We start from the raw sequence: 207525 nt of genomic DNA on the forward strand, positions 1-207525 counted from the left end.
TGTGGGATGGAATATTTAAAAGCACAAATTAAATTTCTTATCAGGTGTCCACAAACTTAATTGTTCCTAATTTGTAGTTTATTTATAGTAATAAAAAAATCAATCATTCAATGAATAGTAAAAATGTACAGGACTGCTACACCTCCAAAACACTTCCTCATTCACAAAAGTACAAACAAGCAGATTTACAATGCTGTATCAGTGCATGCATTTTTACAAATCAAAGTCCAAGTATAAATTAATTAACAACATCAATCAGAAGGAACATCAACAGCAGTTCTTTGAGTTAAATTTTAGTTGATGGCAGGCCAAGAACAGAACTCAAGACAAACTACATTCATTTGTCTGGACTTGGGAGATTTTCATTTCTCATTTATGACAGACCCTTGAGTATTTGTCTTCAGCAACACCAATAAAAAGTTAATCTCTCCTATTTCTCCTTGGGATCTTATCTTCAGGACACTGTTGTAGGGCTTGTCATGTTGAAGGATCAATATGTTATCTGCAAACAAGGATTAGGCTGATTTCATCTGTCTTTGTCTTTGCATAATACAAGTACTGCAATGAAATGCAGCATCTACCAGAAGTGCAAATAGTAGCACTGGGCAAATATTAAGTTAAAATAAATGTTCATATACATACAGTATCTCAAAAGAGTGAGTAAACTCCTCACATTTCAGCAACCATTTTAGTATATCTTTTTAATGGACAATATTATAAAAATAATAGTCAACGTGCAGCTTGTATAGCAGTATAGATTTACAGTCCTCTGAAAATAACTAATTATTGTCAAAATAGCTGGCAACAAAAGTCAGTACACCCTAAGTATTAACAGCTGTACGTCATGCAACCATGCAGAGCTACATGTCCTATTCATTATGTTCATTTTCTGTTCTGCTTGAAAGGACCATACCAAATTGTATATCTTGTATTTAAACAGTTAGAATTCAGTGCTTTGACTACAATTCTCTCAAACTGGCTATTGGATGTTTAACATGGTACATCATGGCTAAGAACTCTCTGAGGATTTGAGAATTCGAATTGTTGCCTCCACAAAGATGGCCAAGGCTATAAGAAGATAAGTAACACCCTGAAGCTGAAGGTGATGGAGTGGCCAAGTATGTATCCAGACCTGAAACCTATTGAGCACCTGTGGGGTCCATCCTCAAGCGGAAGGTGGAGTAGCGCCATGTGTCTAACATCCAGCAGCTCCGGGATGTCAATATGGAGGAGTGGAAGAGGATCCCAGCAACAACCTGTGCTACTCTTGTGATTTTCATGGCCAGAGGATTAAAGCAGTGGTAGATAACAATAGTGCTCACACAAAATATTGACATCGACAGTTTTGACATGTTCACTTAGGGTGTACTCACTTTTGTTGCCAGCTATTTTGAAAATAATGGCTGTATGTTCAGGACAGCAAATCTGTACTGCACAAGCTACACAATGACTACTCTAAAATATATGCAATTTCTATTTCTGTATAATTGTCTTGAGAAGATACTACACTATTCTGGGGAGATGTTCCAGTAGATTTTGGAGTGTGCTTGTGGAGATTTATGCTCTAGGGTTAGAAGGCCTGCAGGGCAGTCAGTGTTCTAATTCATCCCAAAGGTGTTTAATAGAGTTGAACCCAGAGCTCTAAAGCAGGCCACTCAAGATCTTTCACTCCAATTCATGTAAAGCATGACTTCATGGAACTCGCTTTGTGCACAAGGTCATTGTCATACTGGAACAGGTTTGGTGAAGGAAAAATGTAATGCTACCACATCCAAAGACGTCCTTTGCAATTATGCGCCTCCAACTTTGTAGTAACCATTTGTAGGAAGAAGCACATATAGCTGGAAAAGTCAGGTGTCCCAGTACTTTAACTCCAAATAGTGGCATACAGTTTAAATGTTTAAACTTTATGTAAGCTATACTTTACACACAAACAGTGTGATTAACTTGATAGAACTTAAATACTGTTTTGTATTTGATGTATATTGATATTTGTTGGTACTGTCTCCAAGATTCATTATTTTATTGTTTTACATTTAGAAAGCAGATATAAATAAGGCATTAGCTGACCCAGAGCAATAATTCTGCCATATATCACCCAATATGGACGCTACTACAGAAAATAAACAATTCATTTGGGATTCAGCTGATATTTTATGCCAGTTTTCACTAGTACTGTTTCGGGTGTACAAGTATTGTGAAGGAGGAATTTTACTGTATGGTGTTTCCTGTACATATGATGACAAACTCCTGAATCTTAAAAATTTTATCTCAGAATTTGATAATAATTTTTAAGCCAAAACTAATGAGACCTTGTTGCATGTCGGGGGGGAAAACAAAAGATTGACAAGGATACAACCTGTTCCCATGGAAACCTGTGCTATTTCTGGCCTTTTGCTCCAAGTGCCATGAAAGATTTTCATACCCCCCATTTGTTCAGAGAAGGTCAAGAAAAGCTGTCTGGGTTTCTTTTGCATAAGCTGGAGACTTACCTGCAGGTGTGGAAGTAAACTGGGCTATGAAGAAGGAAACAACCTCTGGATTTTTATTAGCTAAACTGACAGCAAAAGCTGGGTTAGATATGAAAGGAAAAAATGAAAGACGGAGTGGTGTGATCCTAATGCTATGTGGAGTTTCCACAAACTATGAGGCTTGCGCATGCATTTCTATAGGAGAAGCATCATAGCGCAGTGATTAGGATGTTGGCCTTTTGATTGAAATGTTGTGAGTTTAAATACCAACAAAGCCAAGCTGCCTCTGCTGGGATGTTGACCAAGGCCCTCAACTTTATGTATGGGATAATTGTGAGTTGCTCTGGGTGTCTGCCAAATGCTGTAAATGTAAATTTGTTTATTTCTCAATAGCTGCATGGCCGGGAGTCTTTTATTCCACTACCACTACAGTGTTAATTTTTTATATTAAGAAAAGAACACCTTATAATTTTGTTTATAATTGTATTTAAAGTTGTTAAATATCTAATACAAGCTACTTCTTGTTATTACTTACACAATTACATGTTATTACTTACACTATAACATCAGAAAAGCATTCTAAATGGTAATGATTGCTTTTGGCTTCTTTATGCCAAAGCTTTGATTTATTCTTGATTCTGATCGATAAGTATATCAGGATAATATTCTGTTAAGAAACAAACCACAACTGAACGTGTCAGGGTATTGGGGAGCAAAGATTCAAATGCACCGTTTCCATAGGAATGTTATTGCTCCAACATGGTCTGTAGGACAAGAAGCTGACAAAGGTCATTGTGATGATCTGGGAAACACACAGCTGGGAAGGGCAGTCATTCATTGAGGAAGTAAATTTGACACAAGCAACCTATCTAATTACGGTTGCAGATCAGATATAAGTCCAGTTGACAATCCTGATTAAGGTTTTCTTTTTCATGAGGACAATGCTTCATTCCATAATCCACACCTTATTCAGGAATAATAATGAGTTTACTGTGTTGCCCTGGCCTTGAAATTCCCCACATCCAAATCTGATCAAGCATGTGTGGAATGTGCTGGAACAAAATGTGTGATGCGCTCCATCGCAGCAGCTTCACTTCGCAACTTATATGATTCTAGGGATCTGCTGCAGACAGATATCACAAGGCACCTTTAGAGCTGTTTTGAGGGTAGTGTAGACCAACAGCAAACAACTAACAATTATTCATAATAAACAGAACACCATACTTCTGGGGAAAAAATGCAAACGGGAAAATGACAGTAGCATGGATACATATGGGCTACCAAATGCCCTACATTTATTGGCTGATAGATTTGACAGATTCTTTATTTACATACCTTCATTATCACACTCCAAAATATACATTATACACTAAACACTCACCCAACAAGCATCTCAGAAACAGAGTCAGATGAGTCAGCTCTGATCAGCACTTCTACACCTTTATTTTTTAATAATCCCCAACACTTCCTCTCTCCAGTCTCCACGCCACTGCCTGCAGTCTGGCCATGACCACATCTCTTAATTACCGGCATTGCCTTAAATGCCCCCAAATGAATGAGTGCTCTCGTCGTTACTGGTGCGCTGTTAAAAAATTACCTTTTTAATCCAAATGTAATCCAGCCAGATTCATTGGCAGCAACTTCGAGAGCACTCAAACCCTGCGCCATAATAAACAAATAGAAGAGAGAGCAGTGCTTATACGGGGTGATGACTGGATCCTTATGCTACAACGAATTGCAATTTGGCCTCTGTAGGTAAAAGGCGGCAGGTGTAATAAATGCACTTAAAGAGCTGATTTGTACTACCAGATGCTTCCAATAAACTCATAAAGAGAGTCACATTTTGTATTAAAACAACAACACAGTTTTAAACAGAAAAGAGAGGTCTTTCTTTTAAAAGATACAGTAGCATGTGACTCGACAACTCAATTCTGATCCCAAAGAAAAACTATGACGTCACATCTGCCGAGCTGTGCTTACACATGTCTGTTTCAGAAGAAACCTTTTTGGTTGTTTCCTCGTTCTCTAGTCGTTCTCAGGAATGGAGTAAATGTGACAGGTCAATGTTTGATTGAAAGATGGCGGAAAACTCTTTAGAGAGCAGATCGTGCAAGGCCATGCCATCGTGGGCGTATACCCAGCGCTCTCCTGTCCAATTGTAGCGTTTCGGCCCGCTGCAGAAACAAAAAGACATGTAGGTCATTACTAGAAGGCAGGATTATGCAAGTGTAGAGTTTTGCTGAATAATGTTAGCTGAAAGGTCACAATATATTCATATAATTCATATTAAAACCAGCACTGGCTTCAAATACTGGATAAGAGAGGTTTTGCAACCTTCAAGTAACATCATACTGTACCCGCGATGTTTTAAACTAATTAGTCAACTCTAATATTCGCCCATATTCAGACCTTTAATAACAGCTTCATAGGAAAAATGAGATCAGTTAATTCCTACTTCTCCTTAATATTCTGAAGCTGCAACAGCAAGAAATAATTGACCTGCTTTTAACAAGAAATAAAACGATTAGAATGATGCTGTTATAGGAAATTAATCATTGACAATCTAAAGCACAACTAATATAGTATGTGGGAGTAAAACCAAATAACTTAAACAAACTGTAAAGTAACTTATCATTGTAATTATTATAGGGGAAGAAATTGTAGCTTTACATCAGTGTGAGAAAGTGCTGAGATTTGAGACTGCTTTTTTTTAAGTAATTTTTGAAGTAATCTTCAAAAACCTTCAGCAGAATAATACTAGTACATTTGTTGTATTGACATGTTTTAGTGTGAACAATGTCATTTAAGTACTACAGAGTAACAACTAGTTTCAGTATGGCCAAGATGCCACTCTTGGGCCCTTGATCTAATGCTCTCTGTGCTCCAGTGGCACTGGATCATGGTTTACCCTGAGCTCTGACCCTAGCTTCCTAACATTGCTGGGATATGTGAAGAAATAATTGCAGTGCTGTAGTCTACATGACAAGTACAAATTATATATACAGTGGAACCCACTTATCTCGACAACCCTATTAAGTCAACGTTTTTGAAGTGGAACCGCCAAATTCTCGCTTTGTCTAAGCATTTTTTATCGGTTATGTCTTGATGTTTTTTATGTCGCCGAACCCTGATATCTCGAGCACAAGGGGGGAAAAATTTGCCATTTAACGTCAGTTATCTCGATCTGCACTGTGCAGCCGCAGAAGAACTCGCAAGAGTGGCGGAAAAATCGAGCCTTACAGATGCTCCAGGTGTTGTATTGTATACTGGTGAATCTCTGCTGTTAGTTACTGCACATATGCCTTTTGTTGTTAAATGTTAAAAGGTGAAAGTACAAGCGCGGCGCTGAACAGCACACGGGAGAACGTGGGATGAGCAGCAAAAGCATAGAATGAACACCGGCAGGATCGGGGGGGAATTCCGCGATGCGCTTTGGGAAGAAAAGCGCAGCCGTTGAGAGAGTGCTGGTGGGAAGACACGTACCGGGATACACATGAGCGATAACAACAATGTGAACCAACATATACCAACAATAACGGACAGTGAGAGTGTGGAAGTTTAAATAGGAGCTGGTGATGATGCTAAACGAGCACCATATGTGCGCAATTGATGCCGGGAGCTTCAGAGAAAGCGGCCGAGAAAGCACCTGCCGAAGGGGGCGTGGCAGGTGGATTCCTGACATATAAACATGTACTGTATGTATTTTTATAACATGCCTTCATCAAACAAATCGCGGCAACGCTGTTGTGTAAAAAAAACCTTCAAAAACACGTGCATGCACATTCTCCTTTATTAACGCACATCATGTACATAAATAAATTTCAAGCACGTTAATATACTGCCGCCATTTTGATTTTCGTTTATCTCGATCATCGGTTACCTCGATGCTTTTTGGCGACCCCCTAGGACATCAACATAACCGGGTTCCACTGTGTGTATGTGTGTGTGTGTGTGTGCGTGTGTGCGTATATATATATATATATATATAAAATTATTTTTTTATTTTTTTTTATACTAAAACTGTTTTTTTTTTTTTACTTTCTTAAGTAAAGAAACATTTTCATACTTCTTTTCTGAAGCACAGGCTGAGATGAGACTTGCCTTGTTGGAGAGGAGAGCCAAATCTGTCGGTTGGGGGTTTGTTTATTGATTACATAAGTGCCATGGTCACCTCCTACTTTCACGGTCAGGACGCCACTCTGTGGAGAGCAGAAAGATGAAGATAAGAGTTCCTTCAGAAAACATCAGAGAAAAGCTTCATGTTCTCATGCTAACACTGAGTCAAATGTGCTGATGAGAGCATTTGTATATTCCTGCACTATTTTGATTTATTATTCCACTAGCTCAGAGTTTTTCTTATGATCCAGGGTTTTTTTTTTGGAACGCTTCCCAGAAAGGTTTACAGGGCATCTGGTGGAGCCTAGAAGTGTGCACCAGAACTGTGGTATAGTATTTAGCTACTAGTTAATTTATATTTGTGGAAATCATGCAAACTAAATAAATTAGAATATACTGCAGGTGTAAACAGGTCTAATACAGACACTGATAGTTGAGACCAACGATAAACTGAAGTGATGTAGCTGAGGTTGAGAAACTGTGTGCCATTTTAGAACATTTACCTTTGGGACACATCAAGATTGATCATAATAAAGAACTATTCCCAATCCCATTTTTGGGTTTAAATTCCAGATATAGATATCCAGAGGATTAAACAGAGAATGATGTGTTATACCCCTAATTTGAACTAGGAAGAAAACTTTTCCTCTCACAGTTGTGCTCTTTTAGTCCATTTCCCTTTATATCACTAGAGAGCATCTATTACATTTACTATAATTAACATCACTGCGCATGTGCCTTCAGGCCACTTATAAAAACCTTGATCTGTTTTAGCTCAAGCCATGTTAAGGATCCTTGATGAACACATTTCCATTACCCACCTGTAGAGAGACTTGATTAAAAGAGTTTTCTTCAGGAATAAGGAGGAAGATTTATTTAACTACTCGCATACTTGAGGTAAAAATTCAGTCATTACTGAATATCAGGAATGACTGATCACAGATTAAATTATTTTCACTTCCAGCCAGGAAAAAAAAACAGGGGAATGTATGTATAAGAGGTGCTTATGCTTTAACATTCTCCTGCTGCTATTTGGACCAAAAAACAGAAAAAGCAAGTTGGTGAAAAGAGCGCATGCTTCAGCATGGGTTCAGACAGCAGCTGTCTGGTTACATGATTTAATAACAGAGTATTATTTAATCATCCTACTACAGGCAACACGACGAAAGGCAACAGAGGATCTTCAGCCTTTCAAATAGCACTAAACGTTTACATGCTATACTGAGAACAGCAGTGCGTGTCGGCTATGACACTTGCATATGAGTGCAGAATCTCGGTCCTTCATGGGGGGCCTGACAGGTCATTCCCTCTTCGGCATTTATCTGGAGGATAAGGAGGTAAGACAGAGGGTGTGAACAACCAATCAAGCTGTCAGCACGCCTCCAACACATCACACTTTCACGAGCCGCTGAAATAAACCAAGGTGCAAGCGTGTGTTCGGAGCACACCGATTTCACATAGCATGTTTGGCTTGCTTCATAGTCTCCCTATGGATCCACTGAGTAGAATAAATCTTACTCTACCCCTGACATGCAAGCCGTTCCACAAGGTTCAGTAGATGGGCCGCTTTACTTGATCAATTCTGGTCAAATTTAGCAATTACAAATTAAATCAGAACAGAGTAAACTGTTTGCTTTCGATTGCTATTGCTTTCTTCTGTTAAGATGTTCCACTAGATTTTGGCATGTACTTGTGGAGATAATTGATCATTCAGTAATAAGGTTGTTAGTAAAGTAAGGTAATTAAAGATTACTCTTTAAAAAAAGAAAAAAGTGCACTGTGTTTTCTTTATGTTTTTGTTTAGAATGATCCCAAACTTCTTTGGGATGAATCCTATGGAAGCCGTAATTCTGACTTTCTTCCTCGTAATTCAGACTTTTTTTTTTTTTTCTTCATAAACATCCGATATTTCTGGTGCATCCACCGGTAACCGTGTTGTCCGCCTGAAGTTTGAAGCTGTAGTATGAACGAGGCCTCCTCTGCTTCTTCTGCCTTGTTCTGTCTCCTCCAGCTCTGATTGTTAGACAGGGATCAGAGGATCAGTTTGATACCAGGCGATTTCCTTCATTGTAGCCTTTTTCAACTCTGAATTGAGAGGGGGAAAAAAAACTAAGAATTGCGAGAAACAAAATTAGGCAATTTATTTGATGGGGCGAAAACGGCATCTATATGAATCATCATCTCACACCTCGCTGTTTTCTCGTTTCTCCATTTTTTTTATTCTGCAGCATCTCCTGTCCAGAGCGCTTCAGAGTTTACTGGATAGTGTGTGAGTAATAATGGTCAATAGAAAACGCAGTCCTCCATGTGTAGTTAAATGGACACCACGAAGATACATTTTTGTAATCGAATTAATCGAGGAAACGTTAAAGCCCTGCTATTGTGTGCCTCCAAATGTGTGGTAACAATTTGGAGAAGAACCCTGGCTAAAAAAGTGAGGTGTTCCAATACTTCTGTCGATATAGTGTCAAGAGAAAAGCTATAATAGCTGTCAGTAAGGTGACAGAGCTGACAAACTCTATATGGCTGCTCGTGTGCATGAAGTGACATTGGATACGTCCTGATATCACATTAACACAAAGCTGAGAGGATGGCAAGTCCACTACGCTTATAAGGCATAAAAGCACGTTTATCAGAGATCTGTTTGGGTTTTAAACAGTGTCAGGTGCAGTCTGAAGTCAGGGACATGATCGTTGTTAATTTCTACTGTGACCTTTTAAACTTTTTGTGAGATGAGCGCCAAAAAGGAGAATCAAAAGGCTTGTGGTTGCTACTAGATGCATGAAGCAGGTTTAAAAATCATCCTAACCAGCAGCAGAAAATAACATCTGTACTGTGGACTGCATGGAGGTTGCTTTTACTAGAAAGCCTGATATGCTGCATTGCTGACATGCTGTCCCTTCATAAATCCTGCAAGAGACATGCATTAACAAGAAACATCCTGTTTGTGATTAACTATTTCTTAAAAGGGTCACTTGCACGAACACACACACACGAACACACACGAACACACACGAACACACACGAACACACACGAACACACACGAACACACACGAACACACACGAACACACACGAACACACACGAACACACACGAACACACACGAACACACACACACACAAATACCCCACTCCACTTCCATAAGAAAATATGGAAAAACACTATCATGAAACTTTTAAAGCCTTGTTCTAAAATCCAGTTTCTTTTAAAACAATGAAAAATAAGAGCAAATTACTCATTTTCTTTCTTGGTTTTTAATTCAATTAATTTTCCTTCAATTTTATTATTGCAAAATAAAACAATTCTTTTCCTAGTGGACTTCACCCAATTCAAATCATGCACAGCCGAACACATGCATGAGCACTGATTAATGGGTACCAAAAAAATAGCAAACAAACAAACAAAAAAACCCACATCTATCAGCACAGATCAGGTAGTGTCTTGCCTGATGTGTTTCCCATCTAAAATCCTATCCCAGTTTACTGTAAACCAGCTTTAGGTTTTTAACAGAAGGACCACAATCACCAGCATAAGGACACTCTTCATCTCAAAGTATTTACTGGAAGATACGTCCTAATCCTAATGCCAGACCAATTTGGCAATCCTGATCAATCTGCTATTTCATTATTAGTCTATTAGCCAAATCTATTTCCCTACATTAGATGTCAATCGAAGAAATAAGTCAAGATGTGAATAAAAACACACAAAAAAAATAAAAATAAGTACCACCACACTTTTTTTTTGTATCTGGACCATACTTGGTACTGCCCCATTTACCACCTGCATCATCATCATCATATCTCTTCTCAGTGACCTTTTTTTTGTGGGTCAGAATGCACTGAAATTCGACCTGGTTTTACAGTCCACCTGCTGAACAGCTCTGACTGACCTGGATAAAAGAATCGATAGCGAGTAGAGAGAAACATTGCTCTGTACAATCAAAACCATCATGAACATGAAAAACGGCACTATGCAAATGTGTGTTCGGTGTTGTGATCATCTTGAATAAATTCAGACACAGGCAACCAGGTCTCTGCATCACAATATTCACACAATGCCACCAAAACACCAGTTTTAATAATGCAGCATAGCATTCATGGACTACCTGAAGAGTAATGTGTGTCAAAATTTCACATTTTGTCAATATTGTGCAGCTTCACTACGTTAAAAATTGTACAGTATGTAATTCAAATGATATAGATTATGAATGAACAGAACCTATTCCTATCCAGTCTATTCCAAATTAATCATTTTAAAAATAATGGCAATAAAATTCACATCAAAATGCATTATGACTGGCAGAGGCAGCCTGAGAATTGCCTGTATTTAGAAATCTAGAAGCGTCACTGCCCTTTAGCAAGCCCCAAAGGAAGTACACATTAAAGCTGTATTTCCCGTCATCTATGAAAAGTAAAATCAAGATAAGAAGAAAAAACCAAACAAACTAACAAAAAAAAAAAAAACAACACAGTCTGGAGCATTACACTGATCCTGGGTCATTAAACTTAGATTTGTAAAGCAACAGCGGCGCCATGTGGACATATACATAAACTGCACCTATCAGTCCACAGTAAAAGAGTTTCTTATTTATAAAAATATTTATTCATTATTGTTTACTCACAGAAAACACCACATCATAGTCAGGCGCAGTGAAGCTCTCATCAGTGAGATCCTCGAAATATTCTGCCATTGCATCCAGCGTCTCATCAGCCAGCTTTTCGTAGATGGATTCTGGCAGCTCCCTACTGAGCAACAGAGCAGGAGGGGAAAGAAAAGAAAATAATAAATAAACATGAAACATGACGTGGTCCATTTAATATATAGCAAATTACTGAGCTGCTGTATTTCCATTTCTGTGTGCTCCTAATAACAACCCCATAATCCATGTAGCATTTAATTCGTTTGTAACTTTTCCATGCAGAAAAAAAATATGCAATTAGACTCATTTTTCACATAAATACTATATGGTCAAATAAATATGGACATCAGATCTAACAGTGGTTCTTCCCCTGTTGCCACGGTGTTGGAAGCATGCAATTGTCCAGCAAACCTGTTCCAGCATGACAATGATCCTGTGTACAAAGCCAGTTTAATGACTTAAGTTTCTTTTCGGCTTCTCCCGTTAGGGGTCGCCACAGCGGATCCTCCGCACGTTTGATTTGGCACATGTTTTACGCTGGATGCCCTTCCTAACGCAACCCTCCCCAATTTATCCGGGCTTGGGACCGGCACTAAGAGTGGCTGGGGATGGTTCCCTGACCGGGAATCGAACCCGGGTCGCAGCGGTGGGAGCGCTGCAACAAAGCCAGTTTAATGACTATATGCTTTAAATGGGTTGGAGTGTTCTTGAGTGGCCTGCTATAAAACACTGACATCAACCTTACTGAACACCTTCAGCACGATTTGGAACACTGATTGCACCCCAGGACTGTTCCCCCTACATCAGTGCCTGACTTTTCTAAAAACCCTTGTGGCTAAAAGAGTTCAAATCTCCTCAACCAAATCTAGTGGAACATCTTTCCAGAAGAGCGGAGGTTATTCCAACAGCTAATGGAGACGAGTGTGGAATAAGATGTATCATATGAGACTCTCATGGTCAGGTGTCCACAAACTTTTGTCCATATAGTGTATGTAATAGGGATTAAAAACAATGCATTGATTTACTTGGACTGAAGTGTGCTGTTTTCTGCAAGCTGGCGGGTCAAGTAAAGTCCTCTTCGTTGTACGTGTCCTCCTGCAACATCTGTCCACTGAAAGAAGAAAAGATGAAGTAAATCATCATTTAAGATCAACGAATAATGCAGGAACTGAATAATAATAAAGCTCACTAAATAAGTCGAGTCGTTTTAGGGAACAAAATGAGAAAAAATGGCTATTGAATTGTCTTCTCTTACTGGAACACAATTCAAGACAATACATCCCTCTCTCTGACTCCTCACCCTCCTCTAATCAGAGCATCCATGGTACCAACACCAGATTTTGCAGCAGATTCTTCTATGAATACTAATCACAATGCTTTCTCCTTGCATTCACAGATAACACATCCATAACTGCTGTCATGTGTGTGCTCACATCTCAGTAGTGAAGTACCCTGGACAACCTGCAGTCCATGTTACTCTGATACAGCTTAAGAAGAGCTGATTATGATGAATCAGGAGTGTGGGGAGCAGAAAAGAACCTTGAGATGTTCTCGGGAACATTGAGATGTGCAAAACAGGGGGGTTCTCCAGAACCTTAGATGTGCAGAACAGGGGATTTTGAAGAACCCCTGAGATGTGCAGGACGGAGGAGTTCTCCAGATCACTGAGATGTACAGGACAGGGGGTTCTCCAGAGCACTGAGATGTACAGGACAGGGGGTTCTCCAGAGCACTGAGATGTACAGGACAGGGGGTTCTCCAGAGCACTGAGATGTACAGGACAGGGGGTTCTCCAGAGCACTGAGATGTACAAGACAGGGGGTTCTCCAGAGCACTGAGATGTGCAGGACAGGGGGCTCTCCAGAGCACTGAGATGTACAAGACAGGGGGTTCTCCAGAGCACTGAGATGTACAGGACAGGGGGTTTTCCAGAGCACTGAGATGTGCAGGACAGGGGGGTTTCCAGAACATGGAGATGTTCGGGACAGCTGGTTCTCCAGAACAAAGAGATGTACAGCACAGGGGTTTTCCAAAACACAGAGATGTACAGCAAAGAGTGTTCTTCAGAACCATAAAATGTGCAGGACAGGGAGTGGTCCATGAACAGGGCTAGGAACCCGTGGCCTAGGACAATAAGGAGAGGTGCACAGTGTCCATGGGTGTAGGTTTACCTGTACAATGAGTTAATAAATCGTGTAGGTGAAGCTCTAAAATCTAATTATGTACAGGAGGAGTTTACTATATTTCAGAACTTATTTTTCTATAAACTTGTCCTTTCCTGTACACTGATGTTCCTTCAGCTTCCTCAAAAGCCCAAAAGCTTCATCACTCCTCTCTCTGTCTCTCACCTTCATTTCCTCTGTCCTCACTCCATAGGCGGGTGGAGATGACTGGGACACGCGCTGAGGACATCTCCACCTGCTCCTCAAGACACAAGAACACAACCTGCACGCTCGCGCTCCTGACCTCCACATGTTCTACTGCCGAGTCCACCAGGACGCGCGCGCTCACAAACTCTCGAGTCGAGACCTGATAAACCGGAACCGTCTGTCCAGCGAGCAGCCTTCAAAATAAAAGTCACCCATGGCAAAATGAACATATTGACGCAACACATTTTTTTTAATTGTTGTTTTTGTGTATTGAACATATTGAACAGGATATACAGCACATATACACAGGCACTAATACATGCGAACTATTAAGCAAGGCACATATACAATATAAGTGCAAAGTACCAATAACTTTAAAATATACTTTACATATATTCTGAGAAAGCAAAGAAAAGGAAAAAAAAAAGGGGGGGGGGTTAAAGTAAGGGTCTCTTCATTCCTCTTTAAATATATAAAGTTCTCTTATTGTTTTAACATGTTTCTGGGTCTTTATACTTGTTATATATTTAAATTATGGAAAATTATTATGAATATAGTCTCTTTTAAAAACAGAAAAATAAGGTTTCGTCTTCATACATTTGGATAATTAATTTAATGTAATGAATTAATGTAAGAGGAAATATGCCAAAACCAACATTACATTACTTAACAATTTATTCTAATTGCACTCCAAACATAGTGGGTTTTTTTTAGTTTTTTTTTTTACAAAATTGGGCAGTAACTGAATTTTTGTCTTTTACAATTAAACTTTGTGTGTTTTGATAGATAGATAGATAGATAGATAGATAGATAGATAGATAGATAGATAGATAGATAGATAGATAGATAGATAGATAGATAGATTAGTATTAGAATTAGTATTTCTATTATTATCCTCCATTTATAAAGGCCACCGCTGAACGGCCACTTGCATGCGCAGTGCTTGGGCTTCAGGCTGCTGTATTCCTGCAGACGGCCTGCAGGGGCGCTATGTTCTTGAACAGGGCCTGCACCGGGCGCTGTGGTCCATCAGATGGCCTGCAGGGGGCGCTGTGTTCTTTCAAAGAGCCTGCAGGGGGCACTGTGATCCAGCAGAGAGCCTGCAGGGGCCACTGTATTGCTTCACAAAGCCTACAGGGGGCACTGTGTATTTGCGGGGGGCACTGTGTTCCAGAAGAAAAAACCTGCAGGGGGCGCTATATTCATGTAAAGAGCCTACAGGGGGCGCTGTGTTCTTGCTGAGGGCCATGCAAGGGACACAGGTTTCCTGATAAAGGCCTGCAGGGGGCGCTGTTAGCTGTCCCCGAGCCGGGCTCGTGCCGCCGTCCTAATGAACATGCAGGAACCTGGCACGCGGCGCTCCGGAGCGGGGTTTGTGTGTGGCGCGGCTGTGCAGGGGGCGGTGTGTTTTAGAGGGACTGAGCGCTCACACAACTCACAGTCTACAGCTCACAAACTGCAGGCCAGGAGGAGAACGCAGTCTGCTGCTGCTGCTGCTGCTGCTGCTGTCTGGAAGAAAACGCACACACTGTTCCCAAGCTGCATTTCTGTGGATTACCAATCAGCTCTGAGTCCCACCATCCCGAGAAGACGCACTGATATCCAGGTAAGAATTTTACATGATGTTTATGGGATCATAGGAAGAGCTGTAGCACACCTGTCCAAGGTGAGCTTCTACCGGCCATCCTGCAGCTACAGTAAATCTACTGCATTTTTATTTTTTATTATGTATTTGTTTATTTATATTTTTTACTAAAGAGCAAATGTTGGACAATTTCTGTTGGGCTGTATAGGTGTATATGTTCATAATATAAATATACATATATCTGATTAATATTCACATTACATATATATCGCATATTAATATACTTACTGTTACTACTACTATTACTACTAATACTATTAATAATGTAATAACAATAAATAACAACAACAATAATAATAACTAATTATTATGTAGATTAGAATGACAATGACATATTTCACTAAAATTAATGGTAATGTACAAATACTATGTATTGGAAATGTTATAACTCATATTTTGATACCACACACACAATCAGTAAAGTGATGAAAGTTTTGGTGCATAAACTTTCAGACAAATTGTAGAAAAAAAATCCAGCTGGAAAGCTTTATGTGGTAAAACCTTACAGGTTCATTATACACTTTAGTCAGAGCTGTACACTGTAAAGTAAAGTAAAGTAAAGTAAAGCTGAATTTTACTTAATAAAAAACGTAGAATCTTTTTATTACAACTACTATGAAGTATATATTTGGTTATTTGTATACTTGGCAAAAATTGTAGATCCATCACAGCATGCTTCATCCATACTACACAGTTGTATTAATGATCAAATATTGAAGTTGAATTGAACTTAATTATGTAATTTAGCCATCAAAACACATGCATGCAGACACATTGAGCTGCCAGTCAGCATTTGGGTTTGGTCCAAATCCACCTGACAGAGGTAATGAAGAATAATGATGTCCTGTCTTTCTGAAAATGGAAATAATTACATAGGCAGCTAATTGACAAAAGAAAGAAGGCAATAAGTCGTGCATTTCACGGAACAAAGGTTTATAAGAAATAAAGGTATTATTCAGAACTTTTCCTCCTCACTAACGTTTTGGTACTGTTCATCAGGGAAAGCGTTTCAGGAGTACTTTTAAGCGGTTTATAGGTCCTTAAGGGCCGAAATTTAATGTCAAAATGATTTTAAAAGATTACCAAGTAAACGGTAAAACAAAAAGTAGATGTCTGCTTCGTGGTAGACCAGTAAGAAGAAAAAGTACAGGTTAGCTCGAAAATGAACTATAACTGCAATATAACATTGAAATATAAGGTCAATTGTTTGAATGTTAATGTTTAAAATAATATATTGCCTCTTTATTGGTGCCATGGTGCTTTTTTATATATATATATATATATCAGATCCCAGTTGATATTATTTAAGCCATGTTGTTTTAGTTATTTTGGTTAAACATATTCAGTGAGACGTGAGCAATCAAATCGCCTAATGACTAAGAAATCAATAATACATAATAATGTTGATAATGTGAGCCGGAATTGTTTACAATAGAATCTACATAAATAATTGGGGTCTCTTTACTGATACATCACAAACCCCTGTAGCTCCTTGGACCTTATATTCAAGAATCTCTACCTTTGAGATGTGTAATTTACCTATAGAGACTTTTTGGCTGTATATAAGTCCAAATTTGTTCAAGGACAGGGCCTAAAGAATCCTTTAGAGCCTGATAGAGTGAAATTCTAAACGCTCGTATCACATGGTAAGGATTATATCGAAGTGTTGTTTTTTTGCCTGAAGGTCAAATAACAATTCCTTTATATTAATATATTCTCTCAGTGTATCATCCTCAACATGTTGTCTTGTGACACGTGACCCATGCCGTGAGACTGCATCATTGCACTGGCTTTGTACCGGCTTGGGGGGTACCGGCTTGGTTGCTTTGATCACATGGTTGTTGGCAACAATGGGAGGAAGACAATCTGTTTGAGTGAGCCTTGAGTATTCTTCATGTGTTTATGCTTAAGTTTTGTTTGATTCCCCCTGGACAATGTTTAGGAGCAGCTCAGCTCACTGTGACGCTGCGTAGCTGTTTATTCTCTGAGTGCATTAGGCTACTCCTTGTGACAATTTCCCAGAAGCAGAAGCTGTCTTCAAACGCTGTTCAGGGAACTGGCTCCATGTGCTTTAAATATTAAATAATAAAATTGAAAGTGTATAACGCAGTGCTGTCATAAAGCAATCTGAATACTGACTCACAGGCTTGCAGAAAGTGAGTTTGACCTTTTTTCAAGGTCACTTACACAGATGAAGAGTGTTTGACACACTTGCTATAAAAAACACACTCTCTGGTCACAGTCTCAATTTATGTTCAGAGTTCCCTTTAAGAAAGCACAGAGAAATGAGCAAAATCAGCAACTGCTGTTTAGCCTGCATATTTCTGCTGCAGTGTGAGATTCCTTCACCCTCTATCTATTGCACAACATATGTGAGCACACACACACACACACACACACACACACAAACATGCACACACAGTCTGTCTGATCATCTTGTCCTGCTCAGAGACCAGCCAATGATCTGGTATAAAAGATCAGAACAAAGGATATAAATATCCAGCAGCTCCTAGAGCCACATGTATAAAAGATGATGAAATATGGTGATGGTAAAGGTTATTACCTCTTTATCTTATTGCCACATTGAGTACTGAGTTACAGATGTTCTCTATTATTTACAGATGTTCCACAAGGATTCTTTGCATAGTTGAAGGGGAAAAAAATAAACCTAACCCACAATGCATTCTGTTTACCTGATAATATTGGCATCAGTAGGAATGAATCTTTAACTAAAGAGAACAACGGTGCAGCAGTGCTTTAATCTTTTAGTCTGTTCCAGCTTTCTCACCTTCTCACTCTTTATACTGTGCTCAAACAGATTTCAACTTTAATGCTAATTCCTCTTTCAACACTATCACACGTGTCATTTCCTGGATTGCCAACTAGCTGAGCCGGTTCTCCACGCTGTATAGGTGCAAAGCATCTCGGATCTTTGAGTGTAAGGTTTGCTGTATTCACTACTTCTAGACTGGATTTTTTTCTTAATGTAGTGGAAAAGTTGTCAGCGAGAAAAGATGATCTTGCTCCTTTTTTAAGGAGTTAACTGCAAAACCTGCTTGTAATCCCTTATGTTCGAGGAGGAGGTTTCTTCTATTTTGATTAAATGCCATTGTAACTGCAGTTCTGCCCCAATAACATAAGTAACATAGAGACTTCTCACAGGATTAATGAAGATAGCACAGGAAGAAAAATTGCACCACAATCGCTAAATAGATCACGCACATTTTAACATGAACCATTTTTCATGTATGTTTTTGAGTCCTCTCATATGAGTTTGAGACTACAGTACAAATCACTTACAATGGTTTCAGTCAGGGACAAGCTGAAGGACCCCTGAGTTAATGCCTACAACTCTATAAAAATTTTTATATGGTGCTCAACAGCACGGAACATGCAAGTTTATAACCTTCCTGGTTAAAATAAAAAGGATTTGGAGGCATATTTAAGGTTTCACTTCCTACTCAACTAATTTGGCAAATAGGTGGAGGCCACATTTCATGCAAATCGAGTGTTTGCGCTGTTGGTCTAATAAAAATGGCTTAAGGGTACAGAGGAAAGTGCTTACGTTTTTCAGTGAGGTACTCAGTGAGGTACAACATACAGTGTACAGCATACATTATCATCTTTGTTCACTTTTTGATGTGGGATTAATTTATGATGTGTAATTACATATCCATATGAGAAATTTCTGCATTTAGGTTTAGGGAACGATGTATGTAGGGGTTTCATGTGTTAATGATAGCTTAGAATAAGCAGTAGAGAAGAAGTTAAGGTTGATAGGATGGAATTATGACACTTTATACAAAGACTCAGTGCTGAGATCCAACTCCCGTGCTAGGAACACTAGTGAGCAGGGATTCTGACGGCTTTGGTTTCCGGTTTGCATCACGTAATCACATAGCTAAAAATTAGCATAGCTTTTTGACTTGAAAATCAGTGAAGGCAAATGCGGTTCTTTCCAAGCCACCAGAGGTTTTCACCGTCATATACAGCCACTCCTGTTTGAGAACTGCATAATTTGTTGACACAGTCAGCATAGTGTTTGTTTAAATATCAAACTTTTCTTTACAGGTATACCCTGGCTAATGTATTGCAGTGTCATATATGTTACTTCTAAGTAATATATTGCTAACCTAATGCTTGTCACATGACTGAAAACATTTTTGTAATAACTTTTAGCAGGAAATACATTTCTTTAGGATTTACACAACAAAAGAAGAGGATGTTGCCTGTATTTCATTAAACTTATCTAATTCATTTAACTCTATTCCTCGTCCCGGTCGAGCTCCACCTTTTATAAGGGTATTAAAAAGGCATGCAGCAAGACAGTAACATTCCTGAATAAGGCGCAAATCGAAACTATTCTGTAAATTTAAGCTAAATCAATCTTGTACTTGTTTTTGGTGTCATTAAACTTGCTCAAAGGAACAGGAAATTGCTCTATAACAATCAGTGGGGGTTTTGTAGACATTGTTGGCATTGTCACTTGGGGAAAGTGGAATGACTTTTCTTAAACTCGAAAAAGCTTAGTTGGGGTCTTCCTTATGGTTTGAGTAGAGCAAACTGGAATGACATTTATTGATACTGTTTGACAGGACCTAATGTGATCCTCTACCTTTGATGGCAGTGCCTCATGGTGCTGTGGGACGCTTTTTGGCTCACTACAATAGTTAGTGGTTGAAAGTGGTTAAGAGTTCTGCCTGCCAAACTGCTTCTCCCTGGATGTTTATTGTTTTTTACACCAATCTGTGTACACTACGTTTGACTGACTGTTGTGCTTTGAGATCTTAAGGGATTTAACCAGCCAGTTTGCCATACTACAGTCAAGGTTACTGCGACCACATTTTTTACCATTGAGCAGTATCTGAAGCTCTTCATCTGTATCCGTATGATGTCATGCATTTTGTTCTTGCCACATATTTCTCCCAACATCTTTATCTTTTTCTTTTTCTTTAAATAAAAACCATCACCATAATTTTCTGTTATCCCTCTGCCATCTCTCTTGAAAGCATCTCTGTCTCTGCCATCACAGATGCATCTTTGATGTAACCATTTTATGATTGTATAGTGTGTTATGTCATTTGAGTTGGACGTGTCATGTGTTTGATAAGATTTAACTGTTGGTCAGACTTGTATCCTGACAGTCAGTGTGTGTTGCTCAATTTCTTCCTTCTTTCTTGGCCAGATCAGCACCATAATGAAATTAACACCATGTGATTTTCATTAAGTCCATCTTATATAACAGCCCTAGGCCTTTTTGTGTTTGTGTGAATAGCTAGCCGAGCTTTCTAGGTTTCGTTTGTCCAACCTTTAAAGATAAAAATCTTTAAAGATTGTAAGTAAGTGGGTAAGTAGGTAAGTGATCTATTTAAATGTGCTGAGGGATGAGAAAAAGTTGTTGTGTACCTTTGTGTTCTGAAGTTTCTTATGGAACTATGTATATGATGAAAAATGTACTCTGAGGGATTTGAGCATTTTTTGGTTATATTTTTGTCTCTGCTTTTTACTCTCCACTCATGCTCCCTTTGGAAATTTCTCTGTTTGTTTGTTAGCCAGGTTCATTTTATTAATGGTAGGGGGTGTATTATGTTTTATTAGGTTTTTTAGCAAGCTGTTAAACTTTAGGTTGTTAATTAAAGCCTTGTTGTTTCAGGCTTTAGCTACTTGTCACTGCCATCTTTTTAACTGACTAATGCTTACCTAACCAACCTTCCCTCAGAATTCTTCCATGTCCATTCGACTCCCATAACTTTGTTTGTATAATTATTTGCATATTAATGTTAGCCATACCGCCAGTTTAGGCTTAGTACATTGTTTTACTAAGTCACTTGTAAAAAATTGAACAAAACTCTACCAACTGACTTTTATTATAAGGTTAGGATTATTATTATTATGCCTACAACTCTGTCTTTCCTTTTTGGGGTATGTTTATCTCTAGTGGTGAAGTCAGGAAAGCCCACAGTGAAGCAACATCACATCATTTGCCACTGATGTCCTGGGAGGGTACAGAAAGTTTAGAAAATATTACTTATGTTCCAACTATATTAATAATTATATAATTAACCATAAATATTATATAATCCAACAATTTAATTTCACTTTGTTTTGTAAAATTATTACATTATATAGTATTTGTCATTAAGTATCAGAATCAGATTCACCTTTATCGCAAACTATTATGGGTTGCATGTACAAGGAGTTTTCATGGTGTGCTGGTGCTATTAAAAAATACAATTTGTGCAGGGTATGTAAAAGTGAGGCAGTGCAAGTGATAATATTTCCCAAATTATTCCAAGGTGAAGGGTTTTAGTATGGTAGTCTTTGTTGATTGTGCTAAAGTAACATATATGACAGTGTGAGGTTTAAAGTGGGTCCTTGGTATTGTTGATAAGGTCAGTTGCAGATGGAAAGAAACGTTCATTCTGTGACGTTACTTTACACAAAAAACTTTTACTTAAAATTCTAAAACCTTAGATACATTAAAATTCAAATGAGATATAAATAGCAAAAATAACGTCAAGCAATTATGGGAAAGTATTATGGTTTTAACAATAAATGTAGGTACTATTCTATATGTTTCATAGCATCCTTAGAACATTATATTTCCAATAATAATTTAATTATTGTAAAAAATTATTTTGCCATCAATTTTGTCCAAAGGCCACATTTCCTATACACATGGGTTTTGGAAATGCCTCAGATTTCATACTCTCCACTCGTGCTTTTGGAAAATGCCAATCATGTACCACTTTAAACCTTGTAGCAGTATGATTGGTGGGTTTCCTTATTCTGTGCAACAAACATTTATTTACTATTAGCTAAGTGCTACTTTTGAAGAATTCAATTATTTTGTTTAAACAGAAATCACACTTTAGTCTTGGAGGTTTCCAGAATAATTCCTTAAAAAAAAAAAATTCTAGATGTGTTGGAAAGTAATTTTTGCTGCAGAATGTTTGCCAGTGTATCTGTTTATGGGTAGAAAAAACAGAAGAATGAGTGTTATTTGTGAGTTGGAGTTTAGCACAAGTCTGAGAAGAGTTAGGGATATCAATAGTTTTGGTAGCAGTTCACTAAAATCTCCAAACAATACTTAGCATTTACCTTATGTTCAGTTACCACAATCAATCATTTTAATTGTACAAAGAAAAAAGAGAAAATGTGTTTACCCAAAGCGAACTTATATTGAAGGATGAAAGGCAGTTGTTGAAGCTGTCAATTAATATTATATATATCATATCTTAATTTACAGCTTAAACAACTGCCTTTCATCCTTCAATATAAGTTTGCTTATATTAGAGAGAGAGAGAGAGAGAGAGAGAGAGAGAGAGAGAGAGAGAGAGAGAGAGAGAGAGAGAGAGAGAGAGAGAGGCAGGCAGGCAGGCAGGCAGGCAGGCAGGCAGGCAGGCAGGCAGGCAGGCAGGCAGGCAGGCAGGCAGGCAGGCAGGCAGGCAGGCAGGCAGGCAGGCAGGCAGGCAGGCAGGCAGGCAGGCAGGCAGGCAGGCAGGCAGGCAGGCAGGCAGGCAGGCAGGCAGGCAGGCAGGCAGGCAGGCAGGCAGGCAGGCAGGCAGGCAGGCAGGCAGGCAGGCAGGCAGGCAGGCAGGCAGGCAGGCAGGCAGGCAGGCAGGCAGGCAGGCAGGCAGGCAGGCAGGCAGGCAGGCAGGCAGGCAGGCAGGCAGGCAGGCAGGCAGGCAGGCAGGCAGGCAGGCAGGCAGGCAGGCAGGCAGGCAGGCAGGCAGGCAGGCAGGCAGGCAGGCAGGCAGGCAGGCAGGCAGGCAGGCAGGCAGGCAGGCAGGCAGGCAGGCAGGCAGGCAGGCAGGCAGGCAGGCAGGCAGGCAGGCAGGCAGGCAGGCAGGCAGGCAGGCAGGCAGGCAGGCAGGCAGGCAGGCAGGCAGGCAGGCAGGCAGGCAGGCAGGCAGGCAGGCAGGCAGGCAGGCAGGCAGACAGACAGACAGACAGACAGACAGACAGACAGACAGACAGACAGATAGATAGAGATGTATACTCCTTTAGTCTTTTCTCATCTAAAGGCATAATAGCATTTAAAGAAAATATTTACACAGATATTAAAGGCATAATAGCATTTAAAGAAAATATTTACACAGATATTAATTCTACTTCATTTACATTGCAGCTATGTAATGGTGTTTTGTACAGTCATCCTCATTTTGTCACACCTCAGCCCTTCTCTGCTATCTTGCCACTGCAGTCCATCCCCATTGCCTTTGCCATGAGACTCCTGGCTAGTGCAGTTTGTCCTAATCAGCTGCGTCACGCTGTTCTGTGCATGCAGAATGTGACCCACCTAGAATAGTAAACAGTGTCTTAGCTTCAATACCCTCTCTTTTCTCTTTCTCGGGTTGTTAATTTTTCTCATTCCTGTTTATCTCTAATGCTGTCTGACCTGCACCTTGGAAGCTAATCTGAGGCCACAGGTCCCTCCCTAAAACATTGTTAATGCCTTTTTTATATTTGTCTTGTAATAGTTTCATAATTGCACATGAAGTGTTTTAGGGCTCCTCCCTGCTGTGTCTCAATAGCTGCAATAGCTGCAATGGGTCATATTCTGATTATTTTAATATATGTGTTTTATAGCATTTGCTAATTTGTAACATGTCTGCCTGGCTTTGAAGACTGGGTATGACAGTATGACATTTATATTGATGTTATATGCAGCTTGTTTTTACTTAAAATCTTTTTGTGAAAGACAACGTACTGAACTTTTGGAGACTCTTTCTAGAATAAATATCTCCCTACAGAAAACCTCAACAAATCAGTGAACTGTCAGTGCATTAAAATGAAGCATTATTCTCATTAAGCATTAAGTATCATGATGTAATATTTTTGTCGTATTGCCCAACAATAGGATCAGTAGGATTTTAAAAAATATTTTACTACGATATAACAAGGGTTGTTGAATTTAGACAGTCCTGCTAAAAAAAACAACAAAATATACACCATCACATAAAGTCTAATGGTTTCCACTACCAATTAGGGCTAAAACGATTCCTCGAGTAACTAAGTAATTTGGCCTCTGGACAGGTAACACAGAAGACGCTGGAGAACGAAAAATGGAGGAACGGAAAGAAAAACAGCGAGGGGCGAGGAGAAGATTCAGGTCAAAGAAAACGGCAGAAGGTTTCCAAAGTTTGGGATAATATAAAACTAAAACGTAAAGAAAACTCCATATAGTGCGCGCAACACTTTTAAAGTAATTTATTTTTGTATTTTTATTTAAATACAGTGCATGTTTTTTGATGTAATATGGCAATTAAAAGCACTAAATGGGTTCAGTTTTTACCAATATTCTTGTATGCGAATTTCAGCAATAAAAACTACTACTACCAATACCATTGCAAACCTTTAAATGTTACCCATTAAAACCATTCCCAAAAGGTTTTCATTACATTTACTAAAATCAAGAGTTATAGTCTGATTTATATTGAGTTTGTTATCTAGAGTACCAGTGTAGATTAATTTATCGCTAGAGACTCAAAGCACTTTTGTACGTCGCTCTGGACAAAGGTGTCTGCTAAATGCCGCAAATGTAAATTTAAAATGTGGCTAACCATATCATTATCATGTTTTGGGGTTCATGGTAGTTTAAGACTTCACACAGGCATGATCAGATTTAGTATTGAAATTTTTAAGGAACTAATTACTTTTAGGAAATACATTTTTACAAAGAATGTAACGCGATCATTGTGTGACTGCACCCAATTATCTTATGCACAAAGAACAAAGTGTCCATATGTGGACTTAATCCTGACTGACTTAATCCTTTAATGGAGCTTAAGTCAATTAACACAATATGTTTTGTGTATAAAGAACATCAGTGAGATTTAGAAGACATCCCAAAATGTTTGTTTTCAATTATTCGGGAGAGAGTGATGGGATATGACCTAATAGATGTAGAAGGGCTTCGTGCGCAGATACATGCAAGTCTTTGTCTTAGAAGATGGCCTTGTTTGATGCGCAAATATTTGTGCTCTGATTAAAACGTCACTGCTGGAAATTATGTCAGGAAATACTTTCTATCCACATCAAACAGAGAGAGTATGATTATCCGGATCTGCCATTGTGCATTCTTACAAGAAAACAACGCCCTGAAGGAAAATGTAGAATCAGTATTTGATGTTCAGTTGTCAAAAGGTTTATTTTGTAAGTAAAATTCAAAGTTGCAGTCCAGCTCTTTTACCAACTCATCTTAAAAAATTTTTTTTTTACATTAATACATCAGCTTTTATGCTAAAAAATACTCTCAATGTCATTGCTTGTGTTCATCATCTCATATATTGTTAGCTGGCTGAGTCGAGTCTTAGTCCATAATACAATGCAATTGCATCATATAGTTAGCTGCATTGTATTCTGGATGGTATTTTGAGTCTCTTTGCTGTCACTTCCCAATAGCATGCAACTGAACATTGCTGGAAAATGGTGAAAAGTTAAAATCTATTCAAAATTGCTGAAAAGTTATTGTGACTGTGCTATTAATAACAGTTTCCATAGACAGTTTTTATTCCAGAGAAGCACAAAGCCTCAATCTTCTTCCAGGAGCTATGAAAATGAAGAACTAACCAATGATTTAGACCCACAACTTTTATTCATGAAAAGTATTTCAATACGATTATATTTCATGTTTCAGAATTACATTTGTCTTGTAATTCACCTTAAAAAACATCTAACATTCCAGTGGAAATTTTTAAACTCTGTCTCTAAAGGATCAGGTGTTCTTATCTGCAGTACTTCTTAAAAGAAAATTAACACCTGAAGATTAATCAAAACATTTTACAACAACTATACTTATGTACAGGTAGTCCTCTACTTAGGATTGATATACGTTATGACGACCCCATCGTAAGTCAAAAATAGCATAAGTCGAAGATGGATCTACTATGACTGTGACAGTCTTTCCTTCTTCATTTCTAATTAAAATTTTCTCCTCTGAACTGATGGCTTTCCTCTTTTTTTTTTTCACTACAAGCAGGGGACATATTTGGCCTTTTGGAAGACATGCTTTTATAATTAAAATTGCTTTTTGAAACCGTTTGAAACAGAAAAAAATACACACTTAGACAACTTTACTCCATCGGACGCATCTCACAGAGTGAGAGATACACTCATCCCAGCTGTGCATCTAATGTATCATACATCGTACGCCGCTGCCTGTGCCTGTTGCGTGAAATTTTTAATATTTGTACAATTTTGTCTTTATCGGCAATGTAAGATTGTACATAGTGCATGTATAATGTGCTACGTTAATAATGCCACCATCATTTTGTACTATGGATTTGATTAGAAACTATGCAGCCCCTCAGAGGTTCTGTATTTTGCTGCCATTTAAAAGATGCTCTTATGAGACTCATTTATAGTCCCTGGAAGCATGACGGCACTTCCAGAGCAGTTTGAGGTTAAGAACTAAAAGGGCACAGCAGCAATGACGAGCAAAAAGGGCAGAGAAGCTGACGCCAGCAGGTATTGGCCTGAATTCAAATTCATCCAAGTCCAAGTGACAAGGCAAACCAGTGACTCATTTGGAGTAAATCTGGAAAACGTTGCAGAGCTAGTCGGCCACTCAGGTCCATTGATGATTAGAGCAAATTGAAACATATAACATTGTTCAAAACATGTCTTTCGGGTCTGTTTCTCTCGGTCTTACCCTGTGTCTCAGGTTTAGTGTATTTAGTGTATTTAGTGTAGTGTACACTGCTGCTGAGCAACCACAGGGAAAAAACACAGATAGAAAAGTGTTATGATGATAACGAGCCAAGTGTTCTCAAAAGTGCTGCTAGTATACCGCATAGCATCAAAAAGATTTAATCCTCAGCGAGGTGTCATTAGCAGGTCAGGTTTAGTGCCATAACAACAGAGGAATTCAAATAGCAGTGGTTCTGTGAATGTTGGCCAATGTAAATATAAATAAAAAAAGTATCTTTATTATTACATCAAAGATGTATTTTATCAACATAATCTAGAATTTTATATTTTGGGCACATCTGCCATCTTGTTGATTGATGGGTTTGAGTTTCAGACATTTTCTTTTATATTTAGCAGCACAATTGCAGTTAGATCCATGTTAACCTTATGTAGCTAAACTGGTGACTTTAAATTGGTGTGAATCTGTGTAAGGCGCCTTGCGATGGACTGGCTTCCACTTTTCAGAGTATATTTCCAGAGTATAGCTTGCGTTCTTGGGACAGATTCCCCATACTCATATTTCAATGTTTGTTCTATAATTCCTACATTCTCTAAAGCTGCTTTGAGACAATGTCCATTGTGAAAAACACTATAGAAATAAACTTGAATTGAATTTTATTCGATTTCAGATCCACCATGACCCTGACCAGGATAAAGCAGCGATTAGGGCTAGAGATGAATGAATGAAATCACTTCAGTTCAAATGATTAGTCAGTGAGGCTTTTAAATATATACCTAAATGCAAACTATAGCAGTTGATCTATAGTTGATCTATCATAGATAATCTCATTGTGAGAATGTGAACATTTTGCATGCTTAAAGCTCGCACTAAAGTTGTTTACTTCCTCATATGGACTGTTAATGGAGCTTTTGGCCATATTAGTTCTTTGTCTGGACCTTTTGTCTTCTCTCAGATCTTCCACAGCAGGTGCCTTATTTTGAATGCTTGGGGGGGGGGGAGACAGACGTTGCCTCAGGCTAGGATCAGTGTGAAACAGGATTTTATTATAGACGTTGCACGTGCTTAGACAGGGACTTAAACCTTAACCGACTTTAAATACGTGCCATTGTAGTGGTTATTTCCAAAAGTACTTGAGCTGCCTGTGTGTTGTTCAGATTTGGCAGATTCATTGTTTGACCTGATAAAGGTTATGATTTGCGAAGCCCAAATTGTTTTTTATTATGCATAGCAAGCCCAGAGCTGTACTGATAAATACTTTATCTTTTGATTTCCAAGTTCTAAAAGACAAAGAAAATCGAAATGTTTACAAAATGCAGGTGAGCTCTGAGAAGAAAATACAGTAGACTGATAGGGTTGAAAGTTGAACACGGAAGTACAATTAAATTATTGTATAAACGTGAGAAGATTTTTTGACTTAATATATATATATTACAGTACATTAACACTTTTTAACAGTTCAGAACAATCAGTCGGAGGTAAGTAATTTGTTACTGTGTGTGTGTGTGTCTGTGTGTGTGTGTGTTTGTGTGTGTGTGTGTGTTTTCACAGTGCGATAGGTAGCCTGCACGGCCTTGAGGGAATGATTATGTAACAAAGGTTGCTGAAGGTCTTGGCCACGTCCACATTCATACGCAGGTGCAGAAAAACTCTGCATACAGACTGGCCGCTCTTCACAACATTTCTCTTCCTCTTTCTCTTTTTTATAAGTCTTTTTCATCTGCCCAAACAGTGTGAATTTGGGCGTTTTTTAGTTTTCTTTCTAGTATTCTTCTCCCAGACACCACCCTTCCATGCCACGTGTTCTCTATCCTCTTTCTCTCTCGCTTGCTGTTATATACTTTGCGTTGCATGCAGTACCGCACCGATGCAGTAAACGCAGTAAACGAGGAAATAAGCCCATGGCGGTCTTTAAGTCTGAATAAGGACTCAAGCTTGTCTCTGGCACGCTGCATATTTATACCAGTGCCCTGCAAGGAAATTATCCTTCATTCACACCCTTTCAGAGCGCCTGCTTTTACTCTCCTGCTTTAACGAGGTGCAGTTTATATGCACGTACACTCGGGCACAAAACACACATTTATGCGCACACACCTTCACATTTCAGCGAGTCGGGTCAGAGGGTTGCGATTCCTGCCTCATTTGTTACAACCTTTTCAGTTTATTATCTAATGACAGAGATGTGTTCCAGATCACATCAATTTTTCAGAGTGTATATTGAAATGTAATGCGTATTCAGTAAGAAATATGAACCAAAGAGTAAATGGTGACAGAACAAATATCATTCAGACAGATCCTTTTGCACCAACTTGGCCCATCACGCATCAGAGAATGTAGTTTAGGAGCCTGTTTTAGATATCAAACAGTGAACATTGTTACATTTTTTAACATCATTTAAATGCAATAAGTGCAAAAAAAAACATGGCACAATTGTTTGTCATGATACTGCCTGAGGTCAGGCTGAAAGTTGATTTATTTTGTATGAGGCCGAAGAGTGTTAACCCTTTTATCCTTAGTGATTTCTTAATGATTACAGTGTTTATTTTATTGATGAGTGACACGTTGCTTATGGCAGCTGTATATAATTAAGTATAATGTTGTAGAGACAAGTTTCCTGTTATCAACTGTATTCTCTGTCTTTAAATATCACAGTGTCAATGACATTAATTGTTAGTCTTGGATTCTATAAAGGTATGCATGTATAATTATAACCAATAAATAATTATTATGAACCTATTGATTTTACCGCTAGAACTGATATTGAGCTGCAGTGTAACATAAAATTATTACGTTTTTCTTCAATCAGCATTATTGTATAATGTTCATTATTTTGTGACCTCAGTATCAGGACAATTTAAAATGATTTTGGCCTTTGATGTAAATTCTTGCAATGAGAATCCTTTTATATTAATTCATACATTTCATAGTAGTTACTGTGCACAGGGACATTGTCATACTAGAACAGATTTGGGTCTCTGAGTTCAAGTGAAGGGAAATCAAAATACACTCAATACAATTAAGTGCCTTCAACAGTTTAGGGTAGAACCACATATAGCTGTCAAATGTCTAAATACTTTTGTCTATATAGTGTACATTATGGGTTACTTAGGAATACAGTGATGATCTAAAAAACATCTCACAACAAACTTTTTTAGTGTTTTGGGCCTCCAGTGTTGGAGTCTGCCACTTCTCTAACAGATTGATCAGTCTCTAAGATTTAGATGGAAGCGATATTTAATGATAAATAATACATATAGATTGAAAAATGCATTGTGAGATGCATTGCTTTCTTATTACTTGTCTGTTTTTTGGGTTTTTTTTTGTAAAACAGAGTTTGCCCTTGATATTATCATGTCGGGTGCTCGAGAAAACTCTGCCATACAGACTGTTTAGTCCCAGTAAAAGGACGCCTCATGTTTAGACAGCTGCTGTTGTGTGAGAACTCTGGAGCACTAACACAATTTGAGAGCTTAAATTGTGGCCCGACACAAGGAAGTGGATACATTTTCCTCCCAATTCAGTTAGGTAATGAGGAGACAGGGGAGGAACTGTGTGCATGGCTCAGAGAACACATAAACACACACAGAGAATGAGAGAAATGTGCCTATGCATGCAAATTCAGCAAGGTTGGACATTTTTGCTGTAGATTTTCTAATCACCATTGTATTTTCTATGAAAACATAGATGCATTTAATAAACCAACTGACAGTGCGGTTTATTTACTTTTTGTCATGTGAACTAATTGATGCTGTTACTTTTCTATCCTAGGTTAAGTGAAATTGGACTACATAGTCCATATGAGTGAGCAATGCAGCAGCCGTGAGCAACAAAGCAACTGTGTGTGTGGTTAAATAAAGGTAGGACTAACATTTGTACATGTTACTGTTTGACAGCCCTAATATATATATATATATATATATATATATATATATATATATATATATATATATATATATATATATATATATATATATATATATATATTTTTTTTTTTTTTATTAAGAATATACATAAATTAATATAAAAGAGAAGAAATTAAAACCTTAAATGCAACACACATTTATTTACGACGTCCTTTATTTATTTAAATATAAAAACTCCACCGACAAAAATCCACCGTGAAGCACACATTCAGCAATTAGAACCGTTTGTGTGAAAACATAGCAAAAGTTCCATTTGGTGTCCGGATGAGTTACATAATTAAAACACAATAATTTACTTAATTACCATAATACAAGAATATTTTGTCTTCATGCTCTATGTTGAGTATGGTTTCACTAATAAACATATTAATACATGTACATACACATGTTAATACAATTGACTTAATAATAGTAAGCTTAATATCTAAATGTGTACACTATTCTAAAAGTTGTACACTTTATTTTAATATTATTATACTTTATTGTGACATTAATACACATTATTGTAAAATTAGTACACTTTATTTGAATATTAGTACACTATTTTGTGAGCAATCAAAAGTAAGCACTGCAGATAATGTTATGATTTCATGTTTACTATTTAAACAAATTCCTATGTTTTTGATTCAAAGAACGTGTGGATGTTTAGGTCCATTTGTGTAGTGTATATTGTCTTTTTGACCCAGTCCTCAATATCTGTCTCTCTGAAAGATGTCGGCGACTGAAAATGTCGGCAGGCCAAGCGGAGAGAAAACCTATAAAAAGGTAAATGTTTCTGAGTGAACTGTTAAACTTCTACATTCATCCCAATGGGCTTATAAATATAAATATATGCTTATAAATATTTATTTTTTTAGGCTGAGGAACCCAATGACAGTAAGCCTTAACTTTCTTGCGGTACATTTAAAATCCGAACCCCTTAAATTCCCAGGAGTTAGAATTGAATCTTCAATTTGCATAACTTTCTTAAACTCAGTACATTACTAAATGATTCATAGTAGCTAATGAATAATAATTAATAAGATGTGGTTTGTAGTATGCTGTGAATTTAAGGGGTTAATAAGTAATAAACGTATCCTCACTTCACCAAGGGCAAAGCAGCTTATTTGTATAAGCCTGGACCCCAGAGTTTTAGTTTAGTATTGTGGGTTCCTTCCATTTATTCAAGTCACCCAAAGTTTTGTTTTCTCAGAATATTCTCAGAAAATTGCAGAACTAGCCAAAGTGTCTCTACAAAGTTAGATTTAAAGACATTATAGCCTAAAAAAACTCAATAGAAAAGCTTTGAATTGACAAAATTGTCGTAAATTTCATCACAAAATATTAAAAACAATCATATTCCAGTATGCAAATGACCTCTGTTATTATGTTTGTTTTTACTGGAGATGTATGTTGATGTTTATTAAAGCCAGATTTAGAGAATTTTTTTTTTTTGTAGAACCCCCTTCATAAAACAACTTTATTCATTATAGAAAAGGTTTTGGGTGACTTTAAGAAAGAGGAAGTGACATGCTGTTTTACAGGGTGCTGCAAGACTGTGGACCACTGTGAACATCACAAAACATATGCTGTGAAACAGAGAATTTGTTATCAGTATTATCTTGCTGGAACTGCTGTCTCAGGACCACAACAGAGCTCAGATAACTATAACATAATGTGTTAAATGTCCACTTGCCAAAATAGTGGTATCAACAGAGGTCCATTCAGTCTTGCAGGGTATACAGATGCCATTCAGCCATTCCCTCCCTGTACTTGTTATGGTTGACATATTTTGTTTAATGAACCTTCACCTATGATGCAACATCATGGGAAGTAACTTACTAGAGCCAAAACATGCAATCCCAGCAGTGTACTTATGTTATTTATGTGTGTCTGTTTGACCAGACATCATCCTCGGCTATTAAGGGAGCCATCCAGTTGGGCATTGGTTACACTGTAGGGAATCTGACCTCAAAACCTGACCGAGATGTACTCATGCAGGATTTTTATGTGGTGGAGAGCGTATTTCTGCCCAGGTAAGCCCAATTAGATTTGTAAAAAGATTCTTCTGTTGGCTTAAAATGCATAAATCACTTCTTTTTCATAGTATTTTTTATTTATTTATTTATTTTTATAGTAGCCACCTTGCTTTTTGGTTTCCATCTGTTGATTTTTGGTTTTACCTGAATCCCTCCTGTGATCAGAGTTGGGAAGTATCACTATTTCTTAACACTTTGATATTTACTTACATTTCAAAAGAAAATATCTCCTTTTTTCTCGGTACATTTTAATTTCACACAGTCATAAGGAAACATTTTAACATCGGAGAACTTTAACACGGGTTGATCTAAATTCCTAACAAATCTAGATTTTAAAAGCACAAATGCTCATTAATGTAGCTAGCTAATAGCTAATTAATCTAACCTAGCTATTAGCATTATTAGTTTGTATTTTTTATCATGTTCTAGCTAATATTTAGTTCTATGTGTTTAGCAGCAAAAGCTGTAGTTAGTTAGCTGATGTATTTTCTTGTACATTGAATAATATCTTCAGTGGCTGTCCTGCTAGCTAACATTTGGAAAATACCATTGGGTTGTTAGTGACAGATCCGCTGATGTACAAACAGTCGCAAAATGTACTGCACATTTAAAGGCAACCATTATTTTCTTATGTGAATCTTTCATGTAGTTTTACTTAGGCACGTTCTACTTTAGCTTGTATAATGAATTTCAAGGTGTCCTTTATCGTTTATTTAAATGATTAATTAAACTTTTACCTGAGTCAAAAATTTAAGGAGTATTACTTCCACCCAGCACAATTTTGACTGTATGTTGGTCTCGTAATAAGGATTGCCCTGCATAATATATTTACTTATTTAGATGAGCATTTGGCAGTCATTCTTTTGTATCATCTTATCTTATATATCTTTTGTATAACATCATATCTCGATGTGGAAAAACTTTCTATACTTAAAACTTAAGCTCTTTAAGACCTCCACTGGTTGCTGAAATAGTTTACCACTTCAAATTCTTTGAGCACACAGCATTCTGTGTAAATATGTATTAAAACCATCCATTGGTGAGGTACTACTACTACCAAAGACAATGCTTTATTTGTCTTCATAAAGCATTGTCAAGTTGTGCAAACAACTCAAATAAATGACTCCCCAAAATCAAAAACAAGTTTGAAGGATTCCATATTGCTCTGGCTACAAGAGGAAAAACAGTGTGTTTCAAAGCTCTAACTCCAGGGTACTGGCAGTCATATTTGCACCTCCTGCCAAGCATGCCTGGCATCTTGCTGCACTTTCATGTGCTAATGCGCAAAGTGACAACTCCTGACAACATTACGAGTAGCTAATGTGAACTCTGGCAATGATGGTTGCAGTGTCAAGTGTACCACTTAACTGGCATGCATTTATACTGTAAATATAAATTTAATTAGTTTTTTTATTGAGAATAGCCTTTCACTTAACTTCACTTAACAGTTTTCAAGGTGTATTAAGGCCTTTTTTTACTCAGTAACTTTTTTACTAAGCCACTCAGGTTTGCACGTATTTTGGTTTAACCCTGTCTCAGTTTGTGCAGCACTGGGACGACAGTAAGACAGGACTAGGACCTCCTTGGCCTCGGGGATCCGTCACAGTATTCTGTGTCCTGGATTGCATTGCGTATTTGCCTCTAGTGTCTCACATTCACAACGAGGACTTTGTGAATGGGGGCTAAATGAGATCAAATGACCTCTTAGTCCTCTGGTATACAGTATCATTTCGCATGGGAACTCTCTACTTCAGGCCACAGAAGCATTTTTGTTAGACACTGTTTTTCTCAGAGGATTAACATTACCCTGAGATTGTAAAAGATCCCCATTTATATGGATCTACATCTATGGCTAAATCATAGCTTTTCTGGATTTATGTCGTCATCACTAATTAATGGAATTCCCTAGAATTTCACTACATATGTAAGTATCATGAACATGTACTTGTTTGTACCGTACCGTTTGTAGTCAACCCCCGATAATTCGCGGTTCAGAACTTGCAGCTTGAAAAATACGCGGGTTCTCATTTGGAACCTAACTAACAGCAAGTTGGGGATTATCCTAAAATTTGCGGGAATCTGCAGCGGGACTGAATGTTCAGGAACGTTAGGAATAACATTTTAAACTATGTTTTAAAAATGCCCCACAATATCCAGGGGACCACTGTATTGAAAACCAAGAACGAGTAAACCAATAAAAAAAATTTTGGGGAGTCTAAGGGCAGAAAATTTATTTTTGTTTCAAATATGTGACTATGTATAAACTACAAACATGACCATGTTTTTATGATATTGTTTCAGGTTTATTTAAATTTTTACCATTGCTTGTGTTTTTGCAAAGGATTTATGGCATTCAAAGATGATAAGGCTGAGACAAAATATGTTGATAATTAAAACCAACAAATTCCTCTGTCTAAAAAAACAGTCACAAAGAATGAATTCCAGTGATTTAGAGAACACAAAGTTGTTGGAGCTTTACCTACAAATATATTTGACTGATAAAATCAGGACACCTTAGTGTCATGTGCTTAGATATAAACATTAAAATGCAAAATTACTGCATTTTTGTTTTTATTGTTTTTTTTTTTTATAAGACAGAGTGCATCTAAGTTGGTCTGCACAAGAACATCTTTTAATGTACATGTAGCAGCAACTGCCCTTATACTTCCACTGTGAGTGAATATGGAGTTAAATAGTTGACCTTTTTTGTTACTATGAAAGGTGTTGGAGTCGTTTGTGAAGTAAATTATCTGTTTGTCAAACATACAGTAAGAAAAAGAAAATTCAACTATAGTATGTATCGTTACAGCAAAAATATGACTTCCTGATTTCTGTCTTGTCACAGCGAGGGGAGCAACCTGACTCCAGCACACCACTATCCTGACTTCCGGTTCAAAACCTATGCCCCGTTGGCCTTCCGGTACTTCCGAGAACTTTTTGGAATCAAACCAGATGACTACCTGGTAAGTGTTAGTCAGCGTTATATTACTTTTTTCCACAAAAGTGACAAATTGTTATATTGCAGGATGAATAGTTTCTTATCATACGACCAAACTAGGTGTCTAGCTAATGATTAACTATAATAAAGCCTCTTCCTACCAGTAATGTCTAGGACCTTTAAAAAGCCTCTTAGCATGCCGCCTAATTACTAAGGGATCTTTAAATAAGGACTAATGACCATTTTTCCCCCTAATTAAGTAAAGGATTAGGTCTTAGTTCACACTGCTCAATAAGTGTGTTTTAGAAGTGTGTGCTGATCCAGATGGAATTTCAGCATCTGCAGTGCCTCTGCAGTAACCCTACCGTTAACGTAGGCATTTCAGTTTCAAGGCACTGTTAGTCTGAGTGATCGAGAATTTTCTTTTATTTGTTTACATTATACTTGTAGACACAAATGTGCATAGTATGTGGGTATGGATATATGTGTGTGTGCATTTTACTTGCGTAAAAATGCAAATATGTAGGTGTGTGCCTGCAGATATACATATATGTATGCGTGTTTGTGTATGTGTTTGTCTGTGTGCTCGACTGAGGACTAACATTAATTAGCCATACTACGCAGATAGCTCAGTAAACGCCTTGCTTGCGCAGAATGTAATCAGGCAGTAATTAGCCTCTGGGAACAGAAGAGGCTCTCAAAAGCCTGTCATTCATCGTTTCATGCTTCCTTCGGCTCCTCTTTAATAGTCACAAACCTACACTTCTTTACATCTCTTTATATGCTATAATGAAGCACACAGTCACTACAGGCTCTTGGTTATCAATGTTACGTAATAATGATTATATCAGTAAGACAAGGACACTCTGTGACCAGAATGTCTACTGAGGCCAAGAAACAAGATATTAAAATTCCTGGATTTTTTCGTTTTTTTTCCATATCCATTATTCTTGGCAATACCTTTTTTTGGACTAGTACAGGATGTGACATTACATAAAATGCAAACAACCTCCTCGTTTTATTACTGGTAATAATACAGCAAATCTAGATAGCTAGCCATCTTATTTCTTTCATACTCGGTAAATACTAGATAGAAAGTAGTTATATGCGTTACAGTGTGTGTTTGGGAGGAGCTTTTGCCCAGATTCACTAATTTGACTCACAGATATGGTTGACACACACACACACACACACTCACACACATGCACATGCACGCAAACATGTACACACGCACACACACACACACACACACACACACACACACACACACACACACACACATACACACACACACACACACACACACACACACACACACACACACACACACACACACACACACACACACACCAGACCTCAGCTGGTCCAAATGCAAATGCTTTGTGTTTGTGCTTCGGGCATAACCTCACTGCTCATTTTCATTAACCAGATACTGCACATGCCTTTGTTTCGATGTGTGTGTGTATGTGTATGTGTTTGTGTGTGTGTGTGTGTGTGTGTGTGTGTGTGTGTGTGTGTGTGTGTGTGTGTGTGTGTGTGTGTGTGTGTGTGCATGTGTGTTTGTGTATAAAGTTTGTTAAAGAGTTTCATTAACCAGCCATTTTTTTTATGTTCTATGTTTATTATACGTTTGTTGAGTTTTCTATTCTTCATATTGTTCTATGTCATCTCAACACAACATGCATGCATAACAACACCACACAAAATCGCATAACACAAAGATCTCCTTCGATAATTCCGTCCTTACTAAAACATTAAACTATCTGCTCCCATCCCTTAAGCTGTCCTTTTTCGCATAGTCAAATGAGCCTGTGTTTGCACTTCTGTGTGAATGAGGATTGAAATGTAGATGCCTACCTGTCTGTAACCCATAAACAAAACCCACACTGGCACACACTTGATGCTTTGTCACCTGTTTTCAAGAGGTTTGACTGGTTTGTTGTAAATTGTAGTGAGATGAGGTGTTTGAAATAAGATATCCCATCTGTCAGGTTTTTTTCTGTATATTCTGTTTTTTTTGTCTTTAATTGGAAAGGTTACAGAATTTTTTCATACATTCACAGAATTTAGGAGACTTCCAGAGCAACTAACACAAGTGCATTTCTTGACTATAGTATATCGTTATGGAGGAAAACAATTTACAATTGTACTTTCCCGTGTCACAATGAACAGGTTGGGTTCCCATTTGCATCTGGTTTCTTTTAAGGTTTCTTCTTCAAATTGGCTTAGGAGTCCTTTCCTTGCCTTGATCTCCTCTGGCTTTCACATTAGGGATATATGTTTGAATTCTAAATTTATACCCATAATTTCTAAAAAATTCTGCTTTTTGTCCATTAGTAAAAGTGTTTTAACTTAAGTAGAATTGAATTGAATTAAAATTAATTGAATGTAATTAAATTGAAACGAATTTAATTTAAATTTACATTTTTCCAATTCTTGAGGAAAGGGTTTTGGAACTGTGTCCATTCAGCCAATGTTGTTTGAGGAGACCTGCAGCAGTATCAGCATTCTTGTGTTTGATAATTATTGTGAGGGTCAATTTATTCAACATGTGCTTGAGGTTGAAGGCTTAAATAGGACACAACACAGAGTTGGCTTTGATACAATAGGAATCTGACTGCATATTCTCTTCCTCTATTACAGTACTCGATCTGCAAGGAGCCCCTGATCGAGCTGTCCAACCCCGGTGCCAGCGGCTCGCTCTTCTACCTGACCAGCGATGACGAATTCATCATCAAGACCTTGCAGCACAAGGAGGCTGAGTTTCTGCAAAAACTGCTGCCAGGCTATTACATGGTGAGGTTCCGATCATTTCTCAGAGCTCTGCTCGTTTCTTCACTCCACACAGGTTTCCTTGCTTTCCTCGTCTCCTCTCAACTCCAAATAAGGGCTCGGTGAGTGACCGCTGTGAGGACATGCCTCTAGCAAACCAACACTGGGACTTGTGGAGGAGAGTGAGTTCATCACAACTACATGCTTGGATCATTTTTGGAAATATTTCTTCATTGATTTTTAAAGGGAATGCACAGTGTTTGAGTGTTTTATGCGCAAATAGTGTTTATAGTGTTTAGTGAACTGGTAAAGAAGCAAATCACAGTGGATATAGCAGGAGGAAGCTGCACTATGTGCATGCATCTGCATCCTTATTTTTTTATTACATTTGACTATAAATAATTGAAAGTATAACCAGTCACTTATTTGTACATTAAAATGTTTGACAAATCGGACATGCTGATTTTGGAAGATGATTAACTTCATGGTTACTCCGCTCAGCATCAGGTTGCATCACACCGTAGCACCTGTATTCAATATGTGAATTTATTGAGGTTGGGCAGGTAAACCTTTTGCTTATTGAAACCATTTTGAAAGCTTATTGTCCTAAAATTATTATGTAAATTCTAATACACAGTCTTCTAGATAGCCACCAGTGAACTGAGACTGTAAACTCTAGACTCTAGATGTCTTCAAAATGCATATTGCTCCAGTAAATAGACAGTTCCTATAACTGAAAACTGTTTTGTGTCTTCTTCTTCTTCTTCTTTCGGCTGCTCCCATTAGGGGTCGCCACAGCGGATCATCCGTCTCCATACCACCCTGTCCTCTATATCTGCCTCTTTTACACCAACTACCTGCATGTCTTCCCTCACCACATCCATGAACCTCCTCCTTGGCCTTCCTCTTTTCCTCCTACCTGGTGGCTCCATCTTCAGCATTTTTCTACCAATATAATTCATGTCCCTTCTCTGCACATGTCCAAACCATCTCAATCTCGCCTCCCTCACCTTTGAAAACTGTTTTTGTATGACACCAAATGTCATGTGGTGGCCACCAAAATAATCACTTGTGTTTCAGTTTGAAGTCTTGATCTGGTTCTACATTTCTCATCTGATCTAAATAAAGCAGGATTTTATAAAACACACATTTTCTTTTGTTTCTCTATTTGAACAGAACCTCAACCAGAACCCCAGGACACTTTTGCCAAAGTTCTACGGCCTCTACTGCATGCAGTCAGGTGGAATGAACATCCGTGTAGTGGTTATGAACAACGTCCTGCCCCGCTCATTACGAATGCACTACAAATATGATCTCAAAGGTTCTACGTACAAACGGCGGGCCTCTCGAAAAGAGCGTGAGAAGTCCTGCCCAACTTACAAGGACCTGGACTTTCAGGACATGCATGAAGGTCTGTACTTTGACACAGAGACCTACAACGCTTTGATGAAGACCCTGCAGCGTGACTGCCGGGTATGTATTCTATTCTATTCTATTCTATTCTATTCTATTCTATTCTATTCTATTCTATTTCAGTGTGGAGTAGTTATCACATTAATATCACTAGGACTAATAGAGAAGAGCCACACTGGTGAAATCAGGGTTATTTGTGATGGCGTAGGTCTTTTCAGAACATAATCGTGAAAGTCCAGTATTATTTATAGACGGGTTTACATGGAACATGGGAATTTGTCATAATCCCAGCATCAGGCACTAATCACTGCTATTGCTACTGAAACAATCACTTTGTGTCCTCTTCCAAAGTTATTTAAAATCCTATGTTCAGACAACATATTAAGGCTTATATAAAGATTATGTGCTGACCTGTATAGGTAATGTATTTCATGATAATAATAATGCTGATGCAGGGCACAGCTTCTCTTTTTGTACTAGCATTTGTTACAATGTAATATGAGGTAAAACCGACCCAGAAACCCAGATCTGGAAGGACCTTATGCAAGCTTGGTTTTTAAGATGAACTTTACAGGAAGGTAGATCTTGAAGATAATACTTAGACTCTCCATCTTTTCATTTCTTAGGTGTGAAAACAATAAGAGCTTTACTTATTTTCTCTGTAATAAGTCGTTAATGGCATTCCACCAAAAGTGGGTTTTCAAAAAAGCGCCTTAGGCAAATATTTTTCTCTGAAAACTGAATTTATTTGGTCAATTTTTAACCTGCAATGGCTTCACAGTTGTCTGAGTGCTGAGAGTAGGTGTGTTTGTGTGTTGGTTTAAGTAAAGGCTAATTTCATTCTTTTTGATTTCTTAGAAGTATAATTAACAGCAACTCTTCTCTATTTGGTGGTCTTTTACTTCATAAAGAATATCACAATTAACCTGCTTTTTTTTATACAAAAATAAGATAATGGATTGATGGTCACTACATTACATTCACATTGTCTAATTTAAAATATAGAAACAGAATCAAGTGTTTAACCATGATTAGAGAAGAGAACTTTTAGCTGCAGAACTAGCATTCTAACATTGCAATTTAACATGATCATAGCTATTGTTAATGCAAAAAATATTTTTGTAGTATTAAATTTGGCCCACCAAAATTTCTAGACGAGTAACGATTTGAATAATTGCTCTGTCAGAAAATTTAGGTGAAGATAAATACTGAAACACTACTGTCAGTTAGTTTGCGTGGGTTTAATTAGCCTGCTAGCTGAATGAGCAATATCAAATATATTCTGATGTATTTTTTTCCATTTTGACTACAGTTACGTGAATATGATAATGCAAATAAAGATCTATAGTGTGATTTATCTTGTGTGTGTACTGGTGTACTGATGTAGACATATCGTTGGGAAGAAACTGAAAAAAGCAAAAGAATATCTGGTGCATTGCATTTGCCTTAATGAAGGAAACACTGAATGAGGAACTCCTGAATCAGAAGTTTCTTTGTCAGGAAGCATGATGCTTAATTCCAAGAACATTATCACTCATATTTTTTTCCCATTGAGTAAGCTGGGTGTCTGCCCTGGCTGTAAACCAGAAGGAATATACTTTCCTTTACATTGCTTTGTTAACGTGCCTACAAAAAAAAAAAAATAATTAAGAAAAGGGGGGGGAGATCTCAGATCTCGTAGTGATAAGATAAATGACTTATATACTTCATGAATGTCACAGAGGCTTATTGACTAAAGACTATAAGTATGCTGAGGACCCAAACTATTTGTTCTCATAAGACAGATACGGTTCAGGACACGATGGTAGTCCAAGTTCTTTAATTATCTGATTAGGGCATGTTCTAGTCATGGCCAAAACAAGTCATCCAAAACAGCAAAGGCAGTGCTTGAAAATTCTTCGCCGTTGCATTCCTTTCTATTTTAGACCTTCAGACCTTTGACGTCATATATGATGTCGTTTTTTCCATTAGATAGCATAGACAAAACAATGATTACAAATAGAGCAATGTTTTCTGTTTGGGACTTGGTAATTGCTTTATTGCTATTGCATTTACTATTTAGCTTTTTTTATTCACACAAATGCAGTATAGACACTAGTTTGGCTTGTAGACATGTAGATATCTTTATTTATTTTAACAGTCATTACTAAGGAAGTGCAAATGAACTATGAGGAAATACTAACTAAGCAAATTGTTTCCTTTTACTAAGGCTGGGTGAAGTTCAAAGTAAAATGGTTACTTGTTACTCCTTTCAAAACAGTGCACACTTTTATGTTCTTAATCCACCAAACGCTGAGGACTGGAGGTCCAGACTTTCTTCTCTTGTGTAATACATTCTTCTCTTGCATAACTACATAACTTCTCCGCTTAGTTTTACTGCAGGTACTGAATAATAATAGACACTGAATATGCTTTAAACAAATAATAAACTCGAAGCATGATTTCTTGGTTAATATTATATAAGCAAGTTTGTTAGATATGCTATCTGACTCATTATAATGCTTTTGAAGGCTTGGTGAAGTGATACTGAAACTGAATACTATCAGGTTATCACAACATAAAACAAGGAACTGGTTGAAGTGTGTCAATATGTGGCATTATTTGGTGTAATAAAGCAACTGCATTTGCTAAAAATTTTTTCCTTTGGCTGATTTGTGAATCCATACTTCATGATGCTGTGGACATGTTCGTGAAAAGTCATCCACCTCTTGTTTATTTACAGACAAACAGGTTCTTCTAAAGCATTCAAGCTCTAAAAGTTTCAACCACGTCAAGCAGTTTCTCTGAAGCCCCCATTATTCCACTTTTCTTGGTACAACTAGTTTTTTGTGCTTTCTGTCCATCCTGCTTGGCCAGGATCAGCCCTAATGCGAGTCACAAGGAGGGGAAGTATAAATTTCACTGTCTCAATGGCTGTGAGAACTTTTTTGTGAATATGCAAGAAAAAAAAACATGCTGCACTGAAAATCACACATTTATATTGATGTGCCTGCTCTTGAACTTTATTATTTCTATCAGCTCATTCACAGGGACTGGTATAGACACAACATAATATAAGCGTAATTATATGTAATGTAAGCACATTATTATACAACAAAAATGTATAGTCATAAATTTTGGTTTTATAAGGATTTTTTTATTGAGTTCCTAGAATCTGTGCTTTGTAACAGGTCAGAGGAGATTTCGTGTTTTGTCTGTAACATTGCAAGCCGTCTTGTTGACCTCAAGAGAAAGAAGAAAGAGGGAGTAGCTTTGAAATGACTGCTTATAACTATTTATATATATATATATATATATATATATATATATATATATATATATATATATATATATATATATATTATATTTTATATATATATATATATATATATATATATATATATATATATATATATATATATATATATATATATTATATTTTATATATATATATATATATATATATATATATATATATATATATATATATATATATATATATATATATATTTACATGAAAATAAATTAGACTAATATCTGATTGTTGTCCGATTCTTGTTTTATGAGATAACACTTTATGATTCCCAGGCAAAATAAAAGAAAGTGAAATTTTGATATGCTGTTATGGTAAAACAATTGTATTTATTATGATTAATTAATGCTGCTAATTTATTTATCTACCATGTTATTTATTAGTTACTGAATCACTGCTTATAATTTACAATAATTTCTGACTTAATTAGGACTTCATAACAATATGTAGTTTGCTATCAGCTGAACAACATGGCATTATTAAGCATGCACATGACAAACTTTCCTAGCCCCAGTGTTAACTCTCACTTGTTCATACACACACTCAGTACAGCCCCAAAGCCATTGTTTTTATCTGGTGATGTACAATTCAGTTTTAAGTTGCTATAACAACATGATTATCACAACACACACTTGGTGTAGAGAGTTAAGAGGATCTGTGTTGCTTTCAGGAACTCTCGGCCCAGAATGGCTCTTGTGTAAGCATTGGAAGGTCACACACTCGTTAGTTCTCATTGTTATGCTTTCCTGTGAACTGTGAAGTGATGTGTCGCTGAAGTGTGCTCTAAGCAGAAATCATACTGTTCCCTGAGTAAGCAGTCCACAGTCCTTATCCTCTAAGAACGCTTCACTGCCCAATCTAAATACAATGAAAAAACATTTATTCCTGAATGAATGCATTTTCTGAAAGAACTGGTTATGCTGTATTTACCCTAAACTCTGCTGAACCAAAAATATGTGCATATAAATAACATTATTTATTGTCAGCGTTACAATGCACATCAAATTCATTTAAGTCCTGTCATTGTGTTACAAGTAGTTAACATTAGTAGCATGCTCGGTTTTATTGACAACCATGTGAGTGCTGTCAAAACATAATGAATAGCAGTAATTTGGGCTGCTTGTATTTGCTATGCTATCTAGCATGAAAGAAGAACCTCCTGCTTCATAGAAAGAGGAAATACATACGTCACAGATGTATTCCTGTACTGTAAGCAAACATTCAAAGCTTACTTTGTTGACACACCACCGACTCCTTCAAGCTAAATATTGTAATTACTTTTCTCAGTCCTTATCTTGTGGAACACTCATTCCATCCATGATTAAATCTGCACTAAGAAACCAGATTCATATTACCTACCGCCTACAACATTCTGAAGCTTGTGGCTGGAAAATTGTAAAAATTAAAAATTAAAAAGATTTATGTTCTTCGATTTTTGCGGTCGAAGCATCTAAGGCAAAAATATATAGCTAATCTATAGTAGTTAATGTTAGCTCAGCATGTTAGCTCAGCATGATTTAATGACAGTGGTAAGTCATGTGAGAATGATATTCCTGAGGAAATGTAGCTATAACACAGCAGTATTGTAGCTGCTATAATATAGGTATATAGGTATATAGGTATAGCATCTTTTCAGTTTTCAGTTATCATGTGATTCAGAGTATAATAAGTTAATAGGTTTAGTATATCTTGTTAGCCAAGTTTCATGGACAATTCCAAGAGTTGTGTCAGGGTGTAACAATTTGATAAAAATTAGCATAATGTGTTTGCTCACTTTTAGTCCCTGGTGGTCTAGTGGTTAGGATGCGGCGCGCTCACCGCTGCGGCCCGGGTTCGATCCTCGGTCAGGGAACCAACCCCAGCCACTCTTAATGCCCGGATAAATGGGGAGGGTTGCGTTTGGAAGGGCATCCAGCGTAAAAACATGTGCCAAATCAAACATGCGGATGATCTGCTGTGGCGACCCCTAATGGGAGAAGCCGAAAGAAAGTTTTAAGGTTCCCTGGTGGTCTAGTGGTAAGGATGCGGCACTCTCATCGCTGTGGCGGGGTTCGATCCCTGGTCAGGGAACCAACCGCAGCCATTAGGGTTGCACAAGCCAGTGCACTCTTAGTGCTGGTCCAAAGCCCGGATAAATGGGGAGGGTTGCGTCAGGCATCCAGCGTAAAAACGTGCCATATCGAACATGCGGATCATGAATACGGATACTAATGGGAGAAGCCGAAAGAACGTTTTTGTTTTTGTTTTTTTTTTGGGGGGGGGGGTTGTGTTTGCTCACTATTAAAATACAAATGTATAATTCCTACTGATAATCATATGAATTATGGTGAATAAACCACAATGACAAAACATTGATTTAATGGTTAGAATAACAATTATATTGTTTTTATTGGAACTGTAATGGTTCCTGTGTAATGGTCCCAACTTTAATGATAATTAGTTAATGATGCACACAAACACAATATGTATAGTAAAAAAAAATTATAACTTCCATGATAGTTTCTGTAGGGTTTTTTCAGCAAGGAATTACATTCTTTTCAATATCAACCAGTAGCTAACATGGATTTAGTACATTAGCTCAGTTTTCAATGACAACCAAATGATTCTGCCAGAAAATAACAAGTATATTGTGTAAGCTCACTTTTTGTTAACAATCATGTAAGCTCTGTCAGAGTTCAACAAGTAGCTTACGTTTGTTTAGCAGGGCATGCCATATTTCAATAGCAACCATATGAGTCCTGTCAGAGTATAACAAGTAACTCTCTTAGATTCAGAATTTCAGCTCAGTTTTTACTTACAGGCTTGTGAGAAATGGAATAACTTAATGTTATCTAACATTAATTTAGCATGCTAGCTCAGTTTTCACTAATGATTGCATGACTCCTATCAGAGTTTCACCTGTGACAAACATTTGTTTAGCACTTAAGCTAGGATTTCAGTGACAACTTTACAATGCCTGTCAGAGAGCAACACGTAACTCACGTCATTTCAGCATGTTAGCTCAGTTTTCACTCACACTCCTGCGAGTTCTGTCTGGGTGTAACAAATTGATAACATTAGTTCAGGCTCACATTACCAAAGCAATTTTCCATAGCATCCTTCATTTTTTTTAAACACACTTCCTCTATTTAACAAATTATTAAATGATTTTGTAGCTTGTGTATACAGATTTCAGAAAATATGTTCAGATTTGCTTGAACCTAGTTAATCTTTTGTAAACATTACATTTTGTGAGCTATGGATAAAAAAACTATTTAGATTTTTTTAAGATTTTTGAGGATTTAGCTATAATAAAAGATATCTACTTTTTTCACACATCTTTCAGACTCTACATACATGATTTTATTAAAAGATTAAAAGATTTTATCAATGTCTCCAAAGGTATTGTTCTCCCATACACGTTTCCTCAGTAGTGTGTGTATGAGTATAGTAATAAATATAGAGAATATAAATAATGCCTTATGGTGCGTGACATGCAGAAGTGCTTTCTGCTGTCAGAGTGTTATTGACATATGGGAAATAATAGCCATTTTATTGTTAATGATCTTTGCCCATGTTCAGCCTATTCTTTCTGTCATTGAATAGGAAATGATCATAAAATAATGCATTATTATTTCTATAGTAGCAACACATTTATAGGCACTTGCATGGGACACAACAAATATTGTCTGTGATTGTTTTTAGTGCAGTTTTCTGTAACATGTAATTAAGATGAACATATAGAGTGATGTTTATTTAGCATTTGAGATGAGTGTCTAGTCTGACATTAGAGGGGAAAATGAAAAGTTAAAGCTTCAACATTATGTTTCCTGACACAAGTAAGGCTGGGTTTTGTTTTTTTGTTTTGTGACAAGACAAGCAGTTTAACTGCTATAACAGATATATTTAAGCATACTTCAATGCACAAAAAACCTGATTCACTGTTACATCTGCAAACTGACTTAGCAACCGATCACTATTTAATGGCAACATCAACAACAGGTTTGAATTTATGGCCTTAAGTGGAATAGTATAAATATCCTTGCCTTAAACTATAACAAATAAAATTAAGTATAATTTACTATGAATCCCTGACACACCCTTTTGTTGAAGAAACATGGACACCACAGATGGGATGCAAAGCAGCATGGGCATATTCAAAAGACAGGAACATAAAGGCCATGCAAAGCAGATATTAGCCTTGCTCACCACCTTTCTCTGTTCCTAGTACAATGGAAAAAAAAGAGGGCCTAACACAGCATATCCAAATTTTAAGTAATTGGTTGGGGTTTTTTTAAACAGAAATTGGTGTTGGCTACTAAACATTTTCTGTCTGTCGTTCGTCACATATAGAAAACTTAGGAAGTGGCTTTGGTGGATAAGGCCATTTGATGTGTTATGCAAAGTGACTGGTTTTGTACATTTTAACAAAGCAGTGTGACTAAGCAAAATTTCTGCCAATGCAGTAATAGTGGAGGTTTTTCAAACACCGAATTCACTTGTACTGGTGGTAAACCTTCGCCTCATTCATTTATCAGTACCTGATTTAAACTTTAAAGGATTACTAGTTGGCATATATTTTTTGGAAATCAAACCTGTTTGAAATAGAAGTAATACAGTCAGGAATAGTACAAAGAGTTCTGCACATTTCTCTAAAGAACATCATGCAATCGAGTGGTATACAGTGAGGAAAATAAGTATTTGAACACCCTGCTATTTTGCAAGTTCTCCCATTTAGAAATCATGGAGGGGTCTGAAATTGTCATCGTAGGTGCATGTCCACTGTGAGAGACATAATCTAAAAAAAAAATATCCAGAAATCACAATGTATGATTTTTTAACTATTTATTTGTATGATACAGCTGCAAATAAGTATTTGAACACCTGAGAAAGTCAATGTTAATATTTGGTACAGTAGCCTTTGTTTGCAATTACAGAGGTTAAATGTTTCCTGTAGTTTTTCACCAGGTTTACACACAATGCAGGAGGGATTTAGGCCCACTCCTCCACACAGATCTTCTCTAAATCAGTCAGGTTTCTGGCCTGTCGCTGAGAAACACGGAGTTTGAGCTCCCTCCAAAGATTCTCTATTGGGTTTAGGTCTGGAGACTGGCTAGGCCACGCCAGAACCTTGATATGCTTCTTACAGAGCCACTCCTTGGTTATCCTGGCTGTGTGCTTCGGGTCATTGTCATGTTGAAAGACCCAGCTTCGACCCATCTTCAATGCTCTAACTAAGGGAAGGAGGTTGTTCCCCAAAATCTCGCAATACATGGCCCCGGTCATCCTCTCCTTAATACAGTGCAGTCGCCCTGTCCCATGTGCAGAAAAACACCCCCAAGGCATAATGCTACCACCCCCATGCTTCACAGTAGGGATGGTGTTCTTGGGGTGGTACTCATCATTCTTCTTCCTCCAAACACGTTTAGTGGAATTATGACCCAAAAGTTCTATTTTGGTCTCATCTGACCACATGACTTTCTCCCATGACTCCTCTGGATCATCCAAATGGTCATTGGCAAACTTAAGACGTGCCTGGACATGTGCTGGTTTAAGCAGGGGAACCTTCCGTGCCATGCATGATTTCAAACCATGACGTCTTAGTGTATTACCAAAAGTAACCTTGGAAACGGTGGTCCCAGCTCTTTTCAGGTCATTGACCAGCTCCTCCCTTGTAGTTCTGGGCTGATTTCTCACCTTCCTTAGGATCATTCAGACCCCACGAGGTGAGATCTTGCATGGAGCCCCAGTCCGAGACAGTCATGTTTAGCTTCTTCCATTTTCTAATGATTGCTCCAACAGTGGACCTTTGTTCACCAAGCTGCTTGGCAATTTCCCCGTAGCCCTTTCCAGCCTTGTGGAGGTGTACAATTTTGTCTCTAGTGTCTTTGGACAGCTCTTTGGTCTTGGCCATGTTAGTAGTTGGATTCGTACTAATTGTATGGGGTGGACAGGTGTCTTTATGCAGCTGACGACCTCAAGCAGGTGCATCTAATTTAGGATAATAAATGTAGTGGAGGTGGACATTTTAAAGGCAGACTAACAGGTCTTTGAGGGTCAGAATTCTAGCTGATAGACAGGTGTTCAAATACTTATTTGCAGCTGTATCATACAAATAAATAGTTAAAAAATCATACATTGTGATTTCTGGATTTTTTTTTTTTAGATTATGTCTCTCACAGTGGACATGCACCTACGATGACAATTTCAGACCCCTCCATGATTTCTAAGTGGGAGAACTTGCAAAATAGCAGGGTGTTCAAATACTTATTTTCCTCACTGTATATGTTGAATTGTTGATCTGAGCTAGCATTTTTACCGCTAACATTTTTCTGGTGTTTTCAGTGTAGGATTAAATATTTAATGCAAAAAAAAAAGTTAAGGCCACACCCACATCTGGCAAAAGCAAATGTAAAACCTAGAGATTTAGCTTTGGGTCACATCTGACTTTCTATGCTCATCTTTTATAGCACAATTTCTGTGCATAGACCTGAACTGAAGGCAATGTTTATGTTCTTGTTACACGAGTAATAGCATTACTAGTAAATGTATTTCCTTGACTGTGGATTGTGATAATTATTTATCATTTTTGTTTATCTTCACTGGGTTATTTATGAAAGTCCATCAAGTGGTATTTCCTGCAATAGTTTCCTCACTATTTGTTCAAAATAGTGCACCTTAGATTTTTTTCCCCTTGTCCCAATTACAGACATTGATTCTGAGTTTTAATTTGTTATACCTATCTACATGTCATCTTTCTAGACAATTTAGTGATTGGGCAAAAACAAAGCTGTGTCCTTCATGCATTTTTGCTCATTCGGCAGGATTATATAAAACTTTGTTCATGTGAAAACGTCTTAGAGAAAGCGCTTTAGTCAGGAAGAAGGTCATTCTGTTCTCTTTATTAATACATAACTCAGGCCAAATAAACAGACGTCATTTGCTTTCTCTCTCAGTGTCTTTGAGCCGGATATTCATATCCAGAAACAAACTTGGTGCACTCTTAGTGTGCACACAGTCATCATTGCCTTGTTTGACCATGGATTTATAGCAAGGAAATGTCTTGCTTTCCTGTCTTGGGTGTTTTAGTTTTTCTTATCTTCCCCCCTCAGTTTTTTTTGCTGATCTCACTGCAGAGAAACAACCATTTGACCCTCTCAGCATATTATTTTAACCATGACAGAGTGCCCCTCATGTCTTCCTCTTCCAGAGTATTGGGTGATTGCTTCATGTAGTGTTACTTTGACTCATACATTTCTAACTGTCTTCTGACCTACATCTGATTCTATATGTTGTTGATTAGAATTAATTGGCCAATTAGCATTGTGGTAAACAGATGTATGTATATGGATGTGTGTGTAGGTTTTGGAGAGCTTTAAGATCATGGATTATAGTTTGCTCCTGGGCATACACGTGCTGGATACACACAGCCATAGAGAAGCAGAAGGTAGTGGAGGAGACGGCAGGCGTCCTGTAGGACAGAGGGTACTCTACTCCACCGCCATGGAGTCCATCCAGGGGGATGGCAAGGCAGCAGAGGTTGTGACAACAGATAACACGTGAGTTGTTGTTAGAAGACTCTATGAAAATACAGGGCACAGATACAGGGCACAGATACACCAAGCTTAATATACATATATCATACACGGAGGCATGCATGAAACTGGGCTACAAAATGTATGTTTTTTTCCATTAATAAGTGAATTTTGTCAATCATAGATTAGATAGGTTTTAAGCCCCACCCACTAGGCACAGTCATGTCATGCCAAACTTGCCTAACTTTTTTACCTTTATTAACTTTAGAAACTAAATTTTTTCACTCCAAAAATCTCTAGAGTTATTTAGGGCCTGTATTCAGGTTTCCTATCCATCTTTTGAGAAACTAACAGAGGAATTTCTCAGAATGATTAATAAATGTATAGATTTTTGTTCGGTTTTACACTGAAAATTACATAAAGGAAACAAAAGGCAATATTTTGTTGTGGTATTAAGTATTTATTTATTTGGTATTGGTATTTAAATCTTTTGGTTTGTAAAATATGCATACATTTACATAGGAAAATCTTTTAATTTAATTTAGGCCTTGCTCTGTCTGGAAATTATTATTTCAATGTGTACTATCTAACCTTCTTACATGTGATATATTTCTATGAGTATTTTTAAAATAATCAATATAAAGTATATTGATCGATGTATTGTTTTCTGTAGAATGGGTGGCATCCCAGCCAGAACCAACAGGGGTGAGAAGCTGTTGATTTTCCTGGGCATAATTGACATCCTGCAGTCATACAGGTAAGGACACAGCGTTCTGCGCTGCACTTTAACACTGTCTGTCTGTTTAACACCAAAAAAACAGCACTGAACATAATTACAATGAATAAAAAAGCACAGAGTGTCCTAGTACAAAAATAGTGACTATGTGAAAGCCTATGAATAAGCACAACACACTGATATATTCAGGTCTTTTAATAAGGATTAATAAAACTTTCCAAATTGTACTTTGTTCCTCAACCCAGAGCCTATAATAATTCCCAGTCCTTTTAAGCTTTGAATTGTTTGAGTGATATAGACTTTACTATATTTCAGTACATTCTGCCATAATACTGTTGGAGGTGTTCATACATTTTCCATAATAACAGTTCTGACAATAACTCCAGCTGCAAGGTGTATTTTAATGTGATTTATGGTTAGCAACAATTCACACAGGAACTTTTTTGGTGGATTCTCTATTGATAATTATTGATATAGTGGTATTTAGAAATGTTTTCTGTGTGGAGACATTTATTTAACACTTTTGGAAGGACTTCCTCAGGCAAAAATCATACTTTATAGGACAGTCATGTTAAAGAGAGTCAGAAAAACAAAGTAAGGTGGTGAGGGAACAGCTCTGTACAGCTGATATACTGTAAGCCATAAAAAGAACATTGGCTAAGTATAATGTGCCCTACTTTAATAATATCATGAGGAAAATCTTGTAGCCAGGTACATTTATCAATGTATTATTGTAGAAATAATGGCAATCTACAACACTGTATGTATTCAAATAAAGAAAAAAATAACAATGCTAATTATTTGCCAAGTTGCTGTGATATAAGAGGAATGGATTACTTCAGGATCTGCTGTAATTAGAAAATATTTAACTTGAGAGGTGTAACAGTACATGTTTTTTTATGTCAGGAGGTCACATCACTACACACCACCATGTTGTTGGTTATTTTCCTATAACAGCATGTCTTGTTTTATTCCTTACGTGACAATGCTGATGACTCACTGGCTATTTACTCACTGGGTGTATGCAGCTCAGAAAGAAGGGCTTGTTTTTCTAATATTTTACGTAAACCCATTCTGTGCCAAACTCTCTCTGCTCTTTCCACTAAGGTTTATCAAGAAGCTGGAGCACTCTTGGAAAGCACTTGTCTACGATGGTGTAAGTTGATAGACTATACATCGGCTTGTCTCTGTATGAACAGGCCTCATCTCATTGATATCTGTAATATGAAATCAGTTCTCCTGATCAAATCTCTCTCCTTTTCAAATTCATAGGATACGGTGTCAGTTCACAGGCCGAGCTTCTATGCAAACAGGTTTCTCAAATTTATGAGTACCAGAGTCTTCCGGAAAATCCAGAGTAAGTGTCTGGCGAGTGTTTCGTGAAATTTCTGTAGCACCTGCCCAATTTTAGAGCTGCATTTAAAAATGGCAACACTATTTTCCGACTGCATTGTAACAGGTCACATAATTAGTATACGTGTTTACTTAAAAACACAACTAACCTGTATACAAAACATGCAAATAATTTATTTTTAACGCATTCTGTAGACTTGTATAAATAGTTGTTAAAGCTTTTAAGCTTTCTGCAGAAAAGGAAGTTGACAGAAGGAAGTTACAGCAAACAAATACTTGCATTCTATTTCTTAGTCTAATATTTTCACTTTACAAAGTAAAATATTGCCATTTTCTACTTTATGTAGTTCTAAAAAAATTACATTTGTCAGCAGTTGTTGTGGCTGAATTCTGACACAGCCAAAAAAAAAATGTTTTTGGCTGAAGTGGGGTTTAGCTGCTTTAAAAACATTACATATATAAAAACCATACATATATTTCACCAGAAGCACATTATTTATAAATCCTAGAAGCTATTTTAATAAAAAATGTGTTTTATAGAATTGTACGAGATTTTGTTTCAGGAAAAAAAGATTAATAACACAAGTTGATTTGATTTGGGACTTCTTTATAGAAATTATACCTGAAAGCATTTTCACTTTACCTAATGTTTTTTCATTGTACTGTTTATAAAAAAGTAAAGCTTACACTGACCTGGGCACAGCTATTATCTTCCACAGCTTTGCTGGACTTCCTTAAAAAGTCTTTTAACACCTGTAGTATATGTAAATTTTTCTCAAGTCAAATGACCTAGGTTTTCATTTCCATGCCAATATTAGCTTCTTTTCCATGCACTGAGACATCCTAAACAGTTTTTTTTCCATAATTTATTTTATGTACATGACAAAGGACAAAGGATTGTTATATAGTGAAATTAATTTAGAGTGGTAACTTTTTGAATATAATTAATGAAAATCAAATCTTCTGCCTTCATTTCTTTTCTATTCTCTTTCCTGACTGATTCCTTTTCACTGTTTTTTTTTTTTCTATCAGCAAACCGATATTCTCCCTCTAAGCGAGTGCGCAACTCCATAGTCCCTATAAAATCTTCCTCTCAGGAGCTGCTGTCCCCACACAGGGAGGAACGAGCAGAGGACAGGGTTGAGAGACTAGTGACAGCCCGCAGTCTTGCCAGTCTGGAGGTGCATGGTGAGCAAACTTATCAATATGAGTTTAAACATTTAACAGGCTAATTTATTACTTAGTAAAAAAACTTCCTTTCGGCTTTTCCGGTTAGGGGTCGCCACAGCGGACCATCCGCATGTTTGATTTGGCACGTTTTTACGCTGGATGCCCTTCCTAACGCAACCCTACCCATTTATCCGGGCTTGGGACCCTAATTTATTACTTAGTATTTAGCAATATTCAGGTTATTGTAAAATTATTATAAAAGCATGGGCCCTACTTTCAGGACCAATGAGTTAATGGGTTTGGTACATTAAAAATATGAACAAATTATTTGCAAATATTTTTTGGAAGAGACCAGTGTGCTTCGCTGTCTCAATATGAGGTTGATGCCAAAAATATGGAGTATGGGGTATTAAAATACACATATTGGATCAGATCCTACAACAAATAGCAACATATATATACAGTGAGGAAAATAAGTATTTGAACACCCTGCTATTTTGCAAGTTCTCCCACTTAGAAATCATGGAGGGGTCTGAAATTGTCATCGTAGGTGCATGTCCACTGTGAGAGACACAATCTAAAAACAAAATCCACAAATCACAATATATGATTTTTAAACTATTTATTTGTATGATACAGCGTCAAATAAGCATTTGAACACCTGTCTATCAGCTAGAATTCTGACCCTCATAGACCTGTTAGTCTGCCTTTAAAATTTCCACCTCCACTACATTTATTATCCTAAATTAGATGCACCTGTTTGAGGTCGTTAGCTGCATAAAGACACCTGTCCACCACATACAATCAGTAAGAATCCAACTACTAACATGGCCAAGACCAAAGAGCTGTCCAAAGACACTAGAGACAAAATTGTAAACCTCCACAAGGTTGAAAAGGGCTACGGGGAAATTGCCAAGCAGCTTGGTGAAAAAAGGTCCACTGTTGGAGAAATCATTAGAAAATGGAAGAAGCTAAACATGACTGTCAATCTTCCTCGGACTGGGGCTTCATGTAAGATCTTACCTCGTGGGGTCTCAATGATCCTAAGGAAGGTGAGAAATCAGCCCAGAACTACACGGGAGGAGCTGGTCAATGACCTGAAAAGAGCTGGGACCACCGTTTCCAAGGTTACTGTTGGTAATACACTAAGACGTCATGGTTTGAAATCATGCATGTCACGGAAGGTTCCCCTGCTTAAACCAGCACATGTCCAGGCACGTCTTAAGTTTGCCAATGACCATTTGGATGATCCAGAGGAGTCATGGGAGAAAGTCATGTGGTCAGATGAGACCAAAATATAACTTTTGGGTCATAATTCCACTAAACATGTTTGGAGGAAGAAGAATGATGAGTACCATCCCAAGAACACCATCCCTACTGTGAAGCATGGGGGTGGTAGCATCATGCTTTGGGGGTGTTTTTCTTCACATGGGACAGGGCGACCGCACCGTATTAAGGAGAGGATGACCGGGCCATGTATTGCGAGATTTTGGGGAACAACCTCCTTCCCTCAGTAAGAGCATTGAAGATTGGTCGAGGCTGGGTCTTCCAACATGACAATGACCCGAAGCACACAGCCAGGATAACCAAGGAGTGGCTCTGTAAGAAGCATATCAAGGTTCTGGCATGGCCTAGCCAGTCTCCAGACCTAAACCCAATAGAGAGCTCAAACTCCGTGTTTCTCAGCGACCGGCCAGAAACCTGACTGATCTAGAGAAGATCTGTGTGGAGGAGTGGGCCAAAATCCCTCCTGCAGTGTGTGCAAACCTGGTGAAAAACTACAGGAAACGTTTGACCTCTGTAACTGCAAACAAAGGCTACTGTACCAAATATTAACATTGACTTTCTCAGGTGTTCAAATACTTATTTGCATCTGTATCATACAAATAAATAGTTAAAAAAGCATAAATTGTGATTTCTGGATTTTTTTTTTTTAGATTATGTCTCTCACAGTGCACCTATGATGACAATTTCAGACCCCTCCATGATTTCTAAGTGGGAGAACTTGCAAAAGAGCAGGGTGTTCAAATACTTATTTTCCTCACTGTGTGTGTGTGTATATATATATATATATATATATATATATATATATATATATATATATATATATATATATATATATATATATATGCCAATGTATCATCTCTAACCTTCAGGAAAAAGTTTTTTTTTCCCCCATTCCCAAACATAAGGTGGGTATAGTAAATCTGGGTGCGGTTTCTGGTGCTGCTTTAGTGGATTGCATAAGATGATAAGATTATTTTCTTCTATTAAGTGCAGAAAATTGTTGCTATGTGAGCCGAAGGACCGAAAGAAGAACTCTAAACCGAAACTCCACAGCCCTAATTACGACCTTTGCACTTTCAGCCTAGCCTAACTATGTATACAATGCATGTCATTTGCATGCAGTGTTGCTCAATGAAGCCATTAGAATACGTTCAGAGACATGGGTGAGGCTCAGTTATATGACTTAGTAAATAAGTGAGAAGGGCAAACAGATTCGCAGCAGTATTAAATCTTACACTAAAGCCATACGGACTAAAAGGATAAAATTAATTAAAAATAATTAATGGAGAACAAAGTTTGTCATTTTTAAACATTTTAATTCTATAATTATAATTGTTCATTTTTATAGAGATAAGCAGAAAAAAAATATTTTAGCCTATACAAGTAAAAAAAATATGCAAATTTCAGAATTGACATTGTAGAATTTTTTTAATGTTATTTTTGTAGCTTTTGTAGACAATTGATGTCAACTTATATATATGTTTTCTGAAACGAGTCTAATTAGAGTGATCCACTGATTTCTAATAATATTAATTGGAAAGTCACAAAGATTTCTCAGCTGCATTATATCTATGAATCATTAACTGACTGTGTATTTCTGACAATGTAATTATAGAACATTATAAATAATGCGACTTTTTCTCTTCATTTATTTCCCCGCAGGGTTTGCTTCTTATCGGCAGCCCGACCTAGTCTCGAACACAACCACCTATGGTGAGCCTTCTTCAATGGCCACTCCTATGTACGTTAGCGACAGATACCTGCCTGCCAGACCAAACTATCGGTAATGCCCTAGAAACCTACACCCACTTATACATACACACACACACACACACACACACACACACACACACACACACATACACATGTTGCCCAAGCATGCAGACATGCCATATCACTTAAATACCTTGAGCCACCACACACACCTGCCGAGTTCCCACCCTAGCCTCACTGCTGCCACTTCAGTCATCTGGCCTGTCTCCAAGAGGCCTATATTTAACTGTGATGGAGATAGCAAGCAGTATTTCCGGACTACAACCCTCTAGTCCTCTGGATGTTCTCTGTTCACTGAGTCTCATCAGTCACACTCGATATACGCATTGTGGTTTGCTGTTCGACACACACCTGTTTACCGGGAAGTTTGGTATCAAAACACCACCTGAATATTTCATTAGCAACCTAAGAGACCTAACAATAACGTGAAAGAGAATGTTACAAAAGATGGCATTTAGCACTAAGGCAACTACCACCGCGATTGTATGGCAGCTGTGGTAAACAGGTACACTTCCATTGTCACCTGTCACCTTGTCCACTTACACAATACAATGAGAGGATTATATTGTTTTTATGGACGAGGCGACAGTCTGGATTATAATAACATGGTGTCGATCTGTATGCATGATCCATTCAGGGGCAGAGGTGAATACAAGGTTACTTTAATGTTTTCTTTTTTCTTTTGGTCAAACAGCACACATAAGTAGGAAAAATAAACATAAATCAAGCGCTATTATCCCACTGCAGTCTGTAGCTGCTCTGTAAATATATGCACAGTGGTGTATTTTGACCTGGGACAATTTTACTGATTCGTTGGTACATATTTGCGATGGATTTTAGATGCATAAACCATCACTTCTGACGTGCTTACTGCTTCAGCTCATTTTAGAAAGCAAAGTAAATGAAACACAACTTTGTAATAGTCATCAGGGTCAGGTAACGTAGCTGAGTGCAAAGCAGGGTTACTGTTACAAGCCTGAAGTTCATTGTTTTCCAAAATGCATTAGTGTTTTTTTTCCACTTAAAAAACGCAATTGCCAATGATTAATATTCTTTTGATTGGAGAATATGCATAATACAAGTTTATATCTGTTATAAGTTAGATTATTACAGCTGTTAACAGTCTATCCCCTAGATAGCCTCTATTTTACTTTATTTTACTCTCTCTGTCTCTCTCTCTCTCTCTTTCTCTCTCTCTCTCTCTCTCTCTCTCTTTCTCTCTATCTCTCTCTCTTACTATGCATCTTATATATAAAAGAATCAACATGTTCTATTTATTATAACAATGCACAATGAAAGGTTTGCAAAGTGGCCAGGATATAATACCACTAAATGTTACTATATTCCTTAACAAAACAATTGAATAATTAATAAATAATAATAATAATAATAATAATAATAATAATAATAATAATAATAATGAATAAAAATAAGCACATTAACAATTAATATGTTTACTGACTAGAAATGTTTTCAACCATTTCGTAATCTAGCAACTGATCTCGATTACCTAAATGAATCCATTAATCCAGATCAGCACCAATAACTTTGTTTATTATGTACAGTAGAACGGGTGATTTCTAAAAGTGTTGGTGTGTACTTATTTTCTGGCCAACAACAAATTGGTCCAGGACAGACCTGGTTAATGAACAGCCTCGATGACAACTTCTTGCAGGAACACAATTCTAAGTCCAAGAAGTAAAAAGGTCTCTAGGTGCAGGCAATAAAAAAAAGCACATACCTCAGCTGACACAGGTGACATTGTCATGTGACACACAGGCAGGTGACACATTTAAGGGGAAAAACATGTCTTAGCACAACATGTCTCATTAGGGTGTTAAGCTTCAGTGCACCTTTGCTTACATATGTCACTCCAGAATGTTAGTTGTTTAGTTGGATTAAGATTTGGTGTCTGGAAAGATCCTCACATATGATAAACTAATTTTCATTTGCAGTGATTCTTCACTCTTAGACAACAAATGGAGTAAATTCAGGCAAAAGTAAATAAACTAAATAATTCCCTATACATTATAGATAACATTTCTTCTTCTTCTTTCGGCTTCTCCCATTAGAGGTCGCCAAAGCGGATCATCCGTCTCCATACCCCCCTGTACTCTACATCTGCCTCTTTCAACCCAACTACCAGCATGCCTTCCCTCACCACATCCATAAACCTCCTCCTTGGTCTTCCTCTTTTTCTTCTTCCTGGCGGCTCCATCCTCAGCATTCTCCTACCGATATAACATTATAACTAACACTAAAACCATAATTTTTCCCATTAATCTGTCATCCCTCTGTGTAATACTGAAAACTAGGAAACAGTAATACGTTTTAGAGCTATTACATTTTAGAGCTATTAAATATGTGATATTTTGCTGATGTCATTGACCAGCCCATTTAAGTTTTTGGATTTTGGTTTTCAATGATGCTACCATTGGTACTTTTGTTGCTTTTGGAATATGGAATATTATTCATCATTATGGCTCTGTTTTTTTTATGCTAATGTTTCACCCTGGTGTGTGTCTCAGATATCCCAACAACTCGTACTCAAACTTCAGGCTGGAGGACAGCGCCATCTGTCTGACGTCTGAGCAAAGCACAGTGGACATGGACCGAGACGACGGCTCAGTGCTGGATGTTTACTTTGTAAGTGTATTTTCTGCTCGATTGTCAGAGCACTGAAGTGTTGCATTTCTGAACAAGTTAAGATTCAAGATATTGCGGTATTTATAAGTTTCTCAGTGAAAGACAAATTGCCTTAAGATTCTTAAAGTATAAACATCAAGACATGTTCTGTACCCAAATCTCAAAAGAAGTTGCTGTGCATTTATATTGGTTAGCCAAACTCATGGTTACCAGTCCAAAATCTGATTTTGAAAACTTTTATTAACTATATGAGTCCATGAATGCGTTTTAAACTTATCTCTTAAAAATTTAACTTCATATTACCTGCATGTTTATGTATTACCCACATGGAAATGTACAAAATTTAATAATTTAAATTATTCTATACCATATTGTTTTGTTTTTCGTTTTGCAGTAAGGAGGCTGATTGTGATGCTCATTATGTCTTCCTTGTCACTTTTCATCACGCACTCTGGACATGACTTGTCCAGGATACACAGTAGGATCTTGACAGAACTGACTGCTATTGATGAAAGACTGGACCTCAGCCATGATCATGGACAACAGGAAAGGATAAGAGATGTTTTATGTTTGCCATGACATTACAGCAGTAGAGATGGTGTTTTATGGCTGCAAAGAGGCCAGAATCTGCAGCCTAGGGCCAACGTATCTCCAATCATCAAGTAATGCTTGTCTGACTTATTGTGGAAAACAAAATCAGGCTTCTTACAGGGCAAGGACCGCTTTGTTTCGAACGTTTTTCGTGTGTTTGCAGATTTTTAGCTCTTTTGCACTCAAGCAGCACACAAACAGCAAATCGTTCACGACTTGATTACTGAAAAATTACTGCTCATTGTCGGGGTTTAAAATGCAAAAGTGTCATACAGAGATGATTGCCTTTGTTTATATCGCTGTGATATCTAGTAGACTAGATTACAAAGTAGTTCAATTCTGAATGTTTAGTTTTTCATAAACAATTAAAAAGGACTTTAGTATGTCAGAGAAAAAGGTCCCCTGGTGGTCTAGTGGTTAAGATGCAGCGCTCCCACCGCTGCGACCCGGGTTCGAATCCCGGTCAGGGAACCATCCCCAGCCACTCTTAGTGCCGGTCCCAAGCCCGGATAAATTGGGGAGGGTTGCGTTAGGAAGGGCATCCAGCGTAAAACATGTGCCAAATCAAAAACGTGCGGAGGATCCGCTGTGGCGACCCCTAACGGGAGAAGCCGAAAAGAAAGTTTAGTATGTCAGAGAAAATAAATGATATACTCAGTTGAATTTGAATAACACAATTTGTCCTTTTTTTTATTTATTTATAACACCAAAAAAATGGCTTACATGTTTATTCTATAGGCAGAGATGGTTTGATGATAAGTCAAGAAATACTATCAGTCCTACGTTATATGCTAGTATGCCATACTTCAATTTAAACATGTAAATGTGTGAGTTTGTGTGCAGTAGACGTTCCAGAATGAAGGAATTTTGATAGTTAAGCTCCACAGAGAATATTTTGTGACGGGTGAGGAGTCATTTATATTTGTGCATCTGTTCCGTTAGGAGATATAATTCATATTGAAGCATCCTGTTACGAGCTTTATATTATTTGACAGCGTACTTCTGTTTTACACAGACAATTGCTTAACTTGTGATCCGTACAAAGAATAGTCTTTTGAATATCATTATTGCACCTTTGTAGAGTAATTTATGAAACTGCTTTCAATAAACACTGTATATTGTACAAGCTGGGTCATGAATTTTTACTTGCATCATGAATCTGCTTCTGTGTGACCTCATTAATAAAGCTAAGTTTTATAACTATCTCTGTTTACCCAGTCACCTGTTATGGAATTATAACAAATATCCACGCAGTTGCTATGAGTCAAGCTCCTGACCTGCACCAGCTCGAGCTACTGACCTGACAGAGCATGACATGACATGGGATAGTAAAAAGCAGCAAGCAGTTTAAACAGATTTTAATGTTAAAAAAGTATAATAAAGAATTTAAGAGGACACATAACATTATGACATTATAACACCATGACCAGTGAGTGAATAACGCTAGCTATCTGTTCATTATGGCACCTGTTAGTGGATGGGATATATTAGGCAGCAAGTGAACATTTTGTCCTCAAATTTGATGTGTTAAAAGCAGGAAAATAAGCATGCGTAAGGATTTGATTGAGTTTGACAAAGGCCAAATTGTGATGGACTGGGCTCTTGTGTCTTCCCAGTATCTATCAAAAGTGGTCCAACGAAGGAACGGCTGTGACCCGGTGACAGGGTCATGGGCAGCCAATGCTCATTGATACAGGTGGGAAGTAAGGGCTGGCCCATGTGGTCCGATCCAACAGATATATATATACTGTAAAGTATCTTACAAAAGTAAAACTCTTACATTTCAGCAACCATTTTAGTACATATAAAGTACATTTAGTACAATAAAAGTGTAACCATGCAAAGCCTATTTGTCTATTCATCATGTCCATGTTTTTGTTAGCTTGACAGGACCATACAAATTTGTGTATCGTGTATTAAAGCAGTTAAAATGAGGTGCTTTGAATACAATTCTCTCATACTGACTACTGGATGTTCAACATAGCACTTCATGGCAAAGACTCTTTGAGGATTTGAGAATTTGAATTGTTGCTCTCCACAAAGATGGCATAGGCCGTGGCAGTGGCAGTGGCCAGGGTCATACAAATGTTTTCTAAGATGGGTTTCAGTTGGATCAGGCCTCAAGGGTTGATCAAAGAAGTCAAGTCCTGGTGCTGTGCGTCAGGTGCAGAAGCTGGCTTCAAAAAACAGATGCATGAGTGCTGCCAGAAGGTCCGTTTGTCAGTGCTCAGTCCATACGCCGCACACCGCAACATGTCGGTTTGCATGGCTGTCATCCCAGAAGGGAACCTATTCTGAAACTGGCTCACAAGAAAGCCCACAAACAGTTTGCTGAAGACAACCTGTCCAAGGGCAAGAATTTCTGGAACCATGTCCTGTGATCTAATGATAAACTACCACCACCATGCTTGCGTGTGGGCAAGACACAATGTAGGCAAGATGTAGGCAAGACACAATTTTCTTGGTACTTCTCAACAGCTTGTTAACAACTTCTTAATATATAAATATTAATATATTATAATATTATAATATTAATAATATATTAGTTTGATGATTTTAAACATTAAAGTGTGACAAACATGCAAAAAAAAAGAAATCAGGAAGAGGGCAAACACTTTTTCACACCACTGTATGTATATTGATGGGAAGATGGATGGAGCCAAATACAGGACCATTCTGGAAGAAAACCTGATGAGTCTGCAAAAGACCTGAGACTGGGACAGAGATTTGTCTTCCAACAAGACAATGATCCAAAACATAAAGCAAAATCTACAATGGAATGGTTCACAAATAAACATATCCAGGTGTTAGAATGGCCAAGTCAAAGTCCAGACCTGAATCCAATCGAGAATCTGTGAAAAGAACTAAAAAACTGCTGTTCACAAATGCTCTCCATCCAACCTCACTGAGCTCGAGCTGTTTTGCACGGAGGAATGGGCAAAAATTTTAGTCTCTCGATGTGCAAAACTGATAGAGACATCCCCCAAGCGACTTACAGCTGTAATCGCAGCAAAAGGTGGCTCTGCAAAGTATTAATTTAAGGGGGCTGAATAATTTTGCACGCCCAATTTTTCAGTTTTTTATTTGTTAAAAAAGTTTGAAATATCCAATAAATTTCGTTCCACTTCATGATTGTGTCCCACTTGTTGATTCTTCACAAAAAATTACAGTTTTATATCTTTATGTTTGTAGCCTGAAATGTGGCAAAAGGTTGCAAAGTTCAAGGGGGCGGAATACTTTCGCAAGGCACTGTATATATATATATATATATATATATATATATATATATATATATATATATATATATATATATATATATATATATATATATATATATTTATATATAATAACAGGAATAACGGAAAAGGAGAATGGTTCAGTATTTCAAAGATCTTGATTCTCAGAAATACTCAGATGGCAATCATTCAGGTGATTCCAATGATACCAGAGTAAACTAATTCAAATATTATTTAGGATGTGTAAACAATATCTGTTGCAATGGACAAGATCGTCATGATTTTTCTAGAATCTTGTGGACTACACTGTTGTAGGCATCAGGACCTTCCCCCACTTGGACAACTTCCTCACCAGTGAGCTCTCACAGGTTATGGAAACTACGAGAGTGTCCCAGCTGTCACAAGCCGCACCCCCACCCTTGCTCCCCCCCCCCCCCATCACTAAAGGGGTAATAGCATGTGCTCCTGATTGCTCAGCTGTCACACCTACACCCTAAATAGACCATATCTGGAACGCTCCATTTCTCACTCAATAGGGGTTTGCGTAGTCACCATTTTGCTTTTTCGAAACATTAATTATCACAATATTTTGATTGTCTTGTGCTTTAATTTCTTTATGTACTTCAGAACAAATGGAAGCAGTGCTAGAAGTTCAAAGCTGAGGTTTCTTGACAAATGGGCTGTATGATATTTGCTGTGGTCTCCCCCAGTGATGGATGGTTTAGGTCTCCATCCCAGTTGTGTATCAGTCACATAGAGATAAATATAAATGCAACTTGGTGGTCTGTTGCTCTAAGAGTAAAAGTGCCTAAAGAGAGCTGCAAGAGAGCACATGGTCAGCCATTGCTGAATTGACACTAACTACAGGAAACTACAGACACCATAAAAGTAACGGTATGTGAGTAAATTAATGTTTTCCACAAACTGGAATAGTTTTTATTTGTTTTATATGTGGTGACTGATATGGAGCATTAGGATGATAGCTTATCTTTTGGATAATAGACATTACTGGCTTTACCTTAACATTGTGTGACAGTAAAGCCTCCAGGAGGCCAAAGTTTTGCCCATATATGGCATGAGGGTATGGACATTTAAAGTTTGAGATAACAGGGGTGTCTGGCCATTTGCTAAAAACAGTTAAGAAACAGAAGCAAAAGGTAAGTAGTGTGAGTGCAACATAGTATATATATTGTATAATTTATTATTTACAATTTTCTGCATGTTTTTGGAACTGACAGGTTTGAATGAAAAGATTTTAATACATGCTTACAAATGTTTTATATATCTATGCAATTTATATTGTGCATGTAGCAAATGTTTTTTGATATACTTTTAAATGTAATAAAGGTTTTGTTTTTTTGTTTTTTGGTGAATTGGTTTATTTTAATATTAGCCAGATATATCAAGGTGGATGTATAGCCAGATATATCAAGGTATATTTAAGAATACAGAAAAATATACCATTGAAAACCTGTCTTCATGCATTCAGATGGGAGAGATGGGAGACCCAGTCCAGCTGAAAGATGAAGGTAACATGCACTTCCAGGCAGGAGAGACTGACAAAGCTATTGAGTGCTACACAAAAGCTCTCAAAGCCTGCAAGGACAAGAATTCCCAGGCTGTCATCTACAGAAACAGATCTGCCTGTTTCCTAAAGAAGGTATTTGACAGTATTTCGATGACAACCCTTCACTGATAAATATTTTACCTGTTTTAGATAACTAATCTTGTGTTTTGTATGTTAGGAAAATTATATCAATGCTGCTTCAGATGCCTCCAAAGGTAATAAATTGAGCTATGGCAAAATTTTAAATAAAAATATGAATATGCTAAGATTCTTACATTATTTGTCTTTGTTATGTTTTGTTTTGTTGCTGCAGCCATAGATGCGGATGCTTCTGATATCAAAGCTCTTTACAGAAGATGTCAAGCATTAGAAAAACTGGGAAAACTAGATATGGCTTTTAAGGATGTCCAGAGATGTGCAACACTGGAACCTAAAAACAAGACTTTTCTTGAGACTCTCAGGAGACTCGGAACTGAGATCCAACAAAAGGTGAGACTTCCTTATATGCTAGATGTCAAAAACTAAACTAAACTAATCACACTTTTGTCGTATATCAACAATTGGAATATGGACATTCTTCTGAATGCAATTTTTGTGTTTTATGAAGTTAACATATTGAGAATCTTTTTTTTTTTTTTAAATGTATGATATGACAACATTATTTTCTCCACAGCTGAAGACCACCTTCTCCACAGACTCCAGAGTGCAGAATATGTTTGATATCTTGCTGAGTGATGAAGCAGATAAAGATAAGAAAGAAAAGGTGGGAAACTATGTTTTTCTTGGACCATCATACCTTCACCTATAGATAATAAGATTTATTTGAATTTGTTTCTTTGAACTGTAATTCATTATGGTTGGTCTTCAGGCAGCTAATAATCTGATTGTCCTGGCTCGAGAAGATGCCGGCTCAGAGAGAATCTTCCAGAATAATGGAGTGACTTTGCTTTTGCAACTCATTGAGACTGCAAATATTGAGATGATTCTGGCTGCCATTCGGACCTTCTCTGGAATGTGTACAGGCCACCGAGCAAGGGTAAGTAATGCAGGACATGTAGCCAGGGAGACACCTAAGACACCAATATAAGACCTAATATTTAAGAGTGATTATAATAATAATAAATTAGTATCTTTGAGGTTAATCATGTTGTTTTTTTTGTATATACAGGCCACTGCCATCATCCACATGGTAGGAATTGACAAGCTGTGTAGCATAATGGCCATGGAAAATGAGGAGATTGTTCTAGCAGCGTGCAACTTATTTCAGGCCATCTATGACTCCCTGTCTGGAGCAGACAACAGGGTTTATGGCAAAGAGGAGGCCATTGTGCTTGGTAAAAAATAATGAAAATATTTGCTTATGTATTTTAGTCATTGACGGTGGCTCTGTAAAGTTATTATTTAACTGTATTCCATTACTATACTATAATTTAGCTACATCTTATAAAAATGCATACTATTAGCATCTTATGCATATCACACCTGTCATAAGATAAGACTTCCATACATATGTGTGTAAAATATGGTTTCCAGAGAAAATCAGTAATCATTATCTTAAAGGATAAAAGATAGGGATGTCAAGAACTCTATGATAAGAAATTAATAATTTAGCTAAAACACCCTCTAATTACATTAATGCCCATTTAGAATGTAACTATAACTTTAACATTTGTAACTTTATTTCATTTAAGATGACTATTTGTTTTTATTTGTTTCCTTATTTGGGATTATTTTTCATAATCCTGCCCCTGAGTGTTTCTTGAAATGTCATTATTAAGCTTTTTTATGATTTAGCCTAAGATGGTGGTGGAGGTTTAATGAAACTTTGCTGTCTGCTGATTTTCCTGACACTGAACCATATAAGGTGCAGTATGATCAATAAAATGTGAATTTCCCTTTTTTTTTTACTGTTTGTCCTCAAGACTCAAGCAAGGACTTGAAGACTATTCTTCTCAAACTGCTGGACATGCTTGTCAATAAGAAAGTGTCAGGACATGGACGAGACCAGGCACTTAACCTGCTTAGTAGAAACGTGCCCAGAAAGTCCAAGAAAGAGTCGGACAACTCCAGGTCCTTATTTACAATCGACCATGGTTAGTACTACATGATAAAGTGATCTGGATCATGTGAATAGAAAGCGAATGTTTCGGTCTTAATATGTCTATGTTAAATCTCCATCCCAGGCCTAAAGAAGATTCTGAAAGTGTGTGGTCAGGTGCCTGAGCTGCCTGATCAGTTGCCCTTGACTGATAATACACAGCTTATTGCCAGTGTGCTTCTTAACAAGCTTTATGATGACTTGCGATGTGATCCTGAGAGAGAAAACTACAGAGACATCTGTGATGAATACATCAAGTCAGTTGAATACATTGTGAATTATATTGTCATGAATATGAGCTTTCAGTCAGGTCACTTAACCAACTTGTAAATCTGTCCACAGGAGCAAATTTGATCCCAATGACATGGACAAAAATATCTATGCCATGAACATTTTGTCAGGCCTGATGCAGGGTCCCTATGAAGTGGGAAACATGCTTGTAGGTCGGCAAGGAGTAATGGAGATGATGGTTGCACTGTGTGGTTCTGAGCGGGAGGTTGATCAGCTTGTAGCCATCGAAGCTCTCATTCATGCCTCCACCAAAATGAGCAGAGCTTCTTTCATCATCACTAATGGAGTGTCTTTGCTTAAGGACATCTACAAGAAAACCAAAAACGAGAAGATCAAGATCAGATCACTTGTGGTAAATCTGCTTTCTGAACTTCTGAAATGATCTTTGGTCAGATATGTACTTTGTACCAATAATATACAACATGCTCAATTTGGATCAGTCAGAGCATAGCAATTCCTAAACAGTAGTTCAGCTGCACGGTTTTTAATTAATGCACTGGTTCTATTTATTAGCATTTATTTGTATTTATGTTTAAAACAATATGGTCAGGTGTTATTTAGAATTTTTGGAAGGAGTCTCCAGTGTTGGTATTTTGTAACACCTGTAATTTAATGTATTCTCACACCATAACATGATAAGCTGTGTTTAATAAAAGAAAACAAGACTTATTCTAGGAAAAAGAAAGGCTACAGAAGAAAAGATTACAGTTTTTAGCTGTTCTAACGTCAATGAAATTAGGAACTAATTTGTTTAATGCACTTTCAGATCCATGGATAAAATTTCAGTCATCAAAATGTCATGTTAGGGTTAGGATTAGCACCCTTAAACCTGGCACCTCAATAAATTAAAATGGTTAGCCCTGGGGTATGCAAGGAATAAAGCAGTACAGGTTGCTTTGTCAGGCCACATCATAATTGATTAGTTTTGCATAAGAGCACATACCAATACAGGCGTTATTCCTTTCTATGTTTTATTATAGACTATAGGCACAATTATATAATCACCATTTCTATACAACACATACATTTTCACAAATTATTGCTTATGTAATCACAGAGTGCAATCTATTAAACCAATAAATGCTAAATAAACATAATCTGACTGATAATTGTGCATTCTATTCTCTGCAGGGTTTGTGTAAACTGGGCTCTGCTGGAGGTGACGATTATAGCATGAGACAGTTCGCTGAGGGCTCCACTGAAAAACTGGCCAAGCAGTGCAGAAAGTAAGTGCCCTGCTTTCAGGAAATACCAGTGTAGTTCTTCAGCAATAAACATGATTTTAGTAAATAATACTTTTATAAAGCATGTTTTGAAGCTTAATAATGATTCGACATTATCAAACACTTGATTTCAGGTGGTTGTGCAACCCCACTCTTGACGTTCGCTCAAGAAAATGGGCGATCGAGGGTTTAGCGTACCTGACCAATGATGCTGATGTGAAAGATGATTTTGTTGAAGATGAGCCAGCAATGATGGCCATGTTTGAGCTTGCCAAGGTAGGATAGGACTCAAAACATTTAATGTTTATTTCAAAATAGAAGACATGAGATGACTTCAAAGATGACCAATATAACACTGTATTGTTCTTTATGCATTAGACGGAATGGTACACTGTTGTGTATCTAAAATCTAAAACTCTACTGTAATAAATTTATCTTCCTCTTATAGTCCACAGATAAAACTATCCTGTATGCTGTTGCCTGTACACTGGTAAACTGCACTAATAGCTACGACAAGAAAGAGATCATTCCTGAGATGGTGCAGCTGGCCAAATTCTCCAAGCAGCATGTCCCTGAGCAGCACCCAAAGGTAATGAACACACCTGAGGCCAGTTTAAAAAGACCAAGTAGCTGTGATAATTACGTAAATAAAAAACTGATAATGCTGTGCATTTGCATGGAGGTCTGGGAAAATAATTCACAGTGCTGTACATTATAGTCTGACTACTGCACTTTTTCTTAAACTGAAATGTTTCTCATGTTTATTTAAATCACAAATCAAGTGTTCACATTTTAAAGTTCAAAAAGGAGAAAATTACATTCTAAAATTATAGTTTAACTCTAGCTCAGGGGTAATCCAGAGATTTTGACAGTCATTATTTGAATATTTTTTTTATCTGAATTTTTTAGCCTTATGTCTGTTTTAATATGACAACTTGATCAATGTATGATATTACCTTATAAAGGAATGACATGAAGCTAACAAGGGTATAGATTATAAAGACATGAATTCTATACAAACACATTTTTCACAGATGATTTCACAATAGTCATCGATATATTTTGTGTTTATACCACCAGGTTTATTATTTATCATTTATGCTAAATATTTTTTAGATTTGTCCATTTGGCTGTATGCACAAATTTACAGACAGTGATATCCAAAAGGTTTTCCCAGATCACTATGCAGATGTCCTATTATGCCCCTAGCATATGTGCTATTATAACACATTTTAATTTCAGGACAAGAAGGATTTCATTCAGAAGAGAGTAAAAAAGCTCTTGAAAGCTGGAGTGATATCAGTACTGGCTGTTATGGTCAAAGCAGACAGTTCAATTTTGACTGATCAAACCAAGGAAATGCTTGCGAGGTATCGTTTCAAAACTTTGCTTTGCCCTTGTGGTTTGAACTGATCTGACATACTCTATGAGTATACATTTACCCAGAGTCAACACAAGTAAAAATTGACTTTTTCATTATTAGGGTGTTTCTTGCTTTGGCTGATGATCCAAAAGATCGTGGAACCATTGTCGCACACGGTGGTGGAAAGGTATAGAAGAAATATCTAATGTTGGGTCTAATGCTGCTTAAATAAACCATGTGTTCAAATAAGATTCTTGATTTTTGTGTTTGATTGGCACAGGCTCTGATTCCTTTGGCCCTAGAGGGAACAGAAACTGGTAAAATAAAAGCTTCCCATGCTCTGGCTAAGATTGCTGCCATCTCCAACCCTGAGATTGCCTTCCCTGGTGAGAGGGTAAGAACATTTTAAACCCTTCTAGTGGGGAATAGAGACATGACAGGTGGGGCGCAATAAATGGCAGGAATCATATAAAAAAGATTTTCTGTTCCTTTTGTGGTAATTCTTTCTATTTTTTTTTATTAAAAATAAATGTCATGCACTCAGAGCAACCACAAAAAAACAAAGAAACAATTAGGTCAATAATGGAAATAAATTAAGACAACATCAGTTGGGGTACCTAACACAACTACACTTATTTTCTCTATTTTTAAACTTGATGCTATTTAATGTTATTGATATAAAACGTAACATTTTAAAAACTAGACATTTTTCAACTTGAAGTATTCGTTACTATTTTTGGGGTGAAAGAGGACAGGTGGGGCTTGAAAATATACCCCCCCCACCCACCCCCTCTAAAGTTGGCAATGGCAGAAAATGTTTGAGAACCACTGCTCTATAGCAACATGCAGAGTCTTGATAGCAATCAAAACAGGTACCTAGGTTCAAATTATGTTTAATATCAATGCTTTTCTCTCGCCTTCTCTCAGATATATGAAGTTGTGCGGCCACTGGTGTCCCTGCTAAGCACAGAAAGAGATGGTATTCAGAACTATGAGTCATTAGTGAGTCTCACTAATTTGGCGGCACTAAATGACAAGCTTAGGTGAGTACTGTACATTACAAATTCTAACAAAAATATATACTGACCTTTTTTTTTAAATAACCCTATTTCTATTTTGTCCTTGTCTCAGAGTGAAAATTCTGAAGGAAAAGGCCCTTCCAGAGATCGAAAACTACATGTTTGAGGAGCATGAACAAATCCAACTGGCTGCTACACAGTGCATGTGCAATCTTGTGTGTTGTAAAGAGGTGAGCAAGAGGGGTTGGTATGACAGACAGTAATCAATCCTGTATCTAACCTGCTGTCTAAAATAAATGTCTACCACGTCTAGAAAGTAGTGAAAAGTGCTTGATCTTGTCTTGACAGGTTCAGCAAAGATATCTGGAAGATGGTAATGATAAGCTGAAGCTCCTCATACTGCTTTGTGGTGAGGATGACGAAAAACTACAGATAGCAGCAGCTGGTGGATTGGCTATGATCACGGCAGCTGAAAAGAAGCTATGTGTCAAGATGACCAAAGTGGTATGTACGATGATCCATGACCTTAACAGTATAACTGAGCAATTTAGAGCAAAGAAATTACATACAAATGGTAATGTCAACTACTGTGTAAAATGTAGACACCATAAATGCATGGGTGACAGACTTGATGATTCAGTGCTCTGCTTTATCTTTGTTAACCTTTTTAAATGGCAGACTGAGCAGTGGCTTGAGATCCTTCAGAGGCTCTGTATCCATGACAATCTTCAAGTCCAGCACCGAGGCATTGTGATAATCTTTAACATGCTGGACGCTGATGCAGAGTTGGCTAAGAAGCTAATGGAGACTGAGATACTGGAGATCCTTACCTACATCGCAAAAATGGAGGACAATCCCAAAAAACAAGAAGCAATTGATGCAGCACGTGCATGCCTGTCCAAAGCCATGGATCTTGGCTTTATCAAGCCTTTCGCACAATAAGACAGGAAAACTGGTTCATTGAGATTTGTAATTATAATAATGGCAGAATGGTGTGCTTTTGAGCAGTGGTGTGTATAGATTTTTAGACATGGGTTGGGAAAGGGGTGCGGGGGCAATATTATAACAATCTTTTATTATTATTATTTGTCATACTGTATAAGATACTCATAAGATATACATTCTTGGCTGAATTTAATAGCAGATGCTTCTGTACTGTGTTCTCCGTCTCTGATTATATGATGAAGATTCTTTCAGACCTATGATTATAGAAAATGATAAAAAAGGAAATCTCCTGAAAAATTTGGTAAAAGTTAGCTTGAAAAAATAAGATTAGTTTTTCTAAAGCCGATTTAAAGGGCGAATTATATATGGTTCATTTTTATATTTCTAAATCTCTGATGTGTTCCTTAGTTAGCTGCATAACATTACCATAGTTGTTTGCTATACATTTTCCTATTGCCTATAAGGGTTTTGGCCTTCAATGCTACAAAAGTTGGACATAATTCTGCAATAATTGACTAATAGAACAATCAAGTTAGACCTATTTCTAGGATAGCAGCTGCACCCTGTGGCAGCCATAAGGTCGTGCCTCTGCCTCTGACACTGCTCTGCTTTCTTGGAAAGTGTCAGTATTGCATGATTTTTTTTGTTCACTGTTTTAACTGCTTTTATTTTATTAATTTTTTTTATTGTAGGTCTGTATTTGACTTATATGTTTATTTGGAGAAAAAAAATACAGATTTTTGACAAAAACAAATGTGGTTTGTGCATCTTTTTCACTGCATCTGCACACACAGTAGCGTGAAGTTCTGTGTTCAGTTTATTACAGTACTGTTCAGTTCAGTTCGGTTCAGTACAATACAATACGGTTGAGTACAATTCAGTTCTGCTCCAAGCATAGCGTCACCGAAGTTGAGCGACACGAGCATGCGCACTGGCACTTCGCCTCTTTTCTCCCTTCCTCTGGCCGCCTTCCCGCCTCAAAGCGACTCGGAACAAATGTGAACATTTCAAACAAAAACACCGGCTCATCTGTCGCGCTCGCTCTCGTCTCGTCTACGGGGAACCATGGCGGTGAACTTCGGTAAAATTGTCGTAGGCATTTACGTAGAGATAAAACGGAGTGACGGTGAGTTCACTAGTTAAGTTATTTCTCCTTTTTATAAGCTGAGGTAGGTTGTAACGAGCTATGAAAGGTTAGTCATTTTTTTTTTTTTGCTTCGCCCAGCTAGCATTGGCTAGGGTAAGTGCTAGTAATGCTAGCATTAGCAAGCCGACAAGCCTTTTATATGAACTAGTGCCACTTTGTTGACTAGCCTGCGTTCTACATCTCTGTTGCTGTGGTAGTTAAGCTAACGACCTACATTCCTAGCGCAGTCAACACAGCAACGGTTGCTAAGCTAAGCTGACTAGCCTGTGCGTTGACTTAGTGATCATGTCTACCAAAGACGTATTAGAGTAGTACAGTCATTTTCTCTATAGACTTTGACCAATAATTGTATTCACCACCTTTGAATTTCTAAGTGCCAATGTTCATCATTTAACACAAAACACCCAGAAATGGTAAGGTTGGGTTACACAGCTGTCTTTCCAGAGCTTCCTGTCAGAAGTTAGGCATTAACTAGCTATTTTTTTTTTTTTTGTTTTTTTTTTGTTTTTTTTTTACTAACCCGTTTGACCTCGTTTATCATTGCTTTTAACACATATAGCCCTCTTTTTTTTAATGACATCCTAGTCAAAAGTAAGTATCAATCTAGCATGATGAATGAGGAACACAAGTCCATCAGCTGGCCGTCAATTAGGTAACCACTTATTTTACTAACACACATGACACGACTGGTTTAACAAAACCAGTAGGTTTAGTGCCACCTCTTCTACAACCATTACCATACTGCACTCCACACTACACTTCTAGGGCACTCATGGCTCTGTTTTACTGATTTTACTGCCAGTAATCATTGAGGAGTTCAGCTGCAACCTGTACATTCTGTCATTTCCATATAATTATAGGCATATATAATTGATGGCACAAGGCATAATATGAATTCATAACCATAATAATTCATTGCATAGCCTAGATCATCTTCTACATGTCTGTATATCTTCTGTATATTCACTGTAGGTGCATAGAATGTGTGCGCGCGTTTGTGTGTACTAGGGCTGTCAAAATTAACGCGTTACGCAAATATTTACTTTACCGCCACTAATTGTATTAATGCAGCACGAATTTCTGTTTGACCATTTTTATAAAAAATATAAATAAATATCAAAGAGGGGAAATTTAAATCTTCAATGTAACACACATTTATTCACAATATCCTTTCTTTACTCAGATATATATATATATATATATAAAAAAGCTTAATCGCTAAACATTTGTTTTGTTGATGCTCCCATGTCTCAAATAAAGCACCAAAATCCGCTTTGATACACACATCTGCCAATTAAAACCGTCCAACCAACGTTCAGTGTGGTGTCCTGATTATTAATGTAATAAAAAACACCATAATTACTTTAAAACATTCACATATATTTTGTCTTTGTGCTTTATTTTGAGTATGGTTTCACTAATAATAAACATACATTTGCATAAAGCATCGATATTTATCTATGCCCATGTTGATTTGAGTATTAAAAACTTATATATATACATATACACACACACACACACACACACACACATACGTGTGTGTATGTATGTATGTATATATGTGTATGTGTATGTATATGTATGGAGAATGTAAAGTTTGGAGCTGAACTACATGATGATTACTGGCAGTAAAATCAGTAAAGCATCAGTGTCCTAGCAGTGTAGTGTAAAGTTCAGTAGGGTGATAATAGTTGGAAATGTATGTATGTTACAGCAGCTATATATAGCTAGATAGAACTTACACATACATACATACATACACACACACACACACACACATATATATATATATATATATATATATATATATATATATATATATATATATATATATATATATATATAATGTGTGTGTGTGTATATATATATATATATATAGTGTGTGTGTGTGTGTGTATATGTATATGTATATATATATATATATATATGTGTGTGTGTGTGTGTGTGTGTGTGTGTGTGTGTAAGTTGTATTTAGCTATATATACAGTGTGGAAAATAAGTATTTGAACACCCTGCTATTTTGCAAGTTCTCCCACTTAGAAATCATGGGGGGGTCTGAAATTGTCATCGTAGGTGCATGTCCACTGGGAGAGACATAATCTAAAAAAAAAAAATCTAGAAATCACAATATATGATTTTTAAACTATTTATTTGTATGATACAGCGTCAAATAAGCATTTGAACACCTGTCTATCAGCTAGAATTCTGACCCTCATAGACCTGTTAGTCTGCCTTTAAAATTTCCACCTCCACTACATTTATTATCCTAAATTAGATGCACCTGTTTGAGGTCGTTAGCTGCATAAAGACACCTGTCCACCCCATACAATCAGTAAGAATCCAACTACTAACATAGCCAAGACCAAAGAGCTGTCCAAAGACACTAGAGACAAAATTGTACACCTCCACAAGGCTGGAAAGGGCTACGGGGCAATTGCCAAGCAGCTTGGTGAAAAAAGGTCCACTGTTGGAGCAATCGTTAGAAAATGGAAGAAGCTAAACATGACTGTCAATCTCCCTTGGACTGGGGCTCCATGCAAGATCTCACCTCGTGGGGTCTCAATGATCCTAAGGAAGGTGAGAAATCAGCCCAGAACTACACGGGAGGAGCTGGTCAATGACCTGAAAAGAGCTGGGACCACCGTTTCCAAGGTTACTGTTGGTAATACACTAAGACGTCATGGTTTGAAATCATGCATGGCACGGAAGGTTCCCCTGCTTAAACCAGCACATGTTCAGGCACGTCTTAAATTTGCCAATGACCATTTGGATGATCCATAGGAGTCATGGGAGAAAGTCATGTGGTCAGATGAGACCAAAATAGAACTTTTGGGTCATAATTCCACTAAACATATTTGGAGGAAGAAGAATGATGAGTACCATCCCAAGAACACCATCCCTACTGTGAAGCATGGGGGTGGTAGCATCATGCTTTGGGGGTGTTTTTCTGCACATGGGACAGGGCGACTGCACTGTATTAAGGAGAGGATGACCTGGGCCATGTATTGCGAGATTTTGAGAAATAACCTCCTTCCCTCAGTTAGAGCATTGAAGATGGGTCGAGGCTGGGTCTTCCAACATGACAATGACCTAAAGCACACAGCCAGGATAACCAAGGAGTGGCTCTGTAAGAAGCATATCAAGGTTCTGGCGTGGCCTAGCCAGTCTCCAGACCTAAACCCAGTAGAGAATCTTTGGAGGGAGCTCAAACTCTGTGTTTCTCAGCGACAGGCCAGAAACCTGACTGATCTAGAGAAGATCTGTGTGGAGGAGTGGGCCAAAATCCCCCCTGCAGTGTGTGCAAACCTGGTGAAAAACTACAGGAAACGTTTGACCTCTGTAACTGCAAACAAAGGCTACTGTACCAAATATTAACATTGACTTTCTCAGGTGTTCAAATACTTATTTGCAGCTGTATCATACAAATAAATATTTAAAAAATCATATATTGTGATTTCTGGATTTTTTTTTTTAGATTATGTCTCTCACAGTGGACATGCACCTACGATAAAAATTTCAGACCCCTCCATGATTTCTAAGTGGGAGAACTTGCAAAATAGCAGGGTGTTTAAATACATATTTTCCTCACTGTAGCTGCTGTAACATAAGTGAGATTAAGCACTAACCTGTCTAACCTGATGCATGCTCCACAAAATTAACTAACTATAAATTGTTAATCATGACGTGTCATTCCTTCATAAATGATTTTTCTATAATAAATTTCCTCTCATTTGATGAGGGCTGTAACTATCGATTATTTTAGTAATCAAGTATTCTATCAAATTTTTTTTTTATATATAAAGAGCAATACTATAAATGAGAAAATAAGACAGGTCTCTTAACATAACATCTTTCATTTAACATTATATAACTAAGAAAGATTGTTTTTTTTTTTTCTCTGAAAGTGCATACAAGAATATCTGTGAAAGCTAAACTCATTTAGTGCATTTAATTGCCATGTTACATCTAAATACAAATATGTAAATAAAAAATAAATATATTACAATACATTTCAGATTATTTCAAAAAAGTAAACGCACTGTTCAGTGTTTGGAACTTTGGAAACTTTTTGTTGTTTTCTTTGGCCTGAATCTGTGGAAGCCTGTTTTTGCCACAGAAAACTATTTATTTCTCGTGACTGCCACTTCGTTTAATTTTTGGTGCATCCACCTTTACCCATGCTGCTGGCCTGGAGTTTGAACTGCTGGCTGTTGGTGTATGAACGATGCCAATTCAGCTTCATCTGTCTTGTTCCGTCTTCTCCAGAACTGATTGTTAGTTCTCTTTGGATTGGAGGCTTAGTTTGATACCATGCGATTCTATTGATTTGTAGTCTTTTTCATTTTCAATGTGTAAAGCTTTCTGCCACTACAGAGGGGGGCGACACTGCCTGATTGGCTAAAATAAAATGTGGGAATTGTGAGAAATAAAGTCGCAAATTTTTACAAGGGGGAAAAAACTTGCAAGTTGCAAGAAAAAACTCGGAATTTCAATAAAGAAAGTCGGAATTAGGCGAACTTTTTTTAACATGGCGGAAATAGGCTTCCATATAAATCTTCTCGTCGCCCCTCGCTGTATCCTCTATTTTTCATTCTGCAGTGTCGTCTGTGTTTAAATGTCCAGAGCGCTCTAGAGTTTGGCGGGTGGTGCACCAGTAATAATGGTCCATGGGGAAACAATGCTTTGTGTGTAGTTAAATAGGTTAAACAAAGCAAATAATTTGCCTTAATAATTTTTATAAAAAATAAAAAATAAAAACTCAAATTACTTGAGAAATGGTTGCAGCCCTACTTTCCCTTTTTTGTTTATTTTATATGTATATTGAGGAGATTCGATCTGGTGACGTGAAGGAGCGTCTAATGTGTTTTATTGTTTGTTGGTTAATAAAGTATACATTGTGGTTTGGCCAATAACTGAGGTATCCTATTCACTGGTGCAAAATTATTGTTATTATTATTAATATCATCATTATTATCATTATTATTACAGCAGGTTTGATATGGGGATATTTTTGCAAATAATACATTAATACTCTGATAGAGTGGTGTCTCGTCTACAAACAATTTGTACCTCACATATAGTGTTTCTGGAAGAGGGAAAATACTTTTCCACAATGCACATTTATTGCCTGAATTAAATATTAAAATGTGTTTTTAATAGTGATTTGCTTAATAGGGAAAATGGAGTTGGCTTTTTTGTGTGAGACAGTTTTTCAAAAATGCATGTTATAGTGTGTTTAACCCTGTATTATCATGTTATTGTATTAGTAACATCAATTGCTGTTTGTCCAGTATCTGACAGATTTTTTCATCTGGTGAAAGAAAGTTCTTAAAACTTTACACATAATTTAGAGCATTGGATTCTTTCATGTGAAGTGTCTGTATGATTCTTATTGTCTTGTTTGTTGATGACATGCCCTTTAAAACAAACAAATGTTAAGACAGAGGCAGTGTTTAAAGACTCGTCTTACAGGAGAGGTCACAGTGTAAACACATGAACAGGTCTCATATAATGTACTTTTTTTGTACCTTGTTTTTCATTTCTAATTTTGTTGTTAGCTTTTGTACTACTAATAAATAAATAAATAAATAACCATTATAATTACCCCCCCCCCCAGATATTTTGTAAGATATTGTAGATACTCTTAGAATACTATTGTTACTGCTATTAAATAATTACACAGTGAGTGAGATGGCTTTTAATAATGAATCAAAGACAAGGCTGTTTCCTCAATAGTGATAATTACATAAGAAATGTTCTGCAAACATCAGACATTTTTTCCCCCAGATCAGACTTAGCTTTGTTTCTAGATTATCTTAAATAGCATATCTGTTGTTAGGGATGTGTAAAATATGTATACAGAGTTTCTTGTGCAACATTTTCCAAATATTCACCTCTCAGCATTATTTTGGTTTTATTGCAGGACGAATACATCAGGCCATGGTAACGTCTTTAAATGAAGATAACGAAAGTGTTACTGTTGAGTGGATCGAAAATGGAGACACAAAAGGAAAAGAGGTAAGTCTTAAGGTCTTGTGTAAGCTTATAACACTCAGCAATGTATGGAAGAACAGAGCCAGTGTTCAGAGGGTGGATGAGGACAACAAGCTGCACTGCACAAAAGTGCTCATTGTGCTCTGCAAACACTGATGTCATTTTCATGTATACAATAAAAATGTAAAAAATGAATAATAAAAGTAAATGAACAAATCATATCCTAGTTGTGTTTGAAAATTATAATCCGGAGACAAAGATTTCTTTAAAATATTTAAGCACTTAGATGAGAACCTGAAGTTTAATAACCAAAAAAAAAAAGAGTACAACTTTTGTGTGTTCTGGCTTTGATGCCGTAAAAAAAAAAAAAATCATCTTAAAAAGACATACAATATACAGTGCAATTATAGATATGAGGATTGTGGGTTTTGTTCAAGGATTATTTATTGGATCTGTGGCAGGCCTGAGTGTGTTGGACATGAAGAGATCGGCCAAGTGTGATTGTATAAAAGAAATTGCAAAAATTATGACCATATACATTTTTACTATAAGGGGCAACTCAAGTAAATATTAACATTTTTGATGCAGTTTTGACATGTTTGCTAAAGGTATTTTGACAATAATCGCTGTATGGTAAGGTATTTTCAGAGGACAGTAAATCTATACTGCTATACAAGCTGCATATTGACTACTTTAATATATATCCAAGTTTCATTTCTATGGTGGTGTCCCTTGAGAAGATATGCTAAAATGGTTGCTAAATTGTGAGGGGTGTACTCACTTTTTTGCGATACTGCAAATTAACCATTCTTCCTCATTTGTACTGCATACTGTGTTTCCACAAGGCCAGTGTTAGTTTCATTTGAAAGCAATCAGGAATTTAGGTTGGGGTACAAAATGGATTAAAAAAATCTGTCTTTTCTCTTTAAACAGATTGATCTAGAGTGTATATTTTCACTAAACCCAGATGTTGCTCTAGAGGAGGAGATATCTCTGAGCCCTGTAACACCACCTCCACCCACCCCAACTTCTATGAAGGTCAACAAGTTACCCAAAGTTAGTATAAACCATCCAAGCATAATATCAGACTTGCCTTTCATATTAATCATAATGTCTCAGGTGAAGCGTTTTTCAGTTTTGCTCAAACCTAAGACATTCGCTTCACTTTATCTTTAAAAACTTAATGTAGTTTTTTTTTTGCTATGTAGAATCGAAGGACAATTGCTCCTGGAAGGGCTGAGGTCCCATCCAGAGACAATAGAGGTATGATTGTCTGTGTGGCTCTCAGACTAAGTAGGGTAGTGTTTTAATTGTGAGGTGTATAACCATTGCTCACTGAAGTTTGTTTGTGCGCGTGTGTGTTATGCTTTCAGTTGGATCAACTCGGGCGCGTCCTGCCCAGCAGCAGCCAGAGCCAGCACTCCCTCCACCTGCTCAGCAACCAGCCCAAACTTTACAGTCCCAAACACAACAGAGCCAACAACAGCAGCAGAATGGTAATCACACACCACTGATTAAAATAGCACTCTGTTCTTGACACATAATGGCCTCCAGTGGAGTGGATTGTACTGCATCTTTACAAGTCTTTTTCTAATATTACTTTTCAGACCATTTTGGCTTTCACAACCTAAAGTTCAACACCTCAAAATAAGCTTCATGCGGTGTCTTTCCTGATTTTCTATGGTTTTGTTGTACATTTTTACAGCTTTGTAGATAGATAAATTCTGCAACAAGATTTCAATGAGAAATGTTATTTACTCTTATACTTGTCCTTCCAGTTGGTAGTGATTTTTACTCCCTGAATTATTTGAATTAATAAACAATTTTAGTATTTGATTAGTTGTTTCCTAATGCTGAATCTTTAGAAGTGTAGGCACAGAAACAGAGAGAAAAGAGGAAAAGATCCTTTTACAAAGGAAGTGAATTATGCTATTGTTTAGTCAGGTTTGTCTGACTGTATTGTAATGTTTGGCAGCGAGGAGGAAGTCCAACTGCGTGAAGGAGGTGGAGAAACTGCAGGAGAAGAGAGAGAGGCGGCGACTGCAGCAGCAAGAGCTAAGGGAGAAGAGAGCGCAGGTCATTGCACGCCTGTGACTTTCAAAATCCAATCACAATTTTGCATAGATTATTACGTCTCTTTTTTGACAGTAATTTGAGTACTACACATGCACATAAAAACCTTAGGGCAAAGTGTGTGTGTTATTTGTCCTGTGTTTTGTTATTAATATATTTATTTATAAGTTTTGCAAGTTTTAATTCTGGATAGGGGAGCTGGTTATACATTCAGCTTCTATACAAGTGGCTATACCTCTGACTTTTTCATGATTAATGCTCTTTGAAGGAGGTGGACACGACAATCCCCAATTATGAAATAATGCAGATGATCAGAGACTTTAGGGCAAGCCTGGATTATAGACCATTAACCACAGCTGACTTGGTGAGTTACATTATTAAATTTTCCATTGATATTTGGCAAATCTTTTATCAAAGGTTTATTTACTGTGCTGATTTAAAAAGAAAATGGTGGTACTGTAGCTGCAGTAGTAAAGATACTCTTAATGTTGGCAGATTGAAGATCACCGAATATGTGTTTGTGTTAGGAAACGCCCTCTTAACAAAAAAGGTACAATAAATTTTTGCATATTTTCTGAATTATTCATATTATTATAATGTGCCCTGTAATTTTCTCTAATTTTTTTATGACTAAACTTCAGCGATTGTTTTAGGTTCTAGATACTGTAGCCAATTCTAAAGACTACTAATGAATATAAATTGACAGTTAGCACTGAAAAAGCCTCTTTATTTATTTATTTATTTATTTTTTACTTTCTTCATTAGGAAAATAAAACTCAAAGTATATAAAATAAAGCCTAAATGCAACAGATGTCTTACAAATTACTGAGTGTGAGGTGAGCTATGGTGTGTCCCATTTGTTGTAGAATCTACTGCAAAGGAGCTAGATGTTATCACCATCCCAAGTAAAGATGTCGTCATGGTCCACGAGCCTAAGCAGAAAGTGGACCTCACCAGATACCTAGAGAATCAAACCTTCCGGTTCGATTATGCCTTTGATGAAAGTGCGGCGAATGAAATGGTTTACAGGTTTGTATTTGTATCCAAACCTTCATCTTAGTCTACTAGTGATGAGAGCTTTTTGCTGTCTAGGTTTGAAATGTAAATTAAGAAGTTCTTTTGTGCAGGTTTACAGCAAGACCATTGGTGGAAACCATCTTCGATAGAGGAATGGCTACATGCTTTGCATATGGCCAAACTGGAAGTGGAAAAACACATGTGAGGGGAACCTAAAAATAAAAAAAAAAAAGCATTATATGATAGGTTCTTAATTTAGATATTTCTTTTCTTTTCTTTTCCTTTTTTTTTAAAGACTACTACCCATCACATATTAAAGAAAAAAATGCTTTTTTTTTTTTTTTAGACCATGGGTGGAGATTTTTCAGGAAAGAACCAGGACTGTTCAAAAGGAATCTATGCATTAGCTGGTAAATGTTTAACAATTTGCAACTTCTTCTAAGATTTTTAAAACCACAATTAATGAATAATGTTTAGCACCTTCAAAAAAATTTTTTTGTTTTGCTGCTTCTCTTCCATGTGCAGCTCGTGATGTTTTTCTCATGCTTAAGAAGCCCAACTACAAGAAGATGGATCTTCAAGTTTATGCAACTTTTTTTGAAATTTACAGTGGAAAGGCAAGTGACTTAAAAAGGACTTACTTCTGGTCAATCTGCAGAAAACAGTGCTTTAGACATTGAAAGGCAATTCTTAATTGGTTATTAAAGGCTTAGAGGATGTGCAATATTGGTTTATAAGTGCATATATTTCATACTTTATGTGGCCCAAGTGACTTACTTGTGCATATCTTGGTGCTGTGCCCAGGTGTTTGACTTGCTGAACCGTAAAGCAAAGCTGCGTGTACTTGAAGACGGGAAACAGCAGGTGCAAGTGGTTGGGCTGCAGGAGAGGGAGGTCAGATGCACTGAAGATGTCCTTAAGCTTATTGAGGTTGGAAATAGCTGCAGGTAATTATATAGAAAAGTCTAATACTCTATCTTGTAAAAAGAAAAAATGCTGTGTGATTTTTTTTTTATTTATTTTTTATTTTTTTTACTTTTTTCTTATTCATTGTAAACTGGTAATTTATTTATTTTTTTAACCTTTCGATCCCCAGAACGTCAGGACAGACCTCTGCCAACGCTCACTCGTCCCGCAGCCATGCTGTCTTCCAAATTATTCTACGCAGGAAGGGGAAGATGCATGGAAAGTTTTCATTGATTGATCTGGCAGGGAATGAGCGTGGTGCTGATACATCCAGCGCTGATCGGCAGACAAGACTGGAGGGAGCAGAGATCAACAAGAGTCTGCTTGCACTGAAGGTCATTCAGTTACCAGAGAAAAGTACAGTTACATTTAGAGCCAGAACCTATTTATAACAAAATTCAGGACACTGATTTTGATTCATTCAAAATTATTAGATTGTGTTTTCCTGATTTATTAAATGCTAAATTTGAGAATTGGCATATATATTTGAAAGCACCTTGAGATGGTGTCTAAAATGGTTGGTGTCTTTGTCTTCATTAAGGAGTGTATCAGAGCCCTGGGACGGAACAAACCACACACACCGTTCAGAGCCAGCAAACTTACACAAGTTCTTAGAGACTCATTCATCGGAGAGAACTCAAGGACATGCATGGTGAATAGCCACTTTTTTTCATTAACACAGCTCTTTTTTTGACAGCTCTTGATTATAATCTAATTTATAAATTATTCTAAATAATTATCTTTTTTTTCTGATTAGATTGCCACCATCTCTCCTGGAATGGCTTCCTGTGAAAACACTTTGAACACACTACGATATGCCAACAGGTAAAAATTTGTGCTGTACGATTAATTGTATCACAATCGCGATGTCACCTTGTGCGATTATATGATGGCAAACGTTGCGATGTAATGAAATAAATAAGTGCATGTGTGGACACATTTTCTGAGAACAGTTTGCGGATTTTCCGCGCCGCTAACTAAACAAAAAAAGAATGATAGTCTCAGTTTAGGCAGTGCATGTGTGTGGTCGCGTGACTTTCCGGAGCGCAGCACGGAGGCCATGTAAAGATGATTGCCGAGCAGACCGACACTGAACTGGAAGCCAAAAAATCTTGATGTACTGTGCAAGATTTGCTAAATTAAAGTTGACAAATCTGTAACTGATCGCACTGGGCACTGGTTCCGGGTTGGAAGAAAGACGACAGGCAATGGTTCCACAGACAAAGCTTTCTTTTATTTTTAATTAACTTTTGCGTCGCCGTTTTCCTTTCCTCGTACTCAAGCCGGGGGACACACCCATTCGCGGTAACATAAATCTTTACTCGACGCGCACACGCGGATTGGCGCACCTTTACCTGGCAACCTCCGCTTTCCCACGCACATCCCCATGGCTCTGCCCTCCCACCACAATGCTCCACTCCCACACCACACTAATCATTAGCAATCTTCTATTTAAAAAAAAAAAAAGTTTAAACACATTTAATAATAATGATTTCAAAATGACTTGAATTCAAGTATGTACAAATATATTGTATCTTAAACTTCAGCAGAAAAACAGGGCAGTGACAGGACATATCCTGTTTGTTTGGGCAAAATATTTCATATGTTATTTTTGTGAAAACGTTTGTTTGTTTATTCATTTATTTATTTATTCTTATTTAATTCTGCTGTTCTTTGGAGAAAAAAACTTATTATAAAACTTTATTTTAAAATCCTTTATATTTTCACAAATACACATTTCAGCATTATCACTAATCTGTGTGCAATTTCATTGATAACCAATCAAGTGGACTTACGATACCGTTTATTATATCGCAATATTGACCACAATAATCGCAACGTGACATTTTTCCCCAAGTCGTGCAGCCCTATTAATGCAATTTTTTTTTTTTTAACTTGTGTAGTAATTACTGAATTTCACATTAAGTTGGTTGTCTTTTATTTATAAAATACAATCAAGTGAACAGTTATTTTTTTTATTCTTTATATACTAAAATAGTTAGTTAAGTGATATAATTTGGGTTAAAAAGGAAAAGGGTTTTGTTCTTACTCTTTCTAATCTGCTTACTGCTCTCTCTTTCTCTTTACTTATCTTTCCTGCTTATTCATTGCTGCTTCAGAGTAAAGGAGTTCGGGATTAGTCCCTCAGATATCCCGTTTTCTCAGGGAGGAAGTCGCTCTGGGCTCTCTCCTACTTGCGAGTATGAGCACAAGCTTATTTATCCAGCTTCCCATCCTCCTTATACAGCAGATGCACATTCAGAATTTGACCCATGATGCATGAGAAGAAGCTTACACCTTCATGCTAGTCATATGCATAAATAACACGCACGGCCTCCCATTAGAGCATTTACAAATGCCACTTCTCCCTCTCATTCTGAGTGGTTTGTTTGGTGAATATTTTTCATCAGCTGCCTTCTCCCTATTATTAATCTGCTTTCATTTCAATTTCTAACCATGGTCATGTGCGCTGTGCCTTTGTTTAGAGCAGGGGTCTCCAATCTTTTCCAGAAAGGGCCGGTGTTGGTGCAGGTTTTTATTCCAACCAAGCGAGTCCACACCAAATTTTACCTGTTCAAATCTAATGATCGTCATTGTAAATGACTATCAGGTGTGACCATTGATTGGTTGGAATGAAAACCTGCACCCACACTGGCCCTTTCTGGAAAAGATTGGAGACCCCTGGTTTAGAGCATTAAAACAAATGAATGACACCATAAGCAGTAAGATAAGCAGTGGGAATCTAGGCATTGATTTGTGTCGATTAGTGTCAAATCAGTGTGCATATATACATAATGGTTCTTCTTTATGCACCTTGATGCATCTTAGATTTCTACAGATTTTCTTTTTCTAATACAACCACTTCATTTTTTCAGCATGCTATTATTTGTTACTAGGCTTGGTGGTTTTTGTATTAGAACTCATGTCATGCTTTAATATTATAATTATTATTATTATTATATTTAAGGGCAAGGGTATGCTATCTGCTGCTTTAGTCACCTAACAGTGCTATCTGGCCTAGTACCAGCAGACCAATTTAATTGGTTTGCTGGTTTGATCTAGCAGACCAATTTAAGCATGCGTTCTTTCATTCGCATAGAGTGAAGGAGCTGACTGTGGACCCAAACGCCATGGCTGAAGGAGTCCGAGCCAACATTAATGCTATCACCCAGCTGGACATTATGGAAGAGGAGTGGGATTTGAGCTGCTCCCCTCAGAGAGATGACCTCAAGCTACTCTGTGAACAGAATGTATGGAACAGACTAAAGATTACTTACTCCGAAACCACTACTAAAAAATCTATGTATTTTATGTTTCAAAGAAAAACTAAGTGCTATTAGTAATTTTAATAATTATTCATTTTTGCTTGCAGTAAAATAGTTTTGATTTATTCATTTTTTTCTCAGGAAGAGGAAGTGTCTCCACAGCTGTTCACCTTTCATGAGGTGGTGTCCCAGCTGGTAGAGATGGAGGAGCAGGTCTTGGAGGATCACCGAGTAGTGTTACAGGTGACTTTCTACACGTATAGAATAGATATTTGCCTTTATTTGTCACATATACATTACAGCACAGTGAAATTTTGTTCTTCACATATCCCAGTTTTGCTTGGAAACTGGGGTCAGAGCGCAGGGTCAGCCATGATACGGCGCCCCTGGAGCACAGAGGGTTAAGGGCCTTGCTCAAGGGTCCAAGAGTGGCCCCAGGGCTTGAACCCTGACCTTCCGATCATTAATCCAGCGCCTTAACCACTGGAGCCACCACTACACGTATACACTAAGAGCTAAAAAAATAAAAGGCTATACAGTGGTACCTTGACATACGAGTGCCCTAACATACAAGTTTTTTGAGATACGAGCGGCCACTCGGTCGATTTTTTGCTTTGTTACACGAGCAAAAATTTGAGGTACAAGCTCAAGACGCCTCAGTCAGTGTTGCTGATTCGTCTCGATACACACGCACACAAACGAAGGTTTGAATGTGCGCGCGCACTAACACGTGGCTGTGACGAATCTCGAGATGAATCAGCAACACTGGCCTCAGTCAGTGTTCTTGTTTGCCTCGCTGTCGAAGCATCTTTGATAAGTTGTGCTTGCGTTTTGTGCTTTTTGTACATTTACAGTATTTTATCACATTTCTTTTTATAACCATGGGTCCGAAGAAAGTGAGTGGAAAGGTCAGTGCTTTATAGAAGAAGATGATGTCTATTGAATTAAAGCGTGAAATCATAGGAAAACATAAGCAAGGTGTCAGAGCGATTGACTTGGCGAGGCAGTACGGGCGTAGTACTTTAATGATATGCACTATGCTTAACCAGTTTATTTCTTAACATTCTCTTTTATGTTTTTATAAATACATTTTTCTTATTCAAAAACACTTAAAAACAACTGGGGTGGCATTTTGGGGGCTGGAACGAATTAATGGCATTTCAATTAATTTCAATGGGAAAATTTGCTTTGAAATACGAGCAAATTGTCATACGAGCAAGGTTACGGAACGAATTAAACTCGTATGTCGAGGTACCACTGTATTTGGATGTTTCTTTTTTGATTAATATATCTCCATAGTGTGAAATTTGTTTTATTATTTTGCTTTACTGGTCATTTCATGCAAGTTTTTCTTTTAAATTATCTTCAGTTAAATTTTCTGTTGTTACCTGTGTGTGTTTAATGGTGCGTGTATATCTGTGTCCAGGAGTCGATTAGGTGGCTGGAGGATGAGAAGATTCTGCTGGAGATGACTGAGGAGGTGGATTATGATGTCGACTCCTACTCCACCCAGCTCCAGCAGATACTTGACCAGAAGATTGATGTCCTTATTGAACTCCGAGGTAACTCAAATCTGGAAATCCTCAGATCGTTCTTTTAGATTTTTGCTGATAACAGGCATTAATCACATTTAAGTTTTGTTTTTTTCTTCAAAATATACTTAGGTTAATAAAGGGCTGAAGCTCCTGGGAACATAAATCTGTAATTACTTTTTAATTATGATTAACATGGCCGTGTGGGCACAAATGATTGCATACAGTTCAGTTAACTGTGAAAAAACTACCAAACTACCAAAATAAATCAGCCAACTGTAACTGTATACATGTATTTCACTAGACCTTCAGAACTAGTACTTCAAATCAAAAAGCAGGTGGCATCAGTGATTTGCCTCTAAAGGCTGCTCTTGTACTGTATAATGACCGCAGACTTCTTAGCTATTCCAGCACAGACGGAACCCAGAAAAACTCTGGATTTTTGCTGTTAGTTCCAGCAATCGGTGCAGATTAATTGATAAAACTGATGAATCGGTTGACCTCTGCTGATAATCACCACATAGCTTTTATAAATACTGCACATTCATGTAGACTAATTAGTAAAAGATTACTTAAGACTATCTATTAACATTAGCTCTCTGATATATCAGTACCTGTTTGCAGCATCATTCATAACTATGATTGACTGGGAGACTTAAGTTCATTAGAGCTTAGAATGTGATGATTATTCTTATTTTAAAATAAATATTTCACAATCATCCACCTTTTCATACTATTAAAATATCTAATGGTATGTCCTTTTATCTGACAGATAAAGTGAGGTCATTCCGCTCAGCCTTGCAGGAAGAGGAACAAGCGAGTAAGCAGATCAATCCCAAGAGGCCTCGGGCTCTGTAAACTGGGACTAAGGTCTCGGGCACAAGCATGATGGCTAGACACTTGGCAAAGTTGCAGCAGTTTCAGCAAAATACCAAATAACTGTAATGTCTGTCCGTGCTATACGACTTGCTAGTGTCCAGCAGAGTTTCTCTGAATATGAATGTGTCTGTTTGACTCACATATGAAATATTCAAAACATTAGCTCATTGCATTGATGTACTGCCCTGCTTTAAGTGGACTGCTGATCTTCAAGCAATGTCTGTCAGAAGCTGCAACCGTGCCCATCTACTAATAAACCATCTCATACAAAATTACACTGAATAACGTTTTGAAGATCAGCATGTGCCTTAAGACAGCTGTACAAGCACAGCCATTCACATAAGCAAGTGGGATTAGCATTTTTGTTCATATGCTTTCTGAAGTGAATCTTTGACATAGACTTGGGAAATTGATTTCTTTTGTATTTGATTTGTATTTATTTACTTTTTTAGGTAAATGGCTGTTAAATACATGTTCCATTTTTAGGGTCTTTACCACCTTCTTTATTTGATGCTGTCCTGAACTGAATGCATGTGCTTTTAGTAACCTGCTCCACATTCTCCATTACCAGCATGGCAGACCAGTTGCACTTTGTTTAAGTTGTATTAATCTATCTTCTTTCGGATGGTCAGTTATATCCTTTAGTGTTTGTCACACTGTTGAACTTAAATTGTCTAAATGAATGCCCTCGTGGAGGCTGCTGCTACTCTGGGGTGCGAGTAGATCTGTATTCGTTAAATAATACTGAAGTTTGTTCTTTCTCTGTTTTGCTAGTGTGTTGTCCTCTTACATTTTCTTTTTTACTCTGTGCTGTGGCACTTTTTAAACAGCTGCAGAAATCTTTGTGCATTAGCTGTGTCTAGAAAACCTTGGTCTACCATTTTTCTACTTTCAGGAAAAAAAGATGCTTTTAAGATATTTCGGACAGATCCGGTCATCACTTCTGTTGTTTTCACTGTTGGCACCAAACTCTGGTGGTGACATATAAACTGACGTGACAAGAATATTATGATATATTTTCTTTTAGAGCCTCAGGAGAGTGGGACAGTGCAGGTACAGACAAATCCAGACCCAACCTCATTGGAGCCAAGCACTAGGAGGACAACTTTAGAACCAGGTAGTCAGAAAGACAAGACTAGCTATACTGTTAAAAAGAAGTGATGTACGTAGTATTTTAAGATAAAAACCCAATGTGTTTGCTTCATAAAAGAAAGCTTGTTATATTTGGAAGCGGAAAATTTTATTGTATGTGGGGTACACATGCATTGGTACCAGTACTTAGTACAGGTATTGAGAATTTGAGGGTACTGACAATGCTATGAAAGTTCTTCAGCTTTATGTACAATACACCTGAAATCATCCTATAAAGCATTTGAACAATCTAAGACATTTACCCAAAAGGATTGTTTCCAGAAGGTGGCTAAATGACAGGAAGAAACCAACACGAGTCTTCGTGCAGCTTGTTAAGAAGTATAAGTTCCTCTTTTATGAAAGCAACAGAAGTATATTAACTGTACCATCTTTTTTTTAAGATAGGAAAAAAATCTATTGTTTGTGGTTAGAGGTTCAGCTTTTCCTGATACTCTTCCTGATCCAGAGAATTCTTAATCTCCTCTCGTAGTGTTTTACTGTTTACATTTCTTTTATAAAATTAGGGGTGGGAATCTTTAGACTCCGATGTCATTTCGGTTCAAGGCACAATAATGCAGTTGCTCTTATTCTCAATAAATCTTGTTTAATTTGCAATATGTTCTGTTCTATAGGAACAGAGACATTTTCCCTTATAGATGAATGTGTGATGTAATTTAAATTTGTTTAGTTGTAGTCTTTAAATCATTTCTTGGTGTGACAGAGCTCAGACATGGCATGTATCCTGTCCAGCTTTTCTTTCTAATTTCTGACATCCAAAATTTGCACATACAGTTCTATTCAAATAGAGACCATGGATCAGAGTTTGTTCACTTTCAAACCTAGCAACTTTTTCACACACATACCACACTTTGTTTACACTGAATGCAAATCATTTTGTGGCTTTTCATTGAAACTTTAAAGAGTATGTAATAAGAAATTTGACTCCGGGTTGTTCTCAACCCCAGTTAAACTAAAGTTCTGAAATGTTTGATGCTGTTTTAGTGCCACACTAAAAAAAATCTTAAGACATATTTTGAAATGTTATATTTTGAGAAAAAGTGTCAACCTTGCAAGAATAAGTTGTAGCAATATGCTACAAGAGAGGCAATTTCCACAATGTCTGATATTTTCTTATGAATAAATAAAGTTTTCCACATAACTGCTGCAGTGTCCATTTACTAATTATAGTTCTGTGCTGATGCACCAGGAGACAAAGTATTTAGTTATTGCTAAATCCTAACCTGATGTAGGATTTAACCAAATCCTCCACATCCCTTTTATGCAAAACGTTTCTTGCAATTCTACAATTTCTCTCAAAATATTAAACGCTTCCATCTCATATTTTGAACAATTTTTCTCATATTTTCGACTTTATTCTCAACATATTTTACTTCTCAAATCGCAGCGACTTTATTCTTGTAATCTTGTTTTAACGTGGCACTAAAACACTGTTGTAGAAACGGGTTCAAAACACACAGAAAAAAGTTATTTCTGTGAAATACTGTGTTATTTATAATGAAGAAAAATTGTTCATTGCACCTTGGGATTAGCATCAAATTATAAGGTGCACTATAAGTAAAATGCGTTATCAAACATCATTATTCAGTCCTGTGTTTGAGCTTCATGAAAAGTGGATCCCAGCAGAGTTGAATGCATGAAGTAGTCTGAGGGCAAGAAAGAAACAAGAAGCAATGTAATTATTTATCTATATTAAGATTACTTCTGGGGGGAAAAGGTTTGTCCAAAATATCTTCACTTACACCATGAAGTCATCGATGTCCATTGATCGTGCCCGTTTTTCACTAAAATCAGCTTCCTGTAGAATGCTCTGAAGTTTCTGGGAAATGCTGAAGTCCTGTGGTACTTCCTAATAACAGAATATTAGAGTGGCCAAAAATCTAATGTCAGACACCAAATGTGCCAGAAATATATTAACAGCACCACTGAGAAAATATGAGCAAGTTCAGATTATGTACCATAGAGAATATTCTGATGAATATTGGGAGTAACTTTTTACTTACTATGTTGTGCATGGAGCAATGAATTCTATAGTTCTTCTCCAAAAGCTGCTCAACAGCAGAGGATCTTGAAGGGAAAATAAATACAAGACAGAGCTGAAGATGTTTGCTTGTAGGTACAGCTGACAGATGTTAAGTCGTTCAACTGAAATAAATACTTACTTGAAGGCTGCGCTTAGAGTTTTGTTCTTTCTTACAAATGCGATTCGGACAAGACCGTCCCATTCCTGCAGTTAGAGATAAATCGAACATTTTAATAAATAATACATATAACCTAAAGTTCATATTTAGTGTTAAATTAACTGCACTGACTTAATAATCTGAAAGTGTTGTACAAAACCCCATGTTGCAACTAAAACAACAGCCTGATCAAAGTTGTAGAATAAAAAATAAAAAAAAAGCATTTTTAATGAAAACCTTTTTTTTTTTTTTTTTTTTTTTTTTTTATTAATGTTTTGCTTGTATTGGGAGTGGATGCTTTTTGTCTACTTTCTACGGTACGGTTCTACTGTGTTTAAATAGAGGGGACTTTTGTAGCGCTATAAAATGAGAAACCGGAACCCTTGCTACATTATTCACTCTATTAAGGACCTGCCTTTCTTATGTCTCTGCTCATTACTGAGGTCATATATCCCGAACCAGGCATATATATATATATATATGACCACCTGCCTAATATAATGTTTTCCCCTTTTGCTGCCAAAACAGCTCTGACCCGTCTAGCATTAATAGCATTCATATTTTCAGCAATTAAAAGATTTCCTGGTCTGTGGTGGCGCTCTACAAATTTCGGTCAATATTTTTATACACAAACCATCGTTCTGGTGTGCATTCCTGTTTAAAAAATTCTAATGCACATGAAAAAATCGCTGTGAGACAGTTAAAGGTGAACAAACCTGAAAATTGATGGGCGGTGGTGGATTTTTGGGCTCTATCCTAACCACACTAGATTCCACTTTAGGAGGGGGTCTGAAGTTGTTTTTCCCAACCTGAAATAAGAAAGCATAATCATGTGACCCTTCCGTCCGCTGATTACATGATGAACTGCAGCAGGGTGTGATGTTTACAACTCAGTGATTTTCCCCAAAGTGTTTTATTCCAATTATACCATAAACCTTAAGAAGTGAAGAAAGAAGTGCAGGCAGGGTGGAGAAGAGTGATAGGAGTGATTTGTGATAGAAGAGTATCTGTGAGAGTTAAAGGAAATGTTTATAGGACTGTGGTAAAACCTGCAATGTTTGTATGTTGTATAGTTTAGAGACAGTGGCATTGAGTAAAAGACTGGAGATAAAGCTGGAGTTAGCAGAGCTGAAGATGCGATTTTTTGAGATTTTCATTGGGAGTGACGACGATGGACAGGATTAGAAATGGGTTTATTAGAGGGACAGTGCTTGTAGGACGTTTTGGGGACAAAGTGAGAAAGGCCTGATTGAGAAGGTTTGGACATGTGTAGAGAAGGGACATGGGGTATATCCACCAGAATGGAGCCACCAGAAAGGAGGAAAAGAGGAAGACCAAGGAGGAGGTTCATGGATGTGGTAAAGGAAGACATGCAGGTATTTGGTTTGAAAGAGGCAGATGTAGAGGACAGGGGGGTATAGAGACAGATGACCAGCTGTGGCGACCCCTAATAGGAACAGCCGAAAGAAGCAAAAGAATATAAAATCGAACTTTCTGGACAATTTTTTATTGATTAAAAAGCACAAGAGCTGCAAGACTAATCTATTTATAGCTTGCTTATTTGTCCTTAAAATTATCACTCCCTGATGAGTCTCTCGTGTTAATTTTTTTGACTGTAATACATAAATTAATTGTATAATTTTATAAAAAATAAAAACTTCATTTCAGCTGAACCACTGTTACGCTGAAGATTCCCTTCAAACATACAGAACATCTCACTTAAAACTTGTGTAAACATTTTGAAATCTGTATATGGGGCAGGTTTGTCCTATGTGCATGTTCTTGAAATTATGTCAGAGCTGTTGCTACAGATAATCATGTGACATAAGATTCTGTAAATCTACACTGGAATAAAAACAGAAGCCCTACCTTCATGAGGTGGTCTACTCTGGAAAGTAGTTGTGTGTTGATGGACAGTCTGCAGTATAACTTATCTCCAGGCTTCGCAACAAGCCGCATGGCAAACTCCCTCTGGAACATCAGCACTGCACATCTGTCTCACACACAGAGGACTCCAAATGAGCCTAACATTACTGGTACTACAGCTGGAGCTGATCAGAAAAAGGGGTCATGCTACAATAAGGTTCTTATGTAGTTGCTTAGGGAAAAGTGTACTTTTCTGATTCAGAATAATCAGGGAACAAACATGTCTGTCTATTTTTCATACCTGAAGAAAGGTCTGTGAAGGAGTAGCTTGAAGACAAATGGTGATGATATCTGTAAAATACATTACACTGCAGTTAGTGTTAAAATGTAAAAGAAATAAACTTATATTAAATCCACACATACACACACATTTCTGGATTGTCACCTGATAGGGTAAATTTGCTACACAAACATCAAAGAAAGGCAGTTCGGTCTTCAAAACGTCGCCAACCAAAATCTGAAGCTTTGTCTGCATTGGTCTGGAGAAAACAAACCACTGGATAATTTAGCCAAAAGAAAAAAAGCCAAACGAAGGTACAAAATAAAGCTCGAAATCGCTTACGTGCACTGCACTCGTTTCTGAAGTTCAGCCACAAGCCTGGTGTCCAGCTCACATGCAACAACCTTTAAAAAATAAAAAAATAAAAAAAGTAATTAGTATGATTTATCTTTGTTCAGAATCAGGACATAAAACCAACAATATTAAAGCACTGATACTTTTTTGGCCTTTTCCAGAAGCTTCACGGTCATGTTTCCAGTTCCAGGTCCAACCTCTAGTACCACATCTGTAGGTCTCAAGGCTGCCTGATGATACACAATCAGTAAACAATCATTCGATCACTCTGGGGGTCAAGAGAAACTTGTTTTTCTATGCAAGTAAGTAATACATATAAAGTGAGCTGTTATAGAAAATAATGCAAGTATAGTCATCACCTTGAAGACAATTTTCCAATAACAGCTGGTGTTTTATTCCCCTTATATCAGAGCCAGCCTTTTTAAATAAAGAACAATCTGACCTTTTCAAACAGGTATGAAACATCATGAACTGGAATAGACATCAGTTTTACCAGATTCTCACCTCCAGAAACCTCTTGCTTGATATAATCACATTTAGTTGCATTGGTTATTTAACTTTGTAACACAACTGACTGATGATTAAGTGATTAGCTAATACTATACAACCTTTTTTTTTTATTAGAGGGACAGCGCACGTAGGATGTTCTGGAGACAAGGTGAGGGAGGTGAGATTGAGATGGTTTGGACATGTGCAGAAGACGGACATGGGGTATATCGGTAGGAGAATACTGAGAAAGGAGGAAGGAGGAAAAGAGTAAGACCAAGGATGAGGTTAACGGATGTGGTGAGGGAAGACATGCAGGTAGTTGGTGTGAAAGAGGCAGATGTTGAGGACAGGTGGGTATGGGGATGGATGATCCACTGTGGCGACCCCTAATAGGGAGAAGCCGAAAGAAGAAGATACTCTAAGACACCAATCTAGATGATGCACATATTAAAAAGTGTTGTTCATCAGAACAGGATAAATTATCTGCACATATATGTATTTTCAAACCAGATTCATAAAAAAACTAACCTGTTCCTGATACCATTATGTGATGGTTGGACAATGGTGTGTTATAATTCTGGAAGTATGAATAAACATCATTCACGAAGGGATTAACTTGATGTGTTGTCCATATACAGGGTGTCAAAATACATAGGGGATAGAAACACTATTTAGAAGTGTCTTCCACACTCATATATTTATTTTTGTATTGTATGTCTGTAGCATTAAATTTGTTCCTTTACTTAAACTAGGAGACCCAAACCTGTTTTAGCATGACAGCTTTGGTTTATCTTTAAATGCATTGGAGTGGAAGATCTTGTATGGTCTATACAAGAGCTATAGAGCTCTGACCTCAACCCACCCAATGAACACCTTTGTGATGAATCGGAAGACTGACTGCACCCCAGTCCTCCTCACCCTACATCAGTACCCAAGTTTACTAAAACACTTGTGGCTGAATTCACAGAAATCTCCAAGTGGAACATCTTCCCAGATGAGTGAAAGTTATTATAACAGTGAATGGGCACTAAGTGTGGAATGGGATGTACAAAAATGTTAGGTGTTCACAAATTTGTCCAGATAGTGTATATACTGTATCTATCCAGTCAGCTTTTATAAATTCCTTGGACAAATAATAATGACTAAAATCATGATCATGGCTTGCTCTGGAAAAAAAAAAAAAAATCTGTTGCCAAATTGGGAGGCAATGTTGGGAGAGATGCCTCTCTGGGTGATTATAAAGAAATGGCAATCATGTAGAGGAGATGTTTTGGGTTAAATTCCCCATATGTACAAGAGATTTGGGACACAATGTCTAATCATATCCTATATTACTCTGTAAGGACAATTTGGTAAATTTAGTCTGCGGTTCTGGTCTGACTTACTAGAGTACTTTGGTAGTTTTTCAACCCAGACACCTTCAACTAGCATAGTTTATTAAACATCTAAGATCAAACTAAAATGACAAAAAGGGGCCTAAATCTGGGCATCGGTGTGTTATACGGATTATTAGTGATAAATAGGGAGAAGCAGGCAGATTTTACCTTCTCAATGATTCCATTTACGACCAAGGGATTCTTGAGAATGTGCTGCCCAATCCCGGTATTGAACATGATCCCTGAAACACAAACATCATTCACTACATTCACGCATCACAGGAATGTTTTTTGATATTTTTGAGAACACTGATGACTGTTCGTTACCAAACAGCTGACTGACATTATACACAGATCTCATAAAACCCGACTCCCACGACTTCATTCACCAGCACTCACCCTGACTCTTCACCTCCTGGTGTTGTCGACATTTCTTTTCCGCTTTCACTTTAGGCATTGTGATAAATCCTCTCCCAAAATCCTGCAGAGAAAACTGCAAAGTTTTTAATCCAAAGTACGAGCTTTTCTCAGCACGTGTGACACCGGAATTACGTCAGAGAGGAAGACTGTACCTTCCTCGGCTGTAAATGAGAAGTGCGTTGGGTTTTATTTTTGCCGTTGCTTTACTGCCAACTAGTGGCGAACGTGGAAACAAAGAGAACGGAAGTGACGTCTGGATGCTGTTTTCGCGGCAATCCTGATTTGTCATATAATCCACAGCAGCGATAGTAGTGACAGAGTGCGAGTGATTTTTATCACAACGAGCAGGTAAATACGCTTTTTATTTCGTGTTGAAGAGATAAGAAAATAGATAATATTTTAAGGATTTGTTTTTGATTTGGGGAAATAGGATGAAGCTTGTTCCTGCTGGCTCGCGCGTTAACGTTAGCCGTTAGCACACAGTGCTTTGTGAAAGCGCGTCAGTCTTCTGTCCTCATGACGAGTTTTCCTGTTTTCCTGTAAAATTGAATTGAAGAAAAATAAAAACGCGAAGTTTTTGTCTCCAGCCGGACACGATGGCGGCGGTGACGGCGGAAGACTTGAGACTGGAGCTGGAGACGTTTGATATCTCCTGTGAGGAGGACGCGGTGCTGGACAAAAGTGAGCACGCACGCACCCACTCAGTATTTTGTTTACATTCATGTTTACATTCATGTTTACTTGTCTGTCTGTCTGTATCTCTGTGTGTGTGTGTGTGTGTGTGTGTGTGTGTGTGTGTGTGTGTGCCAGTGCTGGAGCAGTGTATGTGCCACAGACTGAAGGGACAGGATATTGTGTATGAGTGGGTCGCTTTCAGCACCACTAAAGGCCAGTTGAAGCTCACGCTCAACAACCTGGAAATATTCGAGCATGAGGTGAGCACACCAACAGTTTATCCTCCCTGCACACATCTGCTCTGATGAGTTCGTCCCAGACTGTAAAGTAAAGTTTAGAGACCATGTTTAGAAAAACTATGAAAGAAAAGAACACCTAAAAGGGACAAGACACATAGCTTGACTAAAATAAACCTGTTTTCATGTACCAATCTGTATTTCAGCATAAAATGCTAAAGTAGGACAAGAAACATGAAGAAATCCTTCCTGATTAGTCTGTACACCTACACTACTTATTTGCAGATTTTGAACAAAAAGCTGAAGAATAAAGTCTCATCAAAGAGCAGCAAGTTCAGCACCACCAGGGATGTTCACTCCATCCAGGACCTGTATCCTTCTTTTATTGCATAGTGTTCTCACTTAGACTTTGTCAGTAATTATGTAACATTGTGTGTAAAAGTCTGTGGTAATCAGATGAGTACTCCATCTCACAATAGTAACATGGTGTCAGCTGCTTAGTTATTTAGGTGTGTGTGTGTGTGTGTATATACACAGCACAATGTGGTCTGCTGTTAGGTTTGATGTGTGCATTGCTTGAGTTTTGGTACACATCCTGGTGGATTTCTTATCCCTATCTGACCAGAATTAAAGCAGAAGAGGAAGAAGAGAATTTACTAGATTCCTACACAACACCAGGGAAGGTGGGACATGTTTTGTTGAATGACAGTTCTTTTTTTTTTTTAAATGGTCTCATTGCGGTTGCTTTAGTGTGTGTGTGTGTGTGTGTGTGTGTGTGTCTCAGGGCTCTCAGAAGCGCACTCTCACCACTCCAGAACATCCCAAGTCCAAACGCACTGCTGCTCGACTGTCCAGTCCGGGTCTGCTGTTCTCACCTGCCAGCTTCTCTCCATGGTAAATCTACACACATACTGTTCTCTCCTGGCATTGATAATGCCTTTCCTGCTGATTTGTATAGGTTCAGCTGCTCTTGATATCTTAATCAATTTTATTTTTTAGATTTTCAGGTTACAAATGTGCTACAAGTGAAATGCTTATTTCTTTCACTTTAGGCTGTGCTTAACTGCTTGCTATTAACTGTGTGCGTGTGCATGTACATTCACAGTGCGACGCCTTCTCAGAAGTACAGTGCGCGTGGTGCACGTGGGGAGGTGGTGGCCACATTCGGTGCTGTGCAGGGTCCCCGCTGGACAGGGAAGGGTCAGACTGCAGTGCACGTGGATTTTTTTGAGGGACCTGAAGACTCGCTCACCAGCTCCTATAAATACATGTTCCAGAGGCTCAGAGATATACGAGATGGTATGTCCACTTTATTAACTTTTCCTGCCCAGAATGGCACAGTAATTCCAATGATAGTATTTTGTATATCACAAAATGTCCCCTATTTGAGCCAAAGTGACATAAATTATATACACTGATCAGGCATAATATTATGACATTTTAACATTATGACGGTGAGTGAATAACTGATTATCTCTTCATCATTGCACCTGTTAGTGGGTGGGCTACATTAGGCAGCAAGTGAACATTTTGTCCTCAATGTTGATGTATTTGAAGCAATGGGCGAGCATAAGGATTTGAGTTTGACAAGAGCCAAATTGTGATGGCTAGACAACTGGGTCAGGGCATCTCCAAAACTGCAGCTCTTGTGGGGTGTTCCTGGTCTGCAGTGGTCAGTATCTATCAAAAGTGGTCCAAGGAAGGCGACAAGGTCATGGGCAGCCAATTCTCATTGATTCAGCTGAGTCTGGCCTTTTGTGGTCCAATTCAACAGACGAGCTACTCTAGCTTAAACTGCTGAACAAGTTAATGCTTTTAATGCTTGACGGATTAGGTGTGTTTAAGCAGCAAAAAGGAGACCATCACAATATTAGGCAGGTGGCCATAAAGTTATGCCTGATCGCTGTATGATTAAGCTGTTTTATCAGAATAGAGGTTAATTAGCAAGAACAAATCCTGTCTTAAGAGTTGAATTACGTTTTCTATAAAAAAAAAAAATTAGTTTAGTCATAGTAAAATTGCATCGAGTTTTACTAGAGTGAAATAAGTTGTTTTCTCAATAGAATATCTGCTTATAATAATAATTGAATTGTGTTTGTTTTAGAATATCATACATTTTTGACAGTAGAATGGAGTTTCTCTGGAATAGAAAGTAAAATATTGATTATTGGTTGTTAAAAGCATTAGCTCAGGCTTTACACACTTAAAGTACAGAAGATCAGAGAATAGATGGACGAAAAGAACACCTGGAAGAGGGGCAAGAATTGTAGCCTGTCTAATATAACCCAGTTTTCATTCACAATAATTCCTCTATTTAAACCATTATATACATTTTTTTCCCATCATAGAAGTTTATAAGGAAGAATATACATTTCAGAGTAGTATAGACTTATTATGCGATTTCTTCAGTTTTGATTGAGAAGATTGACTTGCTGGGGGAGGAGCTAAGATCCCACTTCAGCATAGAGGAATTTTCTCCAGTCTCGCTTCCTGCTCAGGTACATCAAGCACTTGCTTCCTGATCTGATTGCTAACTTTGATATATTTTTTTTACAGTGTTTAACTCAGCTTGGTATCTTTGTGCAGGACACCGTATCTGTGTTAGGTCAGGTGTGCTGTGACAGTAACGGGAAGCTGAACGCTCAGTCAGTACTGTTGGAGGCGAGTCAGGAACACGGGGCCAGACAGGTGCCTGTAGATTTGTCCGAGCTCAAAGACTACTCGCTCTTTCCTGGACAGGTGAGCACAAATGTATATGCATGTTATTTTTGCCTCATAGAGGTGGATTGAGTACATACATCGGTATTACAGACTAATACCGTTTTATTGTAAACAATAACTAGAAACTGAGCTGTTGTTTCAGGTTGTCATCATGGAAGGACTAAACACTTCTGGTTCGAGGTTTGTTGCTTCCAAACTCTATGAGGTATGTGTCTGGTATAGAATTAACACTATTACTGTATTTTTGTAATATATCTTTTACATTTTATCTCGCTTGTCTTTTCATGTTCTCCAGGGTGTTCCATTGCCCTTTTACTCAAGTCCGGAGCTAAAGCAGGAAAAGAATGACCGTAAGAAAAACTGTTAGAATTGTCCTGTTTTAATACACAGCAGCTCACTGTGTTCTATAAATTGTACTTGTGTTTTTGGGTTTAGTCTCAGAGCCTGTGATGGTATTATTAGCCTGTGGGCCATACACCCCTTCTGACAGCTTGGCCTACGACCCTCTGATTGACCTGATTAACATCGTTAATAAAGACAGGCCTGATGTCTGCATTCTGGTAAGAACAACATGCTTATAATGGAATTATGTTTATCCTGCAGATTTTTCATTTCATGTCTTGTCTGTATTAATGTATTTGTCCTGACATGGCATCTCTTATGTTCTATTTCTCAGCTTGGACCATTTGTTGATTCCAAACATGAGCAGATTGAGGTAGATTATTATTATTATTGTTATTATATATTTTTTTATGTTTGAATTTTTTTTTTAAATATCACTACATGCAGACTGTGATTGTTTTACAGAAAGGTCAGGTAACAGAAACATTTGAAACCATCTTCTCCAAATGTATAGAGAGCATTGTGGATGGAACCAGAGGGTGTGTATTACAGACACTAGTCCATTTTGCTGTGTGTTCATTTTCCTGTTTTTAATATATTTTTTTTCCCCCTTTCAGGACAGGCTGCAAGTTAGTGTTTGTTCCATCTCAGCGAGATGTACATCATCATTACATTTACCCCCAACCCCCTTTCACTTTGCCAGACTTGAAGAAAGACGATGTTCCAGTAATTTTATCCCTTCATGTTTCTCTGAAACCGAAATAGAAACTGCTGTATAGTGGAAATAAACCCTTTTGGTAACTTCACTGTGTCTGATTTTGCACCCTAGAGAGTGACCTTAGCCCCAGATCCTTGCACACTCCTGATTGGTGGTGTGGCATTTGGCATGACATCTACAGACATTCTGTTTCACATGGGAGCTGAGGAAATCAGCTGGTAAGAATTTGGGGTACTAATTATAATTACAATTATAACAATTGTATAGAGTGCAGAAACATAAAGTGACATCTGAAGTGTTATTACTTGTCACTGCTGGAGGAGGAAATTGTACATGTATGTTTATTGTTGCAGTGCTACAGGCTCAGACCGATTCTCTCGCATCATGAAGCACATGTTGACTCAGAGGAGGTTGGTGGGAAATATCGATAGCACAGCTTTACTTCTTGTCTCTTAGCTTGTTCTTAAAGTTTCTTGTTTACATTGTAGTTATTACCCTCTATACCCCCCTGCTGAGGAGGTCAATATGGACTATGAAAGGTTCCAGCAGTATGGCCAGCTGCCCCTCACTCCCGATATTCTCATCGTCCCTTCTGAACTGCGCTATTTCATCAAGGTAATGCGGCTCTTACCAATATATTCATTGGATTGTATTCATTATTATATTATATAAATCCAACACGTATATTTAATTAAGCATCTAAACTGCTTTTTCAGGATGTGATTGGCTGCGTGTGCATCAATCCTGCACGTCTGACCAAGGGGCAGGTAGGAGGAACCTACGGGCGCTTACTGATCCAGCAGAACCCAGTGCACGAGGAAGGGAAGCGAGTGAGCCCCTGTATAGCAGCACAGGTGGTGAAAGTATAAAGAACAGTTTTGTGTCTACTTATTGATTTACATTTGTATGTACAATTTCTTTTAATGGCTCTAATTCATTTTTTACAGTAAAAAATTAAAAAATAAAATGTATAGTAATGGAATCATGCACTTCTCCATGTTTTCTGGTTTTTGGAAATTTAGTAATGCTTTCTAAACAAGATTTGGGAAACTGCAGAAGTGAAAATCACGAGTGGGACTAAGTATCACATTAACTCGTATGTTTGTCTTGGTACTGAAATCATGGAGAAATACTAATGCATCTTGTGTGCAACCTTAAGCATTTACATCTTTACTAAATGAGTTTTCACTCCATAAAAAAAAAAGATCTGCCTCAGGGCCCCAATTTGAACCTGAGCTTGGTTTTTGTCAGTGAGTAGTTTTCTATGTGTCTTTGTGGGAGTCCCCTACCATCCCATAAGCACTCTAGAGTTTACTTAATTGATACAAAGTAAACATTCCATCTAAGATAATGTTCTCAGGTTATACCCCAGATTCAGTTGGTTTGACCAGGACAAAAGTTACTAATGATGAATAAAATGTTTTAAAACACCAGGATGACAGAAGAACTGAGTAAAGGCATGCATGCATGCATGTGTGTGTATGTATGTATGTATGTGTATATACATACATATATATATATATATACATGTATACATACTGTGTATGTATGTGTATATATATATATATATATACATACATAGTATGTATACATATGTATACATAGTGTGTATGTATATATATATGTATGTATATATGTGTGTGTATATATGTGTGTATATATATGTGTGTATATATATGTGTGTATATATATGTATGTGTGTATATATATATATGTATGTGTATATATATATATATATATATAGTGTGTCTGTATGTACACACATACAATGGTCATGTTTGTTACATTCTTAACTCGGATTAACCTGCATCCTATATTTAAGATATCTTGTGTCGTCACAGAGAAGGGTTCCCTTGTCAGCACAAAAATTTACATTTATACACAAAATAGTTACTGTACATGTGGACTTGGACATTTTTTCTCCCATATGATAAATTCCACAGGTGTGGCATGTGTGGTTTGTTCAGTAAAAAATGATCACCAAGCAAACTATTTTTTACTTATTTTACAAAATATCTATATAAAGATCTATACAGTAGGCAGTATGTTATTGTGTATTTTGTTTATAAAAGTCCTCCTCAGTTAGGAATGCTCTCCAGCCCCATGGCAATGTCTCTCAGTTTTGGATCATCGATCCAATTCACCCTGCTTGCAAGGATGATTCCCTGGAAAACAAAGACATTTTTAGGAATAAACCTTCCCGTTTAATATAGAAGTCACTTCTTAATTGATGGGTTTTTTTTATCTTTTATGGTATGGGTGAAATGTTAATGTAAAACTATTAGAGTGCCAAAAAAACAATACGTACTCGAAGGACATTTTGAGAAATGGTAGCTATCTTTTTGTACTTCTGCAGGATTTCCTCTGCTCTTTCCATGGCCCGCTTCTGCACCTCACCCTGATTCTCTCCCATTTGTTTCAGCTCATTGATCTCCTGCATCTTGTTCTTAATGAGACCCTTCAGCTCTGGGAAAATATACAATGCAGTCAAACACACAAAACATCCTTCTTATGCTTAGTGTTCCAGCATTAATTGGTTTATATAAGACATGTTTATTTCATTCTAAATATATGAAGCAATTGAAACAGAAAAATCTAATTAAAATGTACAGCAGAGGTTCTCACAGAATTGTAGAAAGTAACAGTAGTAAGTACCAAGTCTCTCCTTTTGAATGTCTGTTATTTGGTCCTGAAGTTCTCGAGTTTCCTTAATCACATGGAACAAATAAAATATGTAATGAATGATTTATACAATATATGAAAAATGTAATGACAGATTTTAGGTGTTAAATTCAAAAATATTAACATACAGGTGTTAACAAATTTCAGTGTTAAAGCGATATTTCAAACAAATATATAAAACAATACCTTTATTACTTTCATGGTCTTTTCACAGAGGTCGGCATTTTCATCAACAAGTGCCTTCAATGACCTATGTAACAATATTATGACAGGATTTGTTTAATAAAAATGATCATGCCTTTTATCATAATCATTGACATGCTGTTTCATTATTTATTTTACATCAGCTACTAAACTATATATCCAAAAGTTTGTGGACACCTGCCTATAAGAATAAGGAAGACGCTGAAAACATGAAATTAAATTTGATCCTTGAATGTACTCACATTTCCCCAGCATTCTTCTTTATCAGTTTCTCAATAATGACATTCCAAACCTGCATCCTAAAACACAGTTCACCACATTACAATTCCAACCTGACTTTAACTTCACACTGAATCACTGTGACACAAACACAATCACAACGATCAGGAAACTTGCAAGCAGGTTGTGTTACCGGTGTAGGGCCAGCGTTTTGTTGAAATGTGACGTTCTTGCCTCTTCTATTGATTTTTCATATCTGGCCCTGAAGACGATAACAAAAAGAGAACGGTTTCAATTTCAAAGCCATATCATAGAGAAAAAGACTAATTTTTCCCAGTCAGATTAAGACTTACAGATCTGCTTCAGCATCCAATGTTTCAGAAAACTTCAGTTTGCCTGCTGATGAAATAAAGATGTGAATCAGATCCTAAAAACAATGTTTGTAAATATTAATGGATATGTGCTTCTTAGCTTACCCATATTGACCTTAATATTCATGTCAAAGCACTGGTTGGACATTATATCTTTCATCCTGATGACACACACACACAATGTAATTACATACACACGCAGCGTTTTGTACTCAATTAAAAGCCTTTTATATTCCTATATATCTCATTATACATTTATATATAATAAATTCCAGCTCACCTTAGTAAATGGATAGGTGAAATGGATGATGAGAGATGATCATTTACTCCAGCAACATCAGTATCTTCAGAATCCATCTGCAATAACAAAAGGAAACATCTGTTACACTGAAATGTTGTTAGATGGCTACCTTTTCCATCACTTTAAGTTGTACAAGCTTGGAGTCAGGACGCCATTTTTGGGGAAAGAGGACAATTAATCAGAGGAACAGACTTGTTTTTACATTTTGTATACCATTTATTACAATCTGTATATACAAACAATTCTGATTTGAAACTAAACCGCAATGAATATGCGTAAACTTTTGTACTTTGCTTCACTAATTTGCAGTAAAAGTTAATTTATTCAATGAGAAAACAATACGAACCAATGAGACACATACAAATAATAATAAAATACACTTTAGAGCTTACTGTCGTTTTCCGTTTGTTTTAATCACCTCGCTGACTAGCCGTCGAGTTTTTGCTAACAACCAAATTTGCCGCCGCCCGGAAGTCCTTTGTCACGTGACACGGACTGGGCTCGACTTAAACTAAACCACGCCTTGCTTTTGCAAAGCCACGCCTCCTGTGCAGCCATCAGTGCGCCACAGGCTGCATCTCAAATACAGTTCTACTTTAAATATTAGTGTACTATATCCTGTATAAATTAATAATCTAGCGTTCCATTTCTAGTGCACTATATGTTGAAGATCAAACTATTTGGAATTCAGCCACTTGTTTTTTCTCCTCCAGCCTACCTCTGTTATTGTAACAGGATTGTATTGGAAATTAAATAGTCGTAGAACGATAGAGATGCTTAGGTAAGAGTGAAGCTTTTATATATATATATATATATATATATATATATATATATATATATATATATATATATATATATATATAATACGCAAATAGATATCTGGCTAATATTCATTTACATGGAGGACTGTGATTGGCACACAATTTGGCTAATGTCTTCCATTAAATGTCCCACAACCCAAATGTTAAATATGATAAAAATATTCTGTAAATTATCTAAATGATAAACATGATGATGGTAATGGGTCTTCAGCACGTTCTTATGTATAAACTTAGTATAAAATTGCACCCTTAATATTTTTTTTTTAGCTTTCTGTGTAATACCTTTATATATCTATAGTTATAATTGATCGCCTGCATTGCAAATCCAATCAAATAATGTCCCATTTATATAATTCTTGAAAATGTCAACAGCTCCCTTGTATAACCCGGAAGCAGTTCTGGGAGGTCACAATGGGAAGTAAGGTTAGCATTGGCAAGATGGCGGCTGCCGCTCGGGTCGTGCAGGTAAATACATAAATATTCTGGATGAATCATAAAGTTTATTGTCTCGCAGTGAAAATATTGACATCTTTCCCATTTGTAAGTCTGGATTGTAGACAGAGAGGTTGTTTAGCCTGATCACGTGACCTTGAGCTGGTATATTTTTTTTATACCCAAAGTTGCTGTGTTGAGTTTTTCCAGGTGTCCTTGTGTCAGTACAACAAGCTATGTTCAAACACTTCCCTGACAGCAATATATTATATGTTATAGACATTTATATAATATGTCTCTGGGATATTTCTAAACACAATCACGAAGTGTAGCGTCAATGTATTATATCTGTGAAGAAAAGAAAAGAAAGTAACACTAGGGTTTCTTAATTTCCATCATCATTCTGTCCATTTTTACAGGTTGTGCGACCTCATGCACCACGGATCAAATTCCCAAATCGCCAGGACATGCCCAGGCCAAACGGTGAGCATGAACAACACACCTCCCAGTTTACAGAACCTGCACTCTCTATTTCTTTGCACAGTTTAACTCAACTAGATCAACTCAAACGTTATCATTCTTCCACATACACAGTATACAAAAAGAACGAAAAGTCGTTAATAACAGACCAAAGTGCAAAGGCCGTGAACATTAAACATAACAGAGCTAAGGTCTGATAAATATGACCATAACCATAAACAATATTCATTTAGCACTCAATACTTTTATTCAATATTCAATACCCATTAAGCATTTAATTATTATATGCTGATGCTGTAATTTATTGCTTCTGATTGGTCAGAAGGTCTTGATTTCATTTTTATTTATTTGTAATTGTTTGTATTGTGAGAGGAAGCAAACATTTTTGGTTGTGCTGTAATTGTGAAAATGACCGTGTTTGGGATAGTAATGTCAGGGTGTATCATTGTATCTTTCTGCTGATTATTTATAATAACTGTGATGAATGACGAATTAATATAATAAAATTACGGGTCTCAAAATCCAACACCAACCAGTTGATCTGTTCTATATTTTAATCTCTTTACTTATTTTTACAGAGGTAATTTGGATGTAGCTTGAATGGCTAAAGTGTAAAAATTGTTAATGTTCTTACGATGAAGCTTTTTCAACTTAAGGGACCATTCGATTATTATTCTTTGCAAATTTGAGTAACTCTAACAGTAGTGGACAGTGCTATCTACTGCTATAACGATTTAAGATTAAATTGGTAGAAGATGGAGGACACTAATTATATGTAAACAGGGGAAATATGGCATTTGCTTTTCTTTTTGAGACTGAGAGAGAAGGAGAAAGAGAGTGAGAAAAATTGTGCAATATTGAAATGGTATTACTGCTACATTGTTGCTAATAAGCCTCTTTTACTGCTACATTAAACCTGACACATTTTTGGGACACCTATAAAAATGTTTTAGTTGACTATCAGAGAAAATTTTCAGTGTTTCATTTCACATAATATTTATTATTTTTTTCAGTGCAAGAAGCACTAAAGTCGCTCATAGCCAACATGCCACACACACCGACACCTGAAGCAGTGCAGTCCACTACACCAGCTCTCAGACCCACTGGACCCATCAGTCGACTCCCCGGCACACCAGACAGCATCAGTATTGTTAAAGAGCTTCCACAAAGATACCGGCGACGAGCCCTTGCAATCGAGGAGATGGACTATATTCAGGTTAGTGCTGAGGCAGAGCCTGTCTGTGTGTGTGTGTGTGTGTGTGTGTGTGTGTGTGGACATGTGCAGAGGAGGGACATTGGGTATATCGGTAGGAGAATTCTGAAGATGGAGCCGCCAGGAAGGAGGAAAAGAGGAAGACCAAAGGGGAGATTTATGGATTTGGTGAGGGAAGACATGCAGGTAGTTGTTGAGGACAGAGGGGTATGGAACTGATGATCCGCTGTGGCGACCCCTAGTGGGAGAAGCTGAAAGAAGAAGACGACGACTGTGGTTGAGAGGATTAAATCTCAGTTCTGTGGCTTCATGACCAGGGTTTCAGTACATTCTCAGTGCTAACACTATGCATAATCTCTAGTGCATTCAGTGTGCAAAAACATGTAATATTCTAGAAAAATTTTATCTTTTATGTCAAGCGCTTTGAGAAATTAATTTTAAAGGCGCTATACAAAATAAAGTTTATTATTATTATTAAAACACCATCTACCCCCTTTGTATATTAATACTTGAGCTACAGTGCTTCTAGAAAGTATTTAGACCCCTTCACTTTTTTAGTTGTTGCTTCCACCTCCATGCTTCACTTTTGGGATGTTTTTTTTAACAGGTGATAAGCAGTGCCTGATTTGTTCCAGACATAATGTTTAGAATTGAGGCCAAACAGTTAAATCTGTTTTATCAGACCAGAGAATTTTGTTCTACAGAGTCTGTTCACTCCATCTAGCCACTCTGCCATAAAGACCAGATTAATGGAGGAAGCAGTGATGGATGTCCTTTTGGAACTTGGTTGTCCCATCTCCACACCTGATCTCCGGACCATCAGGTTCTTGGTCACTTCTCTTACTAAGGCACTTCTTCTCCGATTTCTCAGTTTGTCTGCGTGACCAGCTCTTTGAAGAATCCTGGTTGTGCCACACTGCTTTCATTTGAGAATTATAGAGGACAATGTGCTTTGGGGAATCTTCAGTGTTACAACAAACTTTTTGTGCCTAGCAATAATCCTGTCTCGGAGCTTTGCAGGCAGTTCCTTTGACCTCATGGCTTGATTTTTGATCTGATATGCATTGTTAGCTGTGAGGCCCTCTATAGAGAAGGCTACAGGTAGACTCCAGTTAATGTATAAACACCTGAGCTAATTTACATATACATGTGAAATTTCATTTTTCTTAAAAAAAAAAAAATACATTTCTTTACAGACATTTCTAGAATTCTGAATGTGGATTAATAAGAAAAAAATAAGAATTTGATTACCATGATTGTAGTATCAGGCTGCAACATGACAAAAAAAAGAAAAAAAAGAAATGTGATCCCTGCAGCCCTCCACCAATCTGAGATTTATGATAGAGTGGCTAGATGGAAACCTGCTGAAGGTTTTACAGATTTGTGAGGAACAAGCTCTGATCTGATCTAATGAAACCAAGATCGAACTGTTTGGTCTCAATTCTAAACGTTCTGTATGGAGGAAATCAGGCACCGCACATCCCCTGCCCAAAACCATCCTAAAAATAAAGCACGATGGTGGTTGCAACAACTTGGAAAAAGTAAAGGGGTCTGAATTCTTTCTAAATGCACTGTAAATACCAGACTTTTTAACATAGAGACCACATGGATAACATGGAGAGCAATTTGACCATAATAATTCAAGACAAATTCTACTTGCATCCATTTGCCTGCACTGTTACTGCAACAACCAATGTGTCAATACACGCAAACGTAACTACTTGTATATGTTAATATTGCTGTATTTCTCATCATTTGTCAACCCTAGTTTTTTTCTGTTCTTGTTCCTGCAGCGCGGTGGGCCTGAGTGACGAGTCATCATTAAATTGTTCCAGCACTGATAGCTGTAGAGGCCATGGACAGAGGGCTTCACCTTACAAGAATAAAAAGTCACTGTTCAACTGTATATAGGGGTGATTTTCAAAAAATATATAATTCTTAAATAAGGAAAAGGTAGTTTTCCTCATTTCAACCTAAGTGTTATGTTTGCTGGATGGACTTTTTGAGGAGAGTTATTTCGAGCTGCATTGAACTATAAATCGACTTTACTGTTTATCATCAGCCATCCACATTATTACAAGTAGATCATTTCACTACTTCACCCCAAAGACACGCTACTCAGTGTCGGTGTGGTAGTTCGGCACAAGAAGGAATTTCGGTTCACTGTATGGGCCGTGTGTAAATTGGGGAATTAAATTTATATTCAATTATGAGTGTGCTTTGTCTTTTACTTTACTAAGGAAAAATATATCTGGAATGACTTCCATATTGACTTAATCAAGCAGATTATATATTCTATTCAAGTTATAATTGTGTATAAGATTTATATTATGATTCAATTCAGGTTTATCTTTTTAGATTTAACTGTTGTTTCATGAATAGTTTGATCTCTTGCCACTTTTTAATTAAAAGGTTTGTGACCAGATCCCTGAACACATGATAAATAGCATTTCAGGTAGGATGTTTGTTTTAAAACATTGGTATAAACAGCTTGCTGTTGGACTTTAATTATAAATTAGTTTATGGTAAAGTTTTTTTTTCGGTACAGAGAGATGTATAAAAATTCTCATCTGTAGTAATCACACATACACTGCACATGTAAGGGAAAAATGCGAGTTTAAACTCTCTCACAACTGTTTCCAGAGCTTTATTTCTGGATGTTTTACATCAAGTATTAAAGTAGAACAAAAAAAAATTAAAAATACAAAATAATGCCTAAACAAATGCAAAAAAAAAAAAAAAGCAATATAATTGTATTTACATGTTATAAACAATATGTTGGAATAATTCAGTTCTTAAATGTTATGATTGTCTATATTTCTGGATAAACATTTTATAGTTACATGTTGCTGTTATTCACACTCGTATTCTGCCCCCCCTCCTTTTTTTAAATTATACGTTACTCCCATGAATGAATATTTTCTGTTGAATGAAATGAATGTGATAAACCCAAATCTACTGAATATTTTTGAGCAATTTAGAAACGAGGTGTGTAATTCGATACAACTCCCACACTAAGTTTTCTTATCATTTTATATAATATTTAAATATGAAAACTTGCCTCAGTGCACATCTGACAGGAATGTAACCTGGCAGTGTACACGAGGAGACAAAGCAAGGAGATATCAACTGAACCACTTTTACATGCAGTGAGTGGGGAAAAACACGATCTTGGTAAAAAAAAACGAAACAAAAGGAAAACATTTTTGTTTTTACATTCTCACTCCAGCAGAAAACTCAGCGTTGCTGCACTGAGAAAGCTTGCATTTGAGGCAGCAGGGAAGTTTTTTTTCCACGACCCATTTCTTACTATGACAGAAAACCAAAGCCACATCTTTTCAACAGGTGTGTCCTTGCCTTGAGTTATCCATCATATCTTGCATTGCAAATCCCAGTCAAACATCTTCAAGACACTTTCTACTCCAGCATGACTCCTGGACGTACACACACAGCAGCAGCAGTGCATTTCAACCACCAGCTCAGTGATTCTGTACACATCAGGTGCAGATTTTCACATTGATTAATAGCAGCTTCTTTTAATGAGAACAAATGAAATGCGTTTCCACACCCACGTGAGCCGAGATGAATCGTCTTGCACTTGGAGTGGAGCGTCCCGAAAGAAATCACCAAAGAGAAATGTGTCAATGCAAATCTCAATACATCTCCCACTTGTAACATTTTAGTGGTAATTTGCAAAAGAGCCTCATAATTACAGGAATGTTTCTTACTGCAAAATAATTGTTCAAAAAAAAGAACGAAATGTCTTTAAGGAATATTAAAGAGAAATAACAGTTAAACAATCTTTACATATCTACATGTTATTGCCATTTTAAACAAGAACCTTATTTTTATATAGATATATATATATATATATATATATATTTTGCATCGACCGTCCCCTAAAATATGTTCATAACTGAAAAAATGTCTGAAAAAAAAAATTTCAACAGTATTTTGTACTCTGGATGCACAGAACAATAAAACTCCTTGTTTCGAGTCCCATTTGCTCGGTACATACAGTACACAAAAATGGCAGAAAATTAGAAGGGATTTTTAAACACCACAGCAAACCTACCAAATAGGACAAAGCATCCGAGTGTCCAGTACATCAGGCACAATGTCTGATTCTGAAATAATCACAATAACAACCAAAGCATTAACTAATATTAGGTTTACAATAACCGCACGTGTGACCCGTAATGGCAGACTGGTGTTTATAGTGAAATCTAAAGGAGTTTCATTTTTAACCTTAATTGTAAACCCTCAGTGAGTGATAGCTTAGCATCTTTGCGACATAGCATATTCACAACAGAAAATGTGTAATGTTGCCACCAAACTTTGCACGGCTGACTTTTACAAATTTTCATTGTAGGACAATTTTTCTACTGATCCCAAACCTCAATAAACTAATCGGACTGAGTAAAACACCATCTGCTCACTTATCAATCAACACATGTCCTAGTTAAAAGGTGTACCTAATGTTTCAGCTGCCTTTTTTTTTTTGGAGGTCTTAGAGGAGGGAATAATATTGGCACCCCAATACTCATTCTACCAGACCCTCCACAAGAGGTTCATGTTAAACCCTGATGATATGTGGAGTTGAACATCAAAAGGTGAATCCTTAAAGCTTAAATACACTTAGAACCAGCCAAACTAGAACAATCACAGCTACTAACAAATTGGACAAATACAGAATTCTCGCCTTACAAAACACTAATAGCCAATGGCAATCTCACGTTTCCTAAAAATGCAGGCAGGACACATGGCATGCATTCACAAGAGCAAAAACTAAAATAAACTAAATAAACTAAACACCACGGAAACGTGGTAGCCAAAATATTCTAGCTCGTCAGAAGTGCTCTTCATTGTAATAGATATGTGGTTTCGCTGCAAATCCCCAATTTTAAGAGAAAAAAAAGTTTCCTGATATACAAAATGCTACATTTACCGAACCCCGATGTCTCTCGGCTTGTGTAAACATCAAAAACAGTACCAATAAAAAAAAAAAAAAAAAAAAAAAAAAAAAAAAAAAAAGGAACAACTTACAAGTGATAAAATATATAAAATAAAATAATTCAATGCAGTTTCTGGCAACAATTCTTTTTTTCACAGGAAAGTGAAACTGAAGGCTTCGGTTACAGGGATGAGTTTATGTTGAGAGCAACTATAACAGCTCTCTACCTCCAGCATTTATGTTCAACTGTAAATCGGTGCTGATATAGCGATATCATCTAAAGAACCAGAAAAATAAATGGCTATTTAAACTCTTGAGAAACCAAGACTTCGTAGCTCTGTACAATAAAGACATCACTGATGTCATATTACAAAAAGTATATTTATACACAATTAGAAAATAAACCAAAGGTTAGTCAGTGTTTGGATCTGTACAGGTTGGGATCAGGGTGTGTGTGTGTGTGTGTGTGTATATCTCAGTCAGACTGCAGGGCAGTGTGCTGGTGATGGCGTGAATGTGAGCTGATGAAAGCGCTCGCGTCTCCACTCGCTATGCTGCTGAAGTCTGTTAGCGACACTGCCATCTTGGCCCCCGTGATGCGGTGTGTGTCGTTGATGAACGAGTCAGCAAGGCCCATCCGAAGGCGTTTGGAGGGACGCTCGCACTCCTTGCTGCTGCACACGCTGAGTTGGCTGAGCTCCGATCGATACAGAGTCGAATCGAGGACGCCTAGGCAGCCAGCATCACCGCTTGCTCCGTAACCCATAGTAGCTTCATCATGAGTCAGCCCTCCACGGTGGAAAGTCTCCAACGGGGGGAAGTAAGACGAATCTAAGCAGCTCACATCGGCCTGACTGCACACTGACGCCACGCTGTTACTCAGAGCTGGAGAGAAAAGAGGAAGAAAAAATAATTTATAAAAATGTAATAAAATAAAGAAATAATACTGGTTTGTCCGTTAGCCATTCTTAAAAGATTTTACATAACCTAATTAACCTGGAACACTAATATTTGGATGTGTTTAAGCGCTCAGTAAGAGCCTGAGGCAACTGTCAAATTGTTCAGACTGAGGGGATTGCATGTTTCTCAGGAATAATTTTTTTATAACTGCTATAATCTGTGCATAATTCTATCTATATTTATTATTATTTTCTTTAAAAACCATGCTTGGCCATGTGAAAAAGGTTTTAAAGGATCATCGGGCGATTTAATTTGTTCATTGTTATTCTAAGGCTTTAAGCTACAGGACTCACACTACAATACATTACAGTTTGTCATTTGGAAGTTTCTAAATGAATCTGGAGTAAAGACGTGCACACACATTCATATACATATGTATTTCAGACAGACTAGTCATAAAAGTGCCAAATAAACCATTTTTGGTTTGCTCTAATTGGTACAAAAGTATTTTGAACTTCAGGCATGCGCCATGTCACACTGTGAGTAGGCTATGGTAGTTTTAAAGAGAATGGTAAACCATTTCTTTATCCAAATAAGTCTAGCCATGCACAAGCACATCTATTTTAAATCTATGGAACATAGTAGAGGAAAATGCGTACAACTGTGAATATGCATGTGTCATAGATACTACATTTTCTTGTGGTGCAAGCAAATTCTGTGTTTGTTTATCCATGCTTCGATGGAGCAGATCCCAGATTCAGCTTTTTTTAGTTGCAAAAGCTATACTAAATTTAAACACCATAATTCCAGAATAAATCAATACAAAAACAAAAAAGGACAACTTGAGGTAATGTTTGCAGCGCAGCTGTGAGTTCCAGTTTGTTTTACATACGAGTTCACACTGTCCACAATGTGGTGAATTATGCAAAACCAATACTCGTCTTGAATGCCTCTAAAACCTCCTTCTCTAGAATATCTGCAGAACCACTTCTATAATGAGTGTCCTCCATCCTGAATGTGGTGTTCTATAAAGAAGCACCCCAATGCAAGAAAATTACTATGGGCTTTTACCAGAGGAGTTAAATTAAACTGAACTTGAAGCAAATTTCACAAATGTTCATCAAAAGGCAATAATTGTGACAGCAAATAAAATTTTATATGGGTTAGGGTTAGACTGAGACTTTGCTTTGGTTTCCAAAGAGTGACACTCACCTGTAAGGTCACTGGCAGTGATTGTGTTGAGAAGGCCAAGCTGCTGTTCTGAAGACACCTCCATTCTCCCTCCACCTCCTCCTGAACACATAGACGAAGAGCCGTCCACTGCCAGACCCTCTGCTTCATCCACTAATCGGTCCATCAGGTCTCTGAGGTGGAAAACGCAACTATAACTATTGTGTTGAAGGATATTTGTAAGAATTTCTTTACGTATGAAATTAACTGTTTGTTACTGATATGGCTAATGATGTGTCCCACTCTTTTTTTCGCCTGATACTATTAACTACATTTGTTTTATTAGGTCAATTTTTTTAGTACCCTAGTTTGTGACCACAGAGCAACAGGAAATAATCTAATTATGTGTACGTTTTTCTATCACATTCAACAATTATTTATTGTAAGCTATATGATTTACTTACGTCACACCAGGGTAAATGCTATATTTCTTTTTCCCAAACCGGTTTTGCTGAACAAAATAGTCAAACCGTTCAGACTTTTTCCACATGTAGTAAAAGGCCACACATTCTGCCACTGTCCTCGTTGGAACCTAAAGGTCACAGTTTGAAAAGGGAAGGAATTAAAAAGGACCAAATTTTTTTTTGTTTTTCTAAATTTTCTGAAAGTTAAAAAAAAATAAACGTTAAAACTTTGTCCTATTCACATAAAAGCCTACCAACCTTGTTTTTCTGAATTAGATGAAAGTTCTTTTCATAAATCTGTAGCGCATGCTCAAAATTTCTACACTCCTCTTCAGACCAGGGTGGTGATTCTGCTACACAAACAATAACAAAGTGATTGATTACCTTCAAGATTCCAAACGATCTTGACACAACGAACTTGTTCAATGTTAGGAAACTCACCTTTTGAGGATTTAGGATTATTACAGTATCCCACTAGGGCCTCGGATGTATTGTAGTTACATTTCACAAGTTCGTACAAAGCCTGTAAAGAGACAGATGTAAACTCAGTCAGCAAACACATCTAATAATAGACTTTAAGACTATTTGGAAATACTGCAATATTTCTGAGGCACTCAATTTAGAGCTATGCATGATGTTTAAATAAAGTATTTGTCAAAGCTTTGCTCTGTGTAGTCTGAAGATATAAACCTGTTCATTGTCTCGTATGTGTCCTTCAAATGTAGGGTTATCTGTGCTAACGTCTGCAGTCTGAGACAGCACTTTTCTGAGGTAGTCCTCCACTTTCCTCTCAGATAACAAGTCAGGGCACCAGAGCAACTGGTCCTCTTCTTCAAACACTGTAAAACAAATTAATTGATTACTTAATTAATTAGTAATTTAACAAACAACTCATTCAACAACTATAGGAAATATACATAAAAAAAAAACATTAAAACCTCAAAAGTATGAAAAAAATGTATTTAAAGAAAAAAAGTGCAATTCTTCAATTATTTTCTTGAATAGTGATAATGCATGCATGTTAATTAATCTGACTTGTAAATCAGGCTATGAAGTAGCACAAGCATATTACAGAATCACGTTGCATTGCAGCACTGTGACATTTTAACTCATTTCAAATGAATCTTTTTGTCCACTGAGAAAATATTAATTAAAATATTTTAAAAACTAACCGTAACAACATTTGTTTGCCCAGGCCATCTAAACTACTGATTAGTCCTCTTCAGCTTATTATAAAGTATATATAAACTGCATTAAATGTCCACATATAATTATCAATATCATTATTTTCAACTATCTATATTCCCTATTGAAATTAAAATGTTTAAATCAACTAAGGCACTCACCTTTGTCATCAGAGTAGAAGCTCAAGCCCACAGGAACCTCTGCTTGGTACTGCGATCCAACCATTATTTCCTGAAAAGGAAAAAAATCCACTCTATTTGCATTTGAACCTCAACACAACACAAAGAGTTTTAACTACCGTAATTTCCGGACTATTAAGTGCACCTATATATAAGCCGCACCCCCTGAATTTAACAAAGATTTTTATTTTGAACATAAATAAGCCGCACCTGTCTATAAGCCGGTGTCTACACTGAAACTAATGAACTTTACACAGGCTTTAACGAAAGACAGTGTGTGTTACACGGCTTGTATCTAAACAGTAGCCGACCAAGAAAGTCATTGTTCACTGTCTTCCTCCTTCCTTTCACAACAATTTCTCTCACAAGTTTTTCTTTTAGCATCGTCGTGCGTTTAAAAATCACCACCGGTGAAGCTTTTCTCCCGATGGCGTGCAGCTCAGAACACAGGTGAAGTGTGTGTTTTCATGCCCGGTTCTTTTCAGCGTGACAAATGATTCACATTTCCTGTAGACAGTCGAAGTGAGCGGCAGGTCAAACGTCAGAGAAACATCATCCATATTTATGATGTGGTGCGGCCTGATTTAGTGGGAGCGCATCTGATTTAATATAAAGAGTTTCATTGGTTCACCTGAACCTGTTCGACAATTTCATTGGTCTAATGTTATGTCGCTCATAAATTAGCCGCTTCGTTGTTTAAGCCGCGGGGTTCAAAGCGTGGGAAAAAAGTAGCGGCGTATAGTCCGAAAAATACGGTATGTCTACAAAAGAACATGTAACTGGGTCTTTAACCACATATATTACTACAGCGTACTTTTTAAGTATATTCAAACACTAACCTTCCTTGAATCCTCTGGACTAAGACCTTCCTCCTCTCCCTCAGACTCTTTATCACCGTCATATGTAGTGTTGGCTGAGATCAGAAACAAAGTGCATCATTAACTGATTACTGGCATTAAAATAAAAAATGAAAAAGATTAAAGTAAAACCAAGTTAACAATGAATCACCATTGAACCACATAAGAACCTCCAATAAAAAGTATGTAAAGAGAGGATTATCAACATCACAGGCTCAAAACAGATTTAAGTGATAAAATCATTTCCAACTCACATGAGGTATTAGTAATGAAAACAGCAATAATCCATAATCACATTGGTTAATAACATTGACGTATTACTAAAATACTTTACACTTTATTACAAATCATGATGTGCTGTGTTTTTAACCAATATTATACTCCTTGGTCTATATAATATTTCATGTCATAAAATGTTATGTTAAGTAAATGGCAGTTTCAAAGTAACATTTGTTCAAATAAACTCATGTGAAATTATAAAATCTGCAACACTAGTTCAATATTTTCCCCTTGACTCACATCTGAGTGTTCTGGGAAAGAAGTCTGTGGCTTCATGGGAGGTAACAGATGGGGTCAGATCATCAGCTGAAGACTGTGTCTCTTCCTCATAGTCTCCTGACAGCAGATCTTTCGCTATCTCTTCCTACAGACAAGCCCAAAACATTATCTCCATTTCCCCCCCACAAAATGAATAAACCAAACAAATTATCTAAAATAATCACAGAACACAAAAACAGCTTACCTTATCCAAGGTCATGTCCGGAAGGTCATCAGCTAGTTCTCCAGAAGAGCTGTCCATACTCGACCCTGCAGTCGTGCTGACTGATGGTTCATAACGATAGATGGCCAATAGTTCGTCAAGAGGCATATTCCCTTCCTGCAATCAGAATCCATCAAACATAGATTACTATGATCCTTTTATTCAATTTATCAGTAAACATGTGTTACATTGAGCAGAAATGCAAAATAGTAGCATCCAGCTGTATTTGGATTACATGGCAGGCATGTCCTGGTATTAGATTTTAATGACAATGTAAATAAGTTATAATACAATCCTCATGGGGAAAAAAACCCCCATGAGGATGTGTTGGGATAAATAATTTAATTATTCCAGTGTCTGGTTCTTCAAATTAGTTACTGATTTTTGCATTTTATCAGCCCTGCTGTTAGTCAGAATTTCAGATAAAGTAGACTTTTGAAGCAGCCTCAATTTGATAAATTTCAGGCAGTGGTTTTTTTCCTGCTTTAATATCATCTCTTTGTTTTTGCTTTTTTAAATAAAGCAAACACTTAACGAAGGCTGCAATCTACAATAAGCATGCAGTGGATTGGAATGTGGACATTGGAATGAAATTTGACAGTAGATTTACAGTAACTTAGCACAAAAACATATTTAAAACTTGCTAATAATTATATTTAGATAGGGTATAAAACAAGTCAGGATTAGTAATAGTTTTCAAACAACGTGAATGTTTTATTCCTATTCTATTACAGCAGTTTGTCAATTATTACTGTCAATTTTTTAATGCCAATGACAATTAAACAGTTAATTTTCATTTAATGTTGTTGCACAGATATAATACAAGTTAGTTCCTGTTATCACTTATGTTGTTGCAGGTATATAATCCCTCATTTCATTCTATTTTGCTCGAAGACAAAAAACTGCAGCTTAGAATGATAGTGAGAAATCTGCAGGTAAAAACTTTTCTGTTTAGAAAATAAATATCAGTAACCAGTTTTTTTTGTCACATTACGAAATGCAAACACATTATGAAAACTCCACCATAACAATATGAAATATCTTTTTTTTTTTTTTTTTAAAAAGGTAAATTTTTCAATAATTTATTATAAGGGTTACATTTTGTGCAATATGCTTTATTCTATTAAATCATAGAAAATGATTTTACTACAGAAAGAATTATGTATGAGCATGCTAATATAAACCTACACTTTCAATCACACACAGAAATATGATCAGAACTGCTGTTATATTTACACAGCGTTTTTTGAGCAATCAGAATCAAGCACTGTGAAATACATGAAATAATAAATAAATTGCACAGATGGCACCCAATGAAAATCTTGAAAAAAAATTCATGGTGTAAGAAAACACAGAAGAGATAAAACAATATTTATTGAGCAGCAAATAATATTTTGAAAGATGACCACTTTCCCAGTGTTTTCACTCATTTCTTCTCTATGCATAAATAAATGAAGCTCCCACCAACTATGCATTAATGAGTGGAGGTAAATTTCTCATATATGCAATAAGTAAATAAAAAAATATATATATAATATGTATTATAATAATAAAACATGCACATTATTGTGTATAATATATCATGCACGTTGTATCATACACATTATTTCCCAAGCCGTGGAAAAATTTGTCTTGCGTGAAACTAGTCTGTCGTGCAAAAAGAAATTTGTGGGGGCTGCTGGTTTTAAAAGCTCACCTTCTCCAGATCAGCCAGTTCAGCACTGAAGTTCTTATCTTCCTCCTGTGCCTCTTCTTCCTCTAAAGTCCTCTCATCATCATACTCATGAACCAGCATCTCTGCTGTCGGGTCAAAGTCATGATCCTCCGAAGACAGAGAGCCAACTGTAGACAGAGAGCATTAACCACACACACACACACACACACACACACACACACACATATATACACTTCCAGAACTCAAAATGCAACATGCAATACAACTTATTAGTAAACAAACATTTTATATTGGTACGTACCAGGGCTTGAACTCCCGAGGGAAGCCTGGGAAGAGACAAATAGACATATTTTCAGAAAAAAAATAAATACAAATCCCAAAAGTGTTATAATGTTTGAGCACAGTCCATATTCAAACTGGCGGCTTTTACACAGCTCCCTAGTCCAGAGGCCCTGATGAGAGCGGATAAGCATCACTATGAATTCATAAAACGGTTCAATTACAATTTAATTAACGCATAGAAAAAATGCAAAACGTTTTGCACGTTTTGCGCAAAACTCCGAAAATATAAAGTTTTTATATTAGCATTTACGATTTTTTTTATTTTTTTGCTAAGGGAGCAACCCTGCTTATGTCCGACCTGCGGGGAAAAAACATAAACAAACCTTTCTTGCAAGAACTACAGCCGTATTTTACTATTCCCACATATACACTGCAAACAAACGACCCCTTAACACACACAGAACATCTGGAAAATAATTACAAAACCAATTCCCGTATTTTTGCTTGAGTATTTTAAAAAAAATAAGGGGCGACAAGTAATGGGAGGGAAAAGCGCAGTTTTGTCGGCCGTGTTCTCGCCGCGGCTCTGAGCGGACAGCTAGGCTAGCTAACGGGACCCGACAGCAAAAAAAAAAAAGGCCTATCGAGCCCTGGTCCATCCCTCTATAAATACATCTTTTTAATAGGAAATACCGACATATAAGGAAAAAACAACGCAGTATGACAAATAGAGAGTTTTCTAAACGACCTGCTTCTATAAAATTAATACCCGGCACTCGAAATGAATAAATAGACGGATTTTAAATCTGACACTTCTTTCCAGCTTTCCCTCTTACCTCCGCCATATTGGTAGCGTTAGCCTCATAGGCCAGCTCGCACTCAGTACCCGGATGAACTCAGGTAGCCAATGGGAAGCCCAAGCGGGGGTCCGGTCCAATTCAACTCACCCTCACTGACCACTGAGGGTTCAATAATTATATAAAAAAAAAAAAAAAAAAAGGTAAACACATACTTACTTTATATATTCAATGTGTATAATATATATATATATATATATATATATATATATATATATATATATATATATATATATATATATATATATATATATATATATATATATATATACATACTGCTGCAACACCTTTAAACTTTGTATGCATATTAATTTGTCTTTGACAATATAACAATATATCCTCCAATCTTCTGTTACTCATTTGTATTTGTGCACATCATCTAATATATAATCTATATTGTACTACTATATCTATATAATCATCCTGTTACTATTCAGTTTGCATTTCTGTCATACACATGCACTACTGCAAATTCTTTATCATGTTTAAAAAGGATCCAAAACTTATTCCAAGAACACCAAGTACACTATGGGAATTAATACTGTTAAACATCTCAGTGCCTGTGTGGGCACCACACACACACACACACACAAACACACACACGCACGCACACACACACACACACACACACACACACACACACACACACACACACACACGCGCACACACACACACACACACACACACACAAATCAGACCCTTATTAATAAATGCAATAATAATGCTGCTACCATTCAGTTTGCATTTCTGTCATTATCATGCACTACTACTTTTGTCATGGTTAAGCTGGGTCCAGAGCTTATCCTAAGAATATCGGGTACAATATGGGAATTAACTCTGGGAAACATGTCAGTAAGGGACCACCACACGCACACACAATCAGACACACTTTATATTAGGGGTAATATATAGTAAGGCAATACACATGTGAGCATGTTTTTAGATAATAGGAGAAACACATGGAGAGAGAATATGCAAAACTTCATTTACAGTATTTAGGATGGAGATACTCCACTGCACCATCATGCTGTCCTCTACTGCTGTCATATTTAGATTTTTTCTCATATTATGCATTATGTGGTTATATTGTGTTACTCTAACACGTAACCTTCCTCGCAAGAAGTTATTTAAATTTATAGTAAACAAATTTTAAGTTAAAGTTGTTGCCTAAAACACAAGTGTATTGTATTCGCAAAAGTGTTTCCTTAGTGGTCATTTAAATGGTTATGGGGTTCACCTTTCATAAGGGGTTTGCTTTTAAGATAGAAAATTTGCATGCAGAACAAAATGACTGCATGGGTCTGTCATATCTAAGACTGTATAATAACTCTGCTAGATTCCTCTGACAAGGTTCCAGCATCCAAACTATCTTTGTCACCAGTTAAGTCCTAGCAGAAAGTTAACAGATTCTGAAATTATCACTCATTAAGACAAAAAGTTGAATAATGAAGTTTGGAACAAGCTGTAGCACAATGATTCATTAGATCTCCTGCATGATCCAAAATGAGTAGACAAGATGCTGCTGCATGAGTGTGTTAAAAATTTGTAATGGCAAAGAAATATTACCAATGTTCTCTAGAAATGTTCAACGCATCACCTACTTACTGAAATGTAAAAACATTAGAGAATCACTGATCAGTTTAGAATTGTTATAGAATCATATAGAACAAATGCTATAGAAGTTGTTATATAATTTAGCTTTATAATTTATTAATCAAGGGAGAGTTTTGTACAGGAGTGGGAATGCAGAACTACAAAAAGATTTCACATTTTGAACGGGATATGATTTGACATTTACCCACACGGTGGCAGTAAAACATATTACATTGAATCTAAAAACAAATAGCTTCACACAGAAAAGATTTTTCATTCCAACAGGTAAACAGGCATCTTTTTCTGTGTTTTATTTAGAACTTAAATCATACCTGGACACTCATTACCTCGAGCAACTCCAAAGCTCTTAAAACTGTGTCATTGGTTTGATATGTGTACAATCATTTTAATACGTAAAAGGGTTCAAATTTAACTTGAACACCAATAACATAATTATTCAATTAACATTTCCAATGAACAGTTTTTAACATATGCAATGTTGCAATAAATATTTAAACCAGCATTACTTTTGATTTACTCACTTTTAGTTAAAAACAACAACAATTATAAATACATTATTTACATTCAGTGTACATGCACTGGCTTCACACCCTGTTTTTCCATGATTGGTTAGAGAGTTATTGCAGCCTTGGCAAGGGTAAAACAGTTGAAGATAAATGAATATAAACAAACAAATAAATAATCTGTTTGTGTCCATATGATACAATTACAAATGTATCACATGTACAAATGTATCCATTTTACAGAAGTTAAATTTTTTTTTTAAATAAAATGATTAATATATACACACATACCTACATATATACATAAACAAACAAACAAACAAAAACAAATACATAAAAATAAATAAATACATTTGAAAAAAAAAATTGTAAACCCTTGTAGAGTTTTAATGCTTATATTAAGCAAACCCTACAAGGGTTTAATGCTTATATTAAGCAATCCTCTTCTTTCTTGACTAAATTTAGACCATATTTGTTCATCATGGTCCATCCTAGAAATTCCTTAAAATTTCTCCACTACATCAGAAACTTTGAAATATTAACTAAATTACCATTGCAGAAGCAGAAATACGAAAAAAAAGTATACTTATAAGCCTTTTGTGTTGTTAACTTAAGTCCACTTAAATGTTTCAATTCAAAGGGAGGTGACTCATATCGTGATTTTCACTGATGATGTAATCGTGAAGCTCAGCTTGTTATACCACTTATTACCATAAGAGCTTTGTTCTGTACTCGGAAGGGCATGGCCTGCTTGATTACACCCAGAGCACACTGACCTGGGGGCTACCCGTGTTTTTGATTGTGTTCAGACCAGAAACCTTACCCATACTGTTCTCTTCTTAACTCAGGAAATCCTAATATAGTGTGTGAATCACATACACAAAGCTGCCCCAGGATGCCTCTCCCAGAGTCTGATAATCCTCTAGGAAAGGCAAGGATGTTTACCTCTACAGATAAGCAAACTGTCACACTGTTCTCATTGCTATATAACTCAAACAGACTTTGTTGCTTCAATGAACAGTAAAAGTTGGTAGCTAGTAAAATAAATTGGGTTGCATAGACCATTTATATGAATAAAAAAGGTTTTTAACTGAAACACTTTTTCGTTTTTATTATTTTTGGAAAAAAATTTATGATATGATATATATATATATATATATATATATATATATATATATATATATATATATATATATATATATATATATATATATATATATATATACGATATTAAATATAAATGAATATATCTTACACTGGTTGTTTTACTGTAAAGCACCAGAGATCTTTTACTTACTCTTTGGCTAACCAAAACCCACCCAAATCTCGAAAATGTTCTTTTTGTGGCAGACCAAACTCAAACCATGGCTTAGCCATACAGACACAGTTTGCCTTTTTTCTTCTGTTGGTTGGCCAGACTCCAGACAGAGATCAGCCTAATGCTGTTTAATGCTCGGCCCAGGCTCTGTTGCTATTTGGGTTGTCTCTCATCTAAACTCTTTTAAAGATAAAGATCTCTTTTTTATTTTTGCACAATGATGAAGATTTGTTTACTTAAACCTATGAGTCCTTTGGATTAAAGTGTGAGAATGAAGCAGAATAAAACCCATATGTAATTGTCAAATGGAAAAATGACATAAAATAAACACTTTTAAAGGCAATGAAGTCCAATTCTTCCATAAAATATTCTTCTAGATTAATAGTTTTGTTTTCTTCAGTCACTAGGGTAGACCACGTTTTCTTAACTTATAACTTTTAAGGGAATTAAACTAACTGAAAGAGCGACCCCTTTGCATTTTATTTCAAGCCTTTATCAAAATGTGCTAAAGACAAAATAGCATGATATTAATTTGATGCATAAGTCTGCATTACTTTACAGATTGTCAAAACCTTTTTCTTTTAGCATGATAACACACCCTACAATGACGTACTGTACAGCAATGTAATTTTATCATCAAATTTTCAAAACCAATATTTTTTTTATTTGTTACACTGACAGAAAATGTACAACACTAAATCTCTTTTATAACAAAGAAACAGGAAAAGGCCACTGCTAGTGTGTGTGAAGTAGAAGTGCAGTGTATGGCAGGATGATATTATGTTGACCAGAGCAGGCAATATGCTGTAATCAGGCAATTTACGCTGTTGCTTAAAATAGACCCATCACCAGCCAACATATCACTGGCTTCCTGGCCATTTTCTTGTTTCATGTTTTTCAAAACCTCCCTCCACACACAGTGATAATTTGTATACGGCTGAAATCAAGCATGGCTCTAAAAATGGCAGTTATTGTTGCAAATGAAAAAAAAAAAAACTATTTCAATCTTCCAATTACTTTTCAGTTTCAATTCTATTACTATAAATATAATAATGGCAACCATTTACATTTTCGAATATATTGTAGTATCCAAATAAACACTGTATTTAAGCATAATTTGAAGTATAACACTGCGCTCGAGGGAGAAACACATCCCCCACTACATGAACTCCAGTCTATCAAAGAGCACCATGTGCACACAAGTTCCCACCTAGGGACAATTTAGAGTAGCCAGTCCGCTGTGGTGACCCCTAATGGGAGAAGCTGTGCATACTATAGTCAGTAGGAGAAAACCAGGGAACCCTCAGGAAAATAATTCAAGATTCGATTTTAGAAAGGGAACCAAATGTAAATGAAAATATACATGACTAGGCTGAAATGCTGTTGAAGTACACAGATTGACACATTCAGAACTATTTTCAGCTAAATATTTGTAGGTTTGTATACATGAAAACCTGAGCATCCCACAATGCATCCCAGAAAAAAGTTGTATTTTTGCTGGTTCTTGATACACCATTCATTTGTAATGCCTCTGCTTCCTGCCTCTCTGAGGAAGAAGGCCTCCTACATCCTCTGCAGATGCTCCTAGCATCCTCCTCTCTCTCTCTCCCTCTCTCTCTCTCTCTCTCTCTCTCAAAAAACCCATGTTGAAATGTCAACAACTTGTCTGATCAACACTTAGGCCTTCTATTTCCTCATAAACAAAATATATGTTGGGTTGACAGAAACTCTTTTAATTGTTCTCCTTGCATTTATTCAGTTGTAATTACAGTGGAACCCGGTTATGTCGATGTCCTAGGGGGTCGCCAAAAAGCATCGAGGTAACCGATGATCGAGATAAACGAAAATCAAAATGGCGGCAGTATATTAACGTGCTTGAAATTTCTTTATGTACATGATGTGCGTTAATAAATGAGAATGTGCATGCACGTGTTTTTAAAGGTTTTTTTTTTTACACAACAGCGTTGCCGCGATTTGTTTGATGAAGGCATGTTATAAAAATACATACAGTACATGTTTATCTGTCAGGAATCCACCTGCCACGCCCCCTTCAGCCCCCCTGTTTTCTCGGCCCTTTCTCTGAAGCTCCCGGCTTCAATCGCGCACATATGGTGCTCGTTTATCATCATCACCAGCTCCTATTTGAACTTCCACACTCTCACTGTCCATTATTGTTGGTATATGTTGGTTCACGGCGGTCGTTGTTATCGCTCATGTGTATCCCGGTACGTGTCTTCCCACCGGCACTCTCTCACCGGCTGCTCTTTTCTTCCCAAAGCGCACCGTGGATTCCCCCCCGATCCTGCCGGTGTTCATTCTATGCTTTTGCTGCTCATCCCACGTTCGCGCGGCTTTCGCCTCCCGTTCATCGCATAACATTTAACAACAAAAGGCATATGTGCAGTAACTAACAGCAGAGATTCAGCAGTATACAATACAACACCTGTAGCAGCTGTAAGGTTTGATTTTTCCGCCACTTTCGCGAGTTCTTCTGCGGCTGCACCGAGATAACCGACGTTAAATGGCAAATTTTCCCCCCTTGTGCTCGAGATATCAGGGTTCGGCGACATAAAAAAAAGTCGACATAACCGATAAAAAATGCTTAGACAAAGCGAGAATTTGGCGGTTCCACTTCAAAAACGTCGACTTAATAGTGTTGTCGAGATAACCGAGGGCGAGATAACCGGGTTCCACTGTAGTTGAATTTGACCTTTGTGTCCAATGGAGTGGGTACAAGAATTTATCAACTATTTCTTTCCGGTTTATGTAATATAAGTGGTGCGTTGATTATGCTGGCAGGAATATTACAAATTCAGTCACGCAAGGTTAAGTACAGAGCCCAGCACTCCTCCAACACGTCATTAATGCAGTAAAACACTGACTCAGTGGCTAAATGAAAATATGTCCTAAAAAGTGAAGAAGAGAGGGATGAAAAGGAAACACACCATAGATGGTAGGCCGGGGTTATTCCTTTGAGTGTGAGTCAGTGTACAGAGCATGTGGGTGCATGAAAACCACTGCAATAATGATGGAGTTCCTTAGTGAGACCTAGCCTGTTATACATCTGCATTTTGATTAAGTTAAAGTTAAATAAGTTAAAAGCACAAAAACAACATAAGGTAACACTAACAAACTCTAAAAATGTAGAACACTAACTGGATTTATAGAGTGCATAAATACCTTTGAGGTCTAGTCATCATCATTTATTCATCTCCAGCAACCGCTTTACTTTGATTACTTTGAGTCACAGTAATTCTGAAGCCTATTGCAGGAACACTAGGTGGGAATACAGCACAGACAGTAACTAAATCTTAGGATTAAACCAGTGACTCTCAAGCTGTGAGGAGGCAATGATACCCACTGCAACACCGTGACATCCTAGGCCTGATTTCTCTAGGGCCATGGTGCAGCACATAACAGTATGCAAGACCTCTTCTTCTTCTTCTTTTTCTTTTACTTCGGCTGCTCATATTAAGGTCACAAAGTGACCCACAGTGTATCATCAAGTCTTCCCTCACCACATCCATAAATCACATAGCAGGTCTCACCACACTCTTTTAAACTTTCCCTTTCACTTCTGCAGATACTATTTTATCCCAAATCACTCTTAGTACTCTTCTCTACCCACTCCAATCTGCCTGCACTCTTTTCTTAACTACTCTAACACACTCTCCATTGACCCCAGGCACTTAAACTAATCCTCCTCTACCTCCTTGCACCACTCCACTGCCCTCCCTTTCATTCACACACATGCACGCTCTCTGCGTGCAACGCTGTCCTGTGTGATGCAGCATTAGCAGCAGTTTGTAAAGATGCTGTTGTTTGGTTTCACGTGTTTTGGAGGAAGCACATGTCTGCCCCATTCACTGTGAGGGAGCTGTCATGTGATATAGTAAGCTAGTGGGTGAGTAAGTCCAAATTGGCTGTGATTTTAAATGTTATTAAAATGAAAGACAGTATTGTGCACATGTGATATATTTTGCAATGTGGAACTTAATTAAGTGCAAAATTCATAATGAATATAGTTAAATAAACAATTAAGCAAGCATAATTACTAGGGCTATTCAGGCACTTCCACAGTTATCAGATTATTTTGCTTCTTTCAAATGATCCCCTACAAAAAAGATATGTGTGTACGTATGAGATTAGTAAAATACTTAGAAATGAATAACAATTCATATTTTTTCATTGTTAAAACTGCACACTGCAGAACTTCAAAAGTGATTTAATTATTATTTATGGAGAAAACTTTGTTTCAAACACAGACCTTAGGCACAGTGTTTGGAGAAATAATTTGCAAGGATGTCTAAATATCAGCCATCTGTGTGTGTGAGGCATACTCATCCTCGTGGGAATGTCCCAACACGTTACAGACTTACTGTGACTGAAATGAAAATGTGCTATAGCACCACTTAATCACTGTGATCACAAACGGGGAAGCCAGTAAAAAGCTGATGTCATCTGTAGGTGCAGGTTTAAATACCTGGCAGATGAAGAGAAGTTACTGTAGGTTGCATAATCATCATCATTAACAATTTAATTTAATGCAAAGTAAAGGGGACATAGCCTCTTTTAGATGAATCAGAGGTTTGAAAGACATAAAAATGTATGAGGATGCAAACAAGAGAAATGCCAAGTGTCTGCAGTTGTGCAATGCTTCTGTTTACTGTAGCAACTCAAGTGGCATGCAGATGAAACAGATTTCAGCTTACATATATTTAGAGCTAAAAGAACGCTCATCACTGAGATGCTTGTGGTTGTAAATTAATGCAAAATAATACACAAAACTGCTTTGTACTGTGTTCATATACTTGAGACCAGGCAACACGTCATCTTAACATATCAGTCCAACATCTAACTTTTCCCGGTCACAGAATGTATTAGTAATGCTAGACACAACTACAATCTGTGCAAACTGTCACACAGGAACAATGATATATGACATCCCCACTATTGTTCAGTTGAGTTCATTATCTGTTGGTTACAGAATTTCCAAAAAACATTTTAAATTTCTCTTAATTGGTAGAATATACATGTATGGACTATAATTATAGGTTAGATAAAAAAAATACTAATAATGCAGATTAAGCTTCAATTTAGGCCTAAATCTAAATCTCTAAATCTTTAAAACTGTAATTATAAAGTAATTAAAATTGTTTCAGTTTTAAGCTGGGAGCTCCCTTATTATCCCCAAAACCATGCCTCATGCACACACACGTGATGTTTATACTTTACAATTTCAAAGCTAAAATACTGTTCCACTATGCCAAAATTATTGAAAGTGTATTGTTTTGCTGGGAGAGAATAATAGTTGAAGGTCAGGCAAGGTTGCCACATCTGTGCAAGAAAAACAGCCTGATGGTCATTCAATACCATTAGCATTTCAATTCCTAACCTCGAAATCTGACCCTTATAAAACTTTTATCAAACTCCAGGATAATGACCAGCTTTTGCAAATGTATTTTGAAAACTGCAATACAATACAACACAATACATTATAATGTCCTATATTTTTATGAACTCCTTAAAGCTCCTTATATTGCTACTATCACACCATTAATTTCCATTTACTCAAATAAATTTTACACATGGAAACTACATTTTTACAGGTACTACATGTGGTTCATATTAACTTGTTTTTCTGTGATCACATAATGTTAAAAACACGTGTTAAAATGTTAATTGTAACCACAAACCACATACATGTGGGTTAAACTGTGCATTTCCTGTTAACATTTTCATCCTCCAGCCCAACAAATATATAAAGATTATATATTTATTCTGACATGATCTAGAAAATAAAACACAACCCAAGACAAAAAGCAGCCCAGATCCACAGACCTGGAAACCATACTTTTTTGTCAATATGGCATGGCCAGCTGCTTCCTAAAGCAATCAAGTGAAAAAGGAAAAACAGGATCCAAAACTGGGAACTCCCTCCTTCTCAGTTGACTTTCTCATGATCAGGGTCAGAGGCCTGGGGGAAAAACAAAAGCAGCAACATCATTGGTCATGTTGTAGTGAAATTTCAAAACATATGATAAGCATACACCACTACGCTTCCTTGCACAAAACTGGTCATTTTTCAATATTTGTCATTCATAATGTTCAGATTTTTTGCAAAATGAGAGATGTTTTTTTTTAAGCTAAGGCCAATTTCATGCTATTTAAACACATTCTAAATGCAGAGATGCTCCGGAAGCTGTGTTCCCACAATGCTTTGGTTTTCACAGTCCATCTAACCCATTATTAGAAATACAGCAGGCTGCAGCATGACTCATCTTAGCCATAATTAGTTTGTGAGTTTTGTACGTAAAATTTTGCTTGGCAACTTCAGTCATATTGTGCTGTGATTCTTAAAATAAAGTAAACCCATTAGAGACTTTCTACTTTCCACTTTCTACTTTCACTGTACCAAAAAAATACTCTTACTGTGTTGCTCCCAGTGTTCCAAATAAAAAACAATCTAGGCCACTCTGCAGTGGACTATGTTTCATAAGTTTGCATGTCTGCTGTATGTTCTTTTTAAAATTATTTATTTATATTTAGAAATCTGTTTTATCCTGGTAATGTTCACTGTATTGATATTCCAGAGAACACTGGACTCTGGGGATGCATAAAATAAATTAGACCAATACACAGACTAATACAAAAGGACTGGAAATATAATTGTGTTATGGACAAACATAATTATCACGTTTAGTATTCTAATAAGACATTAATGATTTACAATCTTACCAATCACTGTTACGTAGAATAGTGATAGGTTTCTTCTTTGATTTCCTGTCAAAGTTTTTTCTTTTCATTGTCTTTGGGATCTAGATCTAGCTATATCTGCACCTCTGTAAAGCTGCATAATGTACATACCAGTATAAAGCTCTATAAAATTGGTCTTACCGTCTACTTTATTAGGAACACCTGTACGCATTCATGCAGTCATCTATTCCTATGGCATCAGCACAATGCATCCAATTTTGCAGATTCAATCATTTTTTTCAGAAATCTCCTGAGAATTTCACACACAACAGTCTCTAGTGTTTACGCAGTATATATGGAAATAGAATATGGGATGTGATTTTGTACTGAAATAATTCTAACAATTAATGTTGTATAGGACAACGATTATAGAAACGCTGACATTTTTATTGCCACCCTTCTGTTTCTTGGTGTGAATTAGTACAATTTAGTTTTGTTGTCAAATTTCACAGCAGGGTCCTTATTCACTTCCTCTGTATAGAAAATATTTTCTAATATCCTTCAGCTTTATTACAGTAACACAAAGAAAGGAATTTCTTTCAAGGATTTGTTGAATGTCAATGAACAGTGGTGCTACTGTTCAATAATGATGTGCACTTTCTCTTCTGTTTAATTACTTCCTGTTTTCCTTGCATGTTGTTTGAAAATGTATCTATGTATCCATGTATCTGATATGAATTGTAAATTAGATTTGTAAATTGTTTTTTGTTAAATATACTTACATCGCCTTTTTCTCTGGAACAGATATAGAACATTGTGTATTTTGATGCGTCTTTGCAAAAAGCTAGTGAGAATTTGGCAGAACTGCGAGATCTTTGTCTTATGTAATTGCACATTTTCAGCGGGAATCTGGGCATTTTACTATGAAATGCAGTTTGTCAAATATCTGACTGCCAACTTGTTCCCTGGAGGGCTTTGTTCCTAAGCCATTCAGTTTTACACTTAAATCACAGGCTTCTGGAAAAAGGACATGTACTGAACATAGAAATTAATGAGTGATAGATTAATAATGGGTTTTACTAATTGATGTTTCAGACCACCAAGGCAGTTTCCTTTAAACCTATAGGGGCTTTCTGGTGCTAGTTCATAACTAAGAACTAATTACAAAGCCATTACTTTGAAACTGTGACCCCATATTTGTAACCTAGAATAGATCCTGGAATTTTATGATTGTCTTCTTTGTTATTTTTGTGTTGCAGAGGAAGTAGAAAAAGCAAATTAAGAGTAATAAGAACTTCTCAAACATCACTACAAAATTTAGATTATGGTAAATCCTTACCATCATGGAAAATATGTGTTTGTTTTAAACACCTTGGGTGATGCTAGCATTTGCTGACACATGCATAATCCTTTATATTGGCATGCAGCAGTGTTATGTGTAATAGCTCAGTGGATAAGGTGCTGGGTTGCTGATCAGAGGGTTGGGGGTTCAAGCCCTGGCATTGCTAAGCTGCCACTCTTGGGCCTTTGAGCAAGGACCTTAACCCTCTGTGCTGTATCGTGTCTGACCCAAGTTCTGAGCAAGCTGGGATTTGTGAAATTCCTAATAGTGTATATTAGAGAGAAGAAGAGACTTTATTTGTCACAAATCAGCCCAGAACTACACAGGAGGAGCTGGTCAATGACCTAAAAAGAGCTGGGACCACCGTTTCCAAGGTTACTGTTGGTAATATACTAAGGCGTCATGGTTTGAAATCATGCATGGCACGGAAGGTTCCCCTGCTTAAACCAGCACATGTCCAGGCACATCTTAAGTTTGCCAATGACCATTTGGATGATCCAGAGGAGTCATGGGAGAAAGTCATGTGGTCAGATGAGACCAAAATAAAACTTTTGGGTCATAATTCCACTAAACGTGTTTGGAGGAAGAAGAATGATGAGTACCATCCCAAGAACACCATCCCTACTGTGAAGCATGGGGGTGGTAGCATCATGCTTTGGGGGTGTTTTTCTGCACATGGGACAGGGCGACTGCACTGTATCAAGGAGAGGATGACCGGGGCCATGTATTGCGAGATTTTGGGGAACAACCTCCTTCCCTCGGTTAGAGCATTGAAGATGGGTCGAGGCTGGGTCTTCCAACATGACAATGACCCGAAGCACACAGCCAGGATAACCAAGGAGTGGTTCTGTAAGAAGCATATCAAGGTTCTCCAGACCTAAACCCAATAGAGAATCTTTGGAGGGAGCTCAAACTCTGTGTTTCTCAGTGACAGGCCAGAAACCTGACTGATCTAGAGAAGATCTGTGTGGAGGAGTGGGCCAAAATCCCTCCTGCAGTGTGTGCAAACCTGGTGAAAAACTACAGGAAATGTTTGACCTCTGTAATTGCAAACAAAGGCTACTGTACCAAATATTAACATTGACTTTCTCAGGTGTTCAAATACTTATTTGCAGCTGTATCATACAAATAAATAGTTAAAAAATCATATATTGTGATTTCTGGAATTTTTTGGTGGATTTTTCAGTGGACATGCACCTACAATGACAATTTCAGACCCCTCCATGATTTCTAAGTGGGAGAACTTGCAAAATAGCAGGGTGTGCAAATACTTATTTTCCTCACTGTATATATTGGTATTGTATGAGGTAGTCAGGTGTGGCAGAGAAGTATTTAAGGGGGGTACCGGACATGTATGAGGATGGTGTAACAGCAGTGAAGTGAGCAGTACTAATGACAGACTGGTTCAAGGTGGAGGTGGGACTGCATTAAGAATCAGCTCTGAGCCCTTTTCTGTTTGCAGTGGTGATAAACAGTTTGACAGACGAGGTTAGACAGGAGTCTCCATGGACTATGATATTTGCAGATGATATTGTGATTTGTGGTGAGAGTAAGGAGCAGGTTGAGAAGAACCTGGAGAGGTGGAGGTACATGCTATAGAGAAGGGGAATGAAAGTCAGTAGGAGTAAGACAGAGTACATGTGAGTGAATGAGAGGGAGGGCAGTGGAAGGGTGACGTTGCAGGGAGAAGAGGTGGTGAAGGTAGATGAATTTAAGTACCGGGGTTTCAACTGTGCAAAGTAATGTAGAGTGTGTTAGAGATGTAAAGAAAAGAGTGCAGGCAGGGTGTATGGAGAAAAGTGGCAGGAGTGATTTGTGATAGAAGGGTATGTGCAAGAGTGAGATGTTGTATAGTTTAAAGACAGTGGATGTGAATGGATGTGGTTAGTTGGTTTTTTTTTGGGATCAGAGCATACAGCAAGTCATGATACAGCACTAATAGGGTTATGGGCAGCTTGGAGATAACAGGGCTTGAACCCTTGGGCTTTTGGTATCTAAGGTACCGGCTTCCTAATACTATTGTAAACTGTCAATCTTTTTCCAATTTTATAATCTTTTTTAAAGTACAAGTGTGAGTTGTTTGTTCTGACAAACCCCAAAGGAACTGTGTAATGCTTAAATTTCTTGGAACTGGAGCATCTTTGATAAGCACTTAAACCATCTTACTCTAATTGCAAAATAATGGCAATTTTGACTCAGGAAGCTTGTCCAAAAAGGAAGAACTAGTGCTTTTTCAGCAACCACTCCTTGCCCTGCCAAGATATGTGAACTAGAGTAATTATCACCATTAGTTAATAACAGCACTGCTGCATTTAGTGTTAGTTGTAATCAGTAGTTTTGGTACTTTGAGTAAGTCCCAAACTTACTCTGATATTTCTTATGAGATTTATTTATTCACATCCTCAATAGAGCACAATACTCATATATGCAGACATTCTCATCTACTATAGAGTCCAGTATTAATGGATTAAAGATTTTCATCATCAGTACAGCAAAGTAATAATTCTCTTATCAGCAGATTCCACTAATATTAGATTTTGAGATTAAAATCCTCTGTAGAGCATATTTTTACTAATTAATAATTATATTGAGAATAGAAAGCATTATCAGCACTCAGTAACAAGTGACTATCATTCTCAATTGTTAAATGCAGACTCTCTGCCCTTAAAAATGCACCATCCAATGAACATATTAACAAGTATGAATGCATGTGATTATATTTATTTGCTTTTCCTCTATATAGAAACAACCTTAATGTGGTCAGGAGCATAAGAGTGTAGATTGATAGCATGGCTCTCTAATCAAGTGGTGAACAGCCAGGCCATTTGGTCCACTCTTGCTGTTGAGAATATTGTGATATAGTTGTGGAACAACAGCTCTGGCAGAACTATGTTTACATAAGTAGCCTTGAGTATTTTTCTTTATATAAAATCATTTGTGAATTTGTAAATATGACACCAAATAATGAAAAGATAATACTGCTGTCACGATCTTTAGGTCCTCCAGACATCTTAAAAGTTTCTGTGACCATATTGGTATAAATAAAAACCCTTTACATGATGTCTCACCCATCCCTCTATTAATTATTGACAAAAGGAAACAGTACTTCAGCAAAAAACACTGCTTTGAAATCTGCACTGTTCAAAAGCTTCAAACGGCTCCTCATGAACATGAGAAACTTTCAGACAGGCTTGTGAAGGTTTTATTCTGCCCTCTTCAACCTCTTACAAAACACACACACACCTCAAATAAACAGATACTGATATTTTGTTTTATGAAACGAAACATACAGTGAGAAGGGGTCATGCTCTGAGTATGGGGAAATGGGAAAAATGTACACTTTCTTATTCCACAGTTTTAGCAGTTCACACAATTGATATTAAGTTTGGTGTAAAGTTTGGTAATATTCATATCTTTAGATTTCTTTTATTTTTTTAAGTAAATAAAAATAAGCCTGCACAAATTACTAGTCTACATCTGATAAAAATGATCCTGAAAGACTAATTATTGAAGATCATGCTATAAAATCCTACTAAATGACACATAAAACAAGATTCTTGGCATCTCATTTGCAAATCTGCTTATGCAGAAGTGACAAAAGAGGTGAACATCCAGCAGGAAGCAGGCCAGCAGGCAGGATTTCCTCATCATCAGTACCGGACATCCAACACTGTCTTTCTCCAACTTTATATACCATATGAACCAACTTAGGTAAAAATCCAAAAACACAATCATGTATATTTGTTGCTTGTTTGATACCTGTTTATTTTTTACCATTTATAACTGTCTCCACTCTTCTGTGAACAGTTTATGCTATATTTTTAAACATAGCTGTGGGAATTTTGGGGCAAAGCTGTCTTATTTGAATACATCATCTGCATTACGATGCTAAAATTTGAGAGTTAAAGCATACAAAGACATCCATACAATTGTGTACTTAATAAACTTTGTGGCAGCAGTTTGGAGAGGAACCACATATACACAATTTTGCACAGTGATGTGTTGGAAGGCTTATAATACCATGAGCTTCAATTAGCAAGTGTTGTTTTTAACTTAGAAATGTCTGATTAGGATACTGAGGTGTTTTATCTAGCCTGAAATAAAGAAATAACATTATCTAACATCACATTCTAATTGTAAATATAATTACATAAGAACTCTACAAAATGTAGTACTAAAACTGACATACTTTTGTCAACAGGCTAAGATTAGTTATAACCCAACTGCATGTTAAAAAAAGGTGTTGCTTACATAAGCTCTTTAGCAGGTCTAGTCAAGCACTGTAAAAGATTCGAGCAACCAGGCAGTAGCTTTTCAGGTCCGCATCCCCAACCCAGCATGCTGGATTATTCATTATCAACCAAATTTGTGTCAAGCCGACCCATCTATCTGATATAACAAGCTAAATCAATGAAGTAAGTTGTAAAAATAACACCTTTTTTTATATTGTTGGAAAACTAAGCATGTAATCAGATTGACTGAGGAGCCATGATGATGAAAGATATCCTCCTGAGAGCTCACCCTAAGGAAGCAGAAGCAGTCTAACTGAGTATTACACCTGTGTCCTCTTACTGTGTAATTGCTCTCACCTTCACTCTTCTCCAATTTCTTTTCTCTAAACCTTTCCTGTCATATTATATAATTTCCTTTGATAATTTTGATAACGATCAGAATAACTAATCATGAATGACAAGGCCCTGTTTGTGATGCCAGCATGCTGCTGGCAGTAAAGCCATGTTCCATTATGATCAGACTGTTCTCTGCAAGCCTTCTGGAAATTGAGTTTAAAGTCTGCTAAATCTAATTTCCACAGCTCCATCTAGATCTCACATTAAGGGCAATCGCCCTTAGCAGCTTCATAAAGAAGATGAGCTTATCCTAGTACAAGCTTTTGAATCTGGTGTTTTGGATATTCCACAATTTTACACAATTTTAATCTTATTGCATTGAGCATTGCTCAAACAGGTCCATGGGGAGACAGTGCTTTAACAGACTCTTTTAATCAGTCTCTACTAACTGATTTTTTTTATGATCAATTACTACTAGTGATCAAAGCAGCAATGAGTGATAAAAGGTTGTTTTCTTGTTCATGTCTTCCAACAATTAGATGAGGCAATTTTCTTGTCAGCAATTTATTAGCAGTGCTAAGTGCACCCCGGTGCTTTTAAGGTTTTTTATACTTTTAACTTCTTCCAAAATTATGTTGGCTTCCAAGTGGGCAAATAGTCTAAAGCTGTATCTACAAAGTAATACCAGGTAGAAAGTCCCCAAAATACTGTACCTTTAGTAATGTTGCTTAGCACACATCTACAAAACAAACAATTTACCAGCTAGCTACTGCTACCACACAATTCCTTCTGAAATTACAGCCTCATTTTTGCTTCATCTATGACCACCACTTAGGCTTATGCTCTACTATTGGAAGGCCTGGAGGGTCCATTTTTTATAATATCACAGTCCGTTGCACTGGATGTTCAAGAGAGCATAACATTCCCTGCTCACTGGGTAGAAGGAATGACATTCCTATTTCTCTTATAAAATATAGTCCTTATTGGGTAACATCTTTTTGTGGAAATATTATGGAAATGCTTCTTGTTGATAATTTGGTTCCACATTTGTTTGGTTGAACCTATCTTTAACTACATAGTGTATGTAAATTTTGTATATCCAAAACCATTAATGCTGCAATATCAATATTGAATATGTTTTTGAGTTTTATGACCAGATAGTTTTCCTATTAAGCTTTGTCAAACTTTATTTGGAAAGGCCAGTGCTTCATTTCCAAGCATACTACATATTAACACACAGAAAGCTTAAAGTACCGTAATTTCCGGCCTATAAAGCGCACCCATATATAAGCCGCACCCACTATATTTTACAAATATTTTTATTTTTAACATAAATAAGCCGCACCTGTCTATAAGCCGCAGACTCTATTAGTCTGCACTAATGTACTTTACACAGGCTTTAACGAAAGACACGTTACACCCGGTGTGTAACTGGTGAATTATGTTGCGTTTCCTTTAGGAGCATAGCGGTATTTTGGGAATAGCATGCCACTGCATTTTTCCGGTATTCCTGCATTTGTGCAAGACGAGGAATATGTCCTTATTATTTTCTGATACTCAGTTCTAAGTTTCTTTGACTAACCTGTAACGCTGTTGCCAAGAAAAATAAAAAAGCACGAGTTTTGGAAACCTGTTTGTGCTTATATGATTTCTGTTGCAACTGGAGTTAGCGAGCTCTCCCTTCACCCAGACTCAACGCGCTACAACTTCTTGTATCTAAACAGTAGCCGACCAAGAAAGTCATTGTTCACTGTCTTCCTCCTTCCTTTCACAACTATTTCTTTCGGGAGTTTATCTTTTGGCATCGTCGTGCATTTAAAAATCACCCGATGGAAGTTTTTTCTTCCGATGCCGTGCAGCTCAGAACACAGGTGAGGTGCCTTTTTTCGTTTCCGTTCGGAAATTTCATTGGTCTAATGTTATGTTGGTCAGTTTTTTGGCTTGAAGTTTGTGAAACCGGGAAAAACTAGCCGCTTCGTTGTTTAAGCCGCAGGGTTCAAAACGTGGGAAAAAAGTAGCGGCTTTTTATACATGATATTTAATACATTTTAATACTATACTACCTCCAGTTCAGGTTAGGTAAGGTAAGGTTAAACTTTTTTTTAACACTATCATTAGAATAAAATGCACTTAGTATCTACCCAGCCATGCAAATATAATTTATATTCAATAAAATAGTAAAGTTATGTTAGTTAATATAACACTGTACAGGTAAAGATGAATAGTGTGATGCATATAACTAGTCACAAATCACAATAAGACTAAACCAAATGAATAAGTACTATGATGCAATAGGATGAGTTAGAGGTAACAGTAAGATGCATGCAATATGATGCAGCAGATACATACTTTAAATGCAGATATGCACATGGTTATCTGCAACCATAATTCCAAAAAATTGCGGTGTAAATTCAAATAAATCAGAATGCAATGATTTGCAAATCTCATAAAACCATATTTAATTCACAGTAGAACATAGAAAACATAGAAAATTTTAAAACTGAGGAATCTTAAGCATTAACCACAACATTTTGTTTCTGGAAACTGAGAAGAGCAATTGCATTGAGTTTTGGGAGAGGCACATTTTCCCATTTTATGATACAGGACTTTACCTGCCCAACAGTTTAAAGTGTTCTTTCTCATATTTTTTGGTTTCATGATGAGGCAAATGTTTCCAAATCGTGAAGTCTGGACCGCTGGCAGGCTAGTTCAACACCAGGACTCTTCTACTATTTAGCCATTCTGTTTAAAAAGATGAGTATATGGTTATGCATGGTCTTGCTCTAAAAACCTATATATATATATATATATATATATATATATATATATATATATATATATATATATATATATATATATATATATACATTTCAGCATTGATGGTGCTTATCAAGTCGGCAGGATGTGGCATCCACGGCTTCCAAAAAGAATTTAAAAATTAAATTTACTTGACCACAAAACTGTTTTCCAGTTCGCCTCAGTCCATCGTAAATGAGCTGTGGCCCAAAGAATACTGCAGTGTTTATGGATCGTGTTCACATATGGCTTCTTCTTTGCATGATAATGATTTAACCTTCATTTGTGGATGACATGGTGAACTGTGTTCACAAATTTCTGGAGGTTTTTCTGAGCCCATGCAGTGATTTCCATTACCGAATCCTGCATTATTCTTTCATTCATTTTACTTTTTAAATTTGATTAGTGTTCTATACTGTACATTGTGTGTTTTAAGTGTATAGGTGTTTGTTTTGTTGGTCTGGAGAACAAACCATTGTTTATGTTATCTGGAGCACATTTACATCCAATTACATCCCTATCAAAAGGAAAGGAACCACTGCCTGTGTGTGTGTGTGTGAGTGTGTGTGTGTGTGTGTGTGTGTGTGTGTATGTATGTGTGTGTGCATGTGTGTGTGTGTGTGTGTGTGTGTGTGTGTGTGTGTGTGTGTGTGTGTGTGTGTGTGTAAGAGAGAGAGAGAGAGAGAGTTGTAAAGTGGATTTAATAGCTCCATATTCATTAGTGTTTATTAGTTCATTAAACAGAGATGAAGAGAGATATAGCAAAGTGGTAGTAATGCAGTAAACCACATTAAATAGCCCTGTGATTTTTATTGTAAGAGTATGTGCATGTTTGTGTTGAGCTAAAGACTGGTGTTCTCTCTCTGCAAAATGTGAAGCCTGAGTACCAGTACCACCCCCATCTTCCTGTCTGACACACAATCACGTACACACACACACACACACACACACATACACACACACACACACACACACACACACACACACACACACACACACACACACACACACACACACACATACACACACACACATCCTGAGTTGATCCTCCCCCGGTCCACCTTGTTCTATGCTTTCTGGCTGAAACAGAATAATAGTTTTATCAGCAGGGTCACACATGGTAAATGCAATATTACGGACAAAAATGAACACATGACATTAAAAAAGCAATTGTTTTTTCTTTATTGAATACCAGGCTTTAATCCTAGTAGTTGCAGGCTGAATGCTAATTGTGAAGTATTTTGCCCAGATGGTGGATAATTTTCTTCTGAGGACAAATTGTCCTACCCTCTGAGATTTCTTTCCAAGGGTTTCTGTGCATGCATAAGGTTTTTGCAGCAGGTCTATCCTTCTCCCTAAAAAGCCATATTGTTCTATAGTCTACTATCTCTATAGTTTAATGATTAAAGCATTATGCTGATTTCAGTCAAGGCATATTTTCAATGACAAATGTTCCCTGCTGCATGTGCAAAAATGACACGAATACAAAAACATCAGAAAAAAAAACCAGAGAGGGAGGACCCGGTTGTGATGATTTAATACTCACTGATAAGTCAACAATGCTATGAAAAAAATATCGGGAGAGGATGCCGAGCACGTGCTTGCATCTGAATAAGAGAGAAGAATGATAGAGAATGAATGGAGAGAGAGAGAGAGAGAGAGAGAGAGAGAGAGAGAGAGAGAGAGAGAGAGAGAATGTTTTTCCTTATTTGAGTTTGTGCTTTATTATTATCCTGAAAGTACAAGACAGCTTGAGAAGACAAATGCTAAAATGTGAGTGCATGTGCGAATATGTGTGATAGTGCTTTTTTTGTCTGAGGCACTCTTTCTGCGTCATTCCTGACACCTGTTTCCTGCCCCCTGCCACGCTTCTGTATGACCCCCCTTCGCCTACGGTGTAACAGCCGTCCTCTCGTTAGCACACACACAGCAGTGAACAGGGAGCTGTCTCCTCCACAGCTCGCTGACTCACCAGCTTCAGTGGGAGAGAAAAGCCAATCACAGCTGTACAGGCAGGAAAAGTGTTGCTTTACGCACTGAATGAGAGAGCCACTACTGCTGCACACAAATGAGCAGACTCAAAAAAATAAATAAATAAATGATTGTTAAGTAATTTTACTCAGGTTTATTTATAGACAGCCTGTTTTTTTGTGCCCCTGGCCTGAATATAAAAATAATATCCTCAACATCTGTTTTCATAAAGCTGGTAAATTGTTACCTTGCTTTTTCTGATGTCACAGCCATTTCCAGCATCATCAATTCTTTGGTGTCCACATAAGATCATAGCTTTAAATATGTTGCTAAATTATTAAGTACACACACTGGCCACTTTTTCCCACCTCCAATTTATGAGTGCTTCATAGACCTGCAAAGTATATCACTCTCAAAGAAGATGAGTACAAGCAATACATTTTGTACCTTAACATAAAGGAACATAGAGTAAGGATTAATATGTACTTAGACACTTTTCTATACTTTAAGTGCATTTTGTACTTTAAAATTTTAACAAAACTGTCCATTCATAAATCCATTAACTAATTGGTTATTCTTTCACAATTTAGCGATTATGAACCTGCATAGTGTGTCCAGTGCATGTTCTACAATACAATTTAGACATTCTAACCCTCAGAATAAATGTTTATCTACTTTATCTAATGTTTATCTGTGTTTGATGGACATCAACACTGTAGAAAAGCTAGATGCTTGAAGTCTAATGTGAGAGGTCTTTTACTAGGAGTGTCTTCAAGAAATCTGCACTGTTGGGCATTACCATAAAGTTTATTTTGGTTGTCCAAAGTTAACATAATGTGTCTCAGTTTCTCCCTAATGTGTTGATTCTCCCTTTTATCAGCTAATTCATTTAATTTCATATTTATTTGTATCGTGTTTTTACCAATAGATATTGTCTTAAAGCAGTTATAAAGGTATATAAGTTTATTGACTATAAGTCCCTTTAAGTTTAGTGCTTATGTGTTCCTTATACTTGTAAGTTTTTCCCTATTGAGTGAGCCAGTGGTGAGTGTGGCAATAAAAACCTCAGATGGTATTAGGAAGAAACCTTGAGAAGAATCAAAATGTCAATTTATTACAGGTTCATCATTGTTGAGGTGTGCAGTTTTTGGTGGTTTCCAATTGAAGAGAACTTGAATTGTTGAACTGACACTTTATTACTTTAACTGGGTTTTTTGTCCATTCAGAACAAACTCTGACAAGTTTAAAAGGTTATTGGGAAAGAAAGCTGTATTTGCTGTTCTTTGTAAATTCTTGAGGCTTCAGAGGTTGTGTGTGTAATTCCGAGAAGATCAGCAGTTTCTGAAATATTCACACAAGCCCATCTGGCACCAAGAACTATGCCATGATTAAAGTCACACATATCACACTTTTTTTCATTCTGATGCTGTTGTTGTGAACAAAAACTGAAGCTCTTGATCTGTATACCTATGATTTTGTGCATTTTGCTGCTGCTACATGATTGGCTGATTGGATAACTGCATAAATGCGCGATCAATGTATGCTTGTTCAAGCATGTCTTAAGTGCATATCATAAAAATACCCTGCTACTAGATACTTTGATTTCTGCATATTTCTCGATTTTGCACAATATGCTCTATTTCCATAGAGTTATTATTGCACATTTAAATCAAAAATCAGAATGCAAAAATGAGAGGCCCATTGAGGTAGAACTCACTTTCCTCCATCCATGCTTTATTGATGTTTTCAGTGGAGCATGAGCAGCACGTGTTTTTATAATTTTAATGCCAAATTGGTCCGGTTTAAAAAATACTCCACAACCACCAAGATCTTGTTTAATAGCAAATAATTGGAATTAAAACCTACTACAATCTAATACAGACAAAGAGCTGTCTGGACATCATGTATATGATGTGCAGAACCATTCCATTTTAAGATATATTATAATGTTTGAGAGAAGAAATGGGGGTGGGGAGTATAGATAACATCACAATATTGTAAATCCGTGTGCACCAACATGACTGTTTTCCATGCAGAGGCTGAGGAAAAAGTCTTTGCTAAAGGACTGTATGCAATACAAACAAATTTTTAATTGAGACAAGTCAGAACTTAATAGCTGATAAAGTACACAAAGCATGTACTTGCGTAAAAGTAGAGATACGGTAGGCAAAATATTACTCCAGCAAAAGTAAAAGTGCTTCCTTTAAACTTTAACTTGAGTAAAAGTACAGAAGTATCCAAGTACTATGATTGATTATGGATATAATGACTAATTAATTTTTTTTATTACAAGACTCTTAATCAACTAAGTTTATGTGAAAAGATTTAAAAGTTACTCTTAGCACACAAATCTATTAATAAAATGATATTAATAGGTCAAACAATGATTGATATAAGTTATCTTGAGCCCAAAACCTCCTTTAAACTTAAAAAAAAATCACACAAATAAGGCCATGGGTGCTGTGGCAAGCTGAAGTCAAGAGTTTCTTCCATCATTTATTCCTCTCAAATGTTCTGCTTGCTGTTGAACCGACACTGAAGTTGATACCACCAAGTGGCAATTACAGTTTGAATGAGGCCCTGGATGAACCACGCCATGACCCAATGTCTCCCACATTGATTAGTTTCAGCTTTGAAAAGCTTATTCTCAAAGCAGTCCACAAATTTGGAGACATTTCTGAAAGCTCCCTTGCATGTATAAATATCACCCTCAATGCATTTATTGCACAATTAAATACACAAAGAAATACACAAAGATTATGGATATCTTTATCCATAAGTGCTAGTTTAACTACAATTCAACTAGACTAGTTAGGTTGTAGTTGTTTTGTTGCAAGCTAGACATTATGATAAACTACATATTATAAATTATAATGTTATGCAAGCTAAAAAAAATATTGGTATTCAATGCGTAAAGCAGGCAACACAACATAATCTAAGTGATATACAGTTATTAGCCAATTGCATTAAATGCATTAGCCTTCAATATCCTCATAACGATATAGTGATAGAGCTAAATACACACCTTTATCTTTTGCACGTTTCCACCCCACTTCTTTCTTTTTTCGGAATTGGGCTCCTGAGAGTTTAGGCCTTTTTTTGTCAAGCATTATTTTAATTTGGATTCAGTGCTCCTTACTGACGTGATGTCTATCCAGGTCTTGTCAGTTCTCCCACTGGCATCCCTGAAGGCTGAGGTGATGTCACCCAACCAACCGCCTTTTCTTTCTTAGTGTATAAGTAAAGGAAATTCTCTGGGCGGTGGGTGCACACTTCGAGTCCGACCAGGTTCATGACCGTGACATGATGTAATAATTGACACGGCCATGCAAATGAGCGGTAGAAAAATAAAATAATTAGCAACATCTTTGTTTTTATTTTATTTTATGTGGATTCCCCATGCCGCCCTGGGTGGCTGTCCATGTCGCCTCTGCCTAAATCTGCCATTGCCAAGTGGCACTCATAACAAATCAGGATGCACGCTCTACCCTGGTGGTGGCTTGCTGCGTGCTTGAAGTTTCTATCCACCCATAAATAAAAAAGAACTACTAATTTCATGAAATGTTGTTGAGTAAAAAGTTTTGTAAAATATTTGACTTTAAAATGTAGTAAAGTAAAAGTAAAAGTCTCCCCAAAGGAAATACTTCAGTAAAACATAGATAGACGAAAAAAACTAGGTAAGTACAGTAATGAAATACACTTACTTCGTTACAGTCCACCAATAGGATTATGCATGTTGTACAACAACCAAACAGCTTGACAGTGTTGGGATATGAATTCACAACTTTTCAATGGGTAGCTTAAAGCCATGAGCCAACATTTTTACCACTAAGTAGTAATTTGTGTGTTTGGTTGTGCTGACTGATGATGCCTAATTTCATTTTTAGTGTGTCTGTGCAAAGGCCATTGCCTGTAGCTTATTATTTGGTGTGATTTCACTTCACCACCTGGTTGCAATGCTTACAGGAACACAGAGTAGAGTCACATATTTGCCACTGTAACACCTCTTTGGTGTCTTGCTCCTAGATCACCAAATAAATGAAAGTTTACTACATCCCTGGCTACAGAGTGAATGGAACTAATGCTCAATGTAATGAGTGGAAGGGAAAGAGAAAGGGAATGAACTATACTCTGATCTAATCCAATCAAATCAAATAAAATTTTATTTGTCACATACACATACATACAGAGTACAACATGCAGTGAAATGCTTTTTACGATGGTCTGGCATGAGGGAATACGATGGGGAGAAAAATAAACCAAGAAAAAGAAGGAAGATAAATTAAGAATATAAACTATATAAAATATAAAATATATATAGATATATATGAGAAAAACGTGTATATACAAGGTATGCTTATGACAGTAAACAGTAAAACAGTAAACATTTATGGTGGTTGATGTGATTGTCCTTAAAGTGACCGTGTGCGGTGTGGTATAAAGTGCACTGTGCTGTGCAAGTCCAGAGTTAAAGTGACAGTCCAGAGATTGAAGTGTCGTAGTGCGAACAGAAAAATATGTGCAGAAAAAAAGGGTGACGATGGAGAGAGTGGACTAGTTTTAGATCCTGGATGTTTCCTGGTTCAAACTCCGAATGGCCTGCGGGATGAAGCTCCTCCTCATTCTTTCTGTGTTTGCTTTCAGGGAGCAGAAGCGCTTCTCTAAATGCAACAAAGAAAAGAGTCCATTGTTGGGATGACTGAGCTCCTTTAAAATCTTCCTAGTTTTGGTCCTGCACCGCGTGCTGTAGATGTCCTGCAGGTTAGGAAGCTCTGTGTGGATGGTACGTTCAGCTGAATGCACCACCCTCTGGAGGGCTCGCCTGTCCTGCATGATGCTGTTCCCAAACCAGGAAGTGATGCTACCCGTCAGAACGCTCTCAATGGTGCAAGAGTAAAAAGTCTTTTTTTTTTTCTCACATATCATCTTCTAATTTAATCAAATCTGGTCTTCCTTCACTCTGTTAAAAGCCAAAAAAGTTTCATCTGCTTACTAGCTTGCTCATGGACTGACAGACCCCAGACATTAATCACTCACATGCTCACAAGCACCAGCCATACTGTTGAAAGCAGCATGACGAACAATACATGGACATAGACACGTGAGCAGTTTGCAACTCATAAAAAATGCATTAACCTCATATAAGTCTTATTTACTACTACTACTAACATAGTTCTTATGCTTTGAGTTTTTGATTCCCCCTTTAGCCAGTCAGAATTAGGACAATTTGTCAGCGTAAGTTTATTTCTAGTTTAAGTAGCCTTTTGAGGGGGTTTCCTAACGGTATTTAATTGTTACAGACAAAACAGGAGTGAAAACACACCCACCCTGTCGAAATGTTTATTTTATTTTAATGTCAAGCCTCACTGTTACCAGACTTCCTTTTCACACTATTGTTCTTTCACCCAACTGACAAAACAAGGGATATCCACTTGGATACACTTCACCAAATCTATGATGCACACACTGACTGACCCTTGCTATCTGATATTCTGCCACAATTCACCATAGGTGACAGAATGTGTTCAAAGAACCCGTGGGTGTAGCTTGAAAACAGATGTATATAATGTACAAAATGAGGTGTTTTCTTTTTCTATAGCTTTTTTTTTATATCCAAAATGATATTTGGGTCATACACTATATGGCCAGTTTGTGGACACCTGACAGTCCAATTACAGATTTAGTCCCCTTTGCTGGTAATCTTTATTATCTCCCATTATCTGAGAATGCTTTTTAATGGAATTTGGGAACTTGGGTTTGCTGAAATGTTCAGGGAAAAGGTTTGGGAAAAAGTAATGCTAAAGCATAACAAGAGATTGTACACATTTGGAGCTTCAAACTTTGTGCCAACAGGTTGGGGAATAGCCACATGTGTATGTGATGCAAGTGTCCATATACCTTTGAACAAACATTCTATCTTGGATGCTGTGCTTTGCATGATTACGAGCCTTGTGCCTCTTATGAAATTTATAACCAATATATTGTATGGCTTATTAAAATGATTAAAGATTGCATGTTGAAAATCATGCAGTTAATTTTTAAGACTGCTTGCTTATGGTTTAAACATTTCTTACATAATGCAATCATTCAATTTGTTTATTAGTTTTTGATTATGTGGTATGTCTGGGTTTCCCATCAGGTATAAATACACATACATTTAAATATAAGTAAACTTTGTTCTATTATTAAAAATTTCAATTAAGCTGTATTAAGACAATGTCCATTGTTAAGAAATAAAATGTAATTAGCTGTTATTACAGAAACATAATAATTTAATACATACTGAATCTTTTGCTGATGGAACTACTCAGAAATGTAGAAAATGAATCACCATTTGGTCACTTACAATCTAGCATTCAACAAAGCTACGGTATAAATTACATCATTAGAAAATGTGGCCAACGTGTAATCCTTTAAAGGCTAATTTCTGTGGTATCTTGAAAATCAAATATATATCAGGACATTATCTTTTATTCTAACTGTGTACAAAAAAGTCTGTTCAGTAGCAGCAGTGTGCAAATATGTCATTCAATGATATTTTTCTGAAGGAACTTTTTCAGCAGTGAGGCAAACATAAAGTACACTCTCAACCTTCTCTTTTACACAAGCATATTCTGCTGATAAGGAAATGAAGAATCTATTAAACCTTACAGTATTTGTATAAAAAATATTTTAGTTTAAGGAAAAGTGTGAAGCAAAAAAACAGCCTGCACTTTATACTTTTTGTGACCCTCACAGTCTTCTGCAAGCTTCTGTTTCACATTGAGTATGTCCACAGTATAAAGCACATGAGTGGATCAGCTCATGAAATGCCAAATATGACCTAATACCAATCCGGTATATTAGGAAAAGCCATACTTGGTATTGAATGAGTGTGTTTCTAAGACTATGTGAAAAAATAACCCAGTCACGTGGTCTTTTGGTGCTTGGGGACCATTAAAGCATTTTACTGAATAGTCAATTAACTGAAAAGCTTAATGATTATGACGATTTTTGCTCTGTGCGCATAAAGAACTGTGAAGGCAGTTTGCTTGCTGATTCGCTTAGGGAACAACTGCTGCTGACGTCAACTCAGTTTGGTACCTTATCGAAGAGGCGTTCTGTGTGTTGCAGTGGGGAGGGGCAGCATTTTCACAGCTATCAAACAGTTATTCATAGCCAATAGAGTCAGTTTGGGTTTTAACAAAAAAGGAACAGACAATCATGTTTTGTTGTTTTTTTGAACAAATCCAGAAGAAAGTCTTTTTTTACTAGTAAGACTACCATGGCAGCCCAGCTTCATGCATCACTTTAGATTTAAAATTATTCATTGTATAGAAAGGTTTCAATATGATTCATTACTGTAGTTTATACAAATAGACATTTCATTTTCATTTGGCATGGTTGGCATCTCAGCACCACTGTTCACAGCTCAATCCATAACTTTGCATGAAGTTTCACATTCTGAGTGTATGTGTGGGTGATTTTTAGGTACTCCCATTTCATGAATGGTTACTCTAAATGTCCCTATGGTATAAATGAGATTGTGATGCAATGTCACTGATTGGTATCGTATCTAGGTGTATAATCTTATCTAACACCTAGTCTTTCTGGAACTGACTCTGGATCTACCATGATAATGATCTACTGGAACTGACTCTGGATCTACCATGATCATGACCATGGCTATTGTAGATGAAAACTGCATTAAAGATACACCACACCCCTCGTTACCTCATTTTTTCCGCAGCTGAAATTAATCTTGATATGTATAAAAAGAAAACTGACAATCTCTTTTGTTGTTGATGTGATGTTTCCCATGGTGATAAGCAAGGTGACACCCACATAGTGATATACATGAGCAGTGCTTCTATCTCTGTTTCTGTAGCACCAGCTAAAGCACACACACACACATACACACACACACACACACGCACACACACCCACACATACACACATACACCCACACAACTGTTGGCAGGTTTCAGCAGAGTTGAAAAGTTTTTTCTAAGGCCACTGAATCTTGCTGAACCATCCATACTGATGGTGAGTGGGCCTGTGGACCATCTGACAGTCTCTTCCGTTTGAAGACTCAGCAAGACAGAAAGTGGGATGACTCTCATACGTAAACACAGAAGATGCTAGGAATCCTAATTAGACTTGGCAAGTTGGCAATGAGAATTACATTCATTAAAGTATATGAGTAGGTGCTGATGGAAAAAATCAGCCTCAGTAAAATGTAAAGGAATACGTCACTGGATTTTAAATCAGCTATGATGCTTGTCTTACTCATCAACTACTGGAGCATATTTCGGGAATTGCGTATGCCTGATGTCAGAAAATAAATGATTGATGTGTCTTGGCTGTTTGCGACAGGGCCTTTTAACCACATTGTGAGATTAGGTGGAGCTGGTACTCATTTTCCTGGTTAAACAATATAAAAATGTGTGATTATGTCATGACTTCTTGGCTTTGTCTGATCTTAAGTAATTACATAAATGAGCTGAAAAAGTTATTGAAAGAATGCATGAAATATAGCATGTTATGTCTATTAATAAATATTCCGCAAGAGTCCAAGCCATTAAAGATAACAGATTTGTCACAAAATACTTTTTTATATCTATATAAGCATTCTAAAGGCTGGAGCTTTAACAAAACATGTTTGACTCAATGACCATTATTATACATGACTATTTTGATAGGCACCTAAATGAAAAATGAGTCACATTTATTTAATTAGACAGTTAAATACTGCAAAGTGTTGTCATGGTTATAATGATGGTTGCTAACAGGCTTTTGACCGAGAGACAGTTTTCAAACGTGACTCTTGAATGACTTACCTTGTTTGGGCTTCTGTCAATTATGTTCTTATGTGTTGAGCTTTACAGAAAAGCAAGCATGAAATAAAGACTGATGTTTTATGCAAATTTAATATTTTTTTAAGAGATATAAAACGGCTATTAAAGTCTTCAGAAATGTTTGGAGTAAATACAGTTGCTCCTCTTTCTTTATATGCATTACCCACATTCTACATCATGTACAGCTAACACCAAGAAACATGTAATTGCACTTTTACAGTGACAATGAAACACAGTGAAACAGTGAACTTTTTTAGATTGAGTTTTATTAAATCAATAAAAAATAAATAAATAAATATATACATAATAAATATACGCTAATATCGAACAAATAAAGTGGTCTCACACACGCACACTGACATGCGAAAAACACAAATCTCAACAGACTTTTTCTTTTTTGCTTTAAATCCAGTTTCATCTCTGAGTTTCTTCAAACATAGCTATCTTCCTCTAGTCCTGGTTCCAGCCCAGTCTCTCTTCACTTAGCTCATACAAAATATATAATGCTACATTTATTTCTCCTTCCACCCCGTAAACTCCACTATCTTTAATTCATAGCACCTTCTCCCCAATTACACTTTCTCTAACAGTCTTTTAGCATTAATTACCACTTACACACTAATTAACAGTTCCAGTATGCTTTCATGCTTTAGCCAACGTTCTGTTCACAGATTTTTCTCGTGCACACACACACACGCACGCACACGCACGCACACAGAACAGGACATGCAGTTTCACGGCTCTCTTTTGCATCTCTGCTGGAGCATGTTGAGTGCATATTCCATACGGCTGCGCAGCTCTGACGTGCAGCCGGCCCTCAGGAGTGCACTCAGCTTGAAAGTGGCGGATGTTCGCTCCTCGTTGATGTACGTCAGGAGGTAGTCGTCCTGCTGGGTGCACAGGATGAGTTTGGTGTGGTCATGGTAGAAGTTTACCTGTTTGGAGAGATAGAGACAGTTTGTCATCTCTGGAATTGAAACAGGATGTTGGGCATTGTTACGCTAGTGGTGAGTCACTGTGATACTACGGTGTGCGTAGGCTTCTACTTGATCTGAAAATAAGCTCACCGGATCAACTATTTAAGGAAAGAACAGTAAACAGTATTTGTAGAAGGAAAAACACACAGTGAGGGACTTGGAAGACTGTCAGTTGAACTACTGTATATGCTGAACGAAGGTGAAATAATGAGAGTAATTGTAAAAAACTAATAATAAAAAATACTTATAAGGAAGTGTAATTAGTAGTAAAGAGGTTCATAAGGAACGGTTGTGAATGCTGCTATATATTTGACAATTAGCAAACCTGCATGAATGAGGTGCTTCCTGGATACTATTGTATGAATGAAGAATAGGATGAAAATTTTTCTTTGATTACCTGGAAAGTGCCGTCATTAAAGAGCATCATCAGAGCCCGGTCGGACTTTAGCCATTGCAGCAGATAGAGTCTGGGCTTTTCAGCGTCTGTGTCAATCACCATATCACCTCCCTGTTGACAAGAGTAAATGTTATTGATTATACAGTAAGCACAGCACCCAGGAAGCTGTCCAAAGTACATGTATAACATTTTTATAGTGGTCTTTACATTATAAAAAATTTTTTAATGTAGGGTAATTTCCACTCACATCCATCAGATTTTCCTCCATATAGTGAGCGAAGTACTTGAGAATAGTGACCTGGCCCACACAGTTCTCAGGAACATCTGTTGTGTACATCACAGCACACTGACCCATCTCAGCATGCTGCAGTACAGTTCTAAACAAGAAAGAAAAACAGGCGACAGAGACACAAAGAGAACATTAAAACCATCTTCCAAACAACAAAATGTGATTTAAGTGAAAGGCATGGTAATGGCTTTGGTCTGTCTAATCTTAAAATAAGCTTTCTTTTTGCACAATGGTTTTCACTTTTTTATGTATCGAATGAACAATTTTTGCACTGTTACTTTGTGATGATGCTCACTTTACTTATTTGTAAGTACTCGCATGCCTCAAATTTTTATCTTTTCACATTGATATAAAAACATTTCAACCTACCAATCTACCTTATTAAATACCTAGCAACCTAGTAACTATCTAGCTACCTACATACTTCAGTGAAATATGAAATGTATGTAACAAATTTACTTCAATATTTTTAGATATGTTGGCAACCTCAAATCTTATAGATAGATTTTCGAGTACCTAACTATCTTCAAACTACCTTTAAAAAATATAAATGTACTATATGCCTACAACTAACTGCCCAAATACCAATCCAAATACGTACCTAACTGTCTACCTATGAGTACTTACCTACTTAACAACATTATCAGCTTACTACTTACCTACCTTGCTATTAAACTCTCTGCACCCACCTAAACGTACTTCCTGTCTTTGCACCTACGCAACTAACCTAATTAAATTAGCTACCTACGTAAGTATCTAAATATGTAGATTATTATATGCTTAACTACCCACTTAACTTCCTAAAATTTACCCAAAATACTGCCTACATATCTAACAAACTGTCTAACTACTGCGCTTGATTACAGAAATATAATTTTTTTCTTTATACCAAATACATATCCGTATTAAAAAAAACCTCAAATTTTCTATTTTGGGGAACTGTGATGTCACAATGTGTCCATTCATTTAGGCCATTTAATATTTATATATTATATATATATATATATTATATATATATATATATATATATATATATATATATATATATATATATATATATATATATATATATATATATATATATATATATATATTTTTTTTTTTTTACATTTATCCATCAAAAACTAACTGTATGTCTTCCACCAAAATCCCTCAAAAAATGTGTTGTGTAATCTCTATGTCTCTTGTGATAACCAGGAACGACATTGTGCACTTGACAACGGTGCTCATTACATTAATTGATTTAAGTTGGCAGCTGAACAAGCCCTGGCACCTACGTTTTGTCAGCTAGGAGACTCATGTGTGTTCCACTGTTGAAGAGGACGCCCACAGTGTTGTCGGCCAGCTGATATCCAAAGCCATATTTGTTGGAATAGTCCACCCACTTCGTTACCCACTGCATACTGCTGCATCCACTAACCTTAGGTAATTTCTCAGCTGGGGAAGAGTGAAGATTAGATTGTTATATACATGTGAATCTAAATTGCCCTTCGGTATGAATGGATTTGATGGATTTGTGAATATAGTGTGCGGGTCTAAAGTACCTGTGGGCATGTGTTCAAGGCAGCCTCGTAAAACACTGGCGATGGCTTCTGCCACTGAACCTGTTGTACTGTCCTCCAGACCTACAAATCAAAGGAAAAAGCTCTCAGAACTGCTAATGAAGTGCTATGAGACAGGAAAATTACTGACAGTTGCCAGACTGATGAAAGACAGACACACACACACACACACTCTCTTACATTCACTGCTGCTGCTGTAGCTCCCGAGGCTGCCTCTGACGATCATGAGGATGGTGTCTCGGGCTTCAGGCTGTGTGACTGTTGCCTGGGAAACAGGCTTTCTGTCCGGTAGTGACGGCGTTCCTTTTTCCTAAAAAGGCAAAAGGAAGAGAGGGGGAACGTGAGGACTGAGAATCACTGTCTTTCACTCTGGTCTCTATGTTATACACTGTGTTCTCAGTTAACAGTTAAACAGTAAGATGCCCCAGCTCACTTCTGCAGATGGTGTGGCAGGCTGTTTACTGATAGAGGTGGTCTTGAGGTCATCGCAGAGTTTGTAAATGTCATCTTCTTCTTTGGCTGTCTTATCTACAAGTGCAAATATGGTCTCAATTAAAGAGCTACTACTTTATATTTATTTTGTATATCCTTAGTAAAAAAAATAACGAATACTTACTGAGATTCTCATAGTACTTGGCTTTGTCTCTTTTTCCGCCAAACAGGGCAGCAGCTGCCTTCCTGAAAAAGCTTTTGGCAGGGCTGGAGATGTGGAAATCCGGAGCAGAAAGGCAGCAGCTGGAGGGCAGTGTCTCTGGCATGAAACCCTGTGTGGAATCACCAGTTAAGATCTCAGTGCTAAAAACCCTTGGCGTTTTAAATACAAAGTCCACTAAACAAAAACTGACCTGAGAGAGAAAATCATGCTGTGAGATCTCTTCAAGCCGCGGGCGATCGGCTGGGTCACGGGAGAGCATGCTGCTAATAAGCTGCCTGGCTGGGAGGGACAGGGAGGAAGGTAAAGAGTAGCGAGCCTCTTTAATACAGCGATACGTCTCCTTTAAGTTGTTGGTTTCAAATGGAGGTTTGCCCTGGAGCAGAGTGTACCTGCAAGAAAAAGGATAAATATTAGTCAGATACATTCAGCCAATTGGATTTAGTGCAGTTACGGCCAATTCTGGGCAGCATTAGATTTCATCTACCCTGCAGGACAATGCAACAGATGTGCATTGCATTGTTGTAGAGTTAAAGCCATAGAAAACTTACATAACACAGCCCAGGGCCCAGACATCCGACTCCCAGCCATGGCCCTGTTTATTCAGCACCTCTGGAGAAAGGTAATTCGGGGTGCCGCAGATCGTCTTGCGCCTGTTGCTCACTGGCTCCAGTTTGGCAGCAAGCCCGAAATCTCCAACCTTCAGTTCCATCGAGTCACTCACAAACAAGTTCCCTAAAAAGGAAACAAACAAAAATTGACCACAGGGTTTAGAATGGCCTTTACAAGTATTAGTGTGTTGATTTGATTTCAGAATTGAGCTGTGCACCTAGTTTGAGGTCTCTGTGTAGGATCTCTTGATCATGCAGGTATTTCAGAGCAGACACCGTCTGCTTGAGGTAGTACCTCACCTCAGGCTCCGTTAGCACTTTGCGTGACTTCAGGATGTGTGCCAGTGACTAAACAAATGCAGAATTGACAGAAAGAGGTATTAGCAAAACATCAATTGACTTGACTTGATCCACATTTCAATCCAGGTACAATTCCTTTCATTAAAAAAAAGACATTTTTGCCCACCCAAAAGAAATTTGACAGAATATGTGTGTGTACCAAGAGACAGAGACTGTGCATGTGGTGTAATCTTTAAGAGAGGGCATGGTGAGAGAGGGGGTTGTATGACTCACTCTTCTGCTGCAGTACTCCAGCAAGATATAAATGTTATCTTTGTCCTCAAAATGGTGATAGAAATGAACGATGTGCTTGTGGATCAGTGCTCTGTGCAACTCGATCTCCCTGTTAATCTGCAAAGCGGCAAAGTAAATAAATAAATGCGAGAGCATTACACACGGAGAGCCGCAGAACTCAATGCGGATGTGATTGACTCGTTCCCTGATCCACTCACCTTCTCCCGCTGGTGCGGTTTGGCGACGCGCGCGTGCGGAATGATCTTGGCGGCGTAGACTTTCCCGGCGGACAGATCGGTCATCTCGTAGCACTTCGCAAACCCTCCCTGTGACACACACACACACAGCATGGAGTAAATTCAAAGTGCAAAACAAACATACAAAACAAAACATCTCACCAACATTTCCAAAGACCGACTTTATTTCCGCAACGCGCATCCGCACCTTTCCGAGAACTTTCCCACGGCAGTAACATTTCCCCGTGACCGGATCCGTGATGATGCGTGAAAACTCCGCGGTGTTCGCACTTTGCTCGTCATTTCTCCGCCGCTGCTGCTCACCCGGTTTATTCTGCTCGCAAATCCGGTCGTTATTAGTCGGCTGTTGGTTCGAAACGCTCTTCGGGCTCTCCATGTTCAGACCACGATCTCGTGTGTCTCTGTCTCGCGCTCCGTCATCGCCGTCCGGTTTTATACCGAGAACTCCGCCTCCTGTCTAGACTCCGAACGCAAGCCCCACTTTAACGTCACGAGCGCAAGGCATCATCAGCACGCGCTTGTGTCCAGTGTTACTGAAACTTTTCTGTTTCCGATTTTATCCACCAGAAATTCTTCTAAACCCTTCATTACTATTGTGCGTAAATGTATCTAAATGGCATTTACACTCATTTTGCAGACACCAGGGACCTACTGAAAATGCTTTCCAATCTCTATAAAAAAATAAAAATGAAATAATAATAATACTAATAATACTAATAATAAAAATAATAATAATAATAAACAGATCCTCATAAGCACCTGCGCATGAGGTAGGATTCGAATAGAGGTAGGGTTTTTTTTTTTTGTCTGAAGACATCCAGTGACTCAGCTGTTTATACAGCCATCGAAAGTTCATGCCACCACCTGGGTATAACCAGTAATGACTCATGTCTTCATGATACCTTGAGATATAGTGGGTGCAGTCAAATCATGCTAGAGACTTAAAAGGAGCATGGTGCAGTGCAGGGTGTGAGAAGTGCCTTAAGCACCAGGCAGCTAGAAATAGCCATCAGAGATACTGCAAAAAAATTTAGAGATGTGGGAAACTGGGAGGGTTGAACGCATTCTGGATCAGTTGCATTTGACTCAATGCACAAAAGGGCAGACCTGCGAAGAGTGAGTCACAGCTGACCGGATTTAAGATGAGAAGAAACTGAATAAGCACTAGAGTGGCCTCCATGAATAGAAATGCCTGCATGTTCCTTGGGTTTTGATAAATAAGAGGCAGCAAATGGTATTTTAGGTTTAAGCACATGGAGATGATCATATAGTGCAGTACTCAGGAGTTAAGGCTCTGGGTTAAAGATCAGAAAGTCAAGCCTCAGTATAGCCAAACTGCCACACTTGGGCCCTTGAGCAAGGCCCTTAACCCTTTGCACTCTGACTACAACTTCCTAATATTAGTGGGATATGCAAAGAAAGAATTTCACTGTGCTGTGATGTATCTGTAACAGGTCTTTCTTATAGTATAATAAGTAATGTGTAGAACATTTTAAATGCACTATGTACAATTGATTTATTAATTAATCTTCACATCCTGGTCAAGGTCATGGTGAGTCCATCATGAGGTGGAAATACACTCTAGATAGGCCATGTTATGTTAGAGGAGCCCTATTACAGTATCTACATTTTATTAGATTTTTAGAAATTTATTTTAGTCAGCTGTTTTTAAACCATTTTCTTAAAGTGGGCAATAATTTTAACTTGAATGTATTTCAAGTCAGATATATCAGTGGTTCTTAGTTATGTCCTCTCATGCTTTACTCTATTCTGAACTAAACTGATTTAGAGCATCACCTTGTGGTTAATGTAATGTAGTGCAACCTAACAAAACAGGTATTACTGCAATACATTTTGTATAATGGATCTCAAGCATTCTGTAGGTTTCTCCATCTTCTACAGACACTTTATTAGACGCTTTGCTTACACTTTGCATCGCTTTTATGTAAACCATGACAGCTGGTCTTCCATCTGCACTTTGTGATACAGTGATATTGTATCAGAATTAGAATGATAATTATAAACTATTGTTCATAATGGGTTGGCAGCAGCAGATGGCCTATAGAGAGAAGAGCAAACAGACATGCTGAACTGTGCCATGAATTCTCTAAAAGGACAAAGCTTCTCCTGCCTTGGGTCATGCACGTTAGCCACACCACTTGAAGAGAATTCTAAATGATGTCCATTTATATTGGTTTTCCTGGGACAAAGATGTTAATAGAAATGCAGGTCTGTACTAAATTAGCACATGATACCAGAATGTTGTTCTCTACAGCCTTTTTTTTTAACCCAATTTCTCTAAATTTGATTTGCCTTTTGACAGCCAGCACATGCCAACCACAAAACTGTCGAGGGAAAGTGCTGACACGTGCATCCTCTGAGACACGTGAAAACAGCCACCACATTTTTTTTCAGGCTGCTGCTGCTCCTTTTAGGGCAACTGAACACACTGAAAGAAAAATGTTAAATGCATTCTTCAGTATAATGTACATGAGTACTCTGATTTGGTAATGTTAGTCACTATGATGATCGGCAAATTTGCTCTTGGTATATGGATCACTGTGGGGTTCTGTTTCGCATTCGCCTGAGGACACAATGTTTTTCAGTTGCACCACTTTAGAGCATTGTTTTGAAAACTTTCTTTTATTAAAACATATATATTCGACATAATGTTAAGCGCTGTAGCCCAAAAGATGTTTCCGCCATGTTACCCAGCTTTATTATTAGGAATATGACAAAGTGCATTTGCAAGCTTCTCAGGCATTAACAAACTCTCAAGTATGTTGCTCATTCATTAGACTGCTCTGCTAGATGAATGTTATTAAGATGCTAATGTCACTTTACCTCAAGCCATTTATGTTCATTAATATTTACTGCATTTCATGTTTTCATAAAAGAGAAATTATAAATGTAGTCCTCATGTTCAGTCAATTCTAAGAGATCTACAGATGAGTAAAATTCTCATATATTATCACAATCGAAACTATATTATTTATCTGGAGCATTGGATAGGTTTTCTAAGTAGCTTATAAACACAGCTGCTAATAGTTACTGACATCCACATCACGAACCAACCTCATGTACAAAGCTGTAGTGCTTATTTTTTGAGTTTATATTATTATTACATTAAATAATATTATCTGAAGTACTTTTTAATGACGGGTTTGAAAATCTTTCTGTACTAAATAATAGGTTCTATATAATGGGAGTCAAAATGTTTAGTGGTAAAAAGTATCATTCTCAATCCATAAACATTTTAAGGCAGAATGCCTGCAATTACTATTCTGCTCTACAGTAAACATGTTTTAAAGTAGAGCTCTCAAAGTATATTACTGGCAGAAAAAAGGATTAATCTGTTTTCCATAATTCAGCACCATCTGACAGGTTGCCACAGAATCCCAGATATATTTAACAAAAAACACTGACAGGTTATACAACCTCCAATATTGTCACTTTCACTTAATCAGAAAGACTATGTTTAGGTCATTGCCTGAAAGTTGTAAATCAGAGTCAAAAAGTGCAATGTAATAATTGCTGTGGGTTTATAAATATCTATTTGGCAGTAAAGAAAAAGGCTTGCAATGATTTCTGTGTTCATTCCAGGAGTTTGCGGACTGTTGCCATGTCGTAGGCCCAAGCCTGGTCAATTCCTTGTCCCTCTGATGCTGAAGCATGCCAGTGAGGAAACGGGAATCGACAGGCAATCACTCTGGCATCATGAGCCAACTCCTGCTCCAGCTTCCTGCCTAGAACTTCCATCTGAGGAGAACACCAAAATTCTTATCACATGATGACTATATTCGTTATTTTAATAATAAGCAGATTTCTTTACTGTTGCTCGACTTTACTCCTAATGAATTCATTTGGATTGCAGATTTGCATAAACATACCACTCCAGGTGCCAAGAAAACTGTCAAGGTCTTATATCGGGACAAATCAGTCTGTAAAATATGGAGACGTCTTGCTGTTATAAACCATATAATATGAAAATATACATCTTCCTAGATCTACTATATAGCCAAATGTATACGGACACCCAATTATTACAACACATGATGGTCTTCCCCATATGACAACAATTACCACAAAGGTATAAGCACACAATTATATAGAATGTTTTTCTATTCTGTAACTTTTCCCTTTACTGAAATTTAAGGGCATGTTCTTCCATGACAATGCCCCTGAGCACAACGTAAGCATAAACAAACTGTGTGTCACAGGTGCTGTGAAAGAACTCAAGTGGCCTACACAAAGTAGAGACCTCAACTCCATTGAACAACTTTGGCTATCTTGCCTGACATTAGTGTCTTCGATTAATAATGTTCTTGTGGTAGAATAGGCAAATCTCCATTGCCACACTCCAAAGTCTTGTGAAAGTATCTCCTTTCCAGAAGAATGAAGGTTATTACACTATTATATGCTTTTTTTAAGGCATGTGACAAACACAAAGAAACATTAACATGTATAAAATACCTTCCAGAAGTCCTCATTTACAAATCTTGCTGTCGTAGTTGGAATTTTCATCCATCTTGCTCTGGCTCTGGCATAACCAATCAAAATGGAGTTTATTTCAAATCCAGTACATTGGAAGCCCAATGAACTGGCAGCAAACACCTGTAAAGACAAACAAAAATAGTGAATTTGAATACATGATTAGAGCCTATCCATGTTAAGATCTATAAATATACACAGTAGGGATGGCTCGATGCCAAAATCTTAGCTTTGGTACAATACCAGAATGTGGTATCGATACTAAACATTGATACCATAAGTGACAAATAACCAGCCTTTAAAAAAGAGTGAATTAATTTTTTTTTATAAAATAAGAATCCTTTTTATATCCATTATCCATTTTATAAAAAAGAATAATAAAACAGATTTATATCTTAATACCTTTGCATCAAACTGTTGCAAAAAACCTACAGGGAACATAGGTTACATTTTGATGTTGAGAAAAAAAAGAAAACTGGAGTAATACATACAATAAAAATATATTTAAAGCCTCTTATCATTGTCACGTTACCGGTTTCGCAGCAATTTGTGAAGCACTGCCGCTTACATGTGAAATTCGGAACAGCAGCGTATCAAATACCGAAATCAGCAAAATTATGATATCGTACAGTCTGAAATATAATATGTACCGGCATTTTTCCAGTATACCGCACATCACTAATACATAGTGATGCAGCTCTATTTTTATTACGCACACTCATAACTCTCACTGTACAGAACTTCGAGCTGTATTTGAATAAATACATGTAAGATACTTTTAAAAAGTATAATCAGAGCAACAAAGAACAAAAAATATATTGTTACCTAGAGAACACTAAGTGTGAGGCAGGAATACAACCTAGACGGGACTCAGTCCACATCAGGGAACCACACACACATTCACATACATATTTACACTTAGAGATAATCAAGCATATCTAATCCACCTACTAGCATGTTTTTGGGAGGTGGAAGGAAATCAGGAAATCCAAAAGAAACCCTTCCAGACAGAAACTGAGTTCAGGACTGAACCAGAGACCCTGGACCTGTGAGGCAAAAGTGGTACCTTCTGTACCAACATGTTGTCCAAGCTTTTTAATATTATCATTTTAAATCACAAATGCAGAGCATTTTCCTGCTTCTCACTGCTCAAGGCCTAAAACTGCACTTGCAGCTTAAACTTTTGTATTAAATCTTTGACATACTCTTTTACTCTGTATTAAGCACTTACCAGTCTTCCATCTCCAGAACCCAGATCTGCCAGACAGCCTCCTCTGCCTTGCAGGAGCTTTAGAACGTTCTGCGTCTGCACCCCACTTGAGGGCAAGTACGGCACCTGCACAGCAGAGATAGGACTTTTGTCTCATGCTGAGACCTCAACAAGAGGGAATTGAGGAGAATGAACAGGACAGAATTTCATAAATGAACATTCAGGTCATGGGAGTAGGTCAGAGGGATAGGATTTGCACAGAAGATTACATCCAATCACATGTTTGGATGCAGTTGAAGAAAAATCTCCTTCACATTAGGAAACATTTTATTCAGTGCAGCTTGTTTGTTGCATATATCAGTTTCAAATCATTTTCAAATTCAACATCAAATGCATGCTCCATGTAACACCAACAATATCATATAGGTAAAACGATCCATTATTGCTCTAGTAAGAAAAAGTTAGCAGTATTCATCATCAGTGACAGACTAGTTTAGTTGCTCTGAAGTTCATGGACCATCCTTTCAGATATTAATCAGCAGGGTGAGAAATAAAAAACAAGACCAGAAGCAGAGATTTTATTGTTCTGACAGGTATTACTGTCACTTTTGCATCACATCAATCTTTTAAAAGACGTTGTGGTTTACAGGATAACACGTGAAATTAGTTTGACCAAGAGAAATAGTGAAAGTAGAAGTGAATTTCCAACAACTGCACCGTTACCAAGTAATTTTCATTTAGAACTTAAAAAAATTATATTTCCTCGTTTCAGTTAAATGTAAAAGGTCTAAATATACTACTTTGTAGACTCTAGGTTATACCTTAATATAATTCCAAAAATTATAAAAACAGTGAACATACAGAAAAGCTTTATATAAGTTTATGTCCCCAAACTTTTGATTGACATGTTACCTTAAGGCATGTTGGCACTTTTCGGAATCCAGGCAGTGCAAAAACTGTCCAAAGTGCGTAAGAGGCCATAAGCATGGCTCCCGAGGCAGCCATGACCACCGGCTTTTCACGAGCAGGATGTAACTTTTTGTCCCGAAGGATAACGTCCACTGAGTCTTCCATGATCTTCATCTTGAAATGAACAAATTGATAAAACACAGAGGACACAGGTGTAAGCCTTTCTGCACACACGCTATCACATTCTCAAAAATTTAATGTTACTTGAACTTTGGATACTTACTGGACCGTTCACATGGGAAGAAGTCCCATGTGAATGAAAACGAGTCATCTTTTGTAACAGCAGTTATTAAATTAAAGATATTACTAGACATGTATTTAAAGTGATATTTCCTTATTATAATTATTATGAATAAACTTTTTTATATATTTGAAGGTTTGTAGTCATGAAGCCAGTAGCCAACTGGCCAAGTTGTGTAATACTCTTATACAATTAAAGGCAAGGTTTTTTTTTACATGTCACATGTACATTACAGAACAGTGAAATTCTTTCATTGTATAGCCCAGCGATGTTAATAAGCTGAGGTCAAAGTGCAGGGGTCAGTCATAATATATTCAGCACCTAAAGCACAGAGGGTTACAGGCCCAAGAGCAGCAGCTTGGCGATACAGGCGCTTGAAACCCCACTTTCTGATCAGCAACCCTTAAGCTAAGCTACCACCTCCCTAATTTTTTGCATATCTCTTGTCAGGAAGCTGGGGTCAGAGCGTCAGTCATGGTACATGACCCTGGTGAAGAGAGGGTTAAGTGCCTTGCTCTAGGGCCTAACAGTGGCAGCAGTTTGGGGGTGGTGGAGCTTGAATGACCAGTAATCCAGAGCCTGAAACACTGAACCACCACTGCCATACAATCTACAGTCTTGTTGAACTCTTGCGAACATGCCAGGAGGACATGCACTGGTGCAGAAGGTTCGTGCTCTTGTCTATTGTTTATATAATTATATTTATTCCAGGGGAGGGCGCCAGGACTCCATGTTTACTCTCTAACCATACTCAAAAAGTTTTGACGACAAAATAAAGTGGAGATCATTGCAAATCTGAAACACACGCCCAAAAAGTGAATATGCATAAAACATGCAACAAACAAACAAACAAACATGATGACTAGTGGTTTACTGCAGCTGCAGATTTCCATATATATATATATATATATATATATATATATATATATATATATATACACCATTCCGCCTGCTGATTTGACAGCAAACATTTAACAATAAGCTCCGATTTAATTTAGCAGACAGGAAGTGCACAAAAACTTCAACCACAACATAAAAAGTATGTGAACAAACTGCGCAGCTTGGTGTCCTACCTAAAAACCACGTTTCCCATCAGCGTTGTGCCCAGTGGGCGGGGCTTCTACATGATCTTATCACGTGATGGAGTGAGAAAGGCAACACGGAAGAGTGAGACTCTTGAGAATAATGTCAAATAAAATAAATAAAAAACCCAAAAGATTATAATAAATTACGTAAAATGGTGTCATGCATGAATTTTTACTATTAAATGCACTCATTGATATCAATACGATTTGCATCTACGTCTCAGATTAGTTTGGACTGTGCATTACGTCATAGTTATATTTGATTTATTGATTTATTTATTTTTTCGGAGCCTGCGTTGGAGAAACAGAAGACACGTGACCGCTCTGATCCGAGCTTTATATCAGAATCAAAAAATTCTGCAGGTGCAATTTACCATCTTACAGGACTACCTGTTGATCGGATCATCATCTAACCTTAACTATTTTAATAACTTTAACCAGAAAAAAAAACTAGAACCATGCCAATGCACCAATTTATTTATTTATTTATTTTTATTAAAAAAAAACCACATCAAAGCACCTGAACTAAGATACCAAAAATCTACTTCATATATACAGAACAGAATCCACACACTTATTTAGAAATATAGATTTAGGTTTCTACTTAATATTTTTTTTGTCTATTTGTATTCAACACGTTATATGTGTATGTATCTACTCCTCGATAGATTAGTCTCTGAATCTATTTCCTTATAAATTTATTTATTCTTGCATTTATAATATTGGAAAAAATTTGTTTACTCGAACTAGTATCAAGCTGAAAAAAAAATTAATTAATTAAATAAATAAATAAATGTAGAATCTTTATTTAGGAATGTGTGACCACAAGAGGTCGCTGTGGTGCAATGTTTAGAAACATTGCATGTTCTGTATGGAATCCCTACAAGTCGGATCTAATATACAGGTGTATTCTAGTATCATCAAAATAAAAAGAGATAAACACTTAAAATATATCAGTCTGTGTTTTATGGATCTATATAATATACGAGGTTCAATATTTGTACTGAATTACTAAAATAAAACTTTTTAATGACATTTTAATTTATTGATACGCACCTGTATGTCTAGAGCCAAAATATCTGAAATAAATCAAATAAGGCCAAGTGATTAACATAAACTTGCATCACACTAAACTGTTTTTAACTAAATCGAATCGCATTCGTCCTCCTTGTTTATGGTTTTGTTATATTTAGAATGAATGAGTAAATTAATGAATGAATAAATAAATAATTACTCATTACTTAGTAATCTGCTTTACTAATCAATTTTTGCATTAAATGTTTTCTAGTTCAATAAAATAAAACAAATAAAAAAGTATGCAGAATCAATCCCATTTATAATACAATAGAGTTCAGGGCCTAATACAGTTATGCAACTTATTATACTTACACAATGTGTTTGTGATATCAGCGACCTCTAGTGGGAGACATGCAGCTGCTCCTTATTTTTTTCATATTTTTTTTAAAATTTGTATTAGGATAATTCATAATTAATTAATTTCAATTAACATTTACATTGCAATTTTGAAATAAATTAAAATTTGTTATATTTAATGTTAAATTATAAATGAAAATATATTTTTTTTATCTTCTCATGGCTAAATCAGAATTCGGGCATTTCTGGCTGACATTTCTCAAGGTTATACACAAATTTAGAAAATCTGTTGGGATAACTGTAATTAAATATATAGTTAATGTAAAAGTTGGCATTATATAGTTTACATTTATTTAAATAAATAATTAAAATTGATTGAAAAATCTTTCTCAGTACTGCCTGGTGAAATGGTCAGCTGGTGTAACTTATGTATTTGCTACTGTTTGTCTTGTTAAGAAAAATAGCTCTCCTCCTCCTCCTCCTCCTCCTCTTCCTCTTCCTCCTACTCTATATCTCTGCAGCTCAGAGTCTTTACTGTTTTCTTACCCTTAGATTCATTCAGGCTCCAGTGTAAACATGTGCTCATTGCAGTTTGTAAATTCGCCTGTGTTGTTCAGTGGTTTATTTTTACTGATTTGTTGGTGTGCAGAATGTTAATTGCTACCAGAACTGTGCTCAGTGGGGGAAAGCTGAGGGAAATGAGAGGTGAGCTTTGTGGCATGTGTGCCCCACAATGTGCAAGAAAACATTAAAAGAAAATAGATTTTATACACCTTTGGCAGTTGCTAATGGTTGTAAAAATGTGAACTGTAAAACACAAATATATGCCACCTACAGTGTGAACTGCCACCCGGTTATCACAGAAAATGAGCTCTTGTCTGGGGGTGGGGGACGGTGGAGGGGAATGTAATGGTACTCATGTGCAGTATATACTCATTTTCTCCACACAAATACAATGATTGTGTTTTTATATTTGAAAAGTTTAATAACTTTTCTACCCATTAACTATTGTGCAGCTTTTTTCTTTGTGGAACAGTTCCCTTTTACCTATAATACTGTTGTTGTATAGTATCCACTTTTGTTCATAGCCCTCCATTAATTTATTCCTTCATCCTGACTTTTTCTGTTAGGTTGACTGAATAAATAAATAAATGAAGGATAGAATAGTTGCATTGAAGGCAGCATCTATGTCCTTGTGTTAGCTTATTTTAATGTATAATGTCTCTATGCACTGAGGTGAGGCACCGGACAGACCCAATATGGACCCAATAATGGACCCAATATGGACCCAATAATTCCCAATATGTTGGTTTGATTAGGGAATGTTATTTAATGGTATACAATCAATGCTTGGGCTCTCGCACGCTCCCATGCGGCGAGGTAATGGCTGCTCATAGGTTCCATAGACTATGCACGGTGAAGACATGCAAATAAGACGTATATAAAACAGTATATAATATTGGTGATATTTACACTAAGCTGAATTTTTTTTTATTTTTTTTTTTTTTTTACAATACAAATGAACAGAATCATTCAGAAATTGCATTTAAAATACAGATCAGGGAGAAAAAAAGCTTTGTTTAAAAATATCATCTCACATTAATTTTTTTAATGGAAGATAACAGGGGAGGCACTGCCTCATCACTGCCTCTCCTTACTGCACATCTCTGTACATTTCCTTGTATATGTAATCTACAATGCTGATAAAACACGACTCCGGTTCTTTTGTCACTATTGTGCGGGGAAATCGGTGCGCATGCGCAGTGACAGCCGCTCGGGTTTGTGACAGCTCCCATTTCCTGATATTAGACAGTGAATGGATTGGGGAGGAGTGAGAGCGAGTGACGTCCGAAGCGAGCATCAGTCCGCATTTAAGATTTATTTCAGAAAGCGACTCCACCTGATTCTAAAAAGCTGCAGATAAGTCTAAGCGTCTGTCTGAATCTGAAGATGGATTTATATGGGAAGGTAAGGATGTTAAGTTTTTTTTTCTATTTTGTCGAAAACGAGTCGTGGTAAGCTTTTTTTGTTGTTTGAAAAAGGGAGACAAACACAGTGATTTATGTGTGCAATTATATAAAGAAAGACTATATCTTTTTAAATGTAACATAGTAAAAATGATATGCATTGGAAGGGCTTGACATTTTATGATCCAGATATGGAATTGAGAGAAGAAAGTGAATTTCAGTAGAAATACAAAGGATTTATCTAAGAGTAATCATGCTTGAATAAAAGTGCGGGGTAACAGATTGTGAAACAACACCAGAGCATCAGAGAAGATACCTGTGGAGTGTTCAGCAAAGTCTGGACTCTGTATGTGGATCATTTCTCCTGCTGTTGCTGTAATAAACCGGACAGCTCCCGGTGCTGATACACTGGGATACACTGGGCTGTTCGCGGTGCTTACCAACTTTACTTCCTAAAAAGATTCGGTCGCTTACAGCTCCAACTATTGTTCAGTAAATTCACGGAAGCGAATATCATGAAGAATTGTATTCGATTACTTGATATTTTCAAGTGATTTTGCAACACGACGCTAAGTCAATAAACGCTGAGAGCATAGTTCAGTCGTTTCCGGTTTGGCCGCCTTGAGATATCGGGTAATATCGCGGTACTTTGGAACGAACAACTCACCATTAACATCCTCCAGATTTTTGACTGGTTTTTCAAGAAATATGTCTGGTTAATAAGATAGTAAAACATATCTAAACAAATATAATTACTACAAAATTATAAACTGTATTATGTTGGATAAAATCAATTATGAAATAAAATATTGGAATGTATAAAAAAAATACATCTAATAAGGATTTATATATTTCATAGTGTTTCTGTTCATGTTCTTCAAGTTCCCATGTAGGTTTCCTCCCACCTCCCAAAAATGTGCGTATTGGCTACATTAAATTGCCAGGAGGTGTGATTAAGTAAGAAAGTGTGTGTGTGTGGGTGAATAGATGGTTGAGTACATCCACAGTGTATTTTCAGGCACCCTGGGACACACACACACACACACACACCCACCAGATTCACTGTTGCACTGACCACAATAGAGCAATTACTGAAGATGAATTAATAAAGCGTCATGCATCACCAGCGTATTCATCTATTTCAATTTATGCACAATATTTTTTAAAATAGAATTTTGAGATTTGTTATTATTTCAAAATAAAATCATTACAGTGTCCTGTTTGTACTTTGTCATGTGTGACCATATTTTTCTCTTTGGTTTTAAAGATGGCAGCCACTCAAGATAGCAAACAGAAAGATAACTCGGATCAAAACTTTGACTACATGTTCAAGCTGTTAATCATCGGGAACAGCAGTGTTGGTAAAACGTCATTCCTGTTCCGCTATGCCGATGACTCGTTTACATCAGCTTTCGTCAGCACAGTGGGGATTGACTTCAGGGTTAAAACAGTTTACAGGAACGACAAGAGCATCAAGTTGCAGATCTGGGTAAAGTACCAGGGCTACATCTTTCCATTCTATGTGTCTCATCTGTTTAGAATTTTGTAGAATCTACAGGTTTAACACCTGACAGAAAACACAGCTGGGCCACTGCATACACTCTTGACAATGTTGGTTATTTTATCCAAACATAGCCTTTAAAGTTTATTTTTAAGCTTCAATATATTTACTAAAAAATGCAGTTTTACAAATACAGAAATAAGCAGGAAAACATGTAAGAACACCATATAAGCAAGCAACATATTAAATATAAAAACAACCACAGGGGACGTCTGGGATACGTCAGGGAAAACATGGTGTATGAAGAGAGATACGCATCTACTGCAGATGGCCATATCCTGGCCTCACATCTCATTTTCAACCACACTGTATGCAAAGTGCTCAGTGTGCCAGATCACAGCAGTTTGTCATCTTTTTAGCCCTTTCACTGCTGCAGACAGACAAGTGCCACATTAGCGGCTTTATTTCAGTTTTACAACAATTACTAGTGTCTCCATCTGCGTTAATAGGATAATCTGAGTTGTTCTAATTTGAAATAATTGATTTTAGACAAATGCAGTATATAATTATAAATTTCTATAATGTATGTATGCTTTCATGCATTCACGAAACAGAAATAATGCTCTGCAAGTTTACTGCTCTGCAGAAACTCAAAACAAAACTAAAACTTGTTAGGAGAAATGAAGAAAAACTGTCTCTTTAATTTCTTCTGTACAGGACACAGCAGGGCAGGAGCGCTATAGGACCATCACCACAGCTTACTATCGTGGAGCCATGGGATTCATCCTCATGTATGATATTACTAATGAGGAGTCCTTTGCTGCTGTACAAGACTGGTGAGTTAAAGAGGTTAAAGAGTAAAAAAAAGGTCAATCATTTTTTTCTCAACCCATCTGTTATCCATCCATTCTTTAAACTTTTCATTAATCAATTTGTATATTCCATCCATCCATCCATCCATCCATCCATCCATCCATCCATCCAGTCAACCATATATTGAATCTATTCTTCCATTCATTTAGACATTCAACAATTTATTTTTCAACTCTTCTACCTATTTTTCCATTTATCCATTAAATTATCTATATATCTATGTGCATATCTGTGTAATTTTCCAATTCACCTATCTATTTCCCCTCCATTAATAAGCTAACACAAGGACATAGATGCTGCCTTCGATTCACTTTCCATTTGTATATACCATCCATTCATCCATCCATGTAAATGTAATGTATTTTTTTAAAGTGTTTTTTAAAGAAAATTGTAAATATGTAAAATGTATCATGTTTATCAAACATATCATAACTCATTCATTCATTTATTCATTCATTTTCTCCCGCTTATCCGTAATTCGGGTCGCGGGGGCAGCAGTCTAAGCAGGCCCCCGCCTTCGACTGCTGCCCAATCCTCACAGCACCGTCCCTTACGGTCCCTCCTGCAGGTGGTGAGCCCACGGGAACAGATCATAACTTTATCAATTTATGTTTAGCATTTTATTACTATAATTACTTTGCTGCAGTAAAAAAGCTAATCCTCTAATCCTTTGATGTTGGGACACAAACAAGCCATTAATGATGCATTGCTGTCTGTTGTGTGCTTTCAGGTCAACTCAGATTAAGACATACTCATGGGACAATGCACAGGTGATCCTCGTTGGAAACAAATGTGACATGGAGGAGGAGAGGATAGTGTCTGTGGACAGTGGAAGACTTCTGGCAGAACAGCTGGGTGAGAGAAACAGTCCTGATCATTTTACTGTGTGAGGCAAAAAGGAACTCTGTAGCAGCAAAAATAGAATGAAGGAAAATAGAATGAAGTCTGTCTGGCTGTCTGTCTGTATTAATTATTATATAAATTCAATATTACACTCTACTTGTAAAATAAGGGGCTTGTGTTTTAGATTAACCTGGATAACTGTGGTTTATTCCTTGAGATCTTTAAACAACTAATTTATCTCTTTCTAAAGGATTTGAGTTCTTTGAGACAAGCGCAAAGGACAACATTAACGTCAAGCAGACTTTTGAGTCCCTGGTGGACGTTATCTGCGATAAAATGGCCGACAGTCTTGAGAGTAACCCTGCTGAAACCACCGGACCACCCACAACCAAACTAAGCGACACCGCTGTACCGCCCCAGCAGTCCGAGTGCAGCTGCTAGTGATACCTACACGAGCGTGCGTGCGTGTGAATTCTGTGCTGTTGCCAATCTTTCAATGAAAAAAAATACATCACCAAACCCCAAGGCCAAAGCTTTGCCAAGTCGTGGTAAAAAATAATTCTAGAAAAAAAACCCTCTAGATTATTATCAACGCAGGACTATAGATTACAATTGCTGAAAAAACTAAAGTATATGGTGATGTGCCAAATTATCAACGTGTCACAGGTCCCCTGTGTGATTATGTCATTGTAAAGGCCTTTTCTTATGCATTGAGGTTTAGATAATCGCAGTAGATCTCTTACACTGTGCAATATGCTGTTTGTGTCACTTAAAAAAAAAAAAAAAAAGCCATGAAATGAAATAGCAGCTGTGCTTATTCCCACTCGCCTCAGGGGAATTACCTTTGTGTGTATTCCGTTCTTTCTACAGTACCTAATGTACATATATAATTGGTAAGCTTTTGTTATCTCCTAACTAACGAGTGTTTTCTTGAGTGACGTCTATAATAGTATGTATTGGAAAAAGCTGTCATTATACACAAATAAATGTGGCCTTAAACTCTGTAAAGCTTAAAGATTCATTCCCACTTTCTGAGGTTGGACCGTTTGTGTTGGAGGAGTAATGAGAAGCGGTAGCTCAGAGGTTAAGGCGCTGGGATACTGAGTGGAAGGTCAGGGGTTCAAGCCCCAGTATTGCCAAACTTTTAGGGTTAGGGTTACGGTATCATGGCTGACCCTGTGCTGTGACCCCAGTTTTCAAACAAGTTGGGATATGCAAAGAAAAAAGAATTTCACTGTGCTGAAATGTATATATGACAAATAAATCTATTCTATACCCGACATTCCACTACATGCGATTATGAATTCACACAAAAAAGTGGCACAGATGTATGCAGTCAACCCATGCTTTCATTTATTCTGGTGCATATAAAAACATTTTTTTATCCAATTTAACCTTTTTTTTAACTAAGTTTAACTTCTACAGTTCTATCCAATAGACTGTCATAAATAAGGAATCCATTAAACAACTACATTTTCTTGTGAAACCTCCAGATAAGTTGGCATTCAGGTCACATAACAAAAAATAGTTTCCTAAATAATTTTTAGGTTTTTCTGATGTAAAAAGATGGAATAAGACAAAAAAGGAAAGGAGCCACTAATTCTATCCATTTAGGGCAATTAGGAATCTACAGTATATGTGTCAAAATTAGCCTCCATTCAAGAACTGGAGTTTATAAAGACATTCCATCCTTTATCCGAAAATTAAAAAAGCCTAATGTCCCCAATGGAAATTTAAAGTGTTTTTATATTGCATGTTTCACAGATGTCAGTAAAAAAAAAAAAACGATTTGTAATGATCTAGCATGAATCGTTTGTTTCAGTCAAAATAATTATTAACATTGACTGAAAATCCAGTCAGTCTAAATAAAAAGAAAAAAAACAAACAAAACAATTCACACAGAGTTAGAGCCATTCAAATTCACTTTGGCACACATTCATATGTTCTCCTCCAAAAGTATTGGAACGAAAAGGTCAATTCTTTCTTTTTTTCTTTTCTATATTCTGAAAATATTTTGGATAACAATTGTTAAAAAAGTCATTGCACAAGCATTGAGCAGTACCAATAAAGCATTTTGCAACTTCCCTAAAACAGAAAAAAAACACTTGGGTACTTATAACCAGATGCAGAACAGGCCAGTCAAGAAAGCAACGGAAACCGTGTGAGAGATGTGAAGATGTGAAAGTTTCCCAAACTAACGTTAAAAGAACACTTTAAGAGCGGAAATATAAAAGCATGACCACAAAATGAGGGTGTTGTGGGCAGGGAGCTTGGACTTTGGTTCCAAAGGTTCAAATCCCAGCTACGTCAAGCTAACACTCCTGGGCCACTAAGGAAAGCCGGAAATCCCACAGCTGCTCAGTTGTATGAATGATATAAATTTTAATTGCTCTGGATAAAAGCAACTGCCAAAGTGAAAATACAAATGCAGACCACTAATCAGAGTAAGAATCAGAAGCCCAGGTTGGAATAAGCAAAGAGCTATAGAGATGTTCTGTAATCAAGATCAACCTCTAGCAAAAAATGTGATGAAAAGGCAAAAGTATGGAATAAAGAAAGGATCTGATCATGATTCAAAACATATGAGCTCACGGTCAAGCAGTGTCTGTGTCCTAGTTTGGGCTTTCATAGGTGCTTCTCGAATGGACTCACTAATCATTTTAACTGGCAATTAATTGCTGGAAACTTTATCATACAGCAACACAATGACTTTAAACAAACTGTCTAGACAACAAAGACATTTTTTAGGGGAAAAGTGGGAAAGTTTTAGACTGGGCAATCAACCACCAGACACAACTGAGCATGCATTTCACCTCCTGAAGTGGAGACTGAAGGGAGAATTTAAAATCCCCCCTGAAAAGAAAAAAACAAACAAAAAACAGACAGTTAAAAGAAAAAGTGATAAAAGTCTGGAAGGCATCATAAAAATGAGAAGGCAACAGTCTGTATCTCCAGTTGATGCAGGTATTGCAAGTAGGGATTATGCAACCAAATAATAAACATTTTATACTTTGTCCTTCAGGCGTATACATTCCAATAGTAAAAATAAGGAGTGTTGTCACCAGAGGTGCCATGTTCTTAATCATTTAACACAACCAGATGTAAATATCAGAAAATGAAAGCTGAAATTCAGATCTACGGTCTTGTATTAGTCTTAAAAAAAAAAGAAAAAAGAAAAAAGGAAACAAAAGATTTAGCCTTGCCGTTCCAATACTTTTGAAGGGAACTGTGTATCCCATATGTATAATCACGTTTCCATAGTTTAGCACATATGTTGACAGCTTATAAAAACACATCAATTTGATTTGCAAAAAAAAAAAAAAAATTACAGTGTGCTGCCAAATGTAGTGATATACTTTTAGACAACAAACAAACCTCCATACTGGCCTTTTTTCATCAACTGACAAAAAGAACTTTTCATTCTCTTACATTTGAAAATGAGGAAAATAACAATAATAAAATACATTAAGGTCAATTTCCAGCCAGTAGGTCTTTTTTCTCTTTAGTGCAACGATAAGATAAGAAACTTAAATAAAAAAGTTAAGGCACAACCCTCTGGCCAAGGGACTGCTGTTTCTCTAAAGAAAGAAAACACACATAACATTGGATTTCTTCACTCCTCCACACATCTCGCAGGAGATGTTTATAGATGGGTCCTTAATATACTGAATAAGAATAAAACATTCTCTCATTAAGAGTTCTGTAATACAGCAACACCATCACCATTAGGGATGATAGAATCATTTACAATATGGTAAGAACAACAGTATGTACTGTACAGCACAATAAATACATGTAAACAGACAGAAATGAGAAACCACTGAAAGCAAGGAAACTGGCTGAGGATTAACCAAAAGAGAGAAAATCATTTGGCAATGAGATAAAAAAAAAAAAAAAAAAAAAAAAAAATCCATGTACAAGCCATTTCCAAAGGCAGGGTCTTTATACATTTTGTGTTCTTTTTTATTACATTACAGTTCCTGCTTTCTAATCCAAATATACTCACACATGCTTACTTGTCACCTGCTGCTACAGTTGGATTTGATTTCACCATGCTACAAGCTGCAGAAATGAAAATAACGGAAGTTCAGAATGGAGGTTTAGAATGGCACACAAAGCTGAACAGGTGTACTGGATGCAGTGAACGGTGCAAGTTTTAAGCAAATAAAAATAAAAATCACATTAGTGCCGATGTCCCTGTGGACCAGGGTCAACCAGAATAAGGGATGAAGAAGAAGATGACTTACTGGCCTTTAGACTCATCCTAACCAGTTCTAAACACTTAAGCATGCTGTTGTGCAGCTTCACTCTGAATCCTGGTGTACAGATGTTCATAACACACTGAGCAAGAACACTCATGTGATTGGTTGAAATTTTTGTTGAGTTAGATTCACATGCCTGGACTGGTGCTTCTGCAGCGACCCAAAATAGAACTAGAAAGAAATGTTCACGTGTACAATAGGGCCCAAAGATTCTGACTACTAATGTTACAAATTTTCCTAATTTGCATTGTTTTCGAATGGGACCATAAATGGCATAATAAGCAGAAATTACTACAATTAATCTGTTCATATAGTGAATAATGCAAATTCAAAATATTGCAAAATCTTGGATACTTAATATTCCAGATTTTGAACAGTTCCCTTACTTTTTTCAATACAGTAATCCCCCGTTTAGCACGGTGGTTACGGTCCAAAAACGCCCGCGATAAATAAAAAAACGCCAAAAACGGACGCCACTCCAATAATGCTATTTTATGTATACAGTACTGTACTGTATAAACATTTTACTTCATTTTATAATTAATAATGATATTCTTTTATTAATAAATTTTATTATTTAAACATAAAACTCCATAAAAACAATTCCCTATACATTTAATGGTCACGCTATCTGCGATAAACCGGGGGCACGAGATTCAAACTGTGGTAAAGCAGGGGAATTCCTGTATTCAAAAACCATCCATTATATGGGAAAAAGATTTTCATCATGATCTCAGACATTTGGATCGTACTACATAGTAGGGTCGAATCAATTTCACTCTCAAAAATAATGCAGAACTGTAATTCTTCTCATCACTGGTACAGAGCCATCTAAAGCATATCTTCTGAATAAAAAAAATAACTGATGTACAGTCTAAATACCCTGATATATCTTTACCCTGGCAGCTTTTGAAGAAACACCTCATAATTCCCAGGTGAAAGATACACACTGAAAATAGAAAACATATCCTCTTGATGATACCATCCTAGTGACAAGGGAATTCTGGGTGTCGATGAAAGTTGTATATTGCTTTGTACTGTATGTAGTCAATAGTATAAAGATGTACTAAAGACTACATAGTAGTATTTACACTCACCATCCACTTTATAAGGAATTCCATAACACATGACTATTGATCACTGAATCAGTCCATCAAGTGGCAGCACAACAGTGCATGTCAAAAGCTTCATGTTCGGATCTTCTAGAGTTTACACAAAATGTGTTACACCATTCCGTGTAACCTCTAAAGACAGTTGAATGTAAAAAATCCCAGGAGATCAGTTTCTGAAATCAGTTTCAACAACCATAAACTGTATTTGCAATATTTTATGAATTGTGCTGCTGCCACATGATGGGACACTTGCACAAATGACGTGTGCACAGGTGTTCCTAATAAAATGGTCAGTGAGTATACATAAAATTTAAATAGTTCAGTTCAGAGCCATTTGAGCGTCAGAATACATCTTCAGCTCAAGTGGCTCCTAAACAGGAAACTGTAAATTAAATCTGGCTGACAAAAAAGTAAAACAACGCATCAGTGAATTTGCCGTCTTCATTCTGACCTCTTTATAAATCTGTAGATCAGACTGAAGAAAAAGGAAGCTTCTTGTTTGTCCTGGCAACAAAATCTTAAGGCTTGTCTAAGCATGATTGAAAAAAATTAATCTAAACAATGATAGGTGTCAGTTACCATGTAAGTGAAGGCCTGCACCAAACGAAGCACTCTTTCTATTAAATAAAAAAAACAAACAAATGTTACTTCATAAAGACGTCACATTTCACAAAAAAAAAATCGAATAAAATAAATAATACACTCTTTGGCAGTTGCCGATTGTACATTTTTTTTTAGTTTGATTCCTTGTGCCATGAGTCATTTCTATTAGCTTTGGTAATGAGTCTATCTACACTTAGCACTGCAAATAAAGTAGATCTAGACTTTGAGGAAGAAATAACATTTAAATTGTGTAGTGAACGTCTACCAGCTTAACTATGTGTCTCCATGCAATGACGCTCCCATCAAACCATCAGTTAGAAGAAAAAGATGGTCTGATAGGTATTTTTGGCAAATGAAAGTGAAATCTACATAAATCTCTTTTCTTTTTTTTCAAACTACTACCTTAGTTAAAAAAGACAAATGTTTGTTTCAAATGTGTGCGTGGAAAAGACTTTCCTGAGTACAAAAATGGGTAAAACGGCACTAGTGATGGATAAACAAGGACCATATGGATGATGTCAGAGATGGTGATGGGAAAATGAATACACATTTTTGGATAAAGATGTACAGTACACACAGACACACAAAAAAAATAAAAATAAAAATATGAAAAACCCTACAGCTTATCCATAAATAAGTGGCTCTCATGTCTAGTATAAAAGAAGTCCAGATGCTATCTCATACTGTGTTACGTATTGGCAGTGTCCTGCTCTTCTTCATCCTCATCCTCATCCTCCTCCTCCCGTTCCACTAAAACACAGGATTCTGATATCTCGCCCTCTTCCTCTCTTTGCTCTTCTCCTACCTCCTCCCCCTCAGTCACCTGTTCGTCCAGGGGGATCTCGGTACACTCCGAGTCCTGTGTGCAAAGGGTTTTAGAGTCACTGCAGCTGTTCTCGTCCTCTTCCTCTTCTTCTTCTTCCTCTTCTTCCTCATCTGGAGGGCTACCACTGTCCTTCTCCGTGTCCGATTCTCCATCCTCTTCCAGCGTGAGCTCGAACTGAAACTTGTCATGAGTGGTGGCACGGCGCCCCTCAGTATTCGTGTCCAGTGCGGGGGACGGGCTTTGTGGGATGGTGCTTTGGTACCACTCCCTGTTGTCCTCCAGCGTGTCCAAGATGTCCTGGGCATCAGGGTGGACCAGGTCTGCCCACGTTTCCCACAGTGGGTGCACGATGTAGTCGATGAAGCCAACCTGAAGGAGAACGGAGGCAATTCAATAGGATCATATCATCAATTTTTTACAGCTTTTTTTCAATAAATGGATGGACCAAAAACATAATGTCTCCACCACCTAGTGGTAAGAATGGACTATAAAATTCCATCCTGTTACCTGTGATTTCTCAACTGAAGCATTGTGTTTGTCACACATGGGGCTGATCTCCATGCCACGTTCCCTCTCACGGTCTCCCTGGCTGAAGAACTCCTCCATGATGCGGTCTGTCCACTGGCGATACAGCTGCAATGGCTTTGTGGGGTTACTGAGGTCTGCACAGTGCACCATGTTCTGTAGCACCTGAGACACAGGCAGCAAAAAACACTGAAATGATGCCTCCTTACTGTCCTAAAGGTTCTCAGTGCTGTCTGCAAATCTCTATTCTGATTGGTCAAAATGTTTATAGCAAGTTATCAGTGTCAGAGCTATTTTATAACCTATGAAACTATATTAACTTAAAGTATATATATATATATATATATATATTTGCCAGTGTTTGTGTAGATAACTAACCTGTATCCTGTCTGAATAATTATCCAGCAGCAGAACTCCAGAACTGGTCACTTTTTTTGTCTCCACCATGGTTTTCAGATCTGCCAGTAAATTCATGTGTTTTGACATGTCTGTCGCCAGAACCTGCACATGACCCGAAACACACTCTTTAAAAAGCCCTTTGACTGTAATCATAGCACTGATAATGTGATAAAGTGCACGTAAATAGTGCGTAACTCACGATGTCAATAACCATCTTGCGCAGCGACTGTCTCTGTTTCTTGGTGAGGTTCTGGAAGATGTCACAGTTCTCCTCCTGCAGAAGCTTAAAGCCTACAGCCAGGTGATGGTTCTCCAACACAGATGAGTCATTATACATAAGAGCCAGCTCAGAGTCTAAGGGGAAAATTATACATCATTTACTTACATAAATGACCGGTTTTATATAAATGTATTTTATTATGCTTGTGTATGTATATGTTTGTAAGTGTATGTATGTACAGAGTGGTGACAATTTCAGAATGACTCCACCCACACCCAGAGTATAAGAGTGCCTGATTTTGGAGTGTTTGGATTTTGTGTGTAAGCCAGGTGCACACTTGGCCACAGTTTAGTCGTGTTTGACAAATTTTGAAAATCCTAAAAGATCCCTTATAATCGTATGCTAAAATCTGTAGTCTTTGATCGCTGGGTTGACATGTTTACCGACAGCCAATCAATGGCCGTTGCGATAATTTTTTTTTCCTCCAATCAATTTCTGGCAGTGTCAGAAGATTTAAGACACTTTCCTGCAGTGTGACTTCTCCTTCGACAACCGTCAAACCAGGAACCAACAGGTGTGCCGAACCTGATGACGCGATTAGTGTGACAGCTTCAAACCACCTCAGGTAAAACGTCGAAACGAGTCAGGTGGACAGTAAAACAAGGAGAGAAACTTATTGAGTTATAGAAGGGAAAAGGAGTGTTTGTCCATAACCTTCCCTTTTGCCCCTCCTCTTTTTGCTCCATCAAGGCATGTCATGAACAAAATTAACATTAAAGCTTTTGTTTGCTGCTATCTACTGTACCATTAGCTAGAGAGCATGGGTCTGAATGTATCACAGACTGACGGCATAAAACTTTGAATGAGTCTTTTTCTTGTGTGTGTCTAGACGTAGTCGTAGTCGTACGGTCTGATATTATGACAAGCGAGATTCTACAGTGTGACACGGGGATCATGTTTGTACAGTCTGACAAACAACAATCGCAAAGGACTATTAAATCGTCTGCATTAGGCAGCCGTGTGCACCTTCATAATCGAAGCACCAACTGAGAGAAGCCCTTTTTAAAGAACGCTATTCATTTCTTTAGAACAGGAACAATAGAAGTGTATAATGTATGCTGTACAAAAGCTTTAAGGTGTATGGAAGCTCCTGTATATTTTATATTATATGTATAAATGCATGTTGTCTTTAATAATAACACAACATTTTCCATACATAACAAAAGCCCCCTATACACGGTCTGCAGAGTAAAGAACCTCGTATACCGGCATGCCACACGAGTCTGGCTCTTTTCTGAAATAAATCTTTACCATCCAACATCACATGCACTGAAAGCTGTTTCGCTTTCCCCCACGGCAGGCGCACATGAAACAAGTTCAACTCTTCACTGCCTTAAGTTCTGTGATGCTTCACGTGATCTGTGTGTTACATGAAGGCCAAAAAAAGCACAGAATATTTCAAAGCAGTGCAATTTTAGAGCAGTTTTTCTAAAAGTGGCAGCTTGGAGTCCATACTTGGTTTATTTTTAGAGGACAGAGGCAGAGGCACAAAAAAATAATGGGTCATGGTGACAACATCTTGACTGATAAGCCTGTTCTCACTCTGTCAGCATGATGTTCTGCCCTGCTGGAAGGACAGAGAGAGCACCGACTTACTAGTGTTAATGAGGAACTGGTTGGAGACGCCAGGATGATCGACATCATGTATCGCGCTGGCAAATATGGCGGCGAGAATCTCTAAATCTGTGAAAACGGCCTAATAAACAAAACAGAGAAGAGAGGAGGATTTGAAAAAAGCATTTGTTTACTCGTCTAAGATAAAGTAAATCAAGGAACACAATGCAATCTGGTTCAGAAATCTCAAAAGACAGGAATGCAATCAGCGCAAGAGTGGGTTATTAAACCGACCCATATAATGAAGCAATTTTACCAAACACTTAGTGTGTTCACACAGAAATATCTGATAAATAGAAAAAAATAACTAATTTAGCAATACATTTGATCAACACATTTATATGAACCCTAGTAATCTAATATTATGAAAGTTTTTTAATCAGTCACCATAATTTTATTTTCATAACATTACTAAGTTACCAATCTATCAGTCTAACAACATTTCATTGTAGTTTATTTTAGTTCAACTTTTTTTTGTAAAGTGCTTTTAAGATTAGAGAAGAAAAAAAGCAGCTTCACTGAAACCTGGATGTAGATTATAAATCATTACACAGTAATTCTACAAATGTATACTATATCATTATACTACAGTATATACAATCTATATATAACTTACTATAAAATATACTATATCTATACTAACTGTACACCAAGTCAAACAATATTAAATATGTTGAAAGGATCTTCTGATATCATTATAATATACGGGAATACGCGTTCTGAGCTGAGCACAGTGTAATGCAGTAGAGCTGCTACTATTTGTGGCTGTAACTATTATTACTTCTTTACATTTCTCATTGGACTGAAGGTTACTGGCTGGAAATGAGTCGCTATAATGTAATTTTATATGTAAATATTTATCTGTGAGTTTAAAGTTGCAAATTCTACATATTGTAACCCTTATGAAAGAGGTTGCTGTTCTCACAGAGACAAACTTTCTACTAGAATCATCTGATGGCTGCAATTAAAAAAGAAAAACAAAATGAGTTTAGCTATATATATATATATACACACACACACATATATACATGTGCTAAATAATCCACAGTGACTGAAACTCATCTTCCAAAACTCTTGATCAAAATGATTTTTCTGAGCCGGTGTGTTAAATTTGAAGAAGGGCAATTCGAAAAACTGAAGTTTGTTGTGTGGTACCTCGAGAGCAGGACTAGAGAGCAGCACATGAGTGGACTGAGTCACGTCGGCAGCGTGGATGTTGTTGTGGTAGGCAACATCGCCATGGTAATGGTCTTCTAACGTCATCAGATACGTTATAAAAGTGTCAAGTGGAATTTTAAACGTTTTTAATAAGTCTCTCTCCTGTAGGGTAACAGATAGGAGAAGAAAATAAAAAAAAACGGTATAAAGTGGCACTAAACAGTAATAATGATGACTAATGCCAAATAGGAAAGTTGCACAAATAAAACAAACAAAAAAAAAAATTCACACCTGGAATATTGTGTGCATCATAACTGTTAAAGGTCTGTTGCCAGAGAACTCTGTGACTTTGAAAACATTAAGGCCCCATTTGTTTACATCTTCAAGCTCCTTAAATGGAAAAAAAACAAGTGTTATGTTTCATGAAATAAATACAGAGAGTATCTAGAATTTACATTTCCTCAAATCCAATGAAGCTGGCTGAATCTCAAATTGACATTTTTATGTTAATAAAAAGTGAGAACTATTTTGTCCAGGTCATAAAAACAATTACAGTGTGATATCATTTCCACCAAGTGTCAGTGCATCATTTCTTTGTCCAGTGACACTGCACACACCTTAGACAGTTCCTCCTCTGTGTCCGTCTTAACTCCGAATCGAGGGATGTTGGAATTGGTGAGGCTGGAACTGTGAGTGAGCTTCTTCACGCCGCTGATCTGGGACATCGGCCGCTTCTTCTTTTCCTTGTCCTTCTGCGACTGTGGAGACGGCATTTCCACTTCATGCTGCTTGTCTGAAAAGGCAAAAGTGAAAAAGTAAAGAAACTGCATTCATATGTTAACATATTCTCTATTTAGTGTTGGATATAAGTGAGTCAGTTATTTAGAATTTTAGATGTGGGTTTTATGTTCAGATTTTAATTCCTAGTTTTGGAATATCTACTGATTATTTTCTGTACACAATCAAGCATTTACACTAAGAAAATTAAAAGATTTATAATAAAATGGAGTATAACTGCTATAACTAGTTCCATAAAAAAAGTAAAAAAGAATGAATTTTTTTAAATAAAATTAATTCTATAGCCACATTATTGCAAAAAAATCTCAGCTGTTCTTTGCATTTCACTATACCAAATCTCTGTGGGCCCACACTCCATTCATGGCTCATGGCATTATGTCACATTATGAAACATGTTTATGATTTTCATTACCACGTACCTAAAAAAGTATTGGAGATGTACTCAGACACCTGGTTTCCAGAGCGGCTCATTTCAGACAGGTGGGTTAACTCTCGGTTCAACATCCTCTTGAACTGTAAAGGCATGAATATGCATAGTTATATACTTTCACATCCAGATTATATTCCTACCTAGAACTTCAGACAACATTTAAATTGCTGTAAAAGAAAGTGTGATGCAAATTAATACCAACAAAACTGACGTTTTTTATACAATCTCACGTATAGGCAATTAAGCTCCCCATTCACCCAAAAACAAGATAAAACTTGATCTAGATAATCTTGTCTTGTTCTTATTTTTAATATTCGGTTTGGCTCCAGATGGTCTGGAAACTCAAGGCTGAGTTACTCTGATGAGCCATAACACATCTCAACGAGGTCACAATGACACACTCAGTCACGGGGTAGGAGACCTCGAACACACGGGCAGCAGAAATACAGTGTCTTGTACAGAAATACAAGAAGCTGACACTAAGCAGGACTGAAGACAGTGTTGAATCATTTTTAGGCGCAGAGGAATGAACCATTACAAAACATTTACATGACATAGAAAAAAGAAAAAAAAAGAAAAACGCTGTGTGGGAAGTGAGACATGGAAATGGCAGCAGTGAGGACTCAGTTAGACATTAGTGAGATAAACAACAACATTTGGCCGTACATTTCGAGACATTATCTGAGAAACAACAGCAACTGCAAGAAAAACAATGAAACAGTCATACATTCACAACGCTATACACTGGACACCATCTACCAATAAATAAACTCATTTACACTTCCATGTATCTAATCTCTTTCTCTCTCAGTGTATAAAGGAGATTATTGTCATTGTCACAGAAATTCATGTCTTAGATGCTAATTTATCGAAAAGAATATAACAAAACCTGAGTCAAGACACAATAAACACAACAAATAAAAAATCAGTTCAATTACACATCCTTTGCATCTTTCTATCTACCCCCCCCCCCCACCACCACTCTCTCTTTCCTTTTGTTTGTGTGTATCTGAGCAATACGGTTTATAGATTATATATACCCTTGTATCTCTGAGGCAACACTTCCCCAATCTGTTACCAGAAAGTTGGAGACACACAATTGTATAGAACATCTTTGAATGCAGTAGCATTCCATTTTCCCTTCACTTAAACTACGGGACTCAAACCTGTTCCAGCATTACAATGCCCATGTGCACAAAGCCAGCTCCATAAAGATATGCTTTATATGGGTTGAAGTGGAAGATCTTGAGTGGCCTGCTAAAGACTGCTAACCTTCACCCATATTGAACAACTTTGGGATGAAATGGAATGCTGACTGCACCCCAGGCCTCCTCACCTCACTCACATCTGTACCTGACTTTACTAACATCCTTGTGGCTGAATGAGCACAAATCTCCACAAACACAATCTAATATCTAGAAGAACAACTTCCCAGAAAAATAGAAGGATATTATAACAGCAATTTGGGAGTAAATGTGTAAATGTTAAAATAGCACATCTTATGGTAATGTGTTCACAAACTTGTCCATATAGTGAATTAATGTATAGAAAATCAATCCTTTAATTCTTAACCATTTAAACTCTCAGGTCAGAACTCTTTAATATCATCAATCATCAATCATTGACATCCATGTATCCGTCTGTGTGTGTATCTAACCATATGATTCTGTGCCATTTGAAGACCTTGTATCTCACAGGCACTAATTTGTAGGTAAAAACAAAAAGTATATTCTTAACTCTTTAAGCACTTGAGACCTGGACTAATTCTTCTTGCTAAATTCAGCAGTAAACCCATGCATTTACCCATCAATGATATTCATTCTGTTTTTCAGTGTTATCAGAAAAGGTTTCATCTCCACTGTTATAAATTTATAAGAAAGAAAAGAAAATGTATTATAAACCTCATAAACTCCCAGTTTTTAATGATAGGCTCTCATTCCTTAACTGTTCATATTAATTTTAGTAACTAATTAATAAATAATATTTTTTACAAGCAGTCAACTTCCTCAATCATCCGTCAATGTATGTATGAATCAGAAAATATGGTTCTGATAGTATATCTGTTTTTCTACACTGAAAGAAGCAGCTCTTCTATCACCAGTGTGAAGAGGAAAGGGGAAAAAACACTAGTTATAAACTTTAAACATTATACTCCCTTAAACTCTCAGGGTATTTTTTAAATGTTTCTTAAATTTGTAATTGTTTTGAGTGGTTCTGACAAATAAAATTAAAGTCATATGTACGTATGTATCGTAAATACGTAACAACCGGCTCACTACATGCATATACAAATTATGAATACATTATTAAACACTTTAAATAAAGATACAGTGTTTCTTGGGGAATTTAACCACATCATTTGTCCGTTACTTTGCAATTTGGGGTATGCGTCTTTCATACTTTTATTTTTTTAAATATGCTCTTTTTTATTGTCTTCTCATATTTATTATGTAGGTGAGTGTTCATCTGTACTCTACTGGAACTGTGATTAGTACCAAAACAATGGATTGCGAGGTGAATCAGAAATACATTGCAGATGTTTACGTCATGACCTTAAAGATGAACTGTCTAATAGCCAATGAACAAGATTGTATTGTTAATTTCTATTGGTTCATTTATTATAAAATGTTTACACCATGTAAAGGACAGTTAGTGCTTCAGAATGGTGTAAATACAAAAGCAGAAGAAAAAACATTCAGGCGGTTTACATATGACAAGAACCCCATATAACCATTAGGAAAAAAAATAATTAAATAAAGACACCCCTTACTGTTAAACAATGCGTCGAGGACCAGCTTACCTTTATGTATCCCCAAGAAACAGTAAGCAAGTAATTTGCCTCGGGCATTTTGAGAAGCAAGATTTTCCGTATAACAGATAAAAATAGCACAGCTTAGCTTGAGAGATGAAAATGACAATAATACAAAAGCATTATTAAAGCATTGGGACTGAAATATTCCACATCATACGTCTGCAATAAGCTAGAACGCCATCATTGTTTAGACATTTCTCCAAACGATCCAAAACTTCATTCCTCAACGTAACCTGCATTTGTCACGTATACCAGATTCCAAGTAAAACGGATAGATGAGCGAGCCGAGTGCATGATTCGGAGCATACAGCGAACTCAGAGATGCTCATGGCTGAGAGGCAGAAAATACTCCGTCAACAGCTTCCAAATAAGGCTCTGTTTCACACCATCATCATTCAGGTGAGAGTAGCTCTGACTGCAGCCCCCGCTCACTCGCCGAGGATCAGCCTAAGCACATTGCTGGAGCTTATTGGTCAGACTGAGGTCTGTGCAACTCTGAGAGGTGGGATCTGTCTTTCCAGCCCTGCCCCCCCATCACTGGAGCTGTGCAGCTCAAAAGCAGAGCAATCCCCATGATACCTGTTCATAATCAAATGAACATGAAGTACTGTATGTGGGAAACTGTGCAGTTTGTGACGCTGCTGTGTGTGTGTGTGTGTGTGTGTGTGTGTGTGTGTGTGTGTGTGTGTGTGTGTGTGTGTGTGTGTGTGTGTTTGTGTGTTTCAATCAGAGTGAGGTAATCAGTATGACATGACTGAAACGTAGGTATTGTCTCATCCTGTGGTATAAAATATTCATTGAGAGGAGAAAGATTCACAGGTTTCGCTCATGTGGGGAGATAGAGAGCATATGTGAAAATCTATTATAATGACTTTGCTCAAGAAGACTTGTTCTGTTCTGTGATAACATGAATGCACCAGAGGCATTTTTGTATCTTGTTTTTTTTAAAGCTACAATTAGGAATTTGCAAAACCATTTCCGTTTCGAAATGTTCCATTTTGAACTTTAACAATTTTCATGACTCTTGGATAAATAGCCTTTCTCTATAAATATGCACCAGTGTAAATGGCTATAAGCCTGCTTACACTGTACATAAAAGAGGCTTTAAGACAAAAACAAAGCCATGCTCTACTTGGGTCATACAAGGTACGAAATGATAGTTAGTTGCTTCATTCCTTAAATGATGTCCTTTAAAAAAATGCAATATAATAAAGGCTGCCTGACTTTTTCGTATGTAATCTGAAACCAAGTAATTACATGCTCACAAGATGTAATTGAGCACTACAACACACAAATCCACATACAGTACTAACATATAATACAAGCTTTTACAAATGAAATATTGTGCAAAAATCACTGGAGCATTTTGCAGTATCTATCTATCTCTCTATCTCTCTATCTCTCTATCTCTCTATCTATCTATCTATCTATCTATCTATCTATCTATCTATCACTGTTCGTTTTCATAGGAGCAGCTGTACATCTGCTCACAAACCTAATCACCTAATCAGAAGGCAGCAGCACAGTGCATAAAATCATGTATATTCAGTTCAACAAACATCAGCATGAAAAAGTGTGACATCTTCGTCCTTGGGGCTGGTTTTGAGCAATTCAGAAACTGAAGATCTCCTGGGATTTTCAAACGAAACAGTCTAGAGTTTCTAAAAAATGGAGCGAAAGACAAAAAACAGTGAGTGAGTGAGTGAGTGAGTGAGTGACAGTTCTGTTTATGGAAACGTATCATCAGAGGAAGATGAACAAAACTGGAAAGTTGTAGTGATTTTTATTTCTAATTTTCCAAAGTACAGTTTGGGTGAATCTGTGCCCAGCTTCAGATTCCTGTATTTGCCTGACAGAAAAGGAACCCAATGTGGTCTTCTGATGTTTCAGCCTGTCCACATTATTGATCGATTTCTGTGAGCATTCTGAGATGCTTTTCTGCTCATCACAGTTAAAGAGTGATCATTTGAGTTGCTATATCAATCCCTGCTACTAAAACCAATCTGGCAAACATGCAGAGCCTCTGCTTACAGGATGTCTTTTGTTCACACATACTGTGTCACAGAGAATATATGTTTTCTTCACTCTGATGTTTTACAATTTTTCTCAGTTGCTTTGGAGCATTTCTTGAATCGTCCTTAATATTTCCAAACCAGTTCTAAAAAACTATTGGACCAAACAGCACAATACATTGGATTGCAAAAAAAGCCTCTACCTTTCCACAAAATCTTCAGTTCATCTCTCAAAAGTAAGTATTTCTGTCAATGAACATGTCATTCACATCAGAATGAAAAATCTCTGCATATTTAATATATAGATTGCAAGAGACCAGACAGGATTCACATTTTTACTGTACTGTACAAGTGCTTGTTTATTTTTTAGTTGTTCATCCATTTTCTGAATTTATAATATTATGTTTTGTATACACTCTCCAATTGAAAGTTCACAAGCTTTACCTTGACCTTTGACCTTTTAGATTATTTGTTGATCTGATGCTGTACACTCCCCTTCATTAGTAAAACTCAAGATTCATCTGCACAATTCATCAATTGAAGAAACATTTACCAAAAAAAGTTTTATAGACATTTTAGATGACAGATGATGACAGCTGGTTTAACCATTTTCAATGACTTATGCAATAAACTGATGCTGAGATGTTTTGGGGGGCTACGACTATTCAGCTGAAACCAGTATAATATATTTTGATCAACATGACATAAACAACTAATAATGTAGGAAACAGCAGACAATTGTACACATTTGATTAAATGAATGTACAAAAGCATTCGCAATTTGATCAAAGCAACAAGAAATGTTCCAATGATGAGCACAAGTGACTAAATGATGTGGAGGTTAACCGAATATTTTTTTAATTTTGAGAGTTTTATTTCTGATCTAAGAAACGCTACAAAGTACTGAGAAAAAAAAAAAAAACTGTAAGTGAACTCTGATTCAAGCTCCTGAAGTCCATCTGCATAACATTATGGTGTGTTTCTATATCTATATCTATATCTATATCTATATCTCTATCTATCTATCTATCTATCTATCTATCTATCTATCTATCTATCTATCTATCTATCTATCTATCTATCTATCTATCTATCTATATATCTATATATATATAGTGATAGATAGATAGATAGATAGATAGATAGATAGATAGATAGATAGATAGATAGATAGATAGATAGATAGATAGATAGATAGATAGATAGATAGATAGATGGATGGATGTTTCTGGATAACGGAGGAATGTAGGATACAAAAGGGTGGTTGTTTTGAGATACTACAAAAAAAAAATTCACTCATTGATATTCAGCAAGTGCTTTATCCTGGTCAGGGACATGATGAATCTGAAGAATCTCCCGGGAAATCTGGGCCCCTTTTTTAGACATGGGAAATGGAAAATACTGGAAAAAGCCCATGCAAAAGAATATGCAACACTAAGTTTATGATTAAACCGGGAGCTTTACCCCATTAAACCCACAGGAACCTTCTTTCGGTCAAGATATACATTCCTGACTCCAACTATAGACAATTTTCTCCATCGTTACACAACGATATTCTTCAAGATAAATAACTGAATAAGAAGTTCTAATGGATGTCACTCTCTCCTTAATAATATAAGAATATTGTGTGTATGATACACTGAAAGCCCATATTTTGATATGTAACATGACACCCAGCCCTCAACTATAATTAACACACCATGCGTGAGAAACGATTATTAATTAAGTCAATGACCATGAATGTAAATCCGGTGATAATCATCTATGGTCTTTTCAATAGTCCCAGAATAGTTGCGATAGTGTGGACAGTAGAGGGATAGGCGAAAGGGTGACGTGGGATTGTTTCACACTTCTGCTCCCTCAGAGACGATGGAAGAACGCTGCCTCATTTACAGCTTTCCTGGAGCAGATGAGCCAGTCATAATCGGGCAATGTGGGCTCATGCGGACACGCGCGTGTTGTTTCTATTGTCGATATGTCTGCAAGGTGTTAAAACACTCACTCTTGGTGGCAAACGAGGAAAAAAACCCAACAGAAAAACAAGATGTGAGCCAATTTTTTGCTGTGATTTCTCTGTAAAATGTATTTTTCTCCTGTTGACTGAGATCTAAATAGCAACTCTATTTTGAATGTGTGGCATGAATTTAAAAATAAACCCTACAAAGAACTGAAAGTCCATAGATAGATTTTTATGTAATAATACCAAAAATGTAAAAAATTACTTTCATAACAAAACACTTTCCACTGAGAGGAAATGTTTATGGTATGGAATCTTTTTTTTAAATTAATGACAGCATCTAAAGGCTGACTTTCGTAGCTCATACCCATGCGCACACAAGCCCGCAAACTCTGACATCCTGCATGGGCAAACTTTTCTTCATAGTCCACATTGTTTTTCTCTAATATGTAGCAAAATGTCTGACACACTGCATTGGCATTTTTTTCAAATTGCTCTTATTCTCCAGGAATCTATTTAATGCTTTAGTTCATTATGTATTTCCATGGAGTAGTAATACAATGTTTCCTTTGTATTTAAACCACTTTTTCTTGTGGTAAGTAACATACTATACAGACTATAAAGCCCATAATTTATACGAGAAGGACATCAATCTAGACATCAGTCTTCTCCACTAGTATTAAATCAGCAAAACCAATTGTTTTATTGGCTATAAACTAAAGACATATAGGATTTGGGACCAAAGTATGAACATCAGGCAATCAGAATTTCAACTTTTATTTCTAGATATTTAGATCTAAATGTGTAAACATAGAACATAACACTTTTGGTGGCAGATCACCATATTATTATAGGAAATAAAAGTAAATAGGACATAATAGTTGATTGCATTATTGCATTTTGTGGTATGGACCCTATATCTCTGCTCTCAGTCTTCTCTGAAGTGTGTTGTTATATCTTTACCCCTGGAAAGTTTTTCCAAGAAATGCCACTGGTGTCGAAAGCAATGGATAAAATTATAAATACTGCAAATAATTAAAGGCTGGCATAGAGAAGGAATTGCGTACTTAAAGGTTATGCAATTTATATGTTTAGGGTTCAATCATAAGCTCTAGTTACGATTTTGGTGGGGTTCCATGTCTCTCATCGTGTCTGTCTGGGCTTCCCAGTTTCCTCCTACCTCCCAAAAACACGTCTGTTCACCAATAAGATACACAACATAGCCCCCTGGACTACATTTCTGTGTGCATGCAGTGACCAGACATCATATCTGAGTTGTATTCTTGCCTCAAGTGTGTAATCTTGAAATAAACTCCAGCATTTACATCAAAGTGTAGACTGAAGGTGAATGAAAGTATGAATGAATGAACGAATGAATAAATAAATGAATGATCACTCATTTTTATAGTAATGTTATATACATCTACACTTTTTTAATCATAGATTGTTAACTTGTATATGCATAACATACATGTACAATATATCACAGGCACATGTCTATATAACGGGGCAATATACTGCGTACAGAATGAAATCATTTAATTCAGAAAAGGAATAAAAACAGGCACTGATATTGGCAGCGTAAAATGGATTTGTGTTGTGATGCTGCTGCTGCTGGCGGGATTGAGCAACAAAGCGATCCGACAGGCCTTGTGCGTTACCATGGATACGCTATGGGGTGGGGGGGGGGGGGTAATCGAAGTGGAAACAACAAGATGTGAATGCTAGTGTTCTTACACTAATAGGTAACCACTTGTGTAGGATCCTTGGCTGTGTATGTGCTGCATCACTGGCATGTCTAACGCGTTGGGATATTTGAGTAGTGCTTCTGTGGCGCAGCTGACTGGCTGGGGCTGATTAGCATGCTGCATGTGTGCTAAGACCCTGATGGAGAGTGTGAGCATGCTCAGTGCGGCAGACAAGCGATTTTTGCTCCTATCGCCGTAAAACACTCAGGGCTAAAATTGGGTTTATAGAAACAAGAGCTTCACCATGCGGTGCAACACAATGTAAATACACACAAAAAATACACAACACACACAGAGCGACCTAGCCTTGAACAAAGACCATGTGCTGTAATTAAATGAGGTTATTGACAGGAAACATAGCTCCTCCAAAAAAACGTGTCACCAGAGACTTCAGGAAGGTCAGAAACCAGGAGCTGATCTAAACATAAAAGATAAAATTGCTGAATGAAGATTCTACCTGAACCTGTTACTCCTTCTCAGGAGTAGTAAACAAGGAGGCCTGTGGGAAACTGATAAGTAAGAAGAGGACTCAGGGTCAGAGACATGAAAAACAAGGGTACTTCAGGAACCTCACAGGAACCATTTTTTGACTCCTGGACCACTTTTTATCATTACAACCATGCCCAAAGCCAAGCAACCCCATGTTTAAAAAAAGCAACAACATGCCAGTCTTACCTTGTTAGAGGCCATCTCGCTGACCGAGTGCCGGGTCTGCAGGGTCTCCAGCTGGTCTAGGCACCAGTCAAGTTCCTCCAGCGTCTCGGTGGCCAGCTTCTGGTAGGCCTCTTCTGTGGGGAGAGAGGGGAGTGAAGGGTCAGTTCTGAGGCCCTTTAGTGGACTAGCTGAGGCTCCCAGCAAAGGGCCCAAACGGCCATACAGTGCCATGTTGAGGTGTCCTGGCTGGACGCATGGGTGGTTCTTCATGCTGTGCTCAGACCCTCCACGGTGAACGTCAAGGCTCCCAAAGTGAGCCGAAAAAAAAAAAAAAAAAAACTCCCCAGTAAAAAAAAAAAAAGAAAAAAAAGGTACAGAACCTCAGTCAGAATGGTAATCCTCAAGTGGCAAAGTGGAGCCACAGGCCGCAGTCAAATTTCTAATAGGAACAGTGTATCCCTAAAGAAAACACAGAAAGGGCCCACACATGCGCGCACACACACACACACACACACACACACTTACTCACTCACACACAAACACACAGACAGCGATGTATCCAGAGATCTAAGGTCCAGTGTGCTGTTAAGCGCAGAGCGAGTGTCCCAGTGCTGGAGTTGCTTGCTGCTTGTGAGCAGGCCCATCTCTGCCCAGCAGCTCCTGCTTTACATCCACAAGCTTTACATCCATACAGACCAGCCAAGAACAACGGCTAAAGGCATGATGTCTGAGCAAGACACACAGACATACACACACACATACACACAGTGTATTAAGGGCTGATGCCAATAGATGAACGGTCTCTTCTCTGTCTCTTGTCTTCCAGGAGTAATAAGGGATGAAATACCAAAGAGTAAAAAAAAAAAGTCTGCAGCTGTGTGTGTGTGTGTGTGTGTGTGTGTGTGCTATCACAGCGGATGCCCTGTGTGTACGGGGGGAGGCCGTGGCGCGTCGCTAGCCGAACGTGAGCAGAGCTTCCCTCTAAAACAGGAGCCTGAAGGCTGCCAGTGCTGCGCTGTGGAAGGAGAGAGCAAGCTGCAGCCAAACCATGGCTTGGAGTATAGTACAGGATTCAATGAGGAGGAAACAAGAGGAAGAATTTGCTACATACAATGAATAGGATATGGTCTTATAATTATGTTCAGATGATCAAAACTGAACCAGTAAGATAGAATAAAATAGATTATGGTGCTCCTGTTTCAAATTTGGACTGCAGTAGATAAAAAAAAAAAAAATTAATTGGAAAAAAAAAGTAAAAAAGTAATTAAATAAATGAAAAAACAAACAAACAGTTGAATGATTTGTGTAAGTGGTGTTTTCAAAAACAATTAGTAGAGGGGGCCACCTGAAATGTGTTCTTTCTTTAATTAAATATCATCCTTGGGGAATAGAGTGATGCATGAATTTTTTTGAATATTTAAGTGCTTTATTAAAACACTAAAATATATTTCTAATTACATTCAAAATGTAAGTCATGAAACATTCCCACTGATCAATTTCAATGAAACTGTGGGACACTTTCCTGTTCTCTAAAAAGAATATCTGTGTGTCGTAGTGAAATGATAATTAAATGATCGGTTACTCGTTTTTTTTCCCCGAGTGCTAGTGCACGCTGGCATGTGTAAGTTGCAAACCTTAGACATGGAGCACAAAAAGCACATGTTCACTCATCTAACAAAGCTTGGATTATCCCTGTCACTTTCTTTCCTCCTTCCTTCCTCTTTCTCTTTGTCTCAGTCTCTCGGCTTCTCTCTCTCTCTGCTACGCAGGACTGGGGTGCCACTCTCTGAAAGGGACTGCACTGACGTCAATGGCATTCTTCTCATGCTTAGTGCGACACCAGACACCAGCACGAGCGAGGCCACTGGCTCCGTGGACAGCAGGGCTGCTGAGATATTTCGAAATGGATCTCGAAGATCCGGATTGGGGACTCAGAATATTCCGCTGACTACACAATGTTAATCAATATAACATTAACTGTCGAATAATTAAGTGTATTTACTTTTAAAGATGTAGCTCATTTACATAAACTTAACTGAAAACGATTAGCTGTCACATACAGCAATCAGGCATAACTTTATAGCCACCAATTAAGCATAACATTAAGACCACCCGCCTAATATTGTGTTGGTTCTGTCAAGCAGTAACAGCATTAACTTCTTCAACAGTAGCTACAGTAGCTCTTTTGTTGATTCGGACCACTCGAGTTTTGGTCGTCCATGACCCTGTCACCGATTCAACATTGTTCCGTCCTTGGACCACTTTTTATAGATACTGAGCACTGCAGACTGGGAAAAGCCCACCAGAGCTGCAGTTTTGGAGTTGCTCTGACCCAGTCGTCTAGACATCACAATTTGGCCCTTGTCAAATTTGCTCAAATTCTTAGGCTCGCCCATTTTTCCTGCTTCTAACACGTCAACTTTGAGAACAAAATGTTCACTCGCTGTCTGATATACACAGTACCACATACTAACAGGTGCCATGATGAAGAGATAATCAGTGTTATTCACTTTACTGGTCATAATGTTATAATGTCATAATGTTATGCCTGATTATTGTTTTTGGTCCCACTTTATCGCAATTTTCAATTTTCCACGTAACAATTTTATCGTGAAAAATCTAAACTTATAGTGAATTGTTTTTATGGATTTTTATGCTGAAATAAGGTAATTTAATAATAAAAATCTAATTATTAATTAAAAAAATGAAGTAAAAGTATACCTAAAATACCTTACAGTGTGCATCACACATTTACACAAGACAATGTAGTGCTGTGTACAAAATTGTGGTGCTAGGATTGTAAAAATCTACATTATACGGCTGGAGGAACAAGTCTGGTCAATCAGAATGGGCCATTCATTTAATCAGGCTTGTGATTGGCTCTGACATAAAAAAGGGGGCAGAATTGAAGACATACATTACCAAATTTAGCCAATGAAAATAAAGAATGCCGTGATATGTAGCTTTAACTCAGACTCTTTTTTGACGTCATAGGAAACGTCAAACAATAAACAAGCAGAGAAACTATGCATAGGCTACGCTACAGTACTGTACTGTACATTACTCACTATAAATGTGATATTTCTACAAATAAACAAAAAATTCATCTCGCTATATTCTTGCATATGTTTTCTGTGTATGTTTAATGAATGTTGGAGGATGATTTATGGCTTAAACAATTAAAAAAATAAAATTTGGGGTAGCGTCCATTTTAGCGGGCAAAATTCATTTTCCGCAGTCAGTTTTGGCACGTAACTACCGCGATAAGCTGGGGACGACTTTACTATGTCTGGTAAAGGAAGAGAGGTAGCTTGTTGTGTGTATAGAAAACCAAGTGGAAAGGGAGTAAGGCCAGGAACATTGGAGGTGGGTTTAGACTGTTCTATTATGGTGTGGATGGAAAGAGAAATGGTGTAGGGGTGATTCTGAAGGAAGAGTACAGTAAGAGTGTAGTGGAGATGAAGAGAGATTCTGATAGGGTGATAAACGTGAAGATGGAAGTTAAAGGGGTGATGATAAATGTCATCAGTGCTTATGCTCCACAAGAGGGTTGTGAGATGGAGGAGAAGGAAATAATCAAAAGAATCAAAGATTGGTGATTGGAGCAGATTTCAATGGCCATGTCGGTGAAGGGTAGGTATGGCCTTAAGGAGATGAGTGTGGTAGGGCAGATGGTGGTAGATTTTGCTAAAAGGAAATGGCAGTGGACATGCAGGTAGTTGGTTTGAAAGAGGTGTATGTAGAGGACAGAGTAGTATGGTGTGGCGACCCCTAACGGGAGAAGACGAATTCTACTTTTGTATACTGTTCAGTTAGTGCTTTGCTTAATGCTAAATAACATACTTTCTAAGAGCTATACAAAAACCAGTTCATGTTAATTTTCATGTTAGCTAGTTAACCTTAACTAATGTTAAAAGCATCAAACAAATTAACATTAAACCAAACACCAACTTATTGGGGCTGGTGAGGTAGCTCATATTTATAGATGAAAGTTTTTGAGCAAATCGACTGACGTTTGTATGACTTTTCCAAACTGTTGTCAGAACCACTTATGGCAGGAAAGGTCAGGTGTCCCAAGACTTTTCTACATATATTGTTTATAATTATGCTTATTATACTTATAATTTTCTCTAAGCTCATATTAGATATGGTATGCAAACAACACCAACAGAGCTGTTCAGAAATGCCAAATTGTCCCTGTACTGTCCTGTATTACTAGTTAAATATTCCTCAATGTGCCAAACCTATGCATAACTCAAAATAAGTATTATGAAAGAAAAATTGTCAATGTTCATTTAAAGCATGTTTTTATAAGAAAATACAACAGGCTTCGCTGTGTTTTCGCAAGCATGATATTTGCTTATATGAACTAAACTGGCAGGACTGCTGAGGAATCACAAAGCCTGTACTCTACACTTTTCCCTGCCTGTAATATGCTCCCAAACATAACATGAGTCATCGCATAAAAAGTTTACACTAACCACTAAGAATGATTCATATAATATTTTAGCTTCAAGTTAGTGATCCAGCTAAAGTTGGTAGAGTTATGATGGGTCAGGTTAGCTAGCTAATCAACTTTAACCAAAACACCAGGTAGTTACAATAGTTCGATTTACGATTTTACGATCTTATGATGACGATAGCGAACCGAAATAAAAAAATATATATTGAAATTTTCACGCAGTATCTTCATTTTCGTATGATATGTTGGGACACAGCCTTACTCTCTGCAGCGATCGACAGGTTTCAGTTGTCTCAATGTTTTTTTTTAAGTTAAATTATTAACAAATTACAGTATACTACCACATACTGATCATTCTTTAAAACGCCTAAGTAGGCTAGGCCATGTCTCGATTTCCAAGTTACAATAGGGTCATTGGAATCCACCGTAACTCGGGGACTTCCTGTACTTTTATTCTGTTGTTCTCCAGGGCTGCACTGCTGGACTGAAAGCGTGACACCCCTGACCTGATCATTGTGCTTATATAAGCAAAGAATGCTGACCTTACACTGCTGTTCTTCCTCAGAGTTGCTTAATGCATATTTATTCACACCACAGCCGCCATCTCTGCTCCAGGTTCTTATTATAATTGTGCTATGAATAGCCCTAGGTACATAAGCTAATCAATACAATGACAGGTGTGTCATAAATCGATAACTCCATCAGTCAGCAGAAAGTCGTTTCTTATCACAGACTCTGTCAGGCTTCTGGTGTCAAAGAGGTTTTACAGCAGTTATTTTTAGGCGTAAATGTGTAATGAGGTTCAAAATAAACCCTTTTATTGCTTTTTTTTCAAAAGTTGCCAATCAAATATCGCCAGATATCACGAGTAATCCCTGATTCAACACGGGCTTGTGTGACATTTATCCTACTTCAAGGGTATTGATGTTGTGACGAGAATGAATCTGAGTCTTGAACAAAATATAGTTTTAATCACTTCTCACAAATCCACACAATTACACCATAATATCTGAAAGTTTTTAAATGAATTTAGATTTGCATTCTTTTTCTTTTTAATATGGAATTCAGTGTAGTTTATGTACTGATTATTTTTCTTTCATACAACTCTCTCTCTCTCTTTCACAAATATAAAATTGTATTAGTAGTGCTCTACTTCTATCATTAGATTCTATCATAAAATTCCTTTCACTAGCATTGTTTACAGCATTAATAAACCAACTTTAAAACGAACTATTTATAGCGCTAAGTGCTTGTTCTATCTATGAATAAAAATAGTTTCACAACAACCAGTCTGCTAATGCCTTAATATATTTTGCGGCAAAAGAATGGAAAAATCCATAATTGCATCTGCTCTTTGTGTTTCAAAAACTACTGATTTTATTTTGGTCATTGTATTTGGTAATTTGTTTTGATAAGCCTTTATATTCAGTTCGAGATGAAATATAAAGGTATTGTGTGTTTTAATGTACTTTGTTGACTTTATATACAATATTCACTGCTTCAGTCCATGTCTCGCACCTTCAAACGAATGCAGAAAATAATGGCATTTCCCAGCACTGCCAAATTCTCTATTCTGATTGGTTGGAAAGTGTTGATTAGATTTCACGAGGTTCTGGCTGCACGCCAAATCACAGGTTTATATTAATGTGCTTGTTCTAAATACACTGGTGATTTCATAGTAACAGTTCATTCACAGAGAGTTAAAAAGCAGACACTTGCAAAATTTAGAGCTGATAAACAGAAAATTATTTCTTGTTATGCAACACACAAAAAAAGTGTTGCGCTTGCAATAATGTATTTTCAGATGAATATTTATTTTACGATGTTAGGAGACTCAGTGGTAGGCATTAATCTGTCAAATGTTTTTTTAGATTCTTTGTAAAACTTTTTTTTGACTTTTTAACTTTGAGAGAAACTGGTGCGGAAACGACAATGAATAGGTTTTATGTGTTAAGTGTAAATATAAAACATACAATGTGATATTCCTAATAATTATAATAATAATAATAATAAATCGTTTGGCTGTAATATAAGATCCTGACTTATGTTTACGACTGCATTATTAAAACTATAATAACCCTGTTGTTTATAAAGTGCTTTTCCAGCAGCAGGACTGAGAAAAGGAACGTGTGAAATGCTGGGGTAGCGTGTGACATGAAACGCCGTCCTAAGGAGGCCATGCAGGTTTGATAACCTTTGGCTGGCCTTGCTGTATTTATACTGAGAGCCATGTGCTCTCACACTTCCTCCTGGTTTTAAGCTTCAGACCACACATCTGGCCAGGAAATATATTCATCATGACAACAAATTGACCGGATTTGTTTTTTTGTACGTTTCTTATACACACAAACACAAAATATGTTGGAAGAAAGGCTAAAGATAGCACACCTGTATATGTGGTCTTTGTGATGGGTGGAGGGTTACACATGGGTGATCTCCTGGAGGAAAGAAGACAAATATGTAAGAATTACAACTTCAATTAAATTCCACAGAGCTGCTACTTATTTGCCCTGGAGATTACAAATAAGTCAAATAAGCAACTGGCTTCAAAGCTGCTGGAGTATAAATATTTCTTCTTTTCCAAAACTATCGAGTCATTGTTAAAAGTTCAAGAGGAATCATAATTATATTTATCCTGTCACCAAAAAAAAAGAAAAAGCAGTACAGTAGGTCCGGTTACAACAGGATTAGGGCATATCCAATAAATCAATCAGTTGAATGAACTGTTTACTTGTTGGAGGTTCTTTCTTGCTGTACATTTGTCAGTGCTGAGAAATTATTTCGTACAGTTCTCAAACTAGCCAGGACCTGAAAGAAAAGAACATGACAAAACATGACACAAGTTTTCAAGAAGCATGCATACTGCACTTTAAACAATTAAACCTAGTTGAAAACAATTCCAATTCCACTATTGAGCCAACATATAATAAGAATAGTTAATAATATTCAGATGCATTTGAGCTAAACCTAAAAAGCTAAAAGAGGAAAAAAGCAGTGCTTTATTGAAGAAACATTGACCTACCTGTGCAAAAGGGGTAACAATCATGTCATCTCCATGTCTACATAGTGGGGAGAAAAACAGTTTTAATGAGTAGTCATATAAAATAATATCAGCAACCATTTGTTTACCAAGAATTGCTATGTCTGATCCAGTATTACAGTTTTAGGTAGAAAATCTAAACATGACATTGACATTACATAAAGCACAATAACATTTCCACCATTTTTCAACTATTCAAATATTAGGCTCATTAATTACATGTGTACAATAAGCCATAGAGCTATGTATTCCTGAGTCTTCCACACAATGTTATTTATAGACTTGTTTTTCTCAGTTATCCTTGTTTGGCTTAAACAAATCAGTCAATGCAAAGAACTATAAGAATTGAATTATTTAAGAAACCACTGGACGGAGGCACACATTATATGAAGCTATGTTCTTTCTTAGTTCTGCTCACATGTCACTGGCGATGGAGGAGTTTCTCGACATGGACTTTGGTGAGAGGTCATAGTCGCTGTCCGAGCGGTACAAGAACGACTCCCTCCGTTGGCTATGGACGAAGTTGGCCTGCAGGATGAGACCTGACCCAGGGCTGGCCATTGGGTCCAGCGGGCTGCGTCCTGACGATGTGCCATTATCCACATCAAAACTGCAAAAAAAACATCATAAGTGAACAATTGAAATAAACATGAACACTTTTGGTACAGGGATACACTCAGGATAAAATCTAAACCTAAACAAGCTATCATCATTTTAAAATCTGTCAAGCATTCTAAGAAAAATTAAAACAAATTGTTCCAGAGTGCTGTTTAATTCTGAATTCAGTTTATATCATTTCCTATTTTCTGTGTTATATGTCATTTCTATAGGAACCACTTCCAAAACAGTACAGTAGACACCCCACATAATATGCATATACAGTGGGCAAAAAAGTATTCAGTCAGCCACCAATTGTGCAAGTTCTCCCATTAAAAAAGATGAGAGAGGCCTGTAACAAGTTCGAGCAGGTGCCATTAATACAGGTAACAAATGGAGGACAGAGGAGCCTCTTAAAGAAGAAGTTACAGGTCTGTGAGAGCCAGAAATCTTGCTTTTTTGTAGGTGACCAAATACTTATTTTCCACTATAATTTGCAAATAAATTCTTTAAAAATCAGACAATGTGATTTTCTGGATTTATTTTCTCATTTTGTCTCTCATAGTTAAAGTGTACCTATGATAAAAAGAATTACAGGCCTCTCTCATCTTTTTAAGTGGGAGACCTTGCACAATTGGTGGCTGACTAAATACTTTTTTTCCCCACTGTAACTATTATACAATTATCATTTGTTTACAATGAAAAACCTCTTTTAAGGAGATTTAAATTCAATTTTTAATTATTTAACATTTCCAAAAGGAGTCAAAAACTTACAACAGAAACTAATGAACAGTAACAGTAACACGTCCTCACTTTTCTTATTCCTTACACAAGTTCCTAGAAAAAAATGTTGCATGCTAATTTTCTTAATACTTAATGCTTCAAAATAACCTGGACTGAGGTCTAATGACTTTCCAGGCCAGGGTGTGGTCTCGGAATGTGGGATAGACTGTGTTTGGATATAAAACACAAAAGGCAACTGATGACCCTGTTTAATGCCAAAATCCATTCGTCCAGGTGTCCTATTGTGTGTACAATACAGAGATACAATAACAATGAGTAGATGCAACAAATATTTTGTCTAGGGAGCTTATACCAATGGTGCTTTGAAACAAAAATCCCATACATTAAATAAAAAAACACTAACATATAGGTATTATGATAGATAATGCCACAAAGCAAGTAAGTCCTGTTTTGACCAGCATCAAATCAGCAACATGCAGAACAAAACAATACCCTTCATCACATTTCACTATGTTCATGCAAAACAGCTTATCTGTAAATCTAAGAGAGTCGAAGAGAAAAATACAGTCCAGTCGATGGATTATTATTAATTCACTGAGGCATATTTTTAAGCTTTAGGATTTAAATCTACTAAGTAACAGTGTAACTAGGAAACTTATTTTAATCAGGATTTAAACAGCTGAAAAAATAGAGGCTTGTTCATTCATTATGAAAAAATGCAAGAAATTGTAATATAATCCTAGCAAAAAGCTGCTACGAAACTTTTTGAATACTTTCGGTAAATAAAGACCTGTTTAATGTGACTTCAAAGCACACTGAATCAAAATTATTCGTCTTATTAATTGAACAAAATACCCATTAAAAGCTCCTCGAATAAGGCCACATTTTATTTCCAGAACACTCTATTTTCATTCTAACTTATAATAAAAAAAAATCTCTGTTCCGATGAAGTTCCTTTGCAGGAGACGTTTACTGCTTATTTACGTTTACTGCTTACTGCGCACTTCCTCGCAACCAGTTTGCACCCCCATTAATAATCGGCCGTGCAGCAGTTACCAGGGCTGACCCAGAACACCCAGAGAGCATTTGCACAATCTCAAAGCTCCTGGGATTCCCTCTGGTTTGATGTGGGGCGTGACGCGGCATTACGTCTCTCTCTGTTTCTCACTTAACTCCCTGGCGGACCTCAGGCTTGTAGTCACCGTGATTACACATGCGGGTGGAGCTCAGGCCGCTATTGGCTAATACTGACTAATCCACTCTGCTTGACGTGTTCAGATAGAGCTGAACAATGCACACCAGTGCTGCAAAATGTGACCACGTGCAGGGGTCCTCCATGGACGTCACTACTACGGGGATGACGGCAGGCTTAACTAGTGTTATGCCTGGGCTCAGTGAAAACTTTAGCTAGACATATGTAAGCATTTTATACTATATCCCATATCTGATATGAGCCATACTGCAGAGCTTAATCGTGTTACACAAGTAAATCCGTCTGTGTGCATTATGCCTACGCAGGCTTACATTAGCCTTCCTCCAAAACATTAATGGAATAACAACAATATGAGATGTACATGTTCAGACAAGACCTTTTTGGTGCCTGAAGTTTGCTTTCTCAACTGCTGCTGAAAGAAGAATGTATGTAATTATGTGGACAAAAGGTCGGACATCGTAAGCTTTGTATGTGCTTTTCGAACATCACATTCCACATTTAGTCTTCTTTTGCTGATAAAATAATCTCCACTCTTCTGGGAAGATGTTCCACAAGATTTTGGAGATTTGTGCTCATTCAATACAGAGCTCTATAGCAGGCCACTCAAGATCTTTCACTCCAACCCATGCAAACCATATCTTCGTGGAGCTCATTTTGTCTAAAGGTCATGCTAGAACAGGTTTGGGGAAAAATGTAATGCTACTGCATCCAAAGACATTCAATACACTTGTGTGCCTCAAATTTTGTGGTAACTGTTTGGGGAAGAACCACATTGACTAGAAAAGTCAGATATCCCAATACTTTTGTCTTTATAGTGTTTAATTAAAAAAAACAAGATGTCCACTTTCCTAAACTGTGATATCAATAAAATCAAAGGCAGGAGGAATGCACAGTAGTAGGAAAAGCAGATTGCAGCAATGGAAGTAATCTGGGTGGCAAAGTTTTGACTTGGTTCTGTGCAACTTACTTTTTGCAAATAATGTTAATATAAAATAAAATAAAAATACTGTGACTTTTTCATTATTTCGATTGAAATGTGCCTTTTTAAATTCTCATCAGAAATTTGTCTAGCAAAATTGTAGTACTTCAAAATATAAATAAAAAAGACAGCTACCTTTCTGATTTGTATTTTGTTTTACATTTATTTTTAGTGCATTGTTCAGAAAGTGGTAATCCCACACAAATTGCTGTGAAACGAAGAGTTAAAAAATTTTGCCTATGCTATTATTAGAACATAAAATGTGGGGACACCACAGCCTGTCATGTTTCATTCCTTACTTATCAGCTATAATCTGAACTGAAACAGCGTGCTAGTATCAATCCAACATCCTCTTGCCTTTACTACCACATCAGAAGCAGCCCTGAACCCTGAATGATCTCACAGAATGACCTTTAAAAGCATTAACTGAATCTTTGACATGGAGTTAAATGCACAAGCGCAGAAATAACGCACTGTTCCTTCTCTGTCTCCTTTTCCTTCTCTCTGTTTAATTGCAGTTCATCCCTGGCAGAGTGAATATGAAGTGATGGCCTCTCTCTTTTCCTCAAACAAGGATTACTGCATGCTTCATTCCAGGTTGGGTTACACATTCACTCCGACTGGGTTAAAAACACGGCACTGTTTGTTCTTTCGGCATCTTCTCCTTGAGAGCTTGATACGCTGATAGAGACACACACCAAACGAAATGTCTTCTCTATTTGATTTGAGTGCAGACTGACCCTGACCTTCTGCCTAACAGATTTGGATTAGAATTAACAGCAAAGATCACTTGGACGGGGCTGAAATGGCCTTGCCATGCGTAAAAGCACATTCCCTATTATTATGTAAAATAATGGCATCAGACAGAGGTTTTTACAGGCAGTCGACTCAGCTGTAGGGCACAAACTTTTACAACAAAAAAAAGATTATTTTTTATTGTGCACAACACATTTCCTATTTACTGACTGGATGCAGAGATTTTTAGATTTTTTTAACTTATTACCACAAGAACCAATTTTATTAAAAATGTCGACATTAAATTCCAGGAGACAGTATTTATAGACATGATAACTTGATCACTTTGGGTTTGCAGTTCCACTTCTCTTACACGATTAAAAAACCACAGAACTCTGTGGCTCCTGAGAACACATTGAGAACGACAGATACAAGAGACTCGAGCTGTTACAGTGGAGTTAATACACCAAACCAGCTGAAATAAATCACTGTTATAAAAGGTCACTGTGGATTCCCGGGAATGCAGCTCTGTATTTGAAAGTAACCAAACTGTCTCTACGTTTTCTTTTTAAATACACTGTAATTGGTAGATTATTGGATCTCTGATTACTAGGTTGTGAGTTATGCTACTACTATGCTGCCAATGTTGGGCCCTTGAGCAGGGCCCCTATAAGCTTCAACTGCTTATAGTATAAACGAGATAACTGTAAGTTGCTCAGGATAAACAAAGACCAGTGTCCACAGAAATGACCAATTGCTGATGCCAAATGTTTACCCTGCTCATATACTGCTCTGGGTTGTTTTAAACCTAGAAAGCATTCTCAGCTACATTTACAGACCACCAAACTCTGTTATCAAATGCAAACTGCATATTTCTACATACAGTAATTCATAGATGCATTCAGTCTAGTGCAAAAGTCTGGACACACTTAGGACAATATACATGTTTTCAGTAACATATTTCATTAAATTTGTTAAAACACATTATTGTATTAAAGTGTCATAATGTCTAAATGAATTCACTAAGGTTCACTAAGGTTGCGGGGCTGCGTCCAAAATGTGCGGATTTACGGAACTCGCGGTGGTCTTAGAACGTAAACCCCGGCGACTTCTAGGGGACCACAATATATGTATATTGCAAAACATAATGTAAAAACAACAAATGTTTGTATTCCCTCTTCTAAATGTGCTAAAACTATTTTCTAATACTGTTAACAATGCCACCATCTCTCCTATTCTGTTCTGGTTGTAATATTTACTCCACATGCTACACTGCTGTCATGTATTACCTCATTTATATTCGAGCTGTAGCATGACCAAACCTTTATTTTACACCATTTGACTGTTGCATTCTTTTCTTGTTCCAGGCGCCATTCTGCTATTAACTTCTAGTACCCTTAAAACTTGGGGGTGAAAATACTAAACTCTACAATACATACAATATCCACCTCCACATTTTCAATGTCTTCTATTCTACTCTACTGGTTCAATTTTGACATTGTGAAGAAAAAAAAAAGATTCTCCCTTCTACAAATGATGATGAAATGAAGCACACACGGCACACATGGCATTAGTTAGCGATGTTTCAGGCATGTGTTAGCTACTAGCCATCACCATTTTGCTTTTTATCGTCATGGTGACACTGAAATAAACGATAGAATTAGCCTAAACAAGGAAAGGAATGCAATGTGGTTTAGCTCGCTGATTCTGGCATCAAAGTAACAACTTTTATGCAACTCGTCCCTTGTCATCAAATCTCAATTTGCAACAAAATAACCAAAAACTTTTTTCAATTATTGTTTATTATCTTTACTTTGAAAAGTCTGGACAACGCTATTAGATTCGGTTTAATAAAGAAATGCCCTATTTTTGTGATACGAATCATCTTCCAGGAGGAAATGGGTGGATTACATCCTGTCAGGAAAAATGTAATCACGTTCGCATATCTGACAAGACAACAACTTAACTCTTTCAGCAGCTGCTATTTATGTAAACGCACATACCTTTTGGGTAAAATCAAAGCAAGGCAATAATGGTTTTCTGGCATGTATCCTGCCCCCAAACTAAATACATATATATAAGTATCTACACCATGTTTTTAAGTTTCCTTTACACTAGCACATAGCTAGATGCAACACCTTAACCTGTCCTTACTGTAGTAGCAAAACAAGTGGCTGATAGCTGTTTAGAAACAAGACAAGTGCAGAAATTCAACAGCTTCTTTATTATGGCCAACTAATAGTCATTAAAAACGATCTCATGCTCAAACACCGGAAATCATAACCAGGGTGACGATGCACATAAACATACATAAACAATGAGCAAGAGTTCCTAAGTTGACACAGGAAGATGAGGGTATAAACAGACTACTAACTAATCACCATCCACACAGTGAATAGGTGAAAACAATCACTGACAAGTCACAAGCATGTTACAATCAAAACATGCTTAGCTTTGCACTCAGAAACTTTGTAACATAACATTTATGGCGTTTGGAAGTTGCGCTTATACAACTTGACATTGTTTGAAGACTGTTAGTGACTCAGCTGTTCAGACATTAAGGGGAAGTTTGTTTCACCACCTCGGTGTAAGAACAGAGTAGAGTCTGGAAGCATGTCTTACCCTAAGAGATGATGGGACCAGTGGAGCAGTGGTTTAGGATCGGAGGGAGCGTAGTGCAGTATGGGGGGGTGAGATAAGTGCGGAGACATTCAGGACATTTTACAGTAATATTCACTCACTGTTCATGAAAATATTAACAGTGTAGAGCAGCCTGTTGACTTTATTGCCATTTTTCTATGTCGATTGCTTCTGAATTCTTCTTTTTACATCTCACTGTGTCTCATTATTAAACCAGGGAAATAACTCAGGTAATATATCAGTAAACCCCAGACTAAAAACTAAGCACAGAGTTTATCCCTATTTAAAAAGATTATTCATGTGATCATTCAATTAAGAATATTTAAGCAGCAATATTGTGACAATACTTTAGACTCGTATTAAGTGTTGATTTCAGTACTATAATAATCCTCAGCCCTTTTTAAAAAAAAAATCTTTTACAAGAAAATTCCTTCTTCAGTCTGCATTTTCTATCTTCCTTGATCATGTCTGGCTCAAAGCCATACACTTTCGTTTAAACGAAGTGGTCTAGACTCTGTAAATAAACCCGTTTCCTGTGAAACATCTGGCACGCCCAGAGGTGTGAACAACATGTAGATAATTTACATAATGTGATTAATGAGCTAAAAAAATCTACTTAAGTGTGTGCGCAGGTCAACTCTGAATACGCGTAACTTTCCA

At 37.1% G+C, this 207525-nt stretch overlaps 13 protein-coding genes and 1 long non-coding RNA gene across 34 annotated transcripts in view; 6 read left to right on the forward strand and 8 right to left on the reverse strand.

Moving 5' to 3' along the window:
* Positions 1–3725: 3725 nt before the first annotated feature.
* fxn (frataxin) lies at positions 3726–13779 on the reverse strand. 2 transcript variants are annotated; one of them, XM_083555296.1, is made up of 5 exons: positions 13576–13779; positions 12253–12338; positions 11210–11333; positions 6573–6670; positions 3726–4645 (listed from the first exon to the last, which is right to left on the reverse strand). In XM_083555296.1, the coding sequence occupies exons 1-5, from the start codon at positions 13699–13701 to the stop codon at positions 4507–4509; spliced, it is 573 nt and encodes a 190-aa protein (XP_083411422.1). In that variant the 5' UTR covers positions 13702–13779; the 3' UTR covers positions 3726–4506. The 2 variants fall into 2 exon arrangements, with proteins under 2 accessions (XP_083411422.1, XP_083411421.1); XM_083555295.1 differs by having other exon boundaries at positions 4359–4645; positions 6538–6670.
* Positions 13780–14951: 1172 nt separating this feature from the next.
* pip5k1bb (phosphatidylinositol-4-phosphate 5-kinase, type I, beta b) lies at positions 14952–61446 on the forward strand. 5 transcript variants are annotated; one of them, XM_083555289.1, is made up of 17 exons: positions 15008–15202; positions 30663–30751; positions 31529–31582; positions 31675–31693; positions 32702–32832; positions 35681–35798; positions 38417–38569; positions 39722–40018; positions 50592–50788; positions 51438–51521; positions 52608–52656; positions 52773–52857; positions 53886–54041; positions 56973–57093; positions 59612–59729; positions 60124–60700; positions 60944–61446. In XM_083555289.1, exons 3-16 carry the CDS (start codon positions 31545–31547, stop codon positions 60124–60126), a joined length of 1569 nt encoding a protein of 522 aa, XP_083411415.1. In that variant the 5' UTR covers positions 15008–15202; positions 30663–30751; positions 31529–31544; the 3' UTR covers positions 60127–60700; positions 60944–61446. The 5 variants fall into 5 exon arrangements, with proteins under 5 accessions (XP_083411417.1, XP_083411419.1, XP_083411418.1 ...); XM_083555290.1 differs by having other exon boundaries at positions 15034–15202; positions 31504–31582; XM_083555291.1 differs by lacking the exon at positions 31675–31693 and having other exon boundaries at positions 14952–15202.
* A 2850-nt stretch (positions 61447–64296) lies between these two features.
* Positions 64297–72816, forward strand: unc45b (unc-45 myosin chaperone B). Of its 2 annotated transcripts, none has more exons than XM_083555337.1 (20): positions 64297–64450; positions 65046–65216; positions 65302–65338; positions 65437–65612; positions 65797–65886; positions 65992–66159; positions 66292–66457; positions 67046–67216; positions 67307–67478; positions 67564–67864; positions 68644–68738; positions 68870–69011; positions 69184–69324; positions 69978–70105; positions 70219–70285; positions 70379–70492; positions 71026–71141; positions 71230–71347; positions 71466–71621; positions 71796–72816. In XM_083555337.1, exons 2-20 carry the CDS (start codon positions 65046–65048, stop codon positions 72057–72059), a joined length of 2793 nt encoding a protein of 930 aa, XP_083411463.1. In that variant the 5' UTR covers positions 64297–64450; the 3' UTR covers positions 72060–72816. The 2 variants fall into 2 exon arrangements, with proteins under 2 accessions (XP_083411463.1, XP_083411464.1); XM_083555338.1 differs by having other exon boundaries at positions 64319–64713.
* A 154-nt stretch (positions 72817–72970) lies between these two features.
* kif2a (kinesin family member 2a) lies at positions 72971–89211 on the forward strand. Of its 2 annotated transcripts, XM_083555358.1 has the most exons (21): positions 72971–73188; positions 79133–79227; positions 80137–80259; positions 80412–80466; positions 80577–80699; positions 81179–81279; positions 81545–81640; positions 81772–81826; positions 82143–82305; positions 82404–82494; positions 82640–82703; positions 82819–82910; positions 83098–83240; positions 83390–83594; positions 83801–83911; positions 84017–84084; positions 85380–85460; positions 86360–86510; positions 86667–86768; positions 87952–88087; positions 88830–89211. In XM_083555358.1, the coding sequence occupies exons 1-21, from the start codon at positions 73128–73130 to the stop codon at positions 88913–88915; spliced, it is 2202 nt and encodes a 733-aa protein (XP_083411484.1). In that variant the 5' UTR covers positions 72971–73127; the 3' UTR covers positions 88916–89211. The 2 variants fall into 2 exon arrangements, with proteins under 2 accessions (XP_083411484.1, XP_083411485.1); XM_083555359.1 differs by lacking the exon at positions 85380–85460 and having other exon boundaries at positions 72974–73188.
* Positions 89212–90922: 1711 nt separating this feature from the next.
* Positions 90923–97223, reverse strand: dimt1l (DIM1 dimethyladenosine transferase 1-like). Its single transcript, XM_083555443.1, has 12 exons — positions 97030–97223; positions 96799–96872; positions 94909–94995; positions 94754–94815; positions 94577–94670; positions 94433–94482; positions 94135–94258; positions 92982–93074; positions 92248–92312; positions 92089–92152; positions 91828–91934; positions 90923–91731 (listed from the first exon to the last, which is right to left on the reverse strand). The coding sequence occupies exons 1-12, from the start codon at positions 97085–97087 to the stop codon at positions 91689–91691; spliced, it is 921 nt and encodes a 306-aa protein (XP_083411569.1). The 5' UTR covers positions 97088–97223; the 3' UTR covers positions 90923–91688.
* Positions 97224–97283: 60 nt separating this feature from the next.
* Positions 97284–102724, forward strand: pola2 (polymerase (DNA directed), alpha 2). 3 transcript variants are annotated; one of them, XM_083555372.1, is made up of 19 exons: positions 97284–97418; positions 97607–97731; positions 97861–97985; positions 98247–98332; positions 98587–98644; positions 98746–98855; positions 99067–99260; positions 100371–100459; positions 100548–100700; positions 100825–100887; positions 100978–101032; positions 101124–101242; positions 101359–101397; positions 101490–101563; positions 101642–101750; positions 101854–101960; positions 102096–102152; positions 102231–102357; positions 102459–102724. In XM_083555372.1, the coding sequence occupies exons 2-19, from the start codon at positions 97647–97649 to the stop codon at positions 102609–102611; spliced, it is 1803 nt and encodes a 600-aa protein (XP_083411498.1). In that variant the 5' UTR covers positions 97284–97418; positions 97607–97646; the 3' UTR covers positions 102612–102724. The 3 variants fall into 3 exon arrangements, with proteins under 3 accessions (XP_083411498.1, XP_083411496.1, XP_083411497.1); XM_083555370.1 differs by having other exon boundaries at positions 97285–97418; positions 101118–101242; XM_083555371.1 differs by having other exon boundaries at positions 97286–97398; positions 97638–97731; positions 101118–101242.
* A 24-nt stretch (positions 102725–102748) lies between these two features.
* On the reverse strand, positions 102749–103200 carry LOC310733975. Its single transcript, XR_014535948.1, has 2 exons — positions 102974–103200; positions 102749–102819 (listed from the first exon to the last, which is right to left on the reverse strand). It is a non-coding gene; the product is annotated as an uncharacterized lncRNA (long non-coding RNA).
* A 336-nt stretch (positions 103201–103536) lies between these two features.
* On the reverse strand, positions 103537–106049 carry cenph (centromere protein H). Of its 2 annotated transcripts, none has more exons than XM_083555460.1 (10): positions 105912–106049; positions 105499–105575; positions 105324–105379; positions 105201–105243; positions 105041–105109; positions 104871–104927; positions 104611–104674; positions 104398–104449; positions 104051–104208; positions 103537–103907 (listed from the first exon to the last, which is right to left on the reverse strand). In XM_083555460.1, the coding sequence occupies exons 2-10, from the start codon at positions 105573–105575 to the stop codon at positions 103821–103823; spliced, it is 663 nt and encodes a 220-aa protein (XP_083411586.1). In that variant the 5' UTR covers positions 105912–106049; the 3' UTR covers positions 103537–103820. The 2 variants fall into 2 exon arrangements, with proteins under 2 accessions (XP_083411586.1, XP_083411585.1); XM_083555459.1 differs by having other exon boundaries at positions 105201–105246.
* Positions 106050–106155: 106 nt separating this feature from the next.
* kgd4 (alpha-ketoglutarate dehydrogenase subunit 4) lies at positions 106156–110675 on the forward strand. The gene is made up of 5 exons (XM_083555491.1): positions 106156–106300; positions 106713–106805; positions 107192–107255; positions 108266–108468; positions 110259–110675. Exons 2-5 carry the CDS (start codon positions 106752–106754, stop codon positions 110274–110276), a joined length of 339 nt encoding a protein of 112 aa, XP_083411617.1. The 5' UTR covers positions 106156–106300; positions 106713–106751; the 3' UTR covers positions 110277–110675.
* A 279-nt stretch (positions 110676–110954) lies between these two features.
* Positions 110955–121829, reverse strand: mier3b (mesoderm induction early response 1, family member 3 b). Of its 3 annotated transcripts, none has more exons than XM_083555392.1 (13): positions 121728–121829; positions 120911–120935; positions 120631–120776; positions 118917–119051; positions 118694–118817; positions 118157–118230; positions 117300–117369; positions 116644–116792; positions 116395–116476; positions 116212–116303; positions 115954–116081; positions 115532–115683; positions 110955–114304 (listed from the first exon to the last, which is right to left on the reverse strand). In XM_083555392.1, exons 1-13 carry the CDS (start codon positions 121734–121736, stop codon positions 113895–113897), a joined length of 1596 nt encoding a protein of 531 aa, XP_083411518.1. In that variant the 5' UTR covers positions 121737–121829; the 3' UTR covers positions 110955–113894. The 3 variants fall into 3 exon arrangements, with proteins under 3 accessions (XP_083411518.1, XP_083411517.1, XP_083411519.1); XM_083555391.1 differs by having other exon boundaries at positions 116212–116306; XM_083555393.1 differs by lacking the exon at positions 121728–121829 and adding an exon at positions 121275–121720 and having other exon boundaries at positions 116212–116306.
* Positions 121830–151780: 29951 nt separating this feature from the next.
* Positions 151781–157142, reverse strand: plk2b (polo-like kinase 2b). Its single transcript, XM_083555534.1, has 14 exons — positions 156899–157142; positions 156673–156780; positions 156455–156571; positions 156100–156229; positions 155822–156005; positions 155464–155662; positions 155235–155382; positions 155052–155146; positions 154799–154928; positions 154601–154681; positions 154334–154493; positions 153015–153144; positions 152768–152878; positions 151781–152328 (listed from the first exon to the last, which is right to left on the reverse strand). Exons 1-14 carry the CDS (start codon positions 157085–157087, stop codon positions 152128–152130), a joined length of 1983 nt encoding a protein of 660 aa, XP_083411660.1. The 5' UTR covers positions 157088–157142; the 3' UTR covers positions 151781–152127.
* A 2193-nt stretch (positions 157143–159335) lies between these two features.
* Positions 159336–164742, reverse strand: LOC310733931 (ATP synthase subunit C lysine N-methyltransferase). Of its 2 annotated transcripts, none has more exons than XM_083555457.1 (6): positions 164696–164742; positions 163325–163495; positions 162434–162538; positions 161185–161325; positions 160602–160652; positions 159336–160470 (listed from the first exon to the last, which is right to left on the reverse strand). In XM_083555457.1, the coding sequence occupies exons 2-6, from the start codon at positions 163493–163495 to the stop codon at positions 160306–160308; spliced, it is 633 nt and encodes a 210-aa protein (XP_083411583.1). In that variant the 5' UTR covers positions 164696–164742; the 3' UTR covers positions 159336–160305. The 2 variants fall into 2 exon arrangements, with proteins under 2 accessions (XP_083411583.1, XP_083411582.1); XM_083555456.1 differs by lacking the exon at positions 164696–164742 and adding an exon at positions 163605–163792.
* A 3096-nt stretch (positions 164743–167838) lies between these two features.
* On the forward strand, positions 167839–172273 carry rab3c (RAB3C, member RAS oncogene family). The gene is made up of 5 exons (XM_083555458.1): positions 167839–168049; positions 169316–169537; positions 170267–170385; positions 171153–171277; positions 171516–172273. The coding sequence occupies exons 1-5, from the start codon at positions 168032–168034 to the stop codon at positions 171704–171706; spliced, it is 675 nt and encodes a 224-aa protein (XP_083411584.1). The 5' UTR covers positions 167839–168031; the 3' UTR covers positions 171707–172273.
* A 334-nt stretch (positions 172274–172607) lies between these two features.
* The window catches only part of pde4d (phosphodiesterase 4D, cAMP-specific), a 168714-nt gene continuing 133796 nt past the window's right edge, over positions 172608–207525 (reverse strand). For all 8 annotated transcript variants that reach the window (XM_083555344.1, XM_083555345.1, XM_083555343.1 and 5 more), the window contains 14 exons: positions 200376–200567; positions 199940–199976; positions 199649–199725; positions 199306–199355; positions 192477–192589; positions 183262–183355; positions 182662–182837; positions 182336–182434; positions 182042–182206; positions 180869–180968; positions 179192–179346; positions 178972–179094; positions 178576–178758; positions 172608–178437 (listed from right to left, as the gene is read on the reverse strand). In XM_083555344.1, coding sequence (XP_083411470.1) covers positions 177931–178437; positions 178576–178758; positions 178972–179094; positions 179192–179346; positions 180869–180968; positions 182042–182206; positions 182336–182434; positions 182662–182837; positions 183262–183355; positions 192477–192589; positions 199306–199355; positions 199649–199725; positions 199940–199976; positions 200376–200567 — 2071 coding nt within the window. In that variant the 3' untranslated portion in view covers positions 172608–177930. The remainder of the gene's footprint in view (positions 178438–178575; positions 178759–178971; positions 179095–179191; positions 179347–180868; positions 180969–182041; positions 182207–182335; positions 182435–182661; positions 182838–183261; positions 183356–192476; positions 192590–199305; positions 199356–199648; positions 199726–199939; positions 199977–200375; positions 200568–207525) is intronic.

Source organism: Silurus aristotelis, assembly GCF_946808225.1.
Source record: "Silurus aristotelis genome assembly, chromosome: 11".
NCBI classification, from domain to species: Eukaryota; Metazoa; Chordata; class Actinopteri; order Siluriformes; family Siluridae; genus Silurus; species Silurus aristotelis.

Bases quoted from the DNA above. Each gene is read 5' to 3' on its own strand.
- kif2a (XM_083555358.1), top strand. From the start codon at position 73,128: ATGGCGGTGAACTTCGGTAAAATTGTCGTAGGCATTTACGTAGAGATA. The intron at 81,641-81,771 runs GTGAGTTACATT...TAATGTTGGCAG, and splicing joins CATTAACCACAGCTGACTTG to ATTGAAGATCACCGAATATG. The intron at 88,088-88,829 runs GTAACTCAAATC...TTTATCTGACAG, and splicing joins TGTCCTTATTGAACTCCGAG to ATAAAGTGAGGTCATTCCGC.
- cenph (XM_083555459.1), bottom strand. From the start codon at position 105,575: ATGGATTCTGAAGATACTGATGTTGCTGGAGTAAATGATCATCTCTCA. The intron at 105,380-105,498 runs GTGAGCTGGAAT...GTGTGTCATCAG, and splicing joins TCACCTATCCATTTACTAAG to GATGAAAGATATAATGTCCA. The intron at 104,675-104,870 runs GTGAGTACATTC...ATTGTTACATAG, and splicing joins AAGAAGAATGCTGGGGAAAT to GTCATTGAAGGCACTTGTTG.
- LOC310733931 (XM_083555456.1), bottom strand. From the start codon at position 163,652: ATGACTCGTTTTCATTCACATGGGACTTCTTCCCATGTGAACGGTCCA. The intron at 163,496-163,604 runs GTAAGTATCCAA...GTTCATTTCAAG, and splicing joins CTTCCCATGTGAACGGTCCA to ATGAAGATCATGGAAGACTC. The intron at 160,471-160,601 runs GTATGTTTATGC...TGTTCTCCTCAG, and splicing joins TTTTCTTGGCACCTGGAGTG to ATGGAAGTTCTAGGCAGGAA.
- pip5k1bb (XM_083555289.1), top strand. From the start codon at position 31,545: ATGTCGGCAGGCCAAGCGGAGAGAAAACCTATAAAAAG. The intron at 35,799-38,416 runs GTAAGTGTTAGT...CCTCTATTACAG, and splicing joins TCAAACCAGATGACTACCTG to TACTCGATCTGCAAGGAGCC. The intron at 54,042-56,972 runs GTGAGCAAACTT...ATTTCCCCGCAG, and splicing joins TGCCAGTCTGGAGGTGCATG to GGTTTGCTTCTTATCGGCAG.
- pola2 (XM_083555370.1), top strand. From the start codon at position 97,647: ATGGCGGCGGTGACGGCGGAAGACTTGAGACTGGAGCTGGAGACGTTT. The intron at 98,333-98,586 runs GTATCCTTCTTT...CTATCTGACCAG, and splicing joins GTTCACTCCATCCAGGACCT to AATTAAAGCAGAAGAGGAAG. The intron at 101,751-101,853 runs GTAATTTTATCC...TTTGCACCCTAG, and splicing joins TGAAGAAAGACGATGTTCCA to AGAGTGACCTTAGCCCCAGA.
- rab3c (XM_083555458.1), top strand. The intron at 170,386-171,152 runs GTGAGTTAAAGA...GTGTGCTTTCAG, and splicing joins TTTGCTGCTGTACAAGACTG to GTCAACTCAGATTAAGACAT. The intron at 171,278-171,515 runs GTGAGAGAAACA...CTCTTTCTAAAG, and splicing joins ACTTCTGGCAGAACAGCTGG to GATTTGAGTTCTTTGAGACA.
- mier3b (XM_083555391.1), bottom strand. The intron at 116,082-116,211 runs GTTGGTAGGCTT...TGTGACCTTTAG, and splicing joins ATCTAATTCAGAAAAACAAG to GTTCCAACGAGGACAGTGGC. The intron at 115,684-115,953 runs GTAAGTAAATCA...TTTCCACCTCAG, and splicing joins AGCATTTACCCTGGTGTGAC to AGACCTGATGGACCGATTAG.
- plk2b (XM_083555534.1), bottom strand. From the start codon at position 157,087: ATGGAGAGCCCGAAGAGCGTTTCGAACCAACAGCCGACTAATAACGAC. The intron at 156,230-156,454 runs GTGAGTCATACA...GCATTTGTTTAG, and splicing joins TGGAGTACTGCAGCAGAAGA to TCACTGGCACACATCCTGAA. The intron at 155,147-155,234 runs GTAAGTATTCGT...TTGCACTTGTAG, and splicing joins CAAGTACTATGAGAATCTCA to ATAAGACAGCCAAAGAAGAA.
- unc45b (XM_083555337.1), top strand. From the start codon at position 65,046: ATGGGAGAGATGGGAGACCCAGTCCAGCTGAAAGATGAAGGTAACATG. The intron at 66,160-66,291 runs GTAAGTAATGCA...TTGTATATACAG, and splicing joins GTACAGGCCACCGAGCAAGG to GCCACTGCCATCATCCACAT. The intron at 70,493-71,025 runs GTAAGAACATTT...GCCTTCTCTCAG, and splicing joins TTGCCTTCCCTGGTGAGAGG to ATATATGAAGTTGTGCGGCC.
- fxn (XM_083555295.1), bottom strand. From the start codon at position 13,701: ATGTGGAGGTCAGGAGCGCGAGCGTGCAGGTTGTGTTCTTGTGTCTTG. The intron at 12,339-13,575 runs GTGAGAGACAGA...TTCTTCTTTCAG, and splicing joins TGAGGACAGAGGAAATGAAG to TGGACAGATGTTGCAGGAGG. The intron at 6,671-11,209 runs GTGAGTAAACAA...TGCTCTCCACAG, and splicing joins ACTATGATGTGGTGTTTTCT to AGTGGCGTCCTGACCGTGAA.
- kgd4 (XM_083555491.1), top strand. From the start codon at position 106,752: ATGGGAAGTAAGGTTAGCATTGGCAAGATGGCGGCTGCCGCTCGGGTC. The intron at 106,806-107,191 runs GTAAATACATAA...CCATTTTTACAG, and splicing joins CTGCCGCTCGGGTCGTGCAG to GTTGTGCGACCTCATGCACC. The intron at 107,256-108,265 runs GTGAGCATGAAC...TATTTTTTTCAG, and splicing joins GGACATGCCCAGGCCAAACG to TGCAAGAAGCACTAAAGTCG.
- dimt1l (XM_083555443.1), bottom strand. From the start codon at position 97,087: ATGCCTAAAGTGAAAGCGGAAAAGAAATGTCGACAACACCAGGAGGTG. The intron at 94,483-94,576 runs GTGACAATCCAG...TGTATTTTACAG, and splicing joins TAGCAAATTTACCCTATCAG to ATATCATCACCATTTGTCTT. The intron at 91,732-91,827 runs GTAAGTGAAGAT...TCTTGCCCTCAG, and splicing joins GACATCGATGACTTCATGGT to ACTACTTCATGCATTCAACT.